This window comes from Solea solea, chromosome 6 (genome assembly GCF_958295425.1).
Source record: "Solea solea chromosome 6, fSolSol10.1, whole genome shotgun sequence".
Taxonomy (NCBI): domain Eukaryota; kingdom Metazoa; phylum Chordata; class Actinopteri; order Pleuronectiformes; family Soleidae; genus Solea; species Solea solea.
The window spans coordinates 16,286,708-16,509,552 of NC_081139.1; the positions used below are offsets into that span (position 1 = coordinate 16,286,708).

At 39.6% G+C, this 222,845-nt stretch overlaps 4 protein-coding genes across 14 annotated transcripts; all 4 read right to left on the bottom strand.

Moving 5' to 3' along the window:
* Positions 1–13,829: 13,829 nt before the first annotated feature.
* Positions 13,830–17,478, bottom strand: bhlhe40 (basic helix-loop-helix family, member e40). Its single transcript, XM_058632658.1, has 5 exons — positions 17,324–17,478; positions 17,139–17,199; positions 16,920–17,027; positions 16,541–16,664; positions 13,830–16,417 (listed from the first exon to the last, which is right to left on the bottom strand). Exons 1-5 carry the CDS (start codon positions 17,398–17,400, stop codon positions 15,555–15,557), a joined length of 1,233 nt encoding a protein of 410 aa, XP_058488641.1. The 5' UTR covers positions 17,401–17,478; the 3' UTR covers positions 13,830–15,554.
* Positions 17,479–20,050: 2,572 nt separating this feature from the next.
* Positions 20,051–122,103, bottom strand: itpr1b (inositol 1,4,5-trisphosphate receptor, type 1b). Of its 11 annotated transcripts, none has more exons than XM_058631216.1 (62): positions 121,896–122,103; positions 120,504–120,617; positions 114,795–114,865; positions 105,746–105,861; positions 105,513–105,599; positions 103,690–103,848; positions 102,571–102,669; positions 102,360–102,443; positions 102,108–102,254; positions 101,787–101,891; positions 101,161–101,205; positions 101,025–101,054; positions 99,607–99,761; positions 94,435–94,534; positions 94,191–94,351; positions 93,954–94,095; positions 93,720–93,878; positions 93,453–93,625; positions 91,993–92,112; positions 91,726–91,917; positions 90,819–91,070; positions 90,581–90,722; positions 90,339–90,492; positions 88,786–88,979; positions 88,562–88,700; positions 88,409–88,463; positions 88,152–88,317; positions 87,848–88,015; positions 87,357–87,425; positions 87,132–87,269; positions 86,144–86,269; positions 85,798–85,998; positions 85,444–85,695; positions 84,324–84,449; positions 84,006–84,134; positions 82,883–83,003; positions 82,604–82,788; positions 79,310–79,458; positions 78,411–78,522; positions 76,362–76,397; positions 71,119–71,154; positions 69,285–69,332; positions 67,749–67,878; positions 65,529–65,713; positions 55,142–55,325; positions 54,178–54,440; positions 52,307–52,507; positions 50,001–50,111; positions 49,696–49,791; positions 49,488–49,622; positions 48,778–48,885; positions 46,662–46,854; positions 44,077–44,199; positions 38,977–39,152; positions 37,208–37,372; positions 36,518–36,707; positions 35,920–36,000; positions 34,735–34,883; positions 33,060–33,225; positions 31,636–31,796; positions 22,493–22,654; positions 20,051–21,179 (listed from the first exon to the last, which is right to left on the bottom strand). In XM_058631216.1, the coding sequence occupies exons 2-62, from the start codon at positions 120,593–120,595 to the stop codon at positions 21,093–21,095; spliced, it is 8,301 nt and encodes a 2,766-aa protein (XP_058487199.1). In that variant the 5' UTR covers positions 120,596–120,617; positions 121,896–122,103; the 3' UTR covers positions 20,051–21,092. The 11 variants fall into 11 exon arrangements, with proteins under 11 accessions (XP_058487199.1, XP_058487195.1, XP_058487201.1 ...); XM_058631212.1 differs by having other exon boundaries at positions 46,623–46,854; positions 121,896–122,102; XM_058631218.1 differs by lacking the exon at positions 101,025–101,054.
* Positions 122,104–130,723: 8,620 nt separating this feature from the next.
* On the bottom strand, positions 130,724–133,043 carry setmar (SET domain and mariner transposase fusion gene). The gene is made up of 2 exons (XM_058632021.1): positions 132,918–133,043; positions 130,724–131,591 (listed from the first exon to the last, which is right to left on the bottom strand). Exons 1-2 carry the CDS (start codon positions 133,035–133,037, stop codon positions 130,812–130,814), a joined length of 900 nt encoding a protein of 299 aa, XP_058488004.1. The 5' UTR covers positions 133,038–133,043; the 3' UTR covers positions 130,724–130,811.
* Positions 133,044–142,486: 9,443 nt separating this feature from the next.
* lrrn1 (leucine rich repeat neuronal 1) lies at positions 142,487–157,359 on the bottom strand. Its single transcript, XM_058632692.1, has 2 exons — positions 156,833–157,359; positions 142,487–145,627 (listed from the first exon to the last, which is right to left on the bottom strand). Exon 2 carries the CDS (start codon positions 145,476–145,478, stop codon positions 143,325–143,327), a length of 2,154 nt encoding a protein of 717 aa, XP_058488675.1. The 5' UTR covers positions 145,479–145,627; positions 156,833–157,359; the 3' UTR covers positions 142,487–143,324.
* Between the last annotated feature and the right edge of the window lie 65,486 nt (positions 157,360–222,845).

Consider the following 222,845-nt stretch of genomic DNA (forward strand, 5'->3'; position numbering starts at 1 on the left):
CGTACAAAATTTGACAAAAATATCATAGTTTAGTATGTCGTCCAAAATGAGACAAAAATGTCATAGTTTAGTATGTCGTCCCTAATTTGACAAAAATGTCATAGTTTAGTATGTCGTCCAAAATGAGACAAAAATGTCATAGTTTAGTAAGTCGTCCCAAATGAGACAAATATGTCATAGTTTAGTATGTCGTCCATAATTTGACAAAAATGTCATAGTTTAGTATGTTGTCCAAAATGAGACAAAAATGTCATAGTTTAGTATGTCGTACCAAATTTGACAAAAATGTCATAGTTTAGTATGTCGTCCAAAATGAGACAAAAATGTCATAGTTTAGTATGTCGTCCAAAATGAGACAAAAATGTCATAGTTTAGTATGTTGTCCAAAATGAGACAAAAATATCATAGTTTAGTATGTCGTCCAAAATTTGACAAAAATGTCATAGTTTAGAATGTTTTCCAAAATAAGACAAAAATGTCATTATTTAGTATGTCGTCCAAAATGAGATAAAATGTCATAGTATGTCGTCCAAAATGAGACAAAAATGTCATAGTTTAGTATGTCGTCCAAAATGAGACAAAAATGTCATAGTTTAGTATGTCGTCCAAAATGAGACAAAAATGTCATAGTTTAGTATGTCGTCCAAAATAAGACAAACATGTCATAGTTTAGTATGTCGTCCAAAAGGTCACAAAAATGTCATAGTTTAGTATGTCGTCCAAAATGAGACAAAAATGTCATAGTTTAGTATGTCGTCCAAAATGAGACAAAAATGTCATAGTTTAGTATGTCGTCCAAAATAAGACAAACATGTCATAGTTTAGTATGTCGTCCAAAAGGTCACAAAAATGTCAAAGTTTAGTATGTCGTCCAAAATGAGACAAAAATGTCATAGTTTAGTATGTCGTACAAAATTTGACAAAAGTGTCATAGTTTAGCAAGTCGTCCAAAATGAGACAAAAATGTCATAGTTTAGTATGTTGTCCAAAATGAGACAAAAATGTCATAGTTTAGTATGTCGTACCAAATTTGACAAAAACGTCATAGTTTAGTATGTTGTCCAAAATAAGACAAAAATGTCATAGTTTAGTATGTCGTCCTAAAGGTCACAAAAATGTCAAAGTTTAGTATGTTGTCCAAAATAAGACAAAAATGTCATAGTTTAGTATATCGTCCAAAATTTGACAAAAACGTCATAGTTTAGTATGTTGTCCAAAATAAGACAAAAATGTCATAGTTTAGTATGTTGTCCAAAATAAGACAAAAATGTCATAGTTTAGTATGTCGTCCAAAAGGTCACAAAAATGTCATAGTTTAGTATGTCGTCCAAAATGAGACAAAAATGTCATAGTTTAGTATGTCGTCCAAAATGAGACAAAAATGTCATAGTTTAGTATGTCGTCCAAAATGAGACAAAAATGTCATAGTTTAGTATGTTGTCCAAAATGAGACAAAAATGTCATAGTTTAGTATGTCGTCCAAAATGAGACAAAAATGTCATAGTTTAGTATGTCGTCCAAAATGAGACAAAAATGTCATAGTTTAGTATGTTGTCCAAAATGAGACAAAAATATCATAGTTTAGTATGTCGTCCAAAATTTGACAAAAATGTCATAGTTTAGAATGTCGTACCAAATTTGACAAAAACGTCATAGTTTAGTATGTTGTCCAAAATAAGACAAAAATGTCATAGTTTAGTATGTCGTCCAAAAGGTCACAAAAATGTCATAGTTTAATATGTCGTCCAAAAGGTCACAAAAATGTCATAGTTTAGTATGTCGTCCAAAATCACCAAAAATGTCATAGTTTAGTATGTCGTCCAAAATCACCAAAAAACGTCATAGTATAGTATGTTGTCCAAAATCCCCAAAAAACGTCATAGTATAGTATGTTGTCCAAAATCCCCAAAAAACATCATAGTATAGTATGTCGTCCAAAATCACCAAAAAAACCTCATAGTATAGTATGTCGTCCAAAATAAGACAAAAATGTCATAGTTTAGTATGTCGTCCAAAAGGTCACAAAAATGTCATAGTTTAATATGTCGTCCAAAATCACCAAAAATGTCATAGTTTAGTATGTCGTCCAAAATCACCAAAAAACATCATAGTATAGTATGTTGTCCAAAATCCCCAAAAAACATCATAGTATAGTATGTCGTCCAAAATCACCAAAAAAACCTCATAGTATAGTATGTCGTCCAAAATGAGACAAATATCTAATAGTTTAGTATGTTGTCCAAAATTAGACAAAAATGTCATAGTTTAGTATGTCGTCCATAATGAGACAAAAATGTCATCGTTTAGTATGTTGTCCAAAATGAGACAAAAATGTCATAGTTTAGTATGTCGTACCAAATTTGACAAAAATGTCATAGTTTAGTATGTCGTCCAAAATGAGACAACAATGTCATAGTTTAGAATGTTTTCCAAAATAAGACAAAAATGTCATAGTTTAGTATGTCGTCCAAAATGAGACAAAAATGTCATAGTGATTTTGGACGACATACTAAACTATGACATTTTTGTCAAATTTGGTACGACATACTAAACTATGAGATATTTGTCTCATTTTGGAAGACATACTATACTATGAGGTTTTTTTGGTGATTTTGGACGACATACTATACTATGACATTTTTGTCTCATTTTGGACGACATACTATACTATGACCTTTTTTCGTGATTTTGGACGAAATACTATACTATGACCTTTTTTGGTGATTTTGGACGACATACTATACTATGACATTTTTGTCTCATTTTGGACGACATACTATACTATGACCTTTTTTGGTGATTTTGGACGACATACTATACTATGACCTTTTTTGGTGATTTTGGACGACATACTATACTATGACATTTTTGTCTCATTTTGGACGACATACTATACAATGATGTTTTTGAGTGATTTTGGACAACATACTATACTATGACATCTTTTGGTGATTTTGGACGACATGCTATACTATGACCTTTTTTAGTAGTTTTGGACAACATACTATACTATGACATTTTTGTCTCATTTTGGATGTCATACTATACTATAACCTTTTTTGGTGATTTTGGACGACATGCTATACTATGACCTTTTTTCGTGATTTTGGACGACATACTATACTATGACCTTTTTTGGTGATTTTGGACGACATGCTATACTATGACCTTTTTTGGTGATTTTGGACGACATACTATACTATGACCTTTTTTGGTGATTTTGGACGACATTCTATACTATGACATTTTTGTCTCATTTTGGACGACATGCTATACTATGACCTTTTTTCGTGATTTTGGACGACTTACTATACTATGACCTTTTTTCGTGATTTTGGACGACATACTATACTATGACATATTTGTCTAATTTTGGATGTCATACTATACTATAACCTTTTTTGGTGATTTTGGACGACATACTATTCTATGACCTTTTTTCGTGATTTTGGACGACATACTATACTATGACCTTTTTTGAGTGATTTTGGACGACATACTATACTATGACATTTTTGAGTGATTTTGGACGACATACGATACTATGACATTTTGGTCTAATTTTGGATGTCATACTATACTATTACCTTTTTTGGTGATTTTGGACAACATACTATACCATGATGTTTTTGAGTGATTTTGGACGACATACTTTACTATGACCTTTTTTAGTGATTTTGGACGACATACTGTACTATGACCTTTTTTGGTGATTTTGGACGGCATACTATACTATGACACTTTTGTCTCATTTTGGACGATATACTATACTATGACCTTTTTTGGTGATTTTGGACGACATACTATACTATGACATTTTTGTCTCATTTTGGACGATATACTATACTATGACATTTTTTGTAATTTTGGACGACATACTATTCTATGACCTTTTTTGGTGATTTTGGACGACATACTATACTATGACACTTTTGTCTCATTTTGGACGACATGCTATACTATGACCTTTTTTCGTGATTTTGGACGACATACTATACTATGACCTTTTTTGGTGATTTTGGACGACATACTATACTATGACATTTTTGTCTCATTTTGGACGACATACTATACTATGACATTTTTTGTAATTTTGGACGACATACTATTCTATGACCTTTTTTGGTGATTTTGGACGACATACTATACTATGACATTTTTGTCTCATTTTGGACGACATACTATACTATGATGTTTTTTTGTGATTTTGGACAACATACTATACTATGACATTTTTTGGTGATTTTGAACGACATGCTATACTATGACCTTTTTTCGTGATTTTGGACGACATACTATACTATGACCTTTTTTGGTGATTTTGGACGACATACTATACTATGACATTTTTGTCTCATTTTGGACGACATGCTATACTATGATGTTTTTGAGTGATTTTGGACGGCATACTATACTATGACATTTTTGTCTCATTTATGACCCTTTTTGGTGATTTTGGACGACATACTATACTATGACCTTTTTTAGTGATTTTGGACGACATACTATACTATGACATTTTTGTCTCATTTATGACCCTTTTTGGTGATTTTGGACGACATACTATACTATGACATTTTTGTCTCATTTTAGACGACATACTATACTATGACATCTTTTCGTGATTTTAGACGACATACTATACTATGAAATTTTTTGGTGATTTTAGACGACATACTATACTATGACATTTTTGTCTCATTTTGGACAACATACTAAACTATGACATTTTTGTCTCATTTTGGACGACATACTAAACTATGACATTTTTGTCAAATTTGGTACGACATACTAAACTATGAGATATTTGTCTCATTTTGGAAGACATACTATACTATGAGGTTTTTTTGTGATTTTGGACAACATACTATACTATGACATTTTTTGGTGATTTTGAACGACATGCTATACTATGACCTTTTTTCGTGATTTTGGACGACATACTATACTATGACCTTTTTTGGTGATTTTGGACGACATACTATACTATGACATTTTTGTCTCATTTTGGACGACATGCTATACTATGACCTTTTTTCGTGATTTTGGACGACATACTATACTATGACATTTTTGTCTCATTTTGGACGACATACTATACAATGATGTTTTTGAGTGATTTTGGACAACATACTATACTATGACATCTTTTGGTGATTTTGGACGACATGCTATACTATGACCTTTTTTAGTAGTTTTGGACAACATACTATACTATGACATTTTTGTCTCATTTTGGATGTCATACTATACTATAACCTTTTTTGGTGATTTTGGACGACATGCTATACTATGACCTTTTTTCGTGATTTTGGACGACATACTATACTATGACCTTTTTTGGTGATTTTGGACGACATACTATACTATGACCTTTTTTGGTGATTTTGGACGACATTCTATACTATGACATTTTTGTCTCATTTTGGACGACATGCTATACTATGACCTTTTTTCGTGATTTTGGACGACTTACTATACTATGACCTTTTTTCGTGATTTTGGACGACATACTATACTATGACATATTTGTCTAATTTTGGATGTCATACTATACTATAACCTTTTTTTGTGATTTTGGACGACATGCTATACTATGACCTTTTTTCGTGATTTTGGACGACATACTATACTATGACCTTTTTTGAGTGATTTTGGACGACATACTATACTATGACATTTTTGAGTGATTTTGGACGACATACGATACTATGACATTTTGGTCTCATTTTGGATGTCATACTATACTATAACCTTTTTTGGTGATTTTGGACAACATACTATACTATGATGTTTTTGAGTGATTTTGGACGACATACTTTACTATGACCTTTTTTAGTGATTTTGGACGACATACTGTACTATAACCTTTTTTGGTGATTTTGGACGGCATACTATACTATGACCTTTTTGTCTCATTTTGGACGACATACTATACTATGACCTTTTTTGGTGATTTTGGACGACATACTATACTATGACATTTTTGTCTCATTTTGGACGATATACTATACTATGACATTTTTTGTAATTTTGGACGACATACTATTCTATGACCTTTTTTGGTGATTTTGGACGACATACTATACTATGACACTTTTGTCTCATTTTGGACGACATGCTATACTATGACCTTTTTTCGTGATTTTGGACGACATACTATACTATGACCTTTTTTGGTGATTTTGGACGACATACTATACTATGACATTTTTGTCTCATTTTGGACGACATACTATACTATGACATTTTTTGTAATTTTGGACGACATACTATTCTATGACCTTTTTTGGTGATTTTGGACGACATACTATACTATGACATTTTTGTCTCATTTTGGACGACATACTATACCATGATGTTTTTTTGTGATTTTGGACAACATACTATACTATGACATTTTTTGGTGATTTTGAACGACATGCTATACTATGACCTTTTTTCGTGATTTTGGACGACATACTATACTATGACATTTTTGTCTCATTTTGGACGACATGCTATACTATGACCTTTTTTCGTGATTTTGGACGACATACTATACTATGACATTTTTGTCTCATTTTGGACGACATACTATACAATGATGTTTTTGAGTGATTTTGGACAACATACTATACTATGACATCTTTTGGTGATTTTGGACGACATACTATATATGACATTTTTTGTAATTTTGGACGACATACTATACTATGATGTTTTTTTGTGATTTTGGACAACATACTATACTATGACCTTTTTTGGTGATTTTGGACGACATGCTATACTATAACCTTTTTTGGTGATTTTGGACGACATGCTATACTATGACCTTTTTTCGTGATTTTGGACGACATGCTATACTATGACCTTTTTTCGTGATTTTGGACGACTTACTATACTATGACCTTTTTTGGTGATTTTGGACGACATACTATACTATGACATTTTTGTCTAATTTTGGATGTCATACTATACTATAACCTTTTTTGGTGATTTTGGACGACATGCTATACTATGACCTTTTTTGGTGATTTTGGACGACATACTATACGATGACTTTTTTGAGTGATTTTGGACGACATACTATACTATGACATTTTTGAGTGATTTTGGACGACATACGATACTATGACATTTTTGTCTAATTTTGGATGTCATACTATACTATAACCTTTTTTGGTGATTTTGGAAGACACACTATACTATGACCTTTTTTGGTGATTTTGGACGACATACTATACTATGACATTTTTGTCTCATTTTGGACGACATACTATACAATGATGTTTTTGAGTGATTTTGGACAACATACTATACTATGACATCTTTTGGTGATTTTGGACGACATGCTGTACTATGACCTTTTTTAGTAATTTTGGACGACATACTATACTATGACATTTTTGTCTAATTTTGGAAGTCATACTATACTATAACCTTTTTTGGTGATTTTGGACGACATACTATACTATGACCTTTTTTGGTGATTTTGGACGACATACTATACTATGACTTTTTTGAGTGATTTTGGACGACATACTATACTATGACATTTTTGAGTGATTTTGGACGACATACGATACTATGACATTTTTGTCTAATTTTGGATGTCATACTATACTATAACCTTTTTTGGTGATTTTGGACGACATGCTATACTATGACCTTTTTTCTTTATTTTGGACGACATACTATACTATGATGTTCTTGAGTGATTTTGGACGACATACTATACTATGATTTTTTTTGGTGATTTTGGACGACATACTATACTATGACCTTTTTTGGTGATTTTGGACGACATTCTATACTATGACATTTTTGTCTCATTTTGGACGACATGCTATACTATGACCTTTTTTCGTGATTTTGGACGACTTACTATACTATGACCTTTTTTCGTGATTTTGGACGACATACTATACTATGACATATTTGTCTAATTTTGGATGTCATACTATACTATAACCTTTTTTGGTGATTTTGGACGACATACTATTCTATGACCTTTTTTCGTGATTTTGGACGACATACTATACTATGACCTTTTTTGAGTGATTTTGGACGACATACTATACTATGACATTTTTGAGTGATTTTGGACGACATACGATACTATGACATTTTGGTCTAATTTTGGATGTCATACTATACTATTACCTTTTTTGGTGATTTTGGACAACATACTATACCATGATGTTTTTGAGTGATTTTGGACGACATACTTTACTATGACCTTTTTTAGTGATTTTGGACGACATACTGTACTATGACCTTTTTTGGTGATTTTGGACGGCATACTATACTATGACACTTTTGTCTCATTTTGGACGATATACTATACTATGACCTTTTTTGGTGATTTTGGACGACATACTATACTATGACATTTTTGTCTCATTTTGGACGATATACTATACTATGACATTTTTTGTAATTTTGGACGACATACTATTCTATGACCTTTTTTGGTGATTTTGGACGACATACTATACTATGACACTTTTGTCTCATTTTGGACGACATGCTATACTATGACCTTTTTTCGTGATTTTGGACGACATACTATACTATGACCTTTTTTGGTGATTTTGGACGACATACTATACTATGACATTTTTGTCTCATTTTGGACGACATACTATACTATGACATTTTTTGTAATTTTGGACGACATACTATTCTATGACCTTTTTTGGTGATTTTGGACGACATACTATACTATGACATTTTTGTCTCATTTTGGACGACATACTATACTATGATGTTTTTTTGTGATTTTGGACAACATACTATACTATGACATTTTTTGGTGATTTTGAACGACATGCTATACTATGACCTTTTTTCGTGATTTTGGACGACATACTATACTATGACCTTTTTTGGTGATTTTGGACGACATACTATACTATGACATTTTTGTCTCATTTTGGACGACATGCTATACTATGATGTTTTTGAGTGATTTTGGACGGCATACTATACTATGACATTTTTGTCTCATTTATGACCCTTTTTGGTGATTTTGGACGACATACTATACTATGACCTTTTTTAGTGATTTTGGACGACATACTATACTATGACATTTTTGTCTCATTTATGACCCTTTTTGGTGATTTTGGACGACATACTATACTATGACATTTTTGTCTCATTTTAGACGACATACTATACTATGACATCTTTTCGTGATTTTAGACGACATACTATACTATGAAATTTTTTGGTGATTTTAGACGACATACTATACTATGACATTTTTGTCTCATTTTGGACAACATACTAAACTATGACATTTTTGTCTCATTTTGGACGACATACTAAACTATGACATTTTTGTCAAATTTGGTACGACATACTAAACTATGAGATATTTGTCTCATTTTGGAAGACATACTATACTATGAGGTTTTTTTGTGATTTTGGACAACATACTATACTATGACATTTTTTGGTGATTTTGAACGACATGCTATACTATGACCTTTTTTCGTGATTTTGGACGACATACTATACTATGACCTTTTTTGGTGATTTTGGACGACATACTATACTATGACATTTTTGTCTCATTTTGGACGACATGCTATACTATGACCTTTTTTCGTGATTTTGGACGACATACTATACTATGACATTTTTGTCTCATTTTGGACGACATACTATACAATGATGTTTTTGAGTGATTTTGGACAACATACTATACTATGACATCTTTTGGTGATTTTGGACGACATGCTATACTATGACCTTTTTTAGTAGTTTTGGACAACATACTATACTATGACATTTTTGTCTCATTTTGGATGTCATACTATACTATAACCTTTTTTGGTGATTTTGGACGACATGCTATACTATGACCTTTTTTCGTGATTTTGGACGACATACTATACTATGACCTTTTTTGGTGATTTTGGACGACATACTATACTATGACCTTTTTTGGTGATTTTGGACGACATTCTATACTATGACATTTTTGTCTCATTTTGGACGACATGCTATACTATGACCTTTTTTCGTGATTTTGGACGACTTACTATACTATGACCTTTTTTCGTGATTTTGGACGACATACTATACTATGACATATTTGTCTAATTTTGGATGTCATACTATACTATAACCTTTTTTTGTGATTTTGGACGACATGCTATACTATGACCTTTTTTCGTGATTTTGGACGACATACTATACTATGACCTTTTTTGAGTGATTTTGGACGACATACTATACTATGACATTTTTGAGTGATTTTGGACGACATACGATACTATGACATTTTGGTCTCATTTTGGATGTCATACTATACTATAACCTTTTTTGGTGATTTTGGACAACATACTATACTATGATGTTTTTGAGTGATTTTGGACGACATACTTTACTATGACCTTTTTTAGTGATTTTGGACGACATACTGTACTATAACCTTTTTTGGTGATTTTGGACGGCATACTATACTATGACCTTTTTGTCTCATTTTGGACGACATACTATACTATGACCTTTTTTGGTGATTTTGGACGACATACTATACTATGACATTTTTGTCTCATTTTGGACGATATACTATACTATGACATTTTTTGTAATTTTGGACGACATACTATTCTATGACCTTTTTTGGTGATTTTGGACGACATACTATACTATGACACTTTTGTCTCATTTTGGACGACATGCTATACTATGACCTTTTTTCGTGATTTTGGACGACATACTATACTATGACCTTTTTTGGTGATTTTGGACGACATACTATACTATGACATTTTTGTCTCATTTTGGACGACATACTATACTATGACATTTTTTGTAATTTTGGACGACATACTATTCTATGACCTTTTTTGGTGATTTTGGACGACATACTATACTATGACATTTTTGTCTCATTTTGGACGACATACTATACCATGATGTTTTTTTGTGATTTTGGACAACATACTATACTATGACATTTTTTGGTGATTTTGAACGACATGCTATACTATGACCTTTTTTCGTGATTTTGGACGACATACTATACTATGACATTTTTGTCTCATTTTGGACGACATGCTATACTATGACCTTTTTTCGTGATTTTGGACGACATACTATACTATGACATTTTTGTCTCATTTTGGACGACATACTATACAATGATGTTTTTGAGTGATTTTGGACAACATACTATACTATGACATCTTTTGGTGATTTTGGACGACATACTATATATGACATTTTTTGTAATTTTGGACGACATACTATACTATGATGTTTTTTTGTGATTTTGGACAACATACTATACTATGACCTTTTTTGGTGATTTTGGACGACATGCTATACTATAACCTTTTTTGGTGATTTTGGACGACATGCTATACTATGACCTTTTTTCGTGATTTTGGACGACATGCTATACTATGACCTTTTTTCGTGATTTTGGACGACTTACTATACTATGACCTTTTTTGGTGATTTTGGACGACATACTATACTATGACATTTTTGTCTAATTTTGGATGTCATACTATACTATAACCTTTTTTGGTGATTTTGGACGACATGCTATACTATGACCTTTTTTGGTGATTTTGGACGACATACTATACGATGACTTTTTTGAGTGATTTTGGACGACATACTATACTATGACATTTTTGAGTGATTTTGGACGACATACGATACTATGACATTTTTGTCTAATTTTGGATGTCATACTATACTATAACCTTTTTTGGTGATTTTGGAAGACACACTATACTATGACCTTTTTTGGTGATTTTGGACGACATACTATACTATGACATTTTTGTCTCATTTTGGACGACATACTATACAATGATGTTTTTGAGTGATTTTGGACAACATACTATACTATGACATCTTTTGGTGATTTTGGACGACATGCTGTACTATGACCTTTTTTAGTAATTTTGGACGACATACTATACTATGACATTTTTGTCTAATTTTGGAAGTCATACTATACTATAACCTTTTTTGGTGATTTTGGACGACATACTATACTATGACCTTTTTTGGTGATTTTGGACGACATACTATACTATGACTTTTTTGAGTGATTTTGGACGACATACTATACTATGACATTTTTGAGTGATTTTGGACGACATACGATACTATGACATTTTTGTCTAATTTTGGATGTCATACTATACTATAACCTTTTTTGGTGATTTTGGACGACATGCTATACTATGACCTTTTTTCTTTATTTTGGACGACATACTATACTATGATGTTCTTGAGTGATTTTGGACGACATACTATACTATGATTTTTTTGAGTGATTTTGGACAACATACTATACTATAACCTTTTTTGGTGCTTTTGGACGACATACTATACTATGAACTTTTTTGGTGATTTTGGTCGACATAGTATTCTAGGATGTTTCTGAGTGATTTTGGACGACATACTAAACTATGACGATTTTGTCTCATTTTGGATGATATACTATACTATGACGTTTTCATCATAGTTTAGTATGTTGTCCAAAATCACTCAGAAACATCATAGAAAAATCTGACAAAAATCTGACAAAAATGTCATAGTTTAGTATGTCGTCCAAAATTTGACAAAAATGTCATAGTCAGATGACTAATTTTAATTTAACAGTGCATTTGTATGTAAAATGACTGTTAAAAAAAGGTGTAAAGGGACTATTGGTCCTCAACCATCTTTATATTGTCAAATCTGGCCCTCGTTAAGTTTGTACACCCCCAGTCTAAAAGCTTCATGTTTTAAACCCAAAATCGGCAGCAAGAAACAGGCACGCCGTTGTGGTAGAAATGCATACAGTTTTCCAAGAGCAGCTCTAGACACATTTGTCCTTTTTAATTTTATAATTACTTTAAAAATAGATCATCAGCTTTAGCTAGCGGTTCAGCAGGTGTACCTAATAAAGTGGAGCTCATATAGGGCAATGATTTAAGAAAAAGGTAGCTGTAGTGCAGTAAGATTCCACAAGATGGTGCCAGTGCTGCATTTTCTGCACATCAGTGCATACCAGGCCTGTGAACATAAACTCTTCAATCACTGTTTGAATCTTTGAAATAATTTGAATTTGAATAATTTTTACTTTTACTTGATCTGCAGCAGAATTGTCTTACTTTTTTTGTGTTTTTATGGCCTCTGTCATGACATCTCCATCAATGTTAGCAGCATACAGGAAACAGCAAACTAACAAGCAGCAGCAGGTTGGTGGAGATTAAACGCCCCTATTATATGAAATCTGAAAATTATTTAAGCCTCAAATAACACTTGTGGTGTTCTCCCGTTCCCAGACCACATTTTGTTTTATTTATTTTTTTTTACTCCTACTGAACACTTTTACAGTAATACTGTCATCTAACCATACACAAACCACGTAAGCAATGACGAAACACAAACACAAACTGTTGCGTCTTCACATTCGCATACAGATAACACTTCAGTTGCAGGAGCAGCTCACACGGTGTTCGCGTTTTCTAGTGAGTCTTGTGAACATGATGGCATTTAGTGAACAGTCGTGTCCATGACTGTGGCGCTGACGTCATGAGGCTAAAAGAGGCACTGTTTAGAGTTTGTGAAATAAATGTACAAATGTGGGCGTTTGCTCACTGGTTGACTACACACACAGTTGCAGGGAAACGTTTTTGAATTTGATATGTTTACAGCCTGTAATCTTAGATGTGCTATTGATTTACAGAGGCCCTGCTGCTTTAGGGGTTATGTAAGTGTTATGTAAGTACATGTTGCTGTCAGGGGCAGTCTGGTTGGCCGGTTACGACACGTTTAAGGCATCGAATACTGATTAAAACAAAAAACACAAATCCCACGTGTGAAGAGGAAAAAAAGCTTTATTAATATTTTAATATATATCAATAATACTTTATATACAAAATATGTACAACAAACAACCGTGTGTTACATTGTCAAAATAAAAATCCCAAGTACCTCTGTCTATACAAAACTATTATTTTTTGTCTGAGCTTTACTTTAAATCTCTTTTGCCATAGACACAACGTTTAAAGCAAATACATTAAAAAAGAAAACACCTGCTGTTGTTGTGTCTGCGTTAAAAAACGAGTAAAGGCAACAGCACGAGCTACGATCAAGCCTGAACCTGACCCGAGAATCTGTGGGCATGAGGAAAATATGCAATGTACTGTACAACCGTTCTGCGAGCATACAGTAAGAAAAAAAAAAAAAAAGACTTCCTGAACCTTCTTCTGCAACGCAGCGCAGATACACTCAGTGGGTGATGTATCAAAAATAGAGATGTATGAAGTAGTACAAACAAACAAAACAATAACGATAATAATAATAATAATAATAATAATAACAACAACAATAATAATAATAAAAATAATATTACAGGACATGACTTCACGGGACCGCCATCGAAACGCACAAATAGTTGTGACTCACAGATTAAATGATAATGGCGCGCTCGGCCACATCACTCTTTCAACAGACATGAGTGACACACCTCGTGCACCGACAACGCCCTGAACATTCTTTGAACATCATGAACACTTGTGTTTACTAAGCTCCCAGGTATTGTGAGGGTTGAAGGACATTTTGTGACGTGACGGGTCAACCTTTTTTTTTTTTTTTCTTGTCTTTTTCCTTTTGGTTACATTCTAGTCCAAACAATATTTTGTTGCACTTACAGGAGTGGAAAAACATTGAAGGTAGATCCTCCATTCACAGATCGACTGCAGTCAATAATTCAAGCAGCATCGACAAGGGGCTTTTGTTCAAATTTTACATTCATTTCAGACTGGTGTGTGTGTGTGTGTGTGTGTGTGCGCGGGTGTGTGCAAAAAAAAGAAAGAAAAGAGTTTGTTTTTCTCTCGAGCACTGAGGGGGTCGTATCTGTGTCCTACATTCTGACTAGGGCTGCAACGATTATTCGTCGACGACTAAATTAACTGTCAACTTTTTATTTTGATAATCGATTCATCGGCTTGAGTGGTTTCCTTTATAATAATTAAGACCAGTTTTCGGCATTTTAAATGTGAATATTTTCTGGTTTCTTTGCTCCATTCAACAACAGAACAATCATTCAAACTGATTTTTGGTTTGTGGACAAAACAAGACATCATCATTTCTGACACTTTTACAGACCAAACAAGAACTCGATTCATCGAGAAAATAACCGACAGATGAATCGATTGTGAAAATAATCATTTGAGTCCTAATTCTGACCCCTGACATTCAACAGCGAGCGCGAAGAAGGCGAACATTGCTATGAAAAAGAGGGAAAAATGCTCTTGCGTGCGATTTTTACATCTATCATCTTCACAGTGATTCAGAGCCACGCGACAGGTGATATATGAGCCTGAGCAGGGGCACTGCTGCACCCCCCCCACCCCAAAATAATCCCATTTAAACATAGAGGCTGATGATATAAGTGGTGGTGCCCACTTTGGGATTCTTTACAGGGGTGAGTGTTCGGATGGGCCAAACGATGGCGGCAGTACAAGTCCTCTCAGTCGGGGCCAACTGTTTGACCCCGTTCAACATTCAGGAGGGAAAGTTTCCAAGAGAAACACAACTGTTCAGTCTTTGGTTTCCAAGTTTAAAGGAGGAATCTGTTTTAAAGCTTTGTGCAGGGCGGAGGAGTCCATGGCTAGATGGAGGGGAACCGGTGACCCCGGCCTTGGGGACATCACCAAGGAGGAGGGAAGTGTCTCTGGGGTTACACCGACTGTGGAGCCACCCATTCCTGGGAACATGACTGGCATGCCTCCCTGGTACCAACATTTCTCCAGCATGGGCAGATATGCTGCAGCTGCAGCCGCCGCGGGGGGTATGAGGTAGAAGGGGAGGCAAAACGGGGCCTGGTTGGGTGAGAAGCTCATGTAGCTGCCGGGGCTTCCCGCCGTGTGACCGGCGACAACCTCGTCCTCTGGCGATTCACACCTCGCCCTCTTGACCTGAGGCTCGTCGCCCTCCTGCTTGATGGCGCCGTTCGCGCGCTCAGACGTGGCGCGCTTGAGCTCCACCTCTCTGGCGTAGCTCTCTGACCACTGGGATTTGGGGTCGCGCTTCTCGTTCTCTCCCCCGTACCCGCTGTCTGTGTCTGTGTCACTGCCACTCAGCTCCCCCGCCACATGGGGGTAAGTCCTCTGAATAACAGGAACGCAGTTCTTGGCAGGGGCCTCGGACCCCCGCTGGGGCTGTCCGGCGGGTTTCTTCAGTTTCTCTGAGGCTTGAGGGGCAGGGTCATCTGCTTCCACGCTGCTTTGATGCTGCAGAACTTCAGTGGCTACTTTTTGGATGTGGCTGATGACGTGGGAAGGGGTCAGGTTCCGGCTGCTTTCCTGGCTGGCCAGATAGTGGAGGACCTCTTTTGCACAAAAGTGAAAGCCAGAGCGGAACATCTCCTCGCTGCTGTCCACGCCATCACCTCCATGATCACCTGGTCATTCACAAACACAAGAGTTAACATCTTAACACTGCTGATGGCGACTGCAACTGTACAACTTTGCCCCCGCGGCAATGCTCGGAGCAAAACAGCACTCTTGAGTTTCTTTAGACTTACTTATTTGCAGGTCCTTCTGTAGTGCCATGATTTTCTGCTGCTGCTGCTCCAGGAGAGAACTCAGGGCTTTCACATGCTTGAGAGTGAGTTCCAGCACCACGGCTTTCTCCAAATGACCCAGTGTCTAAAACAGGAAGACCTTGGATAAGTGTGTTGATCTTACTTATGTAACACATTCTGCAGCCCAAAAGAGGACAAGTCATACAATACACACAAAAACTCTCTCCAGGATTTCAAAAAATTGTAAACATATTCTTGTTCTTTTTTTGAGACTCTAACAGAGACTTTACACTGAATGTCTGGAGCAAACAGTAAAAATCATGTGGCGTCTCAGACAGACAGACAGACAGACATGCCATACGTAGAATCCAACACTCACTGTAAGCTTCAGATGTTCTGGCAGCAGATCCTTCAGCTGGGCGATACATTCGTTGATCCTGTCACGTCGCTTCTTCTCGATAAGTCGGTGAGGCAACTTGTACGTGTCCTGTGATGGAGGAGGGGGGGGGGGGACACAGGGTTGTCAGTGAGTCTCTCCAAAACCGTTCAATGCAAGCGCAGCAGTGAGTGGGAATGTGCATGTGCAGCCTTCACTCACCTTGTTCTCATCGCGCTTCATGCCTCTCCTGGGTTTGTACACATACATTGGAAAATCCATTCTTTAGAGGGGGAAAAAAGGCAAAATTAGTTGAGTGTTATTTGGTTCTGATAATAAAAAGTGTTAAAGCAGGAAAAAAAAAAAAAAAGAAAAAAGCAGAATAAAATTGAAAGATTTCCATTTACCCTGACATGTCACTTATGTCCATTGACGGGTGTTTGGGAACACAGGGAGGTGGTTGCGCGCTGGTAATCCTCTCCATGTCGTTCAGCTGCAGACCACGAGCAAATTCAAACAAAAAAAAAACCGATGCAAATGCGTCTCCACGTCAACAACAAAAAAACAACAAGAAGAAAAAATAAAAATTGAAGAAGAAAATATCACAAACTCGCACAAGTGGAAAAAAAACGTCTCCTGTTATCCAGTGAGTGTGTGAGTGTGTTCCCGCTGAGAACAGCTGTGTTGTCACCCGCAGCTCAGTGTGTTTGACGAGGCTCCACGCGCGGCAGAGTCAGTGTGAGTGTGAGCGAGCGAGCGAGCGAGTGAGTGTGAGGGAGCTGGGTGGGTTTTTGACTACGTGTTAAATAAACCCTGTGACTACACGCACGTCTCCCACAAGAGACACCGACTCCACTCCGTCACATGAGCCTCACGTGTTGGACGGCGCTTTCAACTGCTGCTGCTCAGTGTTCCCTCCCCCTCACACTCACACACACACACACACACGCAGTCTCGTGTACCACCATGCTCCAGCTCTCAGGGCACAGAGCGTGTTTACAAACGACGGCTGTGTGTGTTTGTTAGTTATATATATATATATATCTATATATGAAGAACATTATAACTATATAACTTCTACCTATCTATTATATAGATACTAATGATACATACACACTTACGTGTGTGTGTTTGTGATATATATTACACGTACATATACACATATTCTAACTATATAACTACTACCTATCTATGACATTGATATTAATTACATATACATATATAACTCGGAAATATACACACATTCTAACTAATTTTCTATCTATCTACTATACATATGCATATGTGTCTAAATGTAGTCTAACTATTCAACTACTATATATATATTATTTACTAATTATACATATATACACACACTGATAAACATACATTCTAAATGTTTTATTTTTATTATTAATATTAATGATCTATTTATCTATGTATGTTAATTCAGTATTTATTTGTCTATTTTTATTTAAATATGTATTATTTACTTTGTATAAACTAACTACTACTACATACTACATGTTGCACAGAGTTGTACAGTGTCACAAACAAACTTTTCATTATTATCAAATGTGACAGTTCTACTTTTATACACGTGCCACGCACTCACATTTTGAACACGCACTTTTTTTTTCTTACATTGTGTACCTGTATTGTGTTCAGTCCAGCACGTGCGCACACTGTCGCTGCAGTGTCCTGTCTTTTCCTTTTTTTTAACAGACAACGTTAAAACGGGACGTCACGTTGAGCTCCTCATGGCAGCAGGAGAGAGCCGAGGAGGGGGAGAGGATGAGAGGAGGAGCAGGAGGAGGAGGAGCCAATCCCTGCTGGTGACGTCACGCGCGCAGACAGCCGAGTGTTCCCGACTGGTCGCTCGGTTCCATCCGGCGACGTCCCGAAGTAACGAGAGACAGAGGAGAGACAAAACAACACAGGGAGGAGAGGAGGGAGCTGTGACACTTTATGTCTCTGATGTTCTGTGACGAGAAGGCATGATAAAAAGATGATAAAACAAAATAATTAATATAATGGTGGTTAATAATTTAATTTTTACAATACTGACATACATGTGACTGTGTAGAATGTGGTTGGCCACAGCTCTGCATCAGGAAAAAGGTTTGTCCGAAATGCTCAGTGGTCAAAGAGATGAACAAACATACTGAATGTACAGAATTGATTGGTAAATACTTTGTGTTTATGTAATATCGCCATCAGTGTCACTCAGTCTTATTTCATTGACACAAAAAGCACCTTTAAATCACTTTTTTGCCATTTTAATTTTGATACATCGATGGATAAATAAATAGAAATGTACTCAGGTATGAACAAAACAAGGATAATCATCCATTCAAACTATACATTTGTGATATGATCACCAAAGTGTGGGCTGCGGCCGCCTAATGGGCTGTGACAGTACTGCATGTGGGCCGTGAAAGGTCAATAAAAAAAAGAATTGTAATAATAATATTGTAGTTTAGTGTTAAATTGCTGTAAAGATATGTACAACCAATTTTAAGAAATACTTATGAGGAACAAAACAAAATGATGAGGATTTTTAAAAGAAATCTTATTATTTTAGCGATTATGTGATATTTTATGTGTCAGTATTTGTAAATTGTTATTTATGTTGATGGATAATTATGCACTTTGTTGTATAGGACATGGAGCCCTGCTGTAAAAAAAACACATGCATGTGTTGAAAGATATATGCAAATTCAGAAATAAAGTGAAGTGGACAGATCTGGCCCATGTGCCCATGAAAAACAATAACTATGTAATAACTACAATGACTAAACACTTATTGAAATTGTTGGTATTTTTTTGTTTTTGTCATTGTGACTTACATACATGATTATTATATTTACATTGGACCAGTATTTCAAATGTTTATTATGGATTATTACAGATTATTGATGCTGTTCATGTCATGTCGGTTACTTTTACTGTCAGGACAGGAGTGAGTCATTTTAGACCCTCCGCTCTCCACCGTGTGTTAGTGTAGGAGGGCGTATGAATATAATTGAAAGCAAACAAATTAAAAAAAAAATTAAATAAAACAAATTCATGGTTTTACTTAATGCTGAGAATTTCTGATAATAATCCTGTGTTATTGTCAAACGATGAACAAATCCACAACACAGGCAGCAAAGGATAATTACATAAATTTTAATAAATAATCCTACTTTTGTATACAAATTGACAATGCTTAGATTTTCATTAACGTAATCATTCATTTTCAGTAACAGTTCTTTTCTCCGTCTCACTTTTCTATACAAAAGCAAACGTAAGCAACAAACTATGTACACACAGTAGTGGAAAAAACAAAATCAAGTCATACCTTTCAGAGAAAATGAGCATAAAAGCATCATATACTGTACGTGTGAGACTTTAAATGGAAAATAATAGGCACAAATGGAACATATTTGAAAAGTCTTCTGACTCCTGAACAAACTGTAAAAGCTGGAATGATAAATGAAATTCTGCAAAAAACCTTTAAATGACCTTGTAACTAAATTGAAAGAGAAAGTACATTTATTGTTAAGTAAGTTTGCACAGATATGTGATGCTCAGGTGAAAGAAAACTATCTGAATGTATTGCTCTCATAAAATATACTATATAATGCAAATTACACTCAAGAAGAGGGAAAAAAACAAGAAGGAAAATAAGGCCAGTGTATTCAATATTTTATCTATATTTGCTTGAACAAAGACAAACCAACAACTCCCTAATTATCCAGTGACAGACAAAAATGTTGGCCCACAATTCAAGAACTGACTGATGGAACTTAAATCCACACACCAGTGAGGTTGCATATTTAAGTTAGTATATTGCACAGACGTACAAAAATAAGACATTTAATACTGCGTGTTCTGCCCAAAACATAAATAGAAATCATAAAATAAACCTTAAAAAAACCCCAAAAGTTTTCCAGTTGTCCCCATCGTGTGTCACGTTCAGTAAAGGCCTTATGTTAATAGTGATGATGATTTATGTCTATATTTGGCACACATTCAGACCCGGACTGAAGAGAACGAGGAGGGACTGAGCTACACAGCGTCTTATCACTACCTACCTATGTTACAGAGCTCCTCTACCGTTATAAGTTAAACTCGCACTCAATATCAGTAAAATATCACTGACGTGCAACCTGTGAGTGTCAACTCTGTCCAGATGTGCGCACGCTCATGTCCTCACGCAGGCTGCTGCGGGTTGACGTTCATGTGCTGCGGGTGTCCCAGCAGACCAATGCGCTGCTTCTGCTTCCTCTGTTCTGTCATCTGGAAATCAAAGAGAAAAAAAGAAAATCACCTGCTGCTGTTCACACTTTCTGCCACGCTCTCCTCTCGTGTCTGCACTCCTCGTTCACTCCTTCCTTCACATCACTTCCCAGAATTGACACAAACACACACAATACAAAGCATTTTCAATGACGGCAACGCGCCGTCCAGCGTCTCCAGACGAAAGCAGCGCAACGCTCAACACTAATACTGAAACTCAGACGCAAGAAATTTCAGAGATCAAGCAAAGTACACAAGTCATTACACAGGCAGTAACCTTTATACCGACAGGAAAGAGAACATGTTTTCTGCTAAGGATGAACTTCAGCGAACACACGGGTGGCGATTTGCACCTCGACACTGAAACGCAACTACATTAAAAGTGAGAAGGCAGAGTGGTCTTAAAATGAGTGTTCCAGCAGAAATAAATCTGCGTAAAAAAGGATGTGCTGGTGAAAAATATCACGACAACGTGGTTGAAACCCTGTGAGAGCAGAGCGCCGACATTGTCTCACTGCAATTTTCCAATTTAGCCAATTTACTTTTACCACAGAATGCAGAGAAGAATTGTGCCACTTGTGCTGCTTGTGGAGAAATTCGATCCTGCTAAAAAAAAAAAAAAAAAAGTAAAGAAAGAAAGTAAAGAAACTAAGCAGGAAGTTAAAACAGTGACTGTGGACAGAATGTGATGCTGCCTGCCCTCCGCAGTTCTCACAAACAATAATCATTTCCGCCTGTCTGGGTCAAAATGTCTCCATAACACTCACTTCCTCACAGATAGTTCTCATTTCAAGGGTAAAGGCATTTTTTACAACTCTGTTTACAAGAAGCAGTGGATTGCAACAACTGGGCAATTTCAAGTGCACAAGACTGCTGTTGCACAACCGAGCAGCGCAGCTTAAAACCCGAGTTTAATGAAAAAGTAATTATCCTGAAAAAAAAGTTTCCAGCCCGCGCTCGTCTGAATGTCGAGAGAGGATTTATCTAGCACATAAACAAATCGATAAACAGAAGAACAAACACAAAAACTCCCAGAGATCAATAAAGATTTCCACAGAAACTAAAGATATGTTGTTGGTCTGTGGAAAAAATTAAATCAGGCCGACAGCCTCATGAGCTGCGTTGTGAATGATGACTCATTGCGTTTTGCATTTAGTAAGCGCTGCAGTTGAAAGGGCAACGAGCTGCAAACAAACAAACCCCGAACGACGTCTGCTTGACCACATCTGAAAATAAAACCTCATGTTTTCCCCCCCGTGATCAAGTCAGACTCGCTTCAGAGTCTGTGTCCACGCGTCCCACTTTAAACCAACCTGCTCTTTGAGCTCTGTCAGCTGGCCCGAGAGGTTGGACACCAACTTCATGGTGGACTCCAGCTTCTCCTGCAGGTTTCTGAGCTCGTTCTGCTCCCCGTCTGCGTCGCTGCTGACCAAAGACATGGCCCGCATCCGTGGGAACCAGTCCAAGTTATGGTCCTGGTGAACAAAAGAAAAATCTGCATGGTTAAGGCAGGGATTCTCAAACTTTACATAACAAGAGAATCATCATTATCATTAAAATACAGTGGTGTAATAATGTGACATTTTAGTCTTGACTTTTCACAATAAGATCATTTACTCTCTCATCATCCTCCTCGCCATGATTGGCCGTCTCGAGTCGAGCAGGATGTTGCGACCAGAGACGGAGCTCATTCCCCAAAGGAGAGCATATGTATGTGTGTGTGTGTGTGTTTTGAGAGGCTGACGCTTATTTACTGAATGAAGATATGTTTCACCAAAATATGTAAAAAAAAAAAATGTATTAACTGGGATTATCACGTATTGTTCGGAAATCGGTATCACGTTCCGGTATTGAACATTTTTCAACAAAACCCAGCCCCCAATGGAACAGATTTATGACTTCATATTCATTAAATTAAAAGTTGTCATTGACTATTTTGTTAAAATAAAGTAATACTTTTATTTGTCAGTGTAGCTGGGCTGAAACAATTAAGCAAATGATCAACTACTAAATTAATCGTCAAGTATTTTGATGATCCATTCATTGATATGAGTTTTAATAAATCAAATGTGAATCATTTACCTTTTTTTTTTGCTCACTAATAAAGGAACCAGAAATGTCTTTGGCTGAGGACATTTTGAGATTTACTATGAGTCGACTATGAATGTGTGGTTGTGTCTTTCGTCACTGGTCATGCCTTTTTTTTTTTGTTGGTATAACGACTCATGAGGACATTGAAGAAGTTGCTACTTTCAGGCTTTTCACTTATTGGTGATATGTTTATGTCACGTCTTGTCTTACTCCATGTGACCGTAGGTGGAAAAACAAATGTCCTCATTTGATCACACACACACCCGTATGCACGCAGACACACGCACACACAGACAGATACACACACACACTGCTGAACAGACAGCACTCAGACAAGCACATAGCACTTGAATGCTCCCATGACTCATGGGAGCACTGAGGCACACTTTGACATAGACTTTGGAGTACACATCTGAAATATTGGCTGTGTCAGCAAGTACACTTTACTGTACACTCTGTCCTGGCCACTGTGCTTTGGAAAAGCATTGATTTTTATCAGCTCTTTCATATCCCTGAAGTCATAAACAAACAGAAACAAAGAGCTGTGATCTCCCAAATGAAAGGGGACCAGTGATTCAGGTGTAGAGGTTTGACAAGATCATTTAAATGAATAAAAAAGCATGCTAGTGTGCTGCTGTTTCTGTGAATCAGCCTGGGACCTGTACACTTGCTGTGGCTGATGACATGGCTGCCAGCAGGGACACACACACGAAAACAGATATTATCCACTTCACAAAATAATCACCTAATAATATCTTCAACTGCTCAGACAACAGTTTTTAAGATGGAAATCGAAGTTTGTAAAGTTTGCTCTCTCCCCGCAAGTCCATAGAGAATAGAGCTGCAACTAACAATTATTTTCATAATTGATTAATCCGACGATTATTTTCTCGATTAATCGGTTGGTCCATAAAATATCAGAAAACCTTGAAAATGTTGATCGGTGATTTCTTTATTATCCAGAGCAAAGAAATTAAGAAAATATTCACATTTAAGAAGCTTAAACAATCGGAAATCTTGTTTTAATCATGAAAAAAGCTTCAAACCGATTAATCAATTATCAAAATAGTTTTCGATTCATTTAGTAATCGATTGATAATCGATTAATTGTTTCAGCTCTAATAGAGAATATTAACAATTTAACACCAGATCCACTTCTGCCTCCGTCACTAAGTTAAAATGTTTCATCTTGTGATTTCTGCGCTTCAAATTCTTTGTTCAGATTCACCAAAGTGACAAAAACTGACCAAACGAGGCATTAGTAGACCAGCAGCTCCTGTGTCCTTGTGGGCTAAAATCCCTGATTTTCTTGATGGACTTTGATGCAAGAAAGCGAGTAAGTTTACAAACTTCTTCAGTTTTCATTTAGAAAGACGAGGGGAGCACATTCTTGAGGAACTGCAGACATAAGCAGGCTTTTGTTCACAGGCTAAAAGATCATGAGCTGAAATAATGAACGCTAATCTTCGTCCATGTCTTTTATGCAAGAGATGTGTAAATAAGCAACTAAAAGCCACATTTTATTAGATGAGTTTTTCCTTCTGTCCTCCTGTCAGCAGCCTCAGTTAAAAATAAACCAGACTTTAATGTACTGTTCTTTAGGTTTATATATAAACCACACACGTTTTGTTACATTATTAAGGATTAATAAAAGAGGAAAGATGGGGTAATCTGCCTTTTGTACATTTAGGAGTTGGCAGTTCATTCCATCCCCACCACACCAAGGCTATGACGAGTTATCTCTGATGGTAAATGAAAAGTAATGTGAGTAATGTGATGCCGTCACAGGAAATGCAGTGTGCTTTATTTGTCAAACATGTTAGCACATGTCGTTTTTCTGTAGAAAAACTGTGGGTCTAGTTGTTTGCAGCGAGTCATGAAAGTGGCAGCAGGTGACCACAGCGACTTTACAGCAACCCGACGTGTGGAGAAAAAAAAAAGCAAAAAAAAAAGAGGTTATGACACGTGGTTTTACTGGTCGCGCTATAAAACATAAACAGTAAGACACAGTAGCTGCTCTCCTGGTGTGTGTTGGACAAAGTAGCCGCTCAACGGTGTCAAACTCCATGACCTGTTTGACTAAACCATACCTTTTTCTCACCAGTGATCACATGTCGCACCAAATCAAAGAGGAGTTCACACAAAGACAGCAACTGAACGGATAAAAGTGAAATCAATTCAAACAGTTATAAAAGATGAGATGTACATTTAAATAATTAAAACAACACGTGCTGAAATGAAAGCTCACTTTCTGATTCTGATGGCTGTGGGGACAAAAGACAGGAATGCAAGCAATGAAAGAGATTATTAAGGTCTGCATAATCTGGAAATATATTGTTTTGTGTCTCTAATTAACTCTACGTGTGAACATAGCTGAGAAGTTACAGCAGCCACACTCGACCTGGCTGTGTTCAAACACGGCCGTGGGGTCACTCGGGTGCATTCTTTCATGCTTCTGTCTCCTCCGGCACTTCATCAACACATGCCATTGTTATTGAGCGCCGTCTGAGCCGAACTCCGAACCGAGTCCAAGTCATGTGAACGCATCTATGTTTGAGTCTTCACAACATCGACACACATCCCGCAAGGGCATGTTACTGTCATGTGAACTCAATCAACACGGCCATCAGTACTAATGCAGCATGAATGAGGAGGGAGGCTGATACACAGCTACTGAGGTCACTGTCTAGAAACAGAGCAGTGCTGAAGAACTGCGCTGGAAAAAGTCCCTGGGTTTCAGTGGTTGATTTGGAGACGTATGGGCAAGTGGGTAGGCTGTCGGAACCACAAACCAATCCTGGGTTAGAAGGCAGCCCAAAAGGGGAATCACACAACACTAAGATAATGAGAGGCATTAAGTCATACTGAGAGAAGAGAAGGACTGTTATGAACAAGTTCCACTTCCTGAATGCAAAAAACGTCACAGACTATGTTTACCTATTCCACCTGCCTCCTCTCTCCCAACACAGCCGATACGATACCAAAACACAGACCCAGCAGGGCATCTCAGTGCAAGGTGTGAATAAAATAAAATAAAATAAAAATAACATATATATATTAGGCGGGGTACACCCTGGACAGTTCGTCAGTCCATCACAGGGACACATATAGAGACAAACAACCATTCATTCTCACACCTATGGTCAATTTAGAGTGTCCAATTTACCAAATCCACCACAGCAATCAATTTAGGCAAAATTCATATTCTGAGCATGGGCTGTTCTTTGGGCTGGTTAAAGCCTCTATGATGCTGTTTGTTTTCTGATTCATCCAAGCAACACAGACAGCTGTACACCATGTAGGAACACCAGAGGACAAACCTCACTGCATCACTGTAGGCAACGATGAGCCTCCACATACTCCTTTTCCTCTCGTTGCACCTAAGGTGTGACGGTGAGTGATAATTATCAGTTCTTACTAGGGATTCAACACTTTGTCAATTTCATGATATCACATTAGCTAAAGCGTCCATTGTGGAGTCATCATCTGGGTAAAAATCCAAACCGAAACTATACTTAATCAAAAGACTTTTTTACACCATGTGCAGCTTCTTATCCAGGCAAAAGAAACGCAATGTCAATTTTTTTTGTGGTTTATGCCCAATTCAAAACATACTTAATAACAAAATTCAAATAAGTGACCAACTTCATTGAACCCCCCCACCCCCCACCCGAAAATAATCAAAAACAAAACGTATAACTAATAAACCAACACACTACATACATAGAGGTTAGAGCATCTTTTCTACTTAGGACACAACCTAACCACAATTCAAATTTTAGCCCAAAACTTAACCAGTTCTTCAGAAATTCTTCTTCATTAGGACCAGGTCTCCAGAAGGACTACAGGTCCTGAAAAAGTCAGTCTTTATGTAGGAAAAGGTCCTACAGCTGTGACAAATACAAGTACACACACACACACAGGCTTGTTGGATGGGGCTGTGTTGCTGGCAGCGTTGCCCTTTTGCCCTTGTGTTTACAAACTAAATCAGTTCCAGTAACAAGTGCAGCCACCTCTCAAGACACAACTTCACGCCAGTTCAATGGAAATGACGGAAGTTCATTTTCATTATTAAAACCGCACGGGCCTTGACAGAGAAACAGGATGCTCTGTGGTTAAAACAGCAACAGAGAACGTCAGTGCTGTGCCACAAGCCACCTGATGAGCCGAGAGCCCACTCTGTCTACAAATATGCAAATAAAAGCTAAAAATGATCACACAGGCAAACAGGTAGATGTTATTCAGCACTAACTGATTTGAATGTTTGCAGGGAGTGGTTTTTAGTGGTGGATGTTGTATAAATTGCGGCCAAAAGTATGAACCAAACATCATCATCAGTGTACATTTTAGACATATGACATTTCACTTAGAGCCCTCCACCATTGACGTCAGTCCCAGTCATTGTCAGACTAGTTTGACTTGTACACCCCCTTCTGAGCTGTTGATTCTTCCACATTATTGCAGCATCAAATAAAGTGAAACACAGTAGGGGAGGAAGAGAGAAAGAGAGAGAGAAAGAGAGAGAGAGAGAGAGAGAGAGAGAGAGAGAGAAAGAGCGAGAGCAGGTTGAAGGAACAAGACTTACAAAGTCATGGTTTTGTAACTGAAATCATGCAACACCACTACAGTATTCTATACAAGTGAATATCAGTCACAAGCGAGTCAAATGAGGCACAAACAGAAGGTATATATAGGTCAAGAGCAGTGGTGTCACATGTCATTGCCACAACAAATTAGAAAATGAGTTGTCAAATTAGAAATGTAGTTATATTACAAAGTCACACTTACTGGTACTGGTATTCCTGTACGGTTCATGTTATTCACAAACCAAAAACAGCTTAGTCTCACACAATGTGGGACACATTTTAGTGCTTTTGAAAATCAAATGAATCCATAACTGTGGCCGGTTGCCCCTCTCCTATCACCACTACTACAACAAATGTTTTTTTTAATTCTTGAAGAAAACTAGCTAAATTAGCTAAAACGAGCTAAATTAGCTAAAATGAGCTAAATTAGCTAAAATGAGCTAAATTAGCTAAAAAAGTAACTTGACTCAAATTGAAAAAGTTGTCTGTCAGACCGAAATCTACCATTGTGGCAGGTAATAAAACAAAAAGTAGGTACGGATATAACTAACACCAAATAACCACCAAATTAGCATGGCTATGAATGAAAATCATTCAAACAGCATGAGGAGACACATGGTACACTCCAACCTTTTTAATGGAGACTATTGTGACACAAATACACAGATTATATATATTATATATCAAGGCCATATTCTGCTGTCTATAATGTACATTCAACATTCTATTTTTAACTAATTGTTTACAGTCCAAGGATTAATTTCTTTCTTTTTTTTTGGTAGTGCATGTTTATTATTTATTATCTTTATCTTTACTGTCTTGCTGCTGGAACAATGTAAATAAAGGACTACCTTATCTTATCTTATATAAAGGAGGTGAAGAAGCTTGAGATTGGAAAATACAGACTTTAGTATTAACTGTGAGTAAAACAGAAGAGCACAAGGAAATGATCCAGCTACAGTCATTTTAACGGCTTGGGTGTCTCTATACTACAGTGTGAAAGTGTGGTTCACAGGAATTTAGATGCTGAAGATAAACTGTGACTAATCACACTAAATCATGCAATAGTTACATTTTTATCATTTGACAGCCCTAAAAAATAGGCCTACGTATATCATGAATCTGAAAACTTTTTATTGCCTCCCGCACTACAATCCTTTTAGTCAACACGACCACATGGAGGCCTGGAACCAGACACTAGCTCGAAAAGCTGTGAGTTAATGTTAAGGATGACTGGGTCAACTGACGGGGTCATCGGGGTCTTTCGCACCATGTGAGCCTCGTCCGCTCGGTGTTCACCTGAAAGCCACCACTCAAAACACACACCCTTGACAAACTTAATTTGGCTCAGCGGGGTGCAAGGTTAATGGGAGAGAGGATGGGGGTTAATCCCAAATCAGGCGGCTGCTCACAAGACTGCGAGAGTACAGCAGATCACGTCAAAAAAAAACCCAGTGAAGTGGGCTAAACGGCATCAATGAGAAACTGTGTCAGAAACTGACAATGACACAGGAAAGTGCGTCAGGGAAGCAACCACTTCATAAGCAGGGGCTTTCCTTTGGCAGTTAATTGCTTACAGGTTATGAATATGATGCAGCAATCAAAACAATCAGCTCTCCCTCTGTCTTCATATTTTTACTGACACGTTTCCACCAAGAACATTTGGCTCAAGCAGTCGTGGCATACAATTAAATCCTGAAAAGGTTGTGTGTGTTTCTAATGTGCTTTGTATTATGTAAAAAATATTTATTTTATTTTTATTTTTGGGACATTGCCAGTTTGTCCCAAAGCAATGTTGTGAATAAACACTGACCTTAGCAGGACCTGAAGTCCTGGTTATAGTTAAGGTTAGGGCTTTGATTAAGCTGTGAAGAAGAATGTTTGTGTGTGTGTGCGTGTGTGTGTGTGTGCGTGATTAACAGCCATGTTTCGCTTGGATGATAAAGCGAGGCATGGCTGTTTCGGAGGATTAACACATTTTATGCCACTGGAGGACTGTGAGAATGCTAATTTCTCATATGCTTTAAGCTGACTGATGTGATAATACTTTGGAAGGAATCAGGGTCACAGAGGTGGCGGATTACATAAAGCAGGGCAAATGAGTTTAAAAAAGAAAAGGAGCAAAAAAGAAAGAAAACTAAATGATTGCTTATTGGCAGCGCAGAGAAACGAAAGCATGCAGTAATCAATTCTATTCAAACCCGTTTAAACATGAGTGAAAGATTCCCTGTTTTGCTTGTGGCAGCAAACGAGGTGGGACTTTCTGGATCGAGGAGTTGTTCAGAGAAAGAGTATTTCTGTTTTCCCTCTGTCAAAGCCTCTTTACCACTAAAATTAGTGAGTTCATCCCTGGCGAAGTGGCTGCAAAAGTCGACAACACAGTAGATCTCAGTGACAATGATGCACTGTTTATTTGTATCCTTTCACTTTGGTCCCTCATTCAATTGATGTAAATAATGAAATAAAAAATAAAGTTTGAACCATTCATGGCCAGTGGCTATGCCACAGGAACTGGTATTGCTGCCAAAAAGGAAGAAGATGAAGAAGAAATCACCGTGTTCACCCGAGACTTTCAGTTAGCAGGGCACTTTTAAGCAGGAAATAACACACTCAACTATTGAATATACACAAAATGAGTCATTTTCCACATGATTTATAACGTAAACATTTTCCTGAGAAAAAACAAACAAAAAAAAAAAATAAAACGATGTTCCCATTTGGTTAGAAAATCTTTGATAGAGTGCAGCACATATAAGTCGCTGATACAGTGTGATTGACAGCTAGTATTGTCCAATAGGTTAAATCGCAAACTCAAACTGTGCATTTGCTGTTGTGGCCCCGAAAAAGTGGAATGATCTGCCTTTGCACGTAAGACAGGCCTCTGCCCTGTTTAAGTTGTGGATGTTGTTTTTATTTTATTAGGGCGTGAGCACGAATGCCATGGGCCGAAATGGCTCCTGTGAAAAGGTGAAAGTTAAAAGTGGATGGAGCAAGCCAAGATGAAGTTGCACTGAATTTCATGAAATTTGGTGGAAACTCGTAATAGCCCAAGACGAACAAAAGAAGTACATTGGGACCACGGCCTTAACTCAACAAGAAGTCAGTCATTTTGAATTTGGCGTCCATCTTGGCGATTTGCACGCAAAATGAACAAACTCGTTTGAGCGCGTTTATCGGACCAACATAAAAAAACGCAATTTGTATTAGACATATTAAGAAGTTATCGAAAGGTTTTGTGGATTCAAAAGGGGTGTGGCCACTGCAACTATCGGAAGTTTGGCGAATTTCGACGAATGCCCTATAACTTCAGCGTACAGTGACCGGTCGCCTCGAAACTTTGTATGTGACACAAGAGACCGACCCTCAACACGTATACGCCATTATTATTATTCCGTGGCTTTGTGGTCATTTTTGACGAATAAAAGTGTAGACTGCTGATTGAGGGACAGTAAGGAAAGGGAATTGTACTGTACTAGTTTTATTTTGATATTTATTTTATTTGATCTGTTTTTGTGGTTTATTGTTTGGCTGTGTTGTTTATGACGTTTAATTTATTTTAGTTGTTTTTGATGTATCTTAATGCCTCATGTCAGCTTCTATGCCTTTTATTTATTGGACACCAATCCCAATCTGAGCTGAAGTTGATAAAAACCACCTTGCTGAGTCCTTTGACCCAGGATCCACACAAACCTTGCAGTGGAGATATGAATGTGTTGTTTGAATGTATGACTTTTAAACGCTTAAAACAATAAAACACAAATGCATGACAACATTCTTACCCTAATCATTTCAGCCACGTAGCTCTCCGGGCCAGTGTACTCTGTCGAATCCTTGACCTTCACCAGAACGATGAAGAACAGGTAGTGCCACATGTTGTGTTCAACTTTGATGTGTTCTTCAAAGGTAACTGTCTTATTGTCAAACTTATCTCTCTCCAAACCTGGGAAAGAAATGACACACACACACACACACACACACACACACACACACATACAATGTAAACTCAGTGCTCTCATTTCTTTGGAAGAGTCAAGAAACGTTGTGTTACAACATGACACAAGCCTGCTGGTTCTTGTGACCTACATGACAACGCCTGACTGAAATAACAAGAGGAAACAGAGTCACAAGAGAAAAGGCAGACAGAATGTCAAAAGTGAGATTTGCTAAAAATGTGAGTTAACTTTATTTGTTTTGTTCGCTGTTGTCAAAGAGGAACAAACTTTTTCATGGTTGAGCAACACAAAACAATAACGACGACGATACCCACCCAATGACTGTGTGTATGCTTCACACGAAATGACAACTGAGTGACTGCTTAGTGTACAGTCTAAAATGGTCAAGAGCCATATGGCAACAGGAAGAAACACTCCTCCACCACAACAGCACCTACCATGACTAACCATTCATTCTGGGAAGAGGAGGCGTTTCGTTGTTTATGCTACTCAGAAAAACAGAGTTGTGATGCGAAGCTGCATCACAGCAGCAGCATCACAGCAGCAGCAGCAGCAGCAGCAGCAGCAGCAGCATACTCATATATGAGCACGTACTACAGCAGCAGCAGCAGACGACTGTCACTCTTTCAGATGTCTTTTGATTTTGCTATTGTCTGCCTCAGCATGGGGGCTACAACGATTATTCAATTAATCAATCATTAATCGATTTCCGTGTGTTTTTTTAATAATTAAAACAAGCTCAGCTTAAAGAATCATTAAAATCTGATTCATCCTCATTAAAGAAATCATTAAAACTGATCAACAGACAAATAGTCGTTAGTTGCAAGTCATACCCGCTGATTATACTGCGACTACTGTGACAAATGGAAGGCAAGGCATTTCAGAAAGGAGTACGACACTATACAGAGATGAGGGAAGGACGAGTGACCAAGGTCACGAGTCACATTCTCCATAATAATCAACAATAAAATCAGCATTGACTTGGTATACCACATTTATTTTTTACTTCTATGGTCAATATAAATACATAAATTAGACAAGAAAGTAATTTTGTGTTTCACCATTTTGAACAGGACTGTCATGTTATGTCTCAATTCTGGCAGGAGGTTCAGGAAATGTAAGGTAGAATGAATTCTAATGAATGATTGATTGTTTCGAACCAGATTTTCTGTCAGTTGGGACAACTTTCAGAGACAGACCGTTAAAATATCATCATTCAGAACAAGTGTAACTGTGTCAAAAGGTCTCACCGCAAATAAAGCAGGTCGTCTTCAGGATCTCTTCTTTCTTCTGCTTCTCGCTCCTCAGGTCAGCGAAGGTGTCGATGATTACACCAAAGATGAGGTTCAGGACAATAATGATGACCATGAAGAAGAAGAGCAGGTCATAGATCACTCTGGCTGCAAACAGGGGCTCCTGTTAAAGAAAAAGGGAGAAAAACTATGAAAACTAAGGTCACAAGCTGTTACACCTTTTAAAATCTCCACTGTACAGAATTTGACTCCATTACAAGTTCACCTCTCCTTCTTTGGCTTTTAAACACTTACTCATTTACACAATACAATCATAAATAATAGTAGTATTCATCATTTCACACTTTGGTTGAATATTCAGGTTTGATTGGTCAAATGTGATATCCTATAATGAGTAATATTGTATAGAAAACAGGTACAGACTGTCAACAGACCACATATCAACTTGACAAAAAACAAAAGAAAATCAGATTAACAGAGAGTGAAAACAATCATTGGTTGAAACCCTTCTGCCAAAATATGTTTGTATTGGACACAAAACAAAGAATATTTCCTTTACTGTCTTTAATATATTTGGAGAAGAAAACAAAAAAGAAGACAATGTGGGAGGTTTAAAAGAGAGCTGAAGGACAGAGAAACAGCTTGTCTACATTGCAGTTCCAGCACCATAGAACCTGACAGACTCAAATCAATATTTTGCAACACAAGTTGCTGTGTACATTTTTTTTTCACAATTATAACCCATTCACTGCACATTATACTACTTAGTTAACATAAACAAACCCCAAAGAAAATCATTAAAATTCTTCTTAATCCATCATTTGACCTGTTAAATGCAACAATTCATTGTTAAAATATTACGTTTTACTTAAAACCCTTATATTAACATTTCCAATTTTCTCTAAGGGGCAAAAGTTCTGTTGATGTAAACAGGAAGCATACCCATGTGATTATTGTGCTGTTATTGAAATAACACAGTGGAATGGCTCACAATGCACTGACAGGGAACTATCCCATTCTACAGAAGTCACCATTGTGTGTCAAGCACAACAGCAAACAGTGTAGAGAATTCACATGAATGCTAATCTGGCTGAGGTTTACATAAATCTCATGAGTCATGCCCTGGTTCTGTGGGTCAAACTGCAAACCTCCACATTCTGTGGTTGAATCTAAGCTCACCCTCATCCTGGATCAGTGCCATTAATGCTTGTTTTCTGTTTGGAGTTAAGAAAGTCCTCTGTGTAAACCCTTTGACCGAGCAGCACGGATCATATCTTCCTGGAGCTGAGAGCCACTTCAGACAAACTGATGCCTTCACTGCACTCGGTACAAAGCAGCTCATTCTTCTGAGATGGAACTGGCTGACAATTTTTTTCCTTTTTTTAATGGGTCTAATGTGTACTTTTGAAGGCTTAAGGGCTCCTCTCACATGTTCATTAAACAAAAATGTCTCTAACTGAGCTTCTATCTTTATCTATGTGGTAGGGAGAATGACGTGTATTTCATTTTGTTGAGGAGAGATTGGTAATATGAATAAAACAGTTTAATAATCAAACTGATACATGACCACACCAAATTGACTTTTTTTGGACATGGAGTGACACTGACTTCCATGTTACTTGGAATTTAAACTGTGGGTGTGATTTTTTTTTCAAAGTCATTGCATTCTTACCTCCTTAGACGGCTTCCGCAGGACATCCCCAACACCTCCTCCACTCCTGAGGCCGTGACTCAATACTGTCACAATGCACATGAGCAAAGAGTCACATGCTCGCTCCTTGTCCTCGATGACCACCGCTGATGGCTGGACCACAACGGAACCTATAGAGACGAACCAAAACTGTCAGACAGTCACTTCCTGTATGGTGCACTAGTGCAGGTCTGGGCACCGAAATCATCATGCCAGAAGGTTCACATACAGTTTCTCAACAATCTCAACATAATAGTGATCCAACGTTGATAAATGAGGTGGCTGCAAACAATCAGCATTCAAATACCACGTCCCTTTACAGCATATTCATGGCTCAGGGGCTACGCCCCCAGAGTTTACTGCATAGAGAAATGTGATTTTTCAGGGGACACATATATTGGGTCACCAAATAAATTAGTAGAATTATTTTCTAGCCCTTTTAAGATTCATTCAATCACACATTAATACGATGAAGTTACGATTCATTTAACAAATAGACATCTCTTGAAAAAGACTTTTCAAGTTTACCTTTTTAAATTTATTTTCGATGAAACAGTGGACATAGTCAGAAACTTTACATGATGCACAAATTTGGGAAATTGGGACCAATATAAGTAACCAGCCTGATGGTGATGGATAGGGAAGCCCAGATAAGGTCAGGAATGGTCGGCTGATCAGTTTTTAGTTGGCAAACTTTCTTTGGAGAGTTTTCCCATCAAGGTCACTCAGTTTGCAAGAACTCACCATTTGCAGTGCAAAGCCCTCTGGGACATTTACTGGTTGGACTCCTTGACCTACATTAATCTGATGGCTATTAATCCTTGACCTTTTGATGCCAGGCACCTACATCAGCTCATTCACCTGAGACACACATGAAGCCTAAACCCCTGCCGTTTCACTCAGCTCCCTAAAAGCCGCGAGTTGGACCAGCCATCACTAATCCCATGACCAACCGACTCAGCAGGACGACTCTTGTCCGCCTGAGTCAGACGTCTGGGAGGACGCAAAGACCCTTAAAAACTCACACCCTTAAGCATGCATAAAACAGAGCCAGACACAGTGGGAATTTCTCGAGACATGTATCAACATGCGGATTCAAACTTGAAAGAACCCAATGACCCCAGTCACCCAACTTCCACACACACTCACACATACACACATGCTTACCCTCCACCACAGTGTCTGAACAGTTTTCTCTCTGACACCCTCCACCAGAGAAGAACTCTCCCACCATACTGGCTCCATGCTCTGTTTGATTGGAAAGAAAAAACACAAACAGTGAATAACCAGTCTGCACGTTTTATGCATCTCCTAACTATGAAATAGGCTTTCCTCTCTAGTGGTGGGAGATGCTGCCAGTGGAGTCCCACAGGGTTCTAATTCGGGTCCCCTCTTTTTCTCTATTTACATAAATCATGCGCAAGTTTAACAACTTGTAATTGCTATGTGGAAGACACCCAATCATATGTCCATGTTAAAGCCTGGTACCACTGGTGTGTCATGTGTTATGTCCTGGCTAACCAAAGCAAAAGACTGGATGCATAAACATTTTCTGAAACTGAATGACTACAAAACAGAGGTTGTTGTAATAACTCATAGTCCCAACGCCTCTGGAGGTGACCAAATTATTACATTTTATTTGTGGGGTGTGTGTGTGTGCAGCAGGAAAACAACACATGTTTCTCGACTGTCTAGATCAAGACAGGACAAGTTCTTTATGTCCATTCTGGTAAGGGATTGAGAGGAGAGCGGAGTGTCACAGTACCTAGTGTTTTGTTGGGTATTCTGTCGACAGCCAAAATGAAATCGTCTTTGAAGAAGATGTAGCCCACGATGGAGAAGAGGTAGACAAGGATGAGAGCCAGCACTGCTGTCAGGACAATGGAGCGGCCATTGCGGGTCACACTTTTAATCACGTTCAGCAGAGTCTCTTCTCGGTAAACCAGATCAAAGAGCTGAAAAGACGCGTGTATAGCATGTGTTAAGATACACAGACATGGAAGAGAGAGTAGTATAATGGGTACAAATGTCAGCATGAGTGTAAAGAAAGTTTTTTAATTAAAATTGTTCTTTTTTAAGAACACAAAAGGCATCTAATTCCCATTTTTATATCGTCTTTCTCATGGGTTACAGTGCCAACTGACAACAACATGCACACTGTACCTTCCTCATTTCTATTAAAGACACTAGTGATATGCATACATATTAAAGGTATAGTCACAGCCATCGACACTGACAGCCATGAGGAGATGTAAGGAGCTCAGGACAGAGAGCTCATTACAAAACATTAGTATTCGAACAACCTGCAATTTTAACCATCTCTCTAGCAATCCTGCCTACTGCAACTTCAACAAGTTGGGTTAGTGGTCATCCATGTATGAATGACCATACATTTGTATGCAAAAGTGTATAAAAACAAAGCATGACTGTATGGTTTGTGTTAGTGTCCACATACTAGCAAGCTGTAAAAGAAGACATGGACAAAGACCCCCAGGGTGCAGATAATCAGGTAGAGCAGGTGGTACAGGAACTCCACATCCAGGATCATGGCTATGTAGCCACGTGTGAAGGTTCCTCGGTTTCCAACGAAGCTCATCAGGAAGATGACCTTATTACATAACTGGAGAAAAATGGAAAATTATGTTCAATGTGAGAAAATCACTAGTCATATTAATAGTTGTACTTTTGTCACTGGTTAAGAAAAGAGAACGCCCTTTAGTCATTCATCTAAAAATAAACTGATGTGGTTGACCACCAGTGTGGTCTGGAATCTCCCAGGCTTATGTGTCAACACTTTGTATGTATTAGCAGCTGAAATGATACCTCATCGGCTATAAACCAGTGTGTACAGGATTTTAAAATGGTTCTAGGGCTAAAATATTACCATTTATTTAGCTAGCTGGAGGACAACGATATTATTATTTATATTATATGTCAGGGTGGGGAAATATCATTAAATACCAGTGGTGTATCTCTCTTCTTTGGAGGATGATTAAATATCTAGATATGTGAGCGATGATATGATTCAGGGAAGGTACTTTTTATTATGGAACGATTTGATATGATTCAATACGTTTCAGTGCATTCTATCACTGCTTACTATCAAACAGATATTACATAAAAGTTTTTTTTCTGCAGTTTTGAGTACATGAATCATTTCAGCACTCCCAACCTGTCATTGTGCTTCTATCTGACACACCTATGCCCATAATATTAAAATAAAACGTGTTCTCATTTTGTCATGCTCAAGCATTTTGTCGCCGTCTTCTGGTTATCTAGGTCCGGGTTGCAGGGGCAGCAGCCTTAGCAAGGAAGCCCAGACCGCCCTCTCCCCAGACCGCCCTCTCCCCAGCCACTCCTGCCATCTCCTCGGGGGGATCCCAAGGCGTTCCCAGGCCAGCTGAGAGATACAATCCCTCAGGCATCCTGGGTCCGCCTCAAGGTCTCCTCCTGGAAGGACATGCCTGACAAACACCTCCCCGGGGAGGTGGCCAGGAGGAATCCTAACCAGATTCCCAAACTACCTCAGCTGGCTCCTCTCGACATGGAGGAGCAGCGGCTCTAAACTGAACCCCTCCCGGATGTCTGAGCTCCTCACCCTATCTCTAAGGCTGAAGGAAACTCTTTTTCAGCCGCCTGTATTCACGATCTCATTCTTTCAGTCATTACCCAAAGCTCATGACATTCGGAGAGTGTTTGAGCGTAGATCGACTGCGCTTCGCCTTCTGGCTTAGCTCCCTTTTCGTCACGACAGACCAGCTGAGTGTCCTCATCATTCCGGAAAGCTGCCCTGATCTGTTTCAAGCATTTCATCCAATACATTGAGTCTTGCGAGCATAGTGAGCCTCACCAGAGTCTTTCATGGGCAAAGCAACTTTTATGAGCTTTCAAAGTCTTGCAGTGAGTCTCGGAGACACTAATACGAGATTTTGTAGTGAGGTAGTAGCATCATAGCAGTTTATCACGTATCAATGTATTTGTATCTTTTAAAATTACAGAGTCATATCAGTTGTGATTCTGTGAGACTTCATTTCAGCATCAGAGACAATGTCGGCAGTCTTTATGAAGGTGAATGCTTAATTTGACACTGGCCGACACAACTACCAGGAGACGCTATGTTCTGGACTCTGTCGGTCATGTACCATGAAGTCCAATGTTCATTTAATGTGTGCCTCTTTCATGGGCATTGTGGAGTATATGGATGCAACACTGATGCACACTCACATTAAAACCCCCCAACAGTAGCAAAGTGGGCTCCAGGCCCACAGAGAAGATCAAGCGCAGGATGGTGGAGGCAATGAGTGCCCGGATGCCATGAGGCTGAGGTAAAATGATGACTATAGCCAGAGACACCAGCATGGCCATCCACAGCAGGGCAGACAGATGTGGCTCCAGTGTACCTATAAAGGAGCTCATGTTAGGCAGGATTCATTTAATCAGTGACACAGCAAACCATCAGTTACTCTGTTTTTATCAGTGACTAAGTCAGTCACTCAGGGGTGAGACTCACTACGGCTTGACAAACTTTCCAAAGATTATTCACTTAGTCAGTGCTAATATTATTCATTTGAGTCAACACATTAGTGCATGTATCGCGTTTGACAGACTGCTCAGGATTTCTTTTCTCTGAGGCACCAAGAGAACCCATTTGGAATGGCTCCTCTATGCCACATGCTCCGAGGCCTCGTTCCTCTCGCCTCTCCACACTCAGGTCACATGACAGTCACTCATTTTTATAAAGCCCAGCTGTTTAAAAATTATCTTGGCTCCATTTGAATTCATCAGGGATGGTCACTGCATCGTAACCAGCTGCTGGGTACACGGACTTGGCAGTGATCCCAGACACAGCAGCACAGAGGACACACACACACCTACAGCCTAAGATCATTCATCTCTGTTTACTCTGAAGGTACGAGAAGATAGAGGAACTGACCTTATTATTATTATTTTTAATTTTTTTGTATTTTAGCACTTATTCACTTTCTGTGAAGCACTTTGGTTGCGGCTCAGTCGTTTGTATATGTGCTATAAAAATAAATTTGACTTGACTTTATAATTCTGTTGTTCTGTTCATCAACATAGAGGTGTGCAGCCTGTAGTTATTTAAGGGTGTTCCCAACCACAGTCTCTCCTCAAATAAACCTCCCAGAGGTTACAATGGATATATACAGTACATGCACTCTAGTTCTGTTCACCAATTAGGGTACATGTGAATCCAAGGCTGCTGGATCCAGATTAAGACCTGATATTATTATTATGATATTATTATTTGAATTAGTCTTTGCTGTTGTAGTAGTTGTTCAAGTGGTCATGGCAGTAGCAGTAATGGTGGAAGAAATAATTCTAATAGTCATATTAATGATCTCAGCATAATTATTATAGGTGCTGCTGTCAAACCTGCTGCTATTATTTACATTTTATTTGTTTATTTAAGCACCATAACCCCTTGGTACTGTATATTTTTTGTTATATGAATGATCTTCCATGTTTCTCTTCCTTCCTCCTTTTTCTTTGCTACATTTGACTCATCTCTGTCCTCTCACGTTTGTTAATTGTAAATGTACACAATAGGCTGGCGAATAAATGTGATTAAAATCCCCTCCCTTGTGTGTAAGTCCTGTTAATTCTGCAAACCACGCATTTAAGCTACAAAAGTGTCATTGTCAAAGTTGCAATAAATAACAGTCCCCTGGAGTCGTTTATTCAAACAGTTGGCTTGAATATTAACAGGAGATGTTTGAGCTCGTATGAACCCTGTTCACATTGTGACATTAATTATTCACTGTTGCGCAAACTAAACTGTGGATAAGTTGTTTTGTTTTTCACTTGATGACTGGTTTCAACATCACTTCTCCCATCCTGCACTGATTGGCCTGACCTGACATGAAATGCTAAGCTCTCACAAGACCTTTGACACGAGAAACCACATGGAGTTTCAAGAGCTAAGCTAACGACCTCTTTCTTTTTCTTTTTTTTTGTCTCCTCTACACCACTGTGAGGAAGTTCAAACAAAAGAGACCTCGCCATTTGACCCCAGGCAGAACAATTGAAAGTTTATGCGAATCACAATGTGTGTCTTCTCTCTGCTTCTCTGCACTGGAACAATGGAGGCCTTAATGGCGACTGCTTTTCACATCCTCACAAATACTGCCCTCAAGGAGAAGTGCGGAAAAATGAAACAAATAGGGGACAGAAAAAAACTAACTGAAAACTGACACCGTCTATGTAAACACGGTCACTTTTTCCCACTGTCATGCAGGAATTCCTACCAGAAACCTCGACATCTCCCTGTGAATCAGTTTCTGCTGATCTCTGATGTGACCATGTGACCTAGTTTCTCCAATTTAAATCTCTAAATATAAGTCACATGACAGAACCTGAATGACCAAAGGTTAATAGGCTGTGGGCAGCAAGGTGAAACGTGTTGACCCACACAAAGAAGCTAAATCAGCCTCTGTTTTTTTCCAGGTAAAAACATCAACACTTTTATTTTCACTGACAACAAGGTTTTCTGTTTGTTTGCTTTTATGTGCTTTTTACATACTTAACTATAGTTTATAAAAAGTGGTATGTATATATATATATATATATAGTATATATATGTATATATCGTTGACTACATATATATATATATGTAGTCAACGATATATATATATATATATATATATATATATATATACATGTGTATAAGACTGTACAAAAACTGTTCTGAACGTATGAAGACATTTTATTTTAGAAGGAATCACATGTGATCCCATTAAAGAAGTTATTACAGACTACATTTAATCTGAATCTACATTTCGTTATATTATCTGAAAGGCGTTTCAAGGGCACTTTTGTGGGCCCATAAAAAAATCGAGCTTTTGGCAGCGTGCCATGGTGGCATGGAGCCTCATTACAAGCTGACAACAGAATTCAAAGGACTTCTCACAAATTTGTAATTGCAATGCACCAATTTCTAGTCCACAATGAATGCGAACACAATAGCCAAAACTGTGTGCCAGCATGTCAGTGCCAGAATAGCAGTATTCCTCGTGTCACACTCAGAAACTTGTAATTAATACTAATTATTAATAATGATGGCAAACAGCTCCTATTTCCTTTGTTGACTGAGAAAGGAACATGAGAGAAAGAGGAAAAAGTATCATAATATCTGACAGGACCTGTAGTTTCAGTGTTAAAATAAATGGAGCAGTCTTTAAAATTGTTAACAATATTTCCGTTATTGAATAAGGCTATGTGTAGTCAACGATTGCCTTTGTCGTCCACCATCTCGCCCTGTTTCCACCAAGTGGTGCAGTTCGGTTCGGTATGATACGTTGCGCAATTATGCACATCTTCACAGACAAAAGTTGTCAAAAGTACCTGTTACGACCAGACCTTGGGGTAAACCTGATTGCAACATAAATGAGTGACAACCCCTAACAAGCAACCAGCAACATGTTAAACCACTTTAAAGGTTCACCGAAAAACAAGCATGAGATGTCTGCTGGCAGTCTGGCTGTGAGTGGTTCAACGGAAGTCCACTGCATGATCTGGAACAAGAGAACGAGGATTCAAGGCTGTTTGTGTTGCCATGAAGAAAGAACACAGAACAGCTGGGGCCTCTGTTGTTTCCCTTTGTTGACTGTTCTTTGTATGCTCTTCCTCCTCATTGAATTTGTTAAAGAACTACACGTGTTGTGCTGGTATACTGAAAGATTGGCACAACCAACGGTGTCTGGCCGACGCACAGTGTGGTGCAAATGCAAGCTAGATCTGGTTCACCGTTCCAAACTGGACCACAGTGAGGCGAAAAGCACTGCAACACTTGGTTAAAAGTGGAGGTGTCTATTAGAAAATCTCTATCAACAATGGCCATATTGGCACAAACACACAACAATGAAAAGAACAAATTAAGAGCAAATCCATTTTTACTCTCTGTGACGTTGCTGTAGTTTAAGATCCAGATAGGATTACATTCTCATGTCACCTTCACCTCTGGTGAGGGAGGTGTGAGGCTACACCCAAACCACAAAGACAGGAGCACAAAATGTTCTTTTGAGACTAGTGCAACACTAATGATACATCTTACCGTGTGTGTGATCTGATCACATGCCAGCTACAATAAATACACAAGTGTATGATTGCAGGTGCTGGAATGTAAATACTCGAGTCACGTCAAGCGATGATCGGGGACAATATGTCTTATAGGAAAACAATTGAGATGAGTCAGTTGTCAATTAAAAAGTGCTCGTGTTGCTCATGGTTACCTTGAGGGTTAAAACAGGTGACATGAGGCAGATGTGAAGTGTGGTTGTATGTTACTATGCTCAGAAATGGCTTCTTGCCCTTAGTAACACGGGGTTCCCACTCCTTGGTTCATCAAATTCAAGGACTTTTCAAAACCAATTCCCTCAAATTCAATGGCTGAATGTGCTGACACAGCTCAAGATGGCAGGGCAACGTGTAACCTGGGTGAAAAGATGGCTGCCAGCAGGGACACAGATTTTTCCTGTCAGTTGACTGAATAAATGCTTATTGCAACTGGACACATCATGTGTCTGTAGAAGTGCCAGTAGAGTTTTGGTGATTACTCAGAATTCCACGTGGGGGCCATAGACTTGGTTGAAGACTTTTGCACAGAAAAGTGCCAAACGTCGCTGAAGAGCTATGGCCATTTACTGTGGAACATTGGTGTGGCTGCCACAACATTGCATTTAATTTGTTTTTTTTATGAAGACAATTTTGGGGTTTACTCATTATTATTAGCACAGAGAAATATGACCGGGAGAGAAAGAAGGGTTGGACTTAGAGAGTCTTGACCAATGACAAAAACATATATAATATAATAATAACATAATATAAACAATTAGAATATAATAATGTCTCAGGTTAATCTGTGCAGGATATATTTGACACTGTCACTAGAAGTTTTTGTTTTGTTTATGTGTTGCAGCTGCACCTGCATCTGGAGGGTGTCACTGAGCAGAGGTGTAGCAGTGTCCTTCCACAACCTGCAATAATGACGTTAATAATGCATGATGACCTAGTTGTTTGTTTGTGTTTTTTTAAAAATGAATCGCTGCCATACAGGTTTTCTGGTTATGTGTGATCGATACAGAATGTACAATATTTCTTCAGCTCCACCCTGGGTGCTTCCTGTACAGCTAATGTTTATGCCACTTGTTCCAACTTCCTACATGGTAATTTGCCAAACCACTATTATTATCCACATAATTAAAACACACACACACACACACACACACAATTCAACAGTGTGTGTCTATGTGTAAAGGAGTTAAAGGGAAGAAGTTTATAATGTGCGGACTGATGGTGACTGACCTCCACGGATGCCCTCCAGCGGGTAGAAGAAGGCCACCAGCAAGTTCATGAGCACTGCCAGGTTGAATGAGATGCTGCTCCAGAATGACATGTTCCTGGAGCACCAGTACAAGATGGGCTGGGCTGTGCATGTGAAGCAAATTGACACACATTACTTAGTGATGCAGAGAGAGCGAGAGTGGGGGAGTAAGCAGGAGGGAGAGTGAGAGACATTGCAGCAGCCTATGCACACAACTGTACATGGACTGTGCTACCAAAACACAATTTATCCAGTTTATCAAACTCCCTCACACAACACTTCAGGTTACACTGACAGAAATAAACACCACATGTGAAACAATGATTTTGTCTTTGTCTTCCAGAAAACCGTCAGCTTCTAGTTAGAATGTTTTCATATGTGGTCTAAAGTTTGCATGTGCTGATTCTCTCCTCTGCAGTTTCAGACTGTCCTTCTAATGAGAGGCAACAATTATGAAGAGCAAGGATTTCTGATAGAAGACATGGTGACAACGGTGTAACAGTAACACTTTACCATAACAATACGGTAATAATTCTGTAATACCAAAATAATATTATTGTAATTCTTTTTTATTACTATGGCAATAGCCAATTTATGGTGTGATAATGAAGGAAAATGTGTGTGGGACATAAAGGAGGATAGTTTCAACTTCATATTATAATATGGTAATTATTAATTTTAAATATCATGTTAACTTATCAATATCAAAAGATATTGCCTGGCTATTACTTTGAAAACAACATAAACAACATAGTATAGAGTGTAATATCACTACAGTGTTACTATTTATTTTTACAAAACTGGGAATTACATTAAAATAAGATGGTATTGCAATGGTATTACCTCCTTATTAATGCATTATTACTACACAATTATCATGTTATTACTTTACTGTGTACGTTACCGGTGAAACTGAAAGTGAAAGTAAGTGTTAACAACAACCACAACTTTCTTTGTCATCCACTACATCACACATAGACATTTGCAGCCTTATGAAGCACATATTGTTAGTCCATGCCATTCTTTTTATAACTTATATTATGCTCTTATGTTACTCAAATAAACTGATACATAGCTTGACATGCTTTCTCCACGTCCATCCGTCCAGGGTTCAGAGGAAAAAGGAGCAGAGTTCTAAGTTCTTTTGTCAAAATGAGATAATGTCCCGTTTGCTGTCAGTTATTTTGCCATTTGTGGGAAACCTGTTACGACTCTTCATTTTTCATAGTTACATTGGTAAAAGGCTATTTAAGTGCTAATTGTTTAATAGCTGGGACTGTTGCTGTCATCATAATTAGCTATTATACTACTGTCAAGTTATAGTCAAGTTTTAAATGAAAGTCAGACAGAGGGTTTATTAAAATGGAATATACTACACATATGTATGTTTCGTAAAAGTGTATAATCGCTTTAACACCGGATGTTTTTGCAAGTCATTTCATCCCAAAATCTCAGGAAGAATGCATCTATTTCTCTTTTACAAAGAAAGGAATTTTGACCGTGAGTAAAAGATTAACAAATACCAAAGACATTATAATAATCTTAATCTAATTTCACTGTACCAGTGTCTGAAGTATATGTGAGGAAGAAGAGGATGATGACAGAGCAAACTATCTTATTGGGAATAAATCTGCCTCCTGAGAAAAGTCTGGAGCTGACTTTGCTATTTGTCTATTTACACCACTGTATTTTAACATTGGCGATAATTACTGTGTTACTGTGTAAGTTTGAGAACCACTGCTCTATACTTCCTGGGCTCAGTGTTTTCTGCTGTTATTTGTTGTTAACGTAGTTGTCCCGTCGTTGTCATGGCGCTGCTAACTAACGCCGTCTTGGCTGTACGTCTCACTTCTAAAACAGATTTTAATCTCAATATGGCTTCCTAGTGAAATAAGGGTTCAATAATTCAAATAAAATCACAAAAAGACGAGAGAAATGTGTAAATGTGTAAACAGTGTGCCTAAAACAAAATAGAATGTTAAAGTCCTCGTCTGCATTACTGTTAGTGATTATTCATCTCGGACCTGAAAGTTTTGTGTGTGGCATGAGTCAGAGTGACAGTTTCGATGTGTCTGACAGTGACAGTGTCTGACATCTGTGTATAGGTGGTTTGTGTTGGCGCCGTGTCTCTCTGTTGCTGTGGTTACTCGTGTCTCAGCAATGACACTTTCAGCATTGCAAACACAACACATGACAGGACACATTCAGTCAGGGGAGACGTTCAACGCTTTGTACATTTCAATTATACAATCAGTCAGTGTGTCCTTTGGTGTACTGTGTGTTATGACTCTTGATCACACTTGCAATGTGGACGGAAAGGTAGGGAAATTTCAATGAAGCTTAATTGAGGGAATTGCCAGATTGACTTGTAGGGACATTTTGTCTCAGCTTCCTGCTCACAAATAATGCCATCACTATTCTACTCTACTCTGTTCCATTCTATTCAAGGACCTGGAGGGATGTACTGGGAAAGTGTGTAAACCAGGAACTAAAAAAAATAAAAAAAGAGTTGAGGAAGTAGACGCACAGGGAACTGTGTTTGTGTTACCAGTAGCCTCTTGAGTACCTCGCAACTTCTTCTGCCATATCATCTCATTGAAGAGATCCTCAGAGCGCAGGAAGAAGTCATTGATCTTGCTGCCCTGCTCGTCCCGCTCCGTGGTGTAATACACACGCAGCTTGGACTCTTGGGTGAGGAACTCGCAGATGTTGGGCACAGGGAACACGATCTGCTCCATGGTGCGATCCAGTCGCACAATCTGGACACAACCACAGCAACAGCCACGAATCACACACACAGTTCCTGTCACCGCTGGCAGCAAATAAACCCCAACACTTTGACCCTGCTTTGTATAGAATAAGGAACAGTGCTTACAGATTAACAACCTTCTACTGTGAAGACCCACCCTTTAATCAAATACATACTGACAACAAGTGGAAATTCACCTGTGTCATCGGGCTCCTATTAGGTGCCAATTAAACTGGCGTCCCCTCATATGTACCATGCTTTATCATCTGTTTTCCACCAAATGGGAACATAATTTACAACATTTACATCACTTGCTATTGAAGAAGACCTGAAACTAGCAATTGAGAGCATTAACTACTCAAGAAAACGTTGACACATGAGAAGTAGACACATTTATCTATAGAGAATCATTCAAACTGATTTTTTTTTTTAAACTGAGTTTTTATGGACCTTTCAAATGGGAAAACTAAGTCATTTTTTTCATTCAGACCATGCTCTGATGTGAGAGAGAAAGGAATAAAGAGATGAGTAAAGCTGGGTGAAACAATTTTTCTACTCACGCTGCTGTAACATGAAATAAGATTTTGTAAGTTAAGTTTTAGAAAAATATATGACATGACAATCAGTGTAAATATTGTGAAGGTGGCTGTAAATAAATCAACATATATGGGTGTCTCCAATCCATGCTGCTTCAAAAATTCAAACTGTATATTGTTACAAATTGTACTTCATACAGGTGACTTCAGGTGACTGAAAATAAACTGAACCAACAACTCAGGTTCAGAACACAAGCCATAAATCAACATTCCTTTCAGTTATTTTATGTTGACAGGAAAACGTGCACGCCTGCCAATGTACTTGTCATCATGCCAAGGTACACAGTGACACTGAAAAAACAGTGTCACCGTCACGTGACTTGAGTCACTTCAATGCCAGAACATGGCACAACACAGATGTCTTAAAATAGAAGTCAGGTGGTGGCTATGCAGGATGTCAACACTGGTCATTACACTAAACAGTCAATATTGATCATTATCACAATTAACATCTGATAATCACAGGCTGATATCTACTCCTGAGTAAAAGCTGAATATGCCAAAAAAGAAAGCTGTAAAAACTACAGTTATGAACTGTGTTGTGGGTAGAAATTTTTTAAACACAATAATAATTATAAAGTTATCCATCAAGGTGAGTTTGCACAATGCAAATATTACAAAGGCATATGGTACTGTGGAAAAAAAGTCTCAGGGCACCACCTTTGTTTACTTTGTTGTTTTTACGTCTCTCCAAATCTGTGAGCAATGGCATTTTTAGATCGAGGTGATGTGACAAAGTTGGTCTTAAAAAGTCATCAAGCTGTACATTAGCTGCACACATACAACACGTGTAAGTAAAGCTCAAGCATGTCTTGCGTCAACCTTTTTCACAGAAGATATTTGTCGACATGGAATAGTAGAACAAACACAGATTCTACCAGTAACATTAATTATGGTTCCACTCTAATTATAGGTCACACTAAATATTTTTTCTGGCTTTGTTCCCATAAAATAATTGAGAAATAACTATACTGTAGGGTCATTAAAGCAGTGCTAAAACAACAATAGAATAGATTTTTGCACAGTGCTGTGTACTGGACCTGTGTGCCATGTATAAAACATATTTTGGCCATTATTAAATCAGCAAAACTGGATGTATTTCTTTATGTCTGAAGAAGAGCTTTGGCCTGAAATGTTATAAAGTTTTTTTGTGATAGCAACTGCCCCACCCAGTGTTGAATGAAGTTAGACGTGCCTGCCTTTTCACACTTTCTATAATTAGTATAAATGACTTAGTGTCAGGTAGTGGGAATAAAACAGTGACTGTGACAACTTCAAAAATCCAACTCGACACCCAGGACCTCACGGCCCAACTTAGATGAAACCTAGCAACTGACCTCGATCTGAGCCGTGTGTTTGGCATAAAACTCAAGAGCCTCGTCGCCTTCTCCGTACGTGCCCCCCGGCTTCAACATAGCCTGCAGCTCCTTGTTGTGTCGCGCTAACTGAAAAGAACAGCGAGCGCCACCAAAACAATTACAAACACATCAATAAGACACGGACACCACAGAGATTATGTTTTGTTTGTTTTTTTCTTAAATATCAAAGAGCCGTTTGCTTCCCAGTTAATGTATGAACTTAGCATGTGCAACACTCGAGCGACATTGCTGGTGTTGCACAGCTGACTACAATGCGTGCCATTTACTCTTTCTTTGAATGCAGGACGTTCCTTCCTTTCAGGAGTGCAGGGGTGGCTGACAAGTACAACAACTGTTGTTGTTAATATAAATAATAGTTTGAGCTCGGCTATTAAGCGGTGCACAGCCTTGAGGGTGAAACGTGAAGATGTGTGTGTCACATGTCTTTCGCAGCCACAGCAAATGAAACAGACAGAAAAAAAAAAATGTTAATAATAAAAGATAAAATACAAATAAATATATATATATATACATATTTATAATAATAATAATAATAATAATAATATAATATAAATATATATATAAAAAACAAAACAAAACAGAAATAGTAAAGCCATTGAATTTCCTTGTATTGTACCTATATGTTCATGCTGCAGTATTTAAACACAGCTGTGAGAGCCTTGGCTTACTTGATGCGCCAGGATGTAGATATTATGGCCGACATTGCGTGGGGACGCAGAGTGCTCCTCCTCTCCATCCTCACCCTCCTGTGGCTCCTCCACCTCGATCTCACCCTGCATGTAGGCCTTTTTTATCACCTCCACCTGCACGGAGATAAGACTGTCACCTAACATTCTACTTATTGTGCAGTGTGGCTTTGAACGATGTCCTACGCACCAGCTCTTTGGGCCTCATGTTGTACAGTATCCTCTCAGCATTCTCGCTGTCATGGCGACTCTCCATGATTGCAAGAAGAAGCTTGGAGGCATTATTCTGCAAAAGAATAAATGAAGTCACAAACACGATCAACTCTCCAAGTCAGACCTTTTCACACTCACACTATCATCACTATCATATGTGGTGTGTTAAAACACCTGTAATCATAATCTCTAGAGAACAGTGTGTCGAACTAGCTGCTATATGTGATGTGACGGACAGGGGACTGTGTTGTACAAATGGAAGCATCGTTAATGACAACTCACTTTGAGCTCCAGCACCAGATCCATCCTCTTCTTTCCCAGGGGGTTGATGTCATTGAGGATGAGGGCGATGATGATGTCAATACCGTTGCATTCATGAGTGGCAATGCAGTTCTGTGAGGAAGTAAATAAACATAATATATAGTGACAACAAAGAGGGGTACAACTCCGGTTTTGTTGAAGTTATCAGTAAACAGAGCAGCACAAAAGATAGATGGCGTTTCTAAAGCAGGCATTCTTCAATTCTCACCAGTTATTCAATTACTAGGGCTGAGAAATGAGTTGATAACCATTTAAAAGCTAAAGTCTAACTGCTTCTTCTTTGGGCTTTGACCTACATCCCCAGAAAATTTCAATCAAATCAAAAATTGTTTGTCACTTCTTGAGTTATGCTGCTCACAGACAAACGCAAGTGAAAACATAAAGTCATTAGTGGAGGTAATACTGTAATTTTCCCCCAAAAGCCAATGGAATAAAAAAAACATCTGTATATACTGAATCAGTATGTTATGCACATTTCTTCGCCTGTTTTACCTCAGATGTTTTTCTCCGTTTATTACCATCTTATTTCTATAGTAATCACCGCTAAGGAAAATGTGTGTGGGACATAAGGAAGGATGAAGTTCAATTTCATATAATAGATTCTGATTCACAAAGCTTTTTATGTGAAGGTATGACACCAATTACCAAACTAAAGGGATATTACCTGGGAAATAACATGGTATTACTGCAGTAATATATCCTTATTACCACACTATTACATTGTTATTACAAGCTGTAAATTGTATTAGGTATAAGAGTTGTTATCCAATTACAATATTACTGTACTGTAATGTATAATGTCGCCCAATCTTCACTGATCAACATCAGACATGTAACCCAGTAATTGATACTGAGTAAAATTATGTGTCATCTTTATAACCTTTATGACCACATCACCACTAATTTAACTTGATATCATTTGATCTCCTAGTCCTGGTTTATTCTTGTGCTAAATTACTGACTTAATGTTCAATAAACAGTAAATGTAATTAAAGTACACAGGCAGGTTGAGTTGTAAGAGGGGTGGGGGTGCGATAACATGGTGTTTTTCATTGAACTATTAAGTGATGCCAGATTTGAATATCATGTAATATATGTATTATTAAACTAGTCTTTGTGCCTTTTTGTTGCCACATATCGTCAGTTCAAGTTTGGTAGCTCCTAAAAAGTCATGCTGTGTGCTGAGTATTGAGTAAGTTCTGTATTGCTCCTCCCTGGAAATCAAACTCTTCCCAAACTAATGTGAAGTTGTTACAAACTGCCAGATCCAGCTATAACTACAGTTCATTTTCCCAAACATGTGCCACACCCCAAAACTAATCCATGGCCTCCGGCAGTTAAATGGTTTGGAACAAGTGTGTAGCTCCAATTTAAAAATGCTGCTAGATAAACACCAGTGGAATAAAAAGAACAAAAATAATTCCAGCTCCCGCCTCTCTGAGCAGAAACACACAGCGGTGCTTTGTGTAGCCTGGCAGTCACCGTTTGCGACACATTTGAAGGAATTGTCACTTCAAACTGCGGCTCCAATTGCTTATTTAGTCATGCCAGTTCCACACTTGCCATTAAATGACCCCAAAACCAGTGGGAGCAGAAGACGTCACCATCATGTGAGAAAAGCAAGCGATGCTAATCCATGCCAAAGGACAAACACACGCATGCTACCCACGGTGACTAAAACACTTTGAATGGAGTGGCGACAAATGTCTCGCCAAACTGGACCTTCCATACAAATGATTAACCCTTAGAACACAAAGAATTTTAAATATACAGTATATACAGAGGGTATAAGAATGTGCAATATAAAGTGTCGTATATCCTTTTTTTCAGCACAACCTAGGCAATCTGATAAAAAAGAAATTACTTTCACCAATTTGTGAAATTAAGAAATGTGTCACAGTTCAAAGGTCACTTGGGTTGTTTTTGTGTACAAAAAGAAAAGAAAACAGTCTATTTTGTGACTTCTGCACAATTATTATTGCTGCTTTATATCACTACTGAAAATGCGATATAAAATGAATCATAACTTACTCGACAACACATAAGAAGACGAAACCCCCCCCCCCCCCCACATTATTTAAAGCCTGAATATGTGACCTATAAACACACACCCCCAGGATGTCCATTTAAGGAGTTGTGCATTATTCCCCGTGCAATTTACCATGGGTGAACCTGCGGCACTGATCTGTGCCACGTAAACACTAAGGGTTAATGTCACACAGTGTGAGCCTCCACGGTGGTGTTCTGAGAATACACATATGTATCACCTGGTTCTCATGACAGGGCCCTTGGCAGTACTCAGTCAGGCTTTCCACAGTCTGGTTGATGAGTCCAACGTTCTTTTCGTTGATGTACAGTCCCAGCAGGCCCAGTCCTCCCGTTGTACTGCCACAAATACAGTCCAGGAACTGGAGAGTCTCACACACCAGGTTGTAGTTATTTTTGTTATTCTGGTTGCGTAGAAAGTTCTGTGGATGGACAAAGGTCAAATATAGAATCACTTACTGGGGCACGTCTTCCTATAGACAAAGTGTGAGTTGTCCTTGTCAACATGGGCATATTTCTGTTAAAGGAGCAATATGCAACATTCTGCCTCGTGAGATGTCGGGAAAACAAATATTACAAATGTAAATATAAAGTACTGAGAGTGAGAGAATGACATCAGACATCCTTCTACGTGTATTGTTTGTTATCTGCCTTCTGTTTTAGCAGCAGTTGTGTTTGAGTACCACACAGCGAAACGACACACCCCTTCCATAAATAAGCTGCTTCCAAATGGGGTTGTTTACCATGTTCACAAGACAAGAACATTTGAACACTCCCTTGTCATATTCACAACCTGTATGGTGTTATGTATATGAAGTGTATGACATAATTCACAAGCAGAGAGGTGAGCGGAGGGCGACTCTCTGGATTTACGTCCAAAGGCAGTTTGTTGTTGCATAACACAAACATCATGGAACATGTGACTGTTTTCTTTGGTGGCTGTACAAACTCTACAGCCACCAAAGAAAACAGAAACACACGCCTCCAGGGTAAATGATCTCTTTACTACAGTTTAATAATCCTTGACACTTTTTAATCAGCTCCAACCTCTCTCAATCTACGACATAAATGTCAAACATGTGCTTTTATATTCAAAACTCTGTATCAACCTGTGCGACGTCCTACATTTTTCCATCCATAACTAATACGAGACACCTCCCCCTCATTTTTCCAATAGGTATAAAGGGGCTAACCCATAAGTCAACATTTTTTTTTTGAATTTTAAAGACTGACTCAGGACCTGTCTACTGAATGATGTTTAGTCATTTTTACTGACTTGCTCCTCTTCTTTTTTGTGTATGCAAATGTACGTATGTAATGTCTACACACTCACTTGTACAATACATTTACATTATTTAAACTGCTATGCGTCTTTTTTGATGTATGTTGCCCGTCTTTTGAAAGATGATATTGCTGCTCGTCTTTCCAGTTTCACTGAACTTTTGTGTTTGCTAACATTTGACAGTGAGGAGAGATTCCCCCTCATAAGCCCGGAGGAATCTCTCCTGCACAATGTTTTTGTTGTTATTTCACTGCTTTTCACATTCTCTTCTGCCCGGAGAATCTTAACCACATCTTCTTCAACACTTTCCTGTTTTATCCCTCAGTGAGAGTCAATTCATCAATGGTGCCTTGTTCTGCTTTTGTCTTATTTTTAGGCATGTATACAGCATCCTATACAGCAGCCAGACAGTTACTTGTCTGATCACAATCTTCTCAGTGAAATGATCGCCTGTGGTGGGATGCAACCAGTAAATCAATATCTCACAACCACACTCGGCGAGGCAAGGCAAGATTTATTCAGCAGCTATCATTTGCATGTCACCACTTAGGTGTGTAAACGGGATCAGGGTGAGAAGGAAGTGTTCTGTCTGGCCTGCTGAAGCAAACATTACCAAACACAACACACTCCTCAACGTGAAACTAGACCAAGTCGGCCCAGATATGGAAACAGCCACATCAGGAAGTTATGCAAAAGATGACTATTTTCAACTCGGTTTCATTTCTGTATAAATGAGTGTGGTTAGGAAATGTTACCATGTCATGGGCCATTTTTTTTTTCAAAAAAAAGCTGTCAGCTGTAACGACTGACCTGCAGGTCTCTGTTGTGGTTCTCGCAGAGCAGCTGCATGAGGCGCAGGATTGGCTGCATGATGGTGATGATGACGCTCATCTCACCCTCCTCCTGGCCCTTATCGACGGGCGGGACGGGGGCGCCATCTGCGGCTGCCTGGTGCTCTTCGGCTTCAGCCTCGCGGCGGTAAGTTGTGAAGGCTTTCTTGGTGACGGCGGAGGCCTCCACCAGCTGCTCCTTCACCTCATCGGTCACCACGGCGACCACCGGCAAGTCTTTGACTGACCAAAGGTGTAGGACAGAGAGTCAAACATCATTATGAAAGAGATGCTTAGAATCATGCACAGAACATTTTTTCAGGGAGATTATGCTTCAACAATATGTCACAATTTAATTTAACTTATGATTAAATTAAATTAAATCTACGCAAGCTTTTTCACAGTCACCTGAAAAAAAACTAGAAAACCCCCAAATAACTGACAAACGTCGTCTCAGTTTTTCCAAAAATATAATTTTGGCAAATTTCTTTTCTGTATGAACAAGATACTTGAAAACAACTGAAGCTTTCATTCTCTTCTTGAGAACTTGTTTTTAATGAAAGCAAACATTTGTTTTGATTTGTTTAATCCACTTTTACTGTTTGAGACCCTGGGGGTTACTCACTGAGGTAACTTGGAAAGACATTCACAGATTCTACCTTCTGAGATCAAGTTAAAAGTAGTCAAAAATGTACTGTAGGGAGACAGAGGAGCTAAAATCTAGTTTCAGTTTTAAGTCAAAATGACTTCTTTTTCAGAAAAGTGACCTTGTTAATTCAGAATAATCATGTGAATAAATGTAGGGCACTTTATGTTCAAAAATAGAAAGTACACAGCCAACAGTGGTAAATTTTTCTAGTTCAATGGTTTCCACGTGTAATTTCCTAAAAAATTATAATCACACGGTTACTCGTGACCTGAGCTCCTGACCCCTGACCCCTGACCTCGCTTGCGTGCTGGCGTGTCTTTGTCCTGTGGCTCCTCATCCTTCTTCTTGCTGCCCAGGTCACTCGTATTGACCGTTACAGTGGCCTTGATCTCCTGCTGAGCCAACTTCATGCGCTCATTAAACACCTTGAAGAATTTCTCAGATTTGTTGTCCCTGGTCAGACGGTAGTAGAACGAGCGCTGGGCAAGAAGAATAAAAGAGAGGGAGAGAGGACAATTTATTTAAAAGATGATTATGCAACGGCTGCTCCAGACGGAGCTTTGGTGCTCTGTGATTACCAAGGTGGTTATGATTTGTCGGTCTGTGAGTGACATAGCAGAAAAAGTGGAAGAGGGGATTGGACCACATTTTCTGTCGATGAGAAATATTAAGATTGCATATGATTAGATCTGGCACCCTTTGGGTAAGAAGAAAATTATGTTTTCAACAAGTCTGACTGTACAAATGTGTCTGCTATCAGCTTGAGTGACAGGGAGAAAGGTGATGAGGACATGTGTCCTCAAACCAACTCCAAATGTGGTTTCTGTGGTTGGAACTGAGCCTTCAGGATGGACTGGGAATGTTCAGACCTGAACTTAGTGCGATCTGCCCATGATTGGATCACTCTGAATGGGCCTGAATTCTAGGTATGATCAATGACTCAAGGCCATAAAATAACTCTATGCTAGCATTAGGGCTGCAACTAATGATTATTTTCATAACCAGATTTTGTCATCATTTGGTCCATAAAATGTTGATCAGTGTTCCTCAAACTTTGAAATGATGATGTTCTCAAATGTCTTGTTTTCTCCACAAACCAAAATGATTCAGTTTGATTTATTTGTTAAATGATACAAAGAAAGCAGAAAATATTTACATTCAAGAAGCTGAAAAATCTGAGAAACTTGTTTTAACAATTTAGTGAAACACATCGATTATCAAAGTAGTAGACTCGTCGAGAAATTCAGCCCCAGTTAGCGTGTGGGGAAAGAGGTTTTGGCATCATGCTGATTCAAGGTGGTTGACCTTCAATTTAACACGAGCATCTTATCGAAATTGACCTCGATAAGAACATCCCTGCGGTGTTGTCGCCTTTGCTCTGACTCATTGTATGTCTTACAGTTCCCCCTCAGTGCTGAGAGTCAGATGTTTGGTTAGACGCCATTACATAAGCCGCCTCCTCCGCCTCCTCCTCTCACACATGCTGTGAGGCCTCACTGTGCTCACCTGATTTTACACCGTCTGCTCTTTGTCCCCGGGCACAACATGTTTCTGGCTCCCTGAGGACGCGAGGTGTTTGCACTTAGGATCAGGACAAGCAACATCTAAACAAAGGCCCGAATCGAAATTTGCATGCAGCCAAATTCAAATGACATGCAGACACAGAGACGCATGTGCGTTAATGCAAAGGCATGTCAAAACAGCACATTTACACCCGCAGGTAAAGACACACACACCCACACACAGCTGAGCTCTCGTAGAGCATGCTGCAGCTATGCAGCAGTGAAAGTTTGCAGCAGTATGAGTAACAGGTTTGTGACGCTGAGGTAAGGACGCAAATATTCTGCCTATTAGAGTCACACACAAAGGCCACTCTTGTCTGAGAGCCCTGTGTGCACGGAGCTGTTGTTTTTCTGCAACGCGCTCATATGTTCTGTCCCATTTTCCTGCCGACAATCCCTCCTTATGTAAGACCTATAATCAGCTGTGTGGTTACAGTGAGGGCATACGGCGTCTTGGCTTTAACACTGTTACATCAGCCTGCAGGGGGAAAAGAGGTAAAGCGAGAGAGGGGAAAACCCTGCCCTACTTTACCGTGCCAGAGCGGCACGGAGTGAACCTGTGGCGTGAGACGCAGCAGAGAATAGGACCGAAAAGAGGACCGGGTGGGTGGGTTGAGTTGCATGTAGGACTTACCACGTACAAGCAAGCATGTAGATCCTGGGGCACAGACGTGTTACATAAGACTCTAGCTAGGTTTAGCTCAGGAGCACTCTAATTTATTTTTAAGTGAAGAAGGTACCATCAATTATACAGAATTGTATTAGCCACCCATCTGCGTTTGAATTCATTTTATTATTTTAATCAGACGCTTTTTTAATGCTTTTGTAAAGTAAGTGAATTTAGCAATGTTTTCGCGCCTTCCTGCGCGTGCTTTCATCTTATATCATACTTGTTTGTGTTCCACACCATGTGATCCCTGAGCACATAAATAAATGAAATTAAATGAAACATTATTATTATTTTTTTTTAAATATGAAACAGTGAGACCCTCTCAGTGAAAATCTCTGCAGAGTCATTTGATTTCAGTCCTAAGTCATGCAGAACACTTAATGCGGTAACAAGTCCAGGTTGTTTTCCTCCAGTCTTTAAGCCAGTAATTTGGTCCTGCTTGTTTTTCAAGCCGCCATGTTGTTGACAGGATACGGGTCATTTGATGATTGTGATCTGATTAAGAGTCAAACTTGGGCAACTGAGCCAGCTGACAACTCCAGACGGAGACAACAGCCTCAGAATAGCAGCTCGACCGGGTAACCATGTAAAAAAATAAAAAATAAAAAATGTGGCCTTAGAAACTCACTGAGGCACAGTGCCACTGTGACTTTATATAAATATAATTAAAATAACAAGATTCCGTCCAGATTAAGTCATAAGTCATTAAGTCACTGTTCAGGCTTGCTGAGTTTCACAAAGTCATACTAAAGAGAAACAACAATGTTAAAAATGTCTGTTGTGTTCCTTAATTGGACAAACTACAAGGTTTTAAGTTATCGGCTGAAGATGTGTCAGAGAAGCATCTTAAGTATTGTGCTTTCATTATCAATTGGAACAAACTAGGCAGCTAAGGCCACCAAAAGGCTGTCTACTACAATATATAATAATAATAGAATAATGTAAACAAAAATCAGCTGTTGATAAGATATATAAGGGTAAATCCTGTTTGTAGCTTGATTTATAGGTAATTGACTAAACACTGAATCCCAGGCCTGAATCAAGTATATTTATAGGTTAGTGAGTAAGAGTCCCGGTCTGGCCACATGCTTCACGCTCAGTGGCAGTTGCTACTCTTTGAACAAGGGGAAGCTCATTTGCAGGCCCAGTTATTCATATGTAAAACTGAAAATGCAATAACAATGTTTTTTATTTACATATTTGTGTAATATGTACAATCAGAAATGGGCTATATGGCCGAGCAAATAACACACAAGCGGCTGCTATGTGTGTCTAGACTTAGTCAGAAAAGACTCCAGTCTCTTGTATATTTCTACAACGCTGTCAATCAAAAAGTGGTTCCGCCTTTCAGACGGTTCCTCCAATCAACATGCATCATCCCAGCGTCGGCGCCTGCGTACTGCTCCACTGACTCCCAGAAATGCTGACTTTCCCTGGAAGTGACATTTTTGCCACATTTATCCAATCACCGTCTCGCTCACCTCAGTGAAAAAACTATTCTGTGCCGTCTCACAGAGAATGAACTTGTCACATAGTTGATTGCGTTTTAGTGCACTTTTAATAAAGAAATGTAAAACCCAATATTATATTTATTATATGACACCTTGCTATCTTAGAGCAATCGCCTCTGCTCATGCTGTACCTCGTGCTCCACTGTTGCTTTTGTGTTTGAAAGCAGAGCGTCAACACCTTTTGTCATTCAAAGAAGCGGCAACTTACATAAGGAAACAGATTCAGGTCATATTTTTAAACGATGTGTAATTCCTCCTCAGTGAGTCATTCTTGAATTAAAGTGGTCCTTCCAAACTTTTCTTCTGAGGCAGATTAACCCTTCACATATCAAACGAATCACGCTGCTGTCACTTCACATTCAGCACAACAGGTTTTAAATCAACTCCTAATTCTGATTCAAAATGGTGCCTCAGTGGGTCCTTGGTTGCGATTATTGCGCACTTCTCCTTTTCCCTTCCTTCCCTGTCAGCTGCCATCCTGGCATCAACACAAGCCAGTTATGTAAGGCCCGTTTATACCGACAGCTCAATTTCTTTTTTATCTATCTCCCACCTTTCCAGTCTGACACTTGGGTGAGCGACACACAACATCTCTGTGCTTATTGGAGAGTTTCAGTTGCGCAGGGTGCGGTAAGTAACCAAGGAAATCTGCTCTTTGATGCCAGATAGGAGGTTGAAATGAGAGAAGTGTGTGTTCTTCAAGATTTGGTTCAGGGAACAATGCAATGACAACAACAAAAAACAACAAAGATTCAGATGATCTGACTCAATAACTGCAAGGGCAAAAATTGCAAACGAAAAGTATAAAGTGAGACTAAAATGCACAGTATGCAATTTTTTTGCAATAATTTCGACATACCCTCACTTTTCAGGTCAAGCATAAGTATAAGGACCAAAACAAAAAATTGCGTGGATTCAGCCAATACTGAGAGGAGAGAGGAGAGAGGAGAGAGGAGAGGCTTGGTTGGTGCAGAAGCTTAAATTAGACTATAGATGATGTGTCAGACAGTTTGAAGAGGACACTGTCAAATGTGAGCATTTAATTATTAGAACATTTTTATTTTGCATCATCCATAACACTAAACTCTGACCGATGCGATGCGTACCAGAAGGAATGAAACTGTAAAAAAAACCCAAACAAACAAAACATCTACCATGGATTACAAAAAGAAAGCTGCAATATTGCTCAATAAAATCCCGTCAATGACGTGAAAGCTTCTATTGATTACTGCACTTAAACAAACGTATGTTACACATTTCGACCAATAAATCCTCCTAAATGCCGCACAGTGGCCCTTTAAAAGGAAAACCCCCCCGGCTCACTCTGTGGTTAGAGTAGTACAGATATATATGTGATGACGCTGATGCCTCACTCTGGAGAAGCTTTTTAAAGCTTTCCAAGAGGTAGCTGTGAAGTGAACGTGAACCAAGTGGTGATGGGGGGGAGGAGGAAGACGAGGGGGACAAGGAGGAGAGGGAGGGGTGTTTGGAAGGGGCTAAGGGTAGTGGCGTGCCACAACAAGCCTATTGAGTAAGAGTGGCGGCACCTGTTTTCTCCTGTGACAGTTGGGGATCTGAGGTCATGCAGGCAGCACTGAGTAGATGGATGGTTGGCTGGGAGGAGCAGGGACATCTACACTTCTTCTCTTACATAAAAACACACACACACACGCATGCACAAGCAGACACACACACACACGCGTTTTTTTGGATAATCTTTCCAGCCTCTAAGTATATCCTCAGTGTGTGTGCGTGTGTGTGTGTGCATGCTTACTCATAGTCTTCTCTGCTGTCTGCTTAAGTTACATTGAACAACAACCTGGAGGATGTGAGCATACATGCATACGTGCCACTCGTCATGTTTTGTGGTCCGTGATGTTCTTTTGCGGACTTGGGTTATGTATAGAAAGTTATGTAGGTCAAAAAGTAATGCTGAACATGTGTTGCACCCTCTTTCAGTGAGTAACAGTCAAACATGCAGTCCTGCTCAAAATTACCGGCACCTGTCTCAACAGAGGAAATCAATGCAAATGAACCAATTCTGAAAAAGTCTAAATGTTAATACATATCATTCAATCAAATGTATATAATGCAAAACATGCAGAACCTCTTACAAGCCTGTGCTTGTAAGTTCAGCTATTGACACATAATTATGTGTACTTGGCTTTTTTAAATTTAAAGGAGTCCAATTTTTCAATTGAGGCCATCTTGTCCTTTTTAGTATTTATTTTATGTTGCTGGACGTGGATGTTAGGTTGTTGTCCCACTGAAAGACTCAAGACCTAATAATGTTGTTTCCTGACACAAATAATGCATTTCATTCCAAAATGTTTTGGTCCTCCTTTGATTTCAGAATTTCTTTAAAGCTTTCACTGCCTCCAATACCAGAGGCAGCAAAGAAAGCCAGCGATTTAAACCCTGTTCAGGATTACCGGCAGGTTGGGGTCACATTTCGATTAATTATGCAAATAATCATTAGTTGCAGCCTTAGTTTGTACCAACCCTTCCTTCAAATAAAGACATGTCAACAAAGGCAGAGCTTTTTGAGGATGCATTTTGTGAACTGATGAAAAACAACAAAGACAACAACAACATGGCTGTTTTTGCCTCTTTCATCAGAAATATATTATCACATCCTCCTCCAGTGTAGCTACGCGTGTTGCCAATCAGCCATAAAAACGTAAAGGGTGCATGGGAGTACAGTATGTGGACAGCGACAGCCAGTGCACTTACATACATGTTAAAAGTCATGTAAACACGTTAGAGTAAAATCAAACTATTCTTAGTTGGACTAACATACCTAAATAATTTGAAGTCTTAAATGGACTGGAGTACGTTCTGCGCACACACCAAAATGTCCTTCCTTTGACTCAGAAGTCGAAAGGAGATGACTTATAATCTGCAGTACTGTTGTCGGAAAAGAACAAACAACACCATGGCATTGGCTGCGAAGAAGACCCACTCACTATTCACTGTTTGATTGTCTGTGACGTAAAAGGTCAATAGGAAACCCATTCAAAAGTGCTATCTTATAGAGAGATGAGGCGCAGTCAAACATAAACGGTCCATAAATTGAAATTCTCCTCCGCATGTATACTCGGACTCAGCAAGTTGTCCAATTGACTCTTGAGCTATAGCCACTTTATGGCTTTTTCTTTTATTCAAACAATAACTGTAAGTATAATGAGCACATATATACTTACAGTTACAGATATAACGGGTTGGTCTTCACTGGTTTTAGCTGCACCCGTTCAAACAAGGAAGAAGATGGCAAGAGAGAAAAAAAGTCCAAAATTCCTTTAGGTTGAAAGCAAGTGCTGAAAATGCGTCAACAACATTTCATAATCACAAAGCAGTGACTGATGAGGTGAAGAAACTCATGACTCAGTGTTTAGGATGAGTGGTGACTTTTCCATTCAGCTGCAATTTAGTCAATTTAGTCAAAAAGTAATACTGTGACTGCAACTGCTATGGCCGCTTCATGAAGGGAACTGTTATGGATAAATGACCAGATGTGGAATACGTGTAGGGATGACGCAATACTACTTTTTTGTGTCCAATACAGAAAAATGTGTCCCTTTAAACCATGACGCTGTTAACAACACATTTGTGCCATTTCAAGCTATTTCAAAGACATAATTCCCCAACTGTGTAACATATTGTTTTCCCCATAAAGAAGAAATAAACATCCCACAACATGACTCAGTGAAAATGCAATATCCGACCCAGTGAATTTGACCTGTATCGGACTCCTCCCTAAATATGAGGCAAGGAAAAAGTGTGAGCGAAACCTGCTACAGCTGAAATGACTCTTTGAACAACAATGTTTCTGAGCAGACAACCCCCACAAATGCAATTATTGAGATTGAAATTTAATCAGAGGATCAGTAAGAGATCGGCCCAAATGGTCCAACTGAATTTCCGGGTTTTTAATATGCTTGACCTGATGTTTGAAGGTTAGGCTCTCATCATTTTGAAGTTTCCAGCTACTTTGATTATCAGGTGCTCTCTAAGGAGGGAGTTCTTTGTGTTCTGACCCAGCCTGTCCCACAGTGCTGCCAAAGACAGTCAAGCTGTGCACCCTGGATGAATTCATTCTCCAGGAAACAAACAATTCACCGTCTCTCTCTCTCTCTCTCTCTCTCTCTCTCTCTCTCTCTCTTTTTCCAAACATTTGTTGGCTGCGCTACGACCCCAGATTACCGCAAAAACAAACAAATAGACTGCTTGGAGAAATCTGTGGGCATGTTTTTGTCCTGCTTTTCATTTAGACAACAACAACCCTTCTGTCCTAAAAAGGGGGCAGGCAACCCGTCGTTATGTAAGACAGGGAAATGTGATGCATCTGCTGATATGTTATAAATTCTCTCTGAACCGTACACAAGCCATCAACAAAGCTCGCTTGTCCCCGTGTCATGCCAAAGAAAGAGAAAAACACCTCACTTGAATTCTGACACAAGAAGCTTCTTTATCATCATTTACGACATTAACTGATGTGCTTATGAAGTTCACTGGAGGTTCTTTGCTTCAAGAACATCGCTCTGTTTTGTTGTGCTGCTGCTGCCGATTGCAGGTAAATCATGTGATTATGACTAAAGGCTTTAATTTGTGACCTCAGAGCAGTCTTTGTCTTGTTTGTGTCACATTTTTGAATTAGAATATCAAAGAGAAAGCTAGAGCTTCACAAAGGAATCAAATGGATCCACACCGCAGGCTACTTTAAGCAGGGGGCTCTGGGCTTCTCTATCATGCTGTGACCTCACAAAAGTCAACCAGCACATGAATGACAGTCAACAAAGTCACATGAATTAGAGGCCGTCCAGAAACTGTGTTTTTTGACAAACGCCTCCCAGAGGGGGAAAATCTCAAAACGCCGGCCTTGTTTTTCCGTGTAGACGGCACATACGATTCTTTAGGAAACCCATGACGTCATATTCCCACCTCTGTCTTGCACTGTCATTCATTGTCTTGCGTTTGGAGATATCACTAGAGCACGTCCCGTCTTTAGAGATTTCACACACGGGGGTGAAAAAAGTGTTGAATTGTTAAATAAGGAGAGGAGAAAACAAAACCTGTTTTTACTTGAATAAACAAAACAGATCAGAGATTGTTCCACACACAGTCAGCTGCACTGAACATCCACAGCTCGCTTGTCTGTGACTCTGTTTATGACTGTGTGTGTGTGTGTGTGTGTGTGTGTGTGTGTGTGTGTGTGCAACGCCGCCTACAGTAAATACAGTTGTATGGATCTCACTGCATTCTGCAGCAGAATTTAGCATTCTTGTTAAGTATTTAGATTTATGACAGAAAGTCGCTAGATTTGCTATAAGTCACATAGGGTCTGTAAAGTTGCTAAATATGCACACGGAAACGGCACAAACCGTACACTTAACCAAACAGACACTATTTCCCTTTCTTTCCCCTGGATTTGGTTTCCGTTTCTGTTATTATATCTAATGTTTACAAGGTCTTCTTCTCTGTTTTTTTAATGTTACAGCACAACTACAGTCCTGGCATAAGTACTACAGCATTTTGAGTCGTTTTAGGGGGTTCCGTGTGGACGCAGATATTTCCTGAAATGATGCCGTCCTTACGGGGAACTTTTTGAAAGCGGCAAAGAAAAAGATTTGTGCCGTATTAATCTCTCCTGGGGAGGCTGTGAGGAGAATAAGGAGAAGGAGCTCTCCTGAGGCCTGAGGGCATGAGGGGTTGTCACTTTTATTGCTCTCTGTCCAGCAGCAAGGCTCAACCCGGTTAAGAGTTCAGCTGGAATGCATGAAGGCCACAGGGCTCAGGCAGCAGCTTATGTAACAGGAGTCATGTGAGTGCCTTTGTGTACACACCGGGAGGTCGGGCCTCATCAGGTAACGACACTTTGCAAAAGGGTCTGTTTATGCAAGACAACACACAGGAGCACGCACACACACAAACCACATAACCAGAACACACTCATAGACTGCCTTCAAAAAGCACACACTTTTTGAAGTAGACATAACACACACACACGCACGCACGCACAGATAGAGAGAGAGAGAGAGAGAGAGAGAGAGAGAGAGAGAGAGCACCCTGCAGAGCTGAAATAATGCAGTTGCAAACATAGCAGCTCTCTCTTCCCTCTCAAAGTGTTTGCTCTGAGGTTCGCAAAGAGTTAGCGTTGCTGTAGCAACGCCCCGGCTGGCTGTGCAGAGGCGATGACGTGTTTGGCTGCACAGCTTGGACTTCTCCCAGCTAGACTACTGTTCCTCTTCCTCTCACTTCCTTTTGTCCCCTTTGTGTATGGCCTGAACTCACTTTCTCCGTGTGCTTTTTTTTTTTTTTGTCACCCTACAACTGAAAATGTCATTAGGTATTAGGCATATGTCAGATGGCTTTTACACCCAAGTGTGAAGGTGCACTTTAAAGACACAGACTCAGATTTTTGCAGCTGAACTCGCTAACATCGTTCCCATTTTGTCCTGAGGAATTTTCTTTCACCCCTGCGTGAACTGTGACATCACAAACACAGCAGACAGGAGTCGCAGGAAGAAGAAAACAACAACATGGAGATTTTGTCCGTCTTACTTCAGTCCCTCCTAGAATCTATCTTTTAATTGATCGGACTGATGGAGTAGATAAAAACCCACGTGCATTGCAGAGTCCTTTAACATGGGAGTGAATGCTAAATAAACACATCCCCACTGGTAAAAAAAAACCCGTTTAGGCCTGGGATAAAGCAGGTTTTTAAACATGTGGGGATGTGATATAGATTTGTTGATAACAGTGGACCTCCGGGGCAATGACTAAACTTGTTGACACCACTGCTGGGAATCCATGAGATAACAACTCTGTTAGATTCGGTTCATGCCTCTTTGAAGGGTATGTCTTCAGATGTGCCATTTATTTGCAGGAAAGACCTCTGCCCCATTAGCACCATGAACACTGTGACCCCACCCCACTTACCTGGATGACTGTGTTTCCGCCCTCCAGCAGTGCAATGGCTAAGAGGATGCTCTCCTGGAAGATCCGGTCACTGGTGGCATTCATAATAAGATCAATGACCAGATCAGATGCTCCCTCTTTGTCCAGGTGGCACTGCACCTCTGCCAAACTCAGGTCCCCTCGGCCTCCGACCCCGGAGCTGACAACTATGGCAACAGACGCAAAACATCGGTCACAACTACTACCATCATTTTAAACTGCTACACACATTATATAAAGTGATAGTTCAGGTGTGTGTGCTAATGAGTTAATAACATAGTCGACACTGACTGTACTCAGCGCACCCCTGTGCTGAGAACCAGCAGAAAGCATGAATTTAGCCATTTAACTAAAGCTTCACCTAATAAAATGCACACCTGCTTAACTGGACTTGCTTGAGCTAAGTTTCAAACTTAACTCATGTCTAGTTGCCTACAGCCAACTACTGAAAATGAATATGACTTGGATGACTGAGAACCTTCGCAGACATACACCTGCAAACTGAGGTTTCTGTAACATTTAAACACCAAACATCCCCACACCAAACTCCCTAGAGCAAAATGATGATGATCTACTGCTTCCTCCTTCAGTAAGTTCAAATGTGTCATGTTGTGACTCCAGTGCATAAAAATCAAAAATCAAATTGACTCCACAAACTAAAAACACTGATTTTCTCAATAGACTTTGGTGTGTGAGAGTGAGCATTTTACAAACCTCTGTTTCCAGGCAACAAAGGCTGCCAAATGGTGAGATAAAGCAGCAAACACGTTCTTAAGACATCATAGACTTAAGAAGCAGGTGGAGATTTTATTGGGTGAGCTTAAACTTATTTTCCTCTGTGTCCTTGCTGGCAGCCATGTTCACAGCGAGGGCGAGTGTCCATGTTTCAAGCTGGTTCATGGTGAAGTACCAGTAGCTACACCCAACACTTCAAACAACCTGTGTATTTTTATACATTTATCCATGGCAAGTAATTATAATATGATTTTTTTATGTGTCATTAAAATACTTGTGCTAATATTAATATGCTTTAAATGCTGCTGCCACAGCCAGCCAGGGAAGCCGTGATGAAATAACAGCACCCATCAGAGCCATCTCTGATGGGGCGAGTCACTGAATCAACAACAAATCCCATTCTGGGCAGAGCTTGGCTCTCTGGTCGCCTGGCAACAGCACGACCTACGTTATTGCCGAGGAGAGAGTCTGTGTGCTCAGTAGCCACAGCCAAGGTCCAAAGTCTTAAAGGGAGTACAAGGCCATGGCTGTGAATAAGATCTCGTACTTTTCTCTCTTTCCATCTTTCTCTCTCTGTCTCTTTATCTCCACCGAAGCTAGAGATGAAAGATGAGTCATCTCTCTGATGAGAGACAAGACGAGAGCGTGTCACTGGAATAAATAAATGTCATTTGTGAACTCTGTATTCAATTTGTGAATGTCGGTCTCAGTTGAGTTTGGATGACTGGAGAGACATTTTAAATTAGCTGGTCTTTGTTATCTGTAAACGTGTTGCCATGAACTTATGGGACTTGTGCACAGATGGCATGCTGGTGTACACAAACATGTGTGTGGTCCAGGTGGAAAGCTGCGATGCGTTTACTGAGGCACAACGGAAACTGCTGCGGCTATTTGTGATCTGTGTAACATCACACACATTTCCGGCATGACAGTTAGGTGATATATTCTGAGAAAACATTCTGTGAGATTTGAGATTATTTTTAATTTTGAACTTCAAATTTCTGCCACGAGGGATTTTCATTGGGATTATAAATTCATAGATGCATTATTGACATTATCAGTGTCTATATTGTGTATCAATCTAACATTCAAGCAAATAACAAATATGTAAAAATGATATATTTTTACATATTTTTATTTTTACAAAAAAAAATAAAAATATATATAATATAAATCAGAGTGTCCAGTTTACATTAATATGATTTGTGAGCTGTGTGGTAACTACTTTATGACCTATTTTCTATTATAAAACTTAATATGAGCTATTTTATTGTAATAATTTTCCAAAAAACTGAATTTGTACGTTTATGAACTCACAAATCTGAATGCTTGATTCCATTTTTGTACGATACTCCAAACCTGATGGAGCACTGACCCAGTTTCTCACAGTAAATCATATTGAAGTCATAAAATCTTATCTTTATGAGCATGCTATACAAACACTGTTACACACACACACACACACACCTGTGGGAGATTTTCCTTGCGCCCCAGAAGCGACTGGACCGTTGCTGAAGGCTTGGAGACTGTCTCTCCTCTGGCCAGGTTTGACATTCCCATAGTATCGATTAACCAAGATCTGCCGCAGAGCTTCTCCCTATCAGTGGAGGGGGAAAAAATAAGAATGTTAAGTCAAGTTACTGCCATGCCATGTCACTGGAACCCAGACAGCATAACTGTGCTAATGTGGCACATAAGATCGCTACATTTGGACACACTAATGCAAGTCTCACATCAGTGGGTATATGCAATATTATGCTGTGATGATTGAAAAGGACAATGGTTTAAAAATGCATTTTTGTTTTCTTGACCATCTACAATATCTTCTCATCATTACACCCAAGAGCTTTTCCTTTCATATTTCTGGATGCTTAATCCTTTATTTAGTGATTAAAGCCGGGGTAGGCAACATATTCTTGGGCGTTATTGAACACAAATTCCATAGTATCCTTTAAGCAAACTAAGCCGCTACTTAGGGCTCCAAGCCAACAGGGGGCACCCAAGAACGTCTATAATGGGTAGGAAATACAGATAATACTGTACAGGTTCAAGGGCCACATGGCGGAGTAGTGCCTACCGCTGTTGCCTTGCAGCGAAAAGACCCGGGTTTGAAGGAAGGCCCTTTTCTCCAGGTACTCTACCCCACCTCAATTTTTAAGTCTGTTTTTTTAATATTGCAAATATTTTTTACATTTAATTTAATTTATCTTTGCATTGCAAAAACAGCCCTCAGTAGATTTCTTGCAGATTGCCATATTCTTATATAGTTGTTCAACAATCAAATTCATACACATACTTACTGAATCAATGAATAAATAAATCAAACGTTTCCTGGAGAAGTTAAGAGAGAGACACAATGCTCCTATTGGCTGATCTACTAAGCAGCTGTGCGTACATGTCCTTTAGGTGGGAAGGATGCTATTCCAGGATTGTCAATAACTGCCTTTTGGCAGAGAATATCAGCGATGGAATAATAAGCGGAGCTCAAGGTGGCAAGCGGCGATAGTCAAGTTTTTATACAACACTGGGATGAGCATCAACTGTTTCTCTTGCAATCCTGCCTACTGCAACTGTTTTGTATAAATACAAATAAAATAAAATCTCTTTATAAAGCCTTTATAAATATCACATGCTCAGTGTGGAAGACCGTGTTCAACCTTTTCCCTGTGGTCATAGTCAAAGTCGAAACTGTGCTCTCTCGCCCACCACAACATACAGTATGCTGACATTCAGCATTGCCCTGTTTCAGTTTGGTGTAAATCGGTGACACACAGTGACATAGTGTACTGTACATGCTCCCAGCATAAGTCACAGATTGTCAAAGAAGAGATGAACACCCACAGCTGAAGTCTCAAATTGCATATCAAATAACCAATAGGCGGCTTAGGAAGTGAGAAAGTGAATGATCTGCTGGGAAAGCTGTGTCACTGTGACGGCTTCACCACAGTCTGTCACTTGTCGACCAGCCGTAAGATGGAGGCCGGGACCGAACTCAGTACCTACCCTCCTTTGATCCTCCAGTTGCTTCTGTGGCTGGCTGGGATCAAGCTCCTTAAATAGGCGAGGTGGGTTAGCAGAAAGCAATAAAATCAAACAAAACAAACAAAAAAAAAGGAAACAAAAGAGGTAAGAAAAAAAAAAAAGGAGATTTGAAAATGAAATTGGAAAACAAAAATAAGGAGTTAATACAGTGCAAATTAGTTACTTTACTAGCATGCCGGAAATTGGGTATAAATTAGATCATGCAGTTAAAAGGGAAGTGGTTGTGAGGTTGAGTCATGCAAGGGTATGTGCAGAGGAAGACTGATACTGTTGTACTATTGGAGATCATCATAATCCAACACAGTTAAAGCTGTGGTGCGTAACTTTTCATTATCAATAAATGTCCGTTACATTTAGACGATTGTCTGAAGTCATGGTTCTCAAACTGTGCAGCTCGCTCACTCCATCTTCATCTAATTTCACTAAACCAGTGTCTGAAGTATGTGTGAGGAAGAGGAGGATGATGAGAGGCCAAATGATCTTATCGGGAATAAATCTGCCTCCTGTGAAAAGTCTGTAGCTGACTTTACTCGGCCTATTGACACCACTGTATTTTAACGTTGACGATAATGGAGTTAACTCGAGAGGTTAATATTTTCTCAGGTGGTACTTGGTTATAATAATGTTTAAGAACCACTGCTCTAATGAGTTCACACAATCCTCATTTAGGGGCGGGTCACACTTTCCACATCCGCTTGTGTGCAGAGGTCCACTAGGGTCTGCGTGACCAAGAGCTTATATGAGTAAATGGAAATGCAAAGTGGCTAAATGGTGTTTAGATCTTGCCCGGAGACATTCCCATGCTGCACACAGGAAGTGATTTTTTTTTTTTAATGTTAATAAAGATGGTGGCATCAGCAATGTTGTGCTGGTAACCCTGCAAACAGGGTGAACGAAAACACAAAAATGGAGCCCACAAGAAGTGAATCCTGCCGCTCAAAAAACCTGGTCGTTGAGCAGTTGGTTGGGTGGATGCTTCTCGTCCCCGCCCACCCCTGCACTGCTGCTGTATTCACACAAACACTCCCTCAGTGAGGTCTGATAACCTTGCTTTCAGATGAAGGAAATAATGTTACATTGTTTCTGTTCACAAAGACCAAACAGAACGGCAAAAATCACCAAAAGTTACGCACTGCAGCTTTAACTAAAGGCGTTTGGTTTGACAGTTCAATCATCAATTATTTGTTAATTAATAGTCTAAATTCTCTCGAGGGCTCTCTCTTGACAGTCGACTTGAGAGAAGGACATTTCAGACCCCGTAATGTCTGGCAAGTGGCGACTCCCTCATTAGTTTGCAGTCACAGCAGCAAAAGTGTTTAAATTATTTACATAATAGAATCACATGCTGTTGAAGGGGGTGGGGGCCGGTGGTGGGGGAGTAACACAAGCCATGAGAATGAGAGAAAAAAAAAAAACTGTCCAGCTTACATAATAAAACTGTGAGCTACTGTCACAAACTGTAGGCACCGATCTGACATGGAAAAACACCTCACCCATGACATCAACACCCACCCCACCCCACTGAAAGAAGTCAGGAAATTGGACCTGAGCTCCATAACCAAGCGGTGGAAGGAAGAGATGAACAGGGGGCAGGAGAGAGGGAAGGATGGATGGGTCGCACAGGAGGTTGGCAAACGCACAAGGGCAAATGTAGCATAATATTCACAGAGGTATGCACAAGGGAGCCCTCGAAAAATGGAAAAAGGGCAGAGAATGGGTTTTGACCTGATCCATTAAACACTGAGCACAATAGTAATGGGGAACATGAGCAGTGAAATATGGGTCTTAAACACACCTCAGCTGGGACGTCAGGCTCAGGTGGAGGTGCCAGCTGAGTGGAAATAAAAAGCTGGTGTTAGTTAGTCACAGTTAAAGGATGTGGAATTAGCTGCATTGCTTCAGTCTCCAACAAGTAGCGACTTCCCTGAAATACCGCTCTGACCCAAAATCGTGAATCATAAATGCAGCTGTATACTGATATGTGCGTATAACAATGTGCATCTATATAGATCAAGCTCCAGTGAGTGTTCTCAGACGTTTGAATAGCACTTTATAATTACACCAGTCTGTGGTGTATGTCTGCATGTGCCTTTTTAGCAGCTCAGCAGTTTGCCAGTCACATGCAGAACTGCAAATCATACATATGTGCGCCAGGTGCAGAAAGAAAGCAAAAACACACCGTTACTCACGTTGTACCGTTACACAGCGCTAGTCTAATACAGTGCTTATGGTACACTGCAATAACAGCAGCAAGAAAAACAACAAGCACAAGCTCTGCACACAAGAACAAGGACAACAAAAAGAAGCTGTACGCTCACCACTGCACTATTGATCAGCGATATCACCACTGCACTTTGATGTGTGTAGTACTCTGTGGTTCCTTTAAAACACTCTGCTGCTGCAAAGGGTTGCTGCCTATCTCCTCCACAACACTGCAGTTATGAAAGGGGAATTTGTGTTTTTATATCCGTCCGAAAACACATGCATACACAAATGTGTTGCTGCTGAAAAAAAATGTATTTTAAATGATGCAAGAGTGGTAAAAATTAAAAAAAACTATAATTTCCATAAGAGTAAATATCATATTTTCCTCACAATTCAGCAATTGTTTGCTAGTACAGACTCGGAGGCAATTTCCATGTTCTCAAGCTACTGGAACTAAAAAAACAGGTTTGACAATTCTGCAGGCAGTGAATATAAAAAAACCCAAAAACAAAGCACAAATAACATTAAAATGAACCTTTGTGGTTTCCTACTGTTGCTAATGAGTGTTAAGTTTATTTAAGTGGAGTAAAGTGGATCAAACTGAATTAATTAATAATTACATAATAAAACTGGCAATCAACTTATGAAATCTCTACATTTTCATTATATTTAATAAAAAAACCAAATAGAACTCTAATGCAGAGCAGAGGACTTTGAATTACAGTTATTAAAGAGAAACAAAACTAAATGTATACATACACTCGGCACACACACACAGGTTTGTGCAGCTATCTTTTAAAGGACCTGCATCGACTCCCATTCATTAAGACAGCCTAAACAAAGCCTTTAAAGTCAGTTAATGCCCGACCCTAACCTGTAACCTAAACTTAACCAGGTCCTCAGAAATGAGTTTCTGCCTCATTAGGACAAAAAATTGTTCTCCATGAGGACGTCTGGTCCTGACAGTCAGTGTCAGTGCTTGTCAGAAAAGGTCCTAAAGAGGTGGCAAATACAAGTATGCACTTAAGCACACACACACACACACACACTACAAAGTAACTTTGCAGAGTAGCAACTGTAAAACATTAAATTGAAAACATGCAATGGAGCGTAACATGGGCATACAGTATGTTTCCCCCTGTGGTCCAGTCATGCTGGTTTATGCTGACTAATTGGAATTTCCCTCTATCAAACCGTTTACGTCAACACACTGATTTCCACTGAAAAATGGTGATGCATCACACGTTGAATCAATGGTCGCCATCTGTCTCCACTGTTGTCTTATTCAGTTAAAAAACAAACAGTTGTGGATGGTGGAACATAAAACCCACCAGTTAGCGAAACACGACCTAATTACTGTCAACAGCTCGCGTGTGAGTTGCATCAGCTGGACGTGCTGTAATTGTCTGCATCAGTTCCACTTGTGATGCTTCCTACGATGTCATGTTTGTGGCAAAAACATAAAAAGAACCCCAATAAGATTTGTGGTTAAAAGAAACATTTGGCGCTGAAGGATCTCACAGATCAATGAAAAACCTGTACACTCCTCCACAGATGCTGGTTGCTTTCTACAAGGAGCTGCCAGAGGATAAACGCTGTCTCTGTATAAAATACAAACTAAGAGATGCAATCCACGTCCAAAGAAAAAAAAAAAAAAAAAAAAAAAAGCCAGACACAATGTGCACCATGTACACCTAATCTCACCAGGAAGTCGTAAAGGAAAATAACAGCTCATATTGAAAAAAAAAAAAAAGACGCCAGGGGAAAAGGCCAGAAAGGCGGTTTTGTAGAAACCTCTGCTGAAAAAATAAAATTGGCCTCTTGCCCTTTAAAAGAGTCAGACCACGAACCACTAACAGGTGCTGTGTTGGCTGAAGTTCACACCCACTCCAACCCCAACTTTCCCATGTCTCCCCTCTGTCTGTCCTGGGTTGCCTGGGCCGAAGTGCACCAAGGCTACTGTCTCCTGGAGGACAACTCTGCTGCACTTTTATTGCCAATTACCACTAAAGGTCACACATCAGCGGAGGGTTTAGGATTCCAGGAAAACAGAGAGGGAAATTTTTTTTTGTTGAAGAAAATAAAAAAATAAAAAAATAAAACGTTGGTTGTTATGTAACTGCTGTCTAGGAGCTGGCGGAAGCCCAAGAACCATGCAGCATTGTTAGTGGAGGGAAGTGGGACAGAGCTGCCTGCCTGCTGCTGAGAAACACCAGCAGCACCCCCTGTTGACAGAGAGAAACACAGCAGCCCGACTTCAGCAGACAGGAGGACAAACAAAGACAACTGGAGTCTATCTGAGGCTCATAGAGGGGTGGCATCTGGATTAGGGGTTTAGTTACACACTGGATGTGACAGTGGAGAAGGGAAAACAGGCATGGCTAATAAAGTGAAATTTGTAAAAGGTGAGAGGGGAGAGAAAACAGAAGTATAGAAGTAAAAAAAAGAATAATCTAGAAATCTAAGCCAAACAAACAGGAACTGGTTGGGAGAGTTTGAAAGACACGTTCACACACCCTCGCATGCACAGTCATGCAGACCACCACGCTCTCCCTGCATAGAAACACGTCCCTTATATAACAGCCCATGTATGGGTTACGCAGTCAGCCCCATCCTCCGCAAATCGTATTACATCACCAGCAAAAGACTCCATCTCCATCTGACCCTTTGTCACCTCTCGCAAAACAGAGGCTCTGATGTGGCCGTTGAGGAAACGCAAACACATGCAGTGGATGATACGATCAGGCCAGACAAAGAGGGAGGCTGACTCAACATGCCGTGTTTTATCACGTTTCTATTTCTGGAAGCATGAGATAATCTCGCTGCTAATGGGTGAGCTCTGTCCTGCTCCCTCTCTCTGTCTCTTTCTCTGCGCGTACACCATGCAGCATCAGGCCTACAGACGTTTCAGGCAACAAGTAGAAGTATGGTGGGATCGGTCACACATCAGTGGAACTGATAGCCGCCTTCATTTCGAGAGACCTTTGGGTGGGTGTCGTGGTGGGTCAGGGAGCAGCCGAGGGGGGGTTACATAACAGCAATCAGGGGAGTTTATCTTGCTGTTCCTGCCAAGGAAGGCTGAGGTTTTGGCCAATCCACGTAGTAGCAGGGCATTGCATACTGTTGTTAATGTGTTTGTGTGCGTGTGTGAATGAGTGACATGCAGCATGTGCAGCGGGATAAGGGAGTCAGGGAGTACAGTACATTCTTGAGATACTATATATGGGAGGAGTCGATGAAACAAAGCTCTGGTCTCTGGACAGGAACAGCGCTGTTTTTGTGGAAGCTGGGGATTTCCATTGCTAAAGTACCAGACAGCATGTGTGACGGGGGAGGGGGGGGGGGGAATATAAAAAAGAGAGACAGAGAGAGAGAGAAACTGAGAGAATGTTCCTTCCTGGACCCTTTCCAACCATTTCCCCAACAAACCCAAGAAATGTAATTGTTCACTTCCGTTGCACTCACCACAAACCTTGACAAACACTTCGTCAGAAATGTGTAAACACTAAAACCCAAAGTGGTAACTTTACCCATATTACAGTTACAGCATAAGTAATAATAACAAACATCAGGACACAATATTTAAATGTAAAATCAACATGAAAATGTGGGAATTAGTATGCTGTGCCAGAATCGTCTGCTATAATTCAGGATAATTGATGGGTATTGAATGATTTTTCTTTGAAAAGAAAAATAATTTCATTCTTCTTTACATATTTGCATATAATTACATACAGTCTGCATTTATTATAAATTGGATTAACCTTCAAAAGACAAAGAGATATCACTATCCAAGCCAGTTTGAGTAAAGCATGACTCTGCATATTTTTATTCCTTGGTTACAGCTCAAAGCTTTATTTATTTATTTGTTATGTATCTATGCTTTATGTATGCAGATTTTGGACAGTATAAATTAATTGAACTTGACTTTTGCTTTATTTTTGGCAGAACTGGCAAACTGTCCAGTTTCATATATGTAAATACAATTGAACCTAAATGAACAGTAAATAAATAAGAAACATATTTAAAATATCAAAGTGGTTAAAGTACTGACAATAAGCCCTGGTTTGCTTGGTTGTATATTATATTGAAATACTTTGTCCAAGAGAGAACTGATTTTAAATCTGCCATATTCAGGCTTTTGGTTTGTAATATGATGAACAAGAATTTCTCTTCCACTCATCACTAAAGTGTACGTTACTACACCCACATTCTCATCACCATTTTCTCCTCACATCTGTGTAATTTCACATCTGAAATCAAGATCACAAAGTCAAATGTGAACATGTGTGACTACACAGGGACAGATATCCTTGTTGGCACGGGGGGCAAATTAAGTTCAAAAATGTATAATGGTTTTTACAGCACAAAAAAAAATTGCATATGTATTATTAAAAAAATGAATTATTATAAATAAAAAATTAATAAAAGAAAAAGAAACACACCCTCCCTCAATGGAAATTCCTGGGCCCAGAAGTCACACTGGATTTGTGATGTGCAATCTTAATCATAATATGCTACCACAGGCAAAGACAACTGGTGTCTTCTGGGCTTTTAGGTGAAGCTGATAACTGACGTCATAACAGCGTGCTTAAAGTCAATTCAGATTGTGTTTTTCAAAAATCTTATAATATCCCTAAAAGTGTATGATCATAAATCGACACAACAGACAAGCACACTGCGTAACATACTAGCTCAGGAGCGACACTGACAACAGCTAGGGACGGACTGACAACGTGATGCTACACGCTACTCGCAGCACAAGCACATCTATGCCGTTAGTTGCAGACAAATCGGATGTACGTCACAACAACAGTAAGTAAAATGATCGACCTCAGCCACATCCATCTCATCATCAAAGGCAATCAGCTGCAAGAGAAGAAGTATAGGGGGCACAGAGTTAGTGAAGCTCCATTAGTGATTTAAAAGCTCGGTGAAAAGAGTGCAGGTGTTTAAGCAGGCAAAGGAAAAAAACACACACACAGTGAAAAGGTGAAAGGACAGCATGATGAAACCAGAGGAATTAGTAACAGCAGTAAACACCTTCCCACGTTCATGTCGCATTGTTTCACAACATTGAAATCACACACAGTATTAATGGGATAGTTTAGGTTTTTGAAGTGTGGTTGTATTAGGCGTAGATTTGACTGATTTAGTGACTTCAGTGATCCTTTGTCACGTTTAACCTAAGTGACACAAACTTACCAAACAAGACAACTCCTGTGTCCCTGCAAGCTAAAAAAAATGCTGGTTTTCTCTATGGACTTTGGTGTAGAAGGGCAGGTGGTTTACAGATTTCAGTGACCAGTCAGAAAAGGTTGATTAAGAGTAAGTTAATAATAAAGCAGTGATTAAGCAGGTGTACATCATCTTTGTCTGTGTGTTCCTGCCAGCAGGCATGCGAGGGTGAATGTCCTCGTCTCCAGTTGGTTCCACACACAAAAAACCTGAACTATCACTTTAAGCCTGTCCGACACTGATCAACAGATCAGATAGTTCAATGTTCAAAGTGTTTACTGATAAACAAATGCCTTCTTGCATAAAAGAGCTTTGAGATTTATTAACAGTGTTTTCTCTTCACCTAAAAATGCAACAACAAAAGGGTCTCAGATCTCAGACATGGAGCCAATAGAGCAACAACCTGTACATTCTCTGTACTTCACGTGTTGTAGTGTAGTTGTAAAATGAGTAAAAGAGTAAAAACAAAAAAGTTCCCAAAGGGTTTCATAGCAACAGGCAAAATGGATTTAGGAAAACGATGGATCCACCAAAACCATACGGTCGGAACAAAATCACAGATGGTTAAATCATACATATGACATAGGCATACATAGCAATATGAGTAAATAGAGTTTTGGTATAGTCTGTTGACTTCACACACACTATAAAAAAATTAAAAATAATAATGATAGCAAATCATTTTAATGTCCACTATATATTGAAAGGAATCTGTTACATTTAAATTAAATAACAATGCAAAAAAGTTTTGGATTTTCTGATGCCTAACATGTAAACAGGTGGTCCGTCTTTTAAAAGCTTCATAAAAGTGTGGGATTATATGCAGCATAAAGCTTCAACTGGATTTATTTATTTTGTTTACTTGTATTTGGGAGCAGGTGAATTAAGTGTTATTGTTATTATTGTTATTATTATTGTACTTCAGTATAAATGTAATACACTATACTGTATAAAGAGATTTTAATAAGTCATAAGATGGTCTTTAATGCAGGCGGTTTGCTTTCAGTGAAAATATATAATATAATATAATCACTTTTTATAAATAAGCACAAATGTATTTTTTGTAGTATTCCCCACCTTTTGTTGTTGCTCTGAAACAGTTTTAGGTTCAGGTTTGGTTGGGGGATGAATTTGTTTCAGCCTGATATATAAACCCCTATAGTTTATCCTTTTATTGCCCAACTGATTTAAAACGACTGATTAGAGATTATTAAGAGAAGGTGTTATTAGTCACAAGATTTCACGTACAGTAAAGCAGCTGCAGCACACATGTTTTTAATAGTGTTCATGGTAATATTCACCGCTTTCTTGTTTGATTTGGACTTACTAAGTATTAGTAGGAGAAAGCAATGCAAGAATCTGTTTTCATGAAGTCAGTGCCAGAGTTTGTCAAACATAAAAGGTGAGAATTCAATGTGTGTGTGATGACAGGTAAAAAACTCTTAAAAACAGTATAGTACTTTGCGGGCTCCAGAGAGAAAACAAAGAGAACTCAGCCTCTGCCTTCATTGTTTTGCTTTTTGATCTTGTGTGAAGTGGGAACACAGGAACTCTGTATCCTGAGTGTTTTATGTCGTGTGTGGGCGACTACTGGGCATGACTACAAGCGGATGATGGGAAACGGCATACACAGTGGGTGCGTACCTTCTCCCCGTAGCCGCGGTCTTTGGTCATCATTTCCCTCAGTGTCTGCAGCACTTTGATGCATAGTCGCTCCTCATTCTCCTCCAGCAACTGCTTGGTGTGCTTGATCAGTCTGGTCAGAGGGAGAAAAAGAAACATGAGTCCAAAGACTCCACCAGAGAGCATCATAATCTCCTATAAATCGACCATTTAATTTCCATCATAAAACTACCTTTTAGTGTCAAACAAGAGGTTTGGACGACGAGGGCCTGGAAGCATTTTTTAAGTGTCTTGTATATAAATGAGTGGCTGTACTGGCTTCTGACCAACAGTTTCATAATCATTTTCTACTTGGCCTGATAGCACTTATTTTATGATTAGTGGGGGCAGCTAAATGTAGCACTTCACTTTGAAAAATAAATAAATCTGATGCACGTTTTGCACCACTGTCTCATTCATTTTAGATAAATGAATGGCATGCAACGTGCATTGACTTTGGAAATGACATGTGAGTTATTGTCTCAAGAAACGTATCATGGCCACACAGATCAAAAAAGTGAATCTGTTAGTCATTGTGAACATTTGTGCCAAATTTTAAAGAATTCTCCTGAGATATTATGTTCATATTTTCTTTATTTAACTTTTACTTAACTAGGTAGTCACACTGTGATTAAGTGAGATATTTCGTTAACACAAGCCTAATAATGACAACAAATAGTGTCAGAAAACAGTAAGAACAAATAGCACTGACGAAGATGCAGCAACAATAAGGCATTTATCAGTAAATTAAAGCAGTTACAGCTACTACTACTTTATTATACGTTTAAATTAGTCCAGTGCTGCCATTGTGCAAATGTCTAGCCTTAACTCTGCATTATACTGATTATCTCTAACCTTGTTGATCAGTGATTTCTACTCACTTTGATATGAATCCTCCACTTTCACACTTCTTCCGAGCTTCTGTGTTCTCCGGGAAGAGGAGCTCGGGGCGATGCAGGACGTCAACCAGCACTGAGAGCTCAGCTTGGACCAGTGGCCTCAGACGGTCCTCCAGTGCTGACACAATGTCCTGCAGAGCATAAAGTAATGAGCAGCCAGAGGTTAGATGTAGGTTCATTACAGCAGACTATCATCATAAGCTTCTCCGACTCCCTGTCAATGACCTTCAAAGAGGACAAGGTCATCTCAGGTGACTGATGTCTGATCCTGGTTCACTGAAGTTCTTATTCAGATGTAAATACAATTAATAAGTAAATACAGTAATCAATTTACTGTTGCAGTTTAAATTTGACATACACAACCCTTCAAAAATGTTGAAGGGTAATAGAAGAAAATAATACAAACCCCATTTCCATAAATGTGAGACACTGTACAAACAGTACAAAAAGATTTTCAGTGTTTTCACTGACAAATCTAATTGTACTTTGGAGCCGTTTTCAAGACTGAAAGGGTTACACAACCATTGCTGTTCTGCAAGGTTCCACAATTAGCAGATTAACTGTTAACAGGTGAGAGTACAAGAATTAGGTAATCCACCAGAGGTTTATCCTTTGCAAGAAAGGATGGGTTGTGCCAACCCTCAAAAAATAAAAATAAAGTAGTCCAAAAACAATGTTTCTCAGTGCAAGATTGAAAACTATTTTTGGTCTTTTATCATCTAAATACATATTACTGTGAAAAGATTCAGGGAATTTGTGGAATTCTCATGTGTAGAGGCCAAGGGCAGAACCTGCTGTTGAATATGCGTGGACTTCAAACCCTTGGGTGGTATTATATAAGAAGCGGTCATGTTGCTATGATGGATATAGCCATTTAGGAGTCGGAGCAGTCACTGTCACTTCACATCGTCCGCCACTACATCAAGAAATACAACCTAAAACTATATGACACAAAGATAAAGCCATTCATCAACTTAATGCAAAAGCATCTCTGAGTTCTGTGGGAACGTGTTCTGTGGTCAGACGAGTCAAAGTCTCTTTTTCTTTTTGGAAGAAACGAGTATCAGTATTCATGGTAAGGGTGATTTGCATATGTGAGTAGAAGTAGATAAAGTGGATGAGTTTAAATACCTGGTGTCAACCATCCGAAGCAGTGGACAGTAAAAAAGAGAGGTGTAGAAGAGAGTGCAGGCAGGGTGGAGTGAGTGGAGGCGAGTGTCGGAGCTGACGGATGGCAGCAAAAGTAAAAGAGAATGTCTACAAGACGGTAGTGAGACCTGTATGTATACTTGGTGTCTCCAAGGCACAGTTTAAAAGACAAGAGGCAGAGCTGGAGATGGCAGAGCTGAATATGCTGAGATTTTCTTTTGAGCGTGACCAGGATGGACAGGACCATTTCAACAACATGAACCTTGGAGGTGTCACAAGGCCCAAACATGACCTCAGTCTTTTTTTATCAGTAAAATGCAGAACGTTAGTTGCACAATGCAATCAGCTGTTTTACAGAATATCCATTTTCCTGTTCTAGTGTCATATAAATGTGACCTTTGTCGGCATAAAAATGGAATGGGATACTGTGTTTTCGAAAAATTGATCCAAGAGTAAGTAAGTACAGGGTGAAGAGAAGAGAGCCCAGAATAGAACCCTGCGGTACTCCACAAGTGACAGGCACTGGAGAGGATTCAACGGCTCAGACACAGACACAAAAGGCCTACATTGGAATTTTGGAGAGATGTACTGTATGCTCCCATCAAGATGATATATTTTACTGGGAGCTTCATGTCTATTTTAGCTGGAACATGCCAGGCCTCATTCTGCTTGAGTTACAACAATGAGGCTTCATAGACAGAGTGTGTGTGTGTGTGTGTATGTGGTTGAAAATGTATGGCATATGACATATTTAGGAGCAGAATCACACAATGACAGCCAGACATTCCCGGGGGCAACCGCTCCATGAATTTATGTGAGAAAAACAAAATATAGTGGGATGTGATGCATATGATACACCAACATGTTCCCCTTCTCTACACACACAGCCCGTAACATCTCATGATGATTAGTGAGAAAATAAGAGAAGTTGCATCACAACGCCTGCTAGTCTGGTAATGATTACAGTATGGTTTGGGCTTTTTTTGTGAGCGGGCAATAAAGGGAAGAAAAACTAACACGTGGGGAAAAAAAGAGACTGTGAGAATGTGAAGTTTTTTTTCTTGCTTTCTAAATAAAGAAAAAGTGAAGGAAAGCATTTAAGGAACCGCATTATTTTTCTCTGGAAATGAAATGTTGTATAATCAGAGGCAGTATATTTTGTAATCTTTTAAGTAAAAAAAGATGAATACCACTAAAGCCGAATCCTCAAGGTTCCTGTGACACAAACTGAATCAGACTCTTCAGACTTCCACTTAAAGTTGAGTCATCATTACAAGAAAGGTGGGGGGGGGGGGGGGGAACAGTTTGGAGTTTTTTCCCAGAATGAACTTTGGAAACACTTCTACAGAATCCTGTTTGCGCTACATTTACCAAAAGCATTATGTCACTGAACAGCACTGGTGGGGGTGGAGTGTGTGTTGGGGGGGTCCTGACCAGGAGCAGTGGAATACCACTATTTTGTGTCCAAGGCGATGCCAACATCACATCCTTGAGTATCGACCAATAACAATTTTTATTTACTTGTTTAGAGTCTGTTCTTAGTGAAGAGTTTATATGACATTGAGGGTTTTCAAATAGAAAACATTTTGGTAACCTACTGAGAGTAAACATACAAGTTATAAAGTAAAATGTGTAGCAGTATAAATGGCACAATTACAAAACAGCACAGACACAAGACTAATAAGGAAGATGGTAGCATGTCACAATGACACAACGCAGTCATTGATAATGGTATGATACATGACATAATCGCACATTGTGATAAAAAAACACTTACAATAATTTAAATAATGACGAATTTCTATTATCGTGATAATCGTAAATGGAGAATATTTCATGTAGCTCACCGACATGCAGTGCGAGTTATTTATTTTTAAGGGCATCAACTTTCCTCGTCATTTACAAGTTGTTTATTATCTAAAAGTAACACACCAATGTTCAGTTTCATACATACATCTACACTATGGCAGAAAACACAAAGAAGCACCCACGAAAAGTTTCAGAAGGTTTTTTTCCACTGCTAAAAATAAATCTGGATGTTCATTTTCTAATAAAAATGAGTGTATCTCATCTGTGATGTTTCTGACCAACAGATGAACTAAAAATACAGAATCTCACGCTACCCACCTGCAGCCTCTCGATTATATTCCTGTAGTCTTTGGAGGTGGTCAGGCCGGAGTCTCTTCTGGACATGTTCTTCGCTGAAAGTCTCCAGTTGAGGATGCTCTTCTGTACAACATTGTTGGACTTGACAAACAAGTTGTTCACCTGACTGTCCAGGTCAACTGGGATTGCAATGGCTCTGCTTTTAGCTGGATAAAGGTGAGAATAAAGACATTTCATGCTTTTGCTTGTGTTACAATGGCTCCTTTCTAATGTAATAGCAGAAGTGGCCCAGCGTCTTACCCACGTCTGAGAGCACCTTAATGCAGGCTTCCACCGAGGCCTTCTGAACAGGGTTCAGCCAGTTACAGTGGTAAACCCTGAACACTCCCTGAAGCAGTTGTACAAATACTGGCTGACGAGTCTGTAAGACAGGGGAGAAAAGAAAACCCAACTAAGTTAAAAACAGACAATGAGGGAAGGAAAACATTTAGCTGGAGGACAAACAGCAAATATGAATTTAACGACCAACAAAGGACTTTTGTGTTTATTCCCTCGGTAGTTAGAACACCAAACCACAAAAGTGCTGTGCAGTGTACAACTGTGAGGATGCTTCACCACCTCTAGTGGAAGGGTCTAAAGCTTCAGGTCCAGTGAGCCAGTTGTTTATAATAAAGTGCTCTCCCAACAAAACAATCTTCATCATTGTATGACAGATGGTACAGCTGATATCTAACACCATGAACACAGAGCAGATCTATCAGCTGGCCACAGTCCTAGAGGACAATAAATACCTCAGTTATCTTTCCAAGAATGGTGGCCTTTTGCGATAGAAAGAGGGTCGTGATGTCATCATGTAAAACACCAGCAGGAAGATTCCGCAGATAGTACAAATGGTTACATAATTAAAGTAACAACACCTTGCACTTTGAAATGTAACAACTCCACATCACATAAAAAAAAGTATGTTTAGTCGGAAAAACACGACACCACAGAGGGATTTGGTAATCTATGGAGGATACAGGTAAATATTTATCGATAACTCCTGTGGGCAAACAGAACACTGCTACGCCAAGGTCAAAGATACAGTGATGCCACAACTCAACAGTCCACCATCAGCACCACAGCCGAGCTAAATCCTGTGCAACACGTATGGCAACAAACTGAGTCTGTGTTCTAATCTACGTAAATGTGTAAACCCACACTTCTAACATTCAAGACCTGATGGTAAATAACGGGTGTTGGGAGACATGTGGGCGAGTCACCTCTACTTACATACATGTGGCAAGTCATCTATGCAAAGGGAAGAACGTCATTATTGTGTAGCTCATGCAAACATGTGAGGAGGCCTCCTCTATTTCAAATTTGTGCGACTGTCTGTGTAATATGTGTACTTCAAATGCTGAACAGCAGAGTCCAGGATTACCTGCAGGCTTGTGCTCTGGTCAGAGAACGGAGAGCTGAAGAAACATGTGACGATGCTCATGACCGTCTCGGTTACGTACCGCTCGAGCATGGTATCTGCATGCTTCCTGTCACTGGTGTTGTTGCACACCTACGTAATGACAGAAACGATATCAGTATCAGTAACACACGGCCACTGAATCACACTTCCTGCATGTGGGTGACAGGTAACATTATGTCCACTGCATGCGGTGTTGACATAATCACCCAAACCCATGGCAGAGCAAAGCCCTGCCCTTCTACTGACCACACAGGCGAGATACTGTGTGTAATGGCTCACCCTACAGATGTCCACCAGGAAGTTCTCAAACAGTTTCCACATATGGTTGGATGTATAGATCTCCTTCATCTCCACCTCGGTGTCCACGTAACAGTGATTAAGGAAGTTGATGTAGGCAACCTTTACCTGTTTGGATGCAAAACAAACAAACGGAAGAAGTCACATTGACTGTGTTTAAACACAGGAGGCAAAAAAGCATTTTAGCTGTGAGGTCAGACCCTACGAGAACCTACACAAACTGCACAACATGCGATTTTCATTCACTGTCAGCACACGTCTACTTCATCTTAAAGGTGATATATATATAAGAAATGTATTATATGTATATATTGTTGAAAAACGAGACAGACATGTTTCTTCTGGACAGAGAAGCAACATTGGGAACTTCATCCAAAATTAGCTAATACCCAGTTTCTCTCTCTTCCTTTCTCTTGTACACTTTGTCTATGGATAGTCAACGTATATAACGTTCTTATGGCCCATTATTGTCACCTTGTCATCTCCCCTGTCATCATATTATAATTCTCTGCTGCTGCTCGAAAGCAGACACACTTAACCAAAAACTGCGTATAAATACTTACTTACTTTGTCTTTATATCTTTACTTTGACCTGGTCGAAATTTGACGTTTGTTTTCTTAGAGTACACTATTGTAAGAACAGTTTTAACGCTCATAAAACGAATATCTATAATAACTGATCAAAGGTGCAAGATGCAATGTACTGCATCACAAGTTATTAGTAAACAAATCTGTCTGTGTGTTGTTATCATGGCCTCTGTTTTGATAGCCAGTCCAGAAGACCTTATTTGTAAATATGCTGGGTTCAAATGGGGTTGTTCACTATAAAGGACATGTTAACTCTGAATGCTCAAAGCTCAGAGTTCAGGATGTCCTGTATGCAGTTTTTTTATATGTCCACTTGAAAGTGATTCTTCAGATTTACTTCCAAAGTAAATGCTTGAAGTTACAAACTTGCACCTTGACCTTAAATCTCTAATTTCAGCCTCATGTGAGCTCAAACACAAAAACTACATCTGTTCCAGTGACTAAACACATCCAGACGACATTGTTTGCCACGTATTTCACTTGAAAACAAATAAAAGAAACAGATTCCTCATACTTCAGGGATGCAGTCTTCATGGGTGACGACACGCACAATATCATCCAGGGGCAGCAGAGAGTTACACTTGATCTCGGTGTACACGTTCTTGCCCTCAGTGCAAACAGCCAGCAGCTCCACCAGGTGGATGTGGTACATTAGAGGGCTGTTCTCGTCCATGCGGTCTCGCTCCGAGCGCATCATCTGGATAAGGGTCTGAAAGGAGGCGCGATCATTGTAGAAAACCAGAACATCCTCGCCTGAGTTCACCAGCTGAGTGACGAAATCACAGTCCAAAGAAATTGAGTCAGCAATGCATTGAATCACATTCACCCGTGTATAAATACAGTATTTTATAAGATTCATAGCACAGACCTCAGCCATAACAATGTCCTGACATTTCTTGATGAACTTATTCTCAGCCTTCACAATGGTCTGCAGGAACTTCAGGTACTGGACGTGCCGACCATGAGACTCAGTGCAGTGGACAAAGTGTTGCACCACGCGCTCATTGATTTCACTGCACAGCTGGAAGTTATTCATGAAGATGTGCTGCATGGTGACAGCCTCCAAGATCTGAGAGAGGTGGCAGATGTCAGGACAGGACAGGACAGAACAACAATACGTGAATTGCAGATGTTTCCTTCCCGCTGAAAGATGTAATAAAAAAACTCAAATTCTCAAAACAACATCTCCTCTGAGTAAACCCCATGCTACTCACCCCTGGATTAAGAAACAGGTTGATGTGCTTGTGAAGCAGAACCTGGTTCTGCTGATTCCCTGCACAGAAATTCTGCAAAAACTCATGAGCCGTTTTCATGATCTCCTGCATCCGGATATCCTCGCCCTAAGGTACATGACACAAGGTCAGACATCTTCTTTATTTATACTGAAGTGATGGTTCTGGTTATATGAAGTACTGACACACAGTCAGTCAGTGCTGAATGCACACTGGAAACCAGTTTCTGACATGGTTGGTGTTTACTAATGAAAATGTGGCTGCCAGCAGGAACACAAGGAAAAAGACACTTCAGTCACACAATAAAAATGCTAACTTAATAAAATCTAGGCCCACATAAGTCTATGATAGCTTAAGAATATGTTTGCTGCTTTATCCTATCCTTTGAGCTTTTAAATACTGGCAAATGAAGCTGTAAATTGCTTACTCTCCTGCACCAAAGTTCAGAGAGAAACATCTGTGTTTTTAGTTTGCTGTAACACAGGAGCTGCTGGTCTGCTGCTGCCTCCTTTGGTAAGTGTGTGTTTAAATACTGAAGTCAGGATATAACACATCTGAACTTACTGATGACAGCAGTGGTTCAACAACTCCTGTGTGTCATGATGAAACATTTGATGATTATCTTTATGGTCTTTGGTGTAAGAGTGAGCCATTTACAAAGTGACAAAAACTTCAGCCCTCATCTGAAAAAGTCTGTCTCATGTCAAGATGAATATCCTTGGATATTTCAGACTCAAGCAGGTGTAGATTTTATGAGCTCAGCCTTTTGTTAGATGGCCAAAATCTGTTTTTCCTTGTGTCATTGCTGCCAGCCATGTTTTCAGTGAGAGCGAGCTTCCATGACTCCAGCTGCTACACAGCATGGCGGGTGCACCCTGGGCATATACAGCACAATAAGCAGACAAACTGCAAATGTCTACACGTCACATAGTGTTTTTGAGCCTCCCTAAATAATCCACATGCAATGCACCTTCTCATAGGGGATCTGCAGCAGCTCCAGCACCACACTGTGAGCTCCCATGTTCCTCAGCAGCCTCTGTTGCTGCTTCTTAGTCTTCTTCCCAGAGCTCCCCTCCTGGACACATAGCTTACTGAGGCGCAGCAGGATCTGAAGGCAAACAGCAGGATGGGTATTTATTACAGATGCCAGATCACAAACATGAAAACACAGCACTTGGGCTAAGAATAACCTTACCTCTTTTACAACCCTGTAGTTGTAGCTGCTGGTGCTTTCTGTCGTTTTGTCAGAACCAAGTGAATCTCCCTAAAAACAATCAGGAAAAGAGGTCTTATAGCATTTTCATCCACACAGGTGATCATTTGCTATTATTACAAGAATGATGAAACATTGGTACTGTGCGACTGGTTTTAGAATTACTATTTATGTATCAAGGTCAAAATGCATAGGTCATTGTAGTCTGCATATCACATGTTAATGGATCAAATAATGAAAGGATTATTCAACACAAGTATCCAGGCATCTAGCATGATGATAAACACATAAAAGATCTAATCTAGAAATAATCCTGCTTTCAGTGTCTGTGCAGAAAAGTCTTGGCATGTTTTTTTGTTTTTTTTTTATATAAAGGCTATATCAAATAATCTATACTGAGGAATACAATGAGTGTCTTCTTGCTTCATGTATTCAACGGTTAGCTCATGTTTCTAAGTGATGGTACACTAAACCTTCTTCTTGTTGTCAGATTCAGAAGGTCCATCTCCGTCCATCACATCCTCTCCTTGCCTCTTGTACACCCACAATTCAGATTTCTCAACGATGGACCGCAGCTGGTCCAGGTCTGACTTAATCTGCTTATAGTTATCCACATCCTGACTTGTCACCAGCAGTTGGACCTGAAGCGAAGTGAGGGGAGAAACAGATGTGCACATTTAAATATCATGTAAAAAAGGTTTCTAGTGCTGTAGTGAAATATTACTGTGCACATGACCACATATTAAAATGAAAATGGTGGTACAGTGAAGGTCTTACTTGTTTGAAGGCCATGAGGACCTCCTGCCTCTGGCTGAAGTGTCTGAAGAGCAGGTGAAGCGCTCCAGACACGAGAGGTGGATAGTCGTGCATGGTCAGGTGCAGCAGGACCCTTAGGAAAGTACGACCACCGTGGTCATCCAGGTCTAGCGGAGTGTTCTCCTCACTGTAAAGAGAGTGCAACAAACATAAATTAACATAAATCTTTATTTTATAACTTTTTCAGAAACGGAAAGACTAGGAAGCTTTGGATTTACCTTCCACCGAAGATCCCCTCTGCCTGTTCTTCAATGTTCTCAAAGTCAAGATTTCCTGGAGTAAAAAAACAAAACAAAAGTGTTAGGATTGATATGGGAAAAGCATGCGAGTAAAAATGCATTTAAGACCACAGTCATTATATCACTTTATACCTGGCATCTGGCCTGGGACATTGTTGGTTCCATTCTGAATGGCTGTGTTTTCTCCTTGTGGGTTGTTCTCATCAAACTCACGTTTGAAAATGCACAGTAGGCAGGAGATCCTGTAGTCCAGCCTCACATTCAAAATAAACTAAAAGGCAAAAAAGAACAGTGTTACGCTACAGATAAACAGCGTTGATTAGATTAAAAGAAGAACTAGCATTTCGATATTCCACCTGCAGAATCTCAATGATCTTCAGCTTGGTGTCCATGACCATGATGTCTTCTCTCTCTGGTTCAGTCTGAGTTTTGACCACGTCTCCCTCGGGCTGATGAGTTGGTGTGGCGGGCAATAGGCCGCCTCCTCGTAGCACTACCTGGGTCATCAGCTCCCCAACTCCATGAATGGACTTCATCACATTGCTGCCAGCTGCAACATAAATAGAGAATTCAAATTCAAAGACATGGTGGATGTTTGTGTGTTTTAAAGGCAAGGCAAGTTTATTTGTCTCGCACTATTCATACACAACTCAAAGTGCTTTACAAAGGCATAGACAATACATTTTATGAGGAAGCTGCAATAAAAAATAATGTTTTCAGACCAGATTTAAATGAGCTGACAGTCCAAGCAGACCTCAGGTATTTAGGAAGTTTGTTCCACAGGCGAGGAGCAGAATAAATGCTGCTTCACTTTGTTTGGTTCTGCTTCCAATAACAGACAGTAAACCTGTCCCGGATGATCTTAAAGATCCAGTGTATAAAAATTAGTGACATCTAGTGATGAGACTGCTGATTGTAACAAAAAGACTCCTCTTCTTCACTTCCCTTCAGGGAACTATGGTTATGAGAAGGTAAGCCTATCAGTTCCAAAATGACTCTCCTTGTGTTTCTAAATGACACACAGGAAGTGATATGTTTTATGTCAAAACAGAGGGCAACATAGTGCCTATAAAATGAGACTGCTGCAAACAGGTGGGACTGCTGCAAACAGGTGAGACTGCTGCAAACAGGTGGGAAAGTTTCAACATGAAGTCTATTGCTTTGTCATTCAGCAGTTCTGTGTGCATGCACTGCTGCTGTATACACACGGAAGCTCCCTCAGTCAGCTCTGATAGCATTGGTTGACAGAGCATGTTTTAAAATGAAGGACACAGCATACAAATAATGTTACACCATTTCTGTCCACAAAGACCAAACAGACAGAGAACAATAATAACAACAACAAAATATCACACAGTTACACACTCGAGCTTTAAAACCAAGCTCTAAAATAATCTGTAATCTCTGGTAATCAATTTAAATCTGACATGAACCACAGCAACTGTAATATTAATGGTGTCTGGAAACCTTTGAGGGTTAGGCACTTTTTTTGAATGACACGCACATAAAGAATTAATCAGATAATCAACCTAACAACATTTGAGCCAACTACATACGTCACTCGCCATAGATTCTCAGTAAGGCACAGATTCTTTGAACTTTCATGACTAGTTTTTCCAGTTGTATTATAGCTATTATAGTTGTTATTATTATAGTAGTTGCAGCACAAGATGCTGGTAAGGAGACAGAAACTTCTGTTAAAGGGGATCAATATACACATGGATGGCGTTGTTTTTGTATTACTTAAACTTTTTGTAATACATTTTTAGGCTAAAACATTGTCTATTTATACTTTAACTGTTCATAGCTACACAACTGTGAAGTTAAATTGTTCCTCCCTGCAGGTCAAGTTTGAGGCAGAGGAACAGAATCAGTTGAGGGAGTAAGGCTCACGGAGATGGACATTTACCTTTGTTCTCCTCTTCCTTCTCCATCTTGTTGATGGGGTATATGGTACTAACATGAACACAGTCCAAAATGTTCAACAGGATCTTTGTCAGTCGAAGCAGGTCACTGAAGTTGTAAAAGCCGAAATAAATAAGGTTCCTGGCGAGGTTCACGACCTACAAATGAGAGAATTCACAACCATAATTAAGAACGTAATTAAAACCAGTGACTAATCTATTATTTGGCTCCATACTGCGGCTTTACCTCAAAGGTGAGCTTGTTTTTCTCCTTGTCTGAGAAGGGAATGTTCTGCGACACCACCTCTCTCAGGTAATTCTCCACAAAATCCATTGTGAGGCAGAACCGCTCTTTGATCTCATCTCTGGTGGTTCCATCATTGTCATAGCTGGATAATGAGAGGAGGGGCACATCACGTCACCTACACACATGTCCTCAGAATGTAAACTCAAGGCACGTAAATGTTTTCCTGTGGCAAACTCACTCATCAATTGCAATTTTAGAGGGAATCTCAGACCAGAGACGAGCATATTTGACGGGTGTGACCTGCTCCTGAGGGTCGCGGTCTACGTGCATGTGCAGCATCAGGCGGCAGAACGAGGCCCGCAGGTCATAGGGCAGGTCCTCGTCCGACATGCAGCGCAGAATCAAGTCCACGTCCAGCTGACCAGAGATCTTGTTGATGGCCAGGTACTGACGGTCCAGGCACATGCGGGCGAAGAGGTTCAGCTGACACCTGAGAGGAGTGTTAATAAGAATGATTTATTGTCAATACTTCATGCCTGTGAGGTGTGGTGTCATTTACGATTTTGATAACCACACACGATTTTGACGGTTGTTCTGGATTCTAATGCACCTCACAGTACTTCTTCAGATTCAAGCTGCTGTCAGTGATGCAGATGGATAACCTTTGGGTTACCTCTGGTTCATTGACATCATTAGCATTCCCTTTCCTCCCTCCCTACATCATCTCATGAACACATTTTTTGAGGGAGGGGCATCACCTCATGCACAGAATGGTCCGCCTCTTTGTGGAGAGAGAAAAAACTACTCGAGAAGAGAAATCATGCGGCACTCCGTGTTAATAATACCGTGATATTGAAGTGGGTCAGAGGACATCAGCTGAGGAGACAGTCTCTTATCCCTCCAGAGGACAGATTGCGTTCATGCATTCTAAGGAATGTGGCCACATGCGTCCTAAAAACCACCTCTGAATATGTATTTTGTTGTGATTAGATCTGAGCACACATTCAGGACAGATTGGAAGCATTCAGACTTTTACTTAGCGTGAACTGCACTGTAAGGATCCCTCAGGACGGATGTTAATACCAGGTCTGAACAGGACCTGAGAGACCCATGTCACTGATATAACATAACATATTCAGTCTCACCTGTAGTAGCTGACCACCTCCTGATCGTCCTTCTGGCCTTCTTTTGCATCCTGGGCCAACTCCCTGACGCTCTTACTTCTGATTTCCTTACAATTGTCCTTCCAAAAGAGCCACACCTCCTCCTCATCCTCTGCCTCCAACGGACTCTCTCCATTTGTCAACAGCTCAATCTCAAACTTTGATAGGACCAATCTAGGGACAAGCACACAACTTAGTCCAGGACGCTCTCCACAGCTGTGAGATACAAGAGAAGTATGAGGAACTCACTTGGTTTCAATGAGGATGTCAGCATTGGAAGGGTCAAGCACTGCATTACAGATAAGCTCCTGGGTCACAGGGATGGACTTGTTCATAGACACACAGAGATCTGACAGGTAGTCCAGAAACCTAGGTATAGATGACAACGCATGTAATGTTTTACCAAATTCACTATGATAGGGATAAGAGAGATGCAAGATCAATTTGGAAAGTATTACTAATCGTGCAGTTAAACTAAACTTCTCTTTGGGTGTACTGATCAGATGAAACTGTACATAATTGCGAGTATGACAATATACACACAAGTTGACACAAGCTGAAGTTTCAAATGGCTGTTCAGGCTAAGCTTCAACCCCTGTGAATTGTTGGAAGTTTAGTCTCTGTGTGAAAAGTCACTACACTTGAGACATACACACTGATACTGAGTCATGGGGAAATCAAAATAACTGGCAACGGACCTATGAGAAAAGTAGTTGACATATAAATCAATAAGAGGATATATAAACATATCCAAACTAGTATCATTTAAACTCTCATAAAGTAGTGGAAATGTAGGGCTCCACTTGTATCAAGACAGATTATTATTATCTTAATATTATTCTTACTATACCATCAGTTCAATTGTTTAGTATGTAATGAAAATCTACTACTCCTTAACTTAATGGTCTCAGATAAACACTAGGTTTAGAGAGAAGTCAATAAGGTGTATCTGGGTGTATGGAAGGTACACAGACTTAAGTCAAAAATTGATGGAAACATGAATTCACTATTGGAGGACAATTTACACTCATTAGTCCAGAATCTGCATGTGGGACACACACATTACAATGATCCAAAAATAAGTCTGAGGTAACAGAAGAAAAGGGAAAGATCTGACGCGGCTATAAGCAGCTACTGACCTTAATATCATTGATCTGCTTTGGGGAAATTTCATGCAAAACAAACCAGGAGTTCACATTGGAGGCCTTTCCTTTAGACAGGAAGAAGACCAGGCCGCAAAATCACAAAAGACTGAAGGCTAAGGACTAAGGGTATGATGAATTTATGGACACCATCTCAGTATTTGCTTTATTTTGATATCTTGTTTAATGAATTTGCTACTTTCTCAGAAATGCGCTTTGCCTCATCGCGTCTGTTTTCCTTGAAGCACGGTACACATCTTACAAATTCTGCCAAGGTGTGTAAACACATGAGCAGAACTGTAGTAAAGAACCTTCTTTATTCAACCTTCCGCATCAGCCTGAATAACACAGTGACACAGCAGAATCACACACGCAAACTGTCAGCAAATAAGCCTCCGTGCCAAAAATCCTGCACAAGCAGTTACACTAAAACCCCTCAGCACTTGAATACATTTACATGGATTTAAATTCCTGCTAGACGTTAAACAAACAAATTTCACCCAAAATGGCCACAGCAGGTCTTTCTGTGTCAGTTTTATGATAGCAGTTTCTTCCTGTAAGGCTCACCTCGGCTCCCGGTTCTTCCTCACCAGTGTGACAAATGTGTCTATCTCAGCAGCTGTGATATGTTTCTCCAGCAGCTTCCTGTTGTTGTGGAGCAGAGCTGTTATTGTGTCTTCTGCCAACACGTCGTATCCTATCTGCTTTTGCATGAAGCGGAATTGTTTGGCAATATATTCCTGCAACGACCCAGAGAGAGTAAATGTTTACTATGAGGAAAAACAAAATTACAGTACCACAGTCAGTCAGAAAGGCGCCGTCGTGTCCACCCACCTGGTTCTTCCGATAGTCCTGCTGGGAATGGCGTAACACTCTGTAGCAAAGCCGGCAAATGTGTCTAAAAGGAGCGTGGCGCTGGTCACCAAGTTCTTCCAAACGAAGCATGGGACCATCACCACTATCTGTGAAAGGGGCTTGGAGGAGTTTGAAAATCTGCAATGGAAAAGAAGCATTTTTAAATCTTTAATCCAAACAATGTCGTTACGGTCTCTGCGGTTTAAGACCAACCTGTTTCAGGATATTCTGCTCTCTCATGAGTTTTTGTCTCTCTCTGTTGGGTTTGTTAACCATGATCTCCAACACATCTTGACCACTGTTGGGAATGTCCACCACAAAGAAAACTAGATCTTCAAGAAGCTTGGTCACAAACCTGAAAAGTAAATCAAGACAAAATATTTCAGTGACATTTGGGTTTAAATTTCTATTTGAAATTTAAATGTAAATACAATTGTTCTGCTATTTTACCTCCTCTCATTTTGTGTTATGGTTCCCTTTTCCAGTTTGCCAGCAATGGACGCCAACACTTTACTCGCATCGTTAGCAAAGTCTAAATCACGTACTTCAGCTGGCGGCACAGGTACAATGGCAAACGCTTCCTTGTCTTCTTTGACTCCTGACGTTCCAATCTGAAAAGAAAACAATCGTTTTATCACACCTGTTGAGAAAAACCTCGGCCATGCCTCATATTCTGATCACATCCAGTACTCACTCGTAACATCACTGGTTTCTCCTCCTCTTTGTCGATGGGGTTGTTTGTGCTGTGAACCCACGTGTTTGTGCACAAATGTCTTAGCCTCACATACGAGCTCCTACAAGAGAGAGGTGGAATGAGACAATGAATCCAGCTGCAGGAAGGAGAAAATCTGAATTTCCTTCTATCTAAAGTGAATTTTCTTTTTGAATGTGAAAGAACTTTAGATTTACAAGAGAGGAAGGAAATGTTGCACAGTTCCAATTAATTCAACAGGTGCTCTTAAGTGAGGTGGGCAATAATACAAAAAAAGCAAGGGCACAATTTCACTTTTTTACCTAGTGACCTCTGTGACTTAAGTACCAGACCACAACTGTGGAAAGAATGAACACAGCAAATTTCATATTCATATATTATATTTTATATTAAATTCATAGGATAACCTAATCTCCTGCGCGTTAGTTTAATTAAAATTTTTGGATACTTAACATGAACCCAGCCACAGGTGAGCCACAGCCAGTGGTCACCTATTCCCAGGAGGGTTGCGTCAGGACAAGCATCTGGAGCAAAACCTTTGCCAAATAAAATATGCAGATCACTGTAAACGGCATACAGAGGCAGATGATCCGCTGTGGTAACCCATAAAGGGAAAAGTCGAAAGAAGAATAATAATACTTGACATGGCCCAGGGTCGACATGCTCCATGAGTGAGATAAAGATTTCTTCATTTGTTTTAATAATTTCCATGTCTTATCATAGTATTATTTAGTACATTTAGACTGTGTGGGTGAGGAACTAAAGTAAAAACCAATTAAAAGAGGCAGAACAAGCTCTTTTACCTCTGAAAAGTCCATGACCTTTACTTTTTAACCATCCTCAGGCTGATAAATCAGCTTCAGCACACAACATACTGCAAATCTCATAATCTTTTTGGGTCAGTTGCCAGGAAACTGGAATAAATAGATTCACGATCCCAAGAGAACAAAAGTAGTTAGTATTAATGAGCCCATGTCCTTTGTTTACTGATGTCATATTCAGACTTTAATAATGTGCATAAAACCTTGACCTTGAAGTAATAAAATAAAGTAGTAGTAGTAGTTTTGAGTGTTTTGATGGGGCTGAAACCATCATCATTTAACCTTAAGTACCACCTTAAGTACCACAAAACTTACAACAGTTGGCTGAGACATGATGACTCAGACTGTCTTCCTGTGGTTTTGGCTGACATACCAGTAACAAGCAGAACCTTCATTTGATTTGGCCACATCTTCAAAAAAAGAACTGCAACAGTAACACGATGAATGTCCCATTTAGATAGATGTGTGTTGGGGCTGCACGACATTGGGAAAACAAGCAATATGCGATAACTGCTGCTGAATATTGCAATGAAATAATGACATGAACACCATTTGTTGGAAGATTAGTGATGTGATGTGCCATCTTGCTCATTTTCATTGTTGCTTTGTTTCCGTTGACTGTTTGCTTGGGTTTGTATTGTACTATGCATTAGTCTGTATTTGCTGCAGAACAAGAACCTGCTACAAGCATGTTATCTGAATTATCTGAATCTGATTAACTGTAACAAAAATAACACAGACCCAGACAGTGAGTAGAATATACAGGCACTGAAACCAAAATATTATATATACTATATATATATATATATATATAATATTAGATATTATTTAATTATGTGCCTCCTTTAAAACATTTTCTGCTATTTAAAACAAAAAAGTCTATCAGGCTAAATGAAAGTTAAATAAATGTTTACATCTCTGCATGGGGGGTTTCAGCTACAGTCCTCAGTTAGCATCAAACCTCAAAAGATAGTTTGTCTACTGTGGGCTACTGAAAAAACATGGTGGTCTAAAAGAGTGGCCTCCGTAGAGCTTACTACTACTTATTACTTACTTAATGATAAGTTTGCAATATGTATATTTATCTTCTGAGAAATGTCTTTTGTGGGCCACACAGTGGCACATGTGGCTGGCACTGTTGCCTTACAGCAAGAAGGTTGCTTGTCCGGGCCTTTCTGTTTAAAAAAAAACATGGAGTTTGCATGTTAGGTGTGAGTGAAGGTTTGTTCATCTCTATATGTTGGCCCTGCAATGGACTGGACCTGACCAGGGTTTTCACCCTATGACGATGATCGACTGCACCGCTCCCTCACTCTCACTCGACAACTCACTCAGTGCTCACCCACAAACACGCTCACACACAAAGCACGGCCCTTCATAGAGCCGCAGCACTCTTACAACACAGGCGCTGCAATAAGCAGGCTCTTGGGTAACCTTAACCACCCTCATTAACATCTCGACTCAGGTGAAACCATCTCCTTTTCTTCCTTTTGCTCATTCCTGACATTAGACAAATTGTAATATTAATGTTGTTCTCAATGTTAAAGAGGCTTTCTATTAGTTTGTTCCTATTTTCCTTAACCTTAAACATGAGGCACCTGGGTATGAGTATGTCAGAGAGACTTCACTTTATATTTACAATGTAAAAATCGATTCAGTTTCCATGGGTACTTCTGAAAATTGAATTCTGGTCTTTTATTAAATATATATTGAAGGCAAGTAGTGATCATTTTATAGATTTTACTATATACTATAAGGCAGTATGAGTGTCAATATCGCATTGTGCTGAATTGAATTGAACAATGTAATAGTAATAAAAGGTGTCCTATAACGTGTATATCCTTGTTTGATATGATTTAATTTATTTGACATAGATACAAATATATAAACACAGTATCACACTGCATCACAGATACTTTAAGATGTCGAGGATGAACACATAAAAGTTATTTCCATTGTGGTCTTAAAATTTTAAACGAGCAAATTATACATCATCAAATATTTAAACTGTTATCCAGAAAAACTAATAATACATCAAATATAACACGAGAAATTGAGTCAATTCTTTGTTCTGGTCTAATTTCTCACAAGCTGTTTTTTAAACCTCGAACAAGACCGAGCAGATTTGATCGCACATGGAAGTGAATTCAATTCACCCGTTACTCGGAAAAAACAAACACGAGCAAGGAGCAAGCTTTGTCAACAAACTGCCTGAGCAGAGACTGTGTGTGTGTGTGTGTATGTGTGTGTGTTTCATGATTACTGGATAGTCACAAGTGACCTGTACAGTGGCATCTTTTTAACACAAATACACTACACATAGTAACGTCTGTGCCAACTGTGTCTTTCATTCTGAAAGCATCAAGTCTGCTTCAAGTGTGTGTGTGTGTGTGTGTGTGTGTGGCTCATCAGGCCTTAAGCATAGACATCAGTGGGCATATTCTTGGCAGGCATTACGTAACCACTCCCACTAAAGCTAACAGGCTTACCTTTGTGTACTGGTTCTCTCAGGCCTTAATTAGCCCCCTGGCTAAACTGTGACGAACAGGGTTATTTCAGGTTTGGAGGGGCGGGGCTAGCAGCACACAGGCATGCACATGACGGTGTAACACAATAGGGGCTTTGAATCAAGGTGGATAGTTTCTGTCCTTATCTGATGAGTTGTGACGGGGACAAACGTGCTACGGTAATTTTAGAACGATCCAACAACACACTGGAGGCTTATTATAGATGGCCAAAAGGCGGAAATATACAGCAGTTACTGCTCAGCCAAGACGTCATGGGAAAGAAGCAGCTTTAACCTGCAACCGCCTGAATTATCACATTACTTTCACACCAAATACAAACTACAGTTGGGGAAAACCGCTGTTTTGCTAAATAAAACCGGTACGTCAGCATTGACTCATTTTAAGCTGGCCTTGGTTTAAACAGCAGATTTCCAGAGAAAGCATTCTACTGCCAGATGATGAGTGAAGACACATGTTATGTTAACGAAACATATGATTTGTGGTTTTAGCACTGACTCACATTAAGTTTTTTTTTTTTGCCATTTCTTTTTACTAGAGCTCAACTCATATGAGTTCTTCTCTTTTTCTGCCATCTGATAATGTATTAATTATATATCAAATATATTGAAAACAGATCAAAAAAGTACAACTTTTGGATGAAAGTTTTTTTGCCCTTAGCAGCATGTGTCATGTTTCTGCGATAACCACACCATATTTGGTTGCTGCTGAACAAAAAGAGGCAAAAATCGTCCCCATAATTCAACATCTACCTCAACAATAGCTTACGTGCCATATATCGTATCATATTGGGTGCCTGTGCTATCAAACCGTGACTCCAAAATTCAAACTGACACAGAATCAGGTGTTGATTATGTTAGCAGGCTCACTTCCCATGGTTCACCTTCCCACATCTTAGAGAAAATTAACATCACCATATATTGAGCAAACACTGGGCATAAAAACAAAACAAAAAAAATAAAATAAAAACACACAATCACTTTTCCTGTGAAATAATATTGTTGAGCAGTGGTTCTAGCAGGGAAAAATATCAGCTCATGCGCTGGACGGGAAACCCCTTCAGAAGAATGACTGCAGCATTGTGTCTTGTAATTTTTTTCCGGGAAACTTTTATTAAATACTCTATCCCAAGGAAATTAAATTATGAGAGTACAAAACCAAAAAAGGCTGGGCGGCAGACCGGATGTTGAATATCCACTGTGCTTGTTATTTTCTCACACAGTGTAAAACCACCCTATGACCACTGTCTTGGCTTTCAGTTAAAGGTATATTTACATGTATATGGCAAACTGATGTTCATTAATTTGCCGTGTCCCTCTTCAATAAACATTAAATAATGACATAAATTGTATCGAGTTAAATATTAAGTACAGTACTATGGTTGATACTCTTAATGACAAAAAGATTGGGAAGCCCTGGTTTCCATCATAATTGCAAAAACTCACCAGAAAAAAACCTGTGCTGTTGAATAAAAATCCCCCTCTGCTTTGCACGTGTTAAGAGTTAAGAGTTTATTGCTGACACAGTTAGATTTGTGCCTGACATCACATGGTCATTCTGATTAGACAGCATGGTTTTTATTATTACTATTTAACCACCTTTTTTTTTTTCAAACATTAAATTGGGTTTTTCCTTGACGAGTGTCTGCCACATTTATTTCCTCCGACATTTAATTAAGGCATGTACTGTACGTACATTATGTGAGTCATAATAAAGTAGGCAGCTCTAGAATAATGGTTTTGGTGCGAGTATGTGTGTGCGTGTGCATGTGTGTGTGTGTGTTATCATGCATGCTTGCACTATTTCACCTGGGCACCATGGAGTCCCCTCCTCTCAGCGTGGTAGGATCCAGCTCAAAGATGGAGGAGATGTCCATGCCATCGGGAACTGGCACCAGCGTGTACATGATTTTCTCCTGCGGAGCTCGCAGACGACCGCGCAGTGCTTCATTATCTGAATCCAGCTAGAGTGAGAAAACATGTGGCAATATTTTACACAGTGAAGTTCATGAATAAATCAAGCAAATGTTATTATTATTATTGATCCTGAGCTAAGATGAGACAGGAAAGTTATTTATCAGTTCTTACTCCTCCTGTCACAGGCTGTGATCAGCTTCAGTCAACATCACTACAGACAATTGGGCTTTGAACAGAAGCTCTGATAAGGTCAGTGTTGATTTGTACAACATCGCCACCCAATGGTTATTTACAGAAAGACATGCATCGCCTGAGATGATGGTGTAGAACGTAACATGAAAGCTAAATTAAAGTTAGTGGAGGTGTTAAAGCCTCTATCAGTGATGCCGTCTTTTGTCTAACTTCCTGACCTATATTTTATTTTGGTCTGTTTTTAAATCAATCTTTAGGTGATCTGATCTAAAGTGAATGATACTGAGCCCTGTCTCAAGATCACTATAAACATAAATAGAGCAGACGAATAAGCTCATAAGCATGTACCAGTGCTAAACAGCAGAAGATGATGAATCGTGCTCTAGCATTTGTTCTGTTTATGTGTGGAGAAAAACACAAAGAAGAGACTGCGGATTCCAAATACGCATTGTATCCAGCATACCAGCATTCTGTTTATGTTTTGTCAGCATTGTATTTGACTGTGTTGCTCTAATTGATACAGCATTTCATGCTGCATTTTCATTGGCTAATCAGTAGATGTAGCTAGTAGCAGCACACACACAGAGAGATGTTAATCCTAAATTTCTGACACTGTCAGAAGGTTTTGCACAAGCTTTATGAAACGGTGACAACTGCCATCTTTGGAACTCTCTCACAATATGATAAGGGACCACCTCGAAAAGGCCAGCATCATAGAAATCTCCACAATCATTTCACATCGGGCATCTTTCATCTGGGACATCCCAAAATAATTACCCAACTTAACTCCCAACAAGTGAGAACCACCTCTTTATGGAGTTCTGGCGCCTGAGTGGATAAAATGTGGTGAGATACTGGGAATGTTCCTGCTGGATTTTGTTTAAGAGCTCAGAGACTGAGACTCATGTCACTGAGCAGACACTATAGATCAGTGATAGAAAATAGAGGTATTTAACGTGTATCTTAATAGTAATTCACTGCCAGCTGCTATAATGATAAGGTGTCAAAGAGAAACTAGACACCAAAGCAGGAAGGGCAGAATGATTATAGATTGTGCAGACATGACAATGATGTAATGAATGCTGAGGCCATATAAAGTGACAATCAAATGACAGTACCTGGAAATTAAAAGGTGCAAAGTCCACCACCTAGACCAGAAAGCAAAGATCCACCACATTAAACAGATTAGATCAATAGCAACGGGGCAACTGGCGCGGCGTTGCTAGGCAATCACATGGAGGGAGATCAACTTACCGAGGACCGCTGCTCAGCATTCTCCTCCTCAAAGTCTGGGTTCACCTGGAACACAAACACACAAACACACACACACAGGTTAAATACTGTCCTCAGCATCATTAATTATTAATTCTACACACATGTGGTTTATCCAAACCTCCAAAGTAAACAAAAAAACCTCCTAAAATTGATAAGTGGCAGCATTATGAACCTATCTTGCCATAGACACACGGTGGACCCACCTACCATTTGCACTCAGCATGACCTTAAGAGCTTGTTGTTTCTAGTGCTACGTCTTCACATTAAAAGAATTAAACTGAAAAAACAAAGCCCTACTTTTACTTTCAAGTAGTCACAGGAAGTGCAGTGTCTCTGGGAGTTTATCATTTATTTAATTTTTCTTTTACATTTAAAAATGTACATGTTGTGCATATTAAAAGTTAAGGTAAATCAGAATTAAAGATCCATAGGGGATTAAACAACTGATGTGTTGTCATCATTCAGTGTGAGACCCTTTACTTCCTCCACCTATGTCAGTGTGGCCCACTGCAGACAAATATAATATGGATGACGACGACTGGTGCGCATGTGTAAGGACTTCTATCAACGTAAGGTTAGTTACAAAAAAAAATGTTGACACACACCTCACCCATCTCAGCAGCCAAATAACATCCTGTGGCCAAATGTTTAAACCTGAACAGGCTGTTCCAGTAGCCTGCACCACCCCTACATGGGTCATGATGGACAACCTGGCAATGGCAAAAGACATGGAAAAGAAGCATAAACAATTTTAAAGTCAAACCAATATAAAACAATATTATATGAGTTTAAGCCCCTTAACTTCACCAACACAATCTAAAATACATCATGACCTTTGTTTACCATGGTTGGGTCACTTGCATTGACTAGAACAAAGTTTTCAAAAAGGAATTAGGCTTTATGTGAATATATGAATTAGTGCAAACCTCTACTTCCCACAATGCTTTGCTGCTCGTGGCAGAGGTGGCAGACTGCCGGCCGGTGGTTCGGAGAAAAACATACTGCTTCTTCCTGTGATCGTCGCATGTGAGGAACTTCTCCTGCTCCGCATGGAATAACCGCACCACATCACCCTGCAATCACACATGCTGATGTAACCATGTGTGACATACTATAATGTGTAATACACAAAGTTATGTGTTAATCAGTTTATGTTACAGAAGAATATGGCTACCTACCCCTTTAAGTATTGTCTCCTTGTTGTCGCTCCATTTCATGAACAGAACAACTTTCCAACTTGTGTTACAATTTACAGAATTAACCTGATGGACAAAGCAGTGTGAAACTCACGAGATAGATCATCTTTGGATTTTGAGAGCCTCTTAAACATATGCTTCATATTCTTATTTTTTGTACAGTCCTCTATGACAGATAGCCTCTGTCACATACCTCATTGCATCCTGGGTTGTCAACGAGCTGGTGGCTGCTGGCGTGAAGAGGCTGTCCAGCATTCACTGGGTTGAGAACCACTTTATCTCCAATCACCACCTGCACAAGCAGCAAGAATTTTTAATCAACTTTTTAATTGATAAAGTAATATTTAGACAATCTTAAAGCATGATAACAGACTGCTGCTCTAAGGAAACACTGTTCATCAGTCTGCTTCATTTTAAGTAAGTTACTAGCCACAATATCAACCACCATTATTCAATATTGCTGTTCTCTTTCCTCTCAAGGAGAGAATAACCCATAGCTATGAGGTGTGTAGGCAAATATGATTTTGCATTACTCCAGATGAACACTAGGGGGAGTGGTGGACCATATGTAAAGTGGAAGAACTGGCTCAGACCAGCGATTGTCTAAATCTGAGCAACTATCACTCACCACAGAGCTCAATTAATCAGATATTAAAGCATTAAAAAGACACGATAGGATATGATCCAACAACATAATATCACATAAAAGTTTCACCAAGCACAAGCTGCAAAGAGAGACAAGCAGCACCAACATAATGTTACCAAAATGTTAGAGTTAGGTATAGACACATCTCTGAGGCTGCAGTGATCATTACAGTGATTTTCCACTGTTTTTATCAGGAAGAAACATTCTGCATCTAAAACTTCAGTGCAAAATTGCAAAATTGAACCACACATACTGCATAATATAAACTGAGGCTGGGTAATAATTCAGTAACTTTATAAAGTATATTATAATAGTATAATATATTATAATAGAGCTGCAACATATTTTAAGATAAAGGAAGAAAAACCAAAACAAATGAGTAAAATTTTGTAAAAAAAAAAAATGATCTGTATCATACCGGTCACATAAAAGAGGCATCCCTAACCTAAACTATCCCTTTAGTGTCTTACATAGTTAACAATATCTGTGCAACTGACCCAACAACAATCAAACAGCTTGTCTTTTTTATTTTAATTTCATCCTCTCATAAAAATTTGCCAGTCTATGTGATGTCTGTTCCCAAACCATGTAAAAAGTCTAAAAATATAGCCTTCATTTCTCCTGCTGAGTACAATTAACTGGAATCCCACACCCGGCTCTACCCACACTGTCTCCCAGGGATCGCAGCTTGTAGAAGGGCTGGATGTAGAACCAGGATCCCTCGTTTCCCGCCGAGTCCAGAGTCACTCTCATGGCATTCTTCTCCAGCAGAGCAGGTAGCCGCTTGTTCACCGTCAGATATTTATTGCTTTTCAAGTGCAGCAACTGTTGGCAAAACAAGGCACCCACTTACACGATTACAAGTCACAAAGTGATATAATATGGCCAGTGGAAATGATTACAGAGTTACAAACTGATGATAAAGAATGGAAAAATGGCACACACTGGCAGAACAGCACACGAGGGAACACTTGAATGAAAATTGACAGTAACTGTTTTTATCTCCAATAAAATATTACATGAAATTTTCAGCCCAAATATGTGTCTACTGTATCTTCACTCATCCATCCATCCATCCATCTTATACCGCTTTATCCTCCATATTATGAGGGTCATGGGGGGTGCTGTGCCAATCTCAGCTGACATAGGGCGATAGGCACACCCTGTACACTCTGCACAGGTCGCCAGTCCATCACAGGGACACATACAGAGACAAACAACCATTCACTATCACACCTATGGTCAATTTAGAGAGTCCAATTTACCTAAACCCCATATAGCATGTTTTTGGATTGAGTGAGGAAACCCCACGTACACACAGGGAGAATATGCAAACTCCATGCAGAAAGGCCCTTGTTCCGACCGGGCTGCGAACCCGGGTTTTCCCGGCAAGGCATCTTCACTCAATGTTACAAAAATAACCTATGACTAATGTGCCTCCAATCCTGATGAAAATCAGTGTGGATGTTGGCCAATAAATGATGATTTCTTTTCTTTTTTTTTGCCAATATGTTTTTTTTTTTTTTTTAAACAAATTACAAACAATTACATAAAAATGTAATGGATTTATAATAACAAATGATGATGCACAAAAATTGTTTAAAATCTGTCTCTCTGTCTCATCTGCATTTGTGTGCAGTGCACTTTCATTAACTTATTTTCTATCACTTTATCCTCAGCAATCTTTGCCTTCGCAATAAGAAGATCACGGTTTTCGACCCAGTTGGAACAAGGGCCAAGGGAACACACACACAGGGTGAACACGCAAACTCCACACAGAAAGGCCCGCGGTCAAACTGGGATTTGGCAACAGTGCTCGCCGCTAAACCCACCATGTGGACCTGCAGTGCACTTGTATATTTTCAAGAAAAATAATGCATAAACTTAATATTCAATACATGAGTCCAGTGATCAAAATAATTAACCTAGTCAAATAAAGTTCTGCATGGAAAAGGTTGTTTTACCCAATTTCAGAAAGTGCAAAAGTTTACAAAGAGTTTGCAAAAGTGCAAAGTTTACTCGAGCAATACTGACTATAAAAATGGTAAAAATCTGCAGAATAATCATTCTACCTCTAATGCCAAGTAAAATGGATACATCTCATACAGTATGTAACATTTGCAAGGACTTTTTCTCAAATGCATGTTTAAAATGAGTGGCTTTTTTGGCTGGAATTAAAGTCCATTGACTCTACGACGTTGTTGTACTTGGAACTTTGTATCTGTGCGTGTCACAAGACAGGAATGCATGGCCATTCTCACTTTCAGGTGGCCTTGCACCTGTGTGCAAACCATTCCTGAGAGATTAGTGAAAAGACGAGATACAAACTCACAACGCTCCTTTGTGCTGTAGCAATTATTTAAAACTGGCTGATTAAAGTGTGAAGTGCAGTTAATATTTTCAGGCACACAGTGCCATACATGGTGGTAAATAGTGTAACAGCTCCGTTAACCAAAGCACGTGCTTATCTTGTGTGTTCCTAAACCCACCTGGATGACATTTCCATACTGGATGATTGTTCCCAGCAGCTTGCGGTTTTCAGACTCATTCTGCTTCTTCTCCAGGTCGGCAGCATGCTAACACAGAACAGAGCACAGAGATGCTCAGTCATCACTAACACAATGAACTGTGGTCTTTGCACAGAATCGTTTTTTTTCTTAACAGATTTTCCACACAGCATTCTAGGCTGTAACATTGTGGGAAAGCGGGGCGTTGGTCTTACGTGGAGTTTGTTGAGGAGGACCGTGTCAGTCGTGCTGTTGCCTCCAGGTTTTGCCGCCTTCCAGAACTGTTTCTGTGCCGAGTATCTGTTCATAGGACACAGTTTGAAAAGGCAGTCTGTGGAAAGGAGACAACAAGAGGAAAATGAAATGAAATGTCTTTAATTAACATTTGATATTGACACTTATTTCTTACAGACACCCAACTTCAAGGCTACATTGAATAGTTGCAGCTTAAAATGTATATTAATAATTACCATAATAAATGTCAGATAAGTTTGATTTTGCTCAATTTGACTGAAATGTTTCTTTGTCATGTGTGCACAGATGTATAATAAAACATGCAGTGAACTGTGGGGGGTATTGTATCTCTATTGTTATTGTTCAAACAATCAAAGATATCATCAGCAGACCAGTACAATAAACGACTCAGGAGGACAGAATAAAAGAATAAGTCTAGGAAAGTTAAACATATTATGTTCAATAAAAATAAAAAGCAGTAAAGCCAATGTTATAATGATAATTGATAATTTAATTAGTGTACTTTAAAAAAAGTGTATGTGAAGAGGATCATAATTGTATAATATTCAATAATTGTAGATTACAACTGTTTTCGATGTAAAGGTCCAGTATGTAATATGTATATGAAATTATCTTAATTTGGAAAAAATTGAAGATAGAACTGCACTTATTCAGTATTACTGTAAGCCAAGTTAGCTCTACAGTAGCCCACAATGGACAAACTAAGGACATTTTGAGTTCTGATGCTAACTGAAGGCTGCATAGGCTATCCAACACACTGCAACATGCAAATTCACCAATAAATGTACATTTTAAGCATAGAAGGATCTGAGGTAAAAAAAAAAAAAATAATATGTATATATATAATATATAAAATAATGTCTTCATGTGTGTTTCAGTATGTATATTGTAATGTTGAATATAGAGCTGAAACAATTAATCGATTACTAAATTAATCGACAACTATTTTGATAATCGATTCATCAGTTTGAAGCTTTTTTCATGATTAAAACGATTTCTGATTGTTTAAGCTCCTTAAATGTGAATATTTTCTCTGGATAACAAAGCAATCATTAAATGTTCCAGGTTTGACAAACACCGATCAACATTTTTTAAGGCTTTCTGATATTTTATGGACCAAACTAATCGACAGATTAATCGATTATGAAAAGAATCGATAGTTGCAGCTCTATTATAATATACTTTATAAAGTTACTGAATTATTACCCAGCCTCAGTTTATATTATGCAGTATGTGTGGTTCAATTTTGCACTGAAGTTTTAGATGCAGAATGTTTCTTCCTGATAAAAACAGTGGAAAAGCCTCACCTAGTCACACCTGACTGGACGCACAGAAGATTACAATGCTGGTCAGATGTTGTGCCGACTAGTTTGCTACTGATATTCATGTACTGAAGATAATACACTACATCCTTTTTCATAACTTCCTCCTCCATCTGTCGGCTCACTGGTGGGCAAACATTTCCATTTGGCACATTTGTGCTTCCTACTGGAAATTCTCCAGAAAATAGTATTTTTCTCTGGACTATGATAAGAAAAGGGACACCCTGGACAGGTTGCTAGTCCATCCCAAAGCCGTCACACAGAGACTCGCAACCATTTACACTCATATTCACCCCTGCGCTAAATTTAGAATGTCCAATTAACCTGCACGTTTGAGACTATGGGAGGAAAGTGGAGTACCCGGAGAAAACCCACGCACACAAGGAGGGAAAACATGCAAAACTCTATACAGAAAGGCCACCAGGTTCGCAAAGCCAGGTCTTGTTGCTGTAAGGGAACAGTGCTAGCCACTAATTGATTTACTTTCATTTTTGGACAGCTCATAGAGAATATACAATAAAAAACTAAGACATTTGCACTGAATCTCATGTGACTGACAGATGTGACCTATTATTTAATGGCATCATACATGTGCAGTCTGGCTATGAGTGAACTGGAACAGGGGATCTGAGGAGCTATAAACATCATCCTCTGTCAAACATGCAGCCAACACATGAGGGTCGAGGGATTAGTGCTCGTGGAGTGTCAAGTGAGAAAAAGCAGGACAGCATGAGAGTAGGCCAAGGACCAATGTGGAAAATGGGGCACTGGGAGAACATCTGTGTGACAAGGATGATCGAATGGGGTTAGAGAGAATAAGAAAACACATTTAAGAGAGAAACTCTCTTTTCTAATGCCCACGCAGATTCAAATAAAGCCATTTACAGTAAACTGTCATTGGGAAGCACTATAATTTTATTTTCTTACTGCTATTTGTTCTCATTAATGTGTGTTTCCATTCTGTTTTGACTGACTCAAAAAGTCATCTTTTGACACATTTAACAGCCAACACAAGTGACTTTGTGCCACGATCAGACAACACAAATGCAGACAAATCTTCAAGCTATTAGGTCGTGCATGACAGATTTTCAGTGTTGGACCCGATTATGAACAGACGTGTAGTGTAACATAATTAAAGAACAATGATTGACAACTCATTGCCCCACCTCTCCGATGACCTAGGAACTGGCGTAAGTGTAGTGAACGATGATTGGTCAGGGTCATACCAAGAATCCGTGTGAAAGTCAAAAATGTTATGTGATCAAAACATTGTTTACCACCCATTTTAGTTCAGTGTCCAAATATCAAAATTTCATATACGGTATAGTGTTTAGGATTTTTTTTAATAGACACTACTTTCAGCTAAACCACAGTACAGTGGGTCATATTTAATAGATGTGAAAATGAGAAGATGAGTGATCATGGTTGATACTAGGGCTGAACAATTTCAGCAAAATATTGAAATTAAAAATTTTATTGACACAGAATTGCAATATAATTTTTTTGAGTTTGTTTAAGCTTGACTTGACGGATAAAAAAAAGAAAATGGGGCCATGGTTGATACTAGAGCAGGTTTAGTACAGTTAACATCACTCTGTCGTCATTGCTGCTCTGTTGTGTCACATGCAGCTTTGAATATCATTTGAATAGCTCAGTTAGAAACTGGTGAGGGAAGTCATTTCAACTCTTTGCCTCCACAACTGCAAAGACAGGGCCCAGTTGAACTGGATAAACTATGAAAATCTATCACAATGCCCGACTTCATTTAGCAGTCCTGAAAACACTGCTCTTCAACGTTACAGACAATAAAGAAATCATTTACATGCATGCTGCCTTTTTAACATGGATTATATACATATATGTGTGACGTTTATGCATGCACAAATACCCTTTTTGAGATATAACATATTAAATATTGTATGCTTTACCTCAGTACGTGAAATGTTTTCTTTAAAACCACAACTTCCTGGTTTCTTCAACTTTCACTCAAAGAGCAAAACCTGTTTTAAATCATCTGGAATTGATCACTTTCTATGAATACAGCCGGCGAAGAGACAGGTTTGCCTGACACAGTGCCTGATATACAGTATATGCTGCCTGGTAGAGACAGCTATGATTTGAACAGTGGAACTTCTGCCAAAATGTTTACAGACTTTCACACACTGTTGCTTTCTTAATCACAATAATCTTCCAAGTGATTTTGAATCCAGCCCTCAACAGGTTGGTGAATTTAGTTAGCAGATGTCACTTTATTTTGTTGTCAATGAATTACACAATTTACAACAGCAAAGATTTTAATTTGTGATTTCAGTGTTCCATTCATCCTTTGGTTTTTTTCAGCTTACATGGCTCTTTCCCAACACACGGTTCACATCATGCTGTCATGTTTACTTTGTGAGTGTATTGAACACTCAATGTCAACACTATAATTGCAGAGGCTTGAACAGCCCTAAATTGATGGGAAAATTACACGCCTGAGTAACAGACCCATCTTTGCTGAAAATTGTGCACTGGTGACTTGGTTACTGCAAAAGTAAAGACACATTTTGTGTTACACCTTCCCTTTGCTCTAGTTGTGATTTATTTCATTTTTTTTTAATTATGTGAAGCAGATTCCACCTAGATTTAAATTTATTGAACTAAAAAAAAATAAAAATCTGTGTTTGTCAAGCTGCAGCAAGGCACAGCATGTTGTCTGACATGGTTGTGTTGTTTCAGTTCTGGGAAAAATCCATGTGCAACTATCCAGTTTCTGATAATCAGTCATACTGTGCAACTTCTGTGAAACAAGTAGTGCAGAATGACTGGAACTGCAACATCACAAATCAACAGGACACACCCACATTGATGGTACGACAAACAACGTTGGATACTTAATAATCAAGAAAACAGTTCTCACTAGAACAGTCCTGCCCTTCCTCTGTATTAGTCTAGGGCACAGGACCCACCAATGAGTCACAAACTACATATACACCTGTTTAACTGCCTGTTATTGCAAATTTCACTCACTCTCACCCATCTTCTACAGCTTTATCCTCCACATGAGGAGTCGCTGGTGCCAATCTCAGCTGACATAGGGTGAAAGGCGTGGTCACACCTTAGACGGGTCACCAGTCCATCACAGGGCTTATTGCAAATTTCCTATCAGCCAATCACAGCTGCAACTAGTGCCAAACAATTTGGGGAAAAATAAATAAAACAAATATTGCAGTTCTGTATTTTTTTTAGCAAAGCCTCATTTCAATATTCACAATGTAATCTATACAAAACCTTGATGGAACATTTCAAAATGACACTAATTAAGTGCTATAATCTAAAGTTGCAGTTCAATAATGATCCAGCCTGAGGAATGAGGCCAAACAATTACAGGTAAAAAGTAATTGTGATTTAACACATATTACAATTGCTATTAAATTTGCATTTTAATTTTATAGTTCAATGTCAGAATCAGAATCAGTTTTATTCCCAAGTAGGTATTGACATACATGATAGAGCTTCACCACACGAGGTTCGATGAAAATATGTTCTACTACTATAAAAACACAGATTGCTTCCATTACGTCTTCTGCCTTTTGTTCATTTGCAAACACTTTAAATTAAAACAATTATTACGAAAGCCCTGACTGTGTAAAATATATAAATTGCATCCCCGAATTGTCCACACAATCTGGAGTTCAAATTGAGAATTCGGAATGCCAAACTGTCTGGTTTGAGTATTTCAGAAACTTTTGATCTACTGGGATTTTCACACCAAACATATCTGAGCTTTACAGAGAATGGTCTGAAGAAGAGAAAATATTCAGTTTTGTTTGAGTGAAAATGCCTTGTTGATGCCAGAGGTCAATGGTGAATGGCCAATCTAGAAAGGCAACAATAACATCAATAACATCTTGTTACAACAAAGGTATGAAGACAACCATCTCTGAATACACAACCTTGAAGCAGATGAACTACAGCAGCAGAAGATGACACCAGGTACCACTCCTGCCACTTTATCATGTGACCTCTGTACCTGATAAAGTGGCTGGTGTCACAAAATGGAATAGTGAATAGGGCAGAAGAGCATTCCCGATTTTCCTCTTGTTGTTGCTTTCTCCCCAATTTATCTATGTTTAACAGTTTGGACAAAACCTCTTTCTTTCCATATCTCTAAAATTGTACATGCAGTGGAGAGACGGCCAGCTTTGTTGCCTCATAGCAAGGAGGTCACGGTTCAAATCCCAATTAGTCTGTGTGTGGGTTCTCTCTAGGTACTGTGGCTTACTCTCACAGTCCAAAGATATACACTCTTGAGATTTGGTTAATTGGACACGGATGTGAATGTAAATGAAAGTTCATCTCTGTATGTTGATCCTCAGATGGACTGTTAACCTGTCCAAGATGTACTCAACCTTTTGCCCTTTATCAGCAGGAAATATCTACAGCTCCCCCCCCACTCACCATCAAGAGGATAAAATGGTTGAAAACTAATGAATGAAACAATCTCTGATCACTCGTTTTAGAACTGCGTACAAGTAGTAGTACAACTAGTAGGAGGCCAAAACAAGTCAATATATGTTCACTCCGTAAAACAAATGACATCATCATGTTCACTCTGTCTCATAACCTGTTATTAGATGTTGAGATTTAATGGCAGGTTACTTAACTCTTGCTGGCTTTCAGACTGACAGAAACCTTTCATTCTGAGATCCAAGAACAAAGACATACATACATAACAGAGATAAAAGAGGATGTGACTCAACTCATTATTTGAGTTTTGTTAGACTGGAGGAAACAAATCAATCTTAAGTGTCCTGTCCTCTGGTTGAACTGCTAACCCTAGGTCACGGAGTTAAAAAAAAGAAATAATCCATCCTCATCAAAAGCAGTTGAACTGTTAATACTGTTAAAAAAGTCAATTTTATTTTTACATGTGATAAATGACAGCATTGCAATGATCACATAGAGATTTCCTATTTAGTTCAGTTAAGACTTGTACAGAATAATTACAGGGGCGCCGAGTTCGAGGAAAAACCAAGACAAATGAGTGGAAACACATAATGAGAGCAGATGCATGCACACGGATGCACTGCATGGTGCACATTCTCTTTATGAGCTCTGCCACTTAAATTTCACCCAGTCATTAATGTAAACAGACTCAGTGTTTCCCCTATTATTCATTTTAGGATGGCACTGATTGTGGTGCATTTTGAAGTCCTTTCTCTCATTACCATTTTCCATACTCTGCTCTGTCTCGAGGGAACATGCCTTCGCACAGACACCGAGAGAAGGAGACGGGGGGGGGGGGGGGGTTAACTACAGTGAACAGAAAATTCTGTCCATTAAGTGCAATTAGTGTTTCCTAAAAATTTAAATAAAAATGGTCAGCACAACTACAGGATGTAAGGTGCAAGGGAAATTAGCATTGTGCTAAATCCAGCATATTTTTACTGCAACTGACTGTATGTTCATTAATATGCACTGTCCCATCCAAATAAAATATTAATAAATAAAAAATAAAATATCATATATCTTATCTCAATAAAAATGTTAGTGATGACAGAAGTGTCTGCGTTGATATGGAACAATATATAGTTCACAATAAAATGTATTTATGATGCTAAATTAATCGATCACTCAAAAAAACATACAGAAATAGCTCCCTTGTAACTTGGGGCCACATGAAATCGAGTGGCGCACCGCATGTGGCCCATGGGCCGCAAGTTTGAGACCTCTGGGTTAGAGGAACGGGTCAGTGCAAAATGCAATTCAATACAAAGTTGTCCAGAGTGATCACTTTCACACTTAAAAGAGACATTTCTGTCATGATGGGACAGATCTTCTCCATGATGACAATGTCCCTGCTCTCAAATTTTCCTCTCCAACATCTCGAGTAAAACACCATGAATATTTCTTGTCCATCCGTCCTGTTAACATGCAATTGTCCAACCCCTTATACTATACGACATCCAAAGATGTTAAATCAGATCTTGGCTGATTCAGTTGCTCCTGATTTCATGGCCTGGATGAATGAAAATCTCAACAAATATCCAACTTAAACACTTGAAGGAGCAATATGTAAAAAAAAACATGGTCATTTCATGACTTGATATAATATACAAGTCATCACAGACAAAGGAAACCTATTAAATTGAAATACTGGCTTTGCTGAAAACAATGGTGCAGGCCACAAACTTTGTTTATGTTTCGGTTTTGGTGTTGTGGTCTGTTGCACCACCCAATAATACAGCTCACAGCACATGAACAAACAGGATGCCTCTACACAGCAGCTGCAGCTATGGGTCGGAAATGCTGAAAGTTACTATAAAGCATCACTGTCCCTCAAAAAATATCTCAACCTGAGGAGAAGAAAAAGGAGTTTCTACTGATGAAGACACATGGAAACACAGCACAGAGAGTTTCTACCAAGGTTAGCCAGCACTCCCTTTCACAAGGTCAAATGAATTTAATTAATTCAAAAGGCAAACACAGAACCCAAGAAGATGGAAATGACACTGGCACTTGTATCAACTCACTCTGCAGTAAATTAATTCACTTGCTTAGAACTTGACTGCCAAAACATCTAGACATGGAGGTGGCAGCCAATTTAAAAATACACTTAGTGGCATCTTTATCACAAGTTTGATGAATGACATAAAAACTGCACAAATGTATGATTTCATGCTGTTCCGTGCCAAACAGGTAGCACTTTTTGCCAAAACTTTTGAAATATCTCAATACCATACTCAATAGGTACTGTTGCTTAAAAAGGTGAACATATAAAAGAAATGCTCAGCTGTCTGTATCTATTCACCTCGGACCATTCAAGTTGCTGTTATGAGAACACATAATAGTTTGAGTACTGACAGAAGAGAAGTAAATTTTGAATGATTTTCTGTCAAAAACAGGTGGAGGACAGCAGGTGATAACAGCAGCGCATCTCTTTCTTTGATCTGTTTCAGCTGGACAGCGCAGCTCTGAAGTCAAAGGTGGTCATTTGGTCTCAATTTCCCTCTATAGAAGCGAAAAAGGGCAGCACACTGTTTTCACTGTGTCATTTCAAGTTTTCAAAAAAAACAAAACAACATATTAATCAATATGTTGTTTTGATGTAGATTCTTTTACTGTTATTTTACCGCTTCATTCATGAGCATGTGTTGTGTGTGTATGTTACTTAGCTCACTGGCCAGTTACAATGATCAAACACCACTCACCCAAATCCAGCACAGGATTAGGGTCACAGCATGAACGTGTGGTTTAAAATCTGCAAGCACTATTGAACAACCTTGAAAGAAAAATTCAAGCTCTTACCTCAACACTGACATTTACAACTCTAACTTTCAGTGGCTTAAGATCGAACTACAACCAAACATCTTCACTGAGAATCACCAGCAGCCAAAAACTAAGTATCACAATATGTACAGCACAAAAAACCTACAACTGCAAACTTATAAGACACAATCCAGTTCCTATTTTATCAATCATCTGTGAAATAGTGATAATATGTGGATTAGGTTTCTGAAACTGTTCTATCTTCTCTTGCATATTCCTTCAAAAATCCCTCTATGTAATGTTATCTTTATTTAACCATTACAGCACTGAGATTAAACATATCTTTTGCCGTGATGTGCAGCAAATGACCACAATCCTCCTGACTTGTACCATAAGATATCAAGATAAAACCGAGTAAGAGATTTTGAGGCCTTACCTCTGAACTTCTTAGGTGGGTTGTTGAGGTCACCCGTGTCTGGCTGTACCACACAGCGGTCGTCTACAAGCCTGTGGAAACAGTATCATCAGTATCAATTATTCAAAACCCAAACATCTTGGATAACAAATTAAACCTTTATGGGTATAATAAAAGCTTTAATTTCTGTTCCTTTAAAAATAAAAATCACATTGCATTAGAATGTCAGTGTTATGCTAATGAGACACCAAAACATAATCACCATTAGCAGCTTAGATGAAGCTCAACTATTAACTATTTTTCCAGTGATCCTAACTACTGCAACTCTAACATCCAATATCAAAGCAGTAAGCAGTGACAGTAAGGCAAATATGAATCATAATCAGAATATCTCTATAACACATGAACTGGAATTTCAATTTTGGACACTAGGGCTGCACTATATGGCCAAAAATGTCACAATAACACAATATGTTTTACACCTAAAATGGAGTCGTATTTCCAAACTTCTGCACTGTAGGTGCTCAGTGTGGATAGCAAACATAACCACAGCACATGTAATGGGTTTCAAAATGGAAGTGTAGTAGTGCTTTTATGCTTCTCCTGACCACTTAGACCATCAGTGGTCCATTCAGATTTACTCAATTCGTACACACAGTGAGATACACAATTAACTCAATGAACTACTATTAGAGATGTCGAGTGCTGAGATAAATGCTGTGCAGCTTGGCTTGAAGCAAGAGGACACAATGGCTAATTTGGCATTTCTAACCTACTCCTTTGAAGTTTCTCAATGTGGACGACAGGCGTAACTGTAGCAGGTGCAATGTATTTTAAAACAATATTTTAGTAGTGTGGCTGCAGCACTGGAGTATACCCCCCCCCCCCCACACACACGCTAAAAAGAAGGCAACACTAAAGTAGCTTTCTGAAGATTAAAATGAATGGTGCCAACAAAAAAACCTGTGGCCTCCTGCCAAAAATAAATGCATCACAGAGTACTTTGAATGGAAATATTGTAGCGAAAGTTATCAACCAAGGACAGAGAATCAGTTTGCACTGGGGTACTAGTGAAGAGATTACTGTATAAGTATAACCAGCTTTTGCTGAAGAACATGACACTAGTGCTCCTTCATTATTGTCTGTTGTGCCACTATTATTATTAAAAAACTTGCCTTACAGTTTGCCTGAACAACACTAGTTCCATGGTTGGTTCCCAAATCACCACCAGTGGTACGCATGCTCTCTGTAGATATACTTGGAAGACCATTCAGTAACACACCAGGGCATGTAAGTAGAAGGACTGTGACTGGTGTGTGGGGCGACATTTAAGTTTCTAAGTGGCAACTTATGTCTTATCCCTCTTTTCCATCTTGCTCCAATATTGTTCACACCAGCTTCTAAAGCATGCAAGAGAAAGAGGGAGGACATGCACTCTCCAGGGTTCACACCTTCAAGCACTTTCAATGACCCATGACTATTTAGGGTGATTATCAAAATGTTCCAGTGGAAGTGGTGTCCTCGGGACACATTAGAGACAACACTCGTCATCACATTTCTATTTTTCTAATGGTTAAAATCTTATTTCATATTAGAGCAGTGCTACGAGTGCCTCCCCTTCTCTCTCTCTCTCTCGTTCTCATGCATAGACACACACACACACACACACAGTGACAGCGGACACATTTGTTCAATTAGACTCATTTAAAAACATTGCTTATGTATTGTGAGAAGATATGATGATGTCAGTGCGTGTGTGAATAAGGCACAGAATAAGCCATATCCAATCTCATGTCTTCACAGGAAATTCATCCAGGATATCATATCCTCATATTTGTCACAACAGGACAAATATGATGATATCACACATATCACACTGAAAACGTCAGAGAGAGGAGCTGCACTTTACAGTGTCTGAGAATTGTGAGGAAGCCTTCTAGTGTGAGCTTGCTGTACAGTGAGGTGTGGCTGAAAAGAGTTATAGAGAATAAATCATTTTGGAGAAATAAATCTGCCCTGTGAGAAATGTCCATTACAGTATTTTTAATCTTCTTCAGTGGATCATCTGCCTCCATCTTGCCCTATCGATACATTATTTTAATCTTGGTTATGACAGTGGTGCTTCCAGAGCTCAATAATTTCTCAGGCATAAAAAGTTTCAGCACCAAAATGACGGTGGATCAAACACAACAACAAACACAACACATCAATAGGACACTGACCAGTCCAGTCAGTTGCATCTTTTTATAGCCTAATGCAGTTCACACTGCAACGCAGGAACAGTGTCATCATGAAGGAAGGAAGCACATGGTCTGAGATTCTCCTCCGTTGCCTTGATTACACTCATGCACTGATGGGCCATGCTGCAGTAAGAGCAGGATTTGTCCTTGGTGTCCAAGGTCTAGGAAAGAACAATCTCCTGTTGAATTCTGGGAGACCGCTTTGTGCATTAATCCCAGATGTTGGCTGCCACTATCTCAGTGGTCCAGGTGGCTGCAGGCATCTCTCGGGAGACATGTTTAGTATGCTGACGGCAACACTAACACCTAATACAATGATGCTATTTATAGACATGCACTCTTAGCTTCTTTCCTGTGCATGTGTGTGTGTGTGTGTGTGTGTAGATTTGAGTTGGTAAATTTGATGAATAAGCCCTGTCATGCATGCTGGCAGTCTCCAAAGCCTCTGTTGCCATGGTGGGTGACGTACACAACACTGCACAGTGAAAGTGAGGTTTGTCAGAGGTGGTGAGGAGGAGGAAGCTCAGCACGGACTGAACAGAGAAGTGCTGAACCGAAGGGTGACATGACATGGGGAGGACAATGGCAGTGTTTGACAAAAAAAAAAAGAAGAAGAAAAGGAGGAGGGGAGGACAACACATGCTATGTTCATTTCCACCTTGAAAGAAGATAAACAAATACACTGGGGTAGAAAATAGAGAGGAAACAGACACTGGAATACAGTAATCTAATATCAGCCATGATGGACATCAGCAACCAGCCTCTGTTCTTCTCCTTTTTCTGACCTTTTGTTATCTCTTTGACTGTCAATGGAATGTCAAGATTTGCTTAATTTGCACATAATGAGATGCACTTTTACCTCATTGCCTACTATTAGGGAGGAGGAGACATGTCAAGTGCTGAAATAACGGCTGTGCAGCCTGTAGCTGGAAGAGACAGTGGGTAATTTGAGGCAAGAGTAAAAGTTAACACAAACCACCAATAAGATAAAAGTAGCAAATTGACCTCTCAGGATGTTAAGAATAGACTGTTGTTCAAAGATGTGCACACAACGCTGCTCCTCATCATTGCCCAGCTGAGCATAGACCAAGAGGAACATACAGCGACTTATGGCCAAACAATAAATTCATTATTTTTCAATTAATTTTAAAAATCAAAATCGCAATTTGAAACCACACAATTACCAAAGCACAAAGGCTACAATTGATATGCTCTGTATTTGTTTGTTCAATGCCCTATGCTAATTTTTAGGAATCCAATACATTCATGTTGAAAACAATCTTTAGGTTACTTACCCTACATTAGATAAATTAGTGTAAAACGAACACAAAACTAAGTATTGTTGTGTTTGATTAACCTAGGAGCCCGCATGGGTAGGAGTGGGTCCCGTTCCATCGAGTTCACTAGGTTTCAATACACAACTTCACCCCCAGATGTCACTGAATAAATGAAAGTTTGAGGTCATATAAGTCACCACAAACAAAAGTTAAACGCTGTGAGACGTAGCGCTTTCACACCGCCCCAGCTCTGGATCCCAAGCCAAATTTTGAACCAGGCAACGCGTTCACACCAAAAATAAATTAATTCGGAAGCAGAAAAGTAAAAATACTTGGTGTTTCCTTGCATATGGTTCCATCACGAGTGGGCGTGTCAATGTAGACCGCAAACAAGAGGAAGAAGGAAAGACGTCATAGTGGTGAAAATGGCGAAGGAAATGGAAAACATGTTGTGGTATGCAGAAGAGTATCAAGGTTTGGTGTCTCCTGAATTCCAGCTCACAGAAGCTCAACGTGATCCACCATGTTGCAACTGGGGTGTTTACTTCCACTCACGTTGTATACTATCCCACGCCAACTGTTGACGTAAGGCGGTGGAAATTCGGTTCCATTTAACTGGCCTGGGCCCACCCAGTTGACAATTAGGCCCACGCAATCAGAAGGCTTCCTTTTACTCCACCACCACTTTATTAGTCTACCACCAGATACATCAGGTATTCGGAGCGGCAGTGACTTTTGTTAATCACTTCAGCACCTCAGGTGCACAATAACTGCACTATGCTGCCAACTCAGTACTTTGTCAATCAACAGATGCTTCGCAGTTGAGATCCACCCCATACCAAAACACTATGTGTGTGTGTGTGCGTGCGTGTACAGGTCATTCAGATGTAGCATCTTTTTCAAATCTTTACAAACACATATTTGTGTGCACAAAAGACATACATTTTTTTAAAATCTTTACATTTTTTGGAAAGCAGTGAAGGCGTTTTTTTGTACTCGGACCAAAAGAAAGAGGTCAACCTGGTCTTTGTTTACTCTGAAATAAAAGCTCCTGAATCAGTTGGTGAAGGCCAACTTCCTGTGGTACATAAAATCCATGAAAATGCTTAAATATTAATGTTGTGAAAACATCACAAAAATACCTGGTGAGATTTTTCTTTTTCTACTCACTCGCATAGAGCAGCAGTGAGGGGAAATGCAGTGCTGATAATCTGTTCTCTTTGTTGTGATGATTTCTCAGTAATAATGTATACAGTGAGGCTGGCCATCTTTGCAGCTCCCAGGTTTACGTTGCCTAGCAACGACGGACGCGACAGGAGTGCAACCCTCACAAGTGCCACAATGTGTCTTTCATGCATTTTTGGAACAGCACGTGAATGTGGCCTCTAATGTGGCCTCTGCTCCCGGCAATTATGCAGCATTTTAGTGCTACATTGAGGTGTTGTAAATATGCTGGTTAATTATTTTGTTTATTTATTTATTAAAAGACCATTACCTGATTAAAAATGTTCGGTTCACATGGCCTTCCCTGTATGATTATATTCAGAGTGGCTCTTGAACAAAAGATGTTTTTGTTAATTGTTGGTGTAAGCCTAAATTGGTCAAACAAAAACTGGGGAGCCATATACCTGTAGAGACAATAGAAGTTAACCTGCACCTGGTTTGTGACAGAAAAACTAATTTGAACTGCCATATGATCATTAACTACGAGCATAGTAAATAGGTGAATAGTTGTTGGTCTGGGGTCACCCATACTGTGATTTCTGCCTACACTACTGCTGTGAACACCCACCGGTTTGCGGAAAGCACCGAGGTCACAGACGGAACTAGAGCCTGAAAGGGAACCGTGCTGTGTATGTTTTTACAACGTAACGTTCCATGTACACTATGCCATAAAATGTGGACAAACAAACAGTAATAACCCTTATTTTGACAGTACCTGCCGCTAAACACACATTACACATTAAAGCCATCCACTCCATGAATGCAGCCATCACAATACCCCATCTAAAAACAGCAACCATGAAAACCCTTACGTGAGCTATGGGTTTATTTATTTGGTATCTTGTACTGTGTTCTAGTTGCATATTCCGTTCTCAAGGACAATATTGTGTGAGGCTGAGGCTCCATCCACGTAGCAGCCTCATCATCTGGATTTGTGCAACAGGCAGTGGAAGCAGATGTGGACGTAGTGAGAAGAGACTCAGACTTACCCTAAGGTGCTGATAAATCCACTGGTGGAGCCCTCTGCATACAGGGAACAAATGTCCCCAATATGGAGGAAACTGGACATCTTGTCCGACATGGTTGCTCAGGGTTGATGACACCTGCAAAAGAATAAAAAACAACGTCATTTAAGCTCCATGACATTCACAGATGTTAAGTATGGATTATCTGACGCAACCACTGACAATTCACCTCACTGAGGCCAAAAAGGTTAAACAGTGTACTGTGTACTGTAGATAATATCACAATAAATGTCAGCAAGGAATACTTAATTGGTGAACTAACTAACTGTAGTTTTAAATGTATTTATGGGGAGACAATTACTAATACTTACAAATCATATTTATCACATATAAGGAAAGACATCATATGAATATACAGTATATTGAATGTTTTTTTTCCTCTAACAAATAGTATTAATCTATATTCTTAAGTATCCAGTTAGTTGTTAGGTCCATACATTGCAGGAAAGGGTGGTAAATGCCCATCTGCTCTTCCCAAACCACAAAATGACATGGTCTTAAAATGTGTTGTTTTTGTTTTGTTTTAGCAATATTAACGTAAATTCTTACTGCTCACAGAAGGCATATTTGAAGACCACACAGGCTGTGTTTTTGAGTGAAACAAAGAAAACTAAAGCTTTTGTGTGCCTTGTGCTATAGTGAGCAGTCTCAAGACAGTGAATCCAGGTCATATACACAGTATATACATATATATATATAAAATGTATATACACATACAGAGCAAGAGAGTACGTAGATTTGCTGTTTTTGTGTCTGTCAAACTCATTATTGGCATGCACTGAAATGATCTGACAGAAAGTTGGTCTTATTCACTTATTAGGAAGCGGTCAATATGTGAGTATGTAATGCTCCATGTCTTATGCACGCACACACACCACTGTTATGTTTACAGGTGAATTCTGACACTAACTCACTTGAGCATGGTTCTAACGTTGTCCCATTAGAAATACGTTTTCTGTTGACCTGTAATATTAGATGCACATTCTGAATCAGGTACCTCACATCAGCTAATCACAAGGATATAATATAAAGTTTATATTTTGTGTTGTGCAAATGTCAGGGCCAGTGTGTACGTGTATATTCGTGCGTTTAGTTTGTAACGTTTTCAAGACGCTGAAATAGAGACAAAGATTTGGCCTCGTGCTGAACTAAATGTCCAGTCACCTCAAATTGTATGTGTTTTATTTTTATTTTTTTAAATGTGTTGTTCGTTGTTTTAAATTAGCACGAGCTGCCGCAGAAACGACAGTAACAAAGAGGCGCGTGGGCCACTTCCTTTACAGGGATGCTTACAGTGACGGAATGAACCATAACTACAGGCAGACAGACACACAGAGAGAGAGAGGAGACTTTTACCTGTCAGAGATGGAGGAAGGCGTCAAAAGCATGAGAGGGAGCCGTGTGAGGAGGAAGAAGAAGTGGGTCAGCACAGGATCATTTCCACTGCGCTGTCCTCGCTTAAGTCCATGGCAGCGAAAGTCCAGGTGAGAGCAGCTGAGCGGCGTTATCTGTCGCTCTGTCAGCTCAGTACAGACAGAAGAGTCCGCGGACACAATCCGAGTCTTTACCTCCTCCACATGTCACTGAGGGAACGCCCCTTTCGGTACTATTTATACCTACGCACAGCCTTCTGGGTAATGTAGTCCTTTTGGGTAAGTCGCTGGAAACATTTCTAGATTTTGATTTGGTACTTTTTTTGATTTTCTAATGTGCGTATGTATGTCTGGTGTGTATATGTGCAAGAGTGTGTGTGTGTGTTCTTTATGTTCAAAATAAATACACATAATTGATTATCTGTCGATTATTTTCTCGATGAATCAAGTACTTGTAAAAGGTCAGAAAATGTTCAAAAATGTTCATGTGTCACCCAAACCTGGAAATGATGATGTTCTCAAATGTCTTTTTTTGTCCACAAACCAAAATTATTCAATTTTAATGATTTATTTGTTATATGGAGCAAAGGAACCGGAAAATATTCACATTAAAAGCTGAAAAATCAGAAAGCTTGTTTTAATTTAAAAAAACAAACAAACTGATTAATCAACTATCAAAATAGTTGACAATTCATTGATTTATAGATTAATAATTGATGAATAATGGTTGCAGCCCTTATTATAGAAAATTATCTCATAATTATGAGATGGTAAGTCATAATTATGAGATACCTTCTCATAATTATTACTTAGCGTCACATAATGACCTGTGTGAGCTATTACAGAGAGGAAACACTTCTCTACACCAAGGACTGCAAAGAAACACACTCCCTTGGCTTAGGTTTGGTGTAAAAGTAAAACAAAAACTTAAATGAAAACCTGTAGTGCTGAAACAACAGTTACTCTCAAATAAGGCTACACCATGTGACCAGGATGATGAAGAGCTAATATGGTATTAATTGTTTCCAAAAGAAATGCAATGCCTTTGCAGTTTTAAATACACTTCTTTAATCTGCCACAGTGACAATACATGCTTGAATCTAAACCACTGCAATGATGATGATATTATTAGTATTATTGTTGTTACTATTATGATGTGTATTATGATTATTATTACCACCTATCAGTCTCAATATATCAGACTCAACAAAACACACTATGGAGAGCATTTCAATTTAAATCCTCAGTAGCTGACTGATTGATAATATAATACAACATATTTCTAGGATATCTATAGAATCACAGCTAAATATGATTGTGTGTTGTTTACTCCACTATCAAAATAACTCATTTAATGCATGTCAGGTGTCGTGGGCTGCATTGAACAAGTAACTTGTGAGGTTTCTCTCTCAGTGTCTACAATATCTAATGTATATACTGTCAAAAACAGAAGCACACACACCCTGCTTCACAATGGAAGTCTCATGCTGGGAGTGTCAAAGTGTGAAAGGACTTGAAATAAAGACATCAGACGAGTGCGCAGTCTCCTGTCAGAAACACTAAGTCGACAACTGACTGGGTGTCAGATTCCAAGGTTTGTAATGAGGACGTGATTCTAAGTCTACTTAGCCTTTTTTGTTTTATAATCCATACTTACATAGACAGGTTTCCAAGTTTGTAATGTAAACTTTTGAAACCTAAGTTGCACTGCTGTTAGGGATCAGGTTTATATGTAGTTGATCCATAAATTAGCGTAACACATTCAGTTGCGGGAAAAGACTCAGACTCATAATATGAATAAAATACAGAATAGGTAGACAATTTATTATTGTGACAGGTAATTTTGTGAATAGACCCACCAACAATCTGTAGGCGTTAATGGACAACGTGTAAAATGTGTAAAAGCTTGATTATTCAGATTTAATTGCAACATGAATGAGAATTTCATTCAGATCTAATTGCAACATGACTGAGAAGCATAGACTCAGGAGGCGGGAGAACACTTTCATCCCTAAAGTGGACCAAGTGGGTTATAAACCAAACACACCAATTAGCTGTTCATATGGTTTCTTAGCTACAAGATGTGGAGGAATAATGAGTTGAGTGAGTGTATCCTCCACACACCACACAAGTGTTAACTCACCTTAAAGGTGCTTCTCTTCTGTGCATTCCTAATCTGCTTTTCACAGAACACAATGAAGTCTTGGGCATGCAAATGTCATCTGGATGGGTGGTCAAGGGATGGAGACTCATGCAGACAGCTTCTCTCTGTTTGTTTTTGTGTGACGTAAAGGGTCAACAGGAAATCATTCAATACGTATTAGCTTATAGAAAGATTAAAGTATAGGGATAACATGATAATGCTTTTTCCTGCCTGATAGCACAACCTTAAGTAGCCTATCTACTGAGACTGATATCAGTCAAATACAGTCATTTCCTTTTTTTTTTTTAATCATGCAATGTAAACTGAACTAAAGCCTTGATCATGCCACATGATTTTTTACAAGGCTTATTGCCCCTAATAGGGAATTGATAGGCAGTTGGCAGTCACTAGCTGGAAATATTCAAAGACGCAGTCTGCTGGGAACTGTCGACATCTCCCTGAAGTGCCACAGACTCTGATCTAATTTCTAATATGCTGGAAGTTTCATCCAAGTCTGTGAAGACATAAGCCATTCCAGTCAATCATAGGCTAGTACATTGTGTCAGTCCCTGGAAGTTAAGTTATCGGGGGAAAGAAAAAAATTAAATACATCATCTAAAGAAAAATAAAAGTTCAGCGGTCAACCTGTAGACCACGATGAGACATACTAATTGGTGACTCTTTCTGGTGAAAGTTATTGTAGTGTGTGACCCTGTCACTGCTCACTGTAGTAGTGGTGATGTCATTTCCAAAACTTGCTCTTACTGTGTGAAATTACTTATTTTCTAATAAGGAAAGACAGGACCCATAACATGACTCAGTCAAAATGCTGCTTCTGCTTTTCTTTTTTCACAAAATTACAGTTAATTTTTTTTTCGGCACAGTCAAATATATACTTTTCTAAGTGCTCATATGAATGTGTATTTAACTGTAATCTAATGTCATTTAGCCATTCTGTAGCTATTCCATGGTTCATCAATTCATTTAGTGGAAAAAAAAAAAAAGTTTTCCCCTCATAGTTTTCATTTCAAGGCCTGTGACTGTGTTAAAGCCCCTTAAAAAAAAAAAAAAAAAAGAGGTCACTAGACATCAGGCATTGGTACATGGCACTCGAGTATGAGGAGTCCTACCTCACTAAAAATAAAAGACAATTATACTGGTATAATGACCTGCATATCCCCAATGGAAATAGGCTGATTAGACCAGCTGCAAAGATATTCTAATTAGGCCTAACCAATGAAGGAACAATGCATTTTAGTTTTCAGTGTTGCATCTTTGATTCAGACTGACATTTTCTGACCAGCCTCTCTGTTTGTGGTGGTAGTAATCATGACAACACCTAATGTTCTGTGATGAAAACAAATAGTGAATAAAACAAATGCCAAGCATCATTCACTGTGCCGTGTACAAAGTGCAGAGGATCCCTTCAACACATCTCCTTGGTCACGGCATAATCAATATGCCAGACCAAACACAAATGCCAGGGGAAATTATCTGCTGCTTGATTTGCAAAGCAGGTGCACTCTGAATTCAGTTTTACAGACACTGCACTGAAGGAGAACACTGTCCAAGAAGGTGCTGGTCTGAAGTTTAACCCTATTTAACCCACAGAACTTGTCGCGTAAGCTGCTTTAACTGCAGGTAATCCATTAGGCTCTGAAGGAAGGATCTCAGCAACACCCCATGATATAAACTACCTGGTTTACTATTTAAAATTGTGCACAAATGAAGTTTAATTTAAAAATACATTTTTGGATGTTAAAATGTTTTTTTTCTGGGTTAATAGTCAAAAATTGTAGTTTAACTTGTAGACTGTTTGTGCATCTAACCAATAAACACATCTTAAATTAATGTATTGTAGTTTTGTTAACATTAACCTAATAATGGTCCAGCACATATCTCCACAACATTCACAGTGGCTGCTGCTGCGGTTACATAGGTGAGAAAGGACTGGTAATAGGATTGTCACAGCTTAGCTTGCACTTGTCAGTGAGCTATTAGCACGAAGTTGAAAAATCCTGGTGCAGGTGCAACAGCTCACGCATGATTATGATGTCAGACTGAGAATAATCACAACTGTAACCCCCAATGTCAACTACATAACATCCCTCCACCATGCAGTGGGGGAAAATGTATATGTAATGAAAAACTAATCTTATAATTAAACGAAGCAGAAAATAACACTGCATATTTATTATTTATTCATCTTCAACAAATGTATCCTCCACATGAGGGTCGTGGGGAGCGCTGTTGCCAATCCCAGCTGACACAGAGTGAATGGCGGGTTACACCCTGGACAGGTTGCCAGTCCATCACAGGGCCACATAGAGACAAACAACCATCCACTCTCACACCTACAGTCCATTTAGAGTGTCCAATTATCCCCAAATCTGCATGTTTTTGGACTGTGGGAGAAAACCCACACACTTATTTTATTACTATTGTACTAGGGTTTTCCTTTTATTTACACCTTTAAAATATTGCTTCACAATTCTACTCATCCATCAAGCACGGGTCTACTGAGAACTGCAGATGTGAATTAAAAAATTGCTTCATTCTGTGCACTAAAAACATATTGTTGGTGTATTTTAGGATCTATACTGTCTGTCTGTATGCATGTGTGTATCACTGCTGAGAGCAGCCGTATGTGTGTTGGAGGTGGCTACTTCCTGAGTTTCAGAACTTCCTGCTCAGCCTGTTGCAGGTGTTTAGCATAATTTCACATCTGCGATGGGAGGAGTCACTAACCCCACACATATGCCCTTCCTTTAACACTTAAGTGAAGCTGCAATGCAGCCTACTCCACTCCATTATGCATGCTGGAGGGACACAAGGGCATATATTATCATGTCTTTTAGTGAGGAGGAATTACATACTTTCCATAGCAGCATGTAATGGCTGTATTGATATAAACAAGTGTGTTAAAAGAATCCATCGAAAACCAGTCGAGTTATTTTTTGTGAGTTTTCTTTTAACACTAGACTGTTGTAATTCCAATCTGTCTGAAAATCCATAGCTTATTTTATATCACAAACAAATTGGGCTCCGAGATGTCTTTGCCAGCTGAGGCCCGACAGCAGACAGCTGTCGGCTTCTTGTTTCTTTTCTTGATTTGGCTGCAGGATTTAAGGTGAGGACATCTGCTCCCTCATCAGAGAGTCACTCTGATTTTTCACTTCTGAAAAAGGAGACTGCCAGTGGTCACTCAAATAGTGTCTTGCTCCTTCATCTATGTGATGCATGGCTCATAAGTAAAAGATGTATATTTTTCCTCAGTCTCACTTAGTGAAAAATTGCAATGAATATCTCCTGTGGTTAAATTAAAGTGGGGCTGCAGAGAACCGAATAGAGAATTCACTTGTGAAAATCAAAACCAACTCATTTAAAAGTGTGATTGCAGAAATTGAATATACTACCCATGATTACTTTTGTCTAAGTGTATAATCCCTTGAGAAAAATGGCCGGTTGGTTTTAATAGCATTAGAATAAAACTGTGGTACGTGTAACACCACTGGTAAGCAAGCTTCCTCTGGTGGTACTTGGAGGAAAATCCGAAATATTGTTCTACTATATAATGTACCAGGGTATGTGATTTGAGTGGAGCACATAGAAAATAACAAAAAGAAAAAATTAAAAATACATTAAATAATAATAATAAGTCACCTTATCTCTCACTTCCTCTTAATCTAATTTCACTATACCAGTGTCTGAAGTACTATATGTGAGGAAGAGGAGGATGGTGAAACAGCAAATGATCTTATTGGAATAAATCTGCCTCCTATGAAAAGTGGTACTTGGTACAAAAATGAAAGGACCTTTAATGTTCTTTAGGTCACGACCAACTTGAAATGGCAAACCAGCCAGACTGTGCTTCGCGTTTTAAAGTGGAAGCTTAATACACAAACAAAGAAGCACGGCTCCGCCTACATAAAACTAACAAACAAATAAATTAACAAAGGAGGAGGAGGAGGAGGAAACGGCAGAGAGCGAGTGGAAGAATGTTTACATACAGAGTGTTATGCCTGGGCCACCATAGTTCCCTGAAGCAACTGGGAAAGGGAGGGGTGAGTGGAGGATTCCTCCATTTGTTACATTTGCAGTCTCACCATCAGATGTCACTCATTCTTACGCCCTTGACTGTTTAAAGGTACACTTAAATATTCCATCATGTTATTACTCATTATTATTTGAATTATCTGTCATGATGACTAACTTCCTGCTGCCACTCTGTCAACACAACATCACCATATCACACCAAACACACAGTGCATCGCCACCTTCTCAAAGAAAGTCATGAAATGACATAACAGGGTCCGTTCAATGGGGAAGTTCACCTCATGTGATTAACTAGTGGTTGCTAGGTAACCATCCTGGAAAGAAGCCATTCGTTTCGCAGCTCAGCTCGTCAACAGTCAGGATTTGATAACAGCCTTCATGCAGCTCTGAATCAGCCACTGCTGTTCAACTCACCTACAGTACACACAATCATTCCACCCAAGCATATTTGACCCCGGGATGTCACAAGTATTTCTTATGTTACAGTTTACTGTATATTTGTATGATATTCGTTAAGAGAACTGTGGCGCACACAAGAGGGCACTATACTGAAATTGTCAATGGCTTTTTTCAAAAAAATATTTTTTATCTTTAAAAGAAATAAATCTAGTGTCAATAGAGGGTAAAAAGACAGACTGTTGCACAGGATTTATCTGAACCATACATTGAAATCCTTTTTAAAGAAACATATATTAATTATCTTATGTATTGATAGAAATATCTGTCTTGTTCTGTGTTCTACTTTTCCCCAAGGTCACATGCACAGCTAATATCCAGCCACATTCATCCACATGAAGCTGCACACTATCTCTGATTAAATACTGTATCTTGCCACTACACGTTGTTTTTGTTGTTTACTTTGGCGTTGTATACTAATGCTGTATGTGTCAGAACATATTCAGCTGCAATCTGTTGAGTTGTTCGACATTTTAGACACTTCAGACCCAATCTAAAGTGTGCATAAATTAATAAGTCATTCAAAACCATGAGGAAGGAATAGCATCATGAAGTTAAGAGAAAAACGATGTATAATCTCTTTAACATTTGCAAAAAGTAACATCAAAATCACAATCTACAGCTCATTTAAATAAACCAATCATCTGTGATCATTAAGCATACACTTATTATTAATTAATAGTATTATATTATTAAAACATTAATAAAAGATAAAAAAGTTATCAATATATGAACAGTACATGTTGAAGGTATGCAACACCAATCCGATGCCTTTTATTCATGTTCTGAGTGAAGAAATTGAATGTGCCTGGATAAAAAATTGTGGTTAGAGCATTAACTCTCTTAAAAATCTATGTTGTTATTATATTTTTGGTTATTTAAAGTTTAAAAAGGTTAAAGTGTGCATTATTAAGCTTCACAGGTGCTGTTAGCAGGGTATTTTATTGTAGGACAGACCCAGGTGTTTTCCTGGTTTTATCTTCATGTTTCATGTACAGTGTGTTTTGGAGAGAGTGATATTAATCCTCTCACACAACTCAATGTAGAGGCAAAAAAGCCAAACTATTTCCTTAAGTTACTTATGCCTATATGAAGAGAAATAATCCCCGTTTAACAAATAAATAGGTCAAAACAACACTCTGTGCCTGGGCTTCTCCCACTGGGCGACACAAAACCCAATCAACTTGACATCTGTCTCTGATCAGTAAAGGCTGCCATCTTTCCATCATTTCATTTCTCTCTCTGCCCCAGTGTGGCTCGAGCATGGAACCCAATTCTGGATGAAACATGGTCTCAATCCTAATTAACCCAGATGTGGATATTAATAGGCTGAAAGCAGGTCTAGACTAGAAATGGGGCAGATTCAGAGGAGGCGGTCCTGGTTTGAGAATGGTCCCAATAAAGTGGGACACCTTCACCCCTCCGTTAACAGGGGAATACATAGGCTTCTATATAAAAACACCCCCTGGCCCTTTTTAATTGGTCCACAACCCTCCTGAGGCTTAAGTGTGATGAGAGGCTGAGAATATCTACACGTGGAGGCTGCATCGAATGAACACAGAAATGTCAAACTTGACGGAGATCCATGACACAATTGGTACTTCACATATACATTTGATGGAATGACAAAGTCATGATGTCTTCACACACAGAGCTTTGGCATCTGTAAAAAAGGTGCAAAGATCAATTCTGCAGCCTATATAGCTATTAAAAAAAAAGAATACCTCAGCAGTGCACACGATTCCCCTGCTCCTTCAAGATTCATGTTCTGTGTGAGAAATGAGACTTCGATTTACCCGAGCATGATGGCAGCTTTAAGTCTGCAAATGCATGGGGACAGAGCAACGAGTTACAACATGGTGAGATTAAATTATCCAAGAGTATAGATAAACTGAAAGTCAAGCAGGTAAGACATGACACAGACACTATCTTTTAAAAGGTATGTAAAAAGGTGTATGTTGCAGATGAATATCTCTCACTGTGCCCTCCCCTTCCAAGTGTTTTAGCATCAAAACTCAAAAGACGTTTAGTTTGTCCATTGTGGGCTACTATAAAAACATGGTCATCCACAGTGACGGCCTCTGTGGATCCTCCTGATATAAATAATAATAAAAAAGACTAATTCTGGGGTAAAAATAAAGATTCATACAACCAGGTAATTGTACACCCATAAATAATTTAATGTAATTATTTTATTTACAATTTCTGCCAAAATAAAAATAATTTCCCCTTCCTTTCAAGTTTTTAGCTGAGAATAGATAAATCCAGTGGAAGGAACTGTGTGCAGTTGTTGGCACCACAATGACACACTTTCCTCTGAAGTGCGTCTGCCCTGTTGGACAGTTTGGACGGCAGCTCTACAGGAGTTTTGTTACTGTATCCTCCTGAGTAGTCAAACGTCAGCTCATCTTGTGCATCGATGTCCCGTCCAGCAAACAAAGCCAGTCGAGGAACCACAGAGTGCACACGGACAGGTAGCATGAAGAGGTTGGGCAGGCAGGAATGGTTGAGAAAGCGGCCTACATTTCCCACAACAGCTGGGTCCACAAACGTCTCTGTAACGGAGTCTGCACCTGCATGCTCCCTCACAGCTATGATGTAATTATTTTCTTCAGATCTCTGGGTAAGCTGCCTGCGTCTGGCCTCCTCAAAACTGATCACCTCTCCTGCATACTCACACACAAATGTCCCATGTGGGATTGACTCCAGTGTCCTGACTCCCCAACCCCTGTTCTCAGTACTGTAAACCTGCAGTCTGTGTCTCAGTCCTCGCTGGACCACACGATTGGAGCAGGAGTCACTGCAGGTGCAGAGGGCATTGCACTCAAACACAGGTGAGCAGTAACCAGAGTCTGTTTGCCTGAGATCTAGCAGTTTGCCATCACCACCATATACCTGTCCATGGGTTTGGAGGCAGGAGCAGGTCTCAGGACAGCAGGAATGAGAAGGACAGGAGCATCCAGGAAGGGTGACTTCACTGGGGTCAATGATGCATCCCGGTCCCTCAACGTTGTCTGGGGAATACTGCAAAATGAAATGGAATCAGAGTATATTAAAACCAAATCCAACATATGTTTGCTAATATTTAAATTTGTGATAAAATAACAGTCAGTTGCTTGGCAGAAAAGAAAACAACCTGCAATAAATAAATTGTTTAAAAACGATTGACGAATGAACACTCACTGGTTCTTAGTAGTAAGATCCTGCTGCTTGTCTTTGTATAATGTAAAGTAAAATTATTTTCTTCCTGGGTCTAGCTCAGGGACACATCAGCACGTAGACTAGAGGAGCTGGGGATCGAATGACCTTCCACTTGAAAGACGACCCGCTGTACCACTGTGCTACTGTCACCTCAATTATTAGTTACTACGCGTGGGAGAGGAGAATGCTGAGAGTTCTCATTAACAGCTGGGCTGCTTGAACTCTAAAAGATGTGTGTATAAGAGTGAAATTAAATGTAAATTATAATCAGGACTGAAACAATCACTGGATTAATCGATAGTTCATCGATGACTAGATCATTAAAACCGATTCATTTTGGTTTAGGGACAAGACAATTGAGAACTGCATTATTTTCAGGTACAATTGCTAATTACAATTACAATACAAAGAGATACTGTATGTGTCCCTTAATTATCTGGGAAAAATAAACACCTTATACTTTGAGATATGCAAAGAAATGGTTAATTATACATAGACTTCTTGCAGATATTGAGAGTTGGAGTTACGTCCTCTGCATTGTTTCTTGGTTTTACAATTAATATATAATGATAAATAGGAAACATATTTCAAATGCAGTTGGCTGCTGTATACATACAGCAGCAGTGCTGGCCCATGATGCATACAGTTGTAAAAATCACACAAGAAGCACTGTTGTAGAGAAAAATGAGTAAGGAATGTGAAGTAGGACAACTCCTCTGGTTCTACAGAGACAGTTATTTTTGAATTCCCTATACAGTACTGCAGTCAGGAGACGTGGCTGTGTACTGTGAGGATTAACTGCCATCTGCTGTAAAAGCAGCGACTTGTTCAGTCTGAGTTTTAGGGACAAACAGCAAAAGTTCTCAATTTATATAATACAATACTCATTTATATAATACCAAGTAAAATGTCTGCATTTAATTAAAGATAAAAATTGTCTACAGGACGGAAATAGTTTCAGATTGTGGTTAAACAGATTGTTGTGTTATGAAGGTAAATCTGCATCGACTTTACTTTTTTTTAGCAAAGTTCCACTGGAACCCTTAAATAACTCCACTCCTGTATTTAAATGACTACAACGGTGTTCGCCGTCATGAAACCAGACAAACTCAGGCTCAGCTGTAAAACACGACGCTGCGTTCACGTTACCTGAAACTCAGGAGAAGTCAGCACCGCTGAGCTCTTTTCAATTAAAACAGGAACATTTTCAAAACCCGAACTAAGATCTTCAACGACATCACGTTCACCACTGACTACAGCAGTGTTCATATTTGTGCGGGGATAGCGGATGTTAGCAAAGCTGCAGCTTCCGGTTCCAGAATCAGAGACTAGCTCCCTCTGGTGACACATTTAGGTTATTACAATGCTGTGACCTTTTTTTTATTTTTTTTAATGTGAATATTGAACATTCAAATACATTTCGAACGGCATCATATGACAGTAAGATAAACAACAGTTAAAATACAAACTCATAAACAATATGGACAAAAGACGGACATTAAATGAAAGACACACACAGAGAGAGACAAAATAAATACATCAACTACACAAATTACGGTGATACTGACAGAGATGGCACCTATTACTACTACCACTACTACTACTACTACCAATGATAATAATAATAATAATAATAGTAACAACAATAATAATAATCATTATTATAATAATAATTATATTAATATAAAAGATTAGATTAAAGGGTGTGAAAATTAGATTAATAACTTAATCTAATTTCACTCTATCAGGGTCTGAAGTATATGTGAGGAAAATGATGGTGATCTTCCTCACATAGTGAGAGCATAGTGTCTTATTGGGAATAAATCTGCGTCCATAGCTGACTCTGCTCGGCCTATTTATACCACTGTATTTTAACGTTGGCAATAATGGAGTTACTTCAAGAGCTACACCTTTTTTCTCAGGTGGTATTAAAAGTTTGAGACCCTCTGAAGTAGATTTAAGTCAAACATCAGCAGTAACGCCATATCACCTGCAGATGGCAGGCCAAAATAAAGAAAGGATTGGTATTAGTTTGCATGTTCAGTAAATGAGAGGAAAAGGGTCATGAGAGCAACAGGAGTCAAGGTCATGAGTTCATTTTCTACAGGACGGACGAACAAATTCTGTCTCGAATGTCAAAAAATGTTCTCAGTGGGACACATTACATTACATGTCATTTAGCAGAAACTTTTATCCAAAGCGACTTAAGTACAATCAGCCAGGGGTGGAATTGAACTTGCCACTATGAAGTCTTTTGCACACAGGGTACCGGTCTTAACCACTGAGCCACTCCACCCTCCACGGACATGGTGGCATGCACGCGCACACACAAATACTGAGGCTTAGAACATGTCCCCTGGAGAGATCAACAGTCCAGATCTCCTTCTACTTCTGTCCTGATTGACTTGTCCTCAAAATGGCTGCAACACTTCCCCCCAGCTTGTTAGGAGACTCTGCTGTGGCCCACTCTATGCACTCTTGTCTGCTTTGACTCTGGAGAACAAAGGAAATTTCAAAGGTTTCCCCTAATTTGCCTTCGTCGGCTCGAGTAGGCATAATCACGATTAGTTGACCCCTGAGATTTTGAAGGGGCTTTTTGTGACTGCTCCACTGAGTTAGTCAAAGACAGCAAAGGAAGCATAAAGAAAGAATGCATAAACATTATTCTTAAGATGTTGCAGACTTAGGCAGACACACAAGTTATTAAGTGAAGCTTGTGTTTCATTTAAGGAATTTTCGTATATATAAACAAAAACTTACACACATACAAAAGCAAAAATAACAATACATGTTAACATAACATAACCCGTATTCCTTGGGCCAAGAGTAGGGAAAAAAAAACAAAAGAGATCCAAAGATACTACAGAAACCCACTCACATTTTTAGTGAGAGCAAGCAAGACAGGACTTGTGTCATTATTCAGCCTTTACTCACAGTGACAATGAGATAATGTCTGCAAATGCAGCTCATGTTTATTCATTTATTTAAGTTAAAGCAAATGGAACAGCTTTTATGCGAGTCACATTTCAGACTTAACTGCTTGACAGTAAAGTACTGTATTATCAACCAACCAACCAACATTAGAATATAGAAGTGAAAGACTGCCCCGGCGGGAACTCACTGTACATGCACCTGGTTTCCTCTACTGTACTGCTTATGCTGAAAAGACAGAGAATGTAACACCTACCAATTTAGAGTCATAGGGTGCAGTCACTTTTCGGCAAGCCCTGCCAAAAAGGCTTTATGCTGGGCCTTGGCACATGTCCAACAAGGCAGCACTAATCTGAACTATTCCTTTAAGCCCTTTGGTCCTTTGGATGTGTGTCCAAACATCCACTAACATGTGGTTTTGTCTTCAGCCGAGATCAATGGGTGTTTATCGCTGCATCACATTTTTACATTTCACTCCCACGACGAAAACAAGCAAAAAAAAAATCAAGTCTCACAGTGATTTACAAAACAAAAGGGAAAAACAGTGCATAATCTCCACAGCGCATGCCATCAAGCCAACCAGGCGTGCTCCCTGTAAAGATGCTGAATCTCTCAAGAGGCTCCCATTCTTCCAATCCAATCGATGCCTCTTTGTCTGATTCCACTTAGCCAACAAAACCAGGTCACTGTGTAAGTTTTGAATGGAGTATAATAAACGGTAGACACTTTCTCAACAAGGCCATGGTGCTGTGAAGCGACAAAAGAGTCTCACCTCAGACAATCATTTTGCAAATGGTCACTGTGTCTTTTGCAACCCCAGTTCTGTTGTGTCGTCAGTATTAAACATTCAAATCACGCTGGCTACTTCAGCTCCTGGACAACAACCTGTCAGTCATTGGTTATGAACAACGGACGATGCAGTAAACAAAAGGAGCAGCTGAACCCCCCGGGTCACAGTACACATTTTACATATATTTCCAATTTCCTCAGTGCAGTGTGTTGTAATTATTGCAGTTGTCAGTGGTGGTAATAGGAAAAGGTGCGCACGTTGACTTTTATTACCTCATCACGATCATACAACTACCCTGGCTCCATATGTCTACAATGTCCGACCTTCAGCATCCTCACAGATATGAAATGGGAATGAATCAGTGAGAAGTCCATTTGTGCCACTCGATGTGGAGAATGATTGCAATGTCATGTCATCAACATGGAAATGAAAAAAGTGTGTTTTCACAAAACCAACACGCTTTTTGTTTTGTCCCCAAAGTGACTACTACTAAAAATGTAGTTGCATAACTACAGTTATCTGCATCTTTGGACTGTAGAGGAAGATGGAGAAAACCCACACACACACAAAGGGAGAACATGTGAAGTCCACACTGAGAGACACTGGTCAAACTGGCCGCTGTCCATAACGGAGGTAACCTAATGATGACAGATCAGGAGATTACTGCAATCTTATCAGTTCATCCTGACAGGGCAGAGACATGACAAGTCATCTTCAAGACATGTTAATCAACCACAGTGGCTCTACTGGGAAGTCCAGCATCACCTGATCAGTCTGACAACAACGAATATCCAACAAAATGTTTGTGTAAATCCACTCATCAGGTGTTCACATGGACGCAGAAATTAAAAAATACAACGGAACGCAGCAGCAACACACACACGTACACATCCGCTCTTGGTGGCACTAGAGGATTATGATTATTTAATATCTTCTTTCTTGTTCTTGTTCTTCTTCTTCTTCATCATACAATTTCAAAAAACAGTGAAACCACACTCATGGTTGAATGTAAATGAAAAAAGGAAATTAAATTTCCTGGGTCAACAGATGTTTAGCCTTTTCTGAACTTACTACTAATGTCAAATCTGTGCTTGAAGAAAAGTCAAAAGCAGCATAAGGTCTCTCTCTCTCTCTCTCTCTCTCTCTCTCTCTCTCTCTCTCTCTCTCTCTCTCTCTCTCTCTCTCTCTCTCTCTCTCTCTCTCTCTCACACACACACACACACAATCACATTCAGTTTAAGAGTACTGTTTTGATGACCCTCCAATCAACAGAGTAATGGAGCGAGGCCACCTTTGATTGTGTTGTCCTCTTATTGTTTCACCTTCACGACAGTTATCACAGGGGAGTGTATGATTATTATAAAACACTCACTCAGTTCACTCGCACTGTACATGTTTCCATTTCATACTATGTCTGTTATTTCTGTTAAAGACACAACTGTTGGAGCTACAGTACGGCATGTCTAAAAAAAAAGGAAGAGAATGAGCTTTGTGCGTCCCTGCGTCAGTCGACACAGAGACTGAACACACACACACACACACACACACTCACACTCACAGTGTGCTGCAGGCAAAAAGCAAAGATTTTTAATTAGCCCCTGAGAGAAAACAGCAGAACACTCTGTCCAACTGTTCATTATGTGGTTAACAGATGATTAACTTTACAGCGATGCATAATGTTTATCAGCCTTCTACGGCAATGTCTTTGCTCATTGTCCCTCCTTTATTCGGTTGGTTCAGAGGCAATGTGATAACAATAATGACCTCCAGTAACAGAGGTAAACAATGAGTAACATCATCCGCTGCTGGTGGTTCTATGTTGCACACAGTCATTATTTTATTATTGCATTATTTCAGTCCCAATGACATCAGCTCTGCATCATGTTTTACAGACTGTCGACAGATGTTTGACACAAAGAAGAGTGTCATGTTCTTTTGACACCGGGGGAAGTCATTACTTCATGGGCTGTGCCATGCTGTAAATGCGGCACTTGTTTTGCCATCAATTTCACATTCGTTTTCAGTGTTCTCGAAATTGTTCATTTGCATTCTGATTGAAAAACTAATATGGAGCGATGAAGGTGTGCTATGACGGTGTTCGGTGTTTACCTTCCAGGAGACGGTCTGCATTCATGCCTTCAAAGTTTGCATCTATCAAACCTGGCAAATTCTTATCACAATTGTGTATTTGTATGCATGAGAGAGAGAGAGAGAGAGAGAGAGAGAGAGGGAGAGAGACAAAGAAGGACTGTGCAAACAATTCATCCATTCATCTTCTACCTCTTTATCCTCCACATGAGGGTCGCGAGGTGCTGGTGCCAATCCTAGCTGACAGCGTGAAACACAGGGTACAACCTGGACAGGTTGCCAGTCCATCGCAGGGCTACATAGAGACAAACAACCATTTACTCACACCTTCAGTCAATTTAGAGTGTCCAGTTTACCTAATCCCCTAATCTGCATGTTTTTGGACTGTGGGAGGAAACCGGAGAACCCGGAGAAAACCCACGCACACACGGGGAGAACATGTGTTTTGTCTCGTCACATATGTTAATGTTAATCATGCTTAGTGCTTCACATTTGTTCATGTTTGTCCTTTGTGTCTCTTTATGTTTAGTTAAAGTCACTCATGTCTTGTCATGCACTTCCTGTGTTATTTTGTACTCATCTTTTTGTCAAGTCAACTTTATTTCTAGAGCACATTTAAAAACAACCAGGGTTGACCAAAATGCAGGAGGCACAGCAATATAAAACATAAAATCAATAAAAACATAAAAGTAAAACAGTAAAATGGTAAACTCTAGATTGAAGTGTCCCGAAGTGAAGGAAAAGTAGAAAGGGTGGGTCTTCAAAAGTGATTTAAAATGTTCACTGGTGGATTTAATTTCCATGGGTAAACAGTTCCAAAGTTTAGGGGCAGCTACAGAAAAGGCCTGATCGGCCCAGGCTTTTTAGTCGGGCCAGAGTGCTAACCACTACACTAACTGATCTGTGATGAGTGTAATCTGAAGAGGATGCTGTAAAGCTGAGACATATTTTATTTTGTTTTCCATTTGAGTGGGGGACCAACTCACTATTTCGGTTTTGCTTACTGTTGCCAATAGAATATTCCTACTGTTAGGGATTCACTTAGTTGCCAACTCTTTTGGCAACTGACTCTAACTCTTTTGAGTGCGTGAGAAGCTACAGTATGTGGGAAATCCAGCCAAAGATAACAGACCTATTGGACAATTGAATTGCTTTTTAATGGAAGAAACAAAATTAATAACAGTGATTTCCAAAAGAAACTTCTGGGCATTTATTTAAAAACTAAACATTTTAGTAGATTTAAATAGAGTGTAGACACAGTTGTTATCACATGCTCTTCCTTTCTATAACTGGGGTATTTATTCATCCCTGTGTGTTGTGTTATTTATGGACCAGCTGCTGCCAAGAAATGCTGCTCGCTCAAGGATCACACTTTATGGTGACAAAACAATTGCACTCAACATGTCATGGTGTTGTACCTCACCAGCTGTCAATATTCTCTTGAGTTTACCCTCATGCTACGAATAAATGTGCTATTTTACAACACATGCTTGTTTACATGATGAGAACCAGATTAAGGCCTAAATCAACTTTACAACTATTTCATGGATTGCCCTACTTATCGACTTTTGGAGATGAGGCATTGACTTCATTCTTCACGACGATGATTATGAAAATGTGTGAGTGTAACAGATAATTATGTGGATAATTTACAGTACGTGAGTTTTGTGTTGGAGTCAGTGTTGTGCTGGAAGTGGACTCCATTTCTAAATTTAACATCAGACAATAATTTGGTGTTGTGGGAGAATTTAAGAGATGGATTGAGGAATTATGGTACATAAGCAACACAATCACATCCTTTGGATTTTCTCAGAAATTCACCTTATAAGCTTCTATTTTTTTAAGTTTGCTCCTCAGTGCACAAACTCTATAAATTATAAGAAGCTGTTAACCTCTGTTTTTCAGTCTGTTACAGTTTAAAGGGCTGGAGAGCTTCAGCTTCTGATTCAGACTTGCTTTCTGCCTACATTTTTAATTAATTGCCATCTGTGTTAGATACGTATATGGATGTAAGAGAAAAGAAAAGATAAAAATTCAGACACAACGGAAGCCACTGGGCTGACTTGAGATAATTCAAGACTACGTTTAAATGTCCTGTGGGTAAGCATTTGTGTCGTCTAATGGTGAGACTGTGCATTCTGACTTTAATCTCAGCATTCAGATTTTTTTTTTCTCAGAAATCTGACCTTAATCTCAGTATTCAAACTTTTTTTTTCTCAGAAATCTGACTTCAATCTCACAATTCATGCTGTTGTATTTTTTTTTTCTGTCCTACTCTTCTGTACATTTTCTACACGCTCCAGTCAGAATTCCTCCACCAGTACCACCACAGGAAGCTCACTGGTGGTACATATACCACCGTTTGAGAACCATGGCTTTAGACAACTACAGTGTTTATACTCTCTCTCTCAACTCTCTCCACTCTTCCTTCCTCATTGGTTTATGCTGTTATTCTACATTTGCACAGTATTGTACAGTAAAGTATTGACCCTGTATCATAAATGGATGAAGCCTTTAGGTTTGAAAAGTGAAGAATAGGAAATTGTATGGAAGTAGCAGTTACAGTAACAACCAGCAGGCGACTCTGCTGGATGTAAAAAGAACTCCATTTACGAGAAAATTAGCTTCTACTTCTCGCTTGATTTATAACGGCACTTAACAATTTCTCGATCAGTTAATGCTCTCAATGGCATGTTGCAGGTCTTCTTCAATCGAACATGATCGTAAATTATGTTCTAATTTAGAGTAAAATGGGCAATAACGCATGGCCCACAGTGAGCACCAGTGTCCACATTCACACACTGATACTCCTGTGCCGTTTTTCTTCACCTTTATCGCAAAATAACTGAGCTTCCTTCGCTCCGCACCTTTGAAAGCATACAAGATGCTTCTGTGGTTTCCCACCTGCAGGGTGCTGACCTTGTCAGTGGTATTTCAGGCTCTGGGGACGTCTTTCACTTGGTCACCAGCACCCTCAAGTGGATAGAGGGAGGGGTTGTCATGGAAACAAGCCACTGGGATGGGACATGTTGCAGGATCCAGCACTTTCTTTGAAAAGCGTTCATTGATAGCTGTCCCAATGAGATGATTTCCGGTGTTTCAGGCTGCACACTGAGTCTTTATGGAGGTTTTTTTTTTGTGCTCTTGCTCTGTACAGATAAAGGGATGCAGAAGGGTTTTTTTTTGTGCAAAACCACAGCCTGTTTGCCCTTTTCTGTCCACCATTGTCAGCACAGGACACAGGACTCCCTAAAGAGTCACTGACATTAACTGACATTTTTCCTACAGCATCTACTGACATGAAGAAGAGCTGCAGCCAGAGAGGAGAGAGTTTCATCAGTTTTATCATCAGCATCGCTATCAGCGACTGACGTTAGAGTGACATATGGGATCAAGGGACTTCACCTACGATATACAGTACAAGTAAGACATTTAAACCCGGGTTTTCAGCATTAATGAGCAGATTGTTTACTTTTACGCAGAGTACATTTTGGTTAACTGCTTTGGTTAGGGTTAGGGTTTGAATGACTGAGAGCATATACTACTAGAACATAGCTACATAGCTACATATTATATGATGTTACATGTTTTTTTATGTCTTCAAACAGTTGGACTGATTTAAGACGCTTTATTATTAGGGCTTTTATACTGAAGAGCATGAATTAATTATAAAAATGGCATTTTATTTGTTAATATACTTGATTTTGGTAAATGTGCTTATCACATAAACCAATTGTGAATGTCTTACTGTGTGTATATCTGCTTAAAACTGGAAATGAATGTAAATTTAAAATGTTTACAGACTAAATTTGAGCTCAATTAAATGCATTTATGTCACAATCAATGCTGCATCTCTTATCTGCTCAGAAAAGTCCACACAAAAGCTATTGCATGATCTCACTGATCACATTTAAACAGCTGCTAATGAATTGTGCACTGTTTCCTTCGCAATGATTATCTGTCTCCATTCCAGCAAGGAGTGAGGAGCAGAAAGGCCGTGCCAGAGGATGAGAATGTTGTCAGAGGGGACTAAATGGAGATCGTGTGATTGTGCCACAAAGCTCAGTGCTGACAGTCAACTTCAGAAACATACAGAGCGTCTGGGCTCCCACTGGAAATCCAATTTTGTGGACATTGAGCCACTGAGACTGGAAATTACATTGTGGTGGAGTGATGGACCTTGCTGAGACGTTGATGGCAACAAAACATATTTATGTCTCACTCTTGTTTTTTTTGCAGAGAACACAGACTGACAAAAGACGAAGGAAAGCTACCTCTAATGCTATATCAACTGAAAATGACACCATGATGAATAATTTTGAATAAAATCCCTTTGGAAGAAAAACGCTGAGAATATGAAACAGTTGAAAGACGCTAGCAGGGAAGGTCGGAGCTAAAAGAAAAATACTGCTGTAGTCTGTAGCTGCTGTAACACTCCATTATCTATAATCACCATCTTCATTGATCTCATCACAGTTGCATTACTGTCCCTATGTTGCCTCCTTTTTTAAAGCTGTGAAGATGCAGATTGTTGCTTAAAATATATATATAAAAAAACAGATGCAGGCACTATATTTTAAGTACTACATTTGTTTTTGAGCTTACTGTATACACTCCTGAGCATATTGTGTTGCAATTATATTCTACCAGTGCAGGAATTTAAATTATTCACTGATAATTGCTTTGCAAAGGCAAACATGCTGAAGTCTGCACCTGCAGCCACCCCCCCGTGAATAAACTCCCAAAATGTATATGAGATGCAATAACAAGTTACACTTATAACCTTTATTGCCAATCCGTGAATGTCTGTTTCCCCCAAGCACTTTAATTAAAAACACAGTGCAACAAAATGAACGGCATGTACACATTGTAAAAATGAACCTGGTGTTGAAATCATGGTTAAAAAATATGAGGAAAAAAGATTTTATTGAACTTCTCAATAACAACATGTTTGTGTGCGGAAACCACAACAAAATGAGTGACTGTAGACATATTCTAGCAAAATAAGAAAAAAAACTTTAAGAAATGTAAAAAGCCTTACATCTACGTAGTTGATAACATTCATATTTCTATTGCTGGTTTACAGTAGTTGCTCTGCAAACATAAAAGTCTAAATCAAACATACTTTTATTCAATGTACAAAAAATAAGTCATAGCTGATACAACATTACAGAAGAATTGCTAACATTATTCAATAGACGGTATATCAAGTCTAAACGTACTTTGTCAGCTTATATTTCAGTTGATAGACAAATTCGTATATATATATCTATATATATATATATATACTGTATATATTTCAGTGCACAACAGTCAACAGTGAAACTGTTTTACAAGAGAAAGAAAGATTGCAGTCTCTAAACGTTCTGCCAGAGAAAACGGGTCAAAAACAGGTCAGATCTCAGCACCTTCTCTTCTCACACATACTGAATCTGTGACAATGCTCATGCTGTGTTCATTAAAACAGGTACTAAAAATAAAGCACAGTGACTGCTGAGTCCAGGAGGCTAAATAAAGCTGCCATATTATGCGTGTGTAAATGAGCAAAAAGGTAAAAAGACTGTGAAAAAACAAAAAAATCTGAAAGTGTCGGTTCATTGATCGCTTCAAAGAGCAAGTCTGCGAGAACCACCGAAAAAAAGGAACAAAGAGAAAAATGTTCACTTTTACACAAACAAGCAAATATGTATATTTGTGCTCCTGAAAGAAACGTGTCCCTGTATCTCTGACTGTAGAGTTAGTAGGTTTCACCACATGTAATAGCTGCGTGTGGTGTCCACTTGGCTAGGTTTGGTCTCAGAAGAGCCCTCCTTTTCCTTCTCACTGTCTGCCTCCCACAAGTTGATCAGAGGTGGGTACAACTCGTTCAGTGGTATTGATGAGGTTTTCTGCATGTATTTTTTCAAGGAATGGTGATAGTTTTTTCTTTTCCACCTCTTAGCAATGTACACACCCAAAGAGGCCAGACTGACAAGCGCGAACATTGATCCCATGACTGCTGCGAGAGCAGTGTTGGTCCCTTGGTCAGACACTTCCACAGCAAAGGTTGCTTCCTTTGTTGTCACATTCACGCACGACTTCTGCATTTGTTGGTGAACGTTGGAGACGGTGAGGCACACTTCGTACTCAGTTGCTGGTTGTAAATGGGTGAGGTTGTACTCATGGACATCCACAGGTACTCTGGCAGTGTAAGTAATATGTGGGTTGTCAATTTTCATGGTGGCGGATGACCACTTGAGGTTGGAGGTCATTACGTTGGAATTTATCTTCCAGGAGACCAGGATTGAGTGGGATTCCGTCTGTTTGACATAGATCTTCATGAGCTGGGTGTTGTCTAAAAGTGTGCCATTTACCCGTATAGCTATGACTCTCGTGTCTGCCCCCTCTGAGTTTTGAGCGACACACGTGTATCTGCCCGAGTCTTCTACTTGGACATAAGAAATTCTCAATGTCCCTTCGTTGTTGAGGCTGTACTTGTCAGACAGGGTGTCCGTCATCACCTTGTTCCCCATAGGTGTCACCCAGTAAATTTCAGGGTCAGGCTGGGACATGGCTCTGCAGTCCAAGTCCACGGTCATGCCAATGTCCAAATTGAGGTGGCTGGGGAAGGTGTCATGAGAAATCATGGGCAAGCACTGGTTTGCTAAGTTCGTCTGTAGCATCTCCCTCACGTGCATACCTCTGACCTCTGTTGGCATGGCACACAACATAGACAGAGGTTCCATAAAGCGAACGATAGTCTTGTTGGAGCCCATCCACTGGATGACGCAGTCACAGCGAAGAGGGTTGCTATGAATGCTGATCTCCCGTAGGTTGGGGAGGGAATCCACTGTAGACTGATAGAGGGCGTTCAAGGCATTGTTGTTAAGCATTAGACTCTCCAAGGCAGGAACATCACGAAAGGCTTGACGGTTGATGTAAGAGAACTTGGGGTTGTTTGTAGCTTCTAACTTAGTGAGCTCAGGGAGGTTGTCCAAAGCATAATGCTCAATGGAAACCAGCTCTCCCATGTTGTTTATACCCAGCTCCTTCAGCCTCAACATATTCTTAAAATCTCCTTCATCTATCTTATGCACTGGATTTTTATTCAAATCTAAGAACTTGAGGTTAGGTAGCTTTTGCAGAGCTCTCTGAGGAACGTGGACCAATTTATTGTCATAGAAAGAGAGGCTTTCAAGATTATCAAGTCCCACAAAGGCATTTCCTGGGACATCTGTCAAATCCATTCCTGCCAAAACCAGGCTTCTCAGGTTGCCCAAGGGTTTGAAATTAAAGTCTATTATTCCAACAACAGGATTTTCACCAATCATCAAGATCTCTAGATTGGGTGTTGATTCAAACCACTGGCTGTTGATGGCTTTAAGCTTGTTGGAGTTGAGGTGAAGCCTGAGCAGGTTGTGGAGCCCAGAAAAGGCATTGGCAGAGATGGCGTTGATCTGATTGTGGTTGATGTAGAGCTCCTGCAGGTTACTGAGATCCTGCAGACAGTAATCGGGCATTTCTGTGACCTGGTTTTCCTCCAGATGAAGAGTGGTGAGCTGCGACATATTGTTAAGACCAACATCACGAATGCTACTGAAGTTGTTCTGGGACAAGTCCAGCTCAGTCAAGTTGAAGAGCTGATCCAGCTCATCATTGGTCTTGGCAATGTAGTTGCTCTGTAGGAGGAGAACCTGAGTGTCACTGGAGAGGTTGCCTGGGATGCGTGTTAAACGGAGGTCATTGCAGTCCACGGTGATGGCTTCTCTGTAGGTGGACTGAGGAGTAAACCAAGGGCGGATCTCGCACACACATAGCTGGGGGCACTCATTGCTTTGGACAAAGGATAGTCCTATAGATGCCAAGATCAGGCCAAGAAGAACATGGCCTAGAAGAAAACAGTCTAAACTCCGTCTAGCCATGCTGGGGAGGAACAGGTGTCTTTGGGAGAGGGGGCTTTACAGTCATCAACCAGACTCAGCTGTGGTTATGTCTTTCAGTCCAATGAAATGATCAGGGGATGAATCCAGTGGTAGAATTTCACATCAAGATCCTGAAGCTGCAGTATGATCTGGAAAAAATAAAAAATATATAAGTCTTTGTATATAAATCATTGTCTTGTGTTTTCATTAAGAACAGAGTTCAAAGTGCATAGTGAATGTAAAATGAATCTGGGTTATCAAATTTATCCTGGTGCTAATTTGTTTGTGGTATTGAGTAAAATACCTCAGCAAAATTATTATTTGTATTCTACTTATGACTTATGACTTAACACCTTCATGATTAATGTTTCCATCCCCATCAATGTCAGCTGTATTATGTTAGTGCTAATTACCAAATGCAATACAATCGTGGTAATAATTATTAATTTAAGAGTAATAATAGTTGGTTCTTCTCAAAACAAAGTTACAAAGTGCTTCACAGTCAAAATATGAGTACAAAGACATCAAATAAAAAAAGACACAAATAAATAAACCCAGTAGTAATAAGGTTTTGCTATTTAGATTTCTGTGACCATGCTTGTTCCATTTGCCAGATCTCTTTGACAAAGTCACAGGAATGTTTCTGCTGCATGAAATGGACTCACTGGAGGTTCTCTATAATTTATCCTGTCGATTTTGTTAAAATTGTCATTAAACAGTCCAAGCCCCATCGTGACCGTAAAGGCAGAACTATTGCCATAGAAAGTGGGACAGGGATGGACATGAAATACTGACAGGTTGATAGACGAGCTATGATGTAGTAGGCATGTGGGTATACAATACATTACAATTGTAATTCAAAGCACCACTGTGAATACAGCCTCACAATTGCTGAATCGTCACATAATCTGTCATGTTTCTTGTAAATGCAGAAATTACTGAAGACAATAGACTGACTGTGAAGAGCAACAACAACAACTGCATCCCCTTTATCCTTGTGAGACTGCGAGTTTATGTACGGCATCGACGGTTTTGAGAAAATGCAATTTGAGCTCATTACAATGCATTCACAAAACTCTGCTCTTAACGAAACCGATCAAATCCCACTGAGGGCTTTCATCTCCCCAACTGGCCCAGAAGGACTTGATCATTAGTTTCTCCGAACATCATTAAACACTATGAGATACTAACATGTGCTGTGCCTCAAAGCCAAATTTTAATTTTTAATACATCATCTTTAGCATTCTGTATTTAGGGCAAACTTTAAAAAAAAAAAGGCGTGTATTTTGTTTTTTAAAGATAGGCACACACAGATCTTATTTCCTGTCAAAACCTCGCCAAATGCTCTTTCAAAGGACTGCAAAAAAGTGTTATCATTGTGGGTATCTGCAAGCTTTATGGCAGTAAAACTACTCCAGTCACTTTTTACTTTTACTTAGTGTCAGTGTATTAAATCCCTTCCTTTGTCTGAGCACATTACAGATGTCTAAACATTATGGTGTGACTTGAACTATGTTAGTTTTACACCATTTTATTGTCTGGAGTCATATGTCCAAATTCTGAATGAACTGACTTTAACTCTTGCACCACCAAAAGTGGTTTTAAGTGAGATCTGTGAACGATCGTCAGATCCTTCACAAATATTGATGCTCCCCTCATGAATGAGCTCTAATAATGATATGACTTCATACTCACTCACAGGAAAATATCAGCAAAATCTAAAAGAAATCTCTTGCGCTAGAACAATATGTTCCAGCATTTTGTTAGAATATGCTAAACAAAGATGGTGAAAATGGTAAAGCTGGTAAAAATAAGATGACACTATACTGTGTCTGGAGCATGGAGGGCTGTTTCCATTAGGAACTTTCACACCTGCACTATTAAGTCTAGTTAAATTTCCCCCCTCTGTGCAATTTTTACTTTGGGCTTGAGGGAACAAAGTAATTCCACTCTGATGCACACCCTTCAGACATTACAGAGGAGGAGGTCTCTCTGGCTGTTAGTTGGTCCGACCCAACTACCACATGTATGGGCCGTGTATATGCAGCATTTTAAAAAGAAATGAAAAACCCATCGAAGAAGCCAAGAGATTTTAACCAAAGCCCCGTGCAATGACACTCCTGTCACATCTGTTGTTGAGATGACAGTGAAGTTGTGGCATTGACTCAAAGCTCCAGTACGGAACCTCTATCGCCCCCTGTTGATTTTTGAGCAATTACCAAAACAGTCTGCGGTCTCTAAAACCCTGCATGACCTAATTTTCTCTCCCCCATCCCCTCTCTCTCTCCTTCTCTGCACTTGGTTAAGTTATGTGTTGTTCATCTGTCCTTTGACTGCATTCAGGAAACAGCAGCCGTGACTGGCACATGCAGATACATATTCAAACATCTGCTCAGGAAGCAATTTTAATAACAAACGATCACATTTGTGGGAAGCACTTTGTCTTGGTGTTAACCAGCCATAGTGCAGCTACATAAAAGCTACAGCTTTCATACAATATAAGAGACAATTGTTTATATCTAAAAGTTATGCACTACATCTTTACTTTACACATTGATCTGAGAGGTAAATAAAAGAAAACAATGCAATCAGAACCCTGTTTCCACTCACAGTAGCTTTGCTGCTTGACGCAGAAAAACCTGCGGTGTCTGGGCTCATCCTATTACTCAAACCCAGAGACAATACACAGAATTTCATTTCAGGAGCTTTGGCTGGATGACGATGAGTTCTATGGTTATTTCTGACTCAGAAAAGTTAGCCCAAGTAACAAAGACACTTTGGATAAAAGCGTCTGCTAAATGACATGTAATGTAATGTAATGTAATGTCACTTGAAACTTTAACATTGGACGGCATTGGGCGCACCCAGAAAAACACAACGCTCTCGATGCTCTTTTTTGACCACACACTCTAGTTAAAATAATTAATTTGTGTGCAGTGTGCACAAAAGATGTGAATTGCCCCAGGGTCTGATCTAAATTTGGCCAAGTGTACTTTACTGTCTGGGATGCAGCAGAGCACACACACTGTAGCAGCTGGTGTATTAGCTGTAGAATCTCAGGAAATGACACTCCTTAAATTACACACTAAATTCCAGATTCTCATGCAATGCACTTAGATTTGCGAATACTTTTTTTGCTGTCTGGCATAAAAACTGAACCAAGGGGCACTTTAACAACCCTTTGACCTTTCACACCTTGAGCTGGGCCTTTAAAGTGACCATTCTTTATGTTTCATCCTCTGGACAGACATGTGACCCACTTAATAAATCTGTTCACCAGTAATACTGCACATAAACCCTACCTACTGTATGTATCAATGCAGCATTTCTTAGTCACAGGATTAGATTACCCACACTTCCTTATCAAACCTTGCAGAATCTTACATCAACACCTATGAGATCCCACGACTCAATTGGGTCCTTTTTTTTAACTAAAGGCGGCATCCAACCGTGCTGTGCGGGCAGGACCACAGCACCACAGCCTCCTCCAGCACACGGCTTTGTGGTCAACACCAGCTTAAGAAGACAGCACTTAAGAGGCTTTCAAACAAGAGCGCTGACTAATTCATCTGAATGAAAACTGCCCGGCAACAGCACCAGAGAGACATCAACACATCTCTGCTCCTCCTATTCTGGAGATTCCCTGTGGGACAGGGCGGAGCATGGGTGAAACAGGGATAGTACAGCATCTCGTCTTCAAGCTTTAGCACTTTATACTGAGGCGAGAGCTGCACCAGTCAGGATTAGTGGATGGAGATACTGAAGAGCAGATTAGCCCAGGGGTAATGCACGGGATTCAAACCCAGGAGAGAAACAAGTTGTTTAGAATTTTAATTAAATACAATATAGACCAAAAAGAAAAAAAAACAACTGCTTTAACAGTTGCTAGTTGTTACTACAAATGAAGATATTAATACACCTTATTATATTATATACTACAATGTCCCTTTTATATTGAAATAAAATGGAATGGTCAAATAGTTTCTAGCATTATTCTGTCAAAAAAATGTCCAGGACAATTGAAAATTGATGATGACTTTTTTATGGACCAAAGTCGAACAACAGGAGCGTCAGGAAGTAAATAATTGACAGAATATAATCAAATTTCAAGGGAAAATTAATGTTTTCATTAAAATGATGAATACAGTGACTCATTTTTACATTGTAAGCTCAGATCACAATTTCAGTAAATTATTATTTAAATTATTTATATATTAAAACATGGCCTCCACGTGTACTTAAATAAACATAAAGCCATCTGCAAAATGGCTTTAAAAAGTGTAGTCTGATCAAACTTTCAAGGCAGAGTAGTTTCTCAGCCATTTCCCAAAGATGACTTTAATGTCTGTTCAGTCAGTACTTACAGTTTTGTCTGTGGTCCCTTCTAAGATTAAGTATTTCAAAAAACAAAACAAAGTTTAATACTGCACACGAAAAATAATAATAAAAAAAAGGTAGGGAATGTGGGTTTTAAATGTTCTGATGTAACTATATGAGCGCTTAAAAGACTGAAACTAAATCTGTGTCAACATCCAGTGCAGGTCTATTATGATCCCTACAACCACAGGAAAGCTTAAAACACACAGCAGGTGGAAGAACAGTTGACAGCACCAAAGGCAGGAAAGGCTTTAAACACAGCCAAACCTCAACCAGTGAAGAGGATACAAACAGCTTTTATCACAACCTGCAGTCGTATGCTTTACTTTTCTTTTTAAAGAAGGAGTCTAATCAAACACAGCACACATTAGTGGGACCAGTGTTTATCCTCAGACTAATATGGGTGCACTAATGTGGAAAAGCAAATTGATGTCTCCATTATTCACCCTGAACTATTCAGCCACTTCCAAAGCCCCCACACACCATCCTCTGCCTTCACTGCCATTACTTAAACACAATCCGTTTATTTTGTTACTTGAATGTGGGGCTGGGGAAATAATTAAATAATAATATATGACACAACATAATTTTAGCAATAAAACAATGCTTCAATCTACCAATATCATGTTTATGCACTGCGCAAACACACACAGAGTACTTAACTGTCAATTAAACGAGGGAGAAGGGGAGATGAAAAACGATCATGACACTCAAAATGCTTGCTTGTCATTAAAGCCCTGTGCTGTACCAAAGATTATTTATCTATGCGGTGCTCTGTTGATTTCTATTATATTTCCACAATGAGATGACGTCGCTGATGATTCACTGTAAGAAGACTCTTATTAACCATAATTCCTAATGTTCAAGTTTAAATTAAACAGGTTCCTAATGCATAAAAATGTTAAATGTTTCTTAAAGGAAGATCACATATGAGACTTCACGCAACAGATATTTCATATTGTAATGTAACTAATTGATGACTTTATATAAAAGCAACAAAGAAACAATATTATATGACTGGAATAAACTCTAAATCAGTGCAGAGTTTCACATTTTATAAAGTAGCTTCAGGTTTTTAACGATGCCAAACTTGCTTGACAACTTTATGTTTGTGTATTACGTTATTCTGAAGAGAATAACTGGTCATTATTACTGATAAGGATCCAACATCTCTGGGCTTCCTTCCAGGCTGACAACTCCTTTAGAAGCACAACGCTGTCTCCAGGTAACAGGAGCCGAAATGCAAAGCCACCGTTTCAACTCTGACCACATTTGACAGCCATGACAACACCCAGTTTCATCTCATGCCATGAAATTACACTCCTGTCACTGCCATTGGAAAAACGTCAGTTATAGTGCGATACTGAAATACAACTTGTAAATTGGCAGCCCGGTGTTTTACCGCGCAGCTCTGAGGTGTGATAGAATGGAACACCTCTGCAGGTGGTACTGTAGCGTATTAATAGTTTTTTCATATTAGTCAAGCTCCATTTGACCTATTGTGAGACTGTTGCGCTAATAATGATGCACACTTCACTCATCCAGGCAGGAACAGTGCAACAAGGGAACTGCCTGAGGCCCTGAAACGATATTATCTTGGGTAAAAATAATTATGATAGATAATATCAACATCAAAAAATTGCTTAAAACCAATATCCCTACCATACATTTTTAGTAAGAAACAAACTACATATTTTAAAGTGAATAACAATAATGTTAAGCATAATATTTACAAATTCCAAAACCAGGGATATTAAACAAGTGTTCTGCAGTTACTTTGGTTAATTAATGCAACCATAGTGGTGTGAACTCACATAGTTTCAACAGGCTACATCAAATGAAAACGACACAGAGAAGTATCTGGCCATGTGAAGTGTGAAGCTCTGCTGTGATGCAGCAGTTTAATCGAGCTAAGGCCACAGTCCGACTAAGTCAGGCAATCGGACAACTTGCGTTGAGTTCGAGTATACATGCATGTACTCCATACTCCATCGCTGTAGGTGGCGCTGCATCTCTCTATAAGTTAGAGTGCATTGAATCCGTTTCCTGTTGACCTTTACGTCACAGAAAGACAAACTGTTGCTGTGTTGTCAGAAGAAAGACGGTACTGCAGTTTATACGTCGTCCCCTTCTACTTCTGGGTCAAAGAGGAAATTTTGGCACATGTGCAAAACGCCAACTCCCACTCCAGTCCAACTATGGCTAAAACATGCAGGAGTAATCGGACTATGAATCGATTTGCTCAACTATAGTCTGACTATTGCGTTAACATGACATTCAGAAATCAGAATTATTGATTTAGTCCGACTAAGATCAAACATGCATGTAAACGTACCATCCTTATTCCAAGCTCATTGTGTCACCATGGCTGATGTTTGTGAATGTGGTGGAACAATGAAAAGTCGTCATATATCACAAGAAAACTAGATATGGTTTTGTCTAAACTGTTGTTAGCTCTGTGGACTCAGATCTTCATTTTCTGTCTGAGTACAATCGTGATCATCATCAATGAAATTCTTCCTAAAATGTGATAACGATAGAGACTGAGCGATGAGGGAAAACAAATTACAGGGGGAGCGGGCGAGATAAACAACCCCAGGGAACTCATATGAACACATCATGTCACAATGGGAGCAAAAGCAACGTGACAAAGACACTACTGAATTAGACGACAGAACTTGAGCTACAAGGAAACAATCTAGAGTTTATTATTCAGAAAAAGACAGCCACCGAGACAAGCAGGCGAAATTAAATATAAAATACATCGAATATACAAAGTCAAAAAAGCCAATGCTATTTCACCCCCAATTCTAAGTCCGCCTGAGTACCAAAATAAATATAGAACAAAATGCATTACAGCGTCCTGAGACACAACACAATCCAATCAGACTTTGGTCGACACCTTCCAAAGAAAATGAATAAAAGCGATTGGCTCATGTTTTTTGTATTATTATTGTTTAATTATTCCTGTAGAAGTGTGCTCATCCATCTGTTACACAGAGGAGACACATCTGTGTCCTGTGTTGTCGACAGATGAATGGGAAAATAGGCTCAGTAGAAGGGTAGCAAAATATACAGTGAATACCAATCTTCTTCAAACACAGTAAGTTGTCCCTTTTGGTAGTTATGTACATCCAAGAACTAGGAATATAAATAATGGCAGCCTAACACACTTTCTCTGTGGGCAGGGAAATTAGAAAAGAACTGGTTCGACCACTGTTTCTCAAACTTTTCACAAGGGGACGCACTTTTTAAAAGACGGCAAACCATCGCAACCCCAATTCACACTTTTCGTAATGCCTTACATTACTTTGAACCAGCCATACTTCAGATGTGTCTTGCAGACAAAAGTCCAAAATAAAAGTTCTTGCAAAATATGTGAAAGCAGGAAAACCCATTTGTTTGTTTTTCAGCATCTGAATAAGCTACTTTGAGGCACCAGCACACACTGCTGGGTTTTTACTGTCATATAATAACACTATTATACAAGCAAGTACAGATTTAGCAGATGCAGCCTGTATGTGCTTGCTGATTTCACAAAATACGACACATGTTGGGTCTTGTACTTGGCTGGAGGTCACGGGGCTACTTTGTCATCAGCTGCTCTCATGTCAGTCTATTGATTAAACAGCAGCTTGATTGCTCGCCAAGTGGTTGACACTCAAACTGGACGGACAAAATCTCCGTGGACACTTGTTTGGAAAACCTCAGCTGACTGAGAAGAGCTGTGGGAGTAGGCGCACTTAATTGTTAGTGGAGCAGCTGCTCAAAACTCTTCATTATAGTAAGAGAAGCAATCTACAGTCTAAAAGGTAAAATAAAGAAGTTCTGAGTGATGAACAGAAATGACAAATCAATTCATTTATAAGGAGAATTATTAAATTACGCTCATTTATTTTTCCTGTTTTATGCTATCGTGAAATTAATATATTTTGGTAATGGACTCTCGAGTAGACTGAAAAAAATACATTTTTAAAAACCTTTCTTGAGATTATTACAAAATTAAAATGACTGTAGGTCTAGTTGTTATTGCCGGCGCTGCTGGATGTTTCTTAACGTATGACTAATCTTGTTGACATCAGTAAACAGTCTCCTTTATATGCAAATACCTTTAACTTATGTTGATACATTTCCACAATGTGGGAGTAATAAAGGACAATCTAGATTAAAGGAGCACTATGTCCCTTTTACACATTTATCTCAGGAGACACCTGCAGTATCATGTCCTTTGTGGCTCTGTAAGGGATTGAGTCTATATATTATGTGTTAGCTATCATGTTGCATCGTGGGAAATGTAGGATACAGTGTTTTGCATTATTATATGCTTCAATAGTAAGCACAGACAGTCAGGATGTGTCTGCAACACTAAGCAAATATGAATACGGCCCATCTTATTCCACTGGTAGAGCTTCTTGGACAAATCAACTTTCTAACTAACAGTTTTACCTCTTTTACACCAAAATAAGCAGGTAAATGCAGTTTTTAGTTGTTTGCCTTCCTGTTGTTATTTTCTCCCGACAGTTGGGTTTGATGTCACAAATGCACAGTAAATAAGATACGTGAGCAGCACACAATAAAAAGAAAAGCCCCATTAAAGGGGCGCTGATGGTGTCAGGGTGTGTTAACTCGTATCTTTTAATTCAGTCCATCTTTAAAACAAAAATTATTTTCGATCCAGTGCACATCGCAGTGTCAGACAGGAAAAGATAAGTGCAGACTCTGTGAGCAGACTGTCAAAATAAAGTATTCGATAGTAAAAAGGACTGCGTTTACCTGAGTGTGATGTTAACATTATTGCTGATCAGAGCCAGAGCCGATAAAAACCTGAGTCTATCACAGAACAATTTGACCTCTTCCTATTGCAGACAAACCCCAGATGTGAGCAGGTGTTTGTGGATTTTTCACCAGTGGGGAAGAGGCTATAACTTACCTACACCTGAGCCACAGCCATCTGTTTTTTTTACTGCAACATCTACAGGCTGCATTCTAACTTCATTAGCTGATGTGTCGGTGTGATGCTTTCATTTTACACAAACCTATATGTGAGGCAAATGTCAGCTCTGGCTGACTGAGCACACACACACACACACACACTCACCACCAAACAGGTGTGTCAATCTGAGCCACATACTAAATATTTATGTGCGTCTCATAAAGACATGTGTTGTCTCAGACAAATTTGAGGTCACGGTGAGCTGAACTGTTACCGTGTCTGTTGCCCACAGACAAAGGGTTAATGATGTCTAAGTCCTTCTTATCTGAGAATAAAGGCTTGAGCTCAATAACCCAACGCCTCAGCCTACTTTATGCCCCAGGGACCTAAATGTTGTATGGGGGTTGGGGTGTGGGGTGTGGGTTGGAACAATTTACCCCCCCCCCCCCACAGTCTCTGCTGTCTCCACAACCCCACCCGACACACACAGACACCTGCAGCACACATGCTCTTTTGTAAGATCATCTCTGGCTGTAAGTCTAATGATTCTGATAATCAGGTTCATGAAGAGTAAAGATAAGCAAACACTGTGTGTGTGCGTGTGTGAGATTGCAGAATGTCCCCTTGGGGCAACAGAATAAAAAGAAATAGCCTTCTGCTTGCTTGGAAATTTGCCAAAGTGAGCAACAGCATCACAGCAGCAATCAAGACAAAGTGTGAACGATTTATGTCCAACAATGTCCAACAAAACAAATAGACAAACGGACAGATACTAGATAGATCGTTGGATAAATAGATAGATAGATAGTCTCCTGAAAGCTAACAGATAAAGAGGGAACATATGTTCTGTTACTAGATATATAAGAAATAAACACTATTTTGGTTACCAAGGAAATCCAACATTTTAAAGATAAAACAAGAATCTTAAAATTAAATTAAAAAGATGCAGGCTCCTCCTGGTGGCTCTTCAAAAATGAATCACTACAACTGTATGTTGGTGACTCAGTCATGTAAAACATGACAACTATCCCGATAATGGAAATTGACCCTGATCAACTTATTGTGTGTATGTTTGTATGGCGATGTGCAAGAATATCTGCCCCATTGTTATTTCCTGGTCATTGCTGAACCAAAACTCACTTTTAACCCAGAGGACCACACAGAGAAGAGACCAGAGCAGTGATCCAGGAATGATTCCATCAATAAATAAATGATGCTCAGATATAAATGCCTTTGTCATCTTAACTAACACTAAATGCCCCCTTTTCCTCTGAAGTTAGATGATGCCAGTCGGCAGTCTCCACCACAAAAGCGCAACAGCTGCAGCGACAGAAGCAGCGTTTGTGAATCACAATGGACCCCCTGCCAATGCAGCCTCATTCTCAGCAGCAGCAGCAGCAGCAGCAAATCTCTCACTAACACAGGTCCTTGTCTTTATCCCCGAGGAAGACTCCGAGACTTTTTTTTTTGTTTTGTTTTTTTTGGCTCAGAACAGATGATGGATCGAGACATCTGCCGACGCACTTGGACATTTTAATATGCAAATCACATTTACGCAAAGCTGCTGCGCACAAAAGCACGCAACCTCCTCCTGTCCTGCTGGAACAGCCAAGTCTTTACCGCAACGAGATCAAAGTTTGTTTTCTGTGGAACATCATTTGACGCATCGGTCACAGCCGATACATTTGATAACACATGTACAGAAGCTGTCATATACATGTGTGTGTTCTATGAGGTCAACACTTCAAATGTGAAAACTGGAGAGCAGCTCGAGCCAGACTGCATTTATATATATATATAAAAAAAGAGAGAGATTGTGTCCTTGAGTGTGTCTGCATTCTGATTCAATACAACTCGTTGCATCGTCCTTGCAGAGAGATGTCTGATGAACGGCAACATAATCATTTCCAAAGTCCCTGATTTCGCACGTTATTTTTGCTGCAGCACAGAGGCTTGATAGTTGTTTTTAAACGATATGGAACATTTCTACACAAAACGTGCAGCTTTGTAATAAACTAGTGCAGATAAAGCTGCTGGCTCTCACCTTGTTGGCATTCCAGTCCCGATGTCTCCGTGCGCACTGCTCCTTTTTCCCTTTTCTTTACCCAGGTACGCGTCGACACACAATAACCGAACAAAAATAAATGTTACTGTGCCACGAGAGCGGGTTCATCAAGCGGCGTATGATGGCACATATTCCTGTATCCAGGCGGCTTGTATCCACTCAGTCCCAGGGCGCTCTGGGGGAAAAACGCATGGTGCGCTCGCTATGCAGAGAATCAGAGACCTCGAAAAACCTGCTGCAGACCTGAAACCACCGCCACCGCTATTTAGCGACCGATTTCTTTTTATTTGTTGTTGTTGTTTTTTTTTCAACGCTCGCTACCGAAATTCCCTCGCTCGCTCTGACGCCCGGTACCGCTGCTCCTCCTGTTTTGGATGGAGACGGAAAATGATGAAAACACCTGGCGCTGTGCAGAAGAGTCAGCTGATTCTCCAGCAGGCGATTGGCTGAGAGTGTCTGTCTGTCACTGTCGACCAAGCACAGCAAAGGAGAGAGAGAGAGAGAGAGAGAGAGAGCGAGAGAGAGAGAGAGAGAGAGAGAGAGAGAGAGAGCACCATCTGCTCCTCTGGGCTGGTGATGAGAACAAAGAGAGGAGACAGGGCGACGGGGGCACAGGGTGACGAGTGGAGGGTGGAGGGGAAGTGTGCGGGGGCCGTGGGGGTGGAGTAAGTTGGGGGGTGGGTGGTGATGGCACATGGCAGTCTCCTCTCTGATCCTCCTCTTCCATGCAAAAACACTGAAGTAATATCCAACACACTTAAAAGCAGTGTATCACCTTAACAACAAGAAAGAACATTTAAAGCATGGGGTGTCAAACGTACGGCCCATGGGCCAGAACCGGCCCACCAGCGGGTCCAATCCGGCCCACAGGAGGAATTTGTTAAAATGTGAATTACCTTTGTTATAGGTTAACAAATTCATATCCTCAGTTTATTCATTTATTTTAGAAACCTGACACAAATCCACAGCTAACATTTTAGTTTTACAGACTTGTAAAACTGACCCATAAGGTGTGACCTGACCTAACATTTTTCCTCTTCCCTTTTTATCACACTCTATGTGAGATAAATCCCTGAGGTATTAAGTGCACATGATGAAAATTACAGTTTATGACAAAGATGAGCACTGTGCAATCACATAGTGTGTCTTTCACTTTTATTGACAGTGATCACCTCCGCAGGTGGTTCCACCCGAAACCGAAAGTGACTCTTCAGTTTAGCAGGCGCAGCATCACTGTGTCCTGCACTGTCCTACATGGTTGTGAGCAGGTAAATAAATACAAACATGCAGGGACTTTATTTTGCCTGCAGCAAAATGATAAATGTCCTCAATCCAGACCATTAGCCAGTGCTGACACAGCATTGTGGAGAAAGGTCTGACTTCTGTATGTGCAGAGTCTACCTCTCAAATAAAAGTGAAGTCTATCTGTAAAATCAGAAAGGCTCCCTAAGCGAGCAATATACACTGACTGACCAGAGGGCTCGTTCAATCAGTGCAGTAAATGTGATGTACTGAGAAATAAAAAATGTGATTGGAGAGTTGTAAAGTACACTAGTGCAGCCTGAAGTTAGGTCTGACAACACATAAACTCAGGTCTGTGAGGTGGAAGCGGTAATGAAACATAATGTCAGTCAAAGTGATTAAAAGATGGATTACAAAACCTGTAGAAACAGTGGTTTCTGTCTCTGTTTGGTCTCTGTGAACAGTAACAATGTAAAAAAAAAACCTTCACCTGAAAACAGGCTCTGTCCAGCAATACTATCAGACCTGACTGAGTGTTTTTGTGTGTACAACTGCAGTGCAGGGGCAGATGGGAACAAGAAGCCTTTATGATATCTACAGTATGTGCTTTGCTGTTGCTTCCATCTACATGTTGCCAGGGCGACGCAAGATCTAAAGACTGGTATAGTGAGAAACACGTTGTGAGGAGCTGATAGACTTAATCAGCCTTGTGTGAATCAATTTGAAAGTGAACGTAATAAATTTGTTTTAAGTATGAATCAATCATGGACGACGGCAGCAGCAGAGCGCCATACACTTAAGGTTCTTTTTATATCTGTATTTTGTTCCACTTCAAGGAGTAATACGTTACAAAGTTGCACTTAACCTTAGTTTGATTCGTTTTCACACTGTAGTCTGGACTCAACACGCCCTCAACGCTATGTGCTTATAAACAGTTTTGTGATTGGTCTCAATTTTGGGAAGTTCTCTTGATGGTGGCGTACCAGTGTTCAGTATCTGAACATTTCCAATTTGAGCGAGCGACTAGGCTACGCCGAGAAAACTACGCCATATATCTGATGATGATAAGAAGACACATTGCTGCTGCATCCAGACACCTCCGATTTGTTGACCAATGACCAATTCACCGGACAGTTTGTATTCCCGAAGACACATCAATTAAGCTGCTTGGTTACATCATTCACACAAGCCCTTTAGATCCGATCTAGGGGTTTTGGAACAACAAACTAGGTATGAAAGCACTCTTAATCTGAAACTCCTTGCTAATGGATGATACAGCCATGATCTGTGCACTTTCATTTACATTTTGTGCTCATGGGCAAGAGTTTGGGAGACATTAAATAACACAACAGTAATAAAGTATCTCAAACTGGAACAATTCAAAAACAATCAGCTTATATTAAAAAAAAACTATAATACGTGGCAACTGATATTATCAAATGGATGAATTGTCAACAGGGGTGAAGCATAATCTGGTTTTGTTTATGCTTTAATATACAGTAGAGTGTATGTTGTAGTTTATTCTGTGTGTGAGATTAAGGGTTTTGCAAACACAACGTGTTCACTGGCCGACTGTATCTGAATATGCAGTGCATTAATTAATCATTTGCTGCAGGAAAGAAAAACACAGCTTGCACATCGTTACTGCACATAGTGGAGCATCCATGTCTTTGTGGTGGTTGTCTTTTCACTTCAACCAGAACATTGCAGACTCCATTCCCTGCTCCACTAGTCTACATGCCAGTCTACATGCCAGTGTGCCGTCAGCTTTTGAATGTCTATGATAGATCATGGTGAATGTGCTGAAAGTGTAAAACAGCTACGAATGGTCATCAAGACCAGACAAGCTCTATGTAAATACAGTCGATTTACCATAATTGTTGTGCATTTGTTTAATGTTTTGGAGAGATAACTTAGCTGAATGGTCAGGAGTGTGTGGTCCTGTTGAAAAGGGGTTAGTACAAGTACATGTCATTTTTCACAGAGCAAATGCAGAGAAAGATAATGCTAATGTGCTGTATCTATTGCATAAGTCTCTACTTTTCTTCTGTGTTTTTTATTTTTTATTTTGTTGCTTCAAACCTGTAAGATGGACCATTTGGTTTTTGTTGCTGTTATAAATGGTCTGTATTTATACAGCGCTTTTCTACTCTCGATGGCCGCTCAAAGCTGCTTTACATTACAGTTTTTGCCATTCACCCATTCACTCACTCTTTCATACAAGTGCAACTGTGTGCAGCGCATTTTTCCTATCACTCATCTTTCACACACTGGCTGGGGCTGTCCAAGGACACATCGCAAGTTAGACGACGGGAGCCGGGAATCAAACCAACAACCTTCGAGTTTAAAAGAAGACTCGCTCTTCCACTGAGCTATCATCACCCCAGGTGTTTATGAAACTGACATTTTTTTATTTATTTATTTAATTTTATTTATTTTATTAAATTAATAAAATCTTGTGTGTGGTCTTTTAAAGTATATCATCTCAACAAGTTACAAAATGACCCACTTACAAACGCTAATAGGTCTGCACATGTGCAGGATTTTACTCTTAATAGATTTTCTGTGGAATATGTACGTTTACATGGTGGTAGATGATCGAATATATTTTTCTTTCTTCTTTTGTTTCTTATGCACTCAAATTTATGTGCCTTTGGGTTTTTATCAGTTCACAAAGTAGTCATTATAATCTAATGACTTTGCTTTTCCAATAGCGACAGTACCTGGTACCTGGTACTGATTTTGGTACCTGCTCTGGGGAGCTTCCAAGCGAGACAGAGTCTGTGCTCTGGTCATGCAGTAAGTACTGAACAAATATTTTTAATGAACTGATTCTAATGATTCAGTACATTGAAAAACAACTGCTTTACAAGTCACTGGTCACTAGTTTGTGTGTGTTGCGTATAAAACAAGGTCACAGAAGTTTCATGCAGCCGTGCAATGATGACTCCCCCTACGTTGAGGAGGTACTATGTTGTAATGGAAAACCAACCAAACCATGTAGAGGTGAGGTGGTACTATACAGTAAAGTGGAAAAACTGATTAGAGCCACTCATTTTATCCATAGATAATAAGATGGCAGCAAATGTGCAAAAACAAGCCCAAGCTGTGATCAGAGTAAGTACTGTAACATCAGTGTATACAGTAAATTCAGATGAATCCTGGATAACATTCAAAGCAGCGCTCATGCTCCATTAGCATTACAAGAGCATCACTGGAACATCACTGCGATTTAAAGGATCCATTTGCTTAAAGCTGCAGTGAGACGAGGAGATTATGAAGCCACTATAGCTGAACATGCAGCGGGTGAAAGTGCCGCCATTACTTCTTCTCCTCAGGTCTGTTGCCATGTCCACAAAGTGCATGGCAACTGCAGCAAATCAAAAACTGAATGTTAAGAGGTGGAAGCAGAGGCTCTGAATGAATAACTGTATTTTGGGAACACATCATGAAAAATGTTCTCCTTTATCATCTCAAACATGTAGTATGTACTTTCTGCTGCTCTGGGGTCTCTCAATCAAAACAAAAACACCTAGTTTGATGATGTTGGGGAAAAGTGTGGGATCATGGTAATTGCTGTTTTGTTGTCTTGTTTTCCAAAGTCGATCAAAGCCTATTAGGAATCAGAATCGGAACCAGAATACCCCATTAATGCTTTTAATTAATTGGATAAACCAGGAGGGGAAATCATGGTAAAATACTTCAATTGTTTGTCGTCTCACACTGAGAATTTTTTTTTTTTTTACAAACTGTAAAATCTCTCATGAAGTTTAGCACCAAATGTGAATCTGTGATCCATCCTTGCTTGCAAAGACTAAATCTTTGTTGGATGCTGTCTTTATATTCAGCGTTCATACCCTATCCTGTTAAACCTGCTAAATGTATTGTAAATCTTCCAGAACAGCAATACTCATCCAATATTGACGAATAGCTGAGAGTGTTGCACATACTGTTACATTCTTTTATGTATTTGTGTAGATTATTGGTTTAAGCACCAAATATATTGTCTTTGTAGAATTATCTGTGGTAAAACAAATGAATTTATAAATTAATTTTCAATTTAATTAAACTTACATTTTTATTTTAATTTGAGAAAGCATCCCAATTTCTGGTGGGCTGTGGATTGTAAGTACACTACTCAACAAAATATATAAAAGATTTTTTTAGATATTTTAATGCAGACATGTTATATTTTAACTGTGTTGTAGTTTTTTTATGGTCAGAAATGTCTTTTCTGACGAGTGCCTGCTCTTTTTCATCTCAACCTTTTCAGAATGCCGCATGCACTGTCCTTAAGAACAATCCTGCTCCATGAGTGCCCTTCACTTTCAGGCACTTTCATCTTAATGCACTCCTTCATAAGCGAGAGCTGCATCTTCTTCACATCATGTGCTTCTTGACAACTGTGATAATGTCACATACAGTAAATCATGATACAACATTACACAACCATCCCCTTCCTATGCCATACATACAGCGTAGTGTAGGGAGCCGTACATGCACTTTATTGGTTTGATTTTCAGGCGGTTAAAGCTTTGCGCTGGCAGGTATATCTTCCAGGATGAACGCAAGCATCAACCTCCAAAGCCACTCTCGGTGAGCTATTATCTTACACCTCGCCTGGTTCTTATCCACAGAGAGATGAAGACAGATGAGGCAGTGTGCTGCTGGACCCACACACTCCAGTAGATACAACTGCACTAGTGTAGGATCTCAGTGCAGCACCGACCTGTGTCTGATCCTGTGTCCTGTTACTGTGGCAGACTCATGATAAACAAGAACTGCTGGTGTTGTCACTGTCACATTTCCTACACATAACCACGGCCTTGGAATTGGTATCAAGAACCGGCCACATCTGTATTAAAGGGCCAGAATTTTTTACTCATTTAAATAAATGACAAATGTGTTATTTGATTATCAGACAATGCATCTGAGGTACGTGTCCCATCCCCACAACAACAGAGGAGGTTGGGATTGAAAAAAAATAATAATACAATTGCCAAAAAGTCGACATCAAAGTCACTTCCTTCAAAGAAAATAAAAGCCATATACTCTGCTCTTTACTGTTTGTCTGTCAAATTGTGTGTTTACTTTGACCACATGTTATAAATATTTAGGAATAATTGGGGGCATTTAAGACCTGAACTTAGAGGTGTCCGAATGTGACCTGCTCACTCAAGACAGATGTTAATACTGTGAATAGCAGAGTTCCTTTGCATTTTCTGATTTGATGCTGCCAGTACCAGGGAATTATAATGTATGTGTTGTTGTGATGTGTTGTTTAGTACAGCTATCTTAGTGGGCAAAAGGCTAGAATGTTTGTGCTCTAAATTTGCAGAAAGTGCAGAGACTTGAATCAGGCCAGCTTGTTAAGCTGTTTTTGCTTTTGCTTACAGCATCCTCTGTGCAGCCCCCTGCTCCAACGCTGACAGAAGGCTGAAAGTAACACTTGTTGTACTCAAATGTGAGGTTACTTCGTTAAGATGCTGTTGGCATCACTTTTAAGAACTCCTAATTTATGTGCTAAATAACCCCAGTGACAATGTCAATCAAGCAGCAACCTTACAAGTCAGTCCAAAAAAGGGAACATGACTCAGGGAAAAAAGCCCTTTACTTCAGTGGAGTCCATTGGTTTAAAAAAAACTAACTCTTATCTCTGTTAGTGAGCTAAGAGTCAGAATTTCCTGTTCCAGGACCCTCTGTTTACAAGCCCAATTCCTTTTCTCTTGGCCATGCTGCCCAAACATATTCTTCTCCCACAACACCTCTGCATTCAGGTGTCCTCGGCACTAAATTATAGAGAGGTATCAATAATAGTATATATTATTTATTATTTTTATTTTCCTTTATTTTACCACTCATTGAGATATAAAACCTCTTTTTCAAGAGTGACCTGGCCAAGACGGCAGCACAAACGTAGAATGTTACACCAAACACACAAGACACAAGTAAAATACGATCACACACTGCAGGAAACAAGAATGGGATTTTCATGATTACACAGTGCAATCACAAGAACCAATTGAGCTTATTTCTCTGTCTTTCATATGAATTATATATATGTATCAGTACTGTATAGTTAAGCAGTAATCATATTGGTATCAATAACTAACAACCAATACCCATCCCCACTACAGGTTTTAAAAAAGGCTCTTAAAATATAAAACTATGATCCATGTTGTCATAATATTTGCCATTAAATACTCCTGGTCAGCAGGTGTCACTTTTACCACGAGAGAGAGAGAGATAGAGAGAGAGAGAGGGTAGGATGGTGAGGTTTTCAGACACTAAATAAGCTAGTCTTTATTTAACAGTTTAAAAACAAAATAAGGAGTAATGTACAACAACAAAACCTTTTTTTGTGTGTGAAACAGGCATTGCAGGACCTCCTCATGTTTGATTTTCCTCTGACTGTGTACAAAGTAATTTCAGCAGTGAGTTCAGCACCACGGTCAGCTCACCTGTTCTGTGTCAAAGAGCTACAGTCATACATTGTCTGGAAAACATTTCATTCAAACTAAAGGGACTTGCTGATTTTTTGGAAGCGGTTTTCTGAAAGAGAACAGAACTTGGTAACTTAGGAAGTGTTACATCCTGGTTGTGCACCACTCTCTTGCTCTCATATACTTATTTCAGGCATTACTTCTGCTCCTCTTGAAAACTACCTGGACCTGGGCCCTTTGGCACAGCATGTTAAGCCTACAGTCACAAATCTGGGTTTTGAAATGGACAGTGATTTTAAATTGGACCATCAAATTGGTGCATTAGTGAAGGCGAGCTTTTTTCACTTAAGACAGTTGGCAGAGGTAAAATCTAACAAACAGCACTTTGAGACAATAATACACGCCTTCATGCGTCTCGCCTGCAATACTGTAATGCACTTTATTTTGGAGTCAGTCAGACATCCCCCTCATGTCTCCAAAATGCTGCTGCGTGTCTTTTAACTGGAGCATGTAAGAGGGAACTCATTTTTAAACCCTTAAATGGTCTTGCCCTGCCTTACCTCTCTGAGCTGCCCGGTCTCTGGGGTCAGCTGATCAGCTGCTCCTACAGATACCAAAATGAAGACAGAAGCTCAGAGAGGACAGAGCTTTTTCTATCGCTGCACTCTTTAGCTTTCGACCCAGTATGAGATGTTGGTTTTTATCTTTTTTACAGTTTTCAACATTTATGTGTTTTTATACTTTCTACAGTATTTTATTGTTTCATTGTAGGTTTTACTGTTTTTTCTGATGTCTCTCAGGTCTTATGTTTTTATATTTTATGTATCTCTGATGTTCAGCACTTTGTTTCAGCTGTTGTTGTTTTATAAATTAAGATTGGAACTATGTCTAGGAAGACATCAGTCTGGTCAACACCTCATTATTCAATAAAATACCACACACACACACACTCCAACACAAGACTGTACCATGCTCACATGTATTACGCTCTATTTTAACCTCCAAAGCTACTGGCCACTTACTTATTAGCTACGTCTATTCAACTGAAACATCTTATCAGATTTTGAGAGATTGAAATGACAACTAAATGCATTAAGACACATAGAAGACAGAGGTGTGCTGAAGTTCAAACTGAGCATTATAATGATTAAAGTGCACTTTGAATGTGACATTGTTGTTGGTGCTCCACTGGCTGGTGTGAATATTTCAGAAAACTGCTGATCTACTGGAATTTTCATGCATGTTCCCACAGAGAATTGTCCAAAAAAAGGAAAAAAATAAAATAAAATGATTTAGAAATGACCACCAATGTTTGCAGAAGACCCTCGAAACTTAAGGTGTCACAATTGAGTTGAGAGGCAGAAATAAACAGCAGTACCACTCAACTACTTCGAGCCAACATGGCGGCAGCAAAAAGCTGTTACTACTTGTCATAAAGGTACATTTCACAGTTGTGACTGTCATGCTGTGTATGTAAGTGGAAGGTGAGTGTATGTAGTCCTACAGCCGGATTATCTATGCAGCACTAAAATCCTGTGCCAACTTAAAAACGTGCTGACATGAGTTCAGACTCGATTGGCGATTTCGATCCTCGGCTCTGCTCATGTCCATATTGATAAATGTCAATATTTGCATGAAATGACTATTGTTTCTGTTGTATTTTTCTTCCATAAATTTGTGCCGACATGTTTACACTTTTTTCTCGTGTTGCTGGAGTGAAGGCCAAGGGTGAACTAACAATGTCTCTGTCCTTGTGTCCATCCTCGCGCCCTGTCTACTTCATCTCTTTGTGCTCTGCAGGTGGCAGCTTGTCTGATCTATTAGCTTATCCCACCACACAAGGTTACAGGATATGATCCCCCCCCCCCCCCCCATTTTCAAAGGCTCTTTTTACCTTGCCATTTCCATCACTGCACTCATTCTGCATTCAAGGTATCAAGTGCTTCTATTGATCTCCTCGGTTAACTTGTGCAGTAAACACCATGGTTTATCAGGCCGTATCACCTCCTCACAGGATGACACACTGTGTACCGCTAAGATTAGGATAACAACAGTTTTATGAAGAGTGCCAGTAACAGACACCACTCTGTGCCGAGTGTGTCCCTGTCTCACAGAAAGCTTTAATCTCTCTGCAGTTGGACTGAATTCAAACTTCTTTGCAAGTGGCATATATAACTGCCAGTTGCAATCGAAAAACTGCTTTGTTTCACACTTAGCGGCAAAAAAAAGGAGAAATATCAATTAAATGATCCTGTGTGATATGAATATGCAGCCATGGAAGTACTCACGGCAACAAAAATGCATGCTCTCCCTGTGGAGACACTAAACTGTTTAATATCAGTGTTTCCATTCACCCCAGCACAATGTAAGTCTTCCCAGCCTACAGTGCAGAAACAGAGAGCTATAAATAGGGAGAAACAAACAAATGGTTCTCATTTTCAGGTGGTGTCAAGTGGGGAGAGAGAGAGAGGGAGAGAGGGAGCAAGGGAGGGAGGGAGAGAGGGAGAGAGGGAGCGAGGGAGGGAGGGAGGTGTTTCTGGCGGATGTGGGTGTGAAAAATGATTGAGGGCCAGACTTGGCTAAAGCTGGGCCCAATGTGATGTGGCATTTGGCTGGTGAGTCTCTGGGAGGTCAAGCTGTCAGTAAAACTGACAGTCAGCTGAGCGTGAGCCAAGCAAAGCTGCTGCTGCTGCTGGGGAGGAGGAGGAGGAGGAGGAGGAGGAGGAGGAGGAGGACAAAGCAGGAGCAGACGGAGATACTGTCTGGTTGGCTGGAGCCTTTGCGTGACACAGTCCCAACTCTCACTTCGAGTGATTCATTGCGACTCAGGACTAGAAGAAGAACAGTGACATGCCAGACAAATTGAGAAAGTAAAGTTGTTGTGAATTACTCTGTACTATTAGTCCACATTTCAGTGTTTGCATCGTTCCCCTTTAGGCTGCGAGTGCTCACGTCATGTTCCTGAGGCTAAATTTGTCTATAAAACATTCGCCCCAAGACCACGATCACTTCATCTGCTGCCCAGCTCGGCTTCCTTCTCTCTGTTCTGTTTAGTTCCTGTGAGTCTCAGAGCTCATGTTGCCATTTCCTCTGGCAAAGGCAAACGATCCTCCCAGGGCTTCTTCATGTGTCAGGTTTTCTGCTTAGCTTGGCTTTTGCCTTCATAATGCACCAATGCAAAAGTTAAAAATGCATCTCACGGACAGATTTGAGGACAGATGAGTCAGTGAGAAGGCAGAGTCACCCGAGGATCTAGAGATCAATTTGTACTTTAATCTGTTACCTGAGGGTGCAAATCACAGACATGCAATACTGCCTTTTTGCCTTCATCCTGTGTTAATAATCCATCACAAGCTGTGAGAGACGTAGTGTAGATAGTGGACAACATTTAGCCACAATTGAGACTGTAGTATATATACGATTGTAGATATATTAAATTTAAAGATGTTCTACATTCTGAAGCCAGCTTAAACTGAAAGCGAGCCGAAAACAACAGCTGGTAACTAACATCTTGTTCAGTTGCCCACATCAGTGTACCGATTTCATACTATAGAGGAGATACTATATATGTTCATACAATAAGTTTTATATGATGAGCCTTATATTCAGTAAGTGGCAATTTATAATACAGTATGATTAGGGGTGTGCATCTGTGCCAATTCGATATATGTCTCAATACATGGGCTTCGAAACGAAGAAGATCATTTTATTATGGAACAATTTGATTCAATACAAGTTGATTTGACGCAGTGCAATTCTTAGTTGCATGTCTACATTCAATTTGAATTCAAAGGTCCCACAGGGAAATGTTTCTGCAGCAGCTGCAGAACACAGAGAAAACAAACAGCCAATGAAGGACATATGATTTACAGAATATAAAAAAAATGAATAAAAAAGATGAATATTGCACCTGCCACATAAAAACATAAGAATATTGTAATGTAATGTAAGCACGGCCAAATATATATAAAAAAACAACCTAAAACTTAACTTAACTTAACTTAACAAACCAGTATCCAAAGTTCAGTGAAGAGCTCACTGCAAATATGTTGATATATATAAGATTATATAGTTCAGCTCGCTCGGAACCTCGCCATCTCTTTACAGTCAATAATCAACTTTGTTCTGAAAATCCTCTTTCCTCTTACTTGCATGTGAAACACAATGTGTCCACAGCATTCTAGCTTTTACCAACAACACAGACGATGATTTTACCCAACAGTTTGTCATTATGGCTGCTAAACTGACAGTGGTTGCTGGGCAGATTAGGCGTTATCACGTTCTCACTTTCCCTTTTTTTTTTTTGCATTTTTTTCATCACCTCCGTGTTGCAACTTTCTCCCCATCTCACAGGTTTGAGAGGTGTTTCATTACTCAGTCACTTCCTTCACTACCTTATGGCACACATATGTAAGCCGATGTGTAAATGCAAATTCAGACTTTCAGTTCAGTATGCATGCATTCAGTATGCATGCATACAAAATAAAAAAAAAATAAAAAACCTCTGATAAGTGCAGAACTGTAAACTGCTAAAGGGTTGTGGGCTTCAGAATATGAATAAGCAAACACCCAATAAGAGGATTTCTCTGTAGTCTGTCAGCTGTGTGTGACGATGGCAAAGGAACAATCCTGCATGCTCCCCCATCTCGTCCCATGAGAGCATGCAGCCTTTTGCACCACTGAAGAAGTGAATTTACGCCACAACATGCACACCATCTTTAAATATTAATAACATCTGCCTGGTAACAAAACACGCTCTCCATGGGAAGCTCCCCAGCTATCAGCCTCAGAGCAGTGAAGACACGTCAAGCCTGAGAGCGAGGTCAGCTGTTCAGTCACATGCGTGGATTTACAGAGGAAGAATGTTGGGGAAAACCACAGCCAATGAAATTCATATACAGTATATTCCCACGTCTCTGCTCTTTCTGTCTCTGCTTTAGCCCCCGTCCCCTGTGACACACAACAGTGTGGATGTATCCTTGTGATAACAGAGCACCTGCAGGGTGGAGATGGAAGTGAAGCTCATACGTGAACAGATTAACCATTTCCTCTCAAGGAGACAGCTGCTGCTTTCAAAACATAACATGTGTACACGACGTTAGAGAAAAGGAGTTGTTGTGTTAGTCCAACTAGTACCAGACTTTTAAATATCTAAACACAATGAAATTCTACTATCGAATTCGGAGTTGAATTACTACTGTATACAACCAGTTGGACTGAAACTGACATATAGTACATGCTCTGTACATGCTTGGACAACTGGTTGTATACGTGCAGTAGTAATTCAACAGTGGACAAAGTTTGGACACTCTGTAACAGCTGTAACAGGAGCATGTGAGCATCTGCTATTAATATGAACAACAAACCAACCTGATGTGCTTGAATAATGTGTGAATGACACAGCTTTGTGTATGAAGTATTGACTGTGACACGAATGATTTAGAAACTAGCTGAGAGTTAGCAAATCATCATCATTCAGCTCATTCAGCAACAGACTGATCCATCCACACTACACCACAGAGCCACTTAAATGTATTTTATTTTAATTCATATTAGAAATGCTGTATATATCTATCTTTGATCCTTCTAACTCTAAGTATATCACCTTTCTTGTTTTTCACTTGCTTTTTGTAACAGAAGAATTTTCCTCTGGGGATCAATAAAGTAAATTCTGATTCTTATCTTAATATAACATTAACTACATTAATTCCTGGGACCTCTTCATAGAACCCTCGGGGTCCCTAGACCTGTTATTGATAACCATTGTTCAAATTACTACAATAGTTTCTGTCCTGTGTCACTGACAGCTAGACTGGGAGGGGGTTGGACTATGTAAATGTGATTATACTGTCTCTTGGCTCCCAGAAGGTGGAAATCTTTGAGGCTAAAATTCTCCCTAAAGCAGTTTAAGGAGTGCCTACATTCAAATGGCCACATCTTCTTCAAATATTTTCAGATTTAAATAACTCAAAATGTCCCTTGGCCCACTTGTTGCTGGTTTTGCCATGGCTGTGAATATTTCTTATACTTCCTGTCTGAGACATTGTCATTACAACATTTCTGCTCTAATTAACCCCTTATTAACTAACCTTTTTTTTTATAGAAGATAGAATTATCAAGGCCAAAGAATCTATTCCGATGAATCTGTGTACTCCTTCACTGAAACCAAATGAAAACAAACAAATTAGTCCACTGGACCACATGTTCAGCCTTCATTAGCTCGTTCACCATGGAGCTGTTGAAAGAGGCCTCAGGTTTCTTATTGTGTTAGTTGAATAGCAAACGCCTGCCGCCATTAAAGCTGGCTGTAAATACAAATACACAAAAGTGGTGATTACACCTGCTGGCCCTCAGTGAGCAGAGAACAACGCAGCCATTTTAAACAAATCAGGGGGAAATTTGCAAAAGAGGATTGTGTCGATGTTTAACTCCCCCTCCCACTCATCAAATGAGTGGCACTGCACACAGAAGGCGCTTCAGCGTCGACCTCATGGGGAACAAACATCCAAAGACCAGCCAAACTAACAGCACGGGATCTCAACTGGGTCACAGTGCTTGGTTTTGTAAACCAAAAGGCCATTAGTCTCGCTTAATGGCAAAGTCAAACTGTTTTCAAAAAGACATTAAATCTCTGTGTTGTTCTTTTATTTTTTTGTCAGTGACACATGTTTATCAAAATGTTCTCCTGCACCAAATGAAAATAATGTTTACAGTTTAGTTGTTTACTATGGCCACCATCTTAAATTTGGCAAAAAATATTACTTAATTATTACTCTGAATTTGCCCTTCAGGAAGTCGTACAAAGGGGTTTCATGGGTTTCCAATTTTACTGGACAAAGACATTTTCACCCGACAATTGCACCAAAAAAGAAAAGTCAGGCCTGTAATTTATAAAGCGTTTGTGTCTAAACCAGTGTTTCTCAAAGTAGGGTCCAAGGACCCATGATGGTCTGCAACCGATAGCTTGATGGACTATAGCATAAATGAGCAATACATCCTAACAGCTTTTGTTGTTATTCAATTCATAGTTCATTGTTTTTTCTCAAAAAACTAAATTGTATTCACTAAAGTTATTTAAAAAAACTAAACTGGGTGGTTTTTGCTGTAAAGTGCACTGTTCATGCATGATGCATGCATGGTGGCTGGCACATGCACAGAACTGATCATATTTCCGGGTACTGATTGGGCACTGACAGGGTCCATCTGAACATAGGCATGCAGAAGTCATTTGACTCCCAACAACATTATCAGCGTGAGTTACACCCAAAAAAAACCCCAGAGAAAATGACGTTGTAAACATTAGACAAAATAACCAAAACGGAGGAATGAATCCAGCCAGGGGAAATAAAGTTTGTTTCTGTTTGTTTAAGTTTCTGTTTTGTGCCATTTCCGTGTGCATATTTACAGATATATATATATATTTTTGTTTAAAAAAAAAAAAAAAAAAAAAAAAAGCGACTAATGACAAATCTACCATCTTTGTGTCATAAACATAAATACTAAACGAAGGAATCGTTTTCCTAAAGTATCGTATTCGAGGCCGGCGCTTTGAGATATTCCCACTCTGGGAGGTGTTTTCTCTAAAATGCCGCCTCCGTGTGGACGTAACACCTCTCCGACAAAAAAGTATGCATATTCACCCGTTTCCGTGTGGACGGGCCCTTAATCTTACCTTCTTTGGATTAAGTATAGACGAGTATATTTCTTTTATGCCTGAGTCATATAATGTCTGAACCTAAAAACAGGATTGCAGCAACACAGTCTTATTCAGAGTAGAAGCAGCATGGAACAGCATATCCACTTTTTTTTTCTTCAGGCAGTAAACTCTGATGGGACATGGGGGATGGGTTGGGGGAATTTCTGCAGCGATGACTTGCATTTCTATCCCCGTTCTGCATAAATCGCGAGTCTGCGACCAACAAGTGGAACTGATGGCGGGTAAGGTTTGACAGTGTTGCCCTTTGAGGCAGAAAAGGAGAGCAGGGGAAAGAAGCTTGTGTATTTGCATTCTGCAACAGAGCAGATGGAGTGTCGGTCATCCATATGCATGAGGCAGGCGACTGCCAGCCTTTCACCTTGACCCCTGCTATGGGACTGTGACCTTGGGACTCAATGGGAGAGAATGGGACAAGCCTGAGCTGTGTGGCTTTTATGTGGTGGCTGGGAAACGAGGCTGAGCCTCGTGACTCCACCACTCCAGGCTGCGAGTGTGTGGAGGAACGCTGCTCCGCTCTCTAACACCTGCCTGGCCACATGCAATTCATGTTCGTAAATGATGGATGGAGGGGGAGGAGATATGGGAAAATGTCTGAAAGACACTGATGTATCTGTGGCAGATGCCTTGGTGAAGAGCGCGTCGTTCAGAGAGCGATGGTGGGTACAAAAAAACAACAACAAAATAGCGACAAAGCAGTGATGTGAGGTGTTTGAGCAGCTTGTGAACATTTGGATACAATGTGAATCAGTTTCTATGTTGCCTGCCAGTCTCAGGATTGGAACCCAACCCATACACTTTGTTCACTTAGAGCCACTGAGGAGACATGTTTTCACATTTTGTGTAGATTTAACAGATATTTTACATATACTGTACTAGCGTGTCGCAGATGGCACTTTGCATTACCGTAATTACGCGAAAATTCCAACGGTTTCCGAAAAGCCAACATGAGGTTATTACAGTAATTTCACCCTTGCTGTTGCAGGAAGCCAGCAAATCAGCATCTTTGTCACCAGAGAGGGGAGCGCCTGTACATAGTTTCTTTTTTTTTTTGGCCTGTTTTTGAACATTGAGACAGAAACTGAAACAAATGTTATTTTAAATATTTGTAAATTCTAATTTAACATACAAAATCTTGTGTTCATGTACAACTACAGTGTTTTGTTTTGTTTTTCATCATTTTAAATTGTTAATACACCATTTTAACAACATTTAACAATTATTCTGGACAAATGGGCAAAAGCATTACTCACAGGATTATTTTCTGGCCCTTCTTAAAAAAAACATCCACACAGACATTTTGAGGCTTAGAGTTAAATGATTATGACTATGATATTTTATGCTGTATTTTAGTCAAATATTTTTGTTTTCTTCCTCTTTTATCTTTCTGCACTTTGTTATTTTTTATTATAATTGGATTTGTTAAATTAAACATGAACATTAAACTGCATGTATTTTTTTTACGTGAAGCAAGTTGGGTTGCACTTGTGTATGAAATGTGTGATACAAATAAAGCTGCCTTGCCTCACTAATCACTACATTTTCTCCTCCTCCACATTTATGTTCTGCACCTTAATAATTGATTGTCGTTTGTGTCCTTATGTGATTTTGTCTGTGAGATCTGACAAATTGACTCACAGACACCTTCGTCTACAGTATTTGAATGTGTTAATTTTGTTCTTGGCGCCATCTGTACATTTGAGTTGACTTACATTTACTTGAAACTGAACAGAGCAATAACTGCACTGTACTAACAATACTGGCATGCTGACAAAAGCAAAGGCACAAACATCCTCTTAATTATTCAATTAACCTTTAAACCGTCTCAGGGAAAATCCAATCCATAATATAAATGAACTTTTCACATCGCTGTTCGGGAGCTGTTGGCGCCTTCACTGGAAGCACATTCCTCACCCGGTGATGGGAATTTAATTTCCAGTCTTCAAAGGCATCTCGGCCTCAGAATGCCAATGATGATGACCTTTGCATAAAAACGATGAAGGAACAATGACATGCCATTTCATGATGACACAGCAGAGGAATGAAGGCTATCTACTGAAACATGGCAACTGATATATGATCAAACATTTGCGTTCATCCAATGATACAGGAAAGTGTGCTGTAGCAACACAGCACATGACTGGTTACACGGCCTATTCATAAATCTTTGACTATATTTGTGCATGTAGTTTTTCCTTTTTTCTGAGTATGTTTTTGAATATGATATGTTTTAATAGATCAGACTGGTACTGGCTTGAACAGGGGAGAGGTAGACATGCAACAAGAGTAGTAATGTAATGTCACTGCAAATGACTGTAGCCTCAGTATATAGAAAACACTCATTCTTCCTGAATGAGACACGACCATCTCATGACCATAAACTGAGTTTTCCTAACCGAGCCGTGTACATTTGTCATTGTGATTTAACACAATAAGACTCATGTCCTTGTGGATTATTGTACAGGAATTGTATATACTTGTCCAGACGAATAGTAGTGATTAATGAAGAGCTGTAGTTTACCTCAGAGAGACTCATATAGGCTGTAACTCCCCTTCCGATTCATATACTTAACTTTATTTAACTGCTGCAGTATATCACTTTTTTGGGAGAATGCTGTCTTTGTCAGTATTCCCTCGGCAAAAGCCGACAACACATTATTCTCTGTATATGCAAGGAATTCCCATGTGGAAGGAGGGAGTGACTGCGCTCAAACTCTGTGTGGAGGTGTGTGTGTGTGTGTGTGTGTGCGTGTGTGTGTGTGTGTGTGTGAGAGAGATGGCTGTGAAAAAGGAGGGCATGGTGCCATCATCATGCAAGTTTTCCTCTAAGTCAGTGTTGGGGAGAAGTTTTCTGTCAAGTGTGTCTTCTTTTAAAGTCACACTGCTGAGGTGAGCAGAACAAAAAAGACGGCAATCACAAGCTGGGACAAGATGCTGAATGTGTGTAGAGAAATGATTAACTTGGAAATGATTCTACTTGTTACATATTAGCTCACTGTAACAAAAGGGAGGGATCAGGTTTTTTGAAGACTGGTCAAGTGTGTGGGCATCCACTGTGCTGCTGCTGCTGCTGCTGCTGCTGCTGTGTGAGAACAGACGCTCACTCTCACTGAAAACACAGCTGCCAGAGAGGACATAAGGAAAAAAAAAACAGATTTCATCGACTTCACAAAATGTTTTCTCAAGAAAAAGGATTTCTTCTTCGCGTTTGTGTCACTTTATAAGCCGCTCAATCCCTGCCCCACCAAACTCCATTGGGAAAATCTGGGATTTGAACATCACAGCACACAGGAGTTGATGATACACCGCTGCCTTCATCAGCAAGTTCAAATGTTTTGATATGCGACACCGGTGTTAGAAATCCTTTGTTAAGATTTACCTTAGGGATATAAACATACCAAACTATGCAGTAGGCAAACTGTGTTTGCCTCCAGTGAGCTAAAAACACTGATTTTCTGAATGGACTTTGGTGAGAAAGTGCAAGTGATTTTCAAACTTCCTTTTCCATGAAGACAGGCTGTCAGACAGTGAGATAAAACAGCAGACACCTTCTGAGGATATTGCAGACTTAAGCCAGGATACACTTGATTAGATGAGCCTTTTGATGAGTGGCTAAAATCGGATTTTCCTTGTGCACCTGCTGGCAGCCCCACATGTTTAAGGCTGGTTCCCACTGATGGTGGTGGCGGCAAAAGCGTGGCAACGACAAGCTGAACTACAAGTCTTAACAGGTTGACTGTTAGTATATGAAATCTGGCAACAGACTATACTGTGTATTTTCCCACCATGAACATAGTTAGTGACAAACACCATTTCAATCCCTGGAATTGCCATCACACTCTTCATAATAATCGTATACTCATATAATCTTTTTTTAGTACAAGCCTCATATATTAAGCTCCCATACAGTTCATTGACGAATAGAATTTTGCCTCTCTGCATTCATTGTGTGTGTGTGTGTGTGTGTGTACTTGTTTGTCTCTGCGCAGTCAAGAAGGCCTCGGTCTCATCTTCCTCTTCATCGTCACCACACCCCATAGGACTCGTGCAGCTCATCTCTCACCACAGTCTCAGGTGTCTCTGCATAATTGAGAAATTAAATGAGACAATCAATTGGGTTATCTTGATATTTTTCACTTACCGGCTGTAATTGAATCATTCAAAGGTGCTGCCTGTCAAAAATCAAGTCAAAACCCTGAGAAAATGAAATCATTGCCGCAGTAATTCTGAGAGGACAACAAAGCTGCCGTGTCTGGTGCCACATCTTCATTTTTTACTACATATGACATGACTTCCTCTTTGGCGATCTCTTTAGTGATCAAACTCAGACAAAGAAAGACCTCCTCACCTCTGAGGAGGTTGTAAAATTAGTTGGCAGCCATTCTATCCATCCATTTATCTAAATATATGGAGATCTGTGTGTCTGCGTGCATATACGTGGCAGGTTATGCAGATTAGCATCATAAATGTCATCGTCTCCAAATTGTGCTGTATGTGGCCGCTGAACTAAAATGAGTTTGACACCCCAGCCTTATACTGTATTTGAATATAAGTTTTTGCATGAACTCGTCTTACAACACACTTACACGTACAACACTGAGACGCAAAATTGATGTCATGTCATGATAAAAAGGATAAAAACAAAAAAGTGACTGGATTAAAAAAAAAAAAAAAAAGACAAATTAAATGAGGAAACTTTTAAGACCTAAAGGAAACATGAATAAACTAAATAAAGGATGGTCATTCAATCTAGTCATAACTAATAAACACTGTCAGCTGCTCCCAGTCGCCTCCTAAATGACAGATCATTCAACCATTGTAATCAAGAGCAGACGAAACTCTCAGAGACAGTAATCTGGAAAATTTGATAGGTCCCACTATTGATAAATGCAAAATGGGACTGACCTATCATCCATTTAAGTTATGTGAGCAGTAATTGTTTTTGGGTCACGATGTCACACACACACAGCATATATTATGACAACAGTGTCCAAGGACACAGACGGGAGAGCTGCATTAGGCCGAGGACATCGTTCCATCACACACAGAAGCTCGGTAAGCTCAGTGATAATCAATACTATCTGCTCATATGTTGACTGTCCCACCTTACGAGTCGTCTTATCTCTGTTGAAATTATAAAATGAACAGGGAACTGAAGTGAAGATGGGACCATTTGATTCATGATTTCCATCAATCTAAACATTTAAACCCTCAACCTTAAAGAAGTTAATATGATTGTTTTGTTTTGTTTTTTCTTACCTTCTACCATATGGGAGCAGCACTCCCAAACCCCTTCACAGCATACAGTATTTCCCATAAAGCAGCTTATACTTGCTTGATTTTCCTCTCCATCTATCCTTAAGGACACCATATTGCATGAACAGTCTGTGTTTATTTAGAGAGGTGTAGATCTAGTGGGTGGACGCACTCACAGAAAAGCCTCCTCATTTGGCTATTTTGAAAGAGAAAAATATGAAGGACATCTGCTCAGGTCTCTGAGGCTAATGATTATCTTCCCACGACTGTGACTGTGCTCATTACTGTGCTTCTGACTAGAAACTGAAGTTTGTAAAATTCTCTCGCACTACTCTCCCACACAAAAGTACACAGACAAAAGTCACGTTTTTAGCTTGTGGGGACTGAGGCGCTAGTGATCTACTGCTGCCTCGTTTGGCAAGTTTGTGTCACAAAGGTAAATCCAAACAAACGACTTCAAAACATCAAAGTCAAAAACAAACACATCTGAACTGAATGGTGGAGGCAGAAGTGGATCAACAACTCCAAAAATGACTCATTTTCTCTATGGACTTTGGTTTGAGCGCAAACTTTTGTTTCCAGTTGGAAAAAGGCCGTCTACCATCAAGGTAAAGTTGCAAACATATTCTTGAGATATCGTCAACTTAAGCAGGACTAGATTTTATTCGGTGAGCCTTTTGTTAAGTGGCTAAGATCATTTTTTACATGGTGGTCATATTCCCAATGAGAGAGCGTGGGATTTTCTTTAGAAAAACTCTATTCAACTGAAAACACCTGCTGCTTTTTAAGTCGCCATTCTGCTTGTTTCGGGACACAGAAATGCTTCAAATAGCATTTTGTACAATTTCATTTCTCTTATAGTCATAAAATCACTGAACACAAACTTCACACACTCAAACCAAGACTAGTTTCATCATCTTATATGACCTGAAGCCTTGTACATTTGTGGAGATTTAAATAATCCTCACATCTGGGGGGCTTTATGCCCCCCTATTATTCACATATACTCTGCTCCCATAGCAACCATTGAAATGCTGATGCAGCATTATTCACCTTTAAAGAGGAGAACTATGTATCTATCCACCGCCTAAATAGAATAAATTAATAAATCTGAATACTACATGTAAGACTACAACAACGTTACGTTTTAATATCAAAGACAAAATGGAAGAAGCCCACTTTGCCCCATATTAATCACAAACTGTCATGTGACTGTATTTACAAAATACAGATGAAGAAATGTTAATTAAGTTTACATCATCATACGTGTGTGTTAAATTATATATGTATATATATATGTATATATATATATATACTGTATGTATGTATAATTATATACAATATACAATTATCAAAAAAAAATGTTTATGTTTCTGTAGTGGTTAATACATCACTATGTAGAAGCTCTTTAATCAAAATGACACTCGTAATGCTAAAATATAATTATTATTGTTATTCATGAATGTATAGAACAAAAACTATGAATATGTACAAAAAAACAAAAAAACAATGGTTGACGGGACAATACTTTGTGTGCTTTTAGTCTCAGTTCCTGCTTCATCACTTCGAGTTGATCAGTCGTGCTTCAGGAGGCTCTGGTTGCCTGCAGGTAAACAGTCAAACAGTCATGTGGAGGGCAAAAGGGGCAGAGCGCATTGACGGAGATGCACCAGCTGTAAAAGGAACAACCTCTACGAACATATACAACAAATTCAAATGGCCTGTTGTTGTGGAGATTGAAAACACTGAACCCAAAGGTTCCTGAACTTCCAGAGAGTACTACCCCCCCTGACCAGATACCTTTTTGGGGATGCAACATTTCCTTGTCACTCCCACTCAGTCCCTAGTATTGTGATGGAAACACATGATGATGATGGTCACTGTCATACTCACAGAGCCATACGACACACTCCATGGTATAAACCGACATGTTGAGATGTCTGTTTTGGGCTATAATCATGCTTAAAACATGTCTGACTTCAGCATAACAGTGACTGATAAACAATTAGAAAACTTGACTGCCAGTGTGTGGCTAAAATAAAGAGAAATAGTACAAGTGGGCATGCAGTGCTCTGTAGTGGCTTTTCTTGGAACTTGAGTCAGAGGCTCTGAGGATCTTTGTGGGCTGACGGAGAACAACACAGCTGCTGCTTGTGCTGTGTTTCTGGCCTCTGGCCACTGCCTCTGGTAAAGCATTTAGTATTCAGCTGGGACTCCTGGGCTGTTGCCCATACACAGAGGAAGACTCACATGCACAGACTGCTCAACAGCAGATTATTCTACATACATTTCAATATTCGTCCTATTTGAATCCCTATTTTAAAGACTCCTGCAATATAACAACAATTAAGCTGCCCTTGTAAGCATCTTCCTTTACTGACAGTTTGGTGAGGAACCTTAAACAGCAAATATCAAGGTTTACAGACTCACTATAGACACTTTATTTAACGCAAACAACAAAGCAAGCACCAGAATGGGAAAGAAAAGTGGTTGAAGTGACTTTGCATGTGACATGTTTGTTGGGACTGCTCTGAGTATTTGAGAAATTGCTGATCTGCTGGGATTTGATTGATTGATCCACTATTTTTTCGATCAAAAACACCTTGTTGATGTCAGAGGTCAGAGTAGAATAGCCAGACAGAACTACCTACTATCCTGTATACCTAATAAAGTGACCAGGGAGTGAGTGCATGTGGCTCAGAGGACGCCTGTCACGTCCACAGGTCTGAGTCATCAGGGTAAAAATGTTGAAGGATGAAATGACAGTGCTCCAAAAATGATTACCTGATTATCTATCCCAGATTAGAGCAGGATACTGTGCATATTTGATGAGTTACAGTCTTGAGAGGATTAAAAAAATTGATATTAGCAGTAAATTAGATTTAACATGAAATGATGAGGGCTGCAGGGAGAAGGAGGAACTCTCTGCTTAATACCCGCCAGTGCTCTGAATTATCAGCAGCTGCTCATTCCACCTTAACCCCCCCCCCCCCCCCCCCCCCCCCACAGACGTCTCACCAGGTGGTTTTATCAGCAGTGAGTGATTACCCCAATAACGGCTTTGTCATTAAGAGTTAGAAGGAAAAAGAGGGGAAAACAGGGACAGAGGTGGAACACGTGGACGGCGTTAAATCATATCTGCAGTTATTTGGGGAGGCCGTGATTTTACAGTCTTCAAGTTGGGGGAAAAGAGAGATGGTTGATATGTGCTGACAGGACCTTGGCTGTGATGGAGAGACTCCATCAGTCCTCTTCACCATCTTGTCACCCACTCCTCCCATCATCACAGGGCTTACCATCAGAAAAGGAATGAGGCTGCATGGGTGCTGTGTCATCCCTGCCCTTCCCTCGGCCCTGTACGTAGATTGATTCCTCAGACACAACACCATCACAAGAAAAAGAAGAATGACAACAGAAATGGACAAAAAAAAGTGGGTCCAGCAACTTTGGTTTTTTCAGAAAGAACAAGAGTCTGTTCGGACTCAGTTTTACCCTCATTTACTCATGTTGCCCCTTCATACTGAGTTATGAGGGGAATGTTATGTGGGTCATGGTCAAAGTCAACATCGACAAAATTAGACACCATTCAAGAATGTGACAAGTCACCAATAGTCTCAACATAGATTGAACAAGCCAAAACAAACAAGAACAAAACAAAATCATGATGTCATCAGATGGATTGAGCCTTGGAGAGACTGGTTTATTCCCATTTTTTATTTCCCTACCCCTATGACTTATTCTAATTTTTTAACTAATGAACTTTTATGGGATATTGTTTAAATAATAGTGCATGTTATAATGCCTCTGGGGCACCTTACATGACTTCATATTTTTGTTTTAAAAAACATAAAATAAAGTCAGGTGCTTTTCTAAATGTCTACATTATTGCTTCACAGCATAAAAACATTCAGGTAGAGGAATATATTCAAGGCAAAATTATTGCTCATTATGTACAGTATATCCATCTAATAAAATAACATTTTATCAACAAGTTTCTCAAAGAGAGCATTCTGACAACTTTGTCTGAACTTAAGTCCTGAAAATTATTCACGTACAGTAAAGTGCCATGTAGCCCTACTCCTCTTTCCCAAAGAGAATGTGGACATCTCTTCTGCCACACATGAACGCAAAGAATAAAGTGGTATAGGGTGAAAGAAATAAATGGCTTTAACACCTAACCCTCAAAATGTCTGTCTGGCCTTTTGATTAGTTTAATTTAACCATAAAAGGACCAGAGAATGTCCTGTGACTAAGTGCTTTTGTCCATTTTTCCAGGACAACTTCCAATATCTGGCAGTTATTTACCATTTACTGCATGTTAAAATACTATTTTAACAATTTAAAATGAAGAAAAACAAAAAGGTTTATCGAGAAAAACACTGCAGTTGTACATGAACAACAGATTTTGCGTGTTCAATTTGAAATTGGAACAGTATTGAGTCTCTCAATGTTTCTCGGCCTCTCAATGTGCAATAAACGGACCATGTTCTTTCCACTCTCTCCTCTCTGGCGTCAAAGACGCTGATTCTCCGGCTTCCTGAAACAGCACAAGTGAAATTACCGTAATATCCACATGTTGGCTTCGACCTGCAACTTCTCGGCTTTTTTGCGCTTGTGCAAACGTGTCTTTAGCAATGCGCTCGGTGTTAAAGAGTTTGAGTAATATACAAGGTAAACAAAGCTGTCGTCTAAACATAAATCCCCAAATAATAGACAGTGGCTCCATACCTCTGGATTCTTTCACTTCATGGGGCGAAGACATAAAGACACTGTGCAGATCTCCATTTGACATTTAGACAACACCAACGCATGCAGAGAGAAATTATGCTTGAAAGGTAATGACGGTTGACGATGTGAGTTAGCGCAACGTGGCGCATGACGTAACTTTCATTTTCCAGCCGTTGCACACCGCTCAGAAACGTACACAGCAGAGAAATGCTGTGACTCATGGCTCTCTCCTGTGCTGCTCATTAGGCTCAAAGCTGCTGTTCTTGTTCACAGGGTTTTCGGGGGTTTTTTTCTATCAAAATGTGACAAACATTGCAACAGTAATGAGAACAGCTCACCATTTCATCTGGCGATTTCTGGAACTAAATACAAGTGTTTGAACAAAAAAATAAAACGTAGGAAGGACAGAGAAGCAGGAGCTAATAAGGAGGCCCTAGATGATTCTAGGTTGGTCTGGTTCCTGGGCTGCAAGGTCAGGCGGAAGCATGAGTGGACACAGTACACAGTAATGATAGATCAATTCTGCAAAATACTGGAATTAAGCAGGTCACAATTGATGCGTTGGTATCTCCCAGCAGTCAGAATACAAGCCCTCGTGAGAATGTGGTCTACTTTAACCTGTTTTTGTGTTTTTGCAGTCATGTCTAGAAAGTCCTGTCATCATTTTCAGCTGCTCCAGTAACAAAATAATAAACAAGATTGGTCACCTTAAACAGCAAATATCAAGGTTTACAGACTCATGAGACACTTTATTTAACGCAAACAACAAAGCAAGCACTGGAGTGGGAAAGAAAAGTGATTGAAGTGACTTTGAATGTGACATGTTTGTTGGGACTGCTCTGAGTATTTGAGAAATGTTTGATCTTCTGGGATTTGATTGACCAATCCACTGTTTTTTGGGTCAAAAACACAATGATGATGTCAAAGGTCAGAGTAGATTGGCCAGAAAAAGAACAATAACTTTATCCTGTATAGCTAATAAAGTGACCAGGGAGTGCATGTGGCTAAAGAGAGGCCTGTCACGTCCACATGTCTGAGTCATCAGGGTAAAAATGTTGAAGGATGAAATGATAGTGCTCCAAAAATGATTATCTGATTATCCATCCCAGATTAGTGCAGGATACTGTGCATATTTGATGAGTTACATTATTGAGAGGATTAAAAAAAGGCAGAAAAATTGATTTCCAGTAACAAGTAACAGCTCGCTTGGAACCTCGCCAGAGCAGGTACTAAAAACAGAACCAGGTACCCAGTGCTATCGCTAATGGAAAAGCAAAAAAAGGGCAGTGTCAAGCTGTGCCGGAGCTGTGTAGCGGAAAAGCACCAGTAGTTTAGATTCCACCACAGACACAATACAAGGCAATCAGAGATGGCAGACATCACCCCATTCACGCAAAAAGTCTCTGGCGGCCTCTGCTGGTCAAATTGGCAAGTGCGGAAACACAAACAAACAGACAGACACACAGAGCCACCAAAAACAATACTTCACTCCCACTCCGTGGGGGGAAGTAGTAAAGAGATAAAGACAAAAAATCAAAAAAGACAGGAAAAGATAAAGAAAAGGGAGTTGAGCTGAAGGTAAGGCAGAAAACTGAATATAAATAGCGCACATTGATCAGAAGATAAAGGAACCTTGGCCCAGGACCCAAATTATTGGCAGTTGCCCACAGAGGCTAATTCATCTTCAGAGATTAGCCAGTTGGCTCCGAGGTTGTGGTCGGATGAGATGAAATGGTTTTGCAGTCAGGAGTATACATGCATGCCAATAAATTATTTACCTTTGCATCAACATCGTATTTGTCATATTTTGTGTCACTACTTCAATGTTTTATTCAGGCACGTTCAAAAATATCCTGGAATGAGCGACAGTCGCATGAAAACTTTCTCCTCATGTATTCATCACCAGAACCAAAAACCCCAACATCTCAGACTATGATGGGGACATCTGATTTTGGCTGTCCTCCAGGACAAAAGGGTGATTCTGTGTTCATAAAATCTATTTTATGGGATCATTTAGTGCACGAAGCCCACAGAAGTCCATCAAGACTGAATCGTCTCCATGGAGATGTAACGGGGACGGGCCCTGTAAATCAAAGTGAGTAAAAATGGAAGCTGATTCACATTAGTGATGGCTAATTAGCTCTAAGCAGTGAGGGCTGGGAGCTGTCTGCCACTGGCTGGTGCCGTATGTCTCTATAGAGTCTTCGGAGAAGCTCCAGCTTTGTGTTTTCATGGGTCATTTTATATCTCCCCGGGGTGCGCTAAAAATGACACAGTTTAAGATCAGTTTTTGCAAAAACACTAAAAACACTGATGTCAGTGAGGAGCATGAATGAGAACAAGATGATCTCATGTTAACTGTCCCATAAAAGCACATGTTTGGTGTGTTTTTTTTTTTTTCAGAATGACAGCAAGAAGGGTGTTTTCAGCCCTTACGTCAAGTCTGACAACAACCTGCTCTCCCTCTCTCTTTCTCTCTCTCTCACCACCAAATTGGCTGTTCACTTTGCCAGCAGAGGAAGCAGCATCCAGAAGGACTCTCAGTGTGGATGATTAATTCTGAAAGCACTTTCTTGTCAGGAAGACCTTTACTGTGCTGATAGAGAAAAGGTGATCTGCCAGGCCTTTGAAATTCAAATGATGGCTTTCCACTTAGCGTTCCACTGACGCCTTTGAACGCGCTCATGAAAACAGAGCAACAGAGATGCAACTGACATGAGTTGGCAGAGAACAGAAGAGGCAAACTCAGTTCTGTCCCCAAAATAGTCGCTTGGTACAAACTCAAAAGACACAAATAGATCATTAAAATGCTACAAGACTTAAGTAGGTCCAAGGTTCTCGAAATATATAAGAACCTGGCTATTTTTGTACTGGGACTGTCATCTTTAATACACTGCACCGTGTGCCTGCCACCTGCCTGGTTGTTTTTTTTTGTAAAGCTGTGAAGAGCACTGCACAGCAAAAGTGACAAAATGACATGAAACAACTAACATTTCATCACATCTTTTTTTTTTAGCAGTGTCTCTGTAACTGACATCACTCACTGAAATAGTATATATTTAGCTGTTACCTTACCGCACCTCAACTTGTTGCCCAACTTATTTGCAGAATGTATGAATAACTGAGGCAAAGACATGGAATAAATAAATAACTGCTTATTATAAATATTTTTTGAAACTCAAAAATCAACATCCTGTGTCATGAGCAGCCTGTCAACTATTAAGTTTGATCACTGCGTTTATGTTTGTCAGAGCACTTTAATTTAATTACATTTGAATGTGACACCTCCTTTGACTATCCTGGACAGGATTTATAATTTATTTTTTCAGGATAAAAATAATTAAAAGTAAGTTGTGTTTGTTATGGTTTTTAGACACTATTATGATATACTTCTTAAAGTTTACAGTGTCAGAATAAATGCTTTTACAATTTCAAGCTTTGAAAACAGTTTGATCTCAGTATTTTGTGTGACAGTCAGCTAAATAAAACAAAATGTACTGACATTTTAAATATTCTGAGTACATTTTGCTCAGGTGTATTTATAGCATATTATTATAGCCTCTATACATTTTAACAGTAATGGGGGAAAACACAGCCTAAATGCTCTGTGTTCTAGGGGTTAAATTAAAAGTTGATACATGCAAAGCTGATGATCTATATTGTAAATGTCGGTAAACGATCAACACACACACGAAAGCTCGTGCAGCAATCTTGACAATTACTCGTTGCACTTAACAACTGCTTCTTCTTCAGGACCGTCACCTGCAGGTGCATGTGTGAAGTCAGAGGATGATGCAAGAACGGCTAGAAACCTCTCAGCACTGTGTATCACCTCATTAAAAAAAGATTTATGTGCACTAGCTCACCGGGTTATCATGGAAACATTTCATCCTTTTTATCCAAGCTTGGTGAATTATTAAATTAGTTTTTTTATTATTAAATTATTATTTGGGGTTTGGCAATAATGTTCACAGTGACATGCTGACATGCAGGCAATGTGGCATTACTGTGAACACATGCAGATCTGAGATCATTTAGTTGACATTTTGTAGCAATTCCAGTCTGAACTTTGCTCGACCACATGGAGAACGGAAGTTGTAAAATCTTGAGCAGTACACTCAGAGATATCGTCTTTTTTTTCCCCAAAATGAAAACAGAATTTACAAATTGACATCATGTTTGATTGAACATGAGCTGAGACTAGTGATAGAGACCATCAACTCATTCAAGTGAGGAGTAGAAGACTTATTTACCAATAGACTTCCAAACAAACTTCTCTCACCACCTGGTGTCTTTTCAGTATATTCTTACAGCCTGATTAACTTTGAAGAGCAAAAGCAGAAGACTCCAGAAGACATGGTCTATGTGAACAGTACAGGATCTCTACATGACTTAGTCTTATGTAAATGTAATTCTCCAGTTCTGTTCGAGATGATCTGTGGTCACAGCCACCATCATTGTTCTCCATCTGTCTGACACCTGCTCACTGACCTCGTCTTTGTCCGGATGGGATACATCTGCACTCTGTGGTGAGTTTGTAGTGTCAGTCTGGCTGAGGTTGGACAGTGTTTCCTGCACAGGAAGTCTTCTAATTGAGTAAAATGAACTTGAAGTGTGTCGGCTGCAGCTGTGGAGACTCTCTCTTTTTTCTACTCCCCGTCCCTCTCTTCTCTCTCAAGTTTCAAATCACCAGGACACTCCACAGCTGCACTCTTTTCACACGACACAAATTTGTCGCGACACCTTTACATACAGAGTCAATGCACAGACACAAAACTTCAAAAGTAATCTGGGCACAATCAAAATTGTGCCCACAGCTTGGTGAGTTTTACCGTTAACTCCCGAAGTTACCTCCCGAAGTATTGTGTGGTTTTAGTTCTCACGGGATGAGTCATTTCAACCATGTGGCTCTGGGGTGTTTTTGTTTAGTGCAGTCACACTGTGGGTGTGAACTCAGATCATCTTCCACACATTTTTAGAACAAACTAATCTTCAAGAGCTGAACACCCACCTCATGGAGCACCCATAAAATCCTAAAGGACTTGGTTTAATTTTAAAGTAACACCCATGTTGTGTATATGGAAGGTTTTCAAAGTCACATGCTGTTTGATTGCAGTTTCTGTCCGGCACCACTGCCTGTTGCCAAAGAAATGCACATAATTAGCACACAACGGTTATATTTAATCTTTTCAGGACTGTTCTCATAAAGTTGTTTGATACCATGACAATATGTGTTGGCCATGAGCTAAGCTCCTTTTTATGAAGTGATTTGAGAATTTGACAGCACAGATGCTGATTCCATTGTGTTGCTTGTATACAAATTCTCAGTCTTCTCTTCGCGTTGGTCTGGTGCCGACTCAACTTCTGAGGCTAATACTAGTAGTTGAAGACGCTCAACCCTCAAGTCTAGGTGAGATATACCTCGTTAATACCTTTTTGTCTTTGCTTTTATGCTCAGGGGATTTGCTGTAGTCTCATCTTACCTGACACTTCTTTCACAAACATGGCATATTTTGCCAGCAGTGCAGCATCATTTGTTTAAATTTAGCCTCACCGTGTCCCCATTTTACCTCTTAGAATAATGTGAATCAAGTGACACTGTGCTCTGTTCCTGACTCACCTGCCATCCACACTATACCCCAGCATTTTGAGCCCCAGAAACAGATCTTTGAAAATACTGCTGGCTCCACTTAAACACTAGGGCAGTGTTTTATGGCACGTTTTCACTGGCGTGACTCAACTCGCCTTGGCATGGCGTGGCATGGTTATTTTGCTTTTCCATTAGCGATAATACCTGGTACCTGGTACTTTTTTTAGTACCTGCTGTGGCGAGGTTCCAAGCGACACAGGAGCACCGCCACAGGAAGAGGCACAAGAATCAAACCGAACAATGCCGATCAGTTAAAAAGACCTAACAATCCTGAAAACTGAAAAAATGGGTTCATCAACAACATTTAGCACGGAAATGTCTAAAATCTCAATATTTAACAGAGGAGTCTGGTGTACTTAGCGACAGCACTGCTGAAAGACTGCGATCGCAAGCGGTGAGCTGCGTCACAAACCCTGCCGCTGTATTTTAGTGACTGTGACTGTGACTGTGTCTCCGATCATGGAGGAAATACTGAACAAATCTTTCTACTAATGATTCAGTTACACTCAACTGCTTTACAAGTGTAAAACAAAGACACAGCAGTTTCATGCAGCTGTGCTGTGTTGACCCCATCCTCGTTGAGGAGGTACTATAGTAATGGAAAACCGAGGCGGTACTATGCCATTAGTCTGGACAGGCAGAAAACAAGACCTTTGGAAAGTGTGACTCAGTTTACTTCCTGGTAGGTTGTAACATTGCTACTCATAAGTAGAACTTCCTGCAGAAGGGAATGAGTTTCCCATTTACAGTGACACACACACACACACGGCCAGTGTACCCGACTGGTACAGTGATGAAGACTACTTCTGATGTGGAGATGAAAGACTCATCTGGACACACATCACTTTTATTAGGAAATGCATCGATTAAAATATTTATTCACGATTGATTGCATTAATGTAATTTAACTCGCAATTAATCACACATTTGTATCTATTCTAAATGTCCCTTGATTTTCTTTTTGTCCCAATTTTTTTTCCTCATTTTAATGCTCTTATCAACACAGAAAAGTGGATCAGCTTGCTTTGTGCAAATGCTTTTTTTATTGAGACAATATCTCTGTCACCTTTCATATTTTGAGTTATTCCTCTTATTGTGAGAGCCGCACAATAATACAATAATAATATTGTAGTTTTTCCAACGATACTAGTCAGTCAAAAACAACATGTTTGCTAGGTTTGCTGGGCCAAAAAGAACGTAAATCTTGCGCTAAAAAAGTTTACACCGTTCAAATGGGTTTGCGTTAACGCCGTTAATGGCACGTTTAACTGACAGCACTAATTTATATCGTATATTTCTTTCATATAGCCCCTTTATGTGGAAGATAATGTTACATATCCACAACAGGTAGGGTCAATAAACAGCTAACTTCACTTATCAAGAGAGCTGTAACAAGTCAGCTGCGAAAAATGCATCAATAGTATGATTATCTGATCAGGGAGACATCAACTGTGTATGGGACAAGCAATGCGAAACTCTGTGTGTGTGTGTGTGTGTGTGTCCTGACACAAACTCTTCACTAAAAAAGAAAAATGCTGGCTCTCAGTGTCTGGTGAATGGAGGACGTTGATAAGCACAGAGGGATGGAGGCGTGTGTCTTAAAAGCTCCCTCATGGTGTCTGCTGTATACAGTTTGTCAAACAGACCTCAAGCTTATGTTTCCCTTCCCAGGCAATTTTAGAGGCCATTAACATCAGAAAGAGAAGAAGAAAGATTACGCTTCATGGATCCTGCATGACTAACAATCAGACCGAAACACAGTTCACATGACTAGTGCAGAAAATAGACCCACTGAGCAATCAACAACACATGTTTCTGTCACTCAAGCTGTGAGAATGGAGACGGTAAAATCTGTGAGAAGGCACATTAGAAATCCTCTCTGCTTACAGATTCCATTCAAACATATCAGTGCATGAAACACTCTGCAAAAGCCAAAAACCAAATGAAACCGCAGACAGGTTTCACACATGATGCACATATCAGAAATGACTGGTTTACTGATACAGTTTGTAGATTTTAGTCACGCCTCATAACATCTATGCCCACTTAAGCCTACAACCTTTTCCAACCAGAAACTGAAGTTGATAAACCACTCCATCTCCCGCACCAAAGTCCACAGAGAAAATCAACATTTGAAGCTTGTAGGGACAGAGGAGAGCTAAATTTGGTCTTAATTTGCCTGGCTTTGTAAGTTACTGCCACTTCTAGGTAAATCTAAACAAAGGATTTCAAACATAGAAGTCGCAAAATACTAGTTAAAATAAGTTTGAACTAAATGACATCAGTGGAACAGTGGATCAACAAATCCGGTGCCATGATTTAAAAATGGTTATTTTCTCTATGGAATTTGGTGCATCGAGTGAGCAATTTACAAAGAATAATTCCAATAATTTCCAGTTGAAAAAGTGCGTCCAACAGTAAGATAAAGCAGCAGACATATTCTAGAGAAATTGTAGTAATTAAAATCAGTTTTTCCTTGTATCCCTGCTGAAAGCCATTGTGTCTCAAGCTCTTGGCACAAGAAGCACACTGCACTCAACAATGACTTTGTTAGTATCTCATCAAACCACACAAAAACTAAACGTCTCATTCCTTTAATACTTTTACACAAACCACTTATTCAAACCACAAGGAGTAGATTATTGAATGTTTGAAATGAATGCGGTAACACTAAGAGGTGAGTTATTGACGATAATAGCCAATAAAATTGGTGAAATGAATTTGGTGCAAATACACTGCATATGAAAGGTATGGAATATTTTAATATTCTCTGTGTGGTACTTCTCAGTGTGATGGGATCAGCTCAGACGATGGCGTTTCAAAAATACGCTTCACTCAAGAGTTATTTATTGCAGAAGTCTGCAAATGTTTTTGCAAATTTAGCAATTCTGAACTACATGGAAGCAAGGAGATGTCATTTGAGATGATATAGTGTTATCAGATGTGTTTTCTTGCTAAAAGTGGAACCATAACGTGTGTGTGGACAGGCAGCTGCTCTTTCCAGTACTGCATATCGCTACTGAATCTGTTAGTGGTTCATAGTATTGGACCGTACTGGCCTAGTTTCACCCCTTTCATTTTAGTCAGTCAATAGTGTGAACTCGCAACAACAGCTATACTAGCTATGATAAGACGGCATGTGGTGTAGCGTGAAACACAAATGGATTCCATGACTTTAAAAGTCGTGTGGTGTAAACTTGGATTTGCATAAATATACTGTGGCTCAAAGTTGGGTGTTAGAGTCTCTACAAGGAGAGACATGAAATGTTTCTTAGAGGAGAACGGGACATGTGATTTAAAGCCGACACGTACATACATCTCCTGGAGCAGTAAATGAAAAAAAGAAAAACTAATGTCATTTGGAAATTAAACAAGAAATCGTGGCCATCCATTTAATACTCTTTATTACTTGAGATCTTTAGGATCCAAGGACTTTTTTTGTATATGTAAAATAAATTCACATTTACTGGATCTTGTCGGCGGGCAGACTTGGCTCACAGTAGAAGAGTGGGTCATAAGGTCGGCCATGAAAATAGATTCCACCCTGTTAAGTATTTTATTGAGTCATAAACCACAGAACACTGTGATTAAGGAGTTATTCATTTATGAGTCTTAAGGTGTTAATATGTGATTGGAGAGCCAGCAAATTATACGTCACGAGGCTGACTCATCAGGACAGTAAAATGAATCACACACACGTTGTTTAAGGGCACTACTTACATTGACTTACATTAGTTTCCTTATACTTAGCCAAATCGCAATATGAATTAAAGCTTTATCTAAACTTGCCATCTAGAAAAGAGTGGCATGTAGGGTTTTTATTTCTATTCTGCCACCTCAGAATTAAACCACATAAGTGACCTGACACAGGCGAGTAAACTTGTACATCTCCTCTCCTCTATACAGACGATGAATATTGTTTAGTCAACAGGAGCTGCTGGTCCACTACTACTGCCTCACTTGTGTCATCAGTGAACCCAGATGAAGGATTACAGTCACAAAATAACACAAATTTAAACTAACTGCAGGAGGCAGCAGTTGATCAACAACTCTTGATTGCCTCGGAAGAGGCTTTCTAAGAGTGAGAGTAAGAAAAAGACATAGACTCAAGGTTCCAGTGTGTAATATTTAGGAAGGTTATTGGCAGAAATTGTATATAGTATCCATACAATGTGTTTGTATGAGTGTATAATCACTTGAAGAAAATAGACATTTCAAGGTTTTCATGGCCTCAGAATAAGCCTTTTATACTGTACACAGTGCAGTCAAGGACCTTGCTTTATGGAGGCTGCCATCCTGCCCTGCCATGTGAAAGTGAGAGTCAATAACTCCGCACGCATATATGCGATGAAGGCACGATGAAGGAACCCGTGATCCAAAAATCTGCTTCTTTCTAATTGGGGACATGGTCAATGTTCATGCAGTTATGCTTTTACAGACTCACCTTGACTTCAGTTTATTTGGACAGCCTAAGCAAATTCTTATCCTTAACCTTAACCTTAACCATAAGCAGTTAATGCCTAACCCTAACCTTAAACTTCACCTAATTCAATGAATACATTTGACCAGTTCATTGGAAATTAGGTTCTGCCTCGTTTGAACAAGGTTTTGGTCTCCGTGAGGACTACTGGTCCTGACAAGGTCAGGGTTTACACTAGAAAACACTCTGAAGAGTTAACAAATTCTCACACACGCACACACTTCTTTTTGAAAAGGAAAGTGACTCAGAATAAAAAGCTTTTAGCTCCACACATTTGGAGATGAGCCAGACGGCTAAATGCATCACATTACAGACAAGGATGACCCTATAAAGCATTTTACTGCAGTGGCCCAGCTGTTTTAGAAAACGGAAAAATGAAACGGGCAGGTTTGCTGTGGCTCCATCCACGTGAGACATTTTTACAGGTCTGAAATTTGAATGAAGAAAAAGTTCAAATGAGCTGTAAAAACACATGTGCGCCGGGAAATGTTAGCCCTCAAGAAACACAGTGCTGCAGCAAACAAAGCCCACTTCCCACTGAGACACCCTCAAACAACGCAACACAAAAGGCACCGCGTCATATTTTATTCATTCATCCAAGAGTGTTTATGCAAAAACAAAACAAAAAAAATCCTAAACAAGTGTGACAAGCAGCTGTGCTGTAAATCTGAACCCCGTGGTCACTCCATTCCACAGCTTTGTCACGTCCCACCCATGCTGCTTGTCCATCAACACAGAGACCTCACACACACAAGCACCATCAGTGTTTGGCACAAACTGCAACAACAACAACAACAACAACAACAACAGCAAGAAAGCTTTGAACAGCAATGTTTCACTTAAGGCCGTCTCTCTTGTGGTTGACTTGGCTTCACTGAGCCTAACATCAGCTGGATGGCTGTTTCCACAACAACTGTCCCACTTAATTCAAAGAGCCTGAGGCATACACTAACATAGAAAATCAACAACGGACGCTGTCAACTCGACATGCTTACACACCGCAGACCTTTAAATTCTTAACGACAAATGTTACAGTTAATCATTAGCATCCACGTTGTAAATGTTGTAAATGGCGTCCTATTAGGGTTTCATGTCCCCTCATGTAATGTTACCTCAATTTGACCAGCTCTGTTTCTCATGTCATATCTGTGCTGCTGCTGCTGCTGCTGCTGCTGCAGTGATGTAACGCTGCACAGAAGGGAGGTTCCTCCCCGTAATCCCAACACTGGGCTCAGTGTTGCAACTTACACTTGGAAATGTAAAACATCTCTGCAGGGTGGTGTGCACCACGGGGTTCCCCAGAAGATAACAATTCCCATCTCAATTATTTAACACAGAAGCGTGTGATCCATTATTTACCCAGCTCAATGTATTATTGACTTTGCAAGCTGGAACATTTATTGGAACTTTGTTTTCCATGTTTGCCTGAGAACAACAAGACAAAGCTGCGTATGTTGCACGTGTTTTTTTCTTTGAATGACCCTCGTGCGTGTGGAGATGATAGTAGCAGGCAGGTTTGAGTGTGAGCATTTGTATGTGCGTTCATGTTTTTGTCAAGCTAATTTGTTTTCCCCCATGCATTGATTAGCACTCGCTCGCGGGCAGATCCGACAACTATCATCTCCATCGTCAATATGCATGTCTGAATCTTCCGACCTTGCCAGGGTAAACAGACAGCGACGAGAGCAAAACAGCTTCCTGAGCATCCTCCCTCCTCTTGTTTCCTCCGGGTGTGCAATGATAAATAGCTTTTCCCCTGCACACAGCAGGTGAACTCGTATTGTTACTGTGTGAAGCTGCATCACCAGGGATCCTGCCATGCTCGCCTGACGCCATTTGAGGCTGAGCATTTAAAGAATTTCTAATGAGAGAAGCATTGTCACGGCGAATCAGTGTAAGCTTCAGGCACATCATGGAGGGGCGTCAGGTTTGAAGCAAACTGATGAATATTCTGCACGGCAACAGCAACTTTGACAAAGGCAAAAAAAAAAAACACAAAAAACTTTCAAGTAGGTCGCGCCTGCTGCACTTCAACTTCACAGAAAAGCACATTCTCTATTAATCACCAAAGTAGACAGACGTCTAAGCCTGCTGGAACGGCTACACAGGCATTTGAGAGAAGCTTTAAGAAGATGTGCTGCTGGATTTTTATGTGTCAGTTTCAAAATTGCCATTTCATAAGAGTCAAACTTCTCTTTTTTTCTTAAATGCGTAGTTTGTAATGAGGTCTCTCAATCAAATAATACAAAAGAGTTTGATGATGTTGAGAAGGATTGTGGGATTATTGGGAATTGTTGCCTCGTGTGTGTTTGTACTTTATGGGGAGAGCTTTGGTGGCAGAATGAGTAGCTGTGACCGTTCAGTGATAAAAAGCAGGCTAAAGTTATTCATGGCCGTCAGGACAGGAGAATTACAACAAACAAAATGAAGTATTTCAGAAACAAATAACAAATCTTAGCTTTAAGCAGACGTTATAGATTGTACCAAACAAACCTTATAGATTGTAAACAAGCATATTGTGACACGATTGTTTAGATTTGACCTTTGCAGTTCTATTAAATAGCTGACTAATGTAGCCTTTTACAAAGAAAATAAGGTGCATGGATGTTGTGAGGGAGGACATGAGGACAGTTGGTGTGACAGAAGGCATAGAGCAAGGTGGAGGCAGGGGATTTGCTGTGGTGACCCCTAAGGAGAGAAACCGAAAGAAGAGGAAGAGGAAAGAAAGTCTTTACTAAGATATTTGTGGCTATCTCTGACTATCTATTTTCAAGTGGTTTTTGGATTTAATGGTCATTCACAGTATCTGCAGACATAGCACCACCTATATTAATGTTGTACAGGAAGCAGACATTTTTCATTGGGATAATGATCGGCAGTAATTTGCTGGTGCAACTTGATGTACAGTTGTACACATAAGAGGGCACCAAAGAACGCATGTCATGAACTTGAACGTGGAGTGCTAATGTTAGGTATGCTATGATCAGACAAAACAAAAATCCCACGGACAATGTCAGTGTAAATACTCAAGAAGGTGAAATTAGATTAGAATTCCCCTCCTGCTGGGGAAAAATGATGCAAACACACTTTAGCAGGAGCTGAATGAAATGCTTTAACTTGAACTTAATGGTTTATTTGCACTGAGGCTTTATGAACATGCTCCATAAATAAAGGGAAGAGAGCCTGGAGAGAGTTGACGAGTGATGTGTGAGTTTGGTCAGAGGCTAAGCTGAACATAAAGACTGTCACACTCCTATACACATGGCTGATACATCAGTTTGACTTGGCTTATAGCTATCTGTTTCAATCTCAGCCTGAACACACCATTAAGCACAGTCACAGCAAGAGCTCCAGACATAGGCCATATAGGTGGTCGCCTAGGGCGCCATCTACTGAAGGGGTGCCAGACAACCACGAAGGAAAAAAAAGAAATGTTACCATTTACTATATGTATTCATTGTATTACAATTACTAATATTTATTGCTAAGCAGAATATTATTATTTTTTTTGTATCTTTTTTTGCCAATTTTGCTCGCATATTTCTATTGTAAACTACCACACTAGTGCACACTTGTTTATGTTGTTAGTCTAATTGTGGTCAGCAGGACTGTCACACTTCTTCATGGAAAATAGCTTTGCTTGTCTGAGGAGTTACTTTAAACTGTGTTTCTAGAAACCACTGTGGTGTGTCTGTGTTGGGTGACAGAGGATAGAGGGGGGGGTTCAATGAATCCCAACTCTCGCCTAAGGCACCAAAATGCATAGGGCTGGCCCTGAGCACAGTCTCCACAAATACTGACTCCAGTCCACTGACTCTCTTCTGAAAAATCAAAAAAAGGAAAAAAAACAAAACAAACACAAAAAAAAGATGTGCAAAAGACAGAATTAAAAAAGAATTCAGACACCATCTATAATACAACCAAATTTAAGAGTAAATGTGCTGACTACTGTTGCTTACATGAACATTGTGACATTAACAAAGCTGCTTTTAAGGTTTTTTTTTTAACTTAGATTCCTGCTGTAAGAGAAAACCACCTGCAATATTCCCCCCCCCCCCCGGTCTGGCAAAAAGCCCAGGATTCTGCAACAGCAGCATCCGGAGGGAGATAATCTCTCTGCTGGAAGCCCAGTCAGAAATCACACTGTCGCTTTTGCCCGTCATGTGAGCCACATTGAATCACACCAGGCAATTTCAGAGTCGACTCCCTTGCAACCAGTGTTTCTGCACCTGTAATTGGATAAGCTGTCAGCTGGGGCTTCATGAAAAGAGCTGGGTTCGACTGTACCTACAGGTCAGTGTGTGTGTTGCACACACTGTATTCCTGTGCTTTGGAGTCATATGCCAATGCTCTGTAGATTAAATGAGCTAAAGTGGATTTGCCGTCATCAGCAGCTGGAATATAAAAAAAAAGCTTCATTGTAATTCTGCGTTATTTCAACCTGTGATTTTCTCTTCACTCATGTGGAGTGAAAATTAAACACTAACCTGTCTATAATTAGAGATACACATTGTGTTCTTACCTCCTGTGACTCGCCAAGGTGAGCTGAAACTATTTAAAAGCTCCTTGAGCAATGCATTCAGCTTCCAGATCCATTCTCATATTGTGCTAATCAATATTTAGCAAACTTGACTTCACATTTGCTATCTCTCTGCACAACGGAGTGATCAGAGACAACGTTTTACTTTCAAGACCGAGTGAGCTATTGTCAAACGACGGTGTGCCTCCTGACAGCCAGTCAAAGGAAGTAGAGTGCACAAATAAAACCGTCAGCCTCGTCCAAATGAAATCATGGCGATGTTGCTTTATTGTGTCTGTTTGTCACTTCACTCAAGGTTCGTTGGGTTTGCAGAGGCTGAGAAAAGTTGTAGATGCTATGTGAGGACACACTAGTGTTTACGGACATGTTCATGTTTGTATGACACGCATAAAGATGCATGTGGGGAATAATCAATTTCAGAACAAGGAAGGTTTTATCTTTAAATACAGATATTTACTACACACCAGTGAATATGTGTTGATGTTATTATTATTATCACCATGTAAATGAAATCTAGTCAGCATGATCAGTAACAACTGTGACATTCAGCAGACATGCGCCGTTAACTTTTGGCAACTTTTGAACGCAAATCCAGCATTCACTCGTCTTTTAGTTTAACCTGAAAGTATGTCAGCTGGAATTGGCACCAGCACCCATCCTCATGTGGAGGATAAAGCAGTAGAAGATGGCTCTCTCTGACATTCTCTCTCAGTATAGCCGTCTTTTCTTGTTGTGTCTTTGGCAATAATCCTGCACTGCACACAGAGTGGCGCTTTTCCTCAATTGAAGAAGACCTGAAACTAGTGACTGACACCACAAACTGCAAAATGAAATGTATATCAAGTGAGAAGTAGAGTCATTTTCCCCATAGACTTCCACTTAGACTTCTTTTGCAACCAGACATGCCCCGTGATGGCTATCCATATATTGCTATGGACTATGTCCATGTTTTATGTACACTCTCAGCTTCAACCAGAAAAAAAAAAGAAAAGAAAGAAAAGCCTGTGATCTAAGGAGATTTTGTGTGGACACACTGCCTTAACTTTTGTTTTCTTAAAACAAGAAAAAGTTGGGAACACTGTCTGCAATCATCAATTTTTTACTTGGCAATTACATCATTGGCTCCCTCATACCATAAAGCAAAGATAAAGTGTTAGCCCCAATCCCTTGGAAGCAAACCATCATACAGGCATTAAACCACTGCCCCGAGTCACATACAGCTGAGCTCTGTTATTGCATCCAACTCATATGACATCCCACAGAGCACGGAGACAGTAATCGGATTAGCTGCGGTTTGGAGGAGACAAACATAACAAGTTGTGCTCCATCCTAAGACTTCCCCTTTAGCCATCGTCTTCATCAGGTGCAATTGTCCGTTATCTCCTTCCCTCAGTGTCTGTCTTCCAGCTCTGCTCTGAGGCGACAACACTTTGCTGCAAAACCAATTTACCCACATCCAACAGTCCAATCACTTCCACAATGTATCTTTATCAATGTCATGACAAGAGGAAGCTGTTGTCTGGAGGAAATAATTTAATTTCCTACTGTAAATGGCCAAGTGGTGAAACAATTACTCCATCCCCTGTTTGTAACCTAAAAATAAAGATTTGTATGTAAATGTCTTTAAGTCCAGTAAAAACCGAGTGATTTCTTTGATGGCTGCTTGAGGAGAACTAGGTTCTAATAAGAGTTCAAAGGCCTGACTCTGCTGCAGCAGCAATGCAATACTGTGGTGAGCTGGGCACAGGAAAGGAAGCTCATCAATAATTCACTGTGATCTCTGGCCCGCATGTAACTTAGCTTGTATCCCCGATGGCTCACACCAAAACACAAAAAGGTTGTACTTTTCTCATCTAAAAGGGAATCTCCACTGTGACTTTAACAGGAAGCTGTACCACCTGCCTCCAAACTCAAGGCAGGTTAGAGCCAGATAAAGGTAAAAAAACCACAAAAAAACTCAAATCTGCTGCACTTATGAATATTTATGCAAAGCATGAGGCGGTGCTGCTGGAGGCGAGAAGTTGCAGCAAAACTGAGCATTTAAAGTATTCATGCACAAATTTGTGCCAGAAAACCTAATTATCTTACTCTAAACTACTGGAGTTGTACTTTCCATTATAATCTGTAGATTAGATAGATCTACCTACCCACCATCCATCTGCAGATGTGGCCACTGCATCCCTGTCTCATATCAGTCTACATTAAATGAGGTTTGAAATGAGAATTTTGATTCGCTGTAGTTGATTTTAATGAGCAAAGCTGTAAAATCCCTCATAATATTTGTTGTTTACGTGTATCATGCATTCAAATGTCATGGGTAAACTAGTTTTTCAAATCCCCCCTCTATCTTGGCACTTGTAATTTTATGTTTTCACGACACATGTTTAAGTGTGTGTGTGAGACCATATAATGGACGGCTTAGAGAGAGTGGCACTTTTGTTTGTCGTGAAAAAAGAAGGAATATGGCAGCACCTTCTCTTTAAAAGGGAAACAACATAACGGCATTAAACTTCACAAACACTTATTTTACAATGTACAGGTTTTCTCTTTTCTTGTTAATTGGTCTTGTAAATTTAACTAAGAGTCGGTTTTCACCCCTATCCCTCGCTTCAGTGTAGCCTCATGGATCCTGATTTGCAGCGATAACCTGATCCCGTTGTTTAAATTAAATCAATCAAACAAGACGAGCCAGATCAGCTTAAGCCACCAACCCCTCCACACATGTGTCATTATGAACTCTCACGCAGCAGGAGCCACAGCGTGCTGCCGGTGATGGGGGGGAACCACCTGCTGCCTGTTTGCGTCTCAGAATGTTCTGTCCTCGACACACTTTGCTTCAGTCATTGCCCCTCATGATCCCTGTCAAGCTGATGTTGTTTGCCAGTGACTTCCCTTTAATGCGTGTCACCAGGAGGCGACCACAACATGCTACTTTTACATTCACCTCTTTTTTTCATGTATATTGTTCCTCATTACTGATGCTTGGTCGCTGATGCCATTTTTCAGATAAAAACTTAGAACTATAGATGAAGGACAACACCACTTTGTAGTGTCTGATACCGATATCACAAACTTGAGTATCTACCAATACCAATGTCAGTCCGATACAGTCATTTTAGACCCTTTTAAACTATGATATTGTTAGCAACACATTTGTGTTGCAGCCATTTCGTTCAGATCAGAGGTACAGGTTACCTAGGGCAAAGTGGAACATGCAATAGATATAGAACTATTTCAAAGAACATCCATCTCCAGCTGTGTAACAAATATTCTTCTCCCATAAAGAAGAAACACAAAATGCTGTTGCTGATTTTTATTCACATTTTTACAGTCTGTGTGTAGTAAAGTATGCAATTCATAGGACTTTTGGATTGTATCGGATTTTATATTTTTACCTGTCCAATCCAATCCAGTGATTTTGACCAGTATTGGACCGACACCGAGCATCGTATTGGTTCATCCGTAACCTGACGCCATTGCTTCCAGTTTAAAGCTAATAAGACACTTTAAAAAAAAAAAAAAAATGTTCTAATGGAAAGTACATCTGCAACTATTCACGGTCTGTTTCCCCACTGCAATCAACAGGCCTACAGGTAACACAGTCAAGTCATTTAATATCCATCCACAATGGCTACAAATCTAATCTGCAGAACTCGACAGAAGGCTGTTCTTTCCACCTCAGTCCCTTCATTTGTCAGATCCAATCTCCATCCAATTTTGTTCATCTTTCAGTGAATGAGTGCTGCAAAGAAACTGCGACCCTACGATTGCTGCTGCTTACATTTAGCAGCGCCCTGGTTCTAAATGGATATCTTGGTGTTACTTATACTGTCAAATATCATGAGAATTTCACTTTGATGCACGATTGACAGAAGAAAATATCCTTGGCTTAAGGCTCATCATCCTTTGTCTCATGATGCCTGTTTCATAAATAATATCATTGCAAGTGAAAAATATTTTTGAATACATGTGTCAGCATGCTGAGACCTCAAGGACACTAATATATCGACTTTTGCTGTGAGCATGTGAAATCTGAAAGAACAGTGGAGATAGGGTTATGCAAAAGAGTCAATCTGCTTTAAGATCAGTGTGGGTAGGAAGGTTTGTATATTTCCAGATTTGTTCTCTAAAAAAATGAATTGTGTTGTTGTATTAAGGAAATTGAGAATCTAATTCAGAAATGTATTTGATCTTATTTGTTGAAATCCTCTCCATGTCCTGATATGCATGAATAGATTGGGGGAATAAGTTCTACTCTTCTACCAATCTTTCCAGTGGAACAGCAGAGTGACCTTCCTGAGTGCAACCTGTCCAAGTTTTCACAATGAGCCAACAACAACAACAACAAAGAGCAGTGGTCTCCCCGCTCAATCTCTTAGACTCCCACTACTTCTTCCTACTTTCCTGCACCTCCTCGTTCCACCACCAAGTTTCCTCTGTCCAGAGGATACACTTAAACACCTTCCCTCACCACTTTAGCTGCACTTTCCCAATCACCTAGCAACTCTTCACTGCCTCTCAGTGCCTGTCCTAACTCCTCCCTGAACTCTCTACAACATTCTTCCCTCCAAGAAAATCATTCCAAATGCTTACCTTTGCTGATTGGTCTGTGGATGTCAGGTCACACATTAACCTTGCAGAATATAAATGAACTTTTTAATATTGACTATACATACATATATATATATATATATACATATATTTAATATGACGCAGTCAGAAATCTAATCATATTATCATTTCATCCAGTAATTGGCTGTAATAATGGTTCATCAATAATTGAGAATGATAGCATGCACTGCTGGAGTTGATGTAATGTTGGCACAAATGATTGTGTCTGTGCTAGCATACAGGAGGGTGGAAAACCCAGCATATAAATAAACAAGTCTAATCCGAGCTCTGCCGCCACTTTGAAAATCCTGAAGTTCAGTGTATTCATGCAGCTTCACAGCAGGGAGCGCCGTCCGACATGTTCACTGGAGGAGCGCAGAGTTTCTGCTATATTTTTATCTGATCAGCTTTGTTCTGGCAAAACCTCCTGTAATTGATGACAGAGACATGAGACAAATCAGTTTAAAAGGAGCTGACGGACGGAGACGGAAGATGCTGCCGAAAAAGAAAAAAAAAAGCAGCTCATCTGTTCTCCATCTGCCAGGGTGACAGAGGCATGAAGCTGTCATTTTTTATTTGCTCCACCACTTGCTTCTCTCTTCTGTTCACAACTCAATCCACAACAGCCTGTTCTGGTTCACTCTAATACTGGATTACTGTTCTTAATCAGTTACTGGTTTTATCCAAAAAAAAAAAAAAAAAGGCAGATCAGTGATGGCATCTCATCGTGTCTTTCTGCTACTAGGAACAGCATTGTTTCATCAGGAGAGCTGTTTCTTGATCTTAAATTTGCAAACCAATAAACCATATTATTCTCGTCTCACCTTCACCTGCAGTATCTTAAACACAGGACTTTCAGCTCCCACTCTTATTTGTCCCCCAGGCTTTACAAGCAGGCAATGAGGCTTTTAAAGTGTATGTAGCTGTAGTTGTAGCTATGCACTGTGTTTGGCTAAGTATGCAGCTGCAACTGTCGCTGTGCTTGAATCAGCGAACGAAGACGACGACTTCAGTGATCGTGTGCCCCAAGTGATATTGAGTGGCTTAAACTGTCAGCGTAACTATAGAGCAGTTAAAAAGACTTAAAATTCCTAATGTAACAATGATAATAACTATAATAATGATACACTTTATTTGTACAGCACCTTTCATACAAGGATTGCAGCTCCAAGTGCCTCACAATAAAAGAAATAATATTTAAAAAGAAAAGTAATGCAAATACAATAATAAAACAAAACACAGGGTAGAATGTAAAGGAGAAGTCTAAAATCAAAAAGTAAAAACCCTTTGTTTAACTCTGAAATAAAAACAAAAGATGCAAATAAATAAGTTAAATACAACACAGGGTGGAATAAAATAGGGAAAAAAAAGAGGCTAAAATCCTGTTTCAACTTTAAAAAAAACTAAAAATGCAAATAAAAGGGAATGAAAAGGAACTAGATGAAGGCAAGAGTAAAAAAGATATCTAGTGAGCTGGCTTCCCTGATATAACAACAGCTTTTACCATCACTCCATTCAACATTGAATGAACTCATGTGACAACGGTGTGAATATAAGACACATTTATACCCGTTGGTACTGACTCACTCCAGCTTTAAGTAAATTGTTTATAAATCTGTTGACTTTACAGTCAGCGACCGCAGTCAATCCATGAAAGATGACAACAGGAGGAGGAGATGCACCTTTGTGAGAATGTCGATGCATTTTCCCCTGACATTCTCTAAAGGTCAACCCTTTCAATCTGCTGCGGTGCAGGTGTTGCAGCACACAGACAGTGGATGGAAAACATAAAGACCAGCATGTAGGCAAACCGCACTACCACTGCATCACATCTTGATTCTACAACTCGACTCAACTGCAGCGACAGAACAAGCAGCCTCATTAGGCTCTGTGCTGCAGAATAACTGGGAGGATGCCAGAGGTTTGGGAAACAGCTGTAAAACGCCCACTTATAAAAGACTGCGCTACTTTTGCAGACTATATCAGTATGAAACTGCATAAAACCACAACATAAATGTAAAATTCCTGACATGAATATTTTAAATAATAATGTTTTTAAAGCCCCAGTGTGTAACTTCTGTTGCTAAAACACCCCCAGACTTTCCTCACGCTTCAGGTGAGCCTGCAGAGCTTTCTGCAACGATTACTCCAGGTCCATATTCCAACCAACTCTCTTTCAGCATTCATTTAGTTATCTCACTCATGTTTCAGAGGACCAGGGTATGGTGTACAAAGGCCTGATAAACACCTCAAATATTACACTGAACCCAAGCTGTGTTTCATTATGTGCTTTAAAATCCATGTTTTGAAGGATACACAAGTGATTTAACTTTCAAGTGATATTTTCTGCCGGTTAAAGGCTTCTTCATGTTGATATTGGGTTTAATATTATGACATTTTATGGGTGTGTATCATGTGTCAACCGGTCAGCATACCTTTTCAATATTTACAGTTAAAGATAATTTGTTGATTTGAATTTTCATTATTTATTTTGATGGATAATTACACCTTATGTTGTGAAGCTAAACCTTTCATACATGACAAGTGGACTGATTATTAATCTATCCCATGTTCACATGAAAAAAATAATATATGTGGGAATTAATGATCCTAGTCTTTGTGATTTATGGCTTGGACCTCAAAGGATTTTCCAGATTTCAAAAGTTTGGGAATGGTTGCCTTTTCTCTTTCAACATTTCATTCATCTCCCGTATGTCCTGTCGAGATAATTCCTCATCTTCAAGTTTGCTACCTTCTCACTTGACTAGAGCAAGTGTCATTTCTTCTGCCTTCCCTCCTTCAGTCATGATGTAAAACACATCACTCTAAAACTACTATACTGACAAACACAGAGAGTCGAGAGCCGACAGACTTAATCAGCATTGTCACTGGTCATTTACATTGAAAAGTTACACACCACAGCTTTAAATGTTGCCTTTTGCACAAAGAAATCATCAGCATGTCGCATGTTAAGTAGAATAAATTAATGAACGACATAAGCAGCTTTTCTTCACTGCTTTTTTTTTTTGTTCCCCACATTGTGAATTTGTCACGGTCATCAAAGGATCAGCAGCAAGTTTCTTAAAGCACATCTGAGGCTGGCTGAAAGAAACCATGGGAATAATCTGGATTAATAATGCACACTAAGTAGCAGCCAGTGCCTGGCAGCTGTAGCAGATCCTCCTCTCAATCCACCCAAAAAGCTGATGGTTCTGGGACTCTGTCCACACGCACTGCCTAACATAATCCTGTAGTGATGTTTCTATCACTTTGTTTTAACTGAACAGATCTATAAATGACAACAGCTATGCACATTAGTGGTACACACTGGTGGTGCTGACCCTCGACTAACTGCTGAATCATGTCTGATATTGACAAACTGGGCTCTGACCTTGGGAAGTGTCTACCACGGCCTGACTGATGGCACATAGATGCCAAGCACAACAGCGTAGACAGTGACTGATCTGATCAGGGCTCCCTAAGCCTTCTCTCTGATCCCACCTGAGGCCCAGACCCACTAAACTGTCTCGGCGAAGTACAAGTCTGAGATCACATAATCTTGTCTTGTTACACTGCATTATGTTGCCGTTTGTTCTTAATTAGGCTTGAGCCTTAGCACACGGTGGCCACACTAGGAGACTACACAGCAAACAAAGACGTGTGGTGTTGCGGCAGAGACATTATGTAACATATAATACATGGATACGATGCGATACGGTAAGGCCCTGTGTGTATAATCTAGATGAATTTATTTAAATTTAGCGTGAATTAAATATACAATAATTATACAGATTTTTTTTTTATAGAATAAGTATTGACATCAGGAGTCTTCTCTACTGAAGGAGTGAGATATTAAGCTGCAACATGCAACTTCACTAATACATGAAGCTAAATCCTACATATAAAATTTGAATTTATTGATATGTCTCTTGTGTTAATTTGCATGTCTTACATTGGATTTTTTTATTACACTGATTTTGGATGAACCATGCGTCAAACAATATAGGTTTTCTTTAACCCTTAGTACTCAACTGTGGCACAGGTCAGTAAATTGCCATGGGAATAATACACAACTCCATATATGGACATCCTGGGGGTGTGTGTTTATAGGTCACATATTCAGGCTTTAAAATAATGCAGGGTTTTTTGTTTTCTTATGTGTTGTTGTGTCCAAGTTATGATTCATTTTATATCGCATTTTTAGTAGTAGTGATATAAAGTAGCAGAAGTCACAAAATAGACTAGATAGGATATAAGACACGATATTGCACATTCTTATAGCCTCTGTATATAATGCAAGTTCAAACATAGTAATGGGAAAAATCAGTAAGGGAACAGTGAACTTGTAACTGATGATAAACATTCAATATCCCATTTCCCACTTACAGTTGCAGTTCTCCACAGCTTATGTGTAAATGGTCATCATCGCTCTTCCCCATGTAATTCATCATCTCCCTGTTCCATGTGATAATGCTGACCTCTCCTGGACAAAGAGCATTCCTGCAAGAGATAGTGAAACGCAACAAACATCAGAAACCTATTCATTGTAATGTACATGGGGTGTGGGAGTCATTATTGCCATACTGTTTTAGTTAAATATAGTCAATTATTTCATAAAATGTTTGTTGTTATTATATGTTTATATTTATTTCAAACTGAATATGATTTGGCCCATCGAGTGATAAAAAGCAAGACGATGGGTTTATGCATAATTTCTTACTGTGGCTTCTTTTCTTATTTAAAAGCGCTTTCATAAACATCTGCTTGGATGAATAATCTCCTCTAGAGGGGGCTATATCCTTTGTTTTACACAGTGTAAGACAACCTGTTGCAGCCAAACCACACAGCATGATGAAGAAACAATATTTATTTGTGTGTTTGGCAACAGTTACTGTAATGCTGACTTCAGTACATGCTGCATCGTGACAGATTCCAGTGTCATAAAGGCTGTCCCTGGATTTCATTCATTCATGCTGCATTTCAAGCATCACATCTTTGTTTCTTTGTCTCAGAACACCGTGGACGTTTTGTTGTATCGTTGTAGTCGTCAAGGTCGAGTTTGAGTTGAGTTCCAAGATGGCTTTAGTGAAGCACCGAATGCCCATTATGATGTAAAACGCTTGATTTTCTTTGGGGCGTTTGTGGGTGAGGGAGAGTGAGCGGTGTACAAAGTGACACAAACTTCAGTTTCCAGTCGTAAACAAACTTGTTTTTAAAATATTGTAGGCACAAGCTGACACAGACTTTATCAGAAGATAATTTTGTTTGTGATGTTTTCAGAAAGAAGTCCAATCAATTCTACATTGTAGTTATTTTATTTTATGGCTGGGCGACACGTCCAAAAGGCTTTTCAGATCAGTCATTATAAATATTTATCCTCCCATTTCCAGCTTCTTATAGGTGCGTTTTTGCCATTTTAATCGTCATATAATAGTCATTTCCGGAGACTGGCACCCACACATGAGTCACAGATTTTTTTTTTTCTCACCTTCCATTAAATGACACATGCATATAATTACACTTTAAATTGAATTATCTCTTTCTAAAATTTCTACTTTTATATAATTATTGGTTACAGTCTGGCACAGCAGTCTGGAACATTTCTATGTCTTACACACAATGGCAGTAAAAATACTCATTATGCATATTATGCATAAAGAGTTTGGGAAATAAAAGTCTGAAGGTTTTTTACTGATGCTTTGAGAAGTTGGGGCGTAAACAGACTTTTGAGTTTTCATTCAAATGTGGAAGGAAAGGGATTATCAGGCAAACACTGTCCTAAGCAGTATTTAAATCCCAGTAAACACACTGATGTGACGCACCAATCGGCTGTTTTGATCCGCTCTCATAGTGATACATGATTATGATCGCATCTGAAAAATGACTTTTACATACTAAAAAGAAAACATCTCACCAGTTGCCACTGGTAGTTAGTATAATTTGTTCATGTTTTTTGAAATACTTTCACAATGTTTCACAGCAGTGGAGTTTCTGAATATCCTTCCAATTCAAGAAATTTTCGACCAGAACAAAGAACACCGCGTGCTGTCCCCAGCAGCAGCAGATGAAAATAGAAATTGTTTTCATCTACAGTGTTCACCTCGGTGCTCCGACAGAGGACTTACAGAGCGCTTAAATCCCCCATCACCTCTTCTCTGTCCACTTTCAACATCTAATGTATCACACGTCAGATGCAGGTCACAGCAAGGCCACTTTGGACCATTTATCGCTTCATGGAACAAAAAAGGAGCCCACAGTGAGGTGGCACTTGACACAAGGGACGAGGAAATTAGCTCAACATGTCTTCCGAGTGTGGTGAGAAAGAAAACTGACGTGTTCACACATCAACACTGCTGAGCATTTAAAGAGCCAATTGACCTAATTAGAAAGAAAAGGTAGCTGCATTTCTCAAAAGATGTGTTGCCAGCACAATGGCGTGCAACGATCCAAGCACAAGGCAGCATGGATTTTATCTAATCTTATTTGGACGCAGTCATGAGGTGTCTGAACATTGCTCAAAACTAACATACCGGATAATACACTTTCAAGAGCATTATGAAAGGCCTTTAAAAAGGTTATTTAGTGAGACAGAATGAAAATTCTTTCTTGGACATAGGAAGATTAATCTCAGGTCCTTTGGTGTTTATTTTAATACACCTCTGATACTTCTTTAACTTTTTTCTTAATAATATTGCATATACATTACTTTCTATCACATGTATTGGCGTTATTGTGATAATTGTTGGTATTGTTATCATTATCAGGTATTCTTCGTCATTATTTAGAGCTGTATACTGTACAGGATGTTGCATCTTGATTGAAGGAATTGTAATTAAACAGTCAAAAGGAACCACGCCACTCCACTCACACCGTTTCCATATGGTGAGAATCATTAGACAGTGACACATCGATGGTCCTGACAGACAATGAGAAAAACGAAGAAAATCCACTTTCTTGTGCCAGTGTAGCTAAACCACCGCCTGAAGGAAAGATTATTATCCTAACTATTGGCGTAATAGGTGTGGGATACAAGGAAACACATGTGTGTGCATTATACAGGCAGTTGGCATTATAAAGAGCTGCTGAGTTTCTAATCCGGCTTTACTGTACTCTCCAAATATCAATCACATATTTTAATTTTTAGCTGAAGCTGGAAAATCAAGCATCTCTTAGCCCAACGTTTCAGCTGTTGTGTCATGTGAGCTTATTAGGCGTTTGAAAACTGCTTCCAAGTTGAGGGAAATGTGTTTGACTTCAAAAGAGCACAGGATCTGACCCAGAGGCGTAAAAAAAAACCTTGGATGGATTCTGAAGGCAAATCACGAGAATGCAGGTGAAGCTTATTACAGCTTATCACAAAGCTGCAAAATAATTGTGGGGGGGGTCATAATAGGTGCAAGTGCTGTTCTCTGACAGCGCGATCAAAAGGAGAGTCAATGGAGCTGTCAGGAGCCTTAAAACATCCTTTGATGGAGAAAATGGATTTGACTGGAGAATAGATGACACTGAGCCTTGGCCATGGGCAAGAAAGGAAAGGAAATGGGCTTGAAACCGGATGGTTGCCGGGTCAAGGGCCTGGGTGTGTCCACTACTGGTGTCCACAACAACTTTTGCAGTGACATCACAAATGCCTGCAGGGAGTCATGAGTCACATCTCATAGACGGCAGATTGGAACAAATACCAGACTCCTCCACTCACCCATGCCTGGGTGGATGACGTCGTTCTTCAATGGAGTAGCAAGTTGGATTGGATAGTAATTTATTTTACTGCCACGGAAAACAATTCTATTCACTTGTTATTGAATTATTGCTCAGTGCTACTTGAACATCACACTGACGTCACGGGTAATGAGCTCCGTGGCCACTGAAGGGCTCTAATCAAGCAGATGTATGAGCTGCCTTCCACAGCATGTCAGTCACTTGTTTTTTTTAGAGAAAGCACCACTTGTTAACTGTCAGCAGTATACCACTATGGCCCATCCAACATTTAAACCCTGGTGCGAATTTGGTGCCTCATTTGACAAGAGCTGACAGATTCTCAATATCTGATCCTGTTTGAAGACAAACATAAAGACTGTATGGGAATGTTGCTCAATGGTCACCTTTAAGCCCACCACACACTAGAGGATAATTGGCCAGATTTCTATTCCAAATTTTAGGCTGATTTGAACAGATTATAGGGTAAATGATCCTGTAGTGTGAGGGATTAACAGACAGGATTATAACATCATCTGACACATTAGAGTCTTCCTGATTTTAACCCAGGAGCACAGTGGTAGACCGGAGTCAAGGACTGTAGGCAGCTATTTGAAGCACACATATTATAAACAACATCGCCATAATCAAGTAAAGGTAAAAAAAAAAAAGAAAACTAACCAATATCAGAAGCTTCCAAGCTCTGAGAGAGAAACATGACTTATTTCTGTAAAACAAACTGAGTTTCAAGCTTAATTTAGAGACCAAATTTCTAACATGTGCTTTGAATGAAAGTTCCCCATCAATAATTAATCCCAGGTACTTATAACTGGTGACCAGCTCAAGAGCTTTGCCATGGATATTTCTAATTGAGGGGATATTTTCCAAGGGAACAGATTCATTTGAAAACAGCATTACTTTGGATTCAGTGTCTGGAGATGATACATTAGGTGTGAACTCTAAAACTGTACCTTACACCGGAAACGTTCACTCTGTCTTGCTTAGTGTAAACCACTCCAACACCATCATCCAAAAAAATGAGGTAAAGGTGTTTTTCTCTCCGTCACTCCTACCATGTGGCTTAGTTGTGTCTTTTATTGACAGAATGAGACTTTTCACAGCACACAATTGCAGTCTTTAAAGCAAACTGCTGGCAAGAAAAACTGCCTATTGATTTCCTCAGCTGAGTAGGTATGCTTCCATGCTGCATCCACTCTGTATTCAGTGAAGTCAGACACAGGACTTGATGACAGCTTCATTAGTTACACTGCCTCTATTAAAATTAATCTGTGCTTTTGCATATCTTCCAGCTGAAATAATTATACTTGGCTGTTTATGCCGGCAGAGGTGAAAAATTGGGAATAGCAAATTGCTTTGAGATGATTGAATGATGTAAACAGCTTACTCATACTAATGCTGCATAGTACGGGTTGTGCACTGTTCTTAAACACATAGCAATAGCTATTATTTCAAGAGTCCAATTGTGTTTTGTCAAACATCTAAGCCGTGAGCCTGATAAACTGATGTGTTAGTCTCTAGATGTGACACATAATGAGATTGTCCCCATTGAAAGAGACAGGCACTCTCCCCCCACGGGTTCTTGTCAATAACAGATACTGTTAGTGGTCAGGCATGAGCAAATCAAAGGTTAAACAATATGATTCCATTAAATTAGTGCCTCATGTCACATGTCACAAGAACATGACCTAGAGCGAGACACAAATTGTGACAAATTATAAAAAACTGTCAAAATAAAATTATAGATTATCACTTGCTGAGTATAGAGGAGCTTCTTGGTGAAGTGTAAAAGTGAAGCAGATTGCACACAAACAAATTAAAAAAACTCCAATTCCATTTCATCTGTCCAAAGAGGATAGAAAAACTGTGACTTGTCATCATTAGAAATCTACAGTAATTTGAATTACCATTCTTTTCACACATTATACCGTACTCAGTTCACATTCTGATAGGAATCTATAAATAAAGTTGTCTGGGGGGAAAAAAAGCAGTTGTCTGTACCTTGCAAAGATGCAATAAATACAACACCCGCCAATTTGATTGGTTGGATCATCTCAGATAAGCATGATTGCCTTGCGTATCTTTCAATCTTAACCAGGCCCACATGTCCACAGGTGCACGGCACAGACAATATGGACACATGGAAGCAGCAACAGGTAAACAGTGAGCGGCGGCAGAGATGGCAGAGATTCTGCAGCCAGAATTCACAATCCATTCAAGTGATTTGAGTCCCGTCCGAAAGTGCCATGTCAGTAATAACTACTGGAAGATGTCAGTAAAGATAACAGTGACTTTTACCTGGGGTAAAATGGCCCGGAAAATTAACCTAGGTAACAGTAATACAGCGAATAGACCAGCTGTAAATATTCTGTCATCTCCTGTTTACAAGTAGTTTTCCACAGATTTTCAAGCATGGAGGTATACGCACATGATGACAGGAGGTGACGGCGGTGCGTAAATTGAGTGCCACTCATTGGATTGGGATGTCAAGGTGAGGTAGTTTACCCGTAGCCACTGCCGGAGCTGGGTCAGGGATCACCAGGTTCGCTATCCCCCTTGCCCTCCTATGTCAGGGCCCTTGTCTGCAACCCGGGTTACTGGGTAGGGTGACAGAACATGTGCTTTGTCTTGGGGGGGGGGGGGGGGGGGGGGCTCAGTGGGGTCGAAGTGGCGGCTTTGCAACGGGGCTCAGTGAAGGGCTCCTGGGACATTTACCCTTCCCAGTTGTGGCAATTTTGCTGAGAATTGGCCATTAATATTACAGATGTCCTGTGGTAAAGTTACATTAGTCCACCTCCCCATGTACAAACTAATCCTGTCTGGATAGGACTTTAGAGAAGTACATTTATTGACGCAGCTATAGACAAAAAAGAGGCATTTGTGCTGCTTTTCAGCGACAATGCCATCTGAAGGACATGAAAGGATTGAAAAGCAAAGCTGAAGTTGGACTGTTACGTATGTGTGTGTCTTTGTGGAAGTATCGCTCTCAACGTAGACAAAGCTATCAAAATGCAGCCTGCTTTTGCTGGCTTTTCCTGAAGTGCGGAGGACACCTTTAAAACCTGTTTCACTATAAGGAAGAACAATGAATGAATAAGGCAATAAGTATCTGTAATTTCTCTGTGAAAGGCTGCAGGTACAATGCTGATTGCAAAGCTTGGGAAGCTATTAGGGGAAGTTTAGACGGAACATGCAACTCAAGCAAGATTACATAAAATGTAACAAGCCATTCTTTCTTTTGATAAACACAACACACGCACTTGTGAAGAACATTATGGTCTGAACAGGAAAAGGAATCCTTTTGTTGAACATGTCTCCACTTCAGGTTGTGGAATATTTCAACTGCACATGGTGTTGCTTGTTATTTGAGTTATCAGATCAACAGCAGTAGCCAATCAATAAACTGATTTAGACTAATGGGATTGTGCTGTCAGTTACAGAACCACAGGATACACCTATGTTCTCTTTCCATGCTTTACTGGATGTCTGCTCTTTCCCTGTGTCCTTTGAGAGATGTTAAAGGGATTACAAAAAAATGTAATTAAGTCCTGAGATCAATCTTCAGGTTTTGTTCTTGTGGATGCACCTTTTTAAGAATGTGACACCTTTTGTTTTCGCTGTGTCATACACAAGAGACTGCAAACATGTTTTGCTATGGTTAGCATAGCTACACCAATTACTAACCAAAGTTAGCGTTATAATGATGAATTTCCTCAGATTTAGTTAATCTGGGAAAAATCTCAGAGCCCTCCATTTGAAAAGTGCCCCTGAAAAAGGGGCACTTGTCCGTCGTAACATTCGCCCACTCTCTCCCTCATCTCTCTCCTCAACTGTCAGCACTTCCTTCAGCTGACTCCTTCTCCCTCATGCATCCCAACTCTGCCACAGACACCTTCCTCTCTACTCTGTCCTCCTCTCTTGATTCTCTCTGTCCTCTTACTTCACGGCGGGTTCGTAAGTCCTCCCCAGCCCCGTGGTTGTCTGACTCAGTGCGTGCTGAGAGAGCCACGATACGGGCAGCAGAATGGAAATGGAGGAAATCAAAACACCCTGACGACCTGCTTTCCTATCATTCTCTTCTCTCCACCTTCACTGCCTCTATCTCTGCAGCCAAACAAGCTTTCTATCAGACTAAAATTCAATCCTCTTTCTCTAACCCCAAAAAACTTTTCTCGATCTTCTCTAAAAAAGGAGTTTGAATATTTGCATATGCCTCATTTCTGCTCTCACATATCTACAGTTAGTAGTTCGCATATTTTCATGTCGGCAGTTTTACGTCTAATGCATAACCCCTGTCACTTTCATAGGAGATGACAAAAAGCTAAATTTCACACACTATTCAAAAACACTTGAGCTGCTGTGATTATCAGTTTTCCACATTCATTTTTAAAAGGTTAGGTTAATCTCTAACAATATCTGGGAACCTTGCCATTCATCCAGCCAAAGCCACGATAGAAGCGTCTTTCTTATTTCCTTTAGCATAGGATATACATTTACCACCCTGAGAAAGAAGATAATACTGTCCCACAATCCAACATGGCAGAGTTACTGTATATACAAACCTGTGGCTACTCAAACTGGGCCTTTATCAGAACCTCCAGAAGACAAAGGGAAAAAACAGCAATAAATGGAGTCTGAGAAAATGATATGGACTTTTAGAAAACCCTACATCCCTGTATACTTCAAACCCTCCAACACTTTACAACAGAAACCTGTTCACCCAAAGGACAAAACCACAAGGCAAAAACAGAGCAGTCTGGTTTATGCAGTAATGAGGAGTGTCCTGACTAAACAACTGCATAAACTAACTGCATTGCCCCAGTGGCGGTTTTTGATAAGGGCCACATGGGCAATTCTCTAGGGGGCACCACGGGAATGAGAAAACGAAATAAAAAAGTCATATTATTTGTGCTCAGTGCTCATCTGCTCAGGTCATCATGTTATGTGTGGCAAATGGGCGCCCTAATGACAACACAAATTGCTTACAAATACAGCACATTTCATTCATAATAGTGTGTCAAATTGAATATATCCCACCCAGGGCATCATACGAGCACTGCATCACACAGCAAAGAAGAGCCAGCTCAGTCCCCTATCTGAAGGACAGGGGACACTCTTCTGAGAGTGAGATTGTCCACATTCTGGACAGGAAAGAGCAATCGTTTCAAACAGGAGTGAAAGAAGCCATCAACGTCAACTTGGAAAAAAAAACATCGCTCAACAGAGGTAGAGGCCTACGACACCAACTATCAGTCTCCTACGATGCTGTCCTGAGCTCTCTTCCGAAAAGGCTCAACACACACACAGAACAACACAACTCCAACATCTTTAACTTAACTTAAGCTAGTCCAGTTACCTACAGCTAACTACTAAAGACAAGTAAAACCTGGATAACCTTCACAGACATCAATTATCACACGTGAATAGGACTTAGACACACAATAATTGTTCTCTGATGGATACACACAGCAGTTTACATTGGATGCAAACTGAAGATGCAACCATGGTCTGTTTTCTGTAGCTCTTATTCTCCTGCGTGTCAAAATAAAAGCTCCAGAACAATTATGGGTAATGTTCCACAATATACATTACACTAATTCCCCTTACATTATTTTTGTGTTACTCCCACACACACACACACACACACACACACACACACACACACCGCCGGGGAGGTTAATAACTTTTATGTAGTGCAATTTACTTCCCCTGTAAGGCAACCCAAAGGGGCTTTATGGCTGCAAACCTTCTCTGATGACCACTGATTATAATAAGGCTAACTGTAGATGACGTAGTTCTTTCCTGGTGGTTTAAAGTTTCATGTTTACATATAAATATTTTCTCTTTTTTAACCATTCTCTCTGAACTTAACGAAGACAGCATCCATAATATTGGGGTTTCCATTTTGATTTTTGGACATTAAGCTTTTCACATTAAGCAGTTTAGAATGTCCCCCTTTGACTATTGATCAAAATGGAAGAGTGATTCATTTAAGTCTTTTGCTTTTATTATTTCTGATAAAAATCCAACAATCAAGTGTTATAACTTCACAGCACATGATCTCATTTCAGCGTGGTTCAGTACAGTACACTGACACACTTCTCCATTGGTAAATGTAACACAGTGTGAGAAGAGGCCATGTGTAATTTTTCCTGGAAAGAAGAATTGAAGTTTTTATTTCATCTTTAGAAGGATTCACAGACATGGAGGTAGATTACGATGATAAATACAACTGAGCCATGAATATGAATCTCATTTGAAATTCATCACGTCGTCTGGCTCATTGATATGCCATACCATAGCTCTTTCTCACGAAGACTACGGCACTCAAGTGTGGTTCAACATCCCCATGCCATCCTGGTATTGATCATCTATTTTCTCTTGCATTCTGCCAACATTTGCTCTCTCCAACATTAAGTCGTGGATAATCAAGTCTTTTTGAGAAGTCGTCCAAGTATTATGACAAATTAAACTTGTGTTTGCCGTGGGTGAGAACAAACAGTTTGAAAATGGAATCCTAACCTCTGATATACAGAAAAGAACTTTTCCAGGGGGATCCTTTCATCTTTCTTGAATGTTCTATGTGATATACTACATATACACTGCCTGTGAATTATATTTAACCGAGATTTTTTTTGAATAAGTTTAGATCGAAGGACTCTATCGTGCAACAGTCTATTATAACTTAATGTGAAACTTAAATAAAGATCAAGTATATCCCGGGAATTATTTTTCTCCTCTGCGTGCTGTGATTATATAACGTGGGATTGATTACATTACGTAGTCGATCCATCCATTCATCCGCGTGTGTAGCACGTCTGACAAGGTTGGGAAAAAAAGGTCGAATGCAGCTGAACGTACACCGTGCTCCCAGACACAGTTCTTCAATGTAAGCCCTGAATTGGAGTCAGTCTTTAAAGTAGAGGGCATTGAAGTTGATGAGATGTTTTTCACCAGCGACTCCTGTGTCTCTCAGCTTGTCAGCTTTTGATGCTGCAAACAATCTCCAGGTAAATCTACTCTGGTTCCCATCTCCTGCTGAGTTCCCATACATAGCTGCCAAAGCTTATGTAACATTTGCTCTGCGCGCTGAGCTCCATCCTGAATAAGTGATTCCAACAGGTATAGCAGCAGCTTATCTTTGTGCCTTGATGGCTGCGGCTCATTTAGAACTGGAAAGAACTATACATTTTACATCATTTGTGCACCTGCACTTAGCATCACAATGTCTTAGACGTGTTGGATTGCAGGAATTTCTCATTTTACGCTCAGCACTCAAACATAATGTCTCTAATGTCTTTTTAAAGGCTTAGTGTTCAAGGGACAATATGGATTATGCATTTAGACTTTAAAATGTGTACTGCAATCTAAGAATATTGGGGAGCAAGGTTTTTTTTCTCCTTCCCAGAGACTCAAGATTTCCAGGTAGAGGATCAGTTACCACACACACTGAAAGATGGATTTATATGAAGCTACACTTATAGTGTACATTCATGCTCCGCCATGAACCAGAGGAAATGTTCAATGACGTTGTTGTTAATGGAGGTTTAGTCAGAAGTAGGAGGAACTGCCATGCGGCACAATGACTGAACTCAAAGCAGGCAATCAAATCATCAAGAGCGATGAGCAACAGCAGGCAACAATCAGCATTTAATGCAACATATCAAGTTGTTTCCACGTACTCAGCTAGAAACATTAATACTGAAAAATTATGGGTCTGCTCCCACCATTTTTAAGAGTTGCTACCCAGCTGAATGGCAGCAGAATACTACGGCAGTTTCTGTCTTGTTTTGTCATCACAGGGAGCCAGTGTGGAGAATATAACACTGGAGAGATATGGTCTCTCCTGTCAGAACTCGTGCTACAGCATTTTTGAATTAATTGAAGGGTTCTGACAGACATGTTGGAACATCCTGATAGTAATGAGTTGCAGCACCCCAATCGAGATGGAACAAATGCTCCAACTAACAAGGACAAAATGAGTCAGGTGGATGAAGCGAGTCAAATGTCACATCCAGATGAAAAATAACTGGAAGCCATGGTAACTCTAGAAGCCATAGTGAAGCAGTCAGACCTTTTTCTCTTAGGCATACTCTTTATACTAAGTAACCCCCTGAAAAAATATCGAGCTCTTTTAGTACCACCATTAGCACCATTATTATACCACTGACTTTTCACAGGAGGCAGATTAATATCATAAGATAATTTGCTCTCTCATCATCCTCTTCCTCAAATGTACTTCACCCACTGGCATAGTGAAATTAGATTCATACCCTGGTATATACATGAGAACAGTATTTCTGATTTTTTAAGTACCACCAGAGGAAGCTTGCATTTGAGTAATATAAAAGTAGAAATACATTTATTTTTTACCTTGTACTGTATCTGAGGCTTTTTTATTAAAAATGTCTTTACAGTATTATTTAATAGATGAATCTGGTGATTTTTCGCAGACCCCCATCAAGAACCTTTGATTTAATCAGTGTGACGCAATACCATATATTGTTATGAAGGGTAATATAATTCTCAGGCACAGTTGCATAAGCAATATAATAATAGTAAGAAAGATCTTTAAAGGTGACATCAAATGCTCGTATCGCACATATATGTTATCACACCCCCAGAACGCAGACTGTGTTGTGATTGGCCAGCCAACGAGAGCTTTCCCACTGTCCTGTGATTGGCCAGGTACCTGGAAGTGACGTAATTAGCACATCTGCTCTCAGATACGCAGCTCCCCCTCTGGCACGGTGGATGCTCTGCATTTCAGCAGCGACAACGAGAGTAGTTCTTCTTCTTCTGCGGTTGAATGTACGCAACCGGATGTGCCCGGACTAGTGCCCGCACCGGGAGGCGCTACGGTGGTGAGAGGAGTGTTGAGGTATACTGATGACATCATCAGCAAACGGAAGTGCCTTTCCGCTTTGCAGAGCCCAGAAAAACAATAATACCCTATTTTCTCAGCAGTGGCAGAACTGTTTGTTCTGAAACTTTAGGGTTTCATAAACGAGGTAATGACACAGATACACTCACAAACGCAGCGTTAATTGGAGCTTCCGGTCCATGTCGCCTTTAATGATAGAGAGCACCTAACAAAACAATGTACAACGTGGTTAAAAGTGCAAGTCTTTTCCACAACATAAACATGAAAATAATTTCTAGGCAGTAAAATAATAAATGGCTGTATTAGGGCCGTGCCGATGGACGATATAATTGAACTGTCATTTTGACAGCTATTCAGATTCAAGAATTCTCAGTGGCCTTCATGTAAAAATGACTTTGTGAATAGCAGGTGACCCAGCATTGATCCTTGTGACACACCAATTTATAGGTAATAGGTATGTCAACACTGAGTCAGGTGAAAAGCAATTTCCCTGTCATGAATGTATGAGTGAATTGATATCACCTGGAAATTACATGCACATTCATGTTTTGAGGCCATCACATCTCTGCCTCTGTGTTTGGGCTCAAGACATCGTTGAATCATCTTGACGCTCTAAGGTTTTCTCCTTCTTGTCATTTTCATTCATTTTGTTCTTCAAAAACCTTCCAGCAACACAGTATATTATATTGAAATGCACCACAAGGAGAAATTGTGTTGTCATCAGTGCAAATAACCTCCTTGCACCTCATTTCAGTCTCCTACAGGGACTCTGCTGTGTGTATTTCATTCAACAGGTTTCATTTTTGTCATAAAGCTGTGAATGGTAAAGCAACAGTTTCCTGCACACAGCCTCCTTCACAGCTGCTCTTTACAGCCTTCCTCATATGTTTCTCACAAAATAACAGCATTTGCTGTTTGAAATGGAAATCGTGCGGAGACGGACCACCTTTCAAAACAAAAAAAAAAGCCAAGGCTCCATTGTCAAGTTATGATTGCCAACATGAGAAGACAACAAATGATTGATTTGTTCCACCCCATCAATTATTTGATGCACCTTGAACGGCATGTATAGGAGCCATATAGGAGGTAGTCCTATACTGGAGCCATCAGGGGGCAACAAAACAAAAAGGCAAAATGCTAATGCTAAAATAACCACAGGACTCAGAGAGCGCAGACCTCTACCAAGTCTTAAACAATTTGTTTGCGTTTTACTTACGGCACCTAAAATTTTTACATTTTGATCCACTGGATCCATAAAGTCGGATTTAACAGATCAGGATGAATTTTGTCATGGTTATTTAATATGTTAATAACTAAAGATGTACAATATTGCACCCAACTGCAGAGGTAATTTAGTCTGTAGTGGAATTAACATCCTATTTTGTAGGGGCAGGAATCACAGGGTACCTCACAATATGATATGCGACATATGGTCCATAATACCAATAATAATCGCAATATAACAATTCTGTGACGATCAATATATCGCAAGGTAATCATATAGCGATATATCACGATATCTGTCTAACTGAAGAAAACAAAACATCTCTGAAGAGTTAAAGGTGCAGGATTTCTCCCAACATAGAGAACAAAACTGGTAGGACGAGAACGAACTGGTAGGAGTGCCATCATTTGTTAATTAAAATATCGATATTTGCCCCGGCGTATTGATTATCACAGTGCAGGAAGGATGACAATATATCATCAAATCAATATTTTGACAATAATAATTTTACTATTTAGTCTACTGTTGTAGTCATTAGTCATATCAGCAGATCCTGATGTGTTTGTCAACACCGATAATGCATCTTAAAGCAATTATCTGCCAATACCGATATCATGCGATAAATTGCCACCAAATCCACTCTCTGGATCCGATCCAGATGAAACTAAGTCTGATGGCAGAGTGTCTGATACTGCACACAGTACACGTACCAAATTGTTCAAATCTGATGAGTTTGATAGAGTTTTACAGTTTTGAGAGATGTCTTGAAACGTGGGTAGATTCTTACCAAAACTTGGTGGATCGCCTGCCCGTCACAAAAGACAAATCAGATTGATCGGTCAAATACTGTCAGAAAGGTGCTAAAAAGGAAGGACAGACAACCCTATGCCAATGAAAACATAACCTCCTTGTCAGAGGAGGTCGTGATGGTGGACGCTTCAGCTTTTGCTGTTGAACTTACTCAGCCGAGTGTGGATGAGCACAGTGAAATTAGAAATTGAATATGGACTCAGAGCAGATTGTAGAGCACTTTGTGGTGCTTGGAGAACGGTTTGCAACAAATAACTGTATTGAAGAGAGCATCATAACTACTGTGTTGCCTAGCAACATGGTGTTACATATGTCTTTCGCAGCTGCAGAATTTATGTGGTTTAAACATGTCCTCCTCTCCGTAGCTTTATTCTGCTGTTAGTTCTGCACAACTGTTGGACGTATGGGGCTCAATGTTGCAACATATAGCCATGCACAGTAATGTGCAAACGTTTTAGGGCACCATCAGTGTTGTTGTTTTCATCAAATACGTCAAATACTGTGATCCTTGGCATTTGGATTGAGTTGAAATGACTGAAAGATGGTCTTTGTCTTTGTACAATATAAGCATGTCTTGAATAAATGTGGTGTTATAGACCTTTATCACAGCATCAACATTTGGGTTTCACTCCAGGTTTAAGAGCCAGGGTCATGCTATTGTTCAAGTGTAGTGGGTAGGTCAAACCGAATACTTGACACTTTAATCTTTTCTGAAGAAAAGAAGAAAAAAAAGAATATGCAGCATCCTCGACTTCCAGCCAAAACTACATTAAACTGAAGTTGCCTGTCATGCTCCAACATCCCTGCATATTATGCAAACACTGTAACTGTGTAACCTTAACCTCCATCAAACTACAATGGTCATCGGAGTCTAAAAGCTGGTCTGATGAATGGACACATCCATCAGGCCTGAGAGATAATAAGAATTCAGACCTATTCCTGGGACATGATGAACTCACAGCCCTGCTTCATTTTAATTAAGCCAAAGTCAGGCTCATGAATTATACAGGCCTTTATTCATCTTTGGACTAGCTCTAAAAGTTTCATTAGAAACTCATGCTTGCTTGGTATCAAAACCCTGTGGTGAAACATCTGGGCCACAGCAGATTTGCTTTTATCTCTCTTTAGATGTGTTTCAAATACTCCAATCCAATCATGCCAGATGTGAAATATACATTATCGCAGGGAATTGTGATCGAAGGCTGCCACGTTTCAAAGCATCACAGTAAATATGTATCGGATTATTTATGGTATGCAGATAGATACTTTCTAAGCGTGACAAGTCGCTCATCCAGACACATTGATTAACACGTGCTCTTTATGTCGGTCTGTCCTGTTTATCGACTCATTCCACGCATCAAAGTGCAAATCAAAGGGATCAGAGTGAATGGCAGGCAAGGTCATGAACTTCAGAGAGGACACGGCACAAACGCATATGTGATCAGATAAATGAAAAGTTGTTTGTTTATGAACACCATCAGATGCACCATAGTGTTGTGCTTTGAAAACAGAATACTCTCTTAAATGTGACGAGCCACGCATTGAGTCATCGCAATCAGGGGGAAATGGAATATCAAGCAGGTTAAGCAGCTGATTGGTGATTATCAGACTTAATTTATCCAAGAGCAGTAGCCTCCACCATCACAGCTCTTACGACATCACACACACTCGGAATTGTCTCATTTTTACAGCAAAGGACAATACATTCAACAAGCACTAACATCATTTTATGTCAAAGCTGCTAATGCCCTGTTCATTTTTTTATATTTAATCTAAATATATTTAATTTATTCTAGTTTTTAAGGTGCTCGGCCCTATTTTATTATATTTTATGGTACTTGATTTTATGTTATTCTGTTTTTTCCCCCCACCTTTTTTACTAAGAGAGAGCCTCACCGAATGTCATTTTACCTTGTGTATAATGACAATAAAGATATTCATTCATTCATTCATTGGCAGGATTTGGGCAGAATAAATAAATAAACTATCAGTGTGCTCAGAATAAACAGGTTCCTATAGAAATCAGACTTTATGACATCCACATTTACACTGGTGGTTTTCCCCTGATGTGCACATGGAATGAAAAAATGGTTACTTGATGTTAAGACTCGAAAAAGCAATGAATGTAATTTCTACAAGTGGCTTCTCATGTAAAGAGCAATTTTAGATATTCAGGACAATGAATCTCATTGTCTTCTGTTGAGTTTGAGGTTAAACAGGACTGTGGTTTCATTTGAGAATAACCGCAAACTCAAATAATATTTAGCTTTTCCTTCAAACTAACAACTCACAACTTTACTCTACACCAATATTAAGTATGGAGTACCACAAGGGTCAAATCTGCCCCTTTGTCGCAATAAATACTTGTCATTACGTATTGTATTATGATACAATGATACAATACATACCATAAATAAATACTTTGTAAAGTATGTATTTGTTTTGTTAGATATATCTAATAAAATAAAAAAAACTTTATATGACGTCTCCCTCCACTTCCGGGTCACCCCAACCAGCCGAGGCAGACGGCTGCACATCTGTGAGCCTCGTTCTTTTCAGGGATTTATTCCTGTTATAGAGGAGTTTTTTTTTTCTCTCCACTGTTGCCTTGTGCTTTTGCTGATTGTGTGTTTCTCAACCGTGGTCCTCAGGGAACACTGCCCTGCACACCTGATTCAGATGAACAGTTCATTATC

What these genes read in the sequence shown, in the direction of transcription:
- itpr1b (XM_058631212.1), bottom strand. Translation starts at nt 120,595, where the DNA reads ATGTCGGACAAGATGTCCAGTTTCCTCCATATTGGGGACATTTGTTCC. An exon ending in GACATCCTCATTGAAACCAA is followed by an intron (nt 91,918 to 91,992) that starts GTGAGTTCCTCA and finishes GCTTGTCCCTAG; the next exon opens with ATTGGTCCTATCAAAGTTTG. An exon ending in GAAGGAAGAGGAGAACAAAG is followed by an intron (nt 88,980 to 90,338) that starts GTAAATGTCCAT and finishes TTTATGTTGCAG; the next exon opens with CTGGCAGCAATGTGATGAAG.
- bhlhe40 (XM_058632658.1), bottom strand. Translation starts at nt 17,400, where the DNA reads ATGGAGAGGATTACCAGCGCGCAACCACCTCCCTGTGTTCCCAAACAC. An exon ending in GACATAAGTGACATGTCAGG is followed by an intron (nt 17,200 to 17,323) that starts GTAAATGGAAAT and finishes CCCCCTCTAAAG; the next exon opens with AATGGATTTTCCAATGTATG. An exon ending in ACAGAAGGACCTGCAAATAA is followed by an intron (nt 16,418 to 16,540) that starts GTAAGTCTAAAG and finishes GTGAATGACCAG; the next exon opens with GTGATCATGGAGGTGATGGC.
- lrrn1 (XM_058632692.1), bottom strand. Translation starts at nt 145,478, where the DNA reads ATGGCTAGACGGAGTTTAGACTGTTTTCTTCTAGGCCATGTTCTTCTT.
- setmar (XM_058632021.1), bottom strand. Translation starts at nt 133,037, where the DNA reads ATGAACACTGCTGTAGTCAGTGGTGAACGTGATGTCGTTGAAGATCTT. An exon ending in TGACTTCTCCTGAGTTTCAG is followed by an intron (nt 131,592 to 132,917) that starts GTAACGTGAACG and finishes TTCATTTTGCAG; the next exon opens with TATTCCCCAGACAACGTTGA.